Source organism: Alligator mississippiensis, chromosome 16 (genome assembly GCF_030867095.1).
Source record: "Alligator mississippiensis isolate rAllMis1 chromosome 16, rAllMis1, whole genome shotgun sequence".
Classification (NCBI taxonomy): domain Eukaryota; kingdom Metazoa; phylum Chordata; order Crocodylia; family Alligatoridae; genus Alligator; species Alligator mississippiensis.
Genome location: NC_081839.1, coordinates 553,169 through 810,780, shown reverse-complemented (window position 1 = coordinate 810,780; position 257,612 = coordinate 553,169). Strand labels below are relative to the sequence as shown.

The 257,612-nt window shown below is 52.1% G+C and overlaps 7 protein-coding genes and 2 long non-coding RNA genes across 18 annotated transcripts; 4 read left to right on the top strand and 5 right to left on the bottom strand.

The window, feature by feature from the left end:
- Positions 1-22,923: 22,923 nt before the first annotated feature.
- ARRDC2 (arrestin domain containing 2) lies at positions 22,924-26,298 on the bottom strand. The gene is made up of 8 exons (XM_059719635.1): positions 25,885-26,298; positions 25,732-25,798; positions 25,492-25,639; positions 25,302-25,404; positions 24,951-25,207; positions 24,666-24,825; positions 24,371-24,522; positions 22,924-24,289 (listed from the first exon to the last, which is right to left on the bottom strand). The coding sequence occupies exons 1-8, from the start codon at positions 26,186-26,188 to the stop codon at positions 24,236-24,238; spliced, it is 1,245 nt and encodes a 414-aa protein (XP_059575618.1). The 5' UTR covers positions 26,189-26,298; the 3' UTR covers positions 22,924-24,235.
- A 125-nt stretch (positions 26,299-26,423) lies between these two features.
- On the top strand, positions 26,424-30,116 carry PEX11G (peroxisomal biogenesis factor 11 gamma). Of its 2 annotated transcripts, XM_059719636.1 has the most exons (6): positions 26,444-26,546; positions 26,882-27,076; positions 27,168-27,346; positions 28,134-28,184; positions 28,930-29,198; positions 29,310-30,116. In XM_059719636.1, exons 1-5 carry the CDS (start codon positions 26,484-26,486, stop codon positions 29,153-29,155), a joined length of 714 nt encoding a protein of 237 aa, XP_059575619.1. In that variant the 5' UTR covers positions 26,444-26,483; the 3' UTR covers positions 29,156-29,198; positions 29,310-30,116. The 2 variants fall into 2 exon arrangements, with proteins under 2 accessions (XP_059575620.1, XP_059575619.1); XM_059719637.1 differs by lacking the exon at positions 29,310-30,116 and having other exon boundaries at positions 26,424-26,546; positions 28,134-28,306; positions 28,930-29,050.
- Positions 30,117-31,607: 1,491 nt separating this feature from the next.
- Positions 31,608-70,601, bottom strand: LOC102564944 (rho guanine nucleotide exchange factor 18). Of its 4 annotated transcripts, none has more exons than XM_059719634.1 (22): positions 70,495-70,511; positions 63,808-63,875; positions 62,189-62,252; positions 55,933-56,074; positions 54,957-55,072; positions 54,655-54,795; positions 53,045-53,295; positions 52,194-52,319; positions 51,021-51,138; positions 50,321-50,569; positions 48,560-48,636; positions 45,691-45,869; positions 44,865-44,956; positions 44,290-44,481; positions 43,556-43,693; positions 42,109-42,233; positions 41,239-41,295; positions 40,453-40,500; positions 39,053-39,520; positions 38,404-38,731; positions 35,643-35,765; positions 31,608-35,546 (listed from the first exon to the last, which is right to left on the bottom strand). In XM_059719634.1, exons 4-22 carry the CDS (start codon positions 55,998-56,000, stop codon positions 35,386-35,388), a joined length of 3,057 nt encoding a protein of 1,018 aa, XP_059575617.1. In that variant the 5' UTR covers positions 56,001-56,074; positions 62,189-62,252; positions 63,808-63,875; positions 70,495-70,511; the 3' UTR covers positions 31,608-35,385. The 4 variants fall into 4 exon arrangements, with proteins under 4 accessions (XP_059575617.1, XP_014458961.1, XP_059575616.1 ...); XM_014603475.3 differs by lacking the exon at positions 70,495-70,511 and adding an exon at positions 65,105-65,208; XM_059719633.1 differs by lacking the exon at positions 62,189-62,252 and having other exon boundaries at positions 70,495-70,601.
- Positions 42,158-43,200, top strand: LOC109282524 (uncharacterized). Its single transcript, XR_009457822.1, has 2 exons — positions 42,158-42,243; positions 42,689-43,200. It is a non-coding gene; the product is annotated as an uncharacterized LOC109282524 (long non-coding RNA).
- A 1,590-nt stretch (positions 70,602-72,191) lies between the features above and the next one.
- Positions 72,192-77,348, bottom strand: LOC109282523 (rho guanine nucleotide exchange factor 18-like). The gene is made up of 10 exons (XM_059719910.1): positions 77,333-77,348; positions 76,621-76,763; positions 76,074-76,537; positions 74,886-75,087; positions 74,206-74,320; positions 73,917-73,974; positions 73,622-73,666; positions 73,328-73,402; positions 72,806-72,911; positions 72,192-72,518 (listed from the first exon to the last, which is right to left on the bottom strand). Exons 1-10 carry the CDS (start codon positions 77,346-77,348, stop codon positions 72,192-72,194), a joined length of 1,551 nt encoding a protein of 516 aa, XP_059575893.1.
- Positions 77,349-85,016: 7,668 nt separating this feature from the next.
- Positions 85,017-155,767, bottom strand: INSR (insulin receptor). Of its 2 annotated transcripts, XM_059719679.1 has the most exons (22): positions 155,485-155,767; positions 146,175-146,726; positions 114,988-115,303; positions 112,944-113,089; positions 112,512-112,656; positions 112,076-112,290; positions 109,623-109,749; positions 107,253-107,503; positions 106,221-106,388; positions 104,100-104,301; positions 101,171-101,206; positions 99,627-99,898; positions 99,231-99,373; positions 97,552-97,711; positions 96,675-96,774; positions 96,315-96,382; positions 94,765-94,994; positions 94,387-94,497; positions 94,147-94,306; positions 93,463-93,592; positions 93,115-93,249; positions 85,017-91,901 (listed from the first exon to the last, which is right to left on the bottom strand). In XM_059719679.1, exons 1-22 carry the CDS (start codon positions 155,564-155,566, stop codon positions 91,547-91,549), a joined length of 4,104 nt encoding a protein of 1,367 aa, XP_059575662.1. In that variant the 5' UTR covers positions 155,567-155,767; the 3' UTR covers positions 85,017-91,546. The 2 variants fall into 2 exon arrangements, with proteins under 2 accessions (XP_059575662.1, XP_059575661.1); XM_059719678.1 differs by lacking the exon at positions 101,171-101,206 and having other exon boundaries at positions 155,485-155,766.
- LOC109282522 (uncharacterized) lies at positions 128,248-134,158 on the top strand. Its single transcript, XR_002089531.2, has 2 exons — positions 128,248-129,845; positions 130,581-134,158. It is a non-coding gene; the product is annotated as an uncharacterized LOC109282522 (long non-coding RNA).
- Positions 155,768-173,070: 17,303 nt separating the features above from the next.
- Positions 173,071-228,288, bottom strand: MYO9B (myosin IXB). 5 transcript variants are annotated; one of them, XM_059719674.1, is made up of 41 exons: positions 228,185-228,287; positions 218,536-219,429; positions 209,741-209,835; positions 207,956-208,018; positions 207,392-207,491; positions 206,590-206,690; positions 206,116-206,245; positions 205,565-205,654; positions 205,105-205,221; positions 204,678-204,812; positions 201,870-201,991; positions 200,960-201,101; positions 200,526-200,721; positions 200,065-200,140; positions 198,010-198,099; positions 195,666-195,705; positions 194,846-194,968; positions 193,991-194,071; positions 192,569-192,679; positions 191,800-191,922; positions 190,900-191,049; positions 190,639-190,805; positions 189,178-190,137; positions 187,792-187,858; positions 187,262-187,392; positions 186,588-186,745; positions 185,474-185,664; positions 184,008-184,106; positions 183,232-183,408; positions 182,714-182,755; positions 181,446-181,557; positions 180,668-180,741; positions 180,203-180,395; positions 179,760-179,888; positions 179,277-179,382; positions 178,156-178,287; positions 176,685-176,808; positions 175,170-175,217; positions 174,544-174,686; positions 174,122-174,249; positions 173,071-173,973 (listed from the first exon to the last, which is right to left on the bottom strand). In XM_059719674.1, exons 2-41 carry the CDS (start codon positions 219,370-219,372, stop codon positions 173,522-173,524), a joined length of 6,555 nt encoding a protein of 2,184 aa, XP_059575657.1. In that variant the 5' UTR covers positions 219,373-219,429; positions 228,185-228,287; the 3' UTR covers positions 173,071-173,521. The 5 variants fall into 5 exon arrangements, with proteins under 5 accessions (XP_059575657.1, XP_059575656.1, XP_059575658.1 ...); XM_059719673.1 differs by lacking the exon at positions 198,010-198,099 and adding an exon at positions 196,818-196,931; XM_059719676.1 differs by lacking the exon at positions 198,010-198,099 and adding an exon at positions 196,818-196,931 and having other exon boundaries at positions 173,886-173,973; positions 174,110-174,249.
- A 67-nt stretch (positions 228,289-228,355) lies between these two features.
- Positions 228,356-239,564, top strand: HAUS8 (HAUS augmin like complex subunit 8). Its single transcript, XM_059719680.1, has 11 exons — positions 228,356-228,408; positions 228,520-228,560; positions 228,650-228,705; positions 230,194-230,299; positions 231,126-231,239; positions 231,754-231,836; positions 233,540-233,614; positions 234,665-234,823; positions 235,922-236,063; positions 237,879-238,020; positions 238,680-239,564. Exons 1-11 carry the CDS (start codon positions 228,389-228,391, stop codon positions 238,819-238,821), a joined length of 1,080 nt encoding a protein of 359 aa, XP_059575663.1. The 5' UTR covers positions 228,356-228,388; the 3' UTR covers positions 238,822-239,564.
- Positions 239,565-257,612: the final 18,048 nt, after the last annotated feature.

Here is a 257,612-nt window from a genome sequence, read left to right as displayed (position 1 = left end):
GCCTCTGCGGTTGTGCTCTCAGCCCCCAGCCCTGCACCCCCGTGCGGGGGCCTTGGGGCCGCAGAGCAGGGCTGCCCCCCAAGGAGCGTGGCCCCGGCCTTGCAGCAAGGTCAGCACGGCAAGGCCAGGACCCCCGTTTTTACGGCTTATGCAGAAGCAGCAGCTCCAGCCCCGCGGTGCACGCGGACACCGGCCCTGCCCAGAGAGCCCCGGGCTCCATCGTCCATGCTGGCTCTGCCACAGGCGACAGCCCGGCGGACACAGGTCGGAGCCTGCACCGTGCAAGGGAGCGCGACAGGGCCCCAGCTTGCACCGGGCGGAGGGACCACGTCCTGGGCCATTCTGCAAGTGTCCCTCGCTCTGCCCCGGCCCCGCACGCGTGGGCTGCCCTCCCAGGCCCCTGCCCGTGGCCACCATGCTGCGGCTCAACGACTGATTTTTAACAATGTTTTTACAGGTTGCCCTTCCCGGTTTCCCAGCCGCCTGCCTGGCCCACACGCGGCCGGCGAGCACAGCCGGGAGAGAGGCTGTTAGCTGCAGTAAATGTCAGCCTTCCTGACAAACACCCGTCTCTGGTTTCCCAGGGCAACAGCTCGCTCCGTGAGCCCGACAACACGCCAGCACCGAGCTCCCGGCCCGTCGCAGCCACGCACACGGCTGCCAGGTCACGGGCGCGAGACCGCAACCCAGTCAGCCTGGCCCGGCGGCTGTCCCGCACCCCGCTCCTGGCCCTGGCTGGCCACGGGCTTCATGCCTCAGTTTCCCTAGCCGCAAGGCCGATGCAACCAGGCTCCCCTGGCGCAGGGCCTGGGCGGATATGCAAACTGGTGCTCCAGCAGCACCGTGGGATGCTCTCGGGGACTACAGTTATTCGTGGCCGTTTGCCGATTGTTTACCTCGAAAACCGAAGCTGCTGGGAACGCGACGCGCCTGGGAGCGCGCAGAGGGCGGGGACGCAGGGCACATGGCCCTGTTTGTGTCTCGGGGTTATATTTGTCTTGTTTATGCCGCGGTAAGTTCCTAGAACCAGGGAGCGAGGGGGCCGGTTTCCCACCCGCCCTCTCCAGACCTCAGCACTTTCACAGCTGTCCGGACACTCGACACCCCGCAGCGAGGAAGCGCAGGTCCAGGAGGGGAGAGGCTGCTGCTGCTTTCCAGCTGACGGACTCGTTCCTGGGAGAGGGCAAATTGTGTCACTCTCACGTCACCACCGCCAGCATCCCTACCACACGAGCATCCCTACCACCAGCATCCCTACTGCGCCCGTCCCTACCGCACGAGCATCCCCACCACCAGCATCCCTACCGCGCGCATCCCTACCGCGCCAGCATCCCTACTGCGCGCGCATCCCTACTATGCCAGCATCCCTACCGCGCACATCTGGCAAACAGCTGGAGCCAGTCAGGTACGAGGCGGGGACCCAGAGGGGACAGAGCAACCACCAGCAAGCAGGAGTCTGCAGCCAAGGAGCAGGCCAGAGAGACCGCGCAGCCACCCCGGGCCAGGGCAAGGAGGCAGCGGGACTGCTCAGGGCAGAGCGACGGCTGCAGCCCGAGCTGTGGGCACGCAGCACACCCAGGGCAATGGCTCCGCTCGGGCCACCACAAATCCTTCCAGGCGCAGACACAGCCGTCACCTGCCCATCGAAGCCTCCACACCCTGCAGCTGAACCCCTGCCAGCTCTGCCTCCATCGCGCCTGGGGCTTTCCAGGCTCAAAACCACAAAGCTGTTGTGTTCATGGCCAAAACTGCCACTGGGCGTTGCTGAGCCATGGGGCGGCTGCTGGCACGGGGCACGGAGGGCACCAGCTGCCAAACAAGACGCGAGCCCGTGCAGTCCAGGGCTGTGTGGGACAAGGGGCGTGGGGGTGCAGGAGACACGACCCCCGCACACACCTCCCGGACCCGGCATCTAAAACTCAGCCCCAGGCCCTGCCAGGGTCCCGGGCGGTCCGAACGCAGCCCAGCCCCACGTGCTGGGGCCACGGGATCCAGGCACCGGGGATTCGGAGCAGCCCCGCGGGAGGACGGGCATTGTTCGCACCATGTCTGCACAAGCTGTTCTTTAACCCGTCTCGATCTGGAGACTTTGCTCAGTGACGCGTCCCAGCGGCAATCCCCCGTCTTGTCACCGCCGTGCTTTGTCCAGCCTCGGCCTCCAGCCCTCGTCCTCCGTACGGTCCACCCAGTCTAAGGACTCGTTAGCACCCGTTTTTTTCTGTTTTCTCCCCAGGAAGGCACTTGCACACTAACCGAGCCCCAGTCTCCTGCAGCTGTGTGGACACGGCTCATCGAGTCCCTCTCGCCGAAGCAGGTTTCCCAGTCCTTTGAACCATTGTGCGGCTCCTTTCTGCTCCGCTTTACCGTGCGACGGCCCGAGACCGGCAGCGCTCCAGCACGGCCCCGGGACAAGTCCCATCGCTGCCCCCTCCCGGCGGTCTCGCGCGCGTCTCGCAGCACCGCGGAGCGCGGGCCCCCGCGCAGCCCGCAGTCCTGGGCGCAGGCGCAGCTCCCCGTCCCGGAGGCACGGCCCATGCTCCTTGCCGACCCATCGATAGCTTTGGACTTGGATGTAGTAAAACCTCATTGCATTTGCCCGGACCCAGCTTACCGACCAGGCCGTATCCTTCCACGTGGCAGCCCTGATGTCACATTTTACGCTACGGCCTTCCACATCGTGGAGGAGATGTCTGAACAGCGCCAGGCCTGCTACCAAACCCCGCAGACCCCCGCCTAAACCATCCCCAGGTGACGACCCTGCTGACAGCCACTGTCAGCGAGCTAAGTCGTTAATTGATTTGACATTTGTATTCGTGCTAGTCTAGAAAGCTGGCTTTTCCATCAGAAATGTCATGCTGCACTTAGTCAGGGCTCTCGCAGGAATGCCAAACTGTGGCACAGCGCCCGTTACCAACCGAACCCGCCGTCCCGAAGAACAAGCTCCGAGGCGGGCGCCCAGGCTGGTTTCCCACACCGCTGTGCTGCCTGGCGGCAGCTGTCTTCATCCCCATGACCAGCTGCAATCCTGCACCGGCTTGTCCGCTGCTTTGCCCCAAACCCGGAGTCGGGAGAACGCCCCGGCCACCCCAGACCTCGTCTCCCCTTGCCAGGGAAGTGCTGGGACACCCAGATCCAGGACCAAATTAGCACCACTTGCCCAGGAACCCCTCAGCCCATTTGTTCGGACTCTTGGCTGCCGATGGCCCAACAGCACACACGCCCTGTTCAGCCTCCCCTCGGGGACAGGTGGACAAGACAGCACTTTGGCACCCGCACGTGCCACGGCCGCGTCACCCTGCCTCTCTCAATAGGAAGCAAAACAGACTGGACGCTTCTGCCACCTTTACATCACGAGTCAGCTTTGGCACACGGGCCAGGATGAGGACATAAGAATGGCTATTTGCGGGGTCTTGCCCAAGGTCCCGCGTCACGGGGTGCAACGGCAGCTCCAGAGGTGGGAGCCACGCGTGCACAAGCGGATCCTACACAGCCCCCCACGAACTGCGTCCCTCGTGCCCACGCCCGCATCACTCCGGGACGGACCAGGCGGAGGCGGGGGCTGGCGGCGTGTTGGACGCAGGCAGTAAATTCCTGCCTCTTTGCTATTTTCCTGACACGGGTGAGATTGATCCCCGCGTGGATTCAAACGCAGACCGTCCGCGCCAAGTCACGGGGCTGCACCGCTCCTGCTCAGCGGCCTGCCGATGCCCGTCCGATTTGGGAGCGGAGGGAGCAGCTGTCACATGAAGGAAACGCCAGTCAGCAAAATGACTCTCATAGCTTCTGCCGGGCGTCAGCCAGAGCCCGATGCTCTCCGGGTCACGGAGGGACACAGGAGCGGGGTCCGACTCGGCCTCGCCGGTCTGCTCCCAGCTGCCCCTTGCAGCCGCCTGAGCATGGGGCAAGCCGGCAGGGCTCTGCCAGGGCGGTCGTAAGCGCGAAGCTGGCACGAGCGTTTTGATCGTGTTGAGAAAGCAAGTGTGCAAAGGGCAGGGCCCTTCCAAACTGTAGGCTCCCTCCCCACGAGGTCCAAGGCTCGGGTCCCCTGTCCAGGGCCTGCAGCCAAGCCCTTGGCCCAGCAGTCCCAGAAAACCAAACGGGCTCCTGCAAGCCGAGGAGGTTTTCCGCCCGCTAGAAATGTTCCCAGCGCTTCGGACATTGTGATCCCGAATCCCAAACGGCTCAGCACTCCCGCAGCGAGGGCCGATGTCTGCGGGAGGGGGGCACTACAACAAGGGGTGGGAGAGGAGCAAGCAGCCGGGGGCACCGGTGCCACTCGGCCACCTCCTCCCAAGCACTCAAACAGAGCGATGGCGAGGCAGGAGACCATGCACGGAAACTTCCCCGCCGGCGCTGCGGAGCAAGAAGGCCAGAGCAGGTCCAAGCTGCGAGCTGGGCTAGAAAGTGCTTGGTAAGGGCTGGAGCTGGAGCTGGAGCTGGAGCTGGAGCAGGAGCAGGAGCAGGAGCAGGAGCTGAAGCGGTCGGCAGGCGGCAGCCGCGGTGCGAGCAGCGGCCCTGCTCAGCCCTGCGCAAACACGCCTCCTTGTTTACAACTCGGGCAGCGCCGTGCAGCCCCGTGCACCGCGCAGCGCAGCCAGCCCGGCTAGCCGAGGGGCGGCCACATTCGCACCTACAGTCATGTGTACAACCGCCCTTAGGGACTAACTAAAGCAGAGACGTAAAGCACCAGATTTCACCGCCCTCATGCAGGGACTTCACGGCACATGATGAAGACAGCCCTGGGCTTGTGAAAGCCAACATAAACGGAACAAGCTTACACCCCGGTGCCAGTTCCCAATACCCCCCCCGCCCCCAAAGGGGAACGGCTTCAAAACACCAGCGCCTCGGTAGCGGCCCCGGCTCTGCTCCGTCCCTGCCAGCGAAGCTGGCGTGGTTGCGGGAGCGTTCGCATGTCACGTGCCAGGACAGCAAGCGTGCTCGGACTACTCTGCACCACACACAAGCTGGCTCCCCGTGGCAGGGCGATGCTGCGGCGTCCCACCACCGTGCCGTTGCCACTTGCATTGGGAGTGCGGCTCAGCCTCCGCTGCGTGTCGGCCGCCCGCACCGCCCCCGTGAACCGCCTTCCCGCAGCGTCCGGCGGAGCAGGCCGCGGCCCAGGAGCTCGAGCCTCTCCGAGCGAGTTCGTCCGGGAGGCGCTGCCTGCCGAACTCCTGCTCGCTTCCTGCCGGGGTGGGAGACCTGCATCTCCGCCTTGCCAGAAGCGCAGACACGGCCCGGGGTTTCTCGCGCAGACAGAAGCGTTTCCTGGGTCAGCTCACGGCACAAACAGGCCTGCCGAAGCCATGGAGCAATTCACGGGTCGCAGCAAGGACAAGTCCTCCCCTGGCCTCGCCACAGCGTCCCGGCGGGAAGGAGGGCAGGGGCTGGCTCCCTTCCCTGCGGCGGCCGAGGGGAAGGGGCTGTCGTGCTGCAGAGACCAGGCAAGGCTCAAACTGAGCGGGGTGGGGACGGCGGGACTGGGAGGGCCGGGCACCTTGCCCTGCCGCGGGGACAGCCCGGCCAGACCCAGAGCGAGGAGAGGGAGGACGGACGGACGGACGGACAGACTTGTGAGGAGGAGCGTGCGAGGCGAGCAGGCTGGACGCTAGCGGACTTCCATCCCGCTGTATCGCGAGGGAGATCGCAACAGATGTGCTCCTGGGACAGATGTGCACGCACGGCTCCCCCAGACACTGCCGTGCAAGACCTCAGAGCTCGAGCCAAAGACGTTTGTTTCTCTTTGATCAAGGACAAATGGGCAATCAGTCGTGGCTGCCCTGGCACTGCCCATAGTGCTGCCAGGCGCTTCGACTGATGCCCGAGGAGCTCCAGCTAGAAGCGTGCGGGGACGGGGCAGGCGTCCGGCCCAGAGCAGCCGGTTGTTTGCGCCAAGCCTGCTCCGTGTTTCGCCTCTCCTCCCCGTTTCCTCCGGCACAGACCGGTCGCAGCTTCGTCACCTGACACTGAGTCTGACTCCGGAGCCAAAACAGGCTGCATGTGCGAGCGCTGCCCTGCCGGACCTTTGTAGTCTGTGCCCACAGATTTCGGCAAGGGCAGCCAAGTGGGCCCATTTGTCGGCTGTAAACAGTTCGCAGGGCAGCGGCTGCGTTTCCAGAATTGTTTGTTCACATCTTGGGCTTTCAAACTCCTTCTCCAGAGTCTGTCTGGGACCCGACCCCCCGGAGCCCTGTCCCAGGACCCCCCGCGGCGAACGCCCGCCGTCCCACCAGCCTCCCCCAGCTCCTTGGACCGGGCCCCGGGGAGCAGGAGGCCGCAGAGGCCGTGGCCAGCGGCACACGCTAGGCTGCCACAAGGACACTGTTGAAAGCATCGCAAGTGGCCAAATGCCCCGGGCACCCGCACGCAGCTCCGCCAGCTACAATAGCGAGCTGCCCTGCTGTCCGACTGTGCTGGGGCTGTACGTGCCTCGGCCCCAGGCGGTCCCACACAAACATGCCAATTCATAGAAAAACAGCCCGGCGGGTTGTTTCATGGACACCTTAGCCCCCTGCGCCCAGTATGTGAACACACCCGGGACACCAGCTCTCTGGGGCACACAACAAGCAGCTGGGTTACCAGGATGTGCCCGCTGGAGGGACGTGGAGAGGAGAAGCCAGCTCTGCCAGGAGGGCCCGATCTGCGGACACATGTACCTGGCGAGCAGAGCGGTAGCAGACACACGGCTCCTTCCAGGAGCAGCCCCTCGCAGAGACACTGCCCAGCACACGGGTACCAGGAAGACGGCAGCTGCTTGTATTCTCAGAGCCGGGCACGTGACCGTGCTGGCACGCGGGGCTGGAGCTCGTGGTATGGGAGCAGCTCCTACCGCTTGCGGCTCACAGCACACATCCAGCCAGGCCCTGCTGGCGGCTTCCTTGCCCGCCCAGACGTGCCGGAGGGGGTGCCGCTCGCCCCGTCCGCGTGTATGTTGGGGCAAGGCGCCAGGCAGACCTGCACCTTGCAGGCCGGCTCGATCAGCAGGCGCTTTGCAGAGCTGGCGCTCACTTCAGATGCACCGAAGGGACGTGCACAGGGCACCGGAGTGGGGCAGGGCTGGGAGAGGCAAACGAGCCACAAGCTAGTCCAGGTGCTGGGGCGAGCGTCCGTAGCAGCACGCAGAGCCCTGCTGCCCTCCCACGGGGCACGTGGACGCAGAGCTCTCCTGAAGTGGCCGCTTCGCCACCAGCTCCTATCGCGTCACCGTTGGGATGGATGGACAAGCATGCAGGAACTGTTTTAGCCATCCTGCTCGCTAGGACGGTTGGCTCGGATCAAGCCCGACTCCCAAATTCATCAGCGGCTGCAATGGGTCAGGGCGGCCGAGGTTTTCCAGAGCATCTAGCTCTTTCCAGGGATTTCCGAGTGCTGCACAGAGCCCGCGTGTTGCACGGGGCCGCGCTAGGGCTGCAGACAGGGCCGTGCACCCAGCCCGGGGCATCAGGATCCTCCCCACCTCTCCTAGGCCCGTGCCGTGGCAGCTCGAGGCACGTCTGCACAGAGATGAAGAGGACCCAGCCTACGGCGCGAGGCCGGCGCACGGGAGCCGCCCGCACTGCACCCACGTGCCCTCGGGAGCGGGCACCCCCAGCTCGCTGCAGCGGGGTCGTCCGTCGCACCCGCACGCTTGTCACTTGGTGGTCTCCTCCAGCGTCCCCGCACACACAAGCCCTTAACGCCCGCTTCGAGGAGCCACGGGGATGGAGCCCCGAGGTCTCACGCAAAAGACAGTGCCGTTAGGGGCAGACAAGCTGCCCCGCAGGCCACGCGTCCAGGGCCGGGCTGGGCCAGGGCTCGCTTTCCACCGGCAGGCTCGCTCCTGAAATCGTCCCGGGGAAGGTTTAACAGTATCTCCAAGCCAAATCAGACAGAGTAAAGCCACTGACCCAAGGGACAAGGCCCCTGCCTTGCCATCCCAGCAGCTGCTACGGGAAGGGACTAGCCCCAGGGGTGCCCACTCCCCTCCCTCCCCTCCAGCAGGCAACACATTGCACCCAGGGCCCCAAAGCCGAGAGAGGAGGGTGCTTCATGCAGGGGGGAGCGCGGGCCACGCGCTGCAGGCAGCGACGGCGCCCCGTCTCCGAAGCGTGCCCAGGCAGCTGGCTCCAGCCCCGACGTTTCACAGCCTCCAGAATCAGGAAATATAAAAAAAGACGAGTTTGTTTTCTCAGCGCGCCGGGGACTCGGCCGCCTGCCAGAGGCAAATGAGAGCAGCCCCGTGCGAACAAGCCTATGGCGAGGCAGGGAGCCGCGCGGCCCGGCTGCCCAGCCCCGCCGCGATCTTAGCAACAGCCCATATTTAGCAAAGCCAATGAGCGGGGGCCCGAAGCAGAAGCCTCCAGCAAATGTGCAAGGCACGGCTGAGCTGGCGGTTTCCTCTGCTCGTAGACAGCGGCCTTGCCTTTCTGAGTCACTTCCGAAATAACCGCGCCTGGGAGAGAGAGACAAGGCAGGCAAACTGCTTCGCTGCCTCCTGCGCTGCCCGGGGAGGGGGTTGAGCCCGAGGAGCGGGAGAGGGACGGGCCGTGCACAGAGCAACCCCACGGGGAGCGGGCAAACCTGGGAGAAAGAGCCCCGGAGAGACGGGGAGGGCCCAGAGTCCGGCCGCGCAGCGGAGCCAGCACCCGGGCACCAGGCTCTGACACTGGCCCCTTTTTGACCTTGGCCAAGTCGCCCATTCTCGCAGGTGTAGCTCTTCCCCAGGGTAGATGCAGCCTTGTTCCCAGCCCTGCTGGGGGTCCCTGGTTGCGGGGAGCGGTGGGCCTGCACGTGCGAGGCCTGCCGAAGGATTTGGAAGTATGTGAAGCCCCAGGCTGAAAAGTGTGGGGTGGAGGGTACCCGCCGGCAATGGGGCCGCATACGGCTTTTTGAAAGGATTCAGAACTGATCGGACTAATTTGACCGGGTACACGAAACAGTTTCCAAACCAAAGAGATGCTATTGATGCATTCACTGCGAAAACTAATCCCAGACCAGACCCGAGTGAGGCGAGGCGGCAGCCGGGCCCAAGAGACGCCCTCGCCGGGGCAGTCTGCATGGAGAGAGAGTACCCCAGGACACCCCCTCGCCCAGAGAGGTGGCCAGGGACAGGGGAAATGCTGCTAAACCAGCTCGGCGCGGCTCTCTCGTCCCCTGAGCAGCGCCGGCAGAGGCCGAGCCGTGGGAGCTCGCGGCCAGCCCGCGCCTCCGCTGCACATTCTTCCCTGTTGCGTGCACGGAGCCGGCCCGCGGCTCCCCAGCGCGAGCCTTGGGCAAACAGCGGAGGAACCGAGAGCACAATCCACCCAGGGCAGATTCCTGAAGTGCCCGGCCGCAGGGAGATAAGGCCGGTCTGCTTCCACCGGCCGGAGAACTGGATCTGGGTGGGGAAGCCTGTTCAAAGGAGAGGTCAAGCCCCTCGGCGCTGGCAATGGAGAACAGAAGTCAGCGATAGCACGGCCAGGACATACCTGGGGAGCTTTCGGGGCCAGCTCCCCAGGGCGTCCTCCAGCCGGGGCCTGTTCCAGCCTGCCCGCTCCCTGGGGACATCCTTCGGCCCCCGGCCCACCTGTCCCCGCCGGGCGGGATCTGCCCCTCGGCGGAGCACGTTTCTCTTCCCTAGCTCCGAGCCATGGGACTGGAGAAGTGGATGCGGCTGCGATGGGCCTCGTGGATGCTGGAAGGGAAGGGCTGGCCGGATGCCAGCTGGCTCTTGAAGGAGTCGCCCAGTCGAAAACAAGCCGCTGTGCAGAGGAGGATTATCTGTCAGGCAAATACCCACAACCCAGCTGAAGTGACAGTGTCACCAGCTCCAGGGAGGATTAGATGGTGACACAGGAGCCGCCTGAACTTCACCTCTGGAAAAACAAGGCCATCCCCTTGCCAGGGCTCGATAGAGCCGGCTCCGGGGCTGCCACTTGGGCGGCAGAGCTGCACGGCGCAGGGTCAGGACGCGCCGAGCGACACCCCCGGCTCGTCACCTGGCCGTGGCGGTGCACAACGCTGCTCGCCGCACCTGGGCCCGCCGCCCGCCCCGGCGCTCCCGCGGACGGAGGCACGCTCCGTTTTGCACAGCGCCGAGGGGGCGCCGTCCTGGCTCGACGGGACTGCCCGTCCCCGCAGAACGGCCGGCCACCCCTGCACCGCGGGGCCGCGCAACGCCTGGGCTCCAGGTGCCGGTCTCGCCCCGGCAGCTCGGCACACCGAGTCCTCTCCCCGGAGGCCAGAAATAGCCTGGCTCCTCTTTGCTCAGCCAAAGGTCTTTTGTTTTTAGCTACATGCGAGTCATGCTGCGCTGGGCAGAGGCAGTGCCGCGCTTCCTAGGGCCAGACAGCCCCGGGGAAGAACGGGGTTGTTTTGCTCAGCCCGACGCCCGGGCTCAGTCACGTGAGCGGATGCCACCGCAAGCCGCGCTCCAGCAGACCGGGAAGCCCTGGCGGAGCTGGGCGACGGCGTGCAGCAGCCGGCCCGGTTCCTGGAAACGTCCCCATTTGGAGAAACGCGAGTGTGTTGCTGCCGCCAGGCTCAGAGCCGAGCGCAGAGCCGGCTCGGAGAGGAGGGCGTGCTCCCAGCCCGAGGACGTCGGCACAGCCGCGTCGCGGGGTCACACGTCCGTTTGGGCTTTCAGCTCAGCTCATGCCCGAAGCTCAGTGTTTACTACAGTAGCTATTTTCTTCCCCGACTCCTTTGTCGTAGTGGGAAAGGGCACAGCCCCGGGGATGCCTGCACAGCCGTGGCACCGGCTAGCCACGAGTAAGGACGGTTTCAGTAGGAAGCGGGGCCCCCTGCGGCACGTACTCGAGGGTGGAGACTCGCGCTGTGCCGTGCTGACCAAGGGTCTCCCTGGCGGTCGCGCCCACCGGGTCCGCTCGCTAAAACCGGGGCAGGCGCCAGCACCCCAACGCCCAGAGACCCCTTGCAGCAGCCCGGCCCTCCTGGTTGAGACGCCCCGGGTCCAGTGCCACGCGCCTGTGCTGCACCCCACAACTGCCGCACGCGGGGCCGTTGCACACCGATCCCCTGGCTGCGGCCGCGGCGCACGTTCGCTGCTGCGGCTTCTGGCCACGCGTCCGCGCAGTCCTGTCCCGGGGGGTGTCTCCACGACAGAGGGGCCGTGTCCTCCGACGGAGCTGGGGCGTCGCGCTGTCGGCCCCAACACCACCCACGGCAGGGAGCAGGGCCCGGGGGTCCCAGGCACGCGGGCAGGGAGGAGAGCTCCCGGGGGTGCTGTGTGCAGCACATAGCCCGGGCCCCACCAGCAAGGGGATGCTTGCAGGCAGAGCACGCGCACGTCTGCCCGCTGCCCTCAGATAGTCTCCAGGGGACGGAGGTGGTGCCCTTATCAACAAACACACGCTTGCCTGCTGATTTGGCTCAGGCAGCGTTCAGGTTTGCACCACAAACATATTGTGCTCGCTCCATTAGATGGGGGTGAACTGAGGCCAGGAAAGGCTCCCAAGGACCGGGACGCTGGCCCGGCTCTTGTCTCGGGCTCTGGTCCCGGACTGCCAGGGTCTGCATCCAGGTGCCTCCCTGCACCGGGCAGCGCCGCCAGCCTCAGGCCTGAATCCCAGCTCGGGGCTGGGCTTCCCGGACTTGCTTATCACACGAGATAAGGCCTGGACCTTTGAGCGGCGAGGGGGAGGGAAGGCTCCTTTGCAGAGCAGAGACCTGCAGGCGCCCGGACGAGGCACGCCGGGTTTGGAGCGAGCGGGCACGCGCCCAGCGCCGCCCGGAAGAGGGGAAGGGCGAGACGGGCTCCGCGCTGCCGCCCGGTGCCCACCCTGGAGAGAGGGCGAGGAGGGAAGATGCCCTGGGACGTGCCCTGAGGGCGACGGCACAGACGGACCGGGCTGGTCCGAACCGGCTGGCGGCGGAGCCGGGGCAACAACAACCGGAGTGTTTCCCCGACAAGTCTGCTGTAATTGCAATGTAAATGCAGGCCCGGGAGGAGGCTTCACGTGCCCACAAACACGGCCAGAGGTCCTGGCTCCTTCCTCCCTTGTTGTGAAGCTGTGGCCCTCACTCTTGTGCCTGCTTTCTTGCTACGGTCGCGAGAAGCCAGCTGGGGCGTCCCCGGCAAGGGGAGGCGTCTCGTCCTGGGCGGTGGGCCCGAGCCCGCGGCCCCGCGGCGCAGCAAACCGCCCTGGCCCCCTTCCCTGCTCCAGGCCCAGCCCCGGCCCCGCTGCCGTTGTCCTTGAGTCGCCCCAAACACTTGGTTTTCTGTGTGCTCAGCAAACAGCTCTCCTGGCCTGGTGCCCAGCGCCCTGCCAGCGCCGCCGGGCCCAGGCCGCTCCCGAGCAGAGCCCCCGGGCTGCGAGCCCAGGAACGGCCTGGACCCGCGGGAAGAGGAGCCGGCTCCGTTGTGCCCTGCACGATGCCCCCGTGCCCCGCGCCGAGCCTGGCCCTCGCGGGCGCCCCAAGGGAGACGCCGGTCCCGGGTGCTGGGTCCTTCCTCCTGGAAAGGGGGGACGAGCCCCGGACAGCCCCCGGGGTCAGGCAAGGCCCCCCAGACAGCCCGGCTTGACGCTGCGCGGTCGGTGCTGGGGGAGCCTCCCCGTCCCGCAGCCTCCTGGCCAGCTCGTGGGCTGGGAACTGCCCGGCGCAGCCCCGCTCCGTGGAGCAGGCCAGAGCTCACCCTCCGCCTCCATCCCTGGGCCAAAGAGGTCACAAAGAGCCCCGTGTCTCGGCCGTGCCTGCAGGTGACAAAGGCGGGTGCAGCAGGAGGCTCTGGCGAGGGAACGAGGGTGCGACCGGACGCGGCAGGGAGGCTCGAAGCTGCGGTCCCTGCGGGCGCTGGAGGGCTGCCCCGCTCCGGGAGCGCAGGGCGAGGTCCACGGCCCGTCTGGACCGTCCTCTCCATCGCGGCGGAGAGAGGCCGCTCCCTGCGCGAGGCACGGAGCAAACCCGCCCGAGGAGCTCGGCAGGGAGGGAAGGTGTCCCGGGACGCTCAGACTTGGGGCAGATCCCCTGGCAGCGCCGTGGAGGCTGGAGCTGCCGGATCTGCTCGTGCCGTCCCTGGTGAAGGGACTATGGAGAAGTCCCAGGTCTGTGTCCGGCCCCTGGTCTGGGGACACAGCCCTGGGACGTTCACCGTGACCGAGAGGAATGAGGGAGTTTGCCGGCGTTGCTGACTGGGTCGGCCCGGCCTGGGTGCGAATGCTGGCCCCGGGGAGGAGGCCCTGCCACGTGGTGAGGGGCAGGGAGGCTGCTCAGACGAGAGCGCGGCGCGGTTGCTCCTGGACGGGTCCCAGGCCCCGACTCCCCGTGGCCTTGGCTGTGCACACAGCTCCGGCACAGCCCATGGCTCTGCCGGCCTCCGCCCCCGCCGACGTCACGGCCACCACAGACCACAACCCGGGCACGAGAGGCCCTTCCCCGGCACGGGTGGGGTCGTGCACGCCGCGTCCCGTGCCGCGGGCACGGAGGAGCTGACAGCGTCGTCTCCTGCCAGGGCAGAGACGGGCTGGGCAAGCTGCCGCCGGTTTGGCAATCCTGCTGGGGGTGCCCGATGCCCGGGCTGAGGGACGGTCCGCAGCGCGCTGGGCCCAGGCCAGGGGAGCCCCTCGCTCCGGCAGGCGGCACAAGGGCGGCCAAGCTGCCCGGCGTGGGCTGCACTTGCAAGAGGAACCAAGAGCTGCCCCGTGCCAGGACCGTGTGTGTGAGCTCCAGCTGGGGGTTTCCAGGGGCGCCGCGGGCAAGGAGGCGGCTGCAGGCGAAAGCAAAAGTGCGTGGCAGAGCACTCGTGGTCCCGCCGACGTGCAGAGAAGCACGCGCCAGCAGAGGGACTTGCACGGACAGGACGTGGGTTGAACCGGGTGACACGAGTCAGGGGAGTAGCGCCATGAGTGCAGGAAATAGCCCAGCTGGAGCCGCCCCTCAGGCAGTGGGGTTCAGACTTAACCGGCACGTTTGCTTCAGGGAAGGGGAAACAGCTCCACTGTGTCGTGCAGGTCTTGCGTGTCCCCGGGGACGGACCGATGGACGCTGGTGCCTCCAACCCGGATGCTGCCGACGGGAGGCAGCGAGATGAGAAAACACCTTTTTTTTTAATTAAATCTGTATCCAAGGCCAAATTAGCCAGAACTAATGCCAAATCCAAGAGTCCACAACCGCAAGCGGCCCTACCACCGCCAACCATCCTCCCCCGCACCTGGGGCTCCAGACGTTTCCAAGGCCTGTGGCGGGCGTCCTGCTTGCAGGCCCAAGCCCGGAGGCTCGGGGTTCGGACGCCCCGGGTTTTGCTGGCCCTTTGCCGTACGGCCGCGGGGCAAGCAAGGGAGGAGACTCCCACTTCCATCCCCTGGGCCTGACGCCGGCGCACCTCGGCAGGTGCCGACCAGCCGGAAGAGCAGGTCTCCCGCGGCGCGGGTCAGGAGAACGGCCCTCGTGGACACAGACGTGGTGTCTCCCCTGCCAGGGTGAGAAGCCACGACGCTGGAGCTGAGCCTTCGAGAGGCCGACGAGAAAACAACTTGCACAAGCAGCGATCCCCAGCCAGCTGCGTCACCAAGGGCCTGAGTCACCCGCTTCCTCCTCCGGCAGGCATCGCTGACAGCTCACGTGCCAGGCCGTGGGGCCAGGCAGGGCACAGCCCAGGGCACGCGATGCGACCTGCCACCCTCCTGCCGCCAGCCCACACAGTCGCCCCGTGGCACCAGGCCCCTGCCCAGGACGGCCGCTGCACAGGGCAGGGCACGACCCCACGCGCCACCGCCAGCCACGGCTCCGTGCAGAGCCCAGGAGGCAGGACAAGGCCAGCGCTCGCTGGCAGCAGTACGGGCACGTGCCACGGCCGGAGCGGACTGAGCGTGGCTGCTTGTTGCTTCCCACAGGCTCGCGGGACAGCGCGGCAAGAGGCTCCAGGAGTCTCATCATCTCCCTGCCAGGGCAGGCCCCTGCCCATGTCGCCCTCCTCACCGCTGCCCCGAGTCGTCACCTGCTGCCGTGCACCCCAGTGCCGTGCCCGGGTGGAGGGGGCAAAGCCTCCGCGCTGCGGCCAGCAAGGCAGAGCACGGAGCGCCCGCCGGTGCGCTTTTCTGGGTCGTTCGTCGTGCAGGGCTGGCGTGCAAGAGCCGAAGGCAATTTCTCACGCTGCATCCAGGTCCGGTCTCGCGCAGGACACGTCACCCACCCAACGTGCGTGTGCTAGCACCAAACCCAGCGCCCGCCTAGCCCAGGGAGCGGGCACCTTGCAGGCAGCCCCCGCGCAGCCCACAGGACGGGTGGCCGGGCAGTGCCAAGCCCGGCCAGCCCTGCGCTGGCACCGTGGATGCAGCGCTCCTCCCAGAAGTGCTGGGGGCTGCACACGGGTCCCCGGAGCGACAAGGACCCCCTGCACGCATCACAGGCAGAACCGCTGCTCGCACGTGCCCGCTCACCCGGGCCGCCCGACGCACCGAGCTGGGCGCGCACGCGCTAGTGAGTCACGGCAGGGTCCCATCTCAGACAGTGCACACAGAGAGCCCAGCCCTGCCCCGCCACTCCGGGCAGCCAAGTGTCTCTCGTCTGCACCGGCTCGTCCTCCCCGAAACCTGGGGAGACGAGGGCGGCAGCAGGGACACCGTGTGCCTTGCAGGCAGGCTGGTGTTGGCCCTGAAACCAGCCCACCTTTCTCAACCCGGCCACAGTGTCACCAACGCTCCTGCCACCGTCTCCTGCCAATGACAGGCCTGGCACCCTCCCCGGCACCAGGGCCCACGCAGGGGTGGAGAGCAGGGGACACGGCCCCGCTCCTCCTCATGTCGCCGGCTCCCATGCCGTGGGCAGAGCCACAGTCCGCGCGTGCCCGCCTGGGGCCCGGCATGGTGACCGCGCGCGGCTGTCCTGCCAGGACAGGCGGCGAGCTGCCCCCCCGCGGAAGCGAGCCGGCCGGTCACGCCCAGGATTAGCGGCGTGCCGGGTGATGGCGTCTGACTCCCGCGCCGCGCTGTTTGCACAGCAGCGGTGTGGCTCGGAGACACCCAGCAACCCCAGCAAACAGGAAAAACAAGGCCCAACACAACCATGCACCGCCCTGCCCGCCCACTGGGCCCCGAGGGGCAAGGTACACGTGCACCTTACAGGCTGACTAGAACAGAGCCGGCATGCCAGCAATGCAGCGATACTCGGAGCTGAGCACACGCGGGCAGGGACGAGGGGCCTGGGGGGCCAGGCCAGCTAGTCACCACGCAGCACCGTGGAGCCTGGCGTGGGCCCAGGGCTCCCAGCACCGGGGCATCTTGCCTGCCCCCACCACGGGGCAGCGGTGCCGGGGACAGCTGTGCGCAGCAGAGCAGGGCGGGAAGCCACGCTGGCACCACGCTGCCCGTGCGCCCCGGGCACCACGGCCCCACAAGACAGAGGCTCGTCTGCCAGCCAGCCACGTCCGTGTTGCTCCATAACTCGCTGCCCTGCGGCAGGGTCACAAACGGATGTTGCACCATAAACAAGAGAGGAAACTGCCTCTCCAAGCCCTGGGGACCGGCGAGTCCGGCTGGCCGGAGCGGCGGGCGGTGGCAGGGGACAGGGACAGGGCAGCAGACCCGCCCGCGGGAGCCCCCTTTCCCTGGCTGCACGCGCAGCCTGGTCGCGGGTTTCCCGGCTCAGGCCCGGAGGCCCCCGGGGTGGCTCGCAGCACCTGGCCTTTCTCTGCGCCCTTTGGGGCGGAGGGACACGGCCCTCCCGGGCCTGGTGGAGCGCGCTGTCAATGCCCCTCCGCGCCCCAGCCCCGAGCCCTGCCCGGAGCTGCTGCGAGCGCCCCGAGCACGTGGCCCTGCAGGACCTGGGCAAAGCCGGGCTCCTTTCCCCAGCGGTGGGAGGCAGCAGGTCTCCAGGTGAATGCACCCAGCTCCCCGGGGCCCCAGCTTGGCCCTGGGAGGCTCGGCTCGGCTCTGCCGATCGGGGCAAGCAAACCCTCTTCCCTTGTTGCAGCACGGTTTTGTGCGACACCCACGAGCTGACGAGCAGAGCACGGAGGCGGCTGTCAGGCAGGACACGTGGCCTGCGCCGGGGCAGCCTGCGGCACTGCCCCGCGGCTCCGGCCCTCTGTTGTGCTTTGGGTTTTACTAGCAGCCCGCGGAAAAACACAAACAGAAGAGGACCGCATCCAGCCCCCGGCAGCCACCTGCAGTGCAGCGCAGCGCAGCGCAGCGCAGCGCAGTGGGCGGCCACGGGGTCCCGCACCCAGCCCAGCCGCTCCTGCCACGGCAGAGGGCAGCCCGCGGCACGCAGCCTGCTGTCGCGCAGCTTCCCCGGCCCGGGCGCTGGTCCTGCCGGGAGCCAGAACAAACAGCACGTGCCCCAGGCGTGTTGTCCGCACCGCATGGGGAAACCGAGTCACCGAGCACAGGCAGCGCCGCTGTCCCAAGACCGCATGTGCCAAGCTGGCCATGGAGGTAGAAGAAAACCCGGGAGTCCCGACTCCCGCACTTGGCCTCACGCAGGGCTCAGGCGCAGCCCGTGACAGCCCACCAGGTCCTGGCTCTCCTCCGCGGGCTGCCCTAGCTCCCACACCCCACCACGCCAGACCACGGGGCCCCAGTCCTGCTGCTCTGGCCCCTAGGCAGCCCAGCAGCAGCCCGTGCAGCAAGGACAGCCACGTGCCCGGGCCGCCTCGACGGCCACAGGCCTCCCCACGCCTGGGCGGCATCGGTGCCTCTTCTGTTGAGACGTCAGCGCCTCGCCACCGTCAGCTGGCTCGGCGGCTGAGCACGCCAGTGTTTACCGGGAAGCTCAGGACGGGGCGATGGCCACGTCCCACCCCTGCCCAGGGCCACGGCTCTCATGAGCGGCCGCAGCGAGGAGCACGTGCTGCCCGGCAATGGCAGGGCCGTCAGCCTGCGAGAGCCCTGGTGCCGTGTCCAGCGCCCCGCACGCGCCTCCCCCAGCTCCCCTCGGGGCCTGCTCGCTCCCTGCGGCTCTTGCTGCCCGGGCACCCCTGCCAGCGCCTGCCGGAGCAGCCTCCTTCCTCGGGGGGACAACACCCCCTGCGAGGGTGGACAACAGCCCCGTGCAAGGGTGGACAACACCCCCTGCGAGGGTGGACAACACCCAGCGCTGGCCGTGGCGTGGAGCGGAGAGCAGGCTGCCCCGTAACCGGAGCCCTTGTTTTTGCGGTCGGGCTCCCCAGCAGCAGCGCCCGGCAGGGAGCGCGGTGGGAAGAGCGCTCCCGCCCCGGGCGGTGGGGTGGTTGTTATTGCGGCAGCCGCCGCCTCGCAAAGCCCTCGTGTTTATCCATAGACATGTTTGTGCGACCGGCTCAGCCTCCTCCGGCTTCCAAAACAACGGGGCAGGAGTCAACAGCTGGAAAAATTTTCCATTGTCAGAGGAAACGACCAGCGCGGGTCAGGGGCGGCCTGGGGCGGCCGCGCCGCATCGCAATGCAGCGGCAGGACGCGGGGCGGGGGGCGAGGGGCTGTTTTGGAATCAGGGACGATGCACGACGTGCAAAGGGGGCACCCCCGGGACAAGCAGGGCCCGGGGCATCAACAGCCCGAGCAGCAAAGGGCTCCCGCCGGCCCCAGGTTGGCTGGGAACGGGCCGCAGCCCGGCAGCCCTTCCTGCGCCCCGGGGCCCAGACTGGCCGAACAGGAGGGACAGGAGAGATCCGCGCTGGGCAGAGACGTGGCCCTGCAGAGCAGCTCCCACGCCCACCCGCCGCGCGGCAGGCACGGGGCAGGGAGACCAGGCCGCGCGAGGGCCGCCAGCCCCAGGCCCGGGCGCCAGCGCGAGGGCAGGATCCTTCTGGAGGATGGTCCTGCGTGGGCAGCGAGCGGCTGCAGCCCTGTCTCTGGGATGGCTGGCTACGTGGGGGAGCAGGCCGCCCGGGCAGGGCCGGCGGGGCAGGGGCAGGGGCTGGTAGACCGTGGTGCTGCCCGTACCCCCTGCTCCACCGGGCAGCCCCTCCGCTCGCTCCCCGCGTGCTCGCGTGTCCTGTTTGCTGGGGCAGGAGGACTGCAAGCGCGTCCCTCACCCAGAGCTTCCGCGCTCGTCTGTGCGTCTGGCTCAGCTGGACACGCGACCGCATCCCTGCGGTGCACGGACATCGGGCCCACGAGGGCACCACCCGCTCCCACGGGGACGCGCTCCGGGGCGTCTCTGCGGCGCGGGCAGCTGCCCGGGCCTGGGGGCACCAGGGCCTCTCTCGGCTGGCCGGGATGGAGCTGACCAGGGGCGTGGGAGCGCTGACCCCAGGGCTGGCGACTGCAGCCGCTGCCGGCAGCTGGCAAGGGGCAGCCCACTCGCCCCCAGCCAGGCGGAGGATCCACCCCATGAGGTCAGGGCCGTGCCCGCGCCGGGAGCCCGCTGTCAGTAAAAGCAGCGCATGAAACCATGGCCCCAGACGAAGCGTGTGAGCCCTGTGCCAGCGGGGAACGGGGCAAGCTGCTAGTGCAAGGGGCAGCGGCTGGGAGAGCGCCTGGTCACCCTGCTCGGCCCCGGGAGCCGGAGCAGCTGGCGGGCCGGCCCCGCTGGGAGCAGCTTGTTTATGCCGAGCCGCGGGAGCTGGAGGGGCTCCAGCGCTGGAGTCCGCAGGCAGCGCCCGCCCGCCCGGCCCCGCCACGGGGGCACGGCTTGTCCCGCCACGCGGCCACGCCGCCTGGCCCTCGCCGCGTGCCACGCTCCCGGGCGCACACAGCGCCCAGGCCCCTGCCCGCGGCTGGGGGGCCGGACCCTCCTGCAGGGAGGACGGTGACCCCAGAGGCACGCGGCTGGGACGCCCAGCCACCCCCGCTGACCCAGCCCGCCAGGGCCGCGGGCAGTCACGCGGGGCAGCTGCTTGTTTACTGCCCCGGAAAGGGGAAGACTTGTGCCCCTGGGCGGCAGCTGGAGCCGGGCAGGGCCGCCCCCAGCCCCCGGCCCCTGGCCTGGCCAAGGGGAGAGCTCACACGGGGGTCTGCTGGAGGCACACGCGCCCAGCCCGGCCCGGGTCTCTGCAGGCGAGCGGGGCACTGCAGACCCGGGGAGCGGTGCTGTGGGATGGGGACACGAGAGCAGGTCCTTGGCCTGGCGCAGCAGGGGTCGAACCCTGAGAGCTCTGCAACCCCCTGCCCTGCGGAGCCGGACCCAGAGCCAGGCTTCGCCTCCTGGAGGCAGCTGTGCAGGGAGCCCCGCGGGGCTGGGACCAGGGCCGGCTTTGCCCTGGGCCAGGATGGGCTGGGGGGAGGCGGCGGGGGCAACGACCAGCAGGAGAAACAGTGTCGCACAAAAGCAGCGCAAAGGGCACGGGAGCCCACGGACCCTCTCGGGGACAGGCCGTGCTGGGGGGCTGCAAGGCTCTTCCCTGCAGCCGGGCCAAGCGCTATAAACACGCTGGGCCCCGTGCTTGCATAACGCGCCCCCTCAGCGGGGCCAGGGCCGGGGCTCGGCGTGCTCCTGCCAGCACCGCGCACGTTTGCACAAGGTGTGTGGAAGCGGTGCCTTGCACGGCGGCATCTGCCCCTTGCAGCAGCTCGGCACCGCCTGCCAGAGCCGGCCCTGCAGCCCCAGAGAGGGGCCCGAGCAAGCGCCCAGCAGGAGCTGCGGGTGGGGAAGCTGCAGCTCGCTGTGCCCCAGCCCGCGCCGCAGGCCCCGCACGTGTCTGCGCACGGCCGTGGAGACCGCGATGCAGCTCCTGCCCTGGGGAACCAGGGGCCCGGGCCAAAGACCGCCGGCATCGGGAGACACAGCCCTCAGCCTGGCCTGGGGAGCGGCGGTGCAGCCGCGGCGCGGGCCCAGTCAGTGCCGGGCGAGGGGCTGTGTGACGGCATGGGCAGAGTCAACCCAGGCCAACAGGCCGGGCAGGACGCCCGTGCCAGGGCAGCTCTTCTTGCAATTACTGCACCTGCTCCTGGAACCGGACGTGTCAATGCTATTGCCCTCGGTGGCGCTCAGCAACGACCTACAACCCCGCCACGGCCGTGGGTCGAGGCTGTGACGGCAGCCCGGGGTATGGGGGGGCCGCACGGATCGGGGCCAGATGGCGCATAGCACCGACCCCCATCAGCAGTTTCTGTCTTACGAAACCCATCCCCTCCCATGGCCGGCCTGCCCCGTCAGGGCACGCACACGCCTTCTGGCAGGCCATGCCCGCTTATATATAGCAGCTCTATATATAAGCACCGGGGTATTTTCATCGCTGTACAGTGAGACAGAACATTTCCACCCTCCTGTGCCTGGAAGCACAGCCTGTGTGTCCTTGCCGCGTGCCCGCCACCCGCAGATCGCTTTACAGGACGCCCTCAGGGACCCCGCGCCGGCCTCCGCTTGGGCGCAGCGCCCTGCTGATGCCACGTGGTCGCTGGGGCGGGTGCCCGGGCAGGTCAGATTCCCGGCGGTGTGGGGCCAGCCCGGATCAGGACACAGCGCGGCCGGGCCTGGGCATCCGGCCTGGGCCAGGGAGACGTGGCCTGACATCCCCCAGGACCCTCGCTCCTTGTTTCTTCCCACCCGTGGCATGTGTCCACCACTGAAGCAGCCCCAACCATCCCCGCTTCCCATGTGGCTCGCTGGGCCTGTAACACCCCCAGTCCTGGCTTTCCAGCCTCCCAGCGGGTGACGTGGCTTCGCTCAGGCCACGTCCACGCAAGGTCTGGCCTAGCTGAGGCATCTGCAGCAAGGACCTCTCAGCCCAGCACGCGCCTGCCCCAGGTGGGCACACGGCAAGAGGCTAAACTGCTGGGCACCGTGCCCAAATCAAGGGCTGAGCACGCTGGGCATGGCTCCCGGGGGCCGCGTGGCCCCTGCTTGCCCACAGCGCTGTGGTTTTTCTCACAGTGCATGGCGAGATACGTACCAGCCTCCGCGGGAGTGCCGGGAGCCGAGCGGACACCCGTGCCACTCCTCTGCCCAGAGGACCCAGACCCGAGTGCCAGGCCACGACAGCCACTAGCCCCACGGGCGCCTGCACTCAGTGCCACGCATGAGCCGGGCGCGGCTCTGCGCCTTCATGGCTTTACCGAGGCTGCAGCAATGGGGCTGGAGGAAGAGAAGGAGGACATTACCCGGGGCTGCTCTGCAGAGGGGCACTGCTAGACAGCCAGCAGGCCGGGCAGGAGTGGGGACGGGGTGTTCCTCCCGTGCCAACCAAGGCAGGCATGGAGGCTTGCGTGCCCAGCTGGTGGCACAGGGCTCCCAGCACCAGCCAACATCTGGAAAGCAGCTGGAGTCCAAGCTGCCAACAGCAGTGCTTACCGGATGCAGCCGGAAGCAGGCTCAGGCCGGGTCGCGTGGGGCTCACGGTCCTCCAACCCCCCCTTCCCGTGCTTGGGATCCTGGCTGCAAAGCTCAGCCCGTGGGGCCGGGCATGGAGAGCTCCCACGCAGCAGGCACCTTGCTGATCCAGGCACTGTGGTGCTCTCAGTTATGCTGTGCCGAGATGCAGGGCAGCCACTGTGTGGAAACGGTACGGGCTGCAACATTCGCCCTCCTGCCTGCAGCCGCAGGGGCAGCTCTGTGTGTGCATATAGCACCGCGCACTGGGACCTGGGCACGGACTGGGCCACCCAGGGAGCCCACTGGACTGGGGGCTCGCACCCCAACCCCCAGCACTAGCTTTATGCCCCTCCACACGCCCACCCAGGACAGCCCCTGCCCATCCCCTACGGCCGAGCTGCGGGCGATGGACAAGAGCTCAGGGCTGCTGGGCTCCAGGTGCTGGGGGGGGGGGGGGGGGGGGGGAGGCCGCTGCAGGGAGCCTGGACCAGGGCTTAGCCCCACACGCCAGCGACACAGCCAGGGTGGGAGGGGTGCCAGGATGAGCCTGACCCACTGCCGCACGAAGCAGAGCCCAGGCAAGAGGACAAGGTGGGCTGGGAAGGGGGGAGAGGCACTCGCCGTCCTCCCCCACCGCTCCTGGCGGGAGCAAGTGCCCAGGACCGTACGGGACGCTGGCTCCTGGGGCTGCCACCGCCCAGGGAAGCAGGAGCCTGGCAAAAAAACACCCCCCACCCCCAGCTGTGTGGGACCAGAAGGGAAGAAAGCCAGGAGTAGACTTTTTCTTTCAGGTTTTATTTCCAAATCTCAGTGTACAAAAGTAGGAACACTACAGACAAAAAAACCAAAAAAAAGTTCTTTATAAAACACTTTCAGGAAGCTCAAAAGCAGCCTGGACAGCCCCCAGCAGAGCCGGCGGGCTGCCGTGGAAGTGAGCTGGTGAGGCCCGTGGCGGTGGCTCGCTGCAGGGGCACAAGCCACAGCCCCGACCTGGGGCCACGCAGACTCAGCCCATCGCAGCACGCCGTGGGAGCGGGCCGCAGCGCTGGGTTCGTCTCAAGGGGACCAGCCTGAACCCGGGCACCCATGCAGCCTGTGACAGCCCCTCTGCCCCCCGGGCTTCAGCACCACAATGCCACCAGCCCCCGCCGTGCCCAGCGCTGCTACAGCTACTCCTGCCGCCCACGGGGCAGCGAGCCCAGGGCTGCAGGTACACTGTGTGGGACTCCCGCTCTTCCCAGAGCACCCACTGCAGGACACCTGGCCCCACAGGCACGCGGGGCCTCCCATCGGCACAGCTGTCACCAGCAGCGGGTCCAGCTCCTCTTTCAGCCTTTGCAGCCGGAGCAGGCGATCCCAGCGGCACGCGGCAGAGGCCGCGAGCACCAGCACAGGCGTGGCGCCTACTTGCGACACAGGAGTTCCCCAGAGGGTTTCCTGCACCCCTATACCTCCTAGCATCACAGGGGCATCTCCACCGTGCAGAGCCCCAGTGCGGTTTGCGGACCCCGCGCCAGGCAGCCCCACCACATCTTAAAGCTCACAGGCGCAGAACAGCAGGGCCCTGCGTGGCAGGAAACGAGGAACGACCCCAACCCCGATCCCGGCGCTGTCGTAAGGAGGCAGCAGGCAGAGGCTGCACCTGCGCCACCAAGGCACGACCAACCCACGCTCCTTCCAGGCATCCAGACAATTCCCATCACCGGAGTTTGCTGGAGCAGGTCAGTGCCGAGGCCGTTTCGACGGAGCCGGGCTCTGCCCAGGGGAACCTGACAGCCCTACAGAAGTATTTACTTCCCTCCACCCTCCTCTGCCTGGGAGGCACACACCACCTGCCCCAGGCCAGGCAAGTCCAGGCCCAGCACCCTCCAGCTCCAGAGCAAGACGTCAGTCCAGGGACAGCCCTGTCCCATCACGAGTGGCTGCAAGGGCAGCGAGCAAAGGCAGGATCTCGGTGCTGCAGGCGCTCTAGTCTCGCAAGCGCCTCTCGGGTGCTTCTCCCGCTCCAGAAGAAGCCAGGGGAGCCCACAAGCTTCTCATCCCCACGGGGTTTCCGTGGCAGTCAGCGGCAGTGCGAGCGCGTCCTTCAGCACGTCATGCAGCGTGGCCGGATGCCCTCGGCGGGGGGGTTGGGATCCACCTGGGACGGGCAAGCAGGCAGCATTAGGCACCAGCAAGCCGCGCCCCACGGGCCCCCCACCTGCCCCAGGCGCGCGCTCACCTCGGAGTACAGCGGAGGCGGCCGGTACCGGAACTCCTGGATGTAGGGGAAGAAGGGGCCTTCCAGGATGGGGCCGAGCCCCGCGGGGCTGGGCGGGGACAGGCTCAGCATACCGTCTTCGCTGGACACCACAGCCGAGTACTCCGGGGGAGCTGGAAAGAGCCGCAGCGCCGAGGGGTCAGCGACGCCCGCACGCGGATACAGCCGCCCCCGCCCAGGAAGCGCAGCCCCGAGACCCCAGAGCCCGGAGGAGGAGAGCGCTCCTTGCCCTGCCCCGGCACAGCCGGGCACTCACCCTCAAGCCGCTCGGGGATCACGCCGAGCCAGTCCAGGTTGATGCTGTACTGGCTGCTGACGCTGGACGTGCGGCTGCCGAACGGGTGCAGCGGGATGGTCCCGATGACCAGGGGCAGCTCCAGGAGCAGCTTGGAGGTGCCAGGGATGTCCACGCACACCTGGAGAGCAGAGGAGCGGAGCGGGGGCCCGGTCACTTCTGTACAGAGCTTGGCCGGGAAATGCTCCGCACCCCAGGCCGGCGCTGCCTGCACCAGGGGCTCCAAGCCCGGGCCGAGGCGCCTACCTTGAGGCTGTACTCCACTTGCAGGACGCGGCACTGCAGGATGGACGGGCCCACGGGGGGGATCTTCAGGGCGCGCCCGTGCCACACATCCCTCTGGCCCGCGGCCACGGGGTCGCCCGCCATGCTGGCCACCACCACCGTCTTCTGCTTCTTGGTGCCGCGGGCGACGAAGGTCTGCGTCTGGATGATGGCGGCTCTGGGCACCACCGCGCGGGACGTCCCGTTGTCGATCTCGGCGAAGATGGGGACGACCTCGCCTGCGGGCGGAGGTGCCGCGTCACGCGGGCTCGGCGCGCGCCCCAGCTGGCGCAGCGACCCCCCGCAGCAGGGCAGGACCCGCCCGCCCCGTACCTGGGGTGTAGCCCTTGCGGTCGATCTTGGCGGTCACCGAGACCTGCCCGCGGTTGCAGTACCAGGCCCGGGCCAGCTTCTCCTTGGCGCCGGCCTGCGGAGCCTGCGGACAGGGACAGGCGGGCGGTCAGCCCCGGGCGGCCGGAGCCCGCGGCCTCCCGCCCCCCGCCAGCTGGCCGGCGGCACTCACCAGCAGGGCGGGCGTGTTGATGTCGATGGGCTCGATGACCGTGAACTCCTTCTTGGCCGTCTTGACGGTGGCCCAGGGCCGGTGCAGCTTGGCCTTCACCCAGTAGCGCACGCTGCCGTGCTTGCCCTCGAAGGAGGTGGCCAGCGCCCTGCGGGGGGGCAGCGCGGTTAGGGGCGCCCGGCCCGGCCCGGCACCCCCTCCCCTCCCCTCCCGTCCCGTCCCCGGCCCGGGCGCACTCACTCGGGCAGCTGGAAGGAGAAGGGGAACTCGTGCTTGCCGGCCGGCAGCTCCGTGACGGCGCCGTGCTCTGCGGGGGAGAGAGCGGGTGAGCGGGGCGCGGGTGGCGGGGCGGGCGGGGGCGGGGGCGGGGGCGCGGGGCGGGCGGGCGGGCACCTGCGGGCGGCGGCGGCAGCAGGGCGAGGCGGTGCGCGAGGAAGTCGTGGCGGTCGCTGTAGCTCTGCGTGTGCGCCGTGCTGGAGCCCGCGCTGCGCGACTCGGTCCAGTGCACCTGGGCGCAGCCCCGCGCGCTCAGCCGCAGCGCCGACACCCGCGCCCGCGCCGACAGCTCCAGCACCACGCGGCCCCGCACCGCCGCGCCCGGCGCCCACGCCGCCTCCGCCTCCGCCTCCGTCTCCATCTCCGCCTCGGCCGGGCGGTCCAGCTCCACGGACAGGCGCCGCACGCGCTCCCACAGCATGGCCGGGCCGGGCCGGACTGGACTGGACTGGACTGGACTGGGCGAGGCGCGGTCGGGACGCGGAAGGCGCACCGGGCAGGCGTCTGCAGCGCCACTGCTGGGCTGCCGCCGCCGCGCGCCGCCTTATGAGCGCCCGGCCCCGCCCGGCCCCGCCCCCCGCCTCGGCCCCGCCCCCCGCCGCGCTCCCAGCGCACCGGCGGCACCTGGTGGCCGAGCTCGGCTGGGCCCCGCCCCCTGCGCTCGGCCCCGCCCCCGGGCGCCACGTGACGGCGGGCGCGGACCCGGAAGCGTTGCCATGGCGGCCCCGCTGTGCGGCCTAGTGTCGGCGCTGGAGACCTGCCGCGGCCGCGACCGCCTGGTGAGGGGGCGGGGCCGCCGCGCACGTCACTGCTGACCCTGCGCGCTCTTTGTTACGGCTGCCAGCGGGGGGGGGGGCGCCGGGCCGGGCCGGGCGGGGCTCTGACACGGCCCCAAGGACGCGCACTCAGTGTTATGGCTGCCGGGCGGGGGGGGGGGGGGGCGCCACACACCAGCTGACCATCCCACAGATGCACACTCAGTGTTACGGCTGCCGGGGGCCATGCAGGGGACAAGGACTGAGCTCTCCTACGCCAGCCCTACAAACACGCACTGTGTGCTACGGCTGCCGGGCGGGGGCGGGACACCGGCTGACCGTCCTCACCGCCCCCGCAGATGCGCACTCTGTGCTACGGCTGCCAGCTGGTGGGGGGCGCCGTGGCCGCGGCCCGGCAGGGCCCCGCGGAGCCCCCCCTGGCCCAGAGCCTGCTGGCGGCGTCGGCCCAGCTCAGCCAGTGCCGCACGGTGCTGCGCCTCTTCGACGGCCCCGCCATGCTCAGCCACACCCGCCACTACGGCCTGGGCCCCACGGTACGGCGGGGCGGGGCGGGGGCGCGGCGTGGCACCAGGGCAGGGCAGGGCGTGGCGGGCGCACACTGACCGGCGGGCCGGCGGCCGGCAGGAGGAGGACGCGGTGGTGCGCTGGCTCTCGGTGCTGGGCAACGTGGCCGACCAGCTCTACTACCCCTGCGAGCACGTGGCCTGGGCGGCCGACGCCGGCGTGCTGCGCGCCCGCTCGCGGCGCTGGTGGGCGCTGAGCACGGCGCTGTGGGGGCTCTCGCTGCTGCTGGGCATCCTGCGGTAAGGGGCCGTCGCGTCGCGTCGCGTCACGTCCCTGCCCCCTCGCCCCCGGGCCCGGCCGCCGTCAGCCCGGCGCGTAGGACAAAGGTCTTTCCTTAAGGCTCCGGTCAGGATCGCCGTCCGCGCCCTTTGGCGCTCGGGTGCGTCGGGAGGACGCAGCAGCCCGCGCCGGTCCGGCCGGTTCTCCGGGCTGGCTCCGCGTAGCCCCAGGCTCTCCCGGACCGCGCTCGTAGGAAAACGTGTTTCCGTGCCCTGCCTGCCAGCACGTGGGAGCGAGGGGGGTTGCTGCCCTTTCCCCTAGGAAAGGCCGGTGCTTGCGTAACACGACTTTCCTTAAAGCGAGCGTTTAAGGCACGTCCAGGCAAGCGTGTGCACGCACGGTCTTTGCACGCAGCCAGAACGAGATACCGGGAAATCCCGGCATCTAAGAAAACGCACCAAAAACAAAAGGAGTGGTGCGGCGCGGCGCACGTGGCAGCAGCGTGGGCTGCCCGAACCCGGAGCCAGGCTCCGTGCGCCCCGACCGCCGCCCCGGGAGCCCCAGGACAGGCTGCGGGGGCAGCCCAGGTGCCGGCTCTGCCTCTCCGGTCCCAGCGGGGCAGTTTGCGGAGCGCGCGAGCAGGGGCATCCCCGGGGACAGGCAGCGACACCGCGACCGCGGCCGCTGCTGCTTGTCCCTGGGGAAGGGAGCGCGCGCGCTTGTCGGGACACGTCCTCAGAGCCCAAGCGACTGCGCGCGGGGGTCCCTTGCGGTGCAGATCGCTTACCAGAGCCGTCTCGTTTCCAGGTCTCTGAGAATCTTGTCTCGGCTGAGAAGAAGGATGCGAGCGCGCACTGGGTACGATCGCTCCCGCCTCTGTCCTACAGTTAGTTTAACACCGGTTCTTCTGTCTCCTGAAGCCGCACTAAATACCGCTTTTCAGTTTGGAGCCAGGGGCTCGGTAATCAGACAGCTGTCAGGTCTGTTTCCGGAGGAGAGGACGCGTCCTGGTTTCTGAGACTGCGGGGGAGCAGCGAGCGAGGCGCTTGCCAGCGTTTCCTGAAGCCTGGTGTTACGTGGTCCCGTGGGTCCCTTTCCTAAGCGTGGCTCAGCAGGAAGGCCTGGCCATCGCAGTAGGCCTCCCCCAAATAAGCTGGGCTTTATCCCCTCGCGAGTAATCACATGCTTCAGCAGAAAGCAGTGGGGCGCTGAGATCAGTAAGCTGCAGGGCCGGACATGCCGGGCACCCTGTCAGCGAAAGGGCCCAAACCGCTGGCGCTGCACGGCACCGGAGAACTGTGCTCTGAGCAGATCTGGGTTTTTCAGAAAAGGAGCAGACCGCTCCAGTTGTGCGTCAGCAGGAAGCTTCCCGGATTAGCTGCGATGCTGCTGTTGAGGCTGGCGGGCCGATCGTGGGAGGAACGGCAGCCGCGGATCCTCTTTACATGGGTCGCCCCGAGTTGCCCATGCAAACATCCCGTTGGCTGCAAACGAGCCATTTGTTCGGCTCCTTTGTCTGAAAATCACTTGCCCGTCGCGGGCGTGACAGCTGTGCAGCTCCTCCAGGAGGACTGACACGCTTCTGCCTTTTCCCTTCCCACAGCGAGTCCCCACAGGAGAGGCTGAAGAGAATGAAAGCCCAGATGAAGTCTGAAGTCTTGAGCATCCTCAGCAGCATGGCGGACCTCTCCAATGCCATCCACTGGCTGCCACCAGGATTTCTCTGGGCCGGACGGTTTCCTCCATGGCTAGTAGGTCTTATGGGGACCATATCATCCCTCGTTGGTGTCTACCAGACATATGTAGGGGAAAACGCTGGGACTGTGTGAACCATACGTTCAGGTGCAGGAGCCCAAGGTGTCTATGGTAAAGGTACATTTCTGTGGGTACAGTATTCATGCGCAGAGCCTCCTGTAATTAGGGTGTCTGTAATGAGAGGGGTTAATTCGGGTTCATGTTTCTCTGGCTCTTCTGCACCCTCAGCATAGAAAGAAGCATAGGACTGATGTGCCTGCTGCAAAGGCAAATGGCGGGGGGAATAGTACGAGGACGGCCTGGCTCAGGGTTTTCAGAGACAGAAAAAGGACTTCCCACTTCCCGCCTGCGGCTGCTGGAAGGCAAGGGCCCGTCTGCGTCCTCTTGGCGCAGAAACCTGGGGCTGGGGGAGCGGGTCTGACAGCAACACACCAACCTGCAGCTTCCCGCCCCGCTGCCCCCCGGCACGAGCTGGAGCTTGTGCAGTGCTGCGACAGAGCAGCCCCTGCCCCGCTGCTTCCAGCTGCCAGGCCAGGCGCTGCCACAGCAAGAGGCACCTGACGCGAAGGGGTTGACTTGTCTGCCTTCGCTCCGTGGAAGTCTCGTTTCTTTGATCTTTAAGCCTCAAACCAGAGCTCCTGCCTGAAGAGACGGATGTTCAAAGGCTGGTGTTGGTGGCTCTCTCACACTTGGGCTACAGGTGGGACGGTGAGGAGCTAATGATCACTGACCCGTCCTGGGTGGGTTTTGGGAAGCTCGCCCTTTAGTGTGTGTGGCTTCTCTGAGCAGACAAGTTCACAGCAGAGATCTCGTGGTTTGCTCAGAACAAGCAAAACGGCGTGGTACCTTCAGGTGATGCTCATCATGGCGTGGCCGTCTCCGGCCCCTGCTCTCATCAGAACCTAGTTGCTTTTTAAAAAGGAATCAAATGCATTTTAATGTCGAGGGGACCAATCCTGGACTGCCGAAACCAGTCGTACAACAGCCAGTTTAACTGTTCCTCTGGCTGTGCCAAATAAAGAGCTGACCACTTCAGAGGGGACTGCAGGGATGATCGTTTTCGTGTCTCTGCCCCCAGGCTGCTCCTAAGCAGGACTGGCGGACCCAGGTGGTGCCACCGCAGCCAGGCTGGACACTTGCAGCTGCTGGGACCAGCGCGCTGGAGCCTGATCCTGCCGGTTCGCTGCAGCGCCCGCCCCGCTGTGCCCAGCAGGGGGCAGCAAGGTCAAGGCCATGGGGGGCACTATTCGGCCGTGACCCCGGCCCGCAGCCAGGGTCAACCGGAGATAAACAGAGACCAGACCCGGAGCAGGGGCCTGCCGTGCGGCACAGCGTTTGGGGCTCCCCGAGGCAGAGGCATCCCAAACCCCGTGGTGCTCAGGTCCTTACAGGTGTTTCAGAGGGGCAGGGCTTTGCCCGGGGTCGCAGGCACCAGGTGGCCCCAGCCCCGTCCCCTGCCATGGCCATGGCTGCCTTCTCCAAGCAGGTCTGTCACTGCCCTTCATGCCTAGGCTCTCCGCCATGCCTGCTCGATGGGCACGTCTGCACGGCAGACGTTGTGCAGAGGCAGACTCAGTCCGTGCTGCAGAGGGGCTGGCTCCACGCCACGCCACGCCACGGGGCCACAAGCACGGCTGTTTGTCAGGCCTGCACCTCCGCTGTCCCTGCCTCCCTCACCCTGGAGCCTCCTCGCTCTCCAGGCCGCTTTGTCTGTGCCCTTCCCCTCCAGGCCTGGCTCTGCAGCTCCTCACACCCAAGGCTCCTTCCTGCAATAGCCCTGCACTTCCCAGCGTGCTAAAGGAGCAGCAGCAGGTCCATGGGCCATCGCCGCCCTCCCTGCATGGTGGAGCAGGTCTCGCTGCGCCAGCCTCCCCTAAACTACTCCGTGCCCAGGGCAGAGCCGCTGTCACCGCCCGCATGGGCAGCAAAGGCTCCCCCTGCTCGGCTGCACTTTCCTCTGGCCGGTTCTACCTTCCTCCTTGGCCTACCGTCCGTGACCGAAGGCCGAGATGGCCTGGCTAGGATACCTGCTGGAGTCAACACTGCAGTGAGAGGAGCTGGCCCCGACAAGCTCGTCAGAAGTGGAGCTGGCTTCGAACAATTAGCCGGGTCTTGCCCACGGCAACAAAGGGCAGTAGCCGGCGAGGCAGAGCGCCGGGGGAGCCCATTACTGCAGCGCAGGTTCCAGGTGGGAACGGATAGCACGTGGGACGGGCTGGTGCAAGGTCGCTCCGGGCCGAGGCAGCCCATTTCCTAGCTTCACCTTCTTGCCGCTAGGCCAAACTTCAGACACCCTGGAGCCAGGCCACCTACCCCTACGGCTCCACCTGCGCCACGAGCTCGTGACCCGCCAGGGCCCCCGCCTCAGCCAGCTCGGCTCCGTCCGCAGCAGCAGCGCTGGGGCACAGGGAGGGAGCTTCCTCTTTAGGGTAAGAAAAAGCAGACGCACTGAGAAATGACAGCTTCTCCAGTCGGTCTGAAGGTAGCATTAATCTCAGGCTGAAATAACAGTATACAAAAGGCAGCTAGGTTTTGAGGGCTTTTTATTGCTAGAAGCTGGTTTCAGCTCTATTGCAGCTTTGAAATCTTCAGTGGAGAAACACTGCAATCATTGTAAAAATCACTGTTTGTGTGCAAGGACCATGTTTACAATTACCCCAGAAGTGCACAACCAAACCGAATATTCACATTCAACCATCCACTTTACAAATAAAATTAAGGGCTACAGCGAGGTCGCTACTGGATTATGAACAGTACAGGAACTATGTACAATGTTTACATCCTACCAGGGGAAGCCACCAAAACGCCTCGCCACAGGGCCATCGAGCCAGCCGTCGCGATTACTCATTAAATCTTTGCAGTGCAGAGACCTAAGACTAGACAGCATCCAGCGCTGGGAGCTGGGCGAGAGAGCCAGCCTGCCACGAGGCCAGCGGGGCTTGCCTTCGGGAGATTCCCTTCCCTAGCACAAACAGAAGCAGACTAAAGTAAACTTTCCTAAAGTGCTCCAATTCTCTTCAATACAAAAATATAAAACGCTAGTTATAAACATGGCACAACTGAATTCAACACAACACGTGCGTGGGAAGGATGCCGAGCTGCCAGCAATTGGCAGGATTCGGGGCTGGCCGGGAGAGGGGGGAAGGCCGTTACCCCACGAGCACGGTTCGCCATCGCGCCGGGCCGGGCAACGGGGGAGCTAGGCAGGAAGCTCGAGACCTCCAACACGACAACCAAACGCTCCTCGTTCCTTTATGCAGCAGAGGCTGCACCACACCTGGGCCCTGCAGGGTGAGGTGCAGGAGGTTTTTGAATACATTTATTTTTCAACCATTTTGCCGGCTAACCTGCTACTTCACGCTGAAGTAAACGGCAAAATACCAAGTACCATGAACAGACTCCAGGAGTTGCCTGCATCCGGCTGCAGGCCTGAAAACAGAGCGCGACCCCGTGCGCCCGAGTGAGAGGGAACCGCCCGCTTCTGTTCTCGGGTCCTCGGGCCTGTCCTGTCCCCGTACGTGCAGGCGTGCATCGAGATAACGCCGACGCGGCTGCCTCGAGCCGATCGCAGCAGGCACCTGCTGCCCTTCAGTTCCTAGCCGGGAGCACTCCGGGCGCACGCTCAGGGTGGGGGAGATGCAGGAAACGTGAGTGAAAGGACAACGGAGGCAGCCCTCAGGCTGGAGGTGAGCACTGGAGATCAAAGGCCAGAAGCAGCCCCCAGCATTAGGTACAAGGGAGAACTGTGGAAAGGCTGAGCCAGCGAGCGAGCGAGGGAGGCAGAAGGCAGCTCAGCTGTGCCCGCAACGCCCCGTGCCTAAACCAAGGGGGACTGGTGGGGAGCGCTGGCTTACAGGGATCGCATCCTGCCTTTGCCTCATGCTCGAAACAGAACTTGATAGAGGTTTCAAAGCACCTCAGCTGCCCCGGGCAGAACCGCCTCTGCGACCTCGGGTGCCTCAGGAAGCAGCTCTGCTTGGAACTGGACTGGGTGAAATATCCCAGCGAGCCGTGCTGGCGACAAGGGCAGCTCTGGCAAACGGGAGCAGCGTCGTGGGCCCAGAGGACTCCAGCCTGCGGAGGCACTGCCCACGGTGCTCAAAGGTCTGTTGCCAGCTTCCCTCCGCTCTGTGTTTTGGAGGCAGGCGAGTGACGCTGGGCTAGAGCCCTGCCCGCCTCCGCACACGCTAGCGAGAGCACATCGCCCCGCTGCTCTCTGTCCCGTGTCTTCTGCGATCAAATGAGGCCAGTCTGGTTTCTCTCCCTCGGCTGCCACTGGATCCAAGAGACCCAAGCGCAGAAGGGGCACGTTCCCACTCCAGGTGCAAACCACGTTGGCAAGCCCTAGCAGCAGCCTGGCACTGCACCGAGGGCACATGCCGACTCGGGGTGGTTTCTCGGAGACGGGTGAGAGGCCCAGACTCGGAGCAGGGATGCTGCATCGCTCCCAGCTGCTACAACTGCTCCTTTGAAGCAATGCCAGCAAAGCAAACATTTAAAGCAAACCAACAAACCTCTGGTTACATTTTAAACCTGATTTTTAAGCATTAGGGGCAGCGAGACACCTTACAGGTCTCGTGGGCTCCAGATGTCACCGCTGTTCCCAAGCACATTGGCTGCAATGAAGGGAGCAGGTGACAGCAGCTACAGACACCCCTTGACCTATTCTTCTCCCGCAGTACAAGGATGACACAGATCAGAGGAGCCACTTCACAAGGTTGGTTTAAAAAGCCCAACCCCACCCCCGTCCCAGGCCAGGACCAGGGGCGAGCTGCATCCCACTCATCCAGCCTAGCTCTAGGCTAAAACTCCCCCAAACCTCCGATTTGGAGGAAACATTTCTGCACAATACTGACAAGGAGCAGCCCCCACCACAGCCCTGCGTTCCTGCTGCTTTGACGTGTTTACAAAGAAGGCATATGCTAATCACACAAGACAAAAGCAAGGCATTTCCTCCTGGTGTTAGGCTGGAGAGACTGGTTTTCCCCCCTGTCGCTGTCCCCCGAACGATCCCTTTGGGGCATTTCGACTGCAGTCACTGCTCCTCGGCCCAGGAGGCGTGCTGATGAGGCGTAGCGCACAATCGAGTACCAGGCAGAGTCGTGCACTGCCACGGAAACGTGCGCTGCTGCTTGAACAGAACCGTGTTCATCTCATCTCCGCGCCACAACCGGCTCGACACCGCCCCGTCCGCTGGAAGCCAACGCAGCTGTGCAGTGCTTCGGTTACCAGTACATTACTCCAGACGCTCCTCTTCCCCCTCATTCGAGGGCTGCAGAGCACTCCCAGCTGGGACAGCAGCTTCATGACGCTCCACTGCTCGGCGTGACGTCCCAGGTTGCTGGCAGGCAGGCAGAAGGTACAGGAAACAAGGGGCCAGGCAGGACTTAACCAACTTTGCGCCGAACCTGCCTCAGTTCACACCTCTGGGAGAGATGCGATCCCAGGCTCAAAGTTCAGTTCAAACCAGCATGTGGTTTTGGCTTTGGGAATCTGCACCGTACTCACCACTCGAGAGGTCTGCACCTGACGTGTCGTACAGGAGGTGGACCCCATCCAGTGCAAAGCGCTGGCCAGGGAAACATCTCTAGCCCGGCTCCTCCTGACCACAGCAGAGTTTGTACAAGTCCAGCCTGTCCCTTCCACCGTGGCGTGGAGGTCTTGCCCTTGGACTCTGAATGCTAAAAGGTTTACAGCCCCCCTCACCCTGCCCGTGCAGGAAGCACCCACCTGCTGAACTCGCTACCACGTGCAGCCGCCTCTTGTCACGCGAGGGGGCAGGTCCCCAGCCTTGCTGCCTGCCAGAAGACGGGCTTGCTGTCCAGCTACCCTTCACCTGTGCCACTGTTCACTGCTCTGGAAAGAGAGGTCTCAACATGTCACGGCCATTTGATGGCCTCTCGTTAAAACTGTACATAGAAACTGGGGTGGGGGGCAGCACCCCCTCCGGCTCGCTGACTCTGCAAGACGTGATCACCAGCAGCTCGGGCAGACTCAGAGAGCAAAGTACAGCGGATGGCAACATTTTAATAGGCTCTGAACGGATACACCTAAGCCAGGTACGAGACAGGACACTCCCATGCCTGGGAACAGTTGAAAGCTCGTTTGTGCTGTGGCAGTGCCCTCGTTTGCAGCTGTCAGGAAAGAAGCCAACCAAGCAACACTGAAGCCCCGCTCCAGTCCCTGATGGTGCGAAGGGGCAGGGCAGACGGACAACCACCAGCCCCACGGGGCTCTGCCACGTTAATGCCGGATTCGAGTTCAAAGGCTGTATGGCAGGAGGTCCTTCACAAAGTGGAAACAGCTAGAAAAAAATCACATCTTCTTTGCTGGCGTCCTCTTGAGGAGTTATCAGGACTGGTGGAGAGGCCACCACAGTCTGGACGTGAATGCTGTTGGGCTTGAGCGGGTTCGACGACGCGGACGGGAGGGTTTCTGGCTGGGTGTCTGCGGGCCCGCACAACTCTGAGAGAGAGAAGAAAAATTCACTATAGCATACAATATCTCCGCTCAGAAAGAGGGCTCGGTGCTCCGCGGGCGCGTCATTCGGGCAAGCCTTACCCAGCGGGAACGTGGCGCCCTGGTTGTTCAGAAGGATCGGGCTCCCTGACCGTCTGCTCCTCAGCACGCTCTCGTCTTTCCCCACAAGCTTCTGTGGAAGCAGCTGTTTCAGGTCAACAGATGCTGAAAAGAAAAGGTGTCAGGTATCCAGGTTGTAAAAGAAAAGGTTACTTTCCCCATTAGTATATTGTCCTGGTGACATTTTGGAGAATCTGTGGTTTTAAGCCCGGGCCCAGTGGCCTGCATCCACCTCGCACACCTGGAGGCTTGTGCTCCAACAACAGCCTTCATTTACCTTCTCGGATACTCAAACCAGGACCCTGCTCTCTTAGTCGTAGAGACAGCCCAGCACACCAGTCCCCTAAAGAGCACAGGTGATTTCCTGTAGTACCGCACTAGTATGAACACGACACACCTGACAGGCGCGCAAGACCAATGCAGCCGCTGCTGCGCTCTAGACTCAGCACCTCATCACGGCTCTGCCCTGCCATGCCTCGTCTGCAGGAGCGGTAATAATGCACAACTGCTCTCACAGGCTGGCTCACCAATTTTTTAATTCAAAGGTAAAAGCAGTGACTGGCAACCAATTCATTCTAGATCCAAAAGGCTTCCCCTTCCACTGATACCATTCTTTACCCAAATTCAGCCCCCAGCACAGACTGCATCTGGTACAGAAAGGCGTATGCTAGATTCTCACTTCCATACACATGTGGGCACAGCGCATCAGACCTCAGCTAATCTCAGAAGCTAAATGGTCCTGTGCCCGGCTGGTGCTTGTACGGGAGCCCCAGGTGCTGTGCGTGGCCCAGGGAGGAAGCATGGTCATCCCTGGCACTGCCAGGTTACTTGTAATCTGCAGCTCCTGACACTGCTACAGGATGCCTATGAAATGAATGAATGTGGGTGCAACTGGGCTGTATCCTGCTAGTGCTGGGGCTGGAGAGTGGAACCCACCACGCTCATGAAAACCCACCAAGCTCACTCCTGGTGTACAGATCAAGCCTGGATATTGCAGCGCTGGAGCTTCATTTTCCTATCTGCCAACACTTCATATTCAGTGGCAAGAGGAGACCAGGCTACATTTACTTGCCAAAAATCCAAGCAGGTTCATTGTAGGAAAATCAAAATGCCAAGTCACGGTATTAGCCATAGGCACCGTGTAGTTGGAAGATCACAGACAACGAGGGCTGGAAGGGGCCTCAGGAGGTCGCGTCTAGTCCAACCCCGGCTCCAAACAGGACCAGACCCAACTACATCATCCCAGCCCAGGCTTTGTCTACCGGGTCTTCAAAACCTCCAAGGATGGAGACTCACCACCTCTCTGGGTGACCTGTTTCAGTGCTTTAATACCCTGCTAGTGAGAGAGTGTTTCCTAATATCTAACCTAAACCTCCCTTGCTGCAACTTGAGCCCATTGCCCCTTCTGTCATCTGCCACCACTGAGAATAATCTAACTCCATCCTCTTTGGACCCCCCCTGCAGGGAGCTGAAGGCTCCCCCCACTCAGTCTTCCCCAGACTAAATCAGCCCAGGTCCCTCTGCCCCTCCTCAGCCCCAGCCCCCAACCGTTTCTGTTGCCCTCCACAATGCACAGCAACACTGACCAGTGACCAGCGTCTGTCTCTACAGTGCACAAACGCAGGCGTGTTGCCTTGTGTCCTTGCCAGCCTGAACCTGGCACGCAGCTAAGACAGGTCTGTAAGGCAGAGCTACAGGCTGCTCTCCTTTCCTGAAAATAAGATCCTTTTAAGCGGCTGGAAAGCTGTGGTTTTTGCATCGTCTGTCATTGGCAAAGGCCACTGCTTAGTACTCAACTGTTAGCAGCAAATTACATCGTGGCATCGTAACCACATTTGGACTCCCTTCTATTTCGAACAAAACTAGCCCTTTTTGGACTTTACAGTGAAGTCGATGGGCCCCTTCTGGCCTGGAAAATCACACCGAGGATGCGAGGAATGTTGGCAAGGTACCAACTTCCAAGTGCCGAGGGAGGGGCTGGGCCCGGCTAGATGCGGGAACCGTTGGGTTTGTACTGGGACGTGTACATCATTGCCTCAGGGAAATGTTCCTGAACCCACCACTACCCACAAAGAGGCAGGGAAAGGCTGGTTGGCATGAACCAACCGCAGCAAGCTGGCATAGCTTCGGGTACTATTATTATGCCTAGCCACGGTGATAATATGTGGCACTCAGCATTCACACGTAAGCTAGACTCAGGAGCAATCATCATTCACTCCTTGCTACCTGCTCGAAATACTCGTGCCCAGATCTAGGCTGGATGCTCCGCTTCTCAGCAGCTCTCTGGAAACAGGAACCTATTTCTCCCCTGCCCGCACTCAGAGGTGCCGCAGCTGAGGACAGTGACGGAGAAACACGGGAGCAAATCCGTGTGGACACGTTCTGCTCCCTCGGTGCACGTACGATGCTGCTAGTCTGTCCACTACTGTCACTCTGGGGGCCAGGGGCCAAGCAGACTTTGACACGGCTGGTGGGTTAGCAAGTGACTGCACCACGCAGGACTAATGAAGACATGTGGCCCAGGCAGGCCACCTCCCTGTTCCAAGGGCTGTAGTCACTTGTAACCTGGCCTTTCACCAGCTTTCAGCCCCCGGCGTGCACACGCCCGCCTGCGACTGGTGGCTCTGCAATGCACATGGGCAGGCCCTTCTGGGCTGGCCAGAGCTGATCTGTGATTTCCCCTGCGCGCTGTCCTGAGAGTCTGATTTTGGCAGAACCGTGGGATGTACTTTATTACCCTCACCTGAGCTGTCCATCCTGTGAGATGCTTTGCTTTTCCCACCCTTTTCTTTGCTTCCTTTTGAGAAAGCGGCAAGCTTGGTGGGGATTTGTTGCTGAACCGCAGCCTGCTTCTGTATCTGATTGGTTGCGCTCAGGAGGTGTATTGGCACTTCGTTTTTCATTGCAGGAACCAGGCGATTCTCCAGGGTGGTGCTGTCCCTGCGAACCAGCTCTGGCCGCTCCAGATAATCCATTCCCGAGACGCTGGCCCTCCCAGAGGTTTTCAGGTGCGGCACCGAAACTTCTATCCCTTCTCCATTGAAGCTGGCGGAATGGCTCAGCATTTGGCCCTACGTGAGAAAGAAGTTGGTCTATATAAAATGGATGCTCTGCACCTCTCCAAGAAGTGTAGAACCATTATTCCCCAAGAGAGAAACTCCTTGTGACCAACACAAGTGGCTGCCCCGTCCCTGCCCCTGCAACGTGCTACACTGAAATACCGTCTAAAGAAGTCCTGCTACACGAAGCAAGCAGCTTAGCCACACAGATCTTATTTATCATTACCGCCGGGAGAGGGCTTCCAAGAGGGCCACAGTGAGCAGCGGCGGCAGAGTGAGAAGGGGGCAGGAAGCAAAAAGAGCCTCCGTCCTCCCCGGGGACAAGCTCCTTACCTGTCCCAGGTCTGGAGAGAACGTGCCTGACACCGTATTCTGCTTCTTTAGCTTCTTTTGCTGCTCTAGACGTTCTCTCTCTTTCTCGACCGCTCTCTGTGCTTCCCGCAGCCTCTCCAGGTCGTGCTGATAGGCCTCCCGTTGTCTCTCCAGCTCCTCCCGATCCTGGCTCAAGCGATCCTTCAGCTGCCGGGTTTCCTCCTCGCGCTCCTGCAGCTGTGCCTCCGTCTTCTCAAATTCCTTCTGCTGCCAGTCCCTCTTCCGCTCCCAGCGCTGCTGCTCCTGCTTCAGCTGGTTTTGCAGCTTCTGCACGTTTGCCATTTCTTCCTTCTGTTTCTCGAAGTTGCGCTGCTTTTCTTGCTCTAGAAGCAGGTTTCCACGTGTCGACTGCAGCCGGTACTGCTTCTCCCGATCCAGGAGGGTGGCACGCTGCATTTCAATGCAGCTGTCCTGCTGGGATATCACTGCCTGGAAGAAACACCCCAACAGAATCATTAGGCACGTGGGCTTGAAAGACACAGCTGTGGTGAGGTGAGACTGCCACATCTCAGGAGAGACAGACGTCGGTCTCCAGAGCTGGACCGAGCTCCCAGTCAGAATGCATCGCAGCAATCAGCTCAATATTATAGATAATCTCGAGACAAAAGATTAAGCCTGGACCGTTCAAAGTGAAGCATCTTTTGTCCCTAGAGATCACCTTGAATGTTATGAAGTACTGTATCAAATTATAGTACCTGCGTCACCGTATGTACCAGCGATTCTCAGCATTTTGAGACTGGAGACACCCCTCAACAGATTCAAGGCCCCCCTGGAAAGTGCCAGCTTTTAGTTTCCACTCCTTTTCTGAATACAGAGACATGCTAGAGCAATACTTTAGTTGCAAAGAACTCCGAAAGACCACAACAGGCCAGAATGCTTTTGATTCCTGTTTGTAAATTCTGGGTTGTCTTGTGAATCATGTCTGTACCCCTAACAGTGCTACTGCAGTTATATTATAACACTGTTATCAGAGGATAATATTCCCCAGCCCCCTGGCTGAGAATCGCTGCCACGTGCACGTGTTTCTATTCAACAGGAATACCTGCGGGGAGCACAGCACACTTCACAGCAAGAAAAGCAAATGGAAGCCTAAGAGGTAAACGGGGCGGATCGGACATAAATTAAAAGGAACGAAGTTTCACTCTCATGAAGCACTAGAGCTCGGCTCCTCCAAAAGGCCAGGAATCACGCTGGTCGCGCTAGAACTCAAGTCTCAAATACATTTTTCAGCTACCTTTGGCACAGCCAGAAAATCTGACTTTTTGGTGCTGCTACAAGCAAACACCATTACCTACATTGCAGCAAACTTAACAGCTCAACACAACACAACACATCTATTGGACTGAATATGCAACTTTTACCTGAAGTCTGAGGAGCAACTGTAAGAGGTTTTGTATCCTTTGGACAAGCTGAAGAAAGAGAAGAGCGTTAGAGACTCTGGAGGGGAGAGTGTTTTTACACAATGTCTACCCTTTTTTTTCAATACTGAAATGAATGCTGCCTGAATAGAACCACACACAGAAGACAAACAACTGCCAAGTCATTTGACAGGAAAAACCTGGAAAAACATCGTAGTGGAAACATTCACTGGGGAACTACATTTATCAGAGCAATACTGCATAGGGAATTGGGGCAATAGCCTTCCTCTCCATACTGCCTTGAGGCTCGTTTCTTCCAGACCTCCTGCACGGACTCATCACCTACGGGCAGCTGCTGACGTCATCGCTGAGCAATTCAAGCCATATTGTATCTTATCAGAGTGATAACAGGAGTGCAAAGTGAATGGCAGGTAGTCATCCCACTCTCTGAAACATTTCTCTGGATATCTAAAACTCATCTTTCCTTCCTAGGGGTACTTTAGTCTCTGCATTTGTTACGCATCAGCATAGGGGCAAGGGTGGTGCAGACCCTAAGGCACGGCGCTGACAGCCCAGAGGTCACGAGTTTGAGGCCACAGCAGAAGTGCTCATGGCGCACTGTCAGATTCCAGTGAACCTGCAAGTTCTGCTAAATACCTTGTCAGAAGGACAAGAAGGAAGGACACGCCAGTGATGACAAGGTACATTATTGAGTTTACGTTTCTATGTACTTTAATTTCCTTTTTGCACGCTGTGGGACCAATGGTATTGCATAGCACACTGTGGTACCTCAGACTCCAGGGTGGGCTGGAAACCGCTACTATACTCCAGTCTTGTTATCTCATCCTACAGAAGAAAAAGAAAAGAGAAGCACGTAACTGTCCACGCGGCACACAGCAGGCGAGTCAGCAGTGCTTGCAATGCAAGCATGGAGGTTTAAAAGGAAATTTTAAAATCACAGTTTCAGCAGCAGTGTTTTATTTGCTCGGTTTTAGCCATGCAAAGTCAGATTCATTTAAAAGATTGCAGGTATTTACAGAGCAAGGAGATCAGTCCTTGCATCCAGGTGTGCCGCAGAGTAACATGATAAAAGCGGTCAAACTGGAGTTCTCAAGTCTTAGAGAAAACAAGTTTTCTTGGGTTTTTTAAAAATTAATTTTGCTAAGGATGATGGAGACTGACAAGAATTCAGACTAATGAGTCACAACAGCCTCAGTTCCAGTCTCCGAAATGCCCGCATCACTTTGGTGTTACGAATCTGAGGAAGAAAGTAAAAGGAAGAGGCCTCCTGCTGCACGACTGCGTGGCACTCAGGGATGCCCTACGCCTTCCTCATGGGCTCTCACACTCCGCGAGAAGCACCTGGGTACATTTTAGGCAAATTCTTGCCTGAAACAGATGCCTTAGCAGCTACCCAATACAGACTGGATAACTGCCTTGAGTGAAAGAGATGCCAAGTCAGTAAAAGTAGGCTCTCACGCTCAAGTGTAAGACTGCAAACTGCTAGGTCAGCCCAAGAAACAGGCAGTGCTTTGACAGGCTGCTTGGGCTCTGGCTAAGGAGCCGGCACTCTCAGCCAGATCTGTCGTTTTCAATGACTTTTCCCACCTCCACCAGGTTCGCTGGAGCCAGCACACAATGCATTTAAAACAAACATACTGTGTGAGATCCTTCTTCTGCATCAGCGGGAGGATCTTGGAGCTGCACGCTGGAACTCAACGGAAGTCCTTTCCGTTCCCACAGCCTCTGGTCACTGCCACTGACCTTCTTCCTGAAACTGCCGTCTGAAAGCAGGTAATGCCGTGAACACAAGTACGATGGGGACAAGCACAACACTGGAGGTGGGGGGGAGTACCAACTACTTGTAATGGTTTGTTTTAGTCCCTTAAAACAAGTGCAGAGAAGCAGGCAGTCATAGGAACTAGGTCCGTCAGATTTCCAGCAAGAACCTGAAGAACGTGGACTAGGACACAGCCACGGTGACTACTGATTCATGCCCATAGGAACATCAGCGGCTATCAGGGCTGCTAAAACACCTGTAGCGTTTGCCGCTACTAGGACCCTATCCGAATCCACTGCTGGTCTGCGTGGAGGCAGTGAAGGAGGAGCTGCAAACCAGCTCTCGTCCGGAGCGTGTACGTGTAGCACGTTACTTTCATCCATGCTACCTTTCACAGGCAGGTGAAACTGCCCCTGCACATGAGAACGGGCTGATATCGACCATGTTACTTTTTTCCAGGAAGCTCAGACAAAGCAGAACTGGATGAAGATGGGTGGTAGCTGGCATTTCCATTCATGCCACTGCCTTTGTGATGAGAGCATCTGTGCCCAGTGACGGTTTAAGCCAGCAATTCTTAACCAGAGTGCTGCAGCACCCTGGGTGCCTCGAGACACTTCCAAGGGTGCCGCAACATGGTAGTGCTGTTAGGTGTGCAAATATGGTTCACGAGATAAACCCAGTGATTTCAAACACAATATCAAAGGATGTTATAAATTAATCTGACCCGCTGTGGTATTTCCAAGGTCTTTGCAACAGAAGAATCACTCTAGTTTTCTGTAGTCAGAAAACAAGTGAAAACTAAGAGCTGGCATTTTCTGAGGGTGGGGGGAGGTCTTTTGTCGAAAAAAGGTTAAGAAGCACTGGTTTAAATGATTGCATACATTTTGCAGCCTTGCACTGTCTGCACAGAGCTGTTGGAAGCATTAGAGGTTATTTGACAGCCAGAAATAAACTTGGGTTTAAACTCCCCAGCTCAGCTTTCCTTTTCATCAGACGGAATTAGCTTGTGTGCTCTGCAGTTATTAGAAATACTATCTGGTTGGTAGGAAGTCACCATGTGCATTGTTACTGGTTTGTCATCTTTGAACTAACAAGGTGTTCTGCCCTCAACCGCTGATCCTGGCAGCCTGACACTCCTCTTTTTGCAGGTGTATTTGCTAGTCAGGATGAGCTTTGTGGGGCCCTGTTCTACGACAGTCTGTGTCAGAGCCTGGTTTGATTGACTCTCCTCGTCCAGAAACGTGGTTCAGAACAGGACAGTAAAGTGACAAGAACGTCCACATGCTCCCTCTGACCCCCTCAGGGCCCCCAAAATCCTAATCTTACTTTTGCTTGGAACAGAGGGGCTGCTATCATAGCCCCCAAAGGTCTCTGCTCTCCTGGGGAGCCCAGTCCCACAGCTGTCTTCAGGATGACAGGCTGCATTGCCAAAGTAAGCGACGATCAGGTTCTGGAGGTTCTCAGCTAGGGAAGCAAAGAACAGGTCGTTTCAAACAACCATAGCCATGCCATGGGGAAGCTGCATCATGCTAATACAGTACACTAACAACCATTCAAGCATTTCGCACATACATTAGAGGTTCAGATGCTCTTAGACCGTTTCGGCAGCATGCCACAAACTCCAAACCCGAAAGTCACATGTGAAAACAATACCTCATCCTCACATGGGGATTCAGCTAAATCAATTGCCCTCGCAGATCAGCTACCAATAAGGGTGACGGTATCTGTGCTCGGTGTCTTTGCTCATGCTGGCAGCCCAGTCTTAAGCTGGAACTCTTATGTGGCATCAAGGTGCAAAGCTGACATGCTATCAAGGTACTTGGAAACAGCCCAGCTAAATAAACTCAAGGTCAGGTTCTATCAGTTGACTTTTCTTACATTGGCGATATTCCACCCGGGAGAGAACAATTAAACAAATACGCCCTTCACTTATCACACAAGCAGGTCCTGAGAATTAGGTATGCAGAACTGTTCCACAGCGCTTAATTATGATTTGCTTCTGTGTATACATGTGTGTGCACACACACACACATGCATGCACACCCATCTTTTGCACCTACCTTCTGTCACTGCAGATTTTAGGATCACTTCTCCTTGCAGATTCTCTGAGCTATCCGTGCCCTTCAGAAGGAGTCTGGATCCGACCCCTGGAGAAAGGTCTTCAAACCCATTCGTTTCAAACATTTCTAGATAAATCTGTTGTTTTTCAATCAGTCTTTGCATAATCAGATCATCTTTCGTGCTCAGACGTTCTGAGAAAACACAAACAGATTTCAACCTTGCAATGCTGCCTGGCAAGTCAGTCCCAGGAACACAATGTTCATGTCAAATTATCCTAATAATTTATTTTGTACTTATTCTATGTTTGATGCTTTATCATCATTAATGGCTAGGAAAAAAAAAAACTTACTGGGCAGGAGAGAGGCACAGAATTTTTTGCTTCTCAATGGAAGTGGGAGGTTTTCTTTTCTTTTAAATAATTTGTTTAACTGCAGAAATGCCGCGACTGGCTTGCAATCCTGCAACAAGGGCTGCTTGAATTACCGCAGGGTGGGAACATGCTGTCAGTTATGGGGGCCGCAAAAGAGCCAGCGCTACAAGAAACTGCTCCCTGGGCCGGGGCATAAATGGTTACCTTGAAATTCCTTCAATTTAGCTGCTCGTGCTTCCGCCAGTCTCCTTTCCTCTTCAGTGTCATTCAGCGTTCCTTCCTCTTCATAAGGGCAGCTAGAAGTGGGCAAGGAGGGGAATCTGTTGGATCTCCATACAGGGAACTTCCCACATCACCCTGGGCCACATCCTGCAGGCCTTCCCAGGGAGCGCCCTATCCTGCACCGTTTGCTTCCCTTACCCAGCGCACCCTTGTTCGTGGCAGGCAGTGACCCATCACCCTGAGAACGGCTGAATCTTCCAAGCAAGACTTACTGACAGGCACAGCCCTGTTCTCCCCACATCTCTTGTAAGCTGCCCTTGCAGGTAACCATGTGCCAAGCTGAGTGCTTCGCTCTTAGCAAGGATGTGAAATACAAACAGCAAGAAGGGAAAGCCAAGAACTAGCCAAATCTACCTGGTTCCCACAAGAACATACACTGGCATGACCAGCGGTTTCCTTGGCCCCTGCCTGTATTGAAGTTCAGCCGCCATAGCCAGGCTGCCCAGCCACGTGCTCACAGCTCTGCCGGCAGACGGCAGCGGCTGCTGGGACAGCTTCTGTCGGTCAGAGGAACGGAGCCCCCGCTGCTGGCAGAGCTGTGTCCACGCCAGGATGTCCAGACAAACGGAAAGCAGCCCCCACCCACGGCCCCTGCAGTGTAGGCCCAGCCTTGGCGAGGGTGCGACATGGAGCCTGAAGGACAGAGCTAGTCAAACTTCTCTTTACCACAAAGGCAGAATGGTCAGTAGTGTCGAGGGATCAAACATGCGAGCAGAAACCAAACCCCCTGCCTTTTGGCCCACTTTACCTTTCCACAGCTCTGCGAATGTGAGCCATCCAAGAATTTCTCTCTTCTTTGGAGCTGGTATGAATTTCATACATTTCTGGCCCTTTCATCGAGGCGCTAATTAAGAACATGGCTTTCTCCTCATTAGCTACCTCTCTGACAATCAACTTCTGCAATGAAATAACTGGTGGCTTAGAGTCCTGCAAGACAAGATTGGGTGCATTAGACTTCACTGCAATACTAGCTCAGGCAGCATCTTTAGGTTTTGGGCTCTCCTCGCTCTTCGCGTGCGAGACCAATGAAGACAGACTGCAGCCAAGCTTGGTTGCTCTGGCCCTTTTATATAATAAGACTGATGTGCATGTCATTGTTCTCATCTGCTGCATGCCAAGTCCCTGTCTGAAAAAAAATCTACGTTCTAAAAACAAGATCTAACCCTTCGATTCAGCACAGCCCTTGCACACGTGTTTACGTGGGAGCCGGTGGAACTCGGGGTTCCAGTTACACACGTGCTCCAAAGCACGGCTTACTCGGGGCCCAGAGGGATACGTTTCCTCCCCATATTCCTCTCCCTCTTAGCCGTCCCATTTCTGAGAAAGGAGCACTTCCAAGGCTTTTGAATGACTAACACTGAAATTAATTGCTCTGTCTATTCAGAGCGAAAGCAGCCACCAGCTACTTGAAAGGCATAACATCTTTCCACACAAAATTTGTTTCTACTTTTTCCTGGAATTTCCTGAATTTCAGCTCTCGTCCTTATTGAAGGGCAACACGAACCAGTTTGGACTTTGCTCCATTTGGCAACAGCAAGATCAGAACAAGTAGAAAGCACAAGATCTAATGATTCACAAAATAAAGAACCCTGGGGAGAGAGAACAAGAGGAAGCAATGGCGACGCCAAAGTGGCAGGTTCGTTACACAACAAACAGAAACGCCTAGCTTTGCCCCCCTTCGGTTCTGGGAAACTGGAGCTATGCCTGGTAGATCTAAAATTCTGTATGACAAGGGATTCAGCTGCTCATTTCTGTAAGACAAGTAATATAGAGTGAGGTGAACAATGAGTAGCATCCCTGCCTACACTTACTACTGCGGCCTGACACACGCAGGTGAGGAACGAGTCGTTTTGCAGGCTATTAATATTACATTTCACAGGGCAGGAGCTAAAGGGTTTGACATCAAGAAAAGTAACTTGTCAGCTACATGCGAGGACTCTCAGCTGGCTCAAGTCAGGAGCCAGGTCACCAAGCCAATGCAGGATTACAGGATGTATCCACTCACTCTCCACCCTCTTGTTAGTTTACTTAGGGGAGGTTAACACTTAGCTCATTTAAAAACAGAGCTCATGAATGTGAGGATGTTGAGAACAGCTCGGGCCAGGGCTACACGTGGCTTTCTGCAGGGAGGCGCCTTTCCCGGGGCCTGGGATAGCGGCAGCTTGTTGGATGCATGTTTGTAGTTTTAGAGCAGGTTTGGCAGCTGGCTTACTGAAGTGGCATAAGAAAAACAGTCCAGACCCCTATAAGAGGGGCTGCAAACCATGCACAGGGGCAGAAAAGGAAACTCAAAAGTCTCCTAAGTGACCATGTCCCAAGTGCTCCAGCTCCTGCTAGAGTTTTGCAGGTATATTTGGTACTTATTTCAGCTGAGTGTCCGTTTTATTAAACGGATCAGAAGCCAGTTTCATTGTGGTCCTGTGCTATAAAAGCAAGCCAACGCATGTGTTATTACAAATAGACAGGACATAAAAGTGGCAGCTTTACCATGAAGATGCTTCGATTCAAGAAAGCATTTTCAGCGCTCAGCTACATGTTTAACATGAATTACTTATTTAAATTACGTGTTAGTCGTCATGATTAAGTTTGCCATGGAAATTAAGCCTCAGTCCTGCTATGCTGAAAAATATCTGGACAAGGTAACTAATGGTTTAAAACAAAAGTAAACTACAGTTTCAGTGTCCTAATTAGCATGGCAGATTGCTACACCCACAACTGACCTTTGGTCAGTACAGAACATATGTAATCTCTCCGCTGGTAATGGCACAAAGGGCAAGCTAGGAAATGCCTTGAAAAAGCAAGCCAATCCACCGAGTCTGAGTGCTCCAAATGACTGATCATTACGTTTGCTTCAGCCTCCAGCCTTCAACAGTTTCCATGGCCACAATGTGCTTTTTCTACAGATCCTTTCCTCAAATTGACATATAAGAGGGGAGCCAGGCAGCGGAGACCCACTCCCTAAAGGGCTGTTTGCAGGTGCCTTTCAAAACACGGCTCTATCCTGCCTCAGTCGCATGCTACCAGAAGAGACAGGGACAGGGACAGACAGCTGAAAGACAGGAGGGAGTGGTAAAAAACACAGCTCCTTATTCAAAGCAACAGGAAGCCAAAGCCTGGTGAGTTAAAGTAGCTCGGGCTTGCTGCTCCGCACTACAAGAAGTAGCACAGCTGAACCAGCATTAGCTTTATTTCAGAGGAAGTGACCCCAAGGTGTCTGGCTTGCTTGACTTTATTTTAGGTACTTGTTCTTTCTGTTTCTTGTGTCACTGCCTGCGCGGCCCACAAAGGTGGGGGAGCAGTTTAGTGTCACGAGAACTGTAACGCTCTGTTCCTATTACTCTGACTTTCCTATTGCCTACATGCCCGCTGCTGGGGGTGGGAGAGATTCCCAGACAGCAGGAAGGGGCGCTCTGCACCAGCTGGCATGTAAGCCACAGCTCTGCAAGGTCTTCCAGGCACACCTGTGCAGCACACGCCACCACAAGGCCTTGGTCTCTATGGAGGCGTTTGGCACCTCCACCACGTTTGTATGTGAGGTCTCTGTGCGTATTCTTAGCTTGGTCTCAGTCGTTTTCATTAATATTGTCAGCAAATGCTCTGAGGAGAAAGGTACATACCACAGATGCAAAAGTATATTTTTGGTCCTTTTCTTGCAGCAGCAAAAGTACATCAGTTAACAGGACAGCCAGGATATCTAAAAAGCAACAGAAAGAGAAAACGGAAGTGGGTGTAAAGCCAAAGACTGGTGTAAACTTACAACCCTTTCACTTTGCACTGCAGTGTTAACGTGGAGCAGCACGGAGGATGCTCTTGTACTTGTGTCTTCTCAGCCCCGTTTCAACCTTGTGACGAGCCATTTTACGAAACAACCGAGCAGGATGGATGATCATCAAGGCCTCACGTACTTACCCTTCAGCGCATTAGATATGAACCATGTGGTGAGGTCGCATGTTTTCTGCACCCAGGTTTAAATTAGCAGCAGAGAGGTACTTTGTATTGAAATTAAGACGGGCAGTACTATAGCCATTGCTTTATTTATTTTACTATAGCACTTGTTTTCTATGGGCCCACATGCTCAGTTTTCATGGTACGGATTTGGTTTCTAAGACGTTTAATTGCTATGGAAGCAAGAGAAGCTGTGCAGCAAGGGAGGACTTTGGAGGCATCTTGGAATCACGGCAGGAGATTGCTGGTTTCTCGTAAATCCAGCAATGAAGAGGTTAAGAAAGTTAACATTTCAATTGAATTATTCAGGGTTGAGTGATAAAAATCTATCGAGGCAAATGGGTAATTCACCCCTCCGAGCCGCTGCTCCTGCATCACGTATTCAGGCCACATTTCTGAGGCTGACTACTCGGGGGGGGGCTGCACCAATAATCCTTACAATCCAGAAAAGCCTGGATTCTGGAGGATGGCCCTGTGGCCTGGAGTAGGGTCCTCAGCATGGCCTCGGCTCATAGTTGTCTCTCTCAGGTACCAGAGTGAGAGACAATGCCGTAAGAGAAGATCTAGATTAGACATCTATCCAGCAGTTTTATTTAGTGATTTCTAAGCTGCTAAACTTGTCGGAACCAGACATCTCTGGAGAAACACTCAGGTTTACAGAAACAACCGTATGAAGAGGAAGGGGAACAGTGCAAGTACCCACCGGTTCTAACAACTAATCAACCAGGCTTTCACACGGACATCATTTGCAATACCAGGTGGATTACTCTGCTGCCTGAGCACGCGTGCTTTGGGCTGGAGCACAGGCAGAAGATTTTCCGAGCAGCTCGGAGCCGAACACCGCATCTAGACAGCGTCTGCTCAGGAAGGAACACGCCTGAGTTCCATCGGCAGATTCTTCTGGAACAACACGACATCCCCGGGCACCAGGTTCCTCCTGGCCACACAGCACGAGCCAGCAAGGTCTCTTCTGGTGCCCTTCAGCCATGTCAATGTTAACAAATCTTGAGCTTACAGCAGCTCTTTTGATTTTCTGGCCAAGCGGAGGGAAGGTGTCATAGGGTTGACATGACATGATATTTCAAAGTGTGAATCAGAGCTCACACAAGATAATGTCTTTCCACAGGAGCCGAAGGCAGGATGACTCAACACCTTGTCATCACTCTAAAGACCTCCCTCTTGAACTGGGCAGAGGAGCAGACAGATAATAAGCAAACAGCATAAGCAACTCAACTTACTGTGCACCGTTATAGGGATGCTTATTTAACAAGCCAGGAATAGAACAAGTGCTATTTCCTTCAGTATTGTATTAAACTAGCAGGTTATCACCATCCTACTTTATACCCAATCAATCAATCAATCATTAACAAACAGTTACTAAACTAATAGAAATCTTGTTTCCCTGGTGCACTTTCCCCCTGCCAGTCCTCTACCTTTGAGACGTCCCGACGCAGCTTTCCAGTACAGCGTCCCATCCAACAGGAGCTGCCGCCGCCCCATATCATCCTTCCGGAAAAACAGCCCATTCCTGTACTTCCCGGATGACTTGACCTCCATTTTCTGCATAATTTCTCTCAGACGTTGTCCCTTCTCACACTCATTTACCTTGGCATCTACATGAGTGATTGTCTCTTTAATGAGACTGAGCGCCTGGGTCAGCTCTTCATAATCTTTAGTGCCAGCTGCAAAAAAGTAGATTACTCGTCAATCTGACCTTGCTTTTGTATTTAAGGAATTTTGCATTCATGCTGAAATGCATTTAAATTTCCGGTACGTGAAATGCCTCCTGCAAACAAATCCTAAACAATCCAACTCGCACCAAAACTGAACGGTTTCTTAGGAGCAGGAGGTACAAAACACCCCCAGCCAACACAGCAAATCCTCATCAAAGGAAGGGGCTAGAAACGAAAAGATTCTTTGTCTTTAGACTTAAGATCTCGTTCTGCCTCTGAGCATATGCTAGCTTGCAGCTCAAATGCCAAGTCTTTAACAAAAAAGAAAAGAAAGAGCAGCATCTGGAGGGAGTCGCAGCAAGTGCTCCCTGTCTGGGAAGAGGGAAGGGCAAGGCAAGAGGGGGCTGGAGCAGGAAGGAAAGCGACTGGCAGCATCTCTGGGAAAGAGTACATGAAATACCTTCCGTGTTCTGAATAATGCGCTCCACCAGCACTGGGTACTTGGTAATGCGCTGAGTGACTAGGAGGATGCACTCCTGGACACCAAGTCGCCTCACAATGGGTGAATTGCCTATTTTCTAGGGAGCAAACACAGAGGAAGTCAATATTCAAGCCCACCAAGCATACGCCACTCATTATCACACGAAGCATTTAATTTACTTCTCTCCTGTCTCCCTCCCCATTCCCATGCCTTACCTCCTGAAATGTCTCCCTTTGTGCAACAGGAAACTGTGGACACTGTCATAACACGGCCACATAAAGGCTGATCACAAATTAGCAATAGGCACCTCATGCACATGACAAGCTTGTTGTTACTTTTCATTTGTATCACAGAAAATGATATTTTAAGTGTTATCTCCAGTGCCAGTAACACAGATTAAACTTCAAGCTGTGGGATTTCCTATTTAATGCACATTTTTCCCCAAAGTCAGGATGCCTTTTGAGATGTACTTAATACACTTTTTAAATCAGAATCAGCAGGCTAAGGGTGAAGAATTGTGTTCACTAACGAATAGGGCACAGATGTCTATTTTGACTGTTTCTGCAATGTAATGCTAACTAAATGCCCACAACTCCATTTATGGAGGAAATGTTCTAAAACAGCAGAACTACAGCAGCCAAACCGATCCTACCCACAGCGTCCTGGCAGCAGGCCAGAGCACAGACCCATGGCCAGCGCTCCCTCTAAACTGTGCGGCATGCGTGGCTGTGCAGGCACACCTGGCAGCCCGGCATAAGCGCAGCCACGCACGCTGCACAGCTTAGAGAACGCTGCTTATGGCTCTCCCCTTCAAGAGGTATCAATTATACTTTTGTATTCCTCCTCCTCTTGTGTCCTATAAGGGGGAATCTGCTTTCTGAGTCTACATAGTCTACAATCTTCTGTCCACCGCCAGCCTCTCAAGAACTGAGCATTCTGCCGTGACCTTGGTTATAGCCAAAGTGCCCGTGAGGCTTGGGATGCACAAAAGCCATGTGGCCAGCAGCCTGCCAAATAAATTTATGTTCCTTCCAGTTATGGGCTCCCTGCAGCTAAATACAAGGGGTCTTCAATGCAAAACTAACCCTGAGCAACTCAGAGATACCTTGCCCTTTGGGAAAAGAGGATTTGTTTCGCGATTGTTTTTTTTACCTTCATTAAGTTCTGAAATTTCTTGTTGCTCTGCAGCAGCTCCTTATAATAACTGACAGCTTCATTATGACCACCACAGAACACTCCGTATTTTTCTTTCATTCTCTCCCCAATTTCACCTGAAAACTAAACATTGGAAACATGATGGTGACATTAAATTATCCAGTTAAAATGTAAGTGGTCACTACCTTCCCTCTGCCCCAAGACTGGCTACTGTAGCACTGCTGGGTTTCATCAGGATTTGTGCTGCTTGGCTTTGGGGATATAGGTTTTTTGCTATACCAGCTTCTCATGTACTGGAAGCAGGGGAGGAGGGTTTTGAAGTGAGGTGGCTCAGGCAACATTCTGCGACTGCTGCCAAGAGGGGAACAAATAAAAGTGGCTTAAAACAGCTTTTTAGGGACACAAAGTGGGGGGCATCCAAATGTCATAATAGGGGAAAAGCAGCATCACTCCAGATCCTGAATAAAAGGGAGGCCCAATTATAAAAAGGACTTCCAATTTACACAGGCTGTAAACCACAGGTTAAACAGAGGCAGGGTAGCCAAGTTCGGGGGGACATCAGTAGTGCGCTACTGATTGGGAAGAGTGGAGTGGAGTGGGGTGTCCTGGCACCAGCAAGTCAGGAAGCACATACACAAGTGCAAAAGAAACATTTCGTGAACCTTGCGCACTGTTTGTGACCAGATGTTTCTGGACACCAGGAACATCAATGGCAAAGTAACTGTAAACAACTACATCATCTAGGATATTCTGTACTGAAATTTTACAGAGTGCAATTTTAATCTTACTGTTAACTTCTTTGGCATTAACTAATTGTGATGCCAGCACTATTAGGGGTTAATTCTCACCTGCTGCACAAGAAGGTCTCCAATATTCTGGATAATGTAGTTATGGTCACTGCCTTCTTCCAAGGACTCTCTCTGTCGCTCTTTTAACTGAGCCAGGAATTGTCCATGCAGCTCCAGCAACTCATCCACACATGGGAAGATTTTGTTGACAGCGATGTTAGTGAACTGCAGCTCCTCTCTCAGTGCTTTCGAATACACCTTCAGCATGATTTTCAGTGTTCGGACATGGTGCATTTCAGTCTGCATCAGCTCTGGAGATGGGGAAAAAATCTGAAGTCACTTACAAACATCAGGCATGGGCTGGCAAAGCACATAACCAAGCAGGCTGTGAAAGCCACTACCAAGCTGCTGGTGCTCAGAACTAGCAGATACGGACTAGAACAACGACAGGCACCTACAGGGCCAACTTACTTCAGCTGCATCTAAATAAGCCCACCACTTACCTCTTATTGTCAAGGAACACTACCGCTAATTCTACTGTTGCGTACCGGGTACTCTAAGCTTTGCCCACATGCCACAGTCATGCACAGTTTCAATGTGTGCGTTGATAAGAAGGGGATGCCTTCAATTATATTTTTCATTAAATAGAAAAAAAAATCCTTCCTCTTACTGAGGTCCAACAAAGACTGATAGGTTTATTATCATGCAAGCCTAGAGAAGACCTCAAACTACTGTAACATCAGTAGAACAGAGACCTGGGGCATTACACGTTCTTGCAAATATAGAAGCCAGGCTTTGGATAGAAAACTCAGTCATGATGCTTTTGGATTTCCCCCAGGCATTAATGAAGTATCAACAACAAGGTGCCAAGGATTACACTGAGACATGACAGCACGGTAGTGCTTAAAGACCTTTCCTGAAGCAGCTCACAGATGGACAGATAAAATCTGCAGTCTACTCAAAACTCTTTAGCGGGACTTAGCAATACAGACTAAACATTTTGAAGTTAGCAGGGTAGAAGTGCACAAAACCTCTTGGCATCAGTAATAATCCTTTTAGATATAATCTGTAAGGAAGCCTGGATAAAAAAGGGATCTGTCCAAACATCTCTTGGGTGGAATCACAGCAACTGTTCTGAACCGGAAATGAAGAATTTCATAATTCAGCTGAAACCACAGAAGCAGTTTTCAGACAACAAGTTCTATGTGGGACAGGCATGGGATCAGTAAGTCCACCCTTGCATCAAAACCACAGGCTCTTTGAGGACAAGAAATCACAATTTTAGTATTAGGTTTCATTAGAAGGAAAGCACTTCTAACAGTACTGAGAGCCAAAAAAACTTCCAGGGTACTGCATCAGTACAGACATAAGCGTGCCACTCTACTAAAATGTGAATGCCCCTTCCTGGTAGTTCTTTAGTTTTCTTTGGAAATTTTCCAGCCAAGTAGTGAGTAAGGTTGACTAATTTTGGGTATCTCCAGGTTGCAGCCAAACACGGCTTATATATTAGCATTCCAGAAAAGGCTGTAGGTTGTTTAAAACTACGTGGCAGGAGAACATAAATACACAGAAAGACGAGACGTTAAAGCATGAAAACCTTCATGCAATTCTAGCTCCCAAGCACAAGGAAAACATGCAAAATAGAAACACTATGACATATTAATTCTTACCATAAATGACATCTTGCCTTTTGATAACTTCTTTCCTTTGCTTCCTCGCATAAGACTGTTCCACTGCGACACTCCACGATTCTGCCTCAAACTCACGAGCATCTGTTTCTATCTCATTTCGCAGAGAGAGAGAAACTGCATCTAGGTCAAAAACACAGCCCAGTTCATTAAGTACCACACTTTGCCCCAGGTTGAATCCCCAGTACCTTTAACATCAAAAATGTAGAACGTATCAATTGTATTCCAGAGTGATTATCTGTTCAAAACAGCAGGAAATCCTGAAAAGCAGAGAACATCCGTACCTTCCAGAAAAATGGAGTCTGCTGTCGAAGATGCAAGTGAGACAACATCATCTGATGAGGTCTGCCTGAATTTTAAAAATCCAGAATCCCCTTCATCCATTTCTCCTGTATTTAGTCTAAAACAGTCAAAGACATTACACAAAGCTGTTACTTTAATGAAGGATGCCAACATCTTAGAGAGAAAAGCATTACTAAATGTATCTATAATAAACCATTTTAAACATTTTTTTATCTTCTTAGCTCCACAAAAAAGAAAAGACAGTCTTTGAACTCTGAAATTAAACAGTCAGACCAACCTATTAACATCATCGACTATCTGTATGGATACATTTGCAGTTTAAGCTGCTATCAGCTTCTGGACAACTTTTGGTACTAAACTTTAACAGGCACTTCTTTTCTGTTACTGAACTGGACAAAGCATTGCATACCCTATGTAGCATCATAGCAAAAGGCTCCTTCACTAGGACTGGGAATAATTATGGATCCCAAAAAAGATTAAAAAACCAGCAGCTTTGAAGTAGCGCACTGTTTTAATCAAGGGATATTTCAAGTTAAACAGCACTGGCAAACGCACTGGGTGAAGCTAGCACCAAACTAGCTTATTCTTAATCTCTGAAGTGATTCCCAATTTTCCACAGACCTAGGGAGAAACAATTTAAATGGAAAATAAACCTTGAACAAGAGTATTCAAATGCCAAAATCCCAACATTAACATACCAGCATTTGCAGCACTGCAGAGGGAAAAAAAACAAAAAGACTGCACGTGTACCCTCAAAGAAATAGCCTTCTGTTTCGGGAGCATTTCTCTAAGTGAAATTAAGCAGCAAGAGCTCATCAGAAAATCTCCAGAGTTTGCAATAAATGCATGCTTCTATTTTTAAAGGATTTAGTAGTACAGTTGTGTGTATAAGTAGCGCCACCCCCCAAAAAAAACCACCCCATAACAAGCGGCTTAACTAAGAAGTAGTCTGCTTACCCAAATTTACTAACAGCACTAGCAGGATTCAGCGAAGCCTGAGAATTTCCTCTCTGGGCGACAGTCATGCCGAGATTGCGCGGCAGAGCCTGGGTGCCATCCGGTCCCGCGAGAATGCTCCGGGGTTGCTCCTTCAGAGAGGCTGCGAGAGAAGCAAAAATGGAATCAGCGCTCAGAAAGCGAGCGGTGCATTGCAGATCGCCTGCTCTCAAACCCCGCTCGGACTGGGGACGGAGAGCAGACAAGATCTTGGACGTCAAGAGCTCATTGTCCAAAAAAACATTCTCGTTCCATTTCCTTGAAAAAGAACCACAGAAAGACAGCTCGGGACGAGCTGGGGCTGTATCGTTTCTGTTGCTGCTTTTTGAGTTTGTATTCCCCATGCTCGAACCAGCTGCCCTAAGACTTAGCAAAGTAAAGTGGCCCCAGAGATGCACTGTTTTTATACTACCCTGTGATCCTTCTAGAAATCTAAACCAGCCACTTAACTCACAGTATTGGCTAAATCAGCAGGTCTGAAGTGCAGGAAATTGGTCCCTACTGTGCCCATTTGCTGTGGAAATTGCAAAGTATCTTCTTCTTTAGTAAAGCATCAGACCTGCACACAGTCATTCACACCCTACTGTACAAGGGCACAGAACAGTAAATGTCAAACAAGAACAATCCGAAATAACAACATACACAGAGGTCTGTGCCGTGCTTGTTGCTAGATGCTGATTTATGGCCCCACACACGCGTGTACACTGAGCGTACCAGATACCACTGCTAAATTCAATTTTAGTACTGCAGCTTTCCAAACCTGGACAGGCTGCAAATCGGAAGGACGCTAAAATTATACACATCACTATAATATATGAAACCTGGAATAGGCTTATAAAATATAGATACAATTACTGAGCACCAACATCTGGAATGAATGCGATAAAGCACATCATTAAAAAAAAAAAAAAAAAAAAAAATCAGAAAAGAGCCCATTGGAAAAACCAGCCAGACAGGCTTTAAAATTCTGCATCACTGATGAAATTGCAGGTGCCCTTTGGTCCAAGTACCTTTGAAACTTAGAGGGTTAGCCTGCTGACGGGGAGGCAGAGGGGTCACAGCAATTAAAATAAAATAAGGGAGAACAGAAAGCAGAGGAAAAAACAGAGAGAGTAAAAAGCAGCACAAAGGAGACTAACTGAAAGGAAACAATGCAAATGCCATCACAAATGGAAAGAAAATGGTGAGGACAGATGCAAGTAAAATTTTTCAAAAACAGGTAGATCACTAAATATAGTTGCTAAACAGAATGCACAGAACAGGGTCCTAAATTCACACTTTTCACGCTCTGTTGTTATGTGTAAATTAGGTTTTTGTTCATGCGGTTACCCAAACACTGCAATGAAATCACAGCCATTATTGCCCCAGCTCGCAGAAGTGCCATCTCCCACTAACTAGGAGAGGAAACAGACTTGACTTGCTCCTGAGGTGTCTTGTCCCAAGAGAGCACGCGGACAGGTCACCCGCCGCGTCCATCACCTGAACACGTGGAAGGCCAATGCCTCTTTAGGGAAGAAGGCACACGTCTCTAGTTCAGAACAGGCTGACTTAAATCAGGAAAACCTGGATTTAAATAAATGATTTTAATTGTGCTTTGCACCTGTGCTTTTTAGTTACTTACCTAAAGACAGGTTCTCACTGGTTGGTACCCCTTAAATGCTTATTTGCAGCTCAGATATAACCATTACACTAAACTTAGGAGGCAGGGTATAAATGCAACTACCTCTACTAACATTTGGTGGTACTTTTTACTAACCAGGAAAATACTCTGAGTCTCCATTACATTTATTTAAACAATTATATAGCTAAACATACAATCATTCACTTCAAAATGAAGTGTTCTGATGCTTAAGAACAGCATGCGAATTAGAAATTCAGGTCGAGTGACACCGGGTTGTTTTATACTTTCTAAAAAGCCACCGAAATGTTGTGGCCTTCCAGTGAGAAACTTAGGAAGTAAAACTTTTAGTTTCTGAGGAAAGGGCAAGAGTATTCCCTGTACGTCCGACCAGCACCGTCAGCTTCATTCTGAAAAGCACTTCCTGAATTCTGAAGGGTCCATTACAGCGCATCGCTGCAACCGCTCCGCATCCCTCCCGAGCCTCTTACGCAAAAGGCTTAACATAAGTAGGTCCCTACTCATAGCGATGCTGCACAGGTTACAAAGGACAGGCCCATGACCCACCGGTAAAGAATGTCATCTGTGCATGTATTACCGAATATTTCATGAATTAATCCTACAGGCCAAGTCAACTGATGTAAAATCTCACCGCTCTGGTTTCATAAGTCATAAGGACACTACCAGCTACTTCTGTTTCAGACACGTCTGAAATCCAGCAGTTTAGTAATATTGTCTCTATTACAAATCAGAAACCTACACACATAAAGTAATCCACGTTTGGGGGCAATGAGAAACAAGGTCAGTTTAAGTAGTCTATTTTAGCACTCAAGGTAGCCCTTTAATAGAAGCAGCTGAGAGCCTGGGCCCTGGAGGAAAAAAACTGTGAGAAAAGACAACTGATCCACTACACATAATTGGAAAAAAAAAAAAGAAATGTTTTCTGGAGCTATGCTACATGCCGGCAGTAGTAAAGCTAGGACCTAGCAGCTTACCAAAATTAAAAGAGAATGAACGGTTACCTTAAGAGGGGGGCAAAAAAACAAAACGCACGCCTGTAATGACTCCCCCCACCTGCTATACTTGTAAGTAACCCCTAGCATCACAGTCGTTTAAAGAGGTTAGAAAAAAACCAATTAATTTCCTCCCTTAGTTCATGTTGAACAGTGTTTGATACACAACTGTTTTCAGCGTGGTGTCTCTGCTCCGCGCACACAGCAAGTCGGTGCGAGTCTTTCATGCAGTAACAGGGCAGGAAATCGCACCGACGTGCGACTAAAGCCACCAGCAGCAGCAGCAGGTGCCAGAGCAGGTTCAGATCTTGGAACCGCTTCTATCTTAGCAATAAGAAATACTCAAAAATAAAAAGCACAACAACATCCACCGCAAGCCACAGAGCTAAGAGCACTCAGACTCAACAACTCGCACACGCAGAGCCCCCCTGCCTGCCCTTACCAGCAGCTTGGGACAGATGTGAAGCCTGCAGCGTGCCAGCACCCAGGCGGTGCCCTTCTCCATCCATCCTTAGCTCTCCTACGGCAGAGCTAAGGATGCCAAGCTCCGGGGCCCACTCGCTGTGCAGCAGTATCTGATGGGAGAGAGGTGGCTCCAGCTTCCACCCCTTTAGACTTTTAACTGTGGGGTAGACCCGAAACCCTAAACGCCACCTAGCAGCTACCAGGCCCCCAGCGCAGAGATGGGCATCAGCTGTCCTCCGAGAGAACCCTGCCGATAGCTGGCCTTGGTGTTCACCATTAGCTTCAGCTGTGGCCCCAGCATACAGCCCGCGGAAAAGGCCACACCTCAGGTGTGGACAGCTGAGACGATAACCTAAGAAGTGCCACATGTGGTCAGTGCCACCACTGGCCCTCCAAGCCCATACCCTGTATCCAACGGTGGCAGAGGTGGAGGCGTTAGAGGGAGAGCATTGAAGTGGACAGCTCGAGAGTAATCTTCCCCCTATTCCTCACCCACCCTGGCACCCACCATGTTGGGTTGGACTCCTCCAGCTATTCTGTTCAACACCTACGAACAGACCATGTGGCTAGTCCCTTGCTGAACCCGGCTGTGCCCTCTGACCCTACCACCCCTTGTGGCAAGGAATTCCACATGTTAATGCATCACATAAAAAGTACTTTCTCTGGTTAGCTATAAACCTGTCTCCTGCTAGTTTCCGTGGGAGCCCCCTAGTTCTAGTATTTGGGGACTTGGTGAATACCAGTTCCCTGTTCATTTGGCCCACACTCTTCGTGGTTTTACAGACCTCTATCATATGCCCCCTCAGCTTTCTCCTTTCCAAACCGAAAACTTCTAGCCTTTGTAGTCTCTCCTGGTGTGACAACTGCTCCATACTTTGATCATTTTGGTTGATCTCCTCCATACCGTTCCTAATTCTACTATGTCTTTCTGGAGATGTGGAGACCAGAACTGCACGTGGTATTGAAGATGTGGGCACACCATGGATTTGTATAATGGCATGACGATGTTCTCCATTTTGTTCTCAATTCCCCTCTTAACAATACTCAACATTTTATTGGGGGTTTTTGTCACTGCCACACACTGAGCCAACATTTTTAGAAAGCTATCTACAGTGATCCAAGGCGTCTTGCCCGAGGTATACGAGGTAGTTCAGAACCCAGCGCCGCGTACATCGGCCCTCACCCAGGGGAAAGTCACACTCCTGTTGTCAGGGGCAGAGGACAGAGCACCCGGGCCTCAGCTGCCCTGGCTCTAAAAAGACCTTGAATTACTAACCTGCAAGACAGGTTGTTCCCTCACTGGGTGGCAACATCATCTTTGTTCAAGTTCCTGGCTGCTTCCCCCTCCTACTAACTTTAACCTTGGTCCACACCCCAAATCACTCATTCCTTGGACCTGTCAGGTCAGGCATGTCAGAGACATGCAGGGAAACCATTATGCTTAAGATGATGTAGTCCACGTCCCCTCACCTTGTACGTAGAAGGAATGATAAAAACCGGCTCCTTGAGAATCAGGCCCCAGGTTAAAAGAAATTACCCGGATTAACACTCCAGAGGGTTGGGGATTTCTTCCTGCAATGCCTCTTTATAAGCTAAAATCTAAGAGCTGTTACGAAACCCCCTCCCCACCTCAAGAAATTGCTTTTCACTGCCAAAACCTCGCAGAACACAAAGACAGACACTCTTCATGTTGATGATGCCAAATCATTCTTCAGGTCTTCAGTGTTGCTTCCTAGCATCATGCGAGCCTACCCTTGACATTAATTCTATGAAAAAGAAATGCCCAATTAGATGTACTTGACTGTTGTAGCACAGCATATTCTAGGAGTAAAATGAAATGCTGCCCACGGCATTAGTTGTTCCTACAGCTTCCTGATCGTTCTGCTTTTGACTCTGTGAAAAGTAAGAACAGTCTGCCTAGCAGAATCTGCACTAACGAAAAAGCCATTTTCTGAGTTCAATTAGCAGCGTCTGCACACCGCTGAGTAAATATTGATTGCTGTTAGCCCATTACACCAGACGAGACTATGTACCACACAGCTGTTCCAACGAGAAGACCTAGAGCTAAACTTTTCCTATTTTCACTATTCTTTCTTGATTCCTATTCTCGTCTCCAAGCCTTTGCATAAAAAGACAAAGACATTCTTGGTGACAAGACCAATCATCTCTGTTATTCTAAAAATTATTCTCTTTATTCTCAAAAAAGCACCCCTGCCACCATTCTGAAATGCGGGACACTGAATACACAAGCAGCTGCAGGCGTTTAATCAGAGCGTCTGCCGAGAGCCACTCAAAACGCACCCCCTCCCACCGGAGCACACGTACAGGCGCCCCATGTTGTGAACAAGCCAGCTCAGTTCCAAACCCGTGGCTTAAAACAGCTAACTGACCTTTGCAATTAGCCCTGCGTCCCAATTCTAGGAACACTATTAGGAGCAAAGGTGCACAGTCCTACCAGGAGGTGGATGAGAGCTAGCTCTGAAAGGGTGAATGTGCGCCTCTGCAACGATCCAACAGCCTCACACAGCTCCCATGCAGAAAAGACAAATTACGTGTCTGTGCTAATGGTGCCTGCAAGCAAGAATGGTATGGCAGCAGTAGAAAGCAACTTCAAAGCCTAGACTTCAAAAATAACTGTTCCTTTTTCATATTTCTGCCGGCTCTCTTTTCCATATTTATTTCAACAAAGCTTCAGCTTTCAGACTGCAATGCCTGCTCGGCACAGAGATTTCTAGTAAGTCCCAGTTGCAGACAAGTTTTAAATAGACAATTATTAAAATCTGATGTAAAACAAAGTTTTCAGTTCACAGTTCTAGTCTTTTCAAGAAGACAGAGAAGAGACAATCAATGAGAAACCAGCTTTATTGATCTCTGTTCACTGTGATATTTTGAGGTTACACAGCAAGCAAGTATAAAGAAGAATAAAAAGATAAAAACGCACAGGGGACTGCTAAGAGCCTCTAACCAATTCCTAACGGGGAAAAATGAAGCTATCTTATTAAAAGAGACTGTTTTCAACCTTCAAGAAAACAGCTTGTATTGTTTTAAAAACATATTAAAAAAAAAAGCATACAATTGAAGAGACAAGCTTTGAGCACAGAAATCATTCTTTAGTACAAACCTGGGGAAAGGTACTGCGGTGAACTCTGTGGAGATCCAGAAGGTCTGTATTGCCAATCCTTCTGCTACAGGAGAAAAAGCAACTTTTATTCTTAAAGTTGTCTTTATGGACAGAGATCAAAGCACCACTCCAAGCTGAATCACTGTCAATACCTTGAAGTCTTGAGTACAGTGCATAAACTACAGAACCAAGTTTTGTGCATATAGTTTCACACTTGAGAAGGGAAGTAGGTAGACTTAAAAATTATGAATAAATGCCAGGAATACTTAGCAAAGCACAAGCAAAACTATCACCCTACCAGCATAATAAAGTTGGACAGTTTAATTAAATTGAGTTAAATTGATTGAGTTACAAATCCCTGTGTGAACACCCTTATTTGTAGCATCTACACAGAAGTTTGCACCGGTTACTGTAAATCCATTTAAAATTGCACCTTTAATCAGACCTTGCAACTTCTGTATGTAGGCAAGGCCTCATTCTTATGACATGACAATATCCAAAGGTTAGAGTTGAGTGAGTCAAGGTCTCTACAAAGCAGGAAGAATAAACAAGTGATCACTTCCGTAGCATGGTTATTAGACGGATCTCACTGCATTTCATTATTTTGCCTTCTGCCCCTTTCATCGTTTCATCTTCAGCCTCCCCTCTCCCTTCTTGGGGATGGGCTGTGGCAGCACGGTTAAATCTTAAAAAGTTCTGACTGGAAATGCAAGATCTCTGTGGCCCAGAGGGCAGGAACAATTCAGTATGTGTGTTTGAAAACAAATCACATAATGACTTTAAAAAGCTTAGATGTGTGAAAGCAAGAACAGTTTTGCCCTCAGGACAGTTGCATTTAAAATCACAGTGAGCTGAACATAACCTCTTCCACCCTTTAAATGAGGAGATGTGTCTACCTCCCTCCCTCAGCCCTCTCCTTATTTCTGCTAGCAGCCTCCAAAGTCATCGCGCAGCCCGACAGCAAAAAATCTGCACGCGGGTCTTAGCAGGAAACACTAAGCAGGATTACAAAAGAGACATGTGCATAGCTGGCTGTGCTGACTTGTGACCGTACACCCTGTCACGCTGCAGAGAGAGAGAAGCAGAAATAAACAGCTTGGCTAGACACCTTGTGAGCCATAGTTTGGAGAGATTCAAAAAACAGAGTTCAGAACATGAAACCATTATTCCTGCATTGCTCAGACTAAAGTTGCATGCAGCTATTCTGTTCGAGCTTCTTCCCTATCAAATGATCTTCTCAAGGGTGGAACAAGACTATTATGCTGCCAATTATCTACACAGCAGCATGAAAACTGGGGGTATCAAAAATTAAGACTGTGCCCTTTTCTCCCTAAAGGTGGGGAGCAGAGAAACCGCCCTCATGTTCCAGGAACAAGCACCAGGCTTGAGGCAGGCGTTCCTGGGCCCACATCCAGGTCTGACACACGTGGGGTGGCCTCCGGTAGGTCATCCCTTGTGTGGCAGGGGCTACTAAAAGAGACCAGCACTAACCAGTCTGTGCTTTGGACACGTAAGGCCAGACTTCAGACAATGTGCGTCAGGAGAGCTCAACTGAACGCAGCGCAGTGGACAAGTGCTGCTATTCTGTCTTGTACGCGCAAGGAAACTGGAAACCTTACCTTGGGCCTGGCGGTGCTGCATTCAGGCAGCAGGTTCTTGCAGTTCTTGTGGACATTCACGGCACAATCTGAAATGTAAAAAACATTTAAATTATTCTTTCTGTTCCCACCTCAGCAGAGAGAAAGAAGCGACAGACTTCGGATTCGGAAAGGATAGGAATAAATCCAAGTACTGCAATGGGAGGACTAATTCTGCACATTCCACTTGATGTCACACCAAAATATACCTTGAAGAATGAGCATACAGGGCCATTGTAAAGAACTCACAGAGAGAAGACCCTCTGCTAGAGAAACGGCACCATAACCAGAGCACCTGCTGTACGTCTCTGGCTTGCAGCCGCAAACCTAGGGCACTAGGAGGATATAACAGATTCTTGCTGTAACCAGGGGCACAGCAGTATTCTTCAGTTACACGGACTTCGGCAGAAATAGGAAATATTTCTCTATGGTACATGAAGTGGCACTAACTACTCCAGTATGCTATGATATTAATACCTCGAGTACTGCAAGTGTGGTAATTGGGGGGGGGTACATGTATTTGTAGGATATGAACCATTTCATGCTTAACCAGGTCTATTCCTTGACCTCCTCTGCTTAATTAGCCTTCAAGTTAAAACAGGATTCCAGGCTGCACTGCGAATCGCAACAACCCTGACCAAAATTAAAGTATAATCTTTATATTTAAAGCCGTTCTGTCAAGCCTTACTGGAACCAAAAGAAAACACCACTTGCTAGCGACAGAGCAGAGCAACACACGCACAAACCAGAATCCAACCGTCAGTAAATCTTGCGTGTAATAAATGGAATTAACTCAATTACTTCCTGGTAGTATGCCATTTGTCAAAAAAGCCCTTGGTACTTCACGTGAAGAGCTCATAGTCACTAATATTCGAATAGAAATGGAAATCAAACAAGTCTTCAGATCCCAAACTGTGATTTTCTGGACAAACAAACAAGCAGGTTATACAATTCAGACAATGCAGCAAACAGATCCTGGAGCAAGTACAATCCCCCATGTACAATGGACACCCTGGTTTTGTCCTTTTACATATGTAGAGGATGAAGAGGAACTGATCAATAAAGTAACTGAAATAGCAACAAAAACCCTTCAAATTCTCAGCAGTCAACTATCCAGATGCTACAACATTTACACTGCAAAAGGCACTGTGATCCGAATTAAATCCAATCTCCTTCTCCCACCGAAAAGTTACAGCTGGGAGAGGGGGCAGGACAGGACCAACACGAGAGTTTTCTCCAGCAGCCCCTTGCTCTCTGTAAAAGAAGACACTTCCTTTACCTGCAGACCTGAGAGGCGAGACAGCCACGCAGCTCCTTCCAGCGGGCACGAAGCGTGCTGGGTAAAAGGGAGGGCAGGCAGAACAGGGAGATTTACACTCTGGCTGCAGAGAAAAGCCTGTTTGTGCCTAATGTAGTGAGGAAAACTGTTTAAGACGTGATCATCCAAGCAGAACCACCATCCCTGTAACAGTGCCAAGGTCAGTAGGAGCCGGGGCGACCCGGTCGAAGTGCTGCTGGTGCTGGGTAGGACGTTCTCCTTTACACAACACAAGTAACGTGCTTCTATGACGGGGCGACTAGAGAAACATGCAGGAGCTGCAGAATCAGGCCCCGCAGGGGAAATCGTTACAAGTCCGACAACAGGGAAAGAAAGGTGCTTAGAGGCACAGCAAGAGGAAGAGCACAACTCAGCCCCTGCAGCGCCCGTCATGTATTACTGCATCTTTACATTCAAAACTATCTTTGCACATAGCCACAGTAGCTCATCTGACATCTCTGCAAAAGTCTTCACTCTGGCAGTAGCACTAAAAACGCTACAAAAGCTGGAAGCCACCCGATTCTGCGGCTGGAGAATAAGCATTCAACAATCTTTCCTTTCTAGACTGAAAGCAAAGGAAAATCTGTTGTTGCTACATAAACTGGTAACTCTGCAAACAGGAAGGCACCAAACCGAAGAAACAACCAGAAGGCTCAGAAGACTTCTCGATGCTTGCTGTGGATGACTGGATGAAGATGATGAAGTGGCTAACAGCTAAAATGCCCGTGATTCAGAGGAGGAAACAGGAGAATTAAATCAACGTAAAGCAGAAATCAGAAACAGAAAGAGCATCAGCCAGATCGAACGGGCCATGGAAACTGCCCCCCCCGGGAGCCCCTACGCGGCCGGGCGCCCGCCCCCCAGGCAGCACTGGGCGAGAAGAGGATTGACGCCCGCACAAGAAGGATCGATGCCCGTGGTTATCGCCGCGGCACCTTTCCCCAGTCCAGCAGTTCCCTTCCGTTTAAGAAGGTAAGGAGCCGGGCTATCACACCACTGTCACTAGGCCACACCGACTCGAAGCAAAGTCCAGGATTTCACTGACAAAAGGTCACCGGTGCGAAGTCACCAATGCACATGAATTGCATCACCTGGGAAAGCCAGGTTTCTGTGAAAACAGCGCCTGGACTTCCTGCACTCCTCCAAACACTGGTACAGGCACCCGGGAGTCCACTTACTAGGAGCTGAGAGAGCCCGGGCACACGGCCACTGTCGCAGGAAATGGCTGCAAATATATTTTAGAAATCCCAAACAAACCGTAGAAATGTAAGTCTTCAGACTGAGAGCAGAGAAGGCAAACCTGAAGAGAAAGAATTACAATACAGCCAGCCATTCCTGATCAACCCGGATCCGGCTGGGCACCTGTATCACTCCACAGTAAAATCTGTCTTCGCCTTAGCGGGTCGGTTCAGTAGTTCTTTTCCCACGAAGATTTACAAGGTGTGGCCCATTTTCAATACCCATGTACTTCTTATGCCAACTTTAAAAAGGGATATCAACTTCAAAATACACTTGGTATGGAAACTGTCCACCTGCTCTGACTACAGGTAACACCCAAGATTATTTTCCAGTCTGTTTACACCATATATTTGACTGTACAGTGTGCAGAGTCCGCTCCCTTTCTTGATGACAGACATCATACAGCAGGAGAGGGAAAATGCTAGAAAACAGGAGAATGCAATGGTAAAAGCCCCAACAACTGACCAGGGGATAAAGGGGAGGAGGCATCCCCTCTGAAACTAGTTTTAACTCTCTCTGTTTAGCTTGCTCCATCACAAGCCAAGAGTGTCCTTCAGTGATTTTTGCTTGTGATTATTCCTGCCCAGCCAGTGCAGGAAAAGGGTTATGATATGAAGCTTTTATACAGATCTTTTAAAAAAATGCTTCATTTATATGTGTGTAACTTATGACATACTTATTATCTGCTACGAGCAGGCTGTTATCTGCTACTGCAGATAAGGGCAAGATAATACGTTGGTAAATTTGATTTCCTGTTTCTAGACACAAAATCCTTTAACATTCTCTTTCTTTCAGGACATCTTTCTGAAAAGAAAAATCAGAGGAGCTCAGCAAAGCACAGTAAGAATTATTAAGAACACTCAGATGAAAAGGATAGATTACTACCTCGGAAAGGAGACACATAAGGGCCGTGATAAAAGAATATAAAACAATGGCTGTTCTAGAGAAGACAGACGGGAGTTTCTTTTCCCACATCTCAGAACACAATTAGGGGATAGCCAATAACATGGAAACGGTGATATTTTTTAATCAGTTTTTTTTTCCACACAACGAAGAATTAGACTGTAACCGATTGCCTAAGACTTTACTGCAGATAGAAATCTGGCAATATTCAAATTGGAACTGGAGATCTGTTTGAACAATAATATTCGGATACAACAGTTAATGCTTGCAGTGAGTTATGGAAAGGAAGTTTAAATTTACCTTTCCTGGGTTTAAAGCAATCCATGTTAGAGATTAAGCTGAAACCTTCATGAAGAGCATTATCACGCTCCCACCCCATCTGCCTTTTTGGGGGTTTCTTGCCCCCAAACACATTTGGTGCAGCGCTTCTCAACCAGAGTGCCATAGGATCCTTTAGAGGATGCCACACAGGATTACCACAGCTAGGTGTGCAAGCACCGACACATGACTGTCAGGATAAATCCAGAGACTTCACATCAGCAACCAGTGTGTTAAAAGCACGCCGACCTACTGCAGTCTTTCCCAGCTCTTTGCAACAGAAAACCTGCTCTGTTATTTTTCTGTAGTCAGGAAACGACTACAAGCTAAGAGCGGACATTTTCCGAGGGGTGCCTTGAGTCTAAGACGACCGGGAACCATTCATTTAGTGCCGACACTGCCAGCCTCTGGACGAGAAGGAACACGGCCGGGTCTGCTAAGGACAGTGCTGCTCCTCCCCAGACCAGCTCGTCCACAGTAATCTATCGAGACTCCTATTAACGACAGGAAGTTTTATGTGGTGGAGTATACGATTTTTCCACACTTAAATTAAGTACCTTCCCACAAGTTGGAAGGTTCTTTGGGTAGAGGTGATATCTCCTCATTAGATCAACTGCGTAATTGGAAACCAGTTCTTTGGAAGCTCTCGGGCACAATCCCCCTTCTTCAGGCAGCGGGAGTCTCTGCTGATCTGAGCTCTCCAAGGAGCGAGAGAAGCGGAAAGTGCCAGGAGGTCAGTGAGAATGGAAATAGGTGGGAAGTGGGAAAACAAAAAGGTAGAGAAGGGAAGAAGAGGAGGGGCGGGGGTAGCCAAAGCAAGTATGGGAGACTACTGTACTGGAGTTCTCCAAGGCAGAAAAGAGGCAGTCTATGAAAAAGTAAAGAGTTAGAAATTAGGAAGACAAAGGTAGAAAAGGAGGGGAGGAAAGGAGAAGCATAAACGCTCAGGTCTGGCAGGTACCAAAAGTTAGCAGTCAACACTTGCACGTGATCATTTCAGAGCATTTGTTGGCCAAAACATCAGGCAGCCCAAGCAAAACTTGCCAGGTTACGATGATTCAACGTCTGACAAAGCACAGAACCCGTAAATCAGATACTGCGCCAGGGCCGTACGTCAGACGCTGCGAAAGTCTCCTGCAGCAGCATCCATCAGCACCGGATGCCTGCACACACCTGACCCCGGAGCCCAGCACGCTGTGCAGGACAGTCACCGCTCGGGCGGTCCACCGGGACCCACGTCCAGGCTTGCTGCGATCAGTTTAAATCCTAACTGACAACTTTAGACTTGGGGCATTTTTAGTTAGGATACAAAGATTAAAAGCATCCTTGAAGCAGAACTCGGCCCAAGTTTGGCAACTCCTCCCTCTGCTTCCAGCGGTAGAGAGACTTTGCATACTACCTCGAGTTTCAGGACATGCTGACTGCTTAACGCACCTGGTCCAACAGCAACAAACTCTGGACTAAATATTTGCCTTCTGACACTAATGATTTCTCTGCCATGAGACACACTCGGTCTCTTGAGAGAGAAAACGCTGTCCCTCTTCTCTGCCCGTACGAAATACAGGTCACTTCTCTCGCAGGAATCCACCTCGGGAACACTGCTCAGCTAACGACGAATTTACACGTGCAGGATTAGTTGAATTATTTTGATTTGGTGGCATATCCCCACAAGCCCAGAAATACAGAGGAATGAAACTCACTTTTCTTTCGATGAACTATACAACATGTGATAAAAACAAAGACTAGCTCTACGTTAAGCAGCTTTGATATTAAGCGAGTCAACATTTCTGTAGCATGATCTACATGCCTCTAGAAAACGTGTCCTACAACTCGAGTCTGCTACAGACGCCTTCTTCGTTCACAGCAAAAATGATGAGAAGAAAGAGCTCGCGCCCAGATGACACGAGCCTCAGACACAGTCACTAGCCCTGCCGCTCACGCGCGGAAACTAAGTCACCCGACGTCGGTGCAATCTCACCACCGCCTCGCCGAAGCATCCGCGGCTCCCGGGCGGCCCGCGGCGCGGGGAGCCTCCGCCGACAGCTCCCCAGGCAGGGGCGTCTCCGCGAGACCCCTCACGCGGCAGGACGACTGTTTCACTCGGACCGGAAGCTGCGGCAGGCCCAGGGCACGGATCCCAGTCGTTCAGCGCAGCCCTAGCGCTGTCCGAGCGGCCGGCGCCTGCTCCTCGCGCACGCGGGGCCCAAGCCAGGCACGGCGAGTCACCTGTGCCCGGCCCCAGCCCCGCACCGGGCGGCCACGTCACCACGGGGCTCGCACCCGTGACGGCAGCGTCGCTGCCAGGCCCCGAGGCCCCCGCACAACCGCCGCGCGGAGGAGCGGAGGGAGGCCCGGGCTGCAGGCACGACCGCCCGGCGGTGGGCAAGGTGCCTGAGCGCGGGCGAGGGGAGGCCGGCTCCCTCGCCAACGGCTGCGACGGGAAGCGCGCCCCGCGCCAAAGTAGAGACCGGTGCCCGCCGCGCTGTGCCGCGCCACCTCGAGCTGCGGTCGTCAAAGCGCCGCGGACACGGCGTGGAGCCAGCCCACGAAGAGAAGGAGCAGCTCCGCCGTCGTCGCACGAGGGTCCCACACGTCTGATGCGACACGACACGACACGACACGAGACGAGAGCGCGGCCTGGTCTCGCACCTGGCGCAGAGCGACCCTCGCCTCGCCCGGCCCGGCCCGGCCCGGCCCGCTCACCCGTGCGCACCACGGCCCAAACCCGCCCGCCAGGCCGCGACCCCACCAACCCTCGGGGCCCGCACGGCCCCGCCAACAGGCCCGGGGGGGAGGCGCCCCGCCCCGCCCCGCCCCGCCCCGCCCGGGCCGGACACGACCCCGCGCGGGCAGGGAGCGCCGCGCGGGGGGTTGCCGGGGACGCCTCTTACCGCCGTGCCGGAGGCCGCGGGCCGGGCTCACCCCGGAAACGATGAGGGGTCACGGCGCAGGCGCGGCGAGGGCTGCCCGGCCCCGGCCCCGGCCCCGCCCCCGGGCGGCAGTCGCGCGTGTTGCGCCCCGCCGGACACGGGCCCCGGGGGGGTTGGGCTGCTGCGCTCCGGGTACCGCCCCGCCCCGCCGTGCCGTGCCGTGCCGTGCCAAGCACCCGCCCGTGTCCCTGCTGCCTGCGGGGCAAGCGCGCCGGGGGCAGCAAGCGCGGGCCGTGCAGCGCGCTGGGGGGGCAGCAAAGGTGCCGTCGTCGGGAGGGGGCGGGGGCCAGGTGAGGTGACGTCATGAGCAGGTGGGGGGGCAGCCAGGCCAGGTGAGGTGACGTCATGAGCAGGTGCGGGGGGGAAGCCAGGCCAGGTGAGGCGGTTAGCAGGTGGGGGGGAGCCAGGCCAGGTGAGGTGACGTCATGAGCAGCTGGGGGGGGAGTTAGGCCAGGTGAGGTCGAAGGAGGGGGCAGCCAGGCCAGGTGAGGCGGTTAGCAGGTGGGGGGGGGCCAGGCCAGGTGAGGTGACGTCATGAGCAGGTGGGGGGGGAGCTAGGCCAGGTGAGGTCGAAGGAGGGGGCAGCCAGGCCAGGTGAGGTGGTTAGCGGGGGAGGGGGGGGAAGAGCCAGGCCAGGTGAGGTCGAAGAGGGGGCAGCCAGGCCAGGTGAGGCGGTTAGCAGGTGGGGGGGGGCCAGGCCAGGTGAGGTGACGTCATGGGCAGGTGGGGGGGGAGCTAGGCCAGGTGAGGTGGTTAGGAGGTTGGGGGGGCAGCCAGGTCAGGTGAGGTGACGTCATGAGCAGGTGGGGGGGGAGCCAGGCCAGGTGAGGTGGTTAGCCGGGGGGGGGGGGGGGGGGAAGAGCCAGGCCAGGTGAGGTCGGAGGGGGCAGCCAGGCCAGGTGAGGCAGTTAGCAGGTGGGGGGGGGCCAGGCCAGGTGAGGTGATGTCATGAGCAGGTGGGGGGGAGCTAGGCCAGGTGAGGCGGTTGGCAGGTGGGGGGGGGGCCAGGCCAGGTGAGGTGGTTAGCCGGGGGGGGGGGGGGGGGGGAAGAGCCAGGCCAGGTGAGGTCGGAGGGGGCAGCCAGGCCAGGTGAGGCAGTTAGCAGGTGGGGGGGGGCCAGGCCAGGTGAGGTGATGTCATGAGCAGGTGGGGGGGAGCTAGGCCAGGTGAGGCGGTTGGCAGGTGGGGGGGGGGCCAGGCCAGGTGAGGTGACGTCATGGGCAGGTGGGGGGGGAGCTAGGCCAGGTGAGGCGGTTAGCAGGTGGGGGGGGGCCAGGCCAGGTGAGGTGACGTCATGGGCAGGTGGGGGGGGAGCTAGGCCAGGTGAGGCGGTTAGCAGGTGGGGGGGGGCCAGGCCAGGTGAGGTGACGTCATGGGCAGGTGGGGGGGGAGCTAGGCTAGGTGAGGCGGTTAGCAGGTGGGGGGGGGCCAGGCCAGGTGAGGTGACGTCATGGGCAGGTGGGGGGGGAGCTAGGCCAGGTGAGGTGGTTAGCGGGGAGGGGGAAGAGCCAGGCCAGGTGAGGTCGGAGGGGGCAGCTAGGCCAGGTGAGGCGGTTAGCAGGTGGGGGGGGGGCCAGGCCAGGTGAGGTGACATCATGAGCAGGTGGGGGGGGAGCTAGGCCAGGTGAGGTGGTTAGGAGGTTGGGGGGGCAGCCAGGTCAGGTGAGGTGGTTGGGGGGGGGGGAGCCAGGCCAGGTGAGGTCAGAGGGGGCAGCCAGGCCAGGTGAGACGGTTAGCAGGTGGGGGGGAGCCAGGCGGTTGTTGGGGGGCGGGGGGGGGCAGCCGTACTCACGGCGGCACTGCAGACCGGTTTTGTTGCCCAAGGGCTTGGCGCACAGGGAGCAGCTGGTGCTGCTCGAGAAAACCCCCAGCACCAGCTGGTGCCCATTGACCTTCCATGTGCCCTGCAGCTCCTTCTCCTTCTCCTTCTCCTCCTTCTCCTTCTCCTTCTCCTTCTCCCTCTGCTGCTGCTCTTTGTTCTTACCCTGGGGAGCAGGGAGCAGGCTCTTGGCACCGAGCCGCAGGACCGTGCCGTGGCCCCCCGCGCCCCTGGGCAGGCGGCCCTGCTGCGTGCGCGTCCCCAGGGCTGGCCCAGACCCACTGATGGGGCCGGGGCCCCGGGTGCCAGCCCGTGCCCCTCCGCGCAGGGGCCTGGCCTCCGAGGGGTCTGTCCCAAGCAGAGGCCGCCCCGCAGCCAGCAGCAGCCTGGGGAGCTGCCCGGGGCTGCGGGCACCCACATCCTCCCCGGGACGGGGCAGCCCGGCTCCCTCACCTTATCCTTCTGCCAGGATCCCGTGACGCGGCTCCGCAGGGAACTCAGCCGTCGCATCACCGTGGTGCCTTTCTCCACCTTATCGCTCTTCCCGCTGTCCTCGTTCCTGCCACGAGCCAAGAAGCGTGTCTCAGGCCAGGAGGGGGTAAGCACGGGCCAGGACAGAGCTGGCTTCGTGGCACCGCTGTGGCCCTGCCAGGCTGTTTCCCAAATCCCCTGCCCCGGGGGAAGGAGCTGGGCTCCCACGAGCTCCGGGTTCAGGTGCCGACCCAACCAACAACCCTGGGTGCATCTGCGAGGAGGACGACCCCCCTGTGTCACCAACTCGGCTGGAAACTTCCCTGGCGGGCCAGCGCAGCCCCGCAGAGCGGGCCGGTCCTGCCTGGGCCGCAGGAACCGCTGTTGCACGCATGGCAGTGGGCAGGTCACAGGAGGGGCAGGAGCAGGGAACGGGGCCCCGGGCCCTGGCACAGGCTGCTGGGGGGCCACAAATGCCACCCAGCTCGGCTGAGGCTCACTTACTCGTTCGACAGGAACTCGAACCAGGTGAGGTTCTGCTGCGGCTCGTCGCTGCCCTCGGGGGCCCACTGCTTGGCCCTGTGCAGGGGGAACAGGACAAGGCGCTGGGCTGAAGCCGCGCGGAGCGGACTGTGTGGGAGAGCATGGCTGTGCTGCACTGCAGCCCGGCGCGCTGCCCCTGGGCTCTCGGGGCCCGCGGTCGCTGCAGGGCAGCGTCCCTGGAGCCCCAGAGGCTCTGCGAGCGGCGGGGCAAGCTGCTGCGGCCCAGCCCGGGTCCTGCCCCAGCCGCCCACTCACCCATGGTACTGCTTCTGCTCCTGGAGCACTTGCTGGACGATCAGCCTGCCGGGGGGAGAGGGGTCAGAGAGACTCCCCGCCAGCCATGCCCAGCCCAGCCCAGCCCAGCCCTGGGCCTGCCTCTGCCTCTGCCCCTGCCCAGGCTGGCAGGTCCCTGGGTGCACAGGACACAGCACGTGCCATCCTGGTGCACAGCGCTGCCGCCTCCTACTCCCTTGGGTCCAGGCTGCAGCTAGCCCCCGGCAGCTCTGCAGAACAACCGCCCCCTCCCCAGGCCTGGGCTGCTGACACTTACACACGGTCCGGGGACACGTGGTCCTCCTCCATCGTCTCCAGCACGGGAGGTTGGATGCCTAGGACAGAGAACATGGGCAGTGGGGCCACGGGCACGTCATCGGGCAACGCGGCGCTGCACGCAGCTGGCTCCAGGCTGAGCTGCCGGGGGATTGGCATTGCTGCCAGAGCCCCGAGGCGGCTGCCCAGGGAAGGTGGGGCTGAAGAGAGAAGGGGGCTACGGGATCCCTTCAGTGGGCTCCCCGTTACTCCTGGACAATGGCCCTACACGGCATTGGGCGTTTACCAACCTTCTGCAGCCGGGAGCAAGGCCTCCAGGTCCCGGGACAGTCGTGGGGGGGGGACCCCCTCGCAGGTCGAAGGGATGGACTTGGACCTCAGTCTCTTCCGGTTGCTGCCACACTCCTGAGCAGAAAGGAACGGATCGGCCATGTCTCCAGCACACGCGGGCAGCAGGAGAGTCCTGCGGCCAACTGGCACACCCGGTGGAGGGGCCGGAGCCGGGCCCTCGAGGCCAGGTTACGCCGGAAACAAGCCCCGGCCCAGGCAGCTTTCCTGCGCTGCTCTGGTTTAACCAGGGCTGTGACAGGAGCTGCGCAAAGCCTCCCTTCCCCAGGCCTGCACTGCGGGGCAGCAGGGCTGCGGGGCCATTGCCGCCAAGGTGCCGGGAGGTGCGCAGGGCCTGGCATGGGGCTGGCCTGCTCCCAGCTGACCCTCGGGGACCTCCGGCACGCGGCTCTTCTGCACCCAGGGGACCGGGATCAGCCCGTCTCGCTCCAGATGCACGTGCTGCCAAGGAAGGGAGCCCATTGCGCCTGCGGGGCCCAGGATCAGAGCTGTTCGCTCGAGGCAGCTGCCGAGGATTGGTGCAGGTGGCCCAGGGGCCTGGGAGCGGCGCTGGCAGGGACCATGCCTGCACGGCCCAGCATCTCCCTGTCCCGCCCCTGCCTGCAGCGTCGTGCCCACTCACCGCGTCCTGGTACCCCAGGCCCACAGGCAGATCCAGGCACAAGGGCTTCATCTCCACTTCCATCGCAGCCCTGCTCCCGGCCTCCAGCCTGCCACGCGTGGCTGGCAGCTCCAGGGCCGTGCAGGGAAGTGAGCAGGGCAGGCTCCTCTCGTCCTCATCCTGCTCCGGGTCGCTGCCCATCTCCGCGGTGTCCAGGCTGAACCTGGTGCAGGGAGCAGAACAGTGTCGGACCCGGGAGCACGAGTCCCGGTGCCCCAGAGGCAAAGGGGGCCACGGCAGTGGAGAGGAGATGGAGCAAGAGGCGCCGGCTCTTGGGCACGTCCCAGGAATGCCCCTGCCCCGCGGCTCCGGAGGAAGGCCGTGCTCCCAGCACCTGGGCCTGTCAGGACACAGGTGGCTGAGGCGCGGTGATGAGCGGAGCCCGGCGGAAAGCCGCCCTCCCCAAATTGCACCACGCGACTCCTGCCAGCCGGGCACAGGTTCCAGCGTGCAATGCACAGGGGCAGCACAGCATCTCCCCTAGGCCCTGCACCCACGTGTGCAAAGCACCCTGTGAGGGGACTGAGCAAGGCCCCGCGGGCTGTCACAGCATAGGCCACGGTGCGTGGAGCAAGGGGCTGCAGGGCTGAACTCTGGCCTTGATAAAGAGCAGCCCAGATCTCGGCCCCAGAAAACTGCAAGACACCTTATAAGGTGGGGGATAAAAATAGCCGAGGCCGGTTCCCCGCCAGATCGATGCATCCGTCACCGAGCACGCGCCACGGGAGCCGGAGGCCTCGGGAGCCGGAGGCAGGCGTCACAGGTGGCACTGGGCCAGGGATGCCCCTTGGCCGGGCTCAGCCGATTACCGTCTCCCCCCTGCCACGGGGCACAGGGCAGGCTGGCAAGGGAGAGGAGCTGCCCAGTGCCCGCAGGAGCTGGGGCCCGAGGCTCTCCTGCCCCCCGGGAAGGGGCTCCTGGCAGGGACCCTGCTCGCTCTGGGCTCTGGGAAAGGGGTCGCGCCGACGGGCTGGCGCTGAGTTGCAGGTGGGCAAAGGCCTCAGTGCCCAGCCCCAGCCATCCCGCAGGGGCCATGTCCTGCCCAGCCCCAGCCCTTCCGCGAGGGCTCGCGTCTCGCTAGGCACGCGGGCAGTGGGGCTCAGGCCCCGCTGGCAGAGGCCGACGAGGGGATGACTGCCCCCCGCGTACCTGCGCCTGCTCTCCGTGGGGGACAAGGGGCTCTCCCAGCTGTGCCGCCGCGAGGTGGACATGGACCTCACGAGGGTGGGGAAGGATTCTTCATCCTCCTGCAGCTCCAGGCCTGCCCCGGGCACCGCCACGCTCCCGGCCCCGGCAGCGCCAGCAGCACAGGAGCAGTGGCAGTCGCTGTTCAAGAAGTGGCATCCGACCTCCTGGTAAGCCATGGAGCAGGGGACACGGGCAGGGCACGTGGGATCCTGGGACATTGCTGCCGGGGCCCCAGGCCTCTGTTCTGCTGCAGGGAAGCCGGACGCGGCCGGTCCCAGCGCTGCACCAGCCTCCAGCGGCGCGGGGAAGCCCAGGTCTCGGTAATACTCGGTGCCGTGGAGCGCAGAGTCTATGGAGAGCAGGTCCTCGGCGCTGCTGTGCACGTCGCCCGGCGCAGCACCCAGCTCCAGGGAAGACGAGTCCTCCTGCCAAGGGAGCCACAGTTAGCGGTGCTGGGTGGGCCGTGCGGGGCGCAGCCGGGCCAGGCACGGGCCACGCTCACACTTGCCTTTTCTTCGGCCAGGCCGGGGAAGAAGGTGTCGTCCTCATCCTCAGCAATCAGAGCCGGGGAGAGGGAGTCCGGGGTGCTGTAGCTCGAGGTGGGGACACTGCCAGCAGCAAACTCCTGCGAGCACGGCTTGCACTCGGACCCTGCAAGGGAGGGAGACAGACGGAGAGAAGCAGAGAGGAGTCAAGTCACACGGCAGGTGGGAAACCACCACTGCCACGGAGCAACGGGCCACGCGCCCATGCGCAGTCAGCTGCAGCACCCGGTGCTCAGCACGCGCCCAGCCCCCTCGCCTCCTGCAGTGGGGCAGTGCCAGGGCCAGGGCCGAGCTGCCCCCTGCACAGACAGCGTGGGCTTCTGGCCCAGGCCACGCCACGCCACGCAGCAGCACGTTTCCTGGACAAGGGCCAGGAGCCGGATGGGGCGCAATGCCCAGGGCTCTGCACGAGGCCCAAGGGATGCACAGCCCCGTCGTGGGGCAGCCTGAGGCCGGCTCCAGCCCCCGGCAGCCGCGACGCAGAACAAGCAGGAACACAGCCCTCGTCACACAGACCCCACGATCCCCTGCCAGCTCCCTGTCCATGGCGCCGTGGGCAGGACCCCGCCTGCACGGGGCACGGCCGCCTCCTGCCACCAGCCGACTGGGAAGCCACGGCCCTCTGAGCGCGGCGGGCGCAGCGTGACGAGACGCAGGCCAAGGCCCAGACACGACCTGCGTTGCAGCGCATCGTCGGCCGAGCAAAGCCCTTCCGATGCAACTAGCCGGGTGGCAAGCAGGAGCCGTGGCCCAAGACGTCTCTGACCGTACCCTGGGAGGGGGAAGCCCAGCGGTGTCGGGGCCAGCTCCGCCCCGGGGGGCCGCGAGGGAGCGGGTGGCTTGCAGGGGAGATGCGTGGAGGACGCCAAGCTGGGAGCAGAGAAAGCCTCCGGGGAGCGTTGCAACTCGGACCCACCGTCCACAGCCCGCGGTGGAAGATGGTGTAGGGCCGACCACAGGAAACCCAGAGGAGAGCGGCGCGCCGGCTCCTTGGTGGCTGGGACCTTTCCTTCCTGGCCCTCGAGAACTCGGTACAGCTTTTGCAGACTACCTGCGGCTCCTGACCCACGGGCATCTGCTCTCCAACACCCACGAGTTATTTTTACCCTTTTCCCAGGCGTTTCAGTTGAGTCATGTGGGAAAAAACCCAAACATTTTTGCAGAAGTCCCACACAGCCAGGACGTCCGAGCCGAGTTTCACTATTAGTGAGAGGCTTCCCCCATGAGCATCCCCTAAAAGTGTTGGAGGGTTTCATTTCCAGTCATGGGGTTGCCCTGGCCTGCCCCGTGCTCAGCAGGCGGCAGCAGGAGCAGAGGCAGCCTCGCCCCGGGCTGCATCATGTGCCTGCCCCGAGCCGGCTGCAGGAAGCGCGGCCGTCAGGACGAAGCAGCTGATAAGAGTCATTGAGACAGACTCGGGGCAGGAAAGGGGCCGGGGCAGGCCCGCGCCTGGCCCTGGGGCGGAGATGGGTGCTGAGCAGGTGAAGGGAGGGGGGGCAAGTTCTGCTTCCAACAAGGGAGGAGAAAGGAGGCCTCTTGCCTCCGAGCACCCTTCAAAGCAGGGGCTCGGCTCCGGGGGCGCATGGCCGGGCCACCCCAGGGCAGCAAGGCCCCTGCGACCGGGCACAGGCAGCGCTGCTTGCCCAGACCCGTGTGGGTACAAGCCCCGAGCCAGAGTCGGGGCCGAGTCGCTGGCGCCCGAACGAGGCATCAGCCTCCAGCCCAGGACCGGAGTCGCAGCCCCGAGCGGGCGGCAGGCCCCTGCCCCCGGGGGGGTTTGCCAGGCTCGAGGGCAGCAGTTCCTGGGGGCCTGGGCAGCTTTCTGCCTCTCCTTGTGCCACCCCGAGCTGGGGAGCCGGACGGAGACGCGAGCCAAAGACAGCGCGAGTTCTCCAGCCCGAGGCCAGCGCGCCTCCTCCCCGCGCCCAGACTCTGCTCAGCACTCGATAAATCAGGCTGGCCCCAGGCAGCTCGTGCACCGGGCGCATCCTGCAGCAGCGCGGAGGAGCCCCTGGCTCCGCGGAGACCATTTTAGGCAATGTGTGAGCAGCCGGGCAGGAAGAACGAAGCCCCCCGCTCGATCCTCAGCCGACTCCTTCCTCACTAGGACCATCAGGCCGACAGGAGACGAGGGCTGGGAGTGCCAGGCACCCCCAGCCCACGTCCCGCTGCCCCCGGAGCTTGGCTGCAAAAGGTCTCTGGGCGGCCCAGTGCTGCCCTCGCCACAGTGAGCAGAGCCCGTGCCCCGACCTTCCTCCCCTCGGCCCTTCGCCCTCAAGGGCGAGCCGTGCAGCCCGCCCCAGGCCCCGGGAGGAGGCTGCACCCGGCACCGCTCAGCAGGTGCCTGGAGGCCCCGCGCTGGCTCCCACCTTGGCCGAGGCGCAGCTGGAGACGAGATGACAGAGTGACGCTCTCAAGAGCACACGCTGTTTGCTTTCAGAGAACATTAAGCAGATTAGGAATTGCAGTTGCCCAACGTGCCTCTGGCTGGGAACCATAAAAGGTTATTGCTGCAGCGAGCGGCCTCACCAGCAAAATCCCCGAGCGCTCTCCGCCCGGCCTGGGCTCGCGCGGGTCCCGGCATGCGCGGGGCAGCTGGCTTCCCGAGTCCGGAGGTGGCAGCGAGCCCCGAGCCTCTCCCAAACCCCTTGGTGCGGCAGGAGGAGGAGCCCCCGGCACCCACAGCGAGCGGCTGGTCTGAGCCAGCGTGGGGTCGGCTCGGCCAGACCAGCCCTCCTCACTGTCCCTGCTCCCAGAGGCGGCAATGGGGGGAGGCTGGCACCCGACCGCTAACGGAGCCGAGCGTGGCCAGAGCCATGCCCTGGCACAGCCCCGACAGCTAGGGGAACCGCGCCGCCACGCACGAGGGACATCAAGCCCCTTGGGCGAGGGGGCGGCAGCACGTCGGACTGGGCGCTGCCAGGCTGCTGCCCCCAGAGCCAGGCTCCCATGTGCTCAGCGGGAAGACGGCGAGCATCCACCTGCCAGCTCCTCTCCTGGCACCTGCCCGGTGTCGGTCCAGGCTGGAGGAAACGCCGCGGCCCCTGGCCTGCGATGGCCCCATGTCCCCTCCTGCCCCTGCTCTCCTGGCAGCCAGCGCTCGGCCACAGGGAGCGCGAGGGCCAGACGTGCTGCACATCTGCCCGCCCAGGCAGCCGGGAGCACCTCCTGGGCGCTCAGCCCCGTGGGCGAGGATCAGGGCTGTGCCGCAGGCTAAGAGCGCGCCCGGAGCCGGGTCTGAGGGAGCGGGGCCGAGCCCTCAACAGCCCTGCCGGCGAGAGCTGCCCCAGCCACCAGCCCTGCATCCTCAGCCCGCGGTCATCACGCACATGGCCGTGACGGCCCTGCCCAGAGCTGCTTGCAGCACTGCAGCCTCAGATGGCTCGGGGTCGAGCCAGGAGCGAGGCCCACGCCAGGCCTGGCTCCTGGCCCAGGCCAACACGTCCCTCAGCCCAGGAAGGATGGACACACAGGTGGACAGGGCACGGGAGAAGCCCCCTGTGAGCTCCATCCGTGCCAGACCGGGGGCACCAGGGAAAGGTGCCTGCCCGGGAAGTGGAGCCGAGCGCAGCTGCTCCAGCCACCCCGCCTGCCCCGGTGTTGCTGTCGGCCAGGCCAGGACAGGGCCTGCAGCCGCCGGCACCGCTGCTGCCTCGCCAGGGTCAGCGTGGGCTCAGGCCACGGCCGCCTTGGATTAAGCAAGGCTGCGACCACCAGCGACCCGGGGCTGCCGAGGGACCAGGGAGGCCTCGCCTTGGGCTCCTGCAGCACCGAGCCGTGCGCTCGTGGTACATGCCACGGCCTGGCACGCTGCAGCTGCGAACCCAGGACCTGCAGCGACGGCGTGTCCAGGGCACTGGGGAGCCAGGGGCTGGTGTTGCATTACCCAGCTGCTGCAAGCACTCGATGTGCCCCGAAAGGGAGACTAAAGGGAAGGCAAAGCATTAGCTGCACTCGCGCAGCCTCCCCTCCGACAAAGAGCCTGGCGTGCGAACAGGCGCCAGCGTCCCAGCCCCGCCGACCCACGGCCGTCACGGCCCCACGAGGACGTTACCTCGCTTAAAGGACCATCTCTTCATCCAGCGCCTCGAGAACGATGGCCACGAGTGGTTGAGCAGCGAGTCTGCCATCGGGGCGCCGGGCGGCCACGGGTGAGGGTCGAGTCCCAGCCGCCGGGGCAGCACAGCCGCCGGGGCAGAGCTCCGCGCGCTGCGAGCGGCTCTGCAGACGGCCGCCCAGGGGCTGGCAGGGGGGGAGCGGAGCAGCCCAGGGGCTGCCAGGAGGGGGGAGCGGAGCAGCCGAGCGTTTTGTCGAGAACATCAGCTGATTGAAGCTGGAGCCAGGGGGAAGCTCGCGGGCTGCTGCGGCCCCACCTGCGCAGACGCAGCCCCGCCGCGCGTGGCCTGGAGCAGGAGCAGGAGCAGGGCCAGGTGGGGTGGGCACATCCTCGGAGACCACTCGGCGCCCGGCCGAGGGCCACGACGGGCCGAGACCCACCACACGGAGAGCAGCGAGCCTGTCGACAGCCTCCCCTTGCTGGCAGGTTGCCCCTGCTCCACTCGTGGTCGTCATGACGTCTGCCTGCCAAATCCATCAGCTAAGCTGATACGCAGGGTCGCCGGCGCCCGTGCCAGGAGCGCAGCGGAGAACGGCGCGGAGCCAGACCAGCGCCCAGCACAGGCCTGCACCGCGCCCGGCTGCCCCGGCCAGGGCGATGCGGCCCCGAAACAAACTCATCCCCAGTTCATTTTTAACCCCAATATCTCCTCTGGTGCCTGCCAGCCGGAGACCCGAGCAGCGACCCCGAGCTCTAGGAACCGCACGCCCTCGTTCCCGCCTCGCACCAGCCCCTCCAGCCCCGGCTTGGGCCCAAACCTGCGGCCTGGCGCCGCGGCCCGCTGGCTGATGCACGAGGCAGCAGGGGCCGCGCCGTGGCTGGGCCAGGCCAGGCCAGAGCACGGTGCCAGGCGGGCCCGTGCCTCCAGCACACGGGGCAGGGGCTTCCCTCCGGCCCCAGCCCAGCTGAGGTGCGATGCCCCTGGGGTCCCTGCCTCCGCTGGCACCCCCGGAGGCTCTGGCCCCAGCATGGGGGGGGCTCCTGGCCCCCTGCAGCACGGTGCTGGCACCCCCACCCCACCCCAGCCCCTCCCCGAGACGCTGGCGCTCCCCGCGTGCCAGGACTGCGGCTGGGGCCAGGGTAGGACCACGCTGGCCATGGCCACGTCCCTGCACAGTGGCCCCGGCCTGCACCCTGCATGCGCCGCGGCAGCGCCGGTGCCCCACAGGCCGGGGGGGGGGGTGGGGGGGGGCATCACAGCCAGCCAGGCCCCAGGTGAAGGGCCGCAGGGCCCAGGGCTGGGTTTGCAGCCTCGGGGCTCCCTGGGCCAGGGCGGGCGGGCGGCCACTACTTCCTCCCTCGGTGCAGGAGGGCCCAGCCCGCAGCCCGGGGTGGCCAGGTGTGCAAACGCTGCCGTGGGCCTCGGGGAATAGGCCCGGCCCGGCCCGGCCCTTTGTCCGGGGCCAGAGCAGTGTGCCGGGGCGCAGGGCTGGGAAACAGCCCTCGAGATGCAGGGCTGAAGCAGCTGGATGGATGGACGGACGGGCGGGTGGACAGACAGCACGGGAACCGCGTCCTGATCCTCCACTCCCCGCCGAGGCCCCGGCCCCCGCAGTGGCCGTGGCACAGGCACAAGGCCCCCGCTTCTGCACCCAAGCCCACGAGACCTGCCAGGCAGGCAGGGCAGAAGGCCCTCGCGGCACGGCAACAGCTGCTTTCACCCCTCCCCGCGTTACCCCTCGAAGGGGCTCGCTCTCTGCCCACCCCGCCCGTGCAGCCAGCCTCGCCCACGGCCCCGCTGCGATCGCACCCCCGCCCGAGCGCCGGACCAGGCCCGCAGGGGCACAACTCACCCAGGATGCAGGAGGCCGCTCTCCGGCGAGCTCAGCCCGCGCAGTCACCGCCCCGCGCCTCCGGCTTCTCGGCGAAGCGCTGGGACAGGCCACAGCATTGCAGAAGTGGCAGCAAGGGCAGCTGTGCGGCGGGTGCACTGGCTGCCGGCTCGGTCCCCACCACTTCCCCTTTCTGGAGTTGCAGCCAAGCTCGGCCTTCCCCGGGCTGCGAGGCACCCAGGCGGGGAGAGCGCAGCTGCCGGGCCCCCTCGACCCGCTCGGACAGGAGGGTGTGGAGCTGCCCCCAGGGAAAGCACAGCCTCGACGTGCCCACGCCCAGCCCAGAAAGGAGTGGACACGGGACCGCCGGCTGCCGCAAGCAGCTTCCTGTTCCGTTCGGAGAAAAACCACTCGGTGTTTGCCCGTAAAGCGCCGCGTACACGGCACGGCTGTGCCCGAGCGCGCTGTGACCACACGCCCGTCGGCAGGGTCCCGTGCAGGGGGTGCCCCGTGGCTGCCACGGTACAAGCCCTGCTCCCCCGATGCCCCTGAGCTGGCTGCAGGTTTCTGGGCTCCGGCCGAGACCAGCCCAGGTGCCACGCGGAAGTGAGGCAAACGCCAGCTAGGCCTTTGCGGCTCTCCTTGGCCCGAGATCGGCACCACTCCCGTTATGCAGTGCCATGGGGTTGGCAGCATTGCAGCAGCTGCAACCCGGCCCTCCAGGAAACCACAGTCATCGACAGGAACGAAGATTCAGTTCCTCCGCCGTCCGCAGGAGCCCGATGAACATCTGAGATCAGGACCGTGTTGGGCAAGAGGGGAGACGGGGACGAGAGGCGGCCTGCCGCACACGGCTGCTTGGAGCAGCCCCGGGCCCTGCGGATGGCGCGTTAGGGTGCAAGAACCTAGGGACGGACCGGGCTGCTCTCGCGCCCAGGATCCAGCACGTTGCGGTGCCGCTACACGGCGCCTGTCCCGGCTGACACGACGGGCAGGGGGGCATCGCTCTTGGATGCGCTACGTGGTATCAGCACAGCACAGCACCCACGCTCTCCTTAATGCTCTCTCCTCCTGTAGGTCCCTGGCAGATCCCAGCCGGGCGAGGGGAACGGGACAGCACCTGCCACAGAGGAACCGGAGATGCCCGCCGAGGGCAACAACAACGAGGAAGTTGGGCAACAAGAGCAGATACGGCTCCGGGCAGAGAAGTGTAAACAGATGCACAAGGGAAGAGATGGCCAGGCTCCTCCCAGGGACCCACGAGCTCCACGCTCGACACGGCTCGCAGGCCAGTCCTCTGGCGTTGCGGACAGACATCCGGACCGCTCCCGCGCCATGCAGAGCTGCACGGGGTCGCTCTCGTGCAAATACCGGCAGGTTCATCTGTGCGTCACCACGTCTGGCCCGAGGATCCTGTGCTCCAGTTGGGAAACAAGGCAAGGTCCAGAGAAGGGAACTGAGAACAGGAACATCCAGGGGAACTTCAGGCCCAGAGAGCTCAGAAAGACCAAGGCCTCTCTGTGCCTTTGTCTTGCAAAGAGTTTGGGCCCCGGTGCCCGGTCCTGCGGGGCTCCCTGAGCCACTGGGGTTTGTTTCTGTGAGGGTACAAGCAGCTTCGAAAGAGCTGGCTGGGAGCTCCTATTCACAGGGCACGTCCCCACGGCAGACCGCTGTCCCGGCTGGGTCCCGGTGCTGCCTGCCCCCGGCGGCGCGGCGCGGCGCGGCGCGGCGCAGCCCAAGTCCCCCTGGTTCTCGGGCCTGCGCTGCGCTCCAAGCCGCTGCCTCCCGTCTCCTGCAGGCCCCTAACCCAGCAGGCGGATCTCAGGCGAGCTTGGCTCTATCTACACTAATAAAATGCAAAACCAGATCTATTTTTAACTGAGTGAGAATACAAGAGTGGCAGCTGCGATAGCAAGGCTAAACCCTCCTGCCTGCAGCTGATCGCTACAGCTGGAGCAGAAACAGAATTTCACCCCCTGATAAAGAACAGGGCAAGTGGGAGGAAAAATGGTTTTAAAGCTCTCCAAGGCATTCAGCACTGACTCGGAGCACTGGGCCGCGCTGGTTTGGCAGGTCCGAGCGCGAAGCGGGCCCAGGACGCAGCTCCACTGACACGGTCTGCACAGGATGAGCGCGCCATGCAGCGGCGCGGGTGGAGTTTTCCTCTCCGTGCTGCAGAAAGACAGCGCTAGGCGTCTCCTGGGAGAAGGCAATCCTCCTGCCACTGTTTATCCAACGGCTCCATGTCCAGATGAAGCCGTGCCCCGAGGACAGATCCCAGAACCAATTAAGCAGGAGTTAAACGGGGCTCAAACCACAAGGCCCGAGTTGGCAGGGCCACCCCCACCCTCCCCTTAGCTCCATTCATTCTGCCACTAAAAGTATTACTTCTTCCAAGGCGTGAATCTGATGCCGTTGCTGCGGTAAAGCAGTGTTCAGCATCGCACAGACAGCAGAGACACAAATGACCGGCTATTCCTGGATAATTTATTCAGAATTTTAATATATTCAGAATTTTAATATAAACAGTTAATTGTTCAATATTTTACACACAGCAAGATTTAATATTCAAAGATATCTTCTGTACATGTCACTGCTTGGCTCTTTTATGAAAACATTGAAAAATAAATCAAGCTTTTTTTTTTTGTTTTTTGTTGTTTTTTTTGTTTAAAACCATGGCACATTTTGATCCTTTACTTATTTATTATTTCAAACAAGAGGTATCTGCAAGACTATCAGCATCCTGGGACCTTCTGTGTGCAGAGAGGAAGGCAGGAGCAGCAAGATTAAATATAGAAAAAAATACAGACTTTACAGAGCTTTACCTAACACGCAACTGAACTTGCCTTTAGCTTATTTACGGTACAAACAGCGTTTGCCTTTGGCTGCCTTGATAAGGATGCCGTCCGGTCCCACCGCAACGGGATGCCTCGAACACAAGGCACTGTGCTGATACTTCAACAAATCTAGTCTTCACCCCAAATAAAGCTAACGTTTTCCTTTTAGCTTTTTAACGTTTTCATTCAGCCTTCAAAGCTGAGCGCGGCCCTTCCACAAACTCCACCAGCTCTTGTCTGCGGAGTCCGGGCCGGGGCATGTGTTTGGTAACTGGTGTCGTGGAAGGTAACTGGTGCTGCTGGAAGAATTCGAGTGCAGTACGAGTGATCTGGTGACAAGCGGGACAGCATGTCAGAGACACTGGGGACCTCCTAGCCCAGTAAACCTTTACCAGTTTCAACCTGTATTTTCCTGCTGATGATACCATGAAATATTTCAGCATCTTAGTAAATGGGGAGTGGAGGTCCTACCACCGGATACAGTTCAGTTAGTTGCTCAAGCACATGCCTAAATTTAAGCTTGCAATTATTTCCACTGAGGCCCGTGGGACCACCGGAGTCCGGAGCATCCCTAAGCCTGGGCCACAGTGTTTCAACCATGATTTTCCAGAACAAGTGAAATGGGGCGATTTACAGACCTTGGAACAAAAAAAAGAACCATCAGAAATAGTTTTCTTGCTGACTCCAACTATTCTGGCGAAATATAAACACTGCTCAAGTTAGTATTAACTTAATCCTACAACATTTAAAAATAAATCTCCGTTTCTCCACCTGTCCTCTTCCGGCTTGCCCTGCGCTGCAGGTATTCTGCTGGACTGCAAGGCTGATGCTTGTTCCTGGAGGAACAAAGTGGGCTGATTTTAAGAGTGAAACATCCACTTCACTGCATCAGACGTGGCAGTCCTGTTTATAATGGCTTGCAAAAAAGCAAACTCCTCCAAAGGGCAGATTTACCGTCAGCCTCACTCCTAAGAGGTTCGTGACAAGGCAAGCCAAACCGGAGCAGGGTGAAGCACATGAATGCTCTTACATCGATATTTGTGGACATTATCCAAGCAGAGTCAACATCGAGCCAAGCAGAAGATAATAAAAAGGCCAATTTTAATTTATGTTCCTAGAAATAACTCATCTTATCTCAGAGATTTCACGCGTTGAAGTTAGTATGCCTCAATCCCAATCCATTCAACAGCTCCTTTCCCTGGACACTGCTCATCGGAAACCGCCAGGGCACTAGGCGTGTTGTCAAAGGCAGCAAGGTCACGGCACAAACCATGCCCTCCTCGGCTCCACGTATTCAGAAGAGAGGTTTAGCGGGGCTAGGAAACAGCAAGAGGATCAACGGTTTCACCGCAGTCCCTCTGCTGTCGCTCCAGACGCAGCAGTCTCAGCCCGGCTCACACGGACTGACCCAGTTCCCAGCATAAGCCTCTTTACTAAACGTTTTTATGGCACAAAGATTTTGGTTTAATTTCTGACTCGTAAAAGAAGGCTCCAGTCTCCACATCAGGACTCACTCGCCTACTTGAAAGCCGCCGTGGCGAAGGGCTCGGCCCCATCTTCACGCCCAGGGACATGCAAGAGGGACCCTGCTTGCCTCTTCCCCTCCCCGATGAAAAGCAGGCTCGAGGATAACTGGCACAGGATCTGCCTCACTCCCGTCTCTTTTCCCAGATGCCTCCATCAGGTTCCACACGAGCACCGTGGGGAGCCACTTTGAGGTTTTCCAAAGAGATACCAACATCACAGGCAACACACAAAAATTAAGCGGTGTCCCGTTACTATAATACACGTTTAGGAGGAAAGAGATACGCTACCCATAATCCAGAGTACCCTTCAGCAACCTGACAGCAGCCTGTTTCCTTGCCAATGTAGGTGCTTCGCTACTTAGCATAAGAAAGGTCTTGCTGCAGCTTGGTCTAGTTCACGTCACACGCTGGCATGGAGCATGCAGCCATGGGCTCTTCTACCCTACAACACCACAGACTACTTATTTACAAGCCGCCGCAAGAAACACTTTTCTGAGCCTAGCAGACAAGCTTTGCAGCAGAGAGCAGCGCAAGGTGCACTGTCTTGCAAAAGAAGTGCCACCAGCTTTGCAAGGGACCTTCGGGAGAAGCTACCGAGACACCTGCCCACTCGCAGGCTCCTGCACCTGCGTAGGGAAGGCAGCAGGCGCGGATGCCCGGCTTGTATGTTCTGCTTCACTAGCTTTGGACGTCGAGTTACGCGGCAGGGGGCAGCAAAACCCTCCTCTTCACAACACGAGGCCCCGGGCCAGATTCACAGGAGCGCTGGAAGAGGACCCAGCCTCCCACGCTTCGACAGCCCCTCCAAGGCAGTCGGTCGCAGGGCTCCAGGCATCAGCGGCAGCTGGTGCTGCTGCTTTGGGAAAGCAGAGAGGTCTCCCGAGCAGCGCGCTGCAGCCACCCTGCCAGAGCCCTGCTCCTCCACCCCGGGCCTTCTCGCCGCTCGGGCAGGGCCCCCCTGCAGCGCGGGGCGGACGACCGCGGCAGTCCCAGGGCTGTCAGCTCTGGTCCAAACCGCAGACAGCAGCATCTCCCAAGAAGAAAGGCCGAGCCGACTGCCACGCAGCACCTTTCTTTCTGCAGGCAGACGATGAACACAGGGAAGCTTCTGTCCAGCACGCGCAGGCCCCCCACCCACTGACAGGCTTGTCCCACTGGGGAGGCCTCCCTTCAGGGCTCCTTCCAACCCCAGCATGGACTCGGGGAAAGGCAGGGACAAGCTTGTCACAGTGGGCTGGAAGTGAAGGGTTTTCCAGCAAAGACCTGGGATTGCCAGAGGCTTTTTAGTTGTGCTTCCCCCTGCACAAAAGCATGCGTAGAAACCAGGCGCCACCCCCTTCCTCCTCCCTCATCCCCACAGCCACCACCGATGGCATACGCGCAGCACCCCAGCGCTAGCCACCGCCCGATCCGGCACCACGCGAAGATGCCTGGAGGAGCTCACAGAGGCACCGAGCAAAGAGAAAGCCCGGCCAAAGCAGAACACATTGCCCTTCGGCGAGCTGGGCGCTGCCAGGTGTGCTGTGCAGGGCCGAGCAGCACCAGGGAAAGCAAGCTAGGTACAACACAGGTTCCAGCGTCCGCCTGCGTAACGGGTCTTCTCCTGCCCCCGGCTACGGCCGCTGCGATTCTGAAGCGTAAGGATCCGGCCGGAGCGCTGCAGGGACTGCACCCTGTGCGCACGCACCCCACAGCCGCACCGGGGCGAGCCGAGATCCTTGATGTCTGACTCAGACTAGTCTATCAGGTCGTTAACCTCTGTCCACACTTCCAAGAACACACCACCCGCTCCTCCTCAGGCTGTGACTTCAGAGAGAGCCCACGTACTTAATGTCCAACACCTTGGAGACCAACTCTGTCCCTAAAGGGGCAAGTTCCTGATTACAGCAGAACGCTGGATACCGCATGAGATTCAGATCAGCCACGGTGTACCTGGAGCCACAGAGCGTCTTTGGTCACTACTGCTTAAATCAGGTGGTAAATAATGACAAGCTGTCCTCCCAGCCCTCTGGTAAATGGTCCCTAGTATTGGAATCAGCTGATACTGGATTTTCCCTGATTCACAATAGGTCCAGACCAGAATATTTCATCAAGTCTAGAGATGCATGGCATTAAAAAAATATCCTTACGAGACACTGAGGTAGACAGCGCCAGAACAGGACAGAAAAATCCCACAACTTCCTCCTGCCTAGTTGTCATTGATAAAAATTTAAATGTTCTGTGTGTTTTAAGAAAGCAAATGGTTTGTTTTTACAGCGATTTATATATTAAAATAAATAAAAAATTCCTAATAAGAAAATCTCTCCATTAGAAAAGTGTGAGGATAGCTTTTGTTTCCTGCAGTGTAGTGTAGAGCTGCTAGACAGTCACTAGCTGTACAGCCCAAGAAGTGTCAGCTAGGCCTCTTGAAACAGAAACTGCTTGTCTGGTATTTACACCATACATTTTGCGCAGTTTGTACCTTCTCCCTCTGTCGCAACAGGCTGGGGCGCAAGAAGCACGAGGGGCTGCTGTTCCTTCTCCCTGGCGCGCCGAAGTCCGTAACGCTCTCTAGGCGCTGCCCTCACAAGCTTAGCTACGGTCTGGCTTTGGCAGCCAGGGGTCAAAGCAAAAGCACCCCCATTCGCTCCATCCCCTGCTCTGTTTTCAACACTTGCTTTATCGGATGTGGAAAGTGCGAAGCGGCAGCGCCCAGGCGGGCTCACAAAGCAGCACCCCTCCATGCCTGGCACCCCTCCCAGCCGAGCCAGGGAAAGCCCCACTCGCAGCACATGGCACAGAGCGGCGCCACTCTCGGCCGCAGCTCCCAGACCTTGCAGAAGGAGCGGCCGAGCACAGCCTTCTCTCCTCCTCACGCACCGCTCTCCTGCACTAGCACGGCCTGCCGCAGCCAGGGCACCTGCTGCTTTAGCTCAGCAATGCATTTGCGCCCCTCGGCTTCAGAGCTTTTCCCTGCCAGCACACGAGACGCGCGCAGTCCGACACCCTACGCTAGCAGCCCTGCCCGTTATGCAACGAGCAGCAAAACACAGCACAGTCTGAAAGACAACAGTCAGCATCCTGAGAGCTGAAGGCATCGGCTAACAACGCAGCAGCCCTGACCGGCTTGCAAGGCACGGCGCAGGTATCTCAGAAAACACCAAAGGTCCGCTTGCTGGCCCAGGCCAGGCGCCCACGCAGGCGGCAGGCAGAGGCTGGCTCGCCGCGGCTGGGTTCAACGGCGGCTTCGCTTGCGGAGCGCTGAGCACTCCCCGTTCCCCCGGGGCGGGTTAGTGTCTTTTCCTGTTAGAGTTTTTGCTCTTCCACCTGTCGCGGGTTTTCTCCAACGTCGCTGGGAAAGTGCGCACGGAAGGTGAAGTGAGGTGGAAGTCAGGAAGCAGCAGAGCAGAGGACTGGGAGGCAGCGCTTTGACGTCTGTCGGCTGCCGCCAACCAAGTCAAGTCCAAACTACTTTATCTCAGGGCTTTAGCTGGAGCCAGCTGACTGTGTTATATAAATCACAAAACTGTAGTTTAAAGCCTTGTCAAGTACAAACTTAACATGTGCTTCATAGTTCCTCAGAGAGTAATCAGCTAAAATTAGTTCATTCTGAAATCCTTGGACCACTTTAAGACCAAACAAACCAACCCCCAATTCTCCCCCGCAAAGGATCATAATAATAATTTATATGAGCTTAACATTTAAACCCTAAAAAAAAAAAAAAAAAAAAAGGAAAAGGAAGAGGAAAAGAATGAAAGAAAACATTTTAAATATATTACAGCAAACAATATATATACTTAATGCTGCAAGGACAGAAAGCTTGATCTCTCAGGTCAGGGGGCTCCTGCTTTGTTTGGTCTTGAAAGAATCCACAAAACTCAGACTTGTAGTCCTTTGGCTCCCAGCATATCTTCCTCATCTGCTAATGAGAGAAGAAGCTACTCCCAAGTGTCCTTAGTATAAAAATAATCTGTTTAGGGTTCACTCACTCCAGGGAACTGGGAAAAAGAGGAGTACACACTTACAAGAACAGGAAAGCTTCTATGAGAACATACAAAACTTATGTACAAAAAGAAGTGTATATCTTAATACATATGCACCCCACATGTATATACGGCATACGCACACATACACAAACACACGCACACACGCACATGGGATTTCACCCATTGAAGAGTATGAAAGCAGCAGCTATTGGTCAATCTGAGGATATGGCGCGTCCAACTGACGGGTGTTCAAATCCTTCGGCCGTAGTGAAGATGCCGGAGACCCTGGAATTCTGCGGAGAGCGTTTGTCCTGAAGAAGCTTCCTTCTGCGCTGTAACCACGCGGTTCGGATACCAGCAACGCTCATCTCTTTTGCTGGCAAACGCAAATCCCCCTTCTTTTAACCCGACTGACAAGGTCGCTTCCTGTTTTGAAACTATGGTTACAGAAGGAACAGCAGCCATGGAAACCTTTTCCATTTATGTTCACAGATAAGTCCGACAACCAGTCAACTTGGCAAAAAAAAAAAAGTCTCTTATTCGCAGGATGATTAAAAATCTGAAGAAAGAGTTTGTAGATGCGTGTCATGCACTGTGGCAGCAACAACAAGAGTCCTGAGATCTGTGGAGGGGAAAAAGCGTTGACACAACCCTTGGGCTGAACAGAAAGTGTTAGGAGGGGCTTGACCGAGGCATGGAGAGAATCCGCCCGTTTTTCTTGCCGCCGTTCATGTGAGTGTAAGGTATGTGCTCTTCGTAGTTCCCCTTGAGGCCCATGGAGGGCCCATTGTCCCGCCCCAGGACTTTGTCCCTCTGCGAGTAGGACGAGGGGTCCAGGGGAATGCTCTCCATGTTCTCAAAGTCCATCTCAAACTCCTCGGTGTCCGGAGGTTTATTTTCTTCACTGTAGAAGAATGAGACCTCCTGGAAGCTGGGGTGGAGGTCCTCCTTCAGCATCTCAATGATCTCAATAAAGGTGGGGCGCATCCTGGGGTTGTACTGCCAGCACATCTGCATCAGGCTGTGCCTGTCAGGGGACAAACAAGGGAATCAGGATCTGGCAGGGGGCTGCCATCCCAGGCACTGGCCTGCACCAGACCCGGAGGTGTCTAGTCTGAGCCCCCGTCGGGGCACAATGCCTGCAATCGCTGCCACTCTCCTGGGCACTCTCTCCTTCCGTTTTCTGCTTCGCTCTACATGCTCCTGCTCCAAACTGCTCTGTGGGAAGCTCTTGTCAAGCTTCATCCCTGCAGTGCCCCCGCCCACCTCTGCCCACTGCTCACTTCTGTAGGCAGCCAAGCCCTGCCCACATCCCAGACCAGGACCCAGAAACCGCCCTGGAATGTGAGAGGTGTCACGCAGGCCAAGCCACCAACAGCCCAGGGCCAGCCAAGTGCAGGAAACATGCGGAGACGAGCCCCACGGCTAGGAGCGAAACAATCCTGGTGGTGGGGATTCAGTCTAGAGGGGGCTTGAACAGCCACGTGCCGTTTACCACTCCGGACACGCTCGCCATCACGCTGCCAGCCAGGCAGGGGCTACACTTGTCCCCTTTAGCACTCCTATCAGTGGGAAAGTGACCCCCAGCGTGAATCCTGGCGGCCGAGCCCTGAGCACAGTGCAGCGCGGAAGAGCTGACGAACCAGGAGGGGAGGGACTCAGCAAGGCAGCTGCCCTTCCCTCATGAGGCAGACACTTGACCAGCGCCTATGGGAGCCGCCTTCCTTCTGGCCGAGCAGCGGCCCAAGAGGAACCTGCACGTCACACAGCAGTGCCAGTGCAGCGAGCCTCCGCAGGACAGCAGCATCTAGGCTCTCTGGATTAACATGCAGCTCTCCCGCATCCACAGCCACAGGCAAACTACTGCGCAGCCACCAAGACCCTGCCTGGCACACTGCTTGGGGACCCTAGGCTGCCTAGGACGAGCGCTTTCAGGCAGGGGCGGTTGACGCATCGCTCGCTTGTATTCTACACTCCCCAAGTCCGAACTCTCAGGTTGCAGCCGCCTGTTCCTACGCTATGAGAGCCAGGTTTGTTCTCCTTTCTGGTCGCCTGGGCTGGCTCACGACCTTTATATCCACTCTGGTCACTCGGGGTAGGGGGCTGCATTTTCCTTGGCGGGTGGCTCTCTGCCTGCCGCTCTGCTCCTTCCATTCAGAGTGCGTGTGTGCAACCCGCGCTGACCGTACACTGGCAAAGAGGCATAACGCAGGCACTCCCGGCTCGCCTGTTGTACTTACAGTCGCTCCGGACAGTTGTCTGGCTGATCCAGGTACCCTCCATCCATTACAAATTTTAGCACCTGTTCATTGGACAGTCCCTGGTACGGCTGCTCTGCCAAGCTACTTATCTCCCAAAGGACAACTCCGAATGACCTGCAGAAGATCACACCCTTTGTCAGACAGGCACAAACAATCCACAGATAACACCTTCAAACCCGATGGGGGGAGGATTTTAGCAGGCGCACTCTCTCTGAAACTGCATTAAGAGCGCATTGTAAAGAGCTGTGCTCTCACAGAGACTGAGGTAAGTGACCCGCTGCTGTGGCTCCTGCTACACGTCATCCTGACACGCAGGGTACAACTTACCACACATCTGAGTAAGTAGTAAAGACACCATCCTTCAGCGACTCGGGCGCCATCCACCTCACGGGCAGCAGTCCTTTGCCACCCTTACGGTAATAATCGGTCTCGTAGATGTCTCTGGTCATGCCGAAGTCTGACAGAAGAAAGCGGCGTGCGTTCAGTGTCACTGCCCTGCGCCCAGCCCAGCCCTGCTGCCGACTGGAAGGGCGAGGATGGTTACCGAGCATGCCCTGCGCTACCACACGCGATGCCGAGAGAATCACTGCAGCGGGCAGGGCCAAGCTGCCTCGTGGGGGCCGTCTCTTTGGGCCGCCACTCAATCTCTGCAGCAGCAGTGCCAGAACCTCCTGCGAGACTTACGGCAGGCGGTGGTCTAGAATAGGTTCTCAGCCTCGGCCTTTGTCGCGTTAAATGCACCCAAAAGTTTAACGGCCAATCAGAACATCGCACAGCCTGTGCCTTTTGAGGTCTCCTTTTCCTGCGGCTTAACTCGAGCTGCTGCACGGTTAAATTAGACAGTTCACTTACCTGCAGCTTTGTGCACGGCAAGTGAAAGAGAGACCTGGCACAAGAAAATTAGCCCAGATAAAGGACTTGAAAGGACAGACAGCATCCATCCTGGATTTCACACAGCCTCCTCCTCACTAACTGAGGCTTGCTACCAGCTTTGGAGCACACAACACATACCTCCAATTTTTACAGTAAAGTCTTCTGCAACCATGCAATTACGAGCTGCCAGGTCTCGGTGGACAAATTTTTTGGCATTCAGATAAGCCATACCATCAGCAATCTCTGCAGCCATCTGTATCATCTCCCTGAGAGTTGGTGGGGGACGGCCAGGGTTATTCTAAAGTGGAGAGAGAGGGTCAGAGACCACAGCCAGGCAGCTTGTCAGGGGCACCTGCATCTCCTTGCTCCTGCCTTTACCTCAGCATCGGGTCTCAGGGAACGCAGGTAGCTTTTCATATCCCCATGTGCCATCAGCTCCATGACAACCAGCGTAGGCTGGCCTTTGGAGACCACCCCTAGGAGACGCACCTGAAAAACGGAAGTGGGATTCCCTGTTAGGCCGTGTCCCAGCACGCGTGCCCACCAAGCCAGCATTCCCCTGGCTGCTGACTGCGACAGGACGCGGGGCCCGACCACGCCATGGAGCTGTGGAGCGGGATGCGCTTTCCAAACCGCTCCTTGGGTGACCCTGTTCTGCCTTTAGCACACGCGGTCACCTTTGCAGCGGGACCTGCCCAGCCCACGAGCCGGATGGAGCCACGGGAGTCCCACCCAAGATGGAGACGCTTCACTTACCACGTGATGGCAACTGAACCCTTTCATGACTGAAGCTTCGTTCAGGAACTCGATGCGCTCCCGAAGGCTGGCAGATTCGTTCACAGTTTTCACGGCGACCCGCGTCTCAGGCTCCCCTTTCACGATGTCTTTGGCGATCCCTTCATACACCATCCCAAAGGAGCCTTGACCCAGCTCACGGAGGAGGGCAATCTTGTCTCGGGCCACTTCCCATTCATCGGGGACATAAACTGTAACACAGACACACACGGGGGTGAGCAGGGCTGTCGCCAGGTGGGCTTCTCACAGGCCTGCCGTGGGAGCAGCAGGGGCTGAACCCCACAGGAATTGAACCTGGGAGCCCCTGGGCCTCTGGCACAGCCCTCCACAGCACACAGCAGAGGGTCGGGGATGAGACGGGGACATGTTCTCCCCTCTGCATGGCCATTACTCCTGTGCAGAGCAAATGCAAAGCACTGCTTCCTCAGGGCGATGCACGGCACGCCCAGGCTGCCCTGCTGTCAGTCGCCGCATGAGGGCAGGAGCCGAGTCCAGTCCAGCTCACAGCAGCGCGCGTTGCCTTGGCAATCTGCATCCCAGGGAGAATCTGCCGTGGGAGCAGCAGAACCGCAGCAGCTGGTCACAGCAGAGCGGAAGGTGGGTTGTGATCCTACACTAGTCTGGGAATGACACTGGCCGCCTGCACTGACGCTCGCTGGTGCCTGATGGAGCTCGAACACCAGTGGCCTCCCCTGGACCGGGTCCAGAATTCTGCACTGAATTTGCTGCCCGTGAAGATGCAGCAAGTCTAAACAAATAAAGGACAGAAACCTGTTCTAAAATTCAAAATGCTGACCTAACCACGCTGGGAGCCTGGCTCCAGGGAGAGCTAGGCTGTGGCCAAGCAAGACTGCTGCACTGCAGTGGTGAACAAAGGGAGACACCAACAAGCAGCTTCCTGCACCCCCAAATCCTTCTAACGCTGCGAGGTTGGATGTGCAGCCCTCAGCTCAAACTTAAACACAGAGACCATTTGTTCCAATTGACTGGCCACGCACAGCAAGAGGCAGAAACCGCTTTTCAGTGCATTGGCTTGGGAAGCTATCTGGGAGATGGGAGACAGAAGTGTTGACTCCGATCCCAGGAGACGTTCTTTGGAAAGCACTGCATGTCAGACGCTTCCACTTCTGCTGCAAGAGGTCAAGGTTCCCGAGGGGCTAACCCTCAGCAAGAAGTCCTGGACAAGCAGAACAGCCGACAGGCAGCAAAACACCAACATGTCCTTCCTTACAGCTCCCGTGCTGTAGCCACCAGCCCAACGCAGCAAGCTTGTTAACAGCACAAGACTCCTAGATAGCTCCCGTGGCCCCAGATGAACAGCACTCTGTCCTAACCACATTCCTCTTCTCTACCCCAATATTGCTCCAACAGCTGGATTCCCCACTGGGAGCAGCAGCTTCCGATGGGCAAGACCACCCCGTTACGCTTTCAGAGTGGTCTCGTGCTTCCAAAAGAGCTGCTCAAAACAAAGCGCAGCACCGCGAGTGGCAGAGCTGCAGCATGGCTCTCACCGTCGCTGGCGCTGAGGTACTCTGGGTTAGAAGAAGCGTAGAGAGGCCCAGTTGGTCCTTCGGTTTGTCTGAAACAGAGAGGACAGAGCAAGTCTTCAGCACACCCCCAGTTCTGTGCCCTGCATGTCAGGCACTTGGGCCAAACACAGCTCACTTGCAGCCAAGCTGGCTCCTGAAGTACAGGGCAGACCCTCTCAATGTCAGACATTCACATGCAATACAGCAGTCCAAGTCATTCAGCAGTGAGGCAGACATTCAGTATTTCTTTCAGAAAATAAAGACGATGCCCCCAGGAATAACCAACTTGTCTCTGGGGAAAACAGTCTCTTTGCTCTGCTGAGAACGATGAAAGTCACCCACCTCTTCTTCACAAGCACGTACACAATGCCGATAGCTCCAATAATTATCGAGGCAAAAATGATCGGGACAACAATAACGGCGATATTAGGCTGAGCATTCACTAAAAGAGAAAGAGAGAGACAGTTGCCGCTTTACATATGCTTCCAAACAGCATCATGTTTCTAGAACGAAATACCCTCTTGAAGCCACGCAAAGTGCAGGGCGAGACCCTGCCAAGCTAATGGGCAAGAGGTGCTCTGTGCCACACGGGAGCAGGCTGAGGCCATGGCACAGATCTCTTCTTGCCAGAGCCCGACGAGTTGTGCCCAGAGCGAGACTGGCGAGAACCTCAGCAGCGCGACGACTGGATACCCGACCCCGTTCGCTGGTCCATGCTAACACAAGCAGTCTAAGGGCTTGATGAATGACTGCAGATGGGCATCCTGACCAGCTCCCAAACAAGTTCTCTCACACGAGAGGTCCCACCTTCCCAGGCTTCTTGCGCTCCCACACAAAAGCGAAGTGCCTTGGAGCGAGCGTTTTCCCACCACAGGCTCATTATGGCACAGAACCTCTCTTCAGTGTCAAGCATAAGCTAAGGAAGCTACGTCCCCCGTCTAGGAGTTTCCCAGCAGCTCATGTGCCCACAGGACAGCCGCTTGTTGGGTTGTGAGACCACAGGCTGCTGCCCACAAGAAACGCAGGGTGTCACAGGCTTGCAAACTGAACCTGAGCACCCAAAGGAAGTGGAGCAGCTTCTCACAAGACTGCTTCTGTTTTCCAGATGCACCTCCTACTTGTCAAGGCAGACATCTCCCCCACACCTCCATCCTGCTCAGCCAGCACGGCCTTGCCGGGCCCCCTCCCCCAGAGAACGGCTTAGGGAAAGCAAGCTCACAATAGTCAGCCACGTAGAAGTAAGTCGGCTCCGTCCACGACCCGTTGCCTGCCAGCGAGGTGGCTCGGACCCGGACGCTGTAGTTACCAGGCTGTAGCGCACGCAGTTTACAGCCCTGCTCACTGGCAAACTGCTTACGGGAGACACAGTAGTGCGCTTCCTGGAGGAGGAGGGAAGACAACAGCTTTACCGCCTCTCAGAGAACATAGCACCATCAGGGGATCCGCAATAACCAAGCATCCTTACCTAGCCCAGGCTGCAAAAGTCTTCTCCATGCAGACACCTGTTAACCCCCTACAGAGGCACAGCGTCATGCCCCCTTGCCTAGGGAGCCTGGTGGCCATCCAGACTGAGCTGGTCCCAGACGCAAGGTAACGCACGGGAGCGAAGGCTGGCCTTCAGAGTGTGCTAGGGGGTGGGCAGCCCGAGCACGAGCTGGCAACTCGCTGCGGGCAGTTTACGGACTGAACACAAGCGCAACACGTGAGGACTGGCGAGTGCCGAGAGCTCCTGGGCCTTCACCTCAGGAGATAGCTACAAAAGGCTTCTACTGACAGCCCCGTGCTTTTATATTTATTTCAGCTGAACCACAGTTAAGTACTGCAGCCAGCAGGACGCTGACTATTCAAGCCTCTGAAAAATATCTAACCTCCAGGCCAAATCAGATTTTCACTCCGCATTAAATGAACATTCAGAAGTGCAAGAAGAGTCCTTAAAAAGGGGGAAAAAAAGAGAGAGCCAGAAGGTCAAGACATACGCCTTCTATCCCAGCTCATAACTTAAGGACATATTTAACACTCAAAGCTGCTCAGCGACAGAGGACTATTCCCAACATCATTTATTCACGAAATGCTGCACGGATCCCAGCCCGCGGAAAGAAAAGCCACAAAAATACGTTGCTCAAATAGCACGAAAACAAAGTGAGGACAACTCTGTCTGTCCAAAGGTCAATGCTCTAAGTAGGGCGTTGTGCTGATCGCCCCAGAGGAAGCACAGATGAGGCCTGCAGAAGCAGCAAGCAACCAAAGGAGGGCAACGCATGATAAGCTCTTCCAAACCAAGTCCCCTCGCGGGTAGTTCAAGAGGTTACCAGTATCCTGGGCTTCCTCCTTTCCCATTTTGCTTCTAAACGTCAGTCGCTGGACAGTGTGATCTGTAGGAGTCCCTTTATATTCTGGGCAATAAAGCCCTGAGGAAGCCCCTGCGCCAGGTTTACAAGTGAGATCTCGGGTTAGCAGGGAGCTGCAGGACATATTTGCAGTGCTGAATGTCACCATGAAGGAGACTACAAGGAGCGCCAGGTTTGCTGGCCAGCATCCATGCCAGTGCAGCTGATAAATACCTGTGTAAGTCAACTACAGCAGGCTGCCTGCTGCTGATGTGCAAGGCAGCTATATCATGTAGCCCACCCACCCACTGCTGGGCTCTCCTGGCACCATCTGATCCACCCCACAACCGAGCTGTGCAGCAGGAGACTGCGCCCAGCTACTCTGGAGCAAACGCATCCAGCAACACGCAAACCTCTGAAGGCAGAAAGACACCAATCCAACTTCCCACTTGCCACTGAGCAGCCACTTCCCCAGCAAACTCGTGGTGGATGTTATGGCCAGGCCGTGTGGTACCCGCCACATCCACCCAGCACAGGGGAGGCCTGAGGCAAAGGGCTTGGAAAGTCTCACCTCCGATTCCCCAAGACGTCCATAATTCACTTCATACAGCACGATCAGTCCATTTGGCTCCTTTGGCTCCTGCCACTTCAGATGAACAGCATTTTTTTCCACCAGCTCATGGCTCACTGGACCCACGATGTCATCTGCTTTAGCTAGAACCAGCAGATTTGGAAAGATCAGCTTCAAAAATTGCTTTAAAACATTTTCAAGAATTTAACAAAATGCAGAACTGAGCTGAGTCAAAAGCAGGGAGGAGGGGGAAGGGGAAAGGGGGCGGAGGGCAGTGTCTGTGCCACCTCCGTGCAAGGCCAGTGTGGCCACAGCAGGTCCCCAAGTGTGCTCCAAACGGCAGCTAGCTCACCAAGGAAGCTGCTGCGCCAACACACACCAGCGGTCTGGGCTTACCTTCCGGCATGGTTCTGGCACTGACATAGGCTGCGACACTGCACCGGGACTCCTGGGCATCGTGGTTACAAGCATGCAGTTCGATGCGATACCCGGTAAAATGCCGCAGACCTGAGATAACCGTGGACTCCTTAAACATCACTTTCTCAAAAGGCTTCTGCTCCTCCGTGTTCCCAGAGGCTGCAGCAGAGGTGTTTGGTGAGAAGGTGATGGTGGGCATCACCACAGTGGCATTTGCCACAGTGCCAAGGTCTCTCCGCTTTCTCGACGGCCTGCCAAACAACACATTCAAAATGCTGCTCATTGCGTTTAGCTCAAACAGGTTCATCTGGAGTGAACGGGTTAAAACGGAGAGCTCAGAGTTCACGTGGAAACTCAATGCAAGGTGGGCGCGCTTGCAATGCAGCAAACGTGGAAGTATTCAGGGTTTTGTTTTATTTTTTTTAAACGACAAACCCCTCTCGCCTCTACAGAACAGCCTCTTCATGGCACCCTGCTCTTGGCCTCCCCTTGCTCCATAACCCAGCGTGCAAAACACAAGAGGAACTAAAGGCCCAGGTATCAGCTCAGTCTGCCCCGCTGGAGGAAACCGCACCGTTACTCGCCCCAAGGTGCCAAGGCACAGGATGCCTCAGACCAGGGCGCAGCACTTGGGAGCTCACCCGGCCTGGCCTCGACATCTGAGCACACCGAGTCGTGTCAGCAAGGCAAAACTCTGAGCGTCTTTGGGGTTTCGCTACAGACCTGCATCCCGAGGCTCGCTGGGCCCGGGCGCGGGCACATTATGCTGAGCCCTGCCCGTTCTGCTTTGTAGAAAGTTTTAACCCTTTCAAACAGAACAGGGCACGTTCGTTTTCTGAAAGCTTTCAACACGAAGAATAACGATTTTAGAAACTGCTACTGTCAGATTCACATCACGCGCATTAGTCAGACCCAGCGCTTGGTAACCGAGCATTTTCTTTCAGATTATCGTACAGGAGTTAGTCGATCTGCTTCAACTTCCCGCCATTGCAAACATTAAGCTGTCAGATAAGACTTTAGCAGCTCCCACCCCTAAAAGTGAAAGCTGCCAGTTAATTTTAAATATGACATTTTGCTTCACCAGACTTCAGGACCACCCGCCAATTTAGATCCTCTTGTTAAAGAAGCTGCATGCCGAGTGTGCGGCACAATCCGGATTTGGCGTTCACTCCCTGCCACCCCCTTTTGGGTAGGAATTCCCGGCGTGGAACTGGTGAATGATCAGGAGATCCAGCTGCATCCATGATAAACTACCACTGGCTGACTAAGAGGACTCCAATTTTTTTTTAAAAGGCAGAATCACCAGTTCGAAGGGGACAATGGCTGGCTTTCTACCCACCCTAGGAAACAGAAGGCACCCGGACAATGCCCGCGCTGTGGCCAGCTCAGAGTTTAAAAATACAACAAGCAGTTGAAGCAAGTCTTTGCTGCTGAATTGAACTTTCCACCGCCACCCACAGACTGCCAAGCAAATGATTGGTTAATTCAAATTGCAACAGGTGATTCCAAGATCAAGCCTTTACCTGGAGTACTCGGCTCCATTCCCTGACGTTATTTTTCTGAAAAAACAAATGCAACCGCTTTGAAAGCATATTTTAAACATTTCCTCTAATTTGATAGCACGAACAAATGTACTGACATGAGGAAGGAACAAGAGACACCAGATGAGATTCAGCTGAGCATGTCCCCAGTTTGAGTCTTCTCTTCTTGCAATTACTAATTAACTCAAGACACCATTTCTAAGTTGTTGTTGTTGTTACAACTGGTGCATTGCTCTGAACTGTGTCCTCTAAGCAGGAGGCAGAGTTCAAAGATGCAATTCTAGGTCACAGTAACCACCCCCTGCCCTGAGGAATCTTTATGGCTAACGAGAAACCTTGTTTGTACTTAAAAGTGTAGCTGTACCCACTGCTTATGAAGGGCTGACTCAACAGTCCCCACGCCAAGATCATTTAGTTTTTCAGGAGTAAAACAGTAACCCCGCGCGCAGAGCTGTGCCACTCAGTCACCCACCCTGGGGTGGCTAATGGAAAAATACAAGAACCACCACGAGCATCCTCCTCCTGGGTGTAGAGCATTCCCTTGCTAAGCCTCTCCTTCAAAATATCAATAGGCCATTTTGGCTGGCAGAGAGGCTTGCCATTTCCAACACCCAGACTCAGACGCCCTTCCGCCGTGCCGACAGGGCTAGCAGCCCTGGGGCAGAGTTTAGCCTCAGTGGTGGGGGCCTCTCGCATGCAACAGGGCCTGCCCAGCTGATTGAGAAGCAGAGCCCAGCTCGTAGCAGCCATCCTGTGCCCTGCAGCAAATACAAGCCTTGCACCCAGGACTCCTCTGTTCAAAGGGAGAGGAGATCTGGGCCCCACGGTTGATGTTGCAGCTTTCACATCTTCTCCAAGCAACGTTCTCCCCCTGCCCTCAGCCCCAGTCAAAGCAGCATGCCCGCCGCCCTCAGAACCGCTTGCACACCTCTTCACACCTGCGCATAACTTCCCAGTACAAGAACAAACAACAGGAGGGAAGAAACCAGCTGGTGTCAGCTGCAAGGGGAAGGCATGAAGCCCATCACTGGCACGAAAGGCACCTGCTACCTACAGCCATGAAGGGGTATGCAGTACAGGGCCTTTAGAAACCTGTGCCCACCCTGCCAGAGCACCCATGAGACCCGTGCTGGCACGCCCCAGCTCGGCCAGCCCGCCATGCATGACCTCCACGCAGACCAGAGAAGGGAGGGACTGTGGCTGGGCCTGGCCGGGCAGAGCGCAGCACTGGGCTCGCGAACAGTGCCCAGGGAACAGAGTTCCTGCGACAGGGACAGGGAAGGAGGGGAGAGGACAGGGCTGGCCCGTCCTGTTCTGCAAAACCTGCAGCCGCAGGGGGCCCTGCAACGAAGGGGCTCCCTGCGTCCGGCTACTCACCCCCCCAACCCCCGCCACCTTCGGGGCAGGGGGCCCCAAAACTATTTCTTGCAGGGGGCCCCAAAAAATTGTGGGCCAATCCCGAGAGAGGAGGACAGGCAGGAGTAAGGAGAGGGGAGGAGAGGAAAATGAGTGGCAACCCCTCTCAACTGCCCCCCTGCCCCCACTTGCTGCCCATGCCCTGCTCATCTTCCCCCCCCAGCAACTGCCCAGGCATCGCTTTCTAGCAGAGTCTGTGCAGCGTGCTGGGGGGACATCAAGCAGACGGAGGGCAGAGAAATGAAGGTGGATTTAAAGACGCATCCTGCTCTGCTGCCAGACCCAGCCAGGCTGCCCCGGACACAGCCTGAAAGGCAACGTCGCAGGCAGGCTGCATGGGTGGTGCCTCCAATGCTCACTCATCATCACTAACGCGAAGGGGCCTGCATTAACAAGGCCAACCCATGTAAAGAGCCTGGCAGTTTCCCCCTCAGCAGGCTGACAAGGCAGTGTCCCGGTGATCCGTTTCTTCCCAGCACACATCCCCAGCAGCTGACCTGCAACGCATCCGAGGCTGGCTGTGCAGTGACGTTTAACAGATCAGGCTGTCAGGACCACTGGCCCAGACGCAGGGCGGGCTGCGCGTGGGATGGCGACCCAGTCCTGTGGGCTGCTAAGCTTGTTAGGCCCCGGGCAGTTCCCTGGTGCCGTGCCTTTCCCAGTGGCACCCGCTCACTTAAACAGCTCCAGCAGCAAGGAAAGGGCAAGCGAGTGCCTGCAGGAGCTGCCCTGTGCCAGCAGCAGGCATCCCTCGCTCATGCTGCTTCATGCCAGGTTTTTAATAAAACCCTGTGTTGCGGCAGCTTGGTCTTTGTCAGGTGGCTGCACGTAAATACCTTGTGGTTGATGGCGGAGCAGGTTTAGTGCTTGGAACCGAGTCTGACAGCTACGAGGGCAAATTACCAGTGACTCCAACCCGATTCCATAGCGCTTTCTCTGCAGCTCACACGAAGTGCAAACACATTCACCATCGTTTAACGTGACAGTGTGCGCCATTCAGAACAGGACATTTACCACCCACAGCAGTCACATTCCTCATGGTATTGGAGGCATTTCCCAGGCTAAGTACAGAGAAGGCTGCAAATACCGCAGCTGAGGCCCAGGCTCCAGCACGGTAAACTACCCATTCTCTTTTATTTTTAAATGGCTACAGGGCAAGAGCCACAAAGAGTCTTGGGCAGAGCAAAACAACCGTTTCTGGCATCACACAAGTTCTCAAGTTCTAGCCACCTCGGGCTGAGCAGAGGAGAAACTGAGCCTGGGAGGATCTCCCAGCACCGTAGTACCGTCCTGGCCTAATGGGTTTGTTCAGCAGCCTCAAACATGCGCGTGCCCACACACCGCTGTCTTCACCCGACAGCGAGCCCCAGGGAGACCGGCACTGCACCCGTGCGCTGCCTCCTCTCCAGCTCCCTTCATAGTCTGCTTGTACCTCCCTGCCCAAGCCAATGACACCCTGACCGCAACGCAGCAGGACGACAGCAGAGCCCGTTACCTGGGGACGAAGACCTCGTTGTGCAGATAGTTCTCGAACGTCTTGCGGAAGGCAGACTCCTCCAGCTCCTTCTGGATCTGAGAGTCCGTCTTCGGGCAGGAGCAGCACTCCCCGCTGACCTCCTCGCTTTCGCTTTGATTGTATTTCTGAGGGTCTTCAGACTCAAAAGGGGGAGACCACGTCCTTGAGGGCAATTTTAAACCTGCGGAGAGAAGATTTCTTTATATCAGCCACGTTCCACGTAGCAGGAGCAGAGGTCCCAGCCGGCCACAGACGGGAAGGCTAGGGAGCTCCAGTGCTGCGCAGTCAGAGCAGGGGAGGCCTCTGTGAAAAGGCCGAAGGCACTGGTCTGCAGCTGCACGGGAGCCATTCGGGAGCAGGGCCTGAGCGTCCCCTGCAGAGGAGCCCTCCAATCCAGCCCCAGGCTTGTCTCTCTCAGCTCCCTGGGTACCGCAGCACTCAACGTACAACACAACGAACACCACTGTTCTCCCGGCAGACCAAATGAAACGGGCTGAGTCTCAGGACAACAGAGATTCTGGCAGCCTCATTTAGAAATGCTGAAGAAGGTGCAGTTCATGACTACAGCCAACACTCATCTGTTATTTAGATATTTGGTTGTTTGCTGCGAGGCGGCCAAGGAACACAATCCTGTCTGCACTCCATGTTGGCACTTCAGAGTCACGCCCTGGGTTTACATGCAGTGTTGTGAAAGTCACAGCATGGCATGAAACATCCGGGCACAACGACTTTTCAAACACACTCGCGCGATGGAGACGTTCCTTCCGATAGGACACAGGAGATCATCTGAGGGAAACATTATACTGGAGTCTAGCAAAACCTGTAGGCATTTTGAAACAAGTGCCCCCCAAGTGTAAATGGGTTCACACGCCAGCCCGGCAGTTGTCCTGGTGTGCTACAAAAGCGGCAGGCAGACTCTGCAGACAGCTCTAGCCTTTGCCCTCAAAATCAAAACAAAGCAGTTTCTCCACTTGGCAGAGTCATTCGTGGGACAGGCACCGACTGAGCAGCTCTTCACTCAAGTCATAAATTAAAGATCAGAACTATGTCAAGGGTGTCCCTAGAAGCCCAGCAAGTAGACAAGACGGGCAGCCTGCTTCCCACCCTGTGAACCTTCCTGTCCAGACCCCATAACCCCGGAGAAGCACCTTCTGCTTCATGCACCGCGCAAATTGCTTTCCGATAGGCCTGTCAGCTCCAGCTCGCAGCACTGGACTGGCACGCACCGGAGGTGGTGCTCCGACTGGCCCTGGAGGGGTTACAAGTACTGGCATGTGGCTGAGTCTATCTATCTATGTGGAACCCAAATGATGCAGAAAGATGGTCCTCAATTTTGGCAGCTGCTACTCTCAGGAAAGACAGCAGGCATCCTCCACAAGGCCATTAGTAAAGGCCTTGCTTAGCCACAATTTAAAATAGGCTTGATTGTAGCCTGAATGAATTCTCACGTGGCTTGGGTGTCTGGCAACTAGGGTGAAATGCTGATGTTTGGCGTCACACACTGGCTCCACAGGTCTTTAATCCATAGTTGTGAAAAGCCTTTGGCCCACTCTGTTCAGGCTTCAACCTAACGCTTAGAAATCGTGCACGGCTCAAACTCTGGTCCTACCACAGCACATCCAGTCAATACAGGCAGAGCCTTAAGTGAGAGAGAAGAGATTTTTGGACACTACCCAGTCGCTGACCCCGAGACGAAGCTGGAAGCCAATGGATGGAGTTACAGCAGAGGTTAATTTGGCCCCAGGTCTTCCAAAGCCCAATGCTATTTGTATCTGAAGAGCTTTTATTAAACTGGTTGCTCTGTTCAAGAGAAGCAGGGGCAGGGTGTGGATCCCAGGGGGACTGAAGCATCCAATTTTGTTGTGCAAAAATATGTTCACTGCAAAGCTGGCACAAGGCCTGGCAGGAGCGACCACATTGATTCAAGCACACAGAGGGAAAGCAGCCTTGCAAGCTCTCGTACATCACTGCGTGCTCCCAGAGCAATGCCGGCAAACAGAAAATCCCACAGCCCACTCACCTTCCACGTGCCAGGGAAAGAAGCCCACCCCCCAGGGCCTTTAGGGCTAGAAGCATCATACCTTAGACACAGGCACTTACCCTTCAGGCAGTAATCGAGCTCGTACAGCTCGCTGTCCTCAGACTGCTGCTGCCAGTACACCAGGTAGTGCGTAATGTTCCCGTTGGGCTCCGAGGGCGGCTTCCACTTCAGAATGATCTGGGACGAGGAGTTGGAAACCGAAATTGGATCTAAGGGGACTGAGGGAACTGAAGGGAGAAAGACAAAGGTCATCACATCACCCTGGCCTGGAGCAGGTGGGACAAAAGGCTAGAACCAGGACTGATCACCACTGCTAGGCCTTCGGGACTCTGAGCTGCTCTTCCTCCAAGGGGCCTACCAGCAGCTTCATCACCATGCCTGCCTACTATATGGTGGCTTCAGTTAAGAAGCTTCACTCACCTGGGCGATCTCACAGACCTCACACAAGCAAACCCAGTCACTGATTTCATTCTTAATCAGCAAAAGATTGTGAACAAGGTTAACGCCCCCTGAGGCTCCCTGCACAGCTGGCCTTATTGGTTTCTCCCCAATGCATGGACTGTCTTAGGGCCTGTGGGCTTTGTGTGCACATTGCTAGCTCTCAGGCAGGCACTGCTAGGAACTGTTCAGCCCTCCACAGCAAAGGGTCTGCCCCTGGGGTCTCACCCTCCTCAATTGTTCACACTAGGCCTCAACTGTGAGGATCAAGCAGTTGCAGAAGCAGGAAGCAGCCCAGCAGAGCAGAGCTGCAGGAGGCAGGCTCCTACAGGAAGCCCTGGGGACAGGCGGAGCATGCCCACTCCCAGGGAATAGAAAAGTGCTGCAGAAGAGCCTGGGCTGAGGGAGGGATGGGCAGCACGCGCGCCCGGACAGGTGCAGGCACTTGCTGACAGGAGCCCCATGTGCTGGGCTCCCCTCAAGAGCGTGGCTTCCATTATTCATGGACAAACAGTCCCAGCGCAATGGCAATTAGAGCAAGCAGCATCAGGGGAGAGTGCCAGGAGCCACACAACCTTACGCTCAGACCGGGAGTGCGGCTGCTCCGTTTTCCCTTGCCCCACACAAGACAATGTTAGCTGACGCCTGCTCACCTGTGGCATTTGTCTGCACATAGATAATTTCACTCTTGGCCCCATAGGTTCTCCTCTCGTCTGAGAAGGTGACCAGTGTCTTCACAAACACGGCATACTGTGTCCAGGGCTTCAGGCCACGCAGCAGCCAGCCCGGGTGGCCCTGTGTTTTCGGCTCATTTGACCGCGGGGGAGGGTCAACATCGAGCACTGTCCAGCTGTTGGATCCGCAGGCGTCTTGGCCATCAAATTCTGTCACGTTCTGATAGGGACTGTTTCCAAGGAAAGAGAAAGGGGAAGGGCTTAAATTGATCAAGTCCAAACTCTAGGCTTCTAGGAACAACAATCACAACAGATGCAGGACACCGAAGACACCAGCAACCCTTTATCCAAGGGAATCCAAGACCTCAACAAGCAGCAGTTGCATGGTACTCTAGGGAGGTACAGAATCAGTCCCATTTTACAGACAGAGAAACTGAGGCACAGGAGGAGAAAGACATGATCTGTCCAAGAGCAGGAGGAACCTGAACCTTGCTGCCCATTGCTCCAGCCACGCCACAGACCCGCATCGCTCAGTTCCAGACCTGAGCTGTCCCAAGCCAGTGGACGCCTCGGTCTCCCACATAACACACTCGCAGCAGCACCCCTCAAGGATGATGTGACTGAAAGGAAACTGCCCTGCTCAAACGAACCCAGGTGGGCAGTGCTCTGGGAGGGGCAGAGATGAGCAAGTAGCATTGCTCCCAGATTGTCAGCTAATGCCAGGAGCTGCCAGAACCAAAAGAGTCTCCACAGACACAGCTGAGCTGTTCGACTTTGTTTCTCAGCCCATGGAGAACAAACCACCATTGCTCTTCTGTTCATGCAGCCCCGTTACGTGCACTGTAGCACCCAGCTGAAGGGCAGCCGGTGAGCGGCAGCTCCTTTATGAGGATCAGGAACGAGCAGCAGCCAACAAGGGGAGCCATAACTCATCCACTGTAAAGCAGCTCAGCCCAGGCAAAGAACATGTCCAGCAGTGGTCTGCACCAGCACCTGTCACCAGCCGCACAGGCCACAGGAACAGCCTGAGGCATCACTGACTCATGGGGTCAGAGTCTGTTCCCTTCTAGACTTGCTCAAATAACTCACTATAACGATAGTGAATTTCCAAGCAGGCTGGGCCTGAGCGGATGGATCCCTGGCTCAGGTGTCTCATGGCTATGCCGACTCCAGCAGAGTTACAACAGTGAAAACTCTCTGAGCTCTCTTGAGAGCTCTCCCCAAGCTTTTCACAATGGAGCAGCTGCTAGTGAGACAGATGGCCTGGGAGCACAGGCTCTACTCGTGTCAGACTGGAGCTCCCCGCACTGCACGGAGCAGAGAAGAGGCAGTCCTTGCCAGCCCCCCAGCACACAGGGAAGGAAACACCGGTCACCGGGAGCGCTGCAGGAAGCTGCCCCCTTGGCACATGTGCTGCCGTGGTGGCCAGTCCTGCTTTCCTCCCAGCCACGCTGCAGCAGATGGCTTATAACATGCTTGTTTAGACAACCCTTTTATTTAGGGCAGAGCTCTGCTGCTCACCAGGTATGTGCCACTATATAGGAACAGTCCCCTAAGCTGCCACTTCCCAGTATCTAGGCAGCCCCGTCAGAGGGGCCAGAAACACTGTTAGGAAGGCACTGGAACGGTCCGCCCCCGCTGACTGCTAGAAGGGCTCTGAGAACGGTCTGGCTACCACAGCCTGGCCTGCAGCAGAAGCCAGGTCTAGAAGGTACGTCCTCTACCCTGCCTGTTGCCTGACTTCAGACCTTCACAGGTACCTCTCTTTACCCAAGCACATTAATCCAGATGGAAGTCTGGTGCTGCAGAAGGACTTTCAGCCCCTGCACTAGTTCCTTTAAGCCATCTGGGGTCTCTCTACTACCGTGTGGATGTACCTGTAGCCTTTTGCTTCTCGAGACTGGCTTTGACTTGAGCCTGTAAGACACCTAACACAAAAGAAGCGTGTGGGGGATCAGCTAGGATTCAGCCTCACCCAAGCCAGGCTGGTAACTCTGGTTTTAGAAGAACGGCTCCTGTCTGAAAGGGATTAAGATGACCCCACCCTAGGTGCGGATCCCGAGGTGATGAAATCTGCAGCTTCAGTAATTATTTGCTGATCTGAGCAAGCTCCAATTTTAATTTTTAGGTTAATCTTTAAAGCCAGGCTTTGGCTGCATGCCTTAGCTGAAGGAGTCCTAAACGGCACCTGTACGGGGAAAGGGGACATTGGAAGCCTATGCAAAATTGCCAGGTAACTCAGAGGCTCAAGAGCAGTAGCAAAAACGTGACCTCTGCTCTCTTCCCTTTCCGAAAATTGGTGCGACAAAGCATGGCTTTGGAGCTGGCATTCCCTTGAAGCCTACGTACGCTTCTTTGTAGAAGAGCATAAATCCCAGGAGATCACGGAAGTCAGGGGGCCAGTACGGCTCCCACTTCAGCAAGATCTTGTCGTGGGACGTTCTGATGAAAGAGAATTTCAGCAGCTCGTTCTCACCTGCAGCAAGGCAAAAAGGACACTCATTTTAAAAATCAACAAAAGCAAAGTTTTCTGTTTTTAATCATTATTTAAAAGTTCCTATTTTCCACAAGCACATTCATAACACCCAGAAACACTTAGAGCTAGAAGAGCTACATGCTGTATCCCAGCGTGAAGCTGTTGAGGGATGTGTGAAGTATTATGAAAGATCCAAGTGAGCTTCTGAGTTTGCTCAGCACACTCACTCCACAGAATCTCTGTTCAGCAAGACGTCTGCCTCCAGACCTGCTCCCCATGAGTTGTTTAAACACCACAGTGCTTGGACAGAAATGACAGGTACGCTACTGGGCAGCGTACATGCATCGGCAGACATCAGTAACAAAGTGCCTTAAAGAACGAACTGAAGGAGGAAGGTTTGCTCAGGGTTGCACCAGCCCTTAATAAATGCTTGCCAATGTAACACGCCTAGCTGCTCTTGTGAAGACAGCGTGAGCAAGGCGAGGGGGAGTCTACACAGAACAAGAGAAAGGAAAGCCATTCTGAACAGATTTTAACACACTAAAGTTTGACCGTTTTCTACTATGCTGTCTACAGCGCAGATCCTCTGCAGCGTATTCAGAACAGTCAGTAAGAGCTACTGCAGAGACACAGATATTAACCCTGGTCAATGGAAAAACACAAAAGCTAAATGGGATAAAATTCAGGCTCGTCTGCAGTGGCCAGCCCAGCAAGACAGACTGGGATATCTCTGCAGTCTCCTGCTCTCCTTGGACGTGCCCAGTCCTGCCAGACAAGAGCCTGCCCCTCTGCAGAGAGGGGAGACCAGTGACAGCAGTCACTGCAGAAAGGGGAAGAGGGCTTCAGCATCTTGTGTCCAAGGGACCAAGAAGGACCAGCTGTGCAGCGCTGATTGGGTATGCCATCGCTCGGTAGTCGCCCGAGGGAGGAGGAACGTTTGCTTCCCTGGCACTCGGTCCAGAACAAACAAGGCTGCCTTTACAAACAGGATGCTGCCAGCTCCAAAACGAGCCTTGCAACATGAAAACAAACAACGCAGCCAAACACAGCAGCAACACGCGGTCTGGGGGACGGAGAGGAGCGCAGCAGAACAGAGAAGAGCAGGCAGGGAGGAGCTCCCGCAGCTGCCAGGAACAAAGCAGCCAGCCCGCCCCACTGCTCTGCCCGGGAGCTGCGCACAACCACATACAAGCATGATTTGGGCTCCCGTTCCCCACTCGCAGGCCTGGGAAGAGCTGTCACTGCCCCCAGCTGCAGAAGGATTCTGGACTCTGCATCCCCAGCGACAGCTCGTGTGGTCGCAAAGCCTTGCCTGATGCTCGTGGCTGCCACGGGAAGGCCTAGTTTCCACGGGGCACCTTTAGGCTGTGAAAAGGCAGAACCCATCTCTGAGAACAGCCCGAGAAGCCTGCTGGAAGCAGGGCTGCCTCTCTGCTAGAGCAGAACAGATTTAAAGGGAGAGTGCTAGCTTCAACGCACCAAAATTCACATTTCTCCTGCTGTTGTCACAGGAACCCTCTGCACTGCTAAAGCCATTCGCAGTTTGTTTCTTTTCTGGGCACGGTCAGCATCACTGCTTCCCCTCGCATGTGATGGGAAAAGGGAGCGTTAGGTACACAGCAGCTCCAGGGCTTTTAGGGCCCAACAGGAGCTCCCACCACACCACACCACACCACACCACACCACAACAGGGGCCGCACACGGACTCCACAACTCGCAGCCTCGGCCCCGAGTTGCTCACAACTGAGCAGCAGAAGTGAGAGGCATGAACACCATTTGTAACATGGCTGGATAACCACAGAACCTGGCAGGGGCCAGACCTGAAACCGCTTCTGGTTATGGCAAGGTAACAGTGTCCCTTTACTGTGGCAGCGAGTGGGAAATGGTGCCTCTGGGGCTTTCTAGGAGAATGCAAGGAGCAGTCCTTGCCCCGAGGAGTTCACCCCCCAGACATGGAGGAATGAGGACGCAAGTGCATGTGCCTATACATATGCCAATGATTCTCAACCAGGGCACCACAGCACCCTCTTGTGCCTTAAGATCCTTTCAAGGGGGTCACAGGGTCCCCATGTGATGTTAGCACTGCTAGGTGTGCAATTATGATTCACAAGATAAAGTCAGAGGTTTCCAATAGGAATCCATAGCGGTAAAAACGTTCTGCCCTGCTGTGGGCTCTGAGGTCTTTGCCACAGAAGAATCGCTCTAGTATTTTTCTGTAGTAAGAAAGTGAATGAAGACTAAGGGCTGCAAGGGGCACCTCGAGTCTGAAGGAGGTTGAGAACCAGACGTGCAAACAGCACTGGTCCCACTGCATCGCGAGACTTACAAGAGGCCTGGTCGCCGTTCGTCTTCAGGGCTATGTCGTTCCTCTCCTGACGTCCCTTAGTCCCAGAGATCTCCTCCATTTTGTGGATTTCAGATAAGCACAGTTTGGGGTTGTAGTGGAAGAAGAGCTTCCCCCGTGCAATGGTGAGGTTGTGCTTGCTCCAGTCCCAGAGCTGGCGCAGGTTCTGATTGTCCAGGGCGTAGAAGGAGTAATTCCTGCGGCGAGAGGAATGGATTGGGGCAAATGCTTGTGAAATTGGCCTCTCTCCTGCACTAATCCGGGCACGGACAGAAGGCCGCGTGTACAGTGGCTCAGGGGCAGGCTGCGGCAGAGCAGAGAGCGGCCTACTCCAGGAGAGCTTGCCAACGCCACCCTCAGGACCCGCGCTGCCCCCCGCACGAGCGCTGGATTAAAGCAGCTTCTGAAAAACACTCACCCAGCTTCTAGCGTCTCCCCTTTAATCAGATGCAGTTTACGAAAGAAAGAGAGAGAAACCAAGGCATAGGAGCGTCGAATTTTTAGGTACCCTGAGATTTCTTCAACCAAGCCAAGATTTGCTTCTAGCTCAGCTGCTATGTTATCTGAGGAGAAGAAAATGACTGGTTTAAGCTTTTGGATACCGGCGACCAGCACAGCAGGCCCGCGAGAGACCAGGTGTCTCTGCACCTCCCTGTATCCACTTAAACAACATTTCAAGACCCAAACTTGTAAAGCCATTAGCATCACAAATGCCTGCACTTGGCTGTTACTTCCTGCATCCCCCGGGCTCTGGAGACACCTCAGACTCAGTGGAAATTGCCTCCATAGTCCACCCCCGCTTCCCCCCCCATGGGCTCCTCCGAATCGCGTGACGAGAGGCAGAGCTTACTTCCCCCACGGATGTTTATGACTAAGCTCCCATTCACGATGGTGCAGCCACGGAGCTCCTGCGCCGACGTCACCGAATCGATGGCCTTCTCCTTGCCAAAGTCGCACACCTTGGGGCAGGGCCCCGCACAGGGGGTGCAGTGCAGGCTGAAAGCAGAGAAAACACCAGGTTTTAGTCTGACCCAGGCCGCTCCGGTGCAACTCGTGTGCACGAGGCAAGTCCCCAAGAGCGAGGCCCTGCCGGGTCCCGGGTTCGCTGCAGGCAACACGACGAAGGACCCAGGAGACAGCCCTATTTGCAGGGCCCTAGCCCCCACCAGGATGAAGAACTGCTCTACGGGGCATTAGGCTGTTCCCACTGAATGGCAATCAGAACAAACGGGACCATCTGCTAGTTGTGGCGCCTTTTGTGCTCATGTTCACTAGCCCTCAGCAATGGCACACGTAGCGAGCCAGCCGGAGAGGCCCTTGCACTGCACTGCTCATCTGCCCAGACAGGGCTGAGGATGAGACAACTACCACTTCCCTCCTCCCCTGAGCATCTGTGTCATGCCCCTTCAGCAGCGCTCACGGGGGACCATTATTGTGAACGCCTTCCAAGGCTGGCAGCTCACCCGCCCCTCATGCCAAAACACCACATCCAGATCTTTGGGGCTATCCACTCGCTCAGCGATGACTTTTAGTTCTTTAACCGAACAGGACAGAGGTCCCTGCTCTTAAATTCAATTATTGCTGTTTGTGCGAACCAGCTCGCAAACCACACACAATCTCCATCCTAAAATAGCCTCCAAACACATCACCCATGGAGCTGGCGCAGGACCCCCCTTGCGGCACCTGTGTCCACTCCTTGAGGATGATATGCAGAACAGTGCTGGCGGATTAAACAGGGCTAGCTTGAAGGCTTTGGAGCACGCGAGCACTGCCTTGCTGCCACACGAAAAAGTCCGACATCTGTCCTTGAGTCTGAACCCCCTGCACCTCATCTGCTTCCAACCTGTCCAGATAAAGATGAGCTGCATCGCCTCTGGGGAAAGCACGGGGGTCTTGTGCTCGAGTGCCAGTGCCAGTAGGACCACGGCCAGCAGGTGTAGGCAGCAGGCCCCTGCTATCAGATGAGCAATGCGCAGCTCGTTACTGGGGCTGCTGATCATATTCCAGATGTACAAAACAGGAAGCAGACCAAGAGAGCCAGCCACAGAGCCAATTCCCCAAGACTGCCACGCAGAGCAAACACACATGAAGACAAAGCTGCGGACAGTCGTAGAAAATCTGACTCATCCCAACAGATTACGGTACGGTGGGAAAAACAGCCTCCTTGATAAACAGCTCAGCATACACTGGGTTTGTCCTCAAAGCCCTGGGAATGGGAAGAAAAGGCTGCTCCTTTCCTTGCCACACTCACTACTTGCCTGCTACGTTGTCACTTACCCTGGCAAGCCCGAGCCGTCCTGGGGATCAGACACGAGGGGCGAGGTGCCCGGCGGTCTGCTCTACGTGCACCGTGCTCTCCTGGCATTAGGCAAATGGTTTTTGTTCTGATCTACAAGGCCTGCTGAATCAGGGGTCTGCCTGGGATGGGGTGGGAAGGGGAACACACCTGGAAGGTCTCAGTACACCTGTTTTCCCACGTGTCACTGCACCTTGCCCATCCAGCTCCTTGACAGCACGAGCCACACAGCTCTCGTGTGACACGTCCTTCCTCCAGGAAGATCCCCTTTGCCTCCCTCCCTGGGCTCTCAAGCATGAGAGGATCCTTACTAGCCAAGACACCCCCGCACCTCCTTCCCCGCTCTTCTTGACCTCCCTCCACAGCTCGGCTCCTCATCCCAGGGGCAGTCGGGGAGCACCGGCAGCCTGGAGGAAGCTGCAGCCATGCACAAGGTACAAACCACGAGCCCTTACAGCAAAGGGTTGGAAATGGGCTCATTGATAAATCAGAGGAAGGTCACTTCCACAGCACAGCACTGAGACCGCTTCTCAGCCTAGACACAGATGAGGGGAGTGGGAGCAGGACAGCGGCGCGTTTACCCGGAGACATCACTTACTTGCTGGAGTTCATGGTGTACCCAGAGGGACACTCGCGCACGCACTCGTTGTTGTGGATGACGTGGCACCCCGACTCCCTGGCGTTCTTGCACTTGTTGTGCAGGTCCTGGCAGAAGCTGAAGGTCACACAGCGCCAGCCCTCGAACCGGTAGTAGCCGGGCGGGCAGGTCTCCACACACGTGCCGTCGAGGTAAAAATTGCGACAAGCCACACACTTTTCAGGACTGTTGGGCTCGGCGCAGTCACCCAGGCACTCGCGGTGGCAGCACCGTCCGTCCGAGGTGCAGCCTTGAGACTTGCAAGCGGTAGGACAAACTGCAACAAGAAAGCGTGAGCAGCACCTGATGAGAGCACGCTCATCCCCCTCGCCGCAGGCCCCGCCACCCGCTGCACACTCCCCTCCCAGGAGTCCACGGAGAAGGGCACCCACAAGTCTTACTGCCTGAGGTTTTCATGGTTTGTTTTCAATTATCCACTACTTAGCACCACACAATACTCTTAATGAGTGGTCTGTTTCCAAGCAAAAACCACAGGCAAAACACCAGGAGGATGCCGAGGAAACTCAAAGCTGGTGGAAAGGAAGAGCATTCCTGCTGCATTGCTCACTGCTTGCTCAGGACCTTTGCACGCCACCTTGCTAGTAAACTTCCACTGCGGAGTGACTTGAGGAACAGCTTGAATGCGATCGCCCCATTCAAAACAGCCACCACATTTCAATTCACAGGGTTACAATGAAAGTCAGAGGACAACTCTGGGTACAGCAAGCCAAATGCAAGCGGCTTTGATTCAGCATAGCGCTTAAAAATAGCAGGAGGTGCAACTCAAGAATGGGTGTGCAGGGGACTGGAGTCAGTTGTAAGGTGCCAGATCTATTTGGACTACAACTATGCGCTGCCAAGTATCAGATCAGGACATAGTCCTGCTCTACTGAGTCAACAGGAATTTTGCCAAGGGGAACAGGATCTGGCCCTTGGCCTGAAGACACACGAGGCAAGACCTACAGAAATGGTTCACTGCCACTATGCAAAGCAACGTTTGGATGAACTCCCTGGTGAGGTGCGGTGACCAGACCAGGTAACCCCATAGCTAGCAGCAGCTGCCAGAAGGGACCCATCGCAAGGAGCTCAGTTTTCTGGGCGAGCAGCATGAACACAGGACGGGCTTTAACGGGGGAAGTCCCGGACGCACCAGCGTGCAGGGGCTGGCATGCTATTTTAACTTCTGGCTGCCTCGCTGCAAGAGGCCAGTGCTGCAAGGGGGTTTAGACCCATTCACCAGAACGAATCGTACCGAGCTTCAACGGTGCAACATGCCACCGAGGCTCTCGCGATGATCACCAGCTCCCCGGCCGAGGAGCAGGACTGCAGAACGAAGCGCGCTGCAAGCCTGCCGCCCCCCTTGGGAGCACCTCGCATGAACCGCTGTCACAGACAGCACAGCGAAGGAGCCAGGCTACCGCTCTCTTGCAGGCTGGCATGCCCTTCATTCAGCCACGGGACAGGTAAGGTCCGAACCACCACCGAGCTAAGCGTGCTCGCCTAAGCACCAGGCTGCTCCCGTCTCACAGGATGCTTTCCCTGCACTTCTCGGACTCTGCTCCAGCCCGCGCAGGCCCAACTCCTGCAGCTCCAGGCACCTTCTGGCATTTTCAGGAACAGATTCACAGTTAGAGACGGCATCAGCCCGGGGCTCACGCGCTGCAAGATCAGCTGCTTCGCAGGAAGGGCAAGCGGCACTGCGAGAAAACCCGTCCTTGGGGAAGGCCTCTTCGTAACAGGAACCACTCACCCACCGGGGTCATGTTCCTAGCGTGAGGGGGACCGTCTATTCCCAAAACTCAGTTAACTTCTCTCTAGTTCTTTCTTATCTGCGCAACAGTCGAACGAACCCCTTTGGGATCCTGCGGCAGGAAGTCTGAGAGGCCAGCCAAGTGCATCCTTCTTCCAGCAACTTGGGCTTCGCTGCCTCTCTACGCAGCCTGCGCCCTCTTTTCTCGGGACTAAGGGAGAAGGGAAATGGGAATGTCCAACCCACCTGCTCTGCCTCGCTCCTCCCGTACAGCTGACGTCCGCTCTCCTCGGAGGAGCGAGACCGGCCTGTCGGGAAGCAAGAGTTTCTCAACGCCCCCGATCACACGTGTGACCCACCCGATTCCCCCTGGAGCGTGCCCTTCCTCCCCGCTTCAGCCTGGACCAGCTCGCCACCCAGACCTTTGCTTCAGCTCGGCCTGAAGAGTGGCGAGTGTCCCGCGGCGGATGCAGGGCCCACGCGCCGCGCCGCCAGCGAGCAGCCAGCGCACAAGCACCAAGAAAAGGCTCCACAGAAAGAAGATCCATTCCCACCCTCAGGCTAACCTGTAGACCTGCCCGGGGTGATCCAGCATGGATCTGGCTCTTCCCTGAGGAGATCCTACAAGTGGGGAGTGCAAAGTGAAGCATCCTGCAGAGACTCGCCCGGTGGGCCGGGGCCGGGGCCGGGGCCCAGATCTGAGGCCCGGTCTGCTGCTCCACCCACTAGGCTTCCCCGCCTGGTTTCCTTCCACAGAAAGCCTAAGCAAGCCCCAGGAACAAGGGATGACTTCAGAAGTCCTCATACTTTCGATGGACAGTCTCGTTTCCTCCCCCAACACACGTGTATAATCCTAGCCCGACTCCCGGGAAAGCTTCCGGCTTCCCCGGTCTCGCCTCGAGGGGTCCGTTTCAAAGCCGAAGAGACGTCCGCGCTAGGCCCGCCAAGACGGACATGGCGCTGCCCATGCTGCGCGGCCAGAGCCGCCCCCAAACGCAGCACCGAGACACAGCCGCCTGCGGCTGAGCCACTTGCAAACGCCAACGCCAGCGACCGTCTCCAAATAAAAAGGCTTCAAATTCAGGGGGTGACTTTGATAGGTATGTTAGACAAAGAAAACAGATAGACAGCACCACAAGATATACATTCCCCAGCCTTAGGCTTGGGCCGCGGCTGTCTGCTTCGGGAGAGAAAAGAGCTTTGCAGATAATTGACACCACGTGGTTCAGCAAGAGCGACGCCGAAACCACTATACGCTAACTGGACCACCACAGAAAGATGTCCCCGGCCACGTAAGACCCGAACGTGCTGTTCGGACCCGTCAAGTCCCGTGCTTGGAGGAGCGGCACTGGAAGATGGCTGTTTTCTCAAATACGGGGCCATTGCTATAAAAGACTCCCATCATAAACAAGCCCAAAAGGAGTAACAGGCAATTACTCCCAGCGCTGCGTGCCTGGCAACTTAAAAAAAAAAAAGAAAGAAGAGTCTGCGTAAGAAGTTAACATTTAATAGCTTTGTTTTCTACGCTCCTGTAAACAACATACTTTCCACCATTTCATGATCTCAGGTTCAAAGTCACACGCTTCGGGATGATTCAGTCTGGAGGTAACCGTGTGCAGGAAACGCGCGCTCTCAAAGCCCTCTGCGCGATTGCTTTGCTCTTGCGAGGTGAAGAGGAGCACAGAGCGTCGCAGCCAGGGGCTCGCCCCCCGGCCCTGCCGGCACCACAAGGCAGCCGACACGCCGCCCTGCTCCGCGGAGCGGGTGTGCGCGAGGCAGGGCACGCCGCCTGCTCGGTCTGTACGGGCCGCGGGGCGACGGGCCCCCAGCACACGGCGCACTTTGGGCGCTACGCTAACCGACGAGAGGACGGCACGGCCGCCCTGCCGCGCGCCCCCAGCTTTACACCCGATCGAGGAGGGCCCGGGCTCCCTCCCCATCCCCAAGGCCTTCCCGAGGGGACGGCGCTCCCACGTGACCACAAGCTCCAGTTCAGGTACCTGGCGCACGAGCACGAAACACAACCCCGAATTCAGAACAACGTTCATTTCCCTTTGTGCTGGGAAGCTGTGCGCCTCTTTCTACGCGGTGAACTTGACACTTCGAGGTGGTACCCGAGCAAAGTCCAGCAGGCAAGCACAAAAACACCCACCCGCGGGCGATCCCTGCATTTGGACGAAGCGTAAAACGGAAACAGAAAAACCAAACCAAACCATTACAATAAAGAAATAAAGGAATCAATCAATCAATCACTCAGGCAGCACGGTGCGCCCCCGCCCCGTGTGATGGCAGGGGGCTACCTCACCCCTCCCAATTAGGTACAGCAAGACCGGGCAGCCAAAGGAGAAGTGTGCCTAAAAAGTGTATAAACAACCTGTGAATGACACGAGAATAATTACTCTGGCAAGCCCTCAACAACTCAAACCCAAAGGTTACCAAAGGTCGTCAGCAGAAATAAAGCAAGAGAAAGTTCCAGAATTGAGTCCCAAGCTCCAAACGCTCGCCGGCTCTGCAGTCTGGAGCGGAAGTGTAGCCCAGACTGCTTCACGCAGCGCGCCGCGGCCGTGCTCCCGTTGGGCACGGGAACCGGGTGCAGGCTCCTGCCCGTTCCCCGAGGACTGGGGCTGCACGAGGTGTCTGCGTGGGTCTGGCCCACGGCACTTGGGGCAGCTGCTGCGCCGGGCCCTGCGCACGGCTGGGCTGCCGCAGGGGAACGTTTTGTGCCGCAGCGCACGGGACCCGCGCGTGGGCCAGACCACATCTGTGTGGAGGGCCCACGCCTCGCTGCTGCCTGCCCACCGAGAAGACAGCGGGCGCAGCACCACAGCATCCCGGGAATAGGTCGAGGACGAACAAACATGTCTTCAATTCATCCCCTTCCTACACGTGCTCCCACAGAGCCTGAAGAGGGCTGCAGAAAGCAAAAGCCAGGCAGTGCCCAGGTGCCGCGTAACCCGCCTCGGCCCAGAGGCAAGGGGATGTCGCCTGCACGAAGCACGGCGTCGCGACACGCGCAGGGGGCCTGGAGGAGCAGAGCTCTGCGCATCGGGCAGTCACGGAGAAGAACCGCACAAACGCAGAGCGAGCCTTGACGGGGCATTTGGCACCTAATCTATGACATGCCACACAAGGTTTTTGCATTTGTAATGGAAACCAGGGCTCCAAACCCTACGCTTATTTTACGGTTTATAAATTTGGCTGAAAATATTCAGAGCAGAAGTTCTCAGCTCTAAGGATCGTTTTAAATAGACAACAAGCAGTTTTGGAGCAGAGCTGGGAGGGGCAGCAGCACAGTACAAGTGTTTCTCACATTTTTGTAGGACAACAGGGAGGAGAGCAAGGCAGCCAAGCAGCTCCTCCATTAAGCGTTCAAGGCAGGCTGCATTTGCTCTCTATTTGTACAGCTCCGAGCACAGTGGGCCCTGAGCAGGTTAGCCTCAAGGTGCTACCGCAATATAAGTGCTAAATAATGATGGTTTTAAAAAAGAAAAGCACAATACAAGGCATGACTGCATGAGCCCATCTTCTCGCCCCCACCACTTCTCTTGGACCCTCCGTGGGACCTGGGTTGCAAGGATCCAGAGAGGACAGGCCACGGAGAAGGCACCGGGGGAGTCAGTCACACATCTGTCTTCATTGTCTGCCCACCCCAAAACTGCAGCCCAGTGCAGCGTGCACGAGTGCTGACCAGGCCCAACTCTAGGCAGCACTTACACCCCCAGCGACGGATCTAGCCTGGACTAGTCGGGCTCCTCTTCTCCCTTGTGGGGGCACCCCGAGACGAGAGCAGGACAGCCTGAAGCACTGTCCAGTACAGCAGGAGCAACACCACGACCCAGACCCTCGATGTCAGCGGCCTTTGCTCCTGCTGAGCCAGTCCGTCACCATCCAGGGGAAAGGGCCAAACTTACCACTGCCTCCGAAACATGGAAGAACGACGGAGGGAATCTTGTCGACCCAAATACAAGAGTCTGCCAGTCTCTTGGTGGAAACAGTTCAGAGAGGGGAAGAAGTGAGGGGCCTTGACGGGGCATCGCGGCACGGGATGGGGAAAAAGGACCTCAAACGCTTTAGCAATGCATTGAGTTGTGGGGTGAAGGAGAGAAGCAGCACATTGCTGCAGGAAGGTGACACTTTGGGAAGGACATTAGAGCAGCGGTGCTCAACTTTGCTGTCCCATGGGCCAGATCCAGCGTGCAGGGGTCAGTCCACAGGTGCACACCAGCACAACCTAGCACACCGGGCCAGGTCGCCCAGAGGTTGGGCAGCCGGAGACCTGCAATGAACACTGCCACCATTCCCGGGCTGCCCAACCTGCAGACCTGTGGGGAGACCCGCTGGCCAGATGTGGCCTCGCATAGGGTAACACTTGACTTTTTACCTGGCCGCATCTGCTAGGAGATGGTACGGTTTATGATGCTTGCCCAAGAACAGGGAAGACAGAGTCGCTGTTGGTGGGATTCAAACCTGCTCTTCCAGTCTCGAGCAAATACCTACAGAGGCAGCCAGTGACTAGAGACTATGGAAACAAGTATTTAAAGAACCCCTTCCTGATCAGGGATTGAGGCTGACATTTCTTCATGCCGCCGAGGCCCAGAAGAAGGGACATCTCCAAGGGATTCTCACACCTACGGACCCGTTGCACCACTGCCCTGCTTTCCCGGGCGTCATGCAAACAGCGTCAAATACTCTCTAGACACGTCGGCCACCGCACAAAAGGGCTCTCTGAGGTGCATCATAGTACCTACCCACTGCTAGGCACACCACCTACTACTCAGCCACCTGATTTGACTATCTAGGCATGATAAAAATATTTGCATTAATTATTCCTTATTTCCTGCTTCCTTATAAAATAACAGAATGGTAGCAGCACAGCATTACACTGAGTTGGGAGGCGGGGGGAGGAAAGAGGGAGAAAAATCACAAGTTTTGGGGGCTTTCCTTCAGTCTTCTGCCTCGGGTGGGCTTTGGACAGACGCGCTCTGCAACTATGAGCTGACTAGTCACTACTTTATCAACCAGAGGCACGAGCGTAGGCCAAATCTAAACATTTCAAGCCATTTATAAGGCACAGATCAGAACGTCATAGACCGTACGTGTGCAGATTTAAGATCCCACATTTTTCTACAGAAAGAGAAGCCCGCTCCATTTTCGGGCTGTTGTTCAAGGGATCGATATGATCTCGTCTACTCGTAATAAAAACCCTCTCCTCTCCTCTCCTCTCCTCTCCCCTCCTCCCCTCCCCGTGTGATGCCAGGTCCGCGGAGCTGGAAAACAAACAACATGGACCCCTCGCTGCTGTGCCGCAGGCTTTGGACCGCCTGCCAAACGCCGACGAGGAGAGCAGCGCAGGCAGGCGAGTCTCCTTTCACTGTCGGGAGCTTTTCTAGAATTATACAAACGTGCCGTGGCTGCCAGCCCCCGGGGAAGGGAAAGGACAGGCTCCGTTCCCCAGAAATCCAGGTCAGGACACAGCCGTGCCGGGAGAACCACCCTCGCCCGTAGCCAATGCGTTTGCTGCCCGCAGCCCGAGCCATTCAACGACTTTCTATCTCCGCAGAAAGCAAACACACGCTTAACCCTTCGGCAGCAGAGCGGAGAAGGGGGAAACCCCAGACTCTCCTTTTGGACTGGTTTATACGGTTCCCTGGCTGCTCTTCAGTAAAGCGTGTTATGCCAATTAAGTTTAATAATTTCAAGCAAAATGTTCTCATCCTGGATTCTAACTCTGAAGAACAGTTTTAACTAGAAGAAACTCCTAGGAGAAAAGTCTAAATCCAACACTGACACAGCTTAAAATGGCTTGTCTTGGCTGCGATATACACAGCTCGGTGCCAAAGCCCAGGTTAGTGCAATGTTATAGTCGCAGCGTTACACGCGCGCGCACACGTCATACAATTCAAAGCCAGCATTCTCTAGAAACATTATCTTGGGCCTCCCAGCTTGCACAAGTAGTTTTCCTCTTACTGTATATGGCAATAACTTCTGTCATATATATATTTACACACATGCACATGCCGCACAGTCGAGTTACAGTTGTTGTGGAAGCCGTACCTTTCAGCTCCCTCGCTCGAGTAATCCGGTTCGCGCTGCCTTAAATGAAGTGTTTTTCTTGTTCTGGGCGAAGAGACAACAAGGAGAGCAATCGCAGGTCCCATTAAATCCCCTGGGTGTGTCTGCATTGCCGGCGGGATCCCAACTCAAGACGAGGGGGGTGTTTTCAGTGCTGCAATTATTTGGCGTTTGCAGCTGGGCCTCGTTTTCAAGGTGCCGCATAGCCCCGCGGAGGTAACACCCCGAGCAGAGGCTGCATTTCAGTGTACGACGCGTGCACAGGGTTCAGCTTGTGCTCCATTTCCGCACACAGGTTTTCCTCCCTGCTTGTGCGAGACGCCACGTCTGAGTTAGGCGAGAACTTGGGGGTGCCCAGAGTAAGCCCCCCCCACCACGAAGGCCCAAAGCTGCGCGAGCAGGTGGCCCGTTCCCCCAGCAGGCAGGAGTGCCTCCGAGAGGGGGGAGCGCCTGCTGCCACGACGCTGCCACGAACCACATCTTATGTAAGTTTGGGGACTGAAAACTAAAAGATACCGTGCAGCGGCAAAATCGAAGGCTGAAGACGTGCATTAGGTACCTCAGGTTTCAACAAATGGATTTTCTTTTGCTAAAGTCTGAAACAACCCACAGCCAAGTTGCAGCATAAAGGCCGACGTGTTTCATTTTCTGAGATGTTTTTTATTCTTATCCACCAAGTTTAAACGCACCTTTTGCAAGGGAGCTCACGTCTTATGGGTCCACCATAAAATGCTTCAAATACTTTAGTTCAGAAGCTTGCTTTAAAAAAACAAAGAAAAAAAATGGTTACAGAACAGATGTGCGGGGCCAGAGGCAGCAAGAGGAGAGCAGCTTTAAAACGAGACATGCCATGGCCAGCCAGCATCAAGCTGCAGGAAGTGTTTTATGGCAGAGTTATAAGCGATGGAAACGCTGCCCCGTGTCCTGACGGGGGAAGAGGCAGTGGCTGTAACCCTCCTGAACACAGCGCGCCCGCAGCCCGTCCACTCGGTCCAACACGGTGCCTCCAGCACCTGCTTGCGCCTTCCCGCCCGAGACCTGCTTACCCCGGAAAGGGATCCTCGCCCAGCTCCCCGGGGAGGGAGCGGGGGGCTTGCTCACACCCAGCGCAAGGCCTAGCTCCCTTTCAGCACGTCCCGCTCATCCTGCCTCCGGTGCAGGCACGGAGCTAGGAACAAGCAGTTCTGCTCGTGGCTACAAAGAAAGCCTGCTATGTTTTCAAAACAGACGTACGCTTGAATGGCTTGGTTTGGGGGTTTTTGACGCTAACAATAACCACCAAACTCAATGATGTTATCGTACACAGAACAGCCAGGAAGCACAAGCAAACCTAGGCAAGTCTGTAGCTAGTTAAAAGTTTATTTTAATAAACTTTACAGTTGGTCTCTTTGCTCCTCAATCCCGACACCACCCTGGCTGCTTTAATAAAGAATAGGCTTGAAACCATGCTAACACAATTTGGGAACTCAACCCAGCGCTGCATTAGGCTGCAATAACTAGAAACGGTAGCCTCTCAAGATAGGGATTGCCTCCTCTCGCAAGCCAGGCACGTTCTTGCCTAACGGCAGTCCACACGTCTGGTTTCGCCATATACTGCAAAGCCTGTTTGGGTTTCTCTCTGCGGCCAAACGGTTTGCAACTCGCACGTACGTAAGAGAAGCGTCCTACTGAAGCGGCCCTGTTTAAGGCTGGCAGTGCCGTGTAGACACAACGCCTATAATTAAAACAACCGTTTGTGTCAGTGAATATACAGGTAACTCTGTCCCCAAAACAGCCTCTCAAAACCTCCTACTCCCAACTTCTCCAGAGGAAACGTTAATGCAGCTGCTTCTGAGAACAGGCTCCAGACACTGCAGGTATCTGGGAGTTTTCTAGTAGATTTTGGTGTTGGGCAACTGCATAGACCCAAGCACCAGCTCTCGAGCGGTCCCACGGCTCCGACATAAATCCTAAGCCGACCAAGCCGCAGGTATATTCAACGCCACGTTGCTACCCGACCATCTATTAGGCATGGACGCCGTTTGGGAGAAACGCTCGCCGAACCCGGGTGGCAGGGCAGGGGCTCTGCCCGCAGGCGTTTCAGCAGCAGCAGCCCCCTCCAGCACAGAAGCTGGCGTCTCTCTCAGAAAAAATAATCCCGGCCTGTGCGAGCTACGCCCCGTATCTGGAAACGACTTGCTGTTGGGAGGCTGCGGCCGAAACGGTTTCAACTCAGAAGTGGGCACCAATTAGTCCTCTGGTCTGGGGACCCCAGAGCTGGGAGCAACGCTTCCTGCCGGAGACGCGTAGCTGCGCACGGAGCCCGCAGCGCCCGGCGCCCGCTGCGGAGCAGCTCTCGGGCCCTGGGGCCGCAGCGGTGCAGGACGGCGCCGCGAGCGAGCTGCCCCATGCAGCGGGCAGACCTGCGAGGCCGGGCGAAACGGGAGCCGTGCCCGTCACGGCTTCTCCTGCCGCGCGAACGGGATGGCTCTGCTATTCAGTCGTGTCTGCAGAAAGCCGCGCGACATGTTACCCTCGCGGTGATCCCCCTTCTCCGTGCTTACTGGTTCGTCACGGTTACTCTGAGAGGACACCCAGACTGAACCCACCCTTGCTTGCGGGGCTGCGGGGAAACGTGACGGAAATAAAGGGAAGAGCAGCTGTCAAACTTGAAAAAACCCCTCGGGATTATAAAAAGACGCCGCTTGGAAAACTTGAAAAAAACCATGACTGGGGCTCGTTGGAGTCTGAGGGGAAGAGTTAACATCCTCTCGAGGCGGGAAAAACAGTCTTCATATATTGCAAAAAATTCCAGCCACGTAGGATGTGAAGCAAGCACACGGAGTCCATGAGGGGGAGCGAGCTCGCACCAGCGTCTAAAATGGCTGCTGTCAGGGAAGCAGCAGTCGGGCAGCCGTGTGCTGCGCTCGCTCTGCCTCTGCAGCCGGCTCGGGCCGCCGCGGCCCGGGTGCCGCAGGCCGGCCCAGACGCAGGCAGAGGCATAACCGCTCTGCAGCGGACCCCGCGGAGCGCAGGGAGTCGGACCAAGCTCACTCGGGAAAAAGCAGGGCGTCCCTTCGGCTTTCGCTGCCGACTGCAGCCCTGGCAGCAAATCCAGCCCGCACCGAAAAACCGGCGCTCTACCCAACGACGTCCCACACACGAGTCAGTAACTGCTTCCCAGGGCTGCACGCGCTAGTGGGGGCAGGCTGGGAAGAGTCGAGCCGGCATGTCAGCTAGCAACGGGGATGCTACCAAGCCCACCGCCTGTTTGCTAACTGCGGTCTCGTCCGGTGCAAGTCAGGAGACGCTGCCGCAGCGCACTAGAAATGCCTCCCGCTCGTTATTCGCGGGTTCCAAGTTAATTGCTTTTTGCTCCGCACCTAACCCCAGGGATGCTGGAGCCGCCGCTGCCCTGCGAGCTGCAGCAGCGATGCCCGCTCAGGCCCCGGAGCCCTCGTTCAGGTCTCAGCTGCGGTGCTCGGTGCAACGGGGGATTCGAGGTTTTACAACCCGCACTAAAATGGAAGTGTTATTTATAAATTAAGCCATGACCCCTCTGAACTGTGAGTGCTAAGAGGGCCTTATTTACACAGGAACGGATAAAATTAACTGCAGGTGCCTCTCTTCCCATAGACAGTGACTTCCAAAAACAACACTGCTGGTACTAAACAAAAAGGAAACCTTTCCGTTCACACAGTTTAGGACAACACTTCACTTCTACCTTGGGGAGTGCTAGGGTAAGAAAAGCCCTCCTCACTTCCTCCACCCCTAACTGGGAATATCCCGAACCAAAGCCGAGCGTGCAGGCTGCTGCACGGGATGGAGTCGAACCTGGCAGGCTCCTCACCGTTCACTGCCCGCTGCTCGGGCTGCAGCACACCCACAGGAGCTGGCCTGGGAGGCTTCTTGCTCTTTTTCCTGCTTACGACTGAAAAAAGGAGCTTCTCAGGTAAAGACACTGGCACACACGTGGACTGTGTCAGATTGGCAGTGTCACACCGACAGATCAGTGCAAAGGATGAAGATGGCCAGATCTGACCGTTGGCCACGACAAGGCAGGCTCCCAAGCCCACGCTGCCGGAGGGGAGAGGCCAGGAAAGCCACCACCGCTGACCCGCCAGCCGCAAAGTGCCACCAGAGAGGCCGCGTGTGGAAGCAGGCAGTTTGCATCAGTGCCCTTGCCACATAAATACAATCCTGCCAAACATCTGCAGCGATGCCACAGATTTCCTCTTGTACCTGCACACCGCTCTGCTCCCAGCCCAATCAGCGACTCGCTGCTAATTGCAACAGACAATGAGCAGCAGCCGGCTGCAGCTGCGGCGTTCCAGACCAAACTAGATTCCCCGGCCAGAGTCCCGATGAATAAACAACAAGCACCGGCCCCGCACAGGCCGCTAGGAAGAAAACGCAAGAGGAGGATATGGGGTAATTAACTCCCGCCCGGGTTGGCAATTCTGGGCTTGGAGGCTTCAGGTTAAGTGCAAAAGCAATGCCCCTTCCACAACTTGGAAGCCTCCGGCTGCTTCAAACAGGCTGCAGGAGCCATTATCCGCATAACGGACATTGCTCCAGATCGAATGCTGCTGCACAGCTGGCACTCAGCTGAGCCGCATTTTTTGTGGGCAGTGATGTCACCGCTTAATTTAACCTCAACCTTTTATTCTATTAGGGTCCGTGCGTTCGTTTGTGGGCTCAGCTCCGTATCTGGGTGACAAACTGGAAACGGCACTTTGCTCCCATGGAAACAAGAGCTGTGGCTTCACGGTGTTCAATTTTTCCACCACAAAGGTCTGTTCCTCTCTAGCAGACTCCCCTGCACGGCAGGATGAAAGCCTGGAGAGGGGCAGGGCTCGCCACCACCTCTCTCAGGAGCTCAGCTCTGCTCTCCCCGCACCGCCCGCACACGGGGAGAAGAACAGGAAGACACCCGGTGCCCGGTTCCCGCGGCCCGTGCACGCTCAGCCCTCTCCCCTACGGCTAGCCTGGCCTGCAGGCTTCCTTTCTCTCGCCTGGCTAGAAAACGAACCTGAGCAACAACCCCTTCCCCCCCCACCGTCTCCGGGCTCCCCCCGGTCGGAAAGAGATGAGGAAATCCGAATGGCAGTTTTTAATGGTAATGCAGAAAACACCTGTCAGAAGCACAAGGACCTGCAGGCCCTGACATGCATATCGGACACGTGAAGATCCATCTTAAAAACACATGTAGAAATAAATAAATGAAAACTGTTTGCTAAATGCAACGGGAAAGGGAAGGACACCCAGTCACGTGTTAATGGTAGTAACGTGAATCACCCCCGTGCTTTGCACCACTGGGTCTGGTACTCGTGCTGCCGCCATTACCCGCGCGAAGTCCTCTCTCAGTGCTGGGACAAGCACACGCTGCTGCAACCCAGGCTCCCTGCAGCTTTCACGCTACAGCTCTAGCTTTGCACCTATCAGTTACCAAAAGGTACCCAGCCACGTACATTCAATTATCTGATGGGGGGCTCGGTGTCTGAACATGCCCAGCAATATTCACTCTTTTGGATTTTCTCTTCTCCCTTCTCAGGGACTCAGGGAATCCTGCACAGAAGCTACTGAACAGCCACAGTCCAACACAAGTGCTAAGCCGCTGCATGCTCTGCCCTGCAGCGCCTCGGCCTCCACTGCCCGGCTCGGCAGCTGGGGGTCACGAGCGTTGGCTTGCGGGGAAATCCAGCAGCCCGGGGGCCAGCTCGGGGCAGGAAGTACCGACCACCACGGCTCGGCAGGCACCGCGAGGCAGGACTCCGCTCCCAGTCACAGGTCTGCGCAATGACCCAGCCCGCGGCCCTCTCTGGACTCTGCCGAGCTCAGGAGACCCTCTGGACACTGTAGCCGGGAGGAAGAGCGCAGCTGGCTTGAAGCTCTGTTGCACCGACTCTGCCAAATGAACCCCTCAAACTGCTTGCTCTCTCCTGGTGAGCCCCAGCGACTTCCAGGTGTTGCCCCTCTGTGGACGTGAAATCCTGGACCCGTTCCACACTTGACAAATATCCTCATGATTTGCTTTTCCACCTGACTGTTCTGGAGTTTACTGTAAAGCCTCAGAAGAGCGCGTGTTAATATTTAACCATCTGCTGCTCTATCAGACAACCGGCATCTTGCAAGCACTTCTTTGTTCCCCTGGTAATCTCCTCGCGGTTAAACCGAGCCATCCTGCCTGGGCGCTCTGCTCCCCTCCAGGTTTACAGGAGGGGAGTACTGTGGTCCCTGCTGTGGTACTCCATCGTGAGTGGACGTTTTATGGTCTTTTCCCTATATACCTGCTTCCCCATTCATTTAAAACGGATTACACAATTATGAAAAAGATGCTTTCTACTTCCACACTGCCATTTCAGTCATTCTTCAGATTTTACCTAGCTTTGTGTAATATCGAGACCTTCATCCCAGAGGCAGAGCTACCTAGTAGTTAGAAAGGGGAAAGGGCTCAGACTTGGTTACTGTGATTTTGTGAAGCACTCGGATCTGCGAAAGAAAGGCTTGAAGAACAAATGAACAAAGCTACTCCCTTCGCCTTCCCCAGCTCAATCCTCCCCGGCTCTTCGGTTTCATTAGTTCTGCGCAACACAACGTTAAGACGCTTTCTGTTCCAGTCTCAGCAAAATGGTGGACTTGTCCACAGTGACTAAGGAGGAAGCCATGTCCAGCTTTGTTCAATGGCTAATGATCAACAAGCACTCAGAGAGACAGGCTGGCATTTTAGTTTGGACAGGAGACCGAGCTTCGGGAGAAAGGCAGACATGGGAGTCACCCAAACAGGGATGAACACGTGAACTGTCTCCAGATGAGATCGGCCTGCATCCTCTCTGGGTAAAGGGAGGAAGAAGATCGAGGACACTGGCTTAGTGACCACCTCCCTCCCTGCCCCTGCAGAGAAGTGGAGACGTGGAGGAGAATCCCCCGTGGGACATGCCGAAGGAGTAATGAGAGTCAGGAGAGAGCCAGGAGGAGACTGCATCAGGGAAGGCAAGGACGGACAGCATTTCAAGAAGTAAGTTCAACAGGGGTCAAGAGGATGGAGCACCGATTCAGGCCAGGGACCTCCTCCACGGGCTCTGCAGGAGTGGAAGGGACCAAGGCTGGACGGCAGAAAAGGTCTCGGCTGTTGTGGGAGGGAAGGGGCTGTGGGCAGGGGAGCCGCAGCTGGAGGGGCAAGACGGGTCAAGGCAGATTGTAGTGGGAGAGGGAAAGGAGGAGATCAACGTGGACGCAAAGGAATCAAGAGGGGCAGAGGCTAGCAAAAGAGGTAGAGAGGAGCAAACAAGACACTCCTATGCAGGATGGGGAAGGAGGAGAGAGTTGCAAGAGGGAAGGGGATGGGAAAGCAAAGCAGAGGGAAGGCAGAAGTCTCATCATAGTTTGTCAGTTTTCCTGAGATCCTCTGCCCAGAGCTAAACGGAGACAGCAGAAGAGGGGAAGGAGAGAGGTGGTGGAGCTCGAGGGCAGGAGAGTCAGTGAAGCTGGAGAAGTGTGGCTAGGAGATGGTGGGAGTGGAGAAGGTGGAAGGAGAGAGCCTGAGGACAGGACTTCTGCCAGAAGCAGCTGGCACAACGCAAGAAGGTCTCGGCAGGGCACTGGGCTATCAACCCTGCCATGCTCATGGTAGCCTACAAACGTAAGCAAGCTGACATGCAAACCCACCCAGTAAGGATGCGCTCCTCTGCACTAACCAACATGCAATCCCGTCTCAAGCATGTTTCTAAATTTAGAACTATTCCTCCCATAGTGATTGCACAAGTGAGCGCAGAACAACACACCGCCGAAGCAAACACAAGGGGTTGCGAAAACGTCTTGTCTGGCCAAACGTGCCAGGGCTCCGCCACGAGGGCTAGACAGACCTGTCCGTGAGCGGCCCCTTCGCCCAGATCCCCTCGGATCGGATAAGTGCTGCTCTCTTCCGCTTCCTGCCTGGCATCCTCCTTTTCTCCCCAGGGCAACGTCTGTGTCCAGTCGCGACGCCAAGACGCATTGTTACGTAGCCTATTACATGTTTCCGACTGTATCTGCACGCAGTTTGAAATGCAGCAAGCAAATGGTGCCCTTTCCTTTCCTTTTTCGTGTCCTCGTGACAAGGGAGCTAGCAGGATTTGTAGGTCGATTGGAATCGGGCAGTCCGCGCCGTGAGCACTTCTGCTACAGCCTCAAACTTGCAACCGCCGGGCTGTCAAGTGTGCGCCCGAGCAGCACGCCACCCCAGTCCCCGAGGTGCTCTGGCGGGGGGCGGTTACAGGGATCTGGGCAGTGAGGAGAGGCGGCCAGGCGGGGACTGCCAGCACCATGCTGCACCCAGCCACGCGTCAGACTTCCCCTGCGCTATTCACCATCATCCTCGCAGGTCCAACAATTTAGCAAGATCTTTTTGGGAACTGTAGCCAGCTGCACAAGGGAATATCTGGCGGCAGACCGTGGCTGTGCCACACAGCTATTCACTGCACACCAAAACTACCTCTTTTTTTCCCCTCTCTCTTTAAACATTAGCAAAACACATCAACTGTCCTAGTGTATGGACATCTGGTGTCCTACCAAACACTCTCTGGACATGGCATCTCTGTCCCTCCACAGCTGGTCCCCAGCTACAGGGTTTCACCTCCTGGCGAGAGACTGGCTGCGGGACTCGGCGGCAGAGGGAGGGACGAGGCCGAGCGTTCAGCAGCAGCCCTGAAGGGAGGCAGCCAGCAGCCGATTCGAGAGCCCGGTAGTGCAGCTGCACCCCGTGGAAGCAGCCCACGCATGGAAGGACTTGCCACGGGCCTAAAACACGGATGCTCCTGTAGCAGACTATTCTGAACAAGAGCACGGAGACTTGCCAAACACACGTGTATCTACGCTCGCTTGGTGACATTCAGAGTCATAGGTTTTAAGGCTAGCAAGGACCACAGTGATAAACCAGTCTGACCTACTAGACAACACGGGCCAAAGGTCTTTCCAATGTATTCCTGCTTGGGCAAACCCCCACATACTTTAGAAACAGTCTCCACCCTTGCTTTAGATACTTGGAGAGTTCAAGTAACACAGAATTCACCACAAACCTCAGTTGTTTCCGAAGCCAATTACTTTCCCTACAAAAATGACATTTCATTTTTATCCAAGTTTCTCTAGCCTCAGCCTCAGCCCATGGAAAAATTATGCTTTTTAAACTATTGATTTTTACATTGTGTCTCAGTTTTTCTTGCTCATTCAGGAGACGGCCGCGACACTCCAGACACAACCCGACCTGGTCCCATCTTAGCAACCTGCTGGGTAGGGGCCTCTGCAACACTGGGGAAGCAAACACCTTCTGAAGCTGCATGGGATGCCACGGCGTGCCCAGATACTCTGCTACGTTATTTGCACAGCAATTATTGGCAAATGATGCTCAGAGCCATGATTTTAACAGTAATATTAATCTTCCTAGTTTCAGGGGGGTTGCAGTGCCCTCGTAGAGCCAGCCGCTGCCGAAGAACAAACAGGATCTGCAATCCTTAGAGGCAATGCCTGCGTCCAGTGAAGAAGCCTCGCTGCGGGCCAGCAATGCGAACTTCCTCCCCAGGTGGTGCACAGGCCCCGGGGACACGCGAGCTCTGCAGACACGTTCTGTCGCTCCAAAAAATTCCCCATCAAGCTCCACTGCGAGTCGCACCCGTGCCCACACCACTGCTGCCAAGACAAGCCTGCTCTCTACCCACTACGCTATGCTGCCTCCACACAAGACAAAACGCTCCGTAGCAGTAACTGCAGTCCTGCTTAATCCTCTTGATTAACAAAGGGGACACAGACTGGGAGCTGTACCTCCCCTTCACATTGAAAGCATTCTTCGCGCTAGCTCACTGAACGCCTGCTGTAATCCTCACTGCTGACTAAGCCTAAAGTTTGTTCCAAACTGAAACCTGGAGTTCCTCGTTATCAGAGAGATCAGAGCCTGCCGAAAAGTGACACGCTCGTCTCCAACTGATCACCTCCGCGTAGCAGCACGCCGTGGGGAATTAACTCCCGCTTTTGCTAGCACAGCTATTCTCTCCTGAGGGCTTGCTCAGGGTACTGTCCTGCCCACACACAAGCACGAGCCAGTGACTCTCAACCAGGTGCCGCAGCACCCTAGGGTGTTTGAGATCTTTTCACGGGTGCTGCGAGGTGTCACACAATGCTAGCGAGCACTGTTAGACATGCAAACAGGATTCACAAGATAAACCCAGAGATTTTAAGCAGGAATGCACAAGGTCCAAAACGTTCTGCCCTGTCGCGGATGTCCCGAGTTCTCCGAAACAGAAGACTTGCTCTGTTGTTTTTCTGGGCTCCAAAAAACAAGTGAAAATGAAGAGCTGGCACTTTCCGAGCGTGGTTGCGAGTCTAACAACGGGTGCCTAAAAAGGGCGAGAATCACCACAGCGAGCAGGCCGAAAGCCTGACATCTTGTGCTCTGCAGAGCAAGTGTCACATTTGCTACAGATGTCTGCTTTTAAAGAGAGTTTTCCTAATTGTGTGCGAAGCCAGTGACCTGTTACTTAAGGCTCAATGAAGGAGCCGAATGTTACACAAGTCATGTAAACAGCTGGGGAGATAAGATTAATGTAATGTGGAAGAGAAAGTCATCTACACTCGACATATTTCTCTTCTCTCCGGGAATTCGGCACGGTACATGGGCAGAAGCCCTTTTCCCCAGAGTCGGCTGGCGAGACTGCCGTTGCACACCCACCGTCAGGGCCCCGGCAGAGCTGCACGCTTTGCACGTACCCCGCAGGTCTGCCATCCGTCAGTCTGCAGGACAGGAACACAGGGGATCGCTTTTTAAAGCCCGTTTCACCTGCGGGTTAACTAACAAGGCCCAATGGCCTGGAGCCGAGTGAGACTTCCAGGCCGCCAGACACTGCAGCGAGGAGCTCTACTTCCTCTCTGGCTTTTTTTGGGAGCTTCTGAGGGGTACTTGCAAGGGAGCGCTGCGCTGAAGCTGTGTACACACTTACAGCACAGTCAGCCTCGGTGGAGAGACGCGGCATTTAGGAAAAGGCAAAGGGAAATCCAGCCCCTCTTGCCAGGACTGTCACTGATTTCTGTGCTACCCGTAGCACATCTGTTCTGTTTTGAGAGAGTCAAGCACCATTTCTATGCCGCTCAAGCTGTAATTGAGGTTTCTAAGGGCAATTAAGTATTTAAAAAAAACCTCTCACTGTGCAATGAAGTAACGCGAATGCCTCCTAATGCAACTGAGCTGGTAACGGCGAGATGCCTCTACCTCCGCTGGTGGTTAATGAGCTGCAGGTCTGCAATATTCTTACTTCTTTACAAAAAGAAAAAAAGTCAGATACACTAATAAAGCTTCCTGCTTCACTTTACAGTTTCCAATTCATTTATCTATCTGGCAGCACGTTAGGTCTCAGACTGCCTAAGTTCCAGGTACTTTCCCTTGAACTCGGTGAAGAAATTGCCGATATTCAGAAGAGTAGGAAGAAAGGGACAATACCACAAGACAGGCAGGGGAAAGGAAGGAACGGCACCTGAAGATATACTTTTTGCCTCATACTGAAGAGCTACCTGTAAATTCAAGCTGCAGACACCATTCATTCTTTACAGCCACTGGACTTTCACTTTCTGCTGCAAAGTCACTTGGTAAAACTTGGTTCTTCGTGGAGTAACAAGCACAGGCCAGGCCAAAAGCTAATAGAGCTCACGCTGCGATAAGGAAAGCCGATGAGCTCAGCTCAGCAGCACTGCTTCTGCCACAAAATACTTCCTCCTCCCCATAACAGGGTGTGAAGCTGACCCAACTCTTCCCATCACTGAGGGAAGCTGGCCAGCGCAAACTGCACCATTTTCTGACACCCTACTCACTGTGCTTCTTTGTCGCATCTGAATGTCACTTTTAATCTTGGGAAGCGTCTCTCCTCCTGGCAGGGAAGAGAGCAGGGGCCACCTGGCCCTCGCTCTCCCCGAGACGGATCCGCACACAGCCTCTGCAGCGTGCCAGCTGCGCCAGGCAGGAGGGAGGCACTACCACGCGGCTCTCTGAACACGTAGCTCACACGGGTGCTGCTGCCTGCGCAGCCTCAAAGCTACGTATTGCAGCCTCGAGAGAAACAACATCTGCTGAACAGCAGCTATCCTGATGAAGAAGCTTGGGGAACAAGGAGACAAGCGGGACGAAGGAAGAAGGGCACTTCTCCTTCAGAGATCAGACACAGGGTGGCTGTGCCTAAAGGAAACGATCCTTCGGGCACAAAGCAAGACGATCCCCGAGCGAGGCAAAAGAGGGAAAGGGGCCAGGAGGCTTCCCTGGCTGACCACAGAAATCCAGGGCAGCCCAAGGGCCAAAAGGGGAGCACATAAAAAGTGGAAACAGGGAGAGATCACCAAAGACGAATATACCTCCTCTGCTCGTGCTTGTAGGGAGGCAGTTAGGCGGGCCAAGGCTACCATGGAGCTGAGGATGGCATCCCAAGTAAAGGACAACAAGAAATTGTTTTTTAGATATATAGGGAGTAAAAGGAAGGCCCAGGGAGGAATAGGACCCCCGCTAAATGGGCAGAAACAATTGGTGACGGATGGGGGGACAAGGCTGAACTCCTCAACGAGTTCTTTGCCTCAGTGTCCCTAAGCGAGGGGCACGACAAGTCTCTCACTGGGGTTGTAGAGAGGCAGCAGCAAGGCGCCAGACTGCCATGCGTAGACCCTGAGATGGTGCAGAGGCACTTGGAGGAACTGGACGCCTTTAAGTCGGCAGGCCCGGATGAGCTCCATCCGAGGGTGCTGAAGGCACTGGCCGACATCATTGCAGAGCCACTGGCGGGAATATTCGAATGCTCGTGGCGCACGGGCCAAATCCCAGAAGACTGGAAAAGGGCTAACGTGGTCCCCATTTTCAAAAAGGGGAGGAAGGAGGACCCGGGCAATTATAGGCCGGTCAGTCTCACCTCCATCCTTGGCAAAGTCTTTGAAAAAATTATCAAGGCTCACATTTGTGAGAGCCCGGCAGGACAAATTATGCTGAGGGGAAACCAGCACGGGTTTGTGGCGGGCAGATCGTGCCTGACCAATCTAGTCTCTTTCTATGACCAGGTTATGAAACGCCTGGACACAGGAGGAGGGGTGGATGTCGTATACTTAGACTTCAGGAAGGCCTTCGATACGGTATCCCACCCCATACTGGTGAACAAGTTAAGAGGCTGTGACTTGGATGACTGCACGGTCCGGTGGGTGGCGAATTGGCTGGAGGGTCGCACCCAAAGAGTCGTGGTGGATGGGTTGGTTTTGACCTGGAAGGGTGTGGGCAGTGGGGTCCCGCAGGGCTCGGTCCTTGGACCGATATTCTTTAATGTCTTCATCAGCGACTTGGACAAGGGAGTCAAATGTACTCTGTCCGAGTTTGCAGACGACACAAAGCTATGGGGAGAAGTGGACACGCCGGAGGGCAGGGAACAGCTGCAGACAGACCTGGACAGGTTGGACAAGTGGGCAGAAAACAACAGGATGCAGTTCAACAAGGAGAAATGCAAAGTGCTGCACCTAGGGAGGAAAAATGTCCAGCACACCTACAGCCTAGGGAATGACCTGCTGGGTGGCACAGAGGTGGAAAGGGATCTTGGAGTCCTAGTGGACTCCAAGATGAACATGAGTCGGCAGCGTGACGAAGCCATCAGAAAAGCCAATGGCACTTTATCGTGCATCAGCAGATGCGTGACGAATAGGTCCAAGGAGGTGATACTTCCCCTCTATCGGGCGCTGGTCAGACCGCAGTTGGAGTACTGCGTGCAATTCTGGGCGCCGCACTTCAAGAAGGATGCGGATAACCTGGAGAGGGTCCAGAGAAGGGCCACTCGTATGGTCAAGGGCCTGCAGACCAAGCCCTACGAGGAGAGACTAGAGAAACTGGACCTTTTCAGCCTCCGCAAGAGAAGGTTGAGAGGCGACCTTGTGGCTGCCTATAAGTTCATCACGGGGGCACAGAAGGGAATTGGTGAGGTTTTATTCACCAAGGCGCCCCCGGGGGTTACAAGAAACAATGGCCACAAACTAGCAGACAGCAGATTTAGACTGGACATTAGGAAGAACTTCTTCACAGTTCGAGTGGCCAAGGTCTGGAACGGGCTCCCAAGGGAGGTGGTGCTCTCCCCTACCCTGGGGGTCTTCAAGAGGAGGTTAGATGAGCATCTAGCTGGGGTCATCTAGACCCAGCACTCTTTCCTGCTATGCAGGGGGTCGGACTCGATGATCTATTGAGGTCCCTTCCGACCCTAACATCTATGAAACTATGAAAATGACCCAGCAAGGGGTCACAGGCCTCACGGCCCCAGGTTGCAGACATTTCGCCCGGGCTGTGGCAGACCTGGCCCGTGGCTCTGCCACAACCGGCAGCCTTGCCCTGTAACTCGAGCCGGGTCCGACAGGCAGGGCTCGTCACGTCAGGACCCTGAAATTCCAGCGTGGCCGCATACCTGCGGCAGCAATCCTGCAGGAATCCCAAGTCGCACGTCTCCAAAACGTGGAAAAGCAAACGATACGTGAACTTGTATAAACTGCTCCTCCTTCCCACCAAAAAGTGTTACCGTGCCGCAGATGCGAGCTGCAGCAGCTCAGGGGACAAGCACGTCATACCGGGTCACTCCTTACTTTCTGATACGAAGCGCCCACCGCTCCTCCAAGGAAGGGCTGGGACAAAGCAGGGCATGCTCGCAGAGCTCTTTGAAGGGCTGAAGTTGAATTCAAACATGACACTTAACAGCAGGTCTTAACATATTTGAAAAAGAGCAACTCTAAACTCTGTTATACAAGATTAAAGTCACACTTAATGAATTCTTTAGCTGGATTATTATTTCTCTCCGGCACGTGTCCAAGGCACTGAGCATAGCACAAGTGCTAAAGCCACGCACTAAGAACACGAGGTCTGAGGAACAGCGTTCAGTACAAAACCTTGATTCCGACTCTCAGAGCCCCATCCTCTACTCAGGCATGTCACATGCCAACACATGAAGATCCTCCTCTGTCTCAGCACGCACAGCCTCCCAAAATGCCCAAGGAGGAAATGCAGCCTTTGCAGCATGCCTGGCTCACAACCCAGGCTGTACAGCAACAGCCAGGAAAGTTTGTTCCAGTTATATGCTGGGGACAATCCACAAAGAGTGAGAGCCAAGGATTTTTGTGGGCAGTACCTTTATTGGACCACCTGTATATATAAAAATCCTTTCCTCTGGCATCCCAAAGTTAAGGAATTCACACCGATACCCTGCTAGCCACTCCTGGGTGCATCTTGTGCCATCTCTGTCCATCTCTACTACTCCTGCCAGGCTACAATCCTCAAAAAACCTGAAGAAACACCACGGTAGGAAAGGTTTTAGCCTCAGCTGAAGCTGGCCAAACTTGTCACTGGCTTTTCATGCAGGGACTCCAAGAAGTTAAAAATATCCAGCCAAGGTTAAAAAAGTATGTACCGTCACAGTAATCATCCTCTTCATACAGAAGAGAAAGAAGACAGACAGCACAAGCTTCAGGCCTCTCAACCTTAGGTCAGCAGCCACGACTGCCCTGCTGTCCTCACCTGAAGCCAAGAGAAGACGAGGAATACACCCAGTCGGCCCAGGAAGCACTTCAACAAGTGGACCAGACAGCCCTCGCTCTACACGGTCACATGCTGCCAAGCATGAAGCCTGGTCCAAACCGGTAACTCCGACTCTGAACACGTCTGGCTTGGCAGAGATTTCAGCCATAGCTTTCCAGCCTCCTGCCACCCAGCGCTCCTTTTAGCCAAGGAGCTGCAAGGATCCTAATAAAGAAGAATAAAATCCCAGCAAGTTAATTCACATCCCTCCAATAGGAAATCGCACACAATGAGAGGATACAATCGGGCAGCACGATCGCTGAGCTTTCAACCACCTATTGTTACAAACCAAGAAGGTCTCAGTGTTGCTTCCTCCAGGACACAGACAACTCCTTCCTGAATCTCATAATGAGTTGAAAGGTCCCCGAGCCCTCAAGCCTGAGGCTGGGAACAAGCTCTGCATTGATCACGCTTGCACCACCGTCTCAACGCAGAGTTTCTGTGCAGAGGCAATACTTGTCAAGCTATCGCTGCTGGAAGATGATGCTTCCCAAGGCTCTGCCAAGTGACTCGCTTCAGTTGGCTTAACAGCACACACCTACATTTTTATTTTAGATTACACTAATCCTTTTAAAGTTATCAGTTTCCAAAACAATAATCTTAATGACCAACTTCTGTTAAATGCCACTTCAAAAACCAGAATTAAAGCCTCAAGTCTTTCTGACAGGAGAACAGAAGAAAGAAAATGCATTTTTTAAAGCGTTGGCAATAAAACTTAAACAGCTTATAGACTGTCCATAATCTCCTACGATGCATTTAATATTCATTTTCATCCCCTTTGCTTCAAATGCAAGAGGCACATTTAAGGAGGGAGAGAGAGAGGTTTTATACCTTCATTATAAAAATGTTAAGGACAAAAGGTGAAGTGTGTGGCCTTGCCAGGACCAAGCCTGAAACACCCGTCGGTAAGAAAACACTTCTATGCCCAGAGGTTGAAGCCTCCCCCAGTGACCGTCACAGGGTTGCACGTTCGGACTAGCTGTCCGTCTCCTGCCTTCCACCCTTCGATGGTCCAGCGCGGCACAAACTGGTCCACATTTTGTTGCAAGGCAAAGTGTCCAAACTCAAAATGTGCCTGCCATGCACTTGGACCAAGAAGCGGAAGAGCTGGAGCACTAAGATACTGGTCATACATATTATAAGAGAAGACAGAAACCAACACCCTGCTGATGTGCCCCCAAATCCTGCCCGCGTGCTAAGAATCCACAATTAATACTGAAGTCCTTGCCAAATTCTGCCTTTCCTGAGTAGATCTCCTCTCCTCTCCAACACTCAGGTGAGCAACCGAATACAGTATTCTTCCTTACCTCCTCTCACACCGCTGTGCATTCTTGTTTTGCCACGTCAATCAGCTGCTCCGCTTTGCCTCCGAGACGGTCGGTAATTACAGAATTAAGCGCTCTGGAGAAAATCCATTACAGTATTTCTTCCTTGGCTGCTCTTCACTGAGGTCTGCGCATGGGACCAAATTATTTAAGGAAAAAAATGCCTGGTCTCAGCCTACGTCTACAGTTTGATGCACTGGCTGGAGCCTATGAGCATTTTACGAGGCTGGGCTAATAGCCTTAAAGAAGTGTCCATTCAAAACAGCTCAGAGCTTGAGCTGCTTTGCAGTTGAAAGGATCTGCCAGGATAATTTAAAAAAACAAACCTGCACCCAGCACGAGGCAGAGTAGAAGAGACTGAGGAAAGTACAGAGACGTAGAGCAAGCTTTAAAGAAAAAGCACTGCGAGCCAGGTCCCGGGCTTTCAAGTGCCCCTGAAAGATCTAGGGGTGCGGTGCGCACGTGATAAAGACGGTTATTGCCTGAGGAGCGGACGGAGCCGAGGACATCCTGGATTTCTTCGCGTTCCGGTTTCGGTGAAAGGAGGTCATTCATTACATTCCCATTTTATTCCGTGTTCATCAGGATCTCCCACGGATGGGGAAGAAAGCCAGAATCTGGAAGTATGGGCCCATTTCTATCCTCTGCACTGTTCAGTTTTCAACAAACGCACGGAAAACCCATTTTTCCTTCCCATGAACTGTATTTCTACCACATCAACACAGAATCTAGTGCCAGATACAAAGTTAATGGCTGGCATTGAAAATGTCAATAAATGACTACCTTGCATGGTGAGTCACTGACATGGATATCAGAGCTAATCCTCCTCCTCCGGCATCACGGACAACTAATCTGAAAATAGATTTTGGCACCTCACCCCCCTGGCTCAGAGCTTCGTTTCACAGCGGCAAGGAAGAAACAGGTGAAGCAGAAGGAGCTAAGCATCAAAATCTACCTACTGCCCGGACCCACGTGAGGTTCGACAGACACCAGACAGCATCCCGGAGCCTGCGAGGACACGTCATGTTCTCAGACGATCCTACCCACACGTCAGGTACAAAGAGCTGGCAAATATGAAGTTAGGACAGAGATGCACAGTGGTAACCCTTCCTTCACCAGTCAGCGAAGGTAGCGACTTCTTCCACAGAGGAAACAGAAGGACTAACATGACGCCATGAGGACAGAGACCGTTGCAGCTTCCGTGGCAGGGCCAGAAGGAAACCAAGGCCACTCTTTCCTCAATATGCCGCGTTTCCGTTCGGACAAGAACTCCCCCCAGCCTTACTTTCAAGCCTTTAGCTTGGGCTAAGCTCACATTTCGTTGCAGAGCAAAAAAGCTGGCCTGGGTCAAAGGTGGCTGGTGTCAAAACTCTGATCTTGGAGAAAAGGGAACTTGCAGCCACTGAGCGAGAGAGAAAACTACTCAGAAGGGACTGAAGCAGACAAGGCAGAGAGGCAAAGCCCGGGAAGGCGCAGTGCTGGAGTCTGGGGAGGCAGGGAGGACTCAGGAGCTGCGCGCAGCTGTTGGCAAGAGGGAACGGTGGGCACCAAGGTCCCTTCAGCCTCAAGCACAATAGCCTTATGTGGTGCCCTTGAGAGGCAGATAGTTCAAAGAAGGAAAGCAGCCAAAACAAGGCCCACTTGCAAAGCCCTGGGTTTGAAGTAGGCCGAGAGTAACCTGTTTAAACAGGAATTTGAATAATTCATCCTACAGTTTTCAATCTCTCACCGCGTAATCTATTTTGCCTCTGAATTCTGGAGTTGCACCATGCCCCCAACCTCCTAGCTGCTCTCAATAAGCTAAACTGAATTAGTTTAAAGGGCCTCACCATTTTAGAAGCATCACAACAGCCTCAACCACGAGCACTGCATGTGCTCAATAAAGCTGCCATTTGGCAAGGTTTGGAACAGACGCCCCACTGAGATTATCGGGTGTCAACTTCCATCTGGCATCTGTTAAAGCTGGGAAAAAAGGCCAATTCTTATCAGATCTCCAGACATAAAGAGCACTTCCACTTTGTGTGCTCGCCACTGGAAAAAACTTCTTTGTGTTTCAAACTTTAAAAATACCTTGCCCTTGAGGTTGGCAAGTCATCCAACCTCGGTGCTCCCTTTAAGACCCCTTTCCCATGCAAAGGTGATAAAAGCAATCTTACAGTTACAGAAATTCCCAGCACACAAAAATCACAGGAAGCTGTTGCTAAGTAATATTTCTACCTAAGTAAACAACACAAAACATTTCCCACGCACACCTCTGAACTCTGCTACTCAGACCTGCCTCGAAGACACGCATTGCAGCACAATTCCCCTGGCAACACCACCTCCAAGGACCGTCACTTCTAGCTGACGGCAGATGCCGAGAGCTTCGGGCCACAGGATATTTTTGTGGGTGCTTTGCTGCACAGCTTTCTATAGGAAGCAGAAGCAAGCTGCCATTTCTGTAGCTCTGGCCCCATGTTTCCCAGCAGACTCTTTTCATTCTTGTCAGTGGGCAAGACCAGGACTGGTCTTCCTGCAGACACAGCACCACTAGGCTAGCTAGGTTTTCTGTTACGACTCTCTCTTGCAACCCCGAGCTGCCCATCGCACTAGGGTCAACGGCTGAGCATCACCTTACTCAGCACCTCTGATGAAAATATTCATTTTATTCAGATGAGGGTGACAGTGCCACCCGGTCCAGCCACACTGCCCGCCAGCCCCCTCACCAGCAGGAGGGCTCAGAAGAAAGAGCATATCTGCAAACCTGGCAACTAGCCTGCCCGAGTCGCTGGTTCAGACTTCGAGGGTCCCGTGGAGCCCCAGAGTCACAACGGTCTGCACCCCAGGATCCCCCCCAGATAAATACATGGGGATTATCAGATAGTATATGCAGACTGTCTTCTAGCTTATTTTTATTCATTTCACATTTCCCTCCATCTCCCTGTCATTCCCTCTTGTTCTTCTCCCCTCCTCTAAGTGAGCATGGGACACCAGTTGCAAGCAAATGACTGCAAAGTCTCCCCAAGACACTTAAACCCATGTGTGTATCCCGAGAGGTGGCTGAAGAAAGGAACTTGAGAGCAGTGACTAAGGGGGAATCCTATCAGAAGGCAGAGCCGGTCTTCCTCAAGCGAGAGACGCACACATGGTATTTCTATTACAGTTAAGAGGGAAAGCCACATGGAAAAAAAATGCAAAATATGAAAGTGATGTTTGACAAACCCACCCTGCCAGATCTGAGGTCAGAGACACTGGCTTTTCAGCTATTTTGTCTACTAAATTCTTCAGGAAAGACCAGTTCTAGCTGACCAGACCGCAATGAACTGCAACCTGCATCATCAAGGTGATTTAAAAAAAAAAAAAAAAAAAATGTATGACTTAAAAAATGCTTTAGCAAAATGAACCTGAAGAAGCACAACGGCCTTAAAAATACATCCCTGAATAATTGTACGTTAATTGAACTGCTTTTTTCTCACCAACACAAGTCACTAAAAATCAAAGAAATCATTAGTTAAACTAACATTCACATCCCGAACCATCTCTTAACACCCAAGTATATGCCATTCCTCAGCACTGCAAATTCTCTGCTACTTCCAACGTGCAACTGCCCCCAGACACCAATATAATTCCTACGAAATCTCACACAGGCACAATCTTAATTCTGACCTCAGCAAAACCCAGGCACCGACAGAGACTTTAGTCTGAAAACCTCGAACCCGTTACCTCTAACTAAACACCCTTGACTCGAGTTACAGCTGCACAAGCATGATTCAAAGTCTCGGGCATAAGCTTGGTGTCTTTATACTTCAAATAAAGAAGAGTTTGCTGCGGAGAAGGAATCAGAATTGATTTAAAGAAACCAACCACTCAACCAAAGAGAAACCCTAGTCACGAAACAGGGCAGGGGTGGACGGAGGTCCAGAGATACTGCCGAAGCAGCCAGGCTATACCCCCGTGCCCTGCTCCCCACCACATCAGAAAAGCTCACGTTCCCAGAGGAGCGTGTGAAATTGCAAGAGAGAAACCTGGCAAGTGTGTGACGGGAACCTGAAAACGCGAGAAACCGAAAGGCACAATTTCATAAGTGGGCTTTTTGGCCTCTGCTCCGGAACAGAAGAGGACTGATCCCTTTATTAGCAGCCCTCCCTACAATGTTAAACCTCTGCTTGCTTGCTCAAATATTATAAAGTTGGTAAGGGAAATTGCATGGGGAAGAGACGCATTTAACCCCTGCTCCATGCATCAATCACATGGAGCAGGGATTAAATGCTGGTGGGGGTGAGGCATCTCCAAATTAGCAACAACATGCCTCTAAAGGCCCTGGCTGCCACATCACGTTACCTGTTAGCATCTACATCAACCCTGTCTGCTTGATTTTGGAGCGCAGGGAAGAAGAGCAGTAAGTTTTAAGTCTGAGATGCCTTAAAAGGTGAAGTTCAAGAGCTTCTCCAAAAGGAAAGGCCAAAAAGCTTCTTAGCATGCTCAGCACCCAGAGCTCAAAGCAGATATCCAGGAGAGCGCAGGTCCCACTGCCAGCGCTCCCCTGTAGACTGAAGGAAGAGGAAGGAGTTCGATGTCCCTCCAGAGAGAAACAGAAATGGATTTTGACAGAAGTTGAGAATTGTCCATCTCCTTAATCCAGCCAAGCTAGAAGAGCAGATGGACAAGCTCTCACTTTCCTCTTGAATCCTCACGATTGTTCGTTCTCCTCTCGGATCTGGTCTCTCTATGTACATGGTCTGTGGCATCCAAGGGAGAATCCCGCCCAGCAGACTGCATATTCACTGCAGGTCGAATGCGGACAAACAAAGAAGGCATCCATGTCAGCATTCATGATGTTTTGGCTTTGGGATCGCTAATGAAAGCAAGCTGGGAGGGAAACCATCAAGTTGCTTTATGCATTTTGTCTTTGGCTGCAGAACTGATTTCACATAAATACTGTATCTCCACACACACACTTCTATTCGTCACAAAGATATTTTAAAGAAGATCTGTAGTACAACAACCAGCAACATCTCTGCAGGTAGAAAGCAAAAGCAATGAACAGAGGAAGCTCTCCCAGCCAGTCTGCATCTTCGAAATGCTTAAGGCATCCTCACCCCAGCATCAAATCTCAAAACAAAGAGCCTACAATAGGTTTATTAAGCTTTGAATATACAACTTCACCAAGCTTTCTGCCCTAGAACAAGGATCCTGCTGAGAATGTTAGTCAATTGACTGCGTTTCATCGCAGGCTCAGGTCCGCAGAGAAACCAAGAGAGAGCCGGAAACGATCTAGACCAGAAAGAGAGGAGTCGAGATGCTCAGTGGGCTGGGATAGCTGCTTGAGACCATAAGAGAAGCCTCAGACCTGCAGGACAGCTGCCACCGCTTCAATATCCAGCGCACGGACATGCCGTGGTAAACGGAAAGGTAACCGAGTGCTTGTGGCTGGCACAAGAACAGAGAAACGGGTTCCAGTAACAGGTTTGGCTAAAGAACCATCACGTGATCCCAGCCATGGTTAGCAGGAAACCTACCTGCACGTGAGTTCGCATTTTCACTGCTTATGGCTGACCAAAAACAAATACAAATAAAAAAAGTCCTCAAGGGATGCTGGCAGGTGCAAGTCCTCAAGGCACTCAGGACTACAGATCGCTCGCTGCTGAAAACGGGATTGCAGAGGAACCCGCCTAGAACGCTTAGCATCCGAGAGCTTCTTATCAACAGTTTGTCAAGTGTGGTTTTCAAGTCGCGTATCAATTGCAAGTGTTGCCACTCTAAATATTTTGACCAAGTCTTATTAAATGAATGCACAAGATCTACAAGGAAGTCTGTGTGTGTTAGTAAACTTGAAGAGAATGACTTTGCAAGCAATCAAAATCAAACATAAAAAAAGATGTGAGCTGCCATAACAATCAAATAAAGAGTTGAAATTTGAATTTGAATCATCACATTCTTCATCTTAGAACTACATACGTGCGCATGCACATGCACACGCACGAGTCCACCCCCACCCCCCAGCCATTTCCAAAATGTAAAATGTCAGACCTTTTGTTTATAAAGAAAACCAGATAACGACGTTGAGACACTGATACCGGTTAGTCGCCCAGTTTGGAGAACAACACCACCACCAGCAGATAATATATATTACAGAAACCAGTTTCTGATAATGGTTAGCGCTTAATCTACAGAAAGCAGCTTAAAGTATTCTTAGATGTGGTTCTTTAAATAGAAAACTACAAAATGACACAAACATTTGAAAAATTTAAAAAGTTTCATAAATATTTCTGTTACTTTCTTTCATCTCCTGGTACTTACAGGAAAACGTAAGTCTGTATCTGAAATAAAGGCAGCACTTAAGGGGAGGGGGCGGTATTATCACTACCTGGATGGATTTACTGGCAAGGTGGGTTCTGTGAGAGCTGCCACCAGGGCACACTCAAAGCCGTCTCGCGCTCTGCGTTCCTACCTCTCTGACAGCGATCGTGGGTCCAGCACCGCTCGATGAAGATGCCGTTTATTACAGTAGGTGGGCAGTTGCTCTTTCCTTTCACCGTTCCTGGACACACATCTCCACACTCCTCTTTATCATCCTTGTTAGCAACGATGTAGTTGTCTTCCACGGAGTCCAAGATCCTCGACCAGTCAATAGTGGACAAATAGCACAGTTCATTGTTCTTCTCAATCCGCACAGCGCCTCGAGTAATGTTCATCAGGTTATAAAGGCCTATCTCTTTCAAGTGAACCATCTCGAATATGACCAGAGCATAGTTAAAGAAGAGATGAGTTCCTCGAATCACAGTGAGGTTGGGGAAAAGCCCCTTTAAACTTTCTAGGCCATAAACCCGAAAAAGCAGTAAGTAGTCTGTAATCATAGTCAGTTTGGGAAAGCTGAGCTCACGGAAATCTTCAGGCTTGGTTTTAAACATCAGTAATATTTGCAAGTGGCCTTCAATCACCGTGCAGTTCTCCAGCATATTCAGCCGGGTCAGGTTGTTCCGGATGTCCATGCTCTTGCAAACTAGAAATCAAAGAACAAAAACAATTAATCTCTGTTTTCTAAAGAACCAGGCATGCTCCTACACCCTGTAATGCACTGCATGCTCCGAACGGCAGGGGGGACGCTTCAAAGCATGGGACGAACAGCGGGAAGCGCACTGCAGGGAGCACTCCCGTACATAGGAGGGGTTTGCAAGACAGGATCATGTGCTCCATCATCTGCGATTTCAATTTATGTTCACCGCGAACAGAGCCTCCAGGTTGAAGCAAGAGTCCTTATACAGTCATTTGGCATTTACAAGGGAGGAAAGAGTCTATTCAGCAGAGTCTGTTGCCAAGAAAACAACACACCTACCCCATTTTGGATTATGCAATTAATACAAAGGGATTACTGGGAGAAATTGGGCAATGGGGCCTGGTTGGGAAGAGCAGATGGAGGAACAGACAGAGGGAAGGAAATGCAGCAGTGCACCCCACGCTGCAGCCTCAGCATCGCTGATGAAGTCCAAGTTCGTTCCAGCAACCGAGAAGGAAGCCCGCTGCTCAGATTTGCTGTTTTTCCCGTGATTACGTTCCAGGTTGGGAACCTTCTCCCTGCCGTATCTCGTTCAGCACTTTACTCGGCAGAGCCATCGTGCGCATTGCCAGCTCTCTGGATCCCTCAGCAGCGACAGGAAAACAGAGCAATGTGAACGCAGGCTCTAGCAAAATAAGGAGCCAAAGACGCAACTCGGTTAATTTGTGCCAATTCGAGAAGCAAAAATCACCCTCCTCAGCCGACGCAGGTTTGGGTGACACAGCTAAAGCCCCACCGGAGCCTGCGATCAAAAAAGGCGTCCAGCAAAGTCCAGCTGAAACCACGGCTGAAGTTCCTCGCTCAGCTTGGTCCCTCCAGTCCGCAGAGCAACAGGCACCGCTCTGCCCGCGGGCCCGGCTCCCACGCAAAAGGCCTCGTGCCGCTCTGCAATGCAGGGCCTCCAGACTAGAACCATCTCCTCCACGCCACTCATCTGGCCACACCAATCTTTCAATATTTCTGGCCATCACTTTTGGAGGATACTAAAATCCCCTTTCTTGTGCTCTGCTCTTCTCCTGCTGCAGGCGAAGGGCAACAGTGCTCCTGGTCGTCTGTAAACCTCTGCTATCAAGAGAGAGAGCTGACTAGAAACCACCATGAAAAAACTAAAATAGAAAAGTCACCAATAAACCTGGGCTTTTGTTTGCTTGTAGACATCAATCCTCCAGCTCTTCCTGCAAGGGGCAATCTACAGCTGATCAAAATGCGACTAACAAACATCGCTTCGAGGAGGATGGGTCTGATGAGCCCTTTACTAGCCATCTCTCACTTCAGTATTTACACTGCTCTGCATCTTTCTGCCGTGAAGACCTGAGCCGCTGGGAGCGTTCCTCAGCACCTTGCCTGGCAGCAGCTCGGTGGGTTCAGAGCCAGGCCCTGCGCTCTCTGAAGTGCTTCAGAAAACCCAGGATTTGTCACTGGGACATAGCCAACCCCTTATCTGCCCAGAGGCAAACAATAATGCTGGACTAAAATAAACCAAACACTTGATAACATGTCTCTGTCTAATTTGGTGCAGGCAGGTACCACTATCTCTACTTGTTTCCCTAATTAGCACTTTTCCAGGGCACCTACCTGCACATGCCCTTTAAACCAGGACTTCATCTCCCGGGTCTAATTCTGTTGGCGATTATTAACTCTTATCTCCCCTACCGGGTCCAGAGCCAGCAGCCTAGTTTAATTTAATTAATACCCACACAAACACCTCTACTGCACCGACTGCATCAGATGCACCAGCTAGAGCACCGTATTTGTCACAGGTACAATTTTGAGAGTGTCAGACGTGACCGTGTCCCTTCAAAAATAAAATCACTATTACAGGACCATTAAGCTCTGTAAATCATGAAGTCAAAGCCTGTTCTTGAAACTCCTTCACATTCAAACACCTCAGTGTTTAATGCCGTGTCTCACTACCTGCAACCTGTGATCTTTAGAGGACTAGCTAGTCCAGAACAAACTCTTCTGAGATGTACTTAGCAGGAAGAGGTCCAATTAGTTGAAACCAAAGCCATCAGCTTATTTTCTAAAGCTCAGGAGAATCTGTACGCGCTACACTCCCGCTGGAGCAGACCTGGGCAGCTGCATTATAAACACTGACGTTTACGGCACTGCAAAACCAGTTAACCACAGAAGACAGAGGTGTTGCCTTTAAGCCGTGCTCAGGCGTGCGGAGCCGTTTAGATTGCAAGTTCTTTGTGGCTTGTTTGCTACCTGCTTTTAAAACACTCGGTGCCCCTCTGGCACCGTACTATACAAATTAAAGTATTAACTGTTAGTGGTGCTACTGAGTAATACTACAGGAAGATTCAAGACTGAATATTGGCTACTTTTCAAACAGCAATTGGACAAGTGAGGCATGTTCAGTCTAGACAGTATTTTGTGCTTCTTCATTTTAGCTTAAGGCATGTGACAGAAATCAAAGATAAATATATCAGTGATATCATCCTTGCTTAAACACTGAGGTGTTTAAATTGATTCCTATGGAAGATGTTGTTTTATTAGCTCAGGTTAGAAAACGGAGATGAACATGTGTAGGTGTTGTGTGTGGGGATCCAGAAATGCTCCGTTCCCCGGGGGTGCAGCACACTGGACACGCATCTCTACGTGCACGCCACCTGAGCACACGCTTAAACATTTCCCTGGACCAGAGCCCCCAGGACAGGCTGGCTGAGCCCCGCTTGGTTCTGGAGGATCCAGATTCATTCATTCACAGCTCATTAAGAGGAGGCAGTTAATGGTTTTTAAAAATGTAGTTTGTTGTTTAAAAATAAACAAGAACAAGTCATTTGAACAGATAATCTACCTGCGGTTGGCAAACCACGTATTGAAATAAGGCCCTCATAATGCACACATTCAGCGCGCCCTGCTGCTAAGAAGGATTTGCTTTCAGTCCAGAAGCAATCATGGGTGGGCCAGTAGATTTCCTCAACTAGTGTATTTTTACCTTTGGTTTAAATGAAAGCAACAGGAGTAATCTCACACAAGTGGATTTATATATTCTACCCTTTCACAAGCCCAAAAATATAGCAAGCCACCAATCCAAGAGTACTTTTCACTGTTTGAGTCCAAAGGACAACCCTGAATGCAAAGAGAACTACATTGTCACAATCTGCTTTAACTTATCCGAGAAAACTTCAATCCACTTCCAAAACTAGTCAAACCCTAAACAAACGTTAACATTAATATTGGACATTAAAGGTTACCACTGCCATCACCATGTGGGTCTTGCACAATAAAGCCACCTAACCCATTTCCTTGTAACCTTTGCTATGGATTTGCTTTTTCCTCCATACGAGAGCTATACAACGTTCCCGTTTCTCTCGAGGATTCTCCAAGCAACAAACACACACGAACTATGGAGACACTTCTGTGCTTTCCTAACACAGCCTCCCCCCGAGTGCACGCAGACAGACGCACACAACGAAGCCAATGTCTCCTGGGCCATTATGGCCTGGCAGGGAAGGCAGCATTTTAAAGCTGGCGAAGCAAACACTTCCACCACAGGAACGTGTGCATCAGCTCCTGCGAGCACAACAGAGACGGGGCTCCCCACTGCGAATGCCAGCCATTTCATTCTGACCGATGGCACCGGTCCCGACACACCGGGTCCCCACCCAGCAAGACCGGCACTGCCGCTCGTGAAAGACTCGACGCGGAGGGCACGATCCCCCGAGGAGCGAGGTCCACGGCACTTGGGTACTCAGCCACCCGCCTCCATTGCCGTCTCGCACACACCCCAACATGCTCAAAGCTGCCAGAGCTTGTCATGATACAACCACGCTCATGAAAAATTAGGCATCTACCGAACGTTACAAAAACCCCCACATGCACGTGGTAGAAATTTGTTTGATGCGTTTCAAAGCGTAAGAGAAGTGAAGTGTTTTCGGAAAGCCTGCAGGAACACACTGTGCAAAGGATTCGCTTCCCAAAGCGCTCCTCGAGCGCTGGAGGCAGCAGCCCCTCAGCCCGGTGCCACGACCCACGCAAGCAGCGCTCCTTATACAACCACCACGCACACGGTGCAGTTAAATCGCCCACTGGCCCAACCGTTCAGGGTCGAGCTTGTCTTGGCTCAACAGGCATGAGCACGGGGGTTTTTTAAACTACTTTACTGAATTTTATTAAAATCTCTTAATGATTGTTCATAAACCTGATTCATTACAAATAAAAATTAAACTTGGCAACACTACTGTAAGATACTGAGCAATATTATTGCTCAATAGGATTTTTTGGCATTATATCCTAGTGGCTTCATAAATCATTACTGGGAGAACGTTAACACACACACACGACATCAAAGGTGATGTGCTTTTCAAGGTAGAACAGGAAACCCTGTGAGCAATGAAAAGCAACCTCTCTGCCTCACCAACACCTTTGGCCACGGTAGGAGCCAGACAGCAAGCTATCTTTCTGCACATCGCAAGCATGGAATAAAATATTGGGAAAGGCTCAGACGTAGCTTGCACGGGCCGTTTCAGTCCGTCCTCAAAACAAGTTAGAAGAGGAAGGGTGCTTTTAGGGCAGGCACGCATGGAGCGAGCGGGGCTTTCCCTCTGAGGTTTCACAAAGGCTACCACATTTAGTATCTCCTCTGAATCAACTACTCCGCCAAATGCTGCCGAGCTTTAAATTAGAAAGTACCTAAATACTCTTTGAGGGCACGGGCAGAGGAAACAGGGGAATACCTGGTAATAAATCTGTTCACTGTAACACAGGAGATGTTTTCAGTATCATTTTCCTGCTGAAAACCGAAACATCTGTATTTGCTATTTTGATCTTTAGCATTCTGGCCACGCCGAGGGGCCAGCACCTTTGCTGCAGCCACACCGCTGCTTCTCACCGAGCGCTGGTGTGACGCGCTGCCCGAGGCCTGGAGGAGGAATCAGCCAGAGCAGCAAGCTGGCCGCTCACCAACTCCCACTGGCACAGAAAGTTCAGTGCGGCTCCCCAACAAGAGTACCGCAGCGTCTTCAGACCTATCCCGCTCCCTACACTGGATCTGGATCACGCCCAAGGTCTGGGTCCTTATCGTCAAGGCCCTCTATGGATGGCCTGGATCCAGGAGAGCTAAAAGGGCACCTCGAGCTCTGGGATGGAGACGGTGAGGAACCAGGAGCCTGCTCTGGTGCAGTGGAAAGACAGCACTTGTGGCCCTAGGACATCAAATAGTCCCAGGAAACGGCCTGAAACCGTGGGGCGGAGGACTCCAGAACTGGGCGCCACGCAGCCCCCGCCTCCTGTCCAAGGGCCAGGTGCGCCTCCGAGACCACGGCTCTCTAACACAGCGGTGCTCAAGCAGTCTAGCCCACAGGCCGGAGAAGTGACACGGGGACAGTCTGCGGGCCAGATCCTGCACATGGGGCTGGACCCACTGCAGGGTGGGCACACGGGTTCAACCTGGCACGCCACAGGGTCTGGATCTTTGGTGGCAGGGGAGCAGTGGCATCATTAACACCTGTGGCTCTGGGAGCAAAGCTGCCATTGCTCCCCCACTGCCAAATTTCTGGGAGGCTAGAGTCTGAGCACCACTGCTCTAGCAGACCTACAGCAACAGGCATACAACCAAAGATACATGCACCCCCACCTCCCTGCCCCAATTAAACAACACTCCCAAGAACAAGACACTGCACGAGCTTATCCAGGGAGAGGACGAGTGAACAAACGCTGCGAGACGACAGTCACATTGCACGCGCAAGGCTGGAAGGCGCCTGAATGCTACAGCGATCGGCATGGGGCAACAACCTAGCTGGAATAAAAAGGAGAACAGCAATTTATTTTTTAAACCATGAATCTTTTAAATAAAGGCCCAACCCATCGTTGCTGGCATCTGTTGCGAAGTTCTGCTGAAAACTTTTTGTAGAATTTCATACTCCCGTAAGATCAGAAGTGTTAACCATTATGCACCGACCGACAAGGACCACCTGCCCATGCCTCCTTTCTTCCAGGTCTCACTCCATCACCTGCATCACAGGCGCCAAGCGCAGCTGAGTACATTCAGCTTCTTCATGGAGCAAAGTTACAGAACTGCTGCTATTTCAGAAAATCTGGGTTTGCCTTCTGCAGGCCTCGGTCTCTTCTTGCACGGTTCAATTCTCCTGAGCAGCTGGAGTCCACTGGTGTTGTAACCACTCACATGACCCCTCTAATTCTGTAGTTACCATAAACACAACTCAGTTTTAAGCAAAGCAGCAAGTGTTTTTCCACATCTCCCCTCAGCAAGACTTTCTGGGGTGAGGAGGGGCAGGGGCAGAAATCAGTAACAAGTCACTATGAAGACTAGTCAAGTGAGCTGCCAGCACAGAGAGACCAACAGTTCAAAAACCAGCTATTACGGAGTTTTTATTGGGGGGTTTAATATGGTTTCCGAAACAAACACAGAATCAGCTATTTAACCCTCAAATCCGTGCTCCAAGTGCTGCAGCTAGAAGGCCTAGCGCTGCTCTCACTGATGCTAGTGACAAAATTCCCACGTCGCTAGACGCCACTATTTCTGTCAAGCAGCGAGGCCGGCCAGAGCGCGGGCCTCAAGGAGGCTGGGAAGAGGCCTGCGCGCAGCCTGCCGCAGCGAGGACGCAGAGCCCGGGTGAAGAACACGCCTGTGTCCTGGGCCACGGAGCTACCCAGAGACGGTCGATCGGGGCAAGGCACAGCAGTGCTTCCAAACGCACGGCAGAGGCTCCTGCACACGCTAGTCTGCCAGTAACACCCTCAAGGTACTGAAGAGACACACGAGCTCCGATGTCAGACTGTAGGTTTCAAGGTAGTGTCTAATGGGGAGAACTACGACTGACACTTGGCTTAACGGCGAACAACAAGCCCTAACGACTCGCCGCAACAGGCTCCGGCCCATATCCAGAGTCCCGCATAACCCAGCACTGCACATGAAGACAATTTGTTTTGCTGACTGGAGTATTTAAAACCTGCTCGCGCGTGTGGATAACAGCAGCCATTCGGATCAGCCTAAACCCCTGGCACTTCCCTGCACTTCTGGTTTCCAGGAATCGTACGTGGGAAGGGGGCCGAGCTTCTATAAACGACGAGCGAGTTTCAGTCCGGTTTTCACAAGTGCTCGTGGCTCTCGAGTGATGGTCTCCACCCTGCGGAGACGGGACGTGAGGCAGGCACTGGCCAGGGAAGACCTCAACCGGAGGGGCTCAGACCCGGGGTCCGGCCCGTTTCATACTGTTTTAACAAACACGATCTAAGAATGAAACACCAAGGTTTAGTTTTAAGCACTGTTTTCCTCCCGTTAGCGAGGCCTGGGCAGTGAAGCATGCTCAGACCAGGCTATGATGAAGGTGAGAGTCTGTTTATATGCCCCTGGCCTCCTCAGATGACCTCTCTCAGGCAGCTGCTGTCTTTATTCCTGGGCAAGGGGAAAAAAACCTCTGCTGAGCCAAGGCCAATCCTCCTCCGACAAAGAGACTGCTTCTTCTGTGCTGGTTGCAGACTCCGCAGCCCAGCCCGAAAGGCTCAGCTGAGCCCTGGGAGCTGCTACCGCTTTTAGGGTTGTCGGAGAAATAAGAACGCCTCTGTTACGCTCGTCTCCGTGAAAGCGAAGGGCAGGCCGGAGCAACGGGCATCCCCGCGTGTACTGGGCAAGGCGTTCGAGAGCCGGTCCGCCGAGGGCCACCCACCCCACCGAGCCCGAGGCAGGGCAAGCCCGACAGCCCTTCCCCGCCAGCTGCCTCCGGGCTCGGCAGGTAGTCCTTGGCCACACGGGCTTTTCATCCCGCCGCTCCCGGTCCGCCCGCAAGCACAGCGCGCCGAGGGCAGCGGCCCACGCTACGGGGACGCTTCGAGGAGTCCCACGAGCGCGCCGAGGCAGGCTGGGATCAGAGCGATGGCGACGGCCCGCCTTAACCTCCAGGGAAGGAAGCTTTCCTCCGGACTGAAACTCCCCGTACAGCCAGGCCGCGTGCAAGACTCTCGTGAGAAGCTTGGCGAACACAAGACTGCAGCGACACGAGTCCAGCGCGGGGATCAGGAGCAACCCGTGCGCGTCCCTGCGGCGTAGACTCTCCCTGCCGTCCGCGACGCGCGCGGGACGTCGCGCAGGAGACGTGTGTGTCAGGGCAAGGCAGGCGGCAGGGGCAGCCGTCGCGCCAGAGCTCGCTCTCCAGAGTGTCGTGCGTCAATTTGCACAAGAGCTCTGTGCGCGTGTGGGCAGGCGTGCGCGCTGTCGCCCTCCAACACGCTCAGGTCTTTGCATTTGAGAAGCTGGCTGTTTTCAACCCACGCCGCAGCCACCTGTAGCCAGCCATCCCAAAGCCTTCAATGCGGGCCCTCACCTTCGGAGAGCTCCCGGTGCCCCGAAACACATGGGACCGACGGGGAGAGGCACACGGCGCTGCCGCGGGCGGGCGGGCACCATCGCCCCTCGTCTCCCCACCTGTGCGCGGCCGGCCGGCCGGCTGGCCCGGAGCAGGACACCGGCCCCCGGGCCCGAGAGCGAGCGAGCGAGCGAGCGGCAGCGCCGTGTGTGCATGGACCTGTGCCGGGGTGGGGTGGGGTGGGGTGGGGGCCGCGCCCGTGGAGCAGGGCGCCGGGGACAGTGCGGGAGCCCGCGGCCCGAGCCCGCCCTGACCCACCGCGCCGCGGGCTCAACACCCGGCGGCGGCCGCTGCGCTGGTGGGCCCGGCCCGGCCCGGCCCGGCCCGGCCCAGGGACGCGCCGCCGCCGCCCTCCCCCGGCCCGCACTCACTGTCGCCGCGGCCGTGTCCACACCAGGCCCCCAGCACCACGGCCACCGCCAGCGCCGCCGCCGCCGCCGCCCGCGGCCCCATGGCCCCGCCGCTCCTCACAGGCCGCGCGCCGCGCCGGGCCGCCGCCGCCGCCACCAGCACACCCGCATCGCCGCCGCTCCGCACCGCACCGCACCGCACCGCTCCGCTCGGCTCGGCCGGGCTGCGCGGCGCCTTCCCCGCGGGCCGCGCCACTGCACACGGGGCGCCCCGTCAGCCCGCGGGCCGCGCCAAGAGGCGGAGCGGAGCCGGGCGGAGCGGAGCCGAGCCCAGCAGGCCCGGGCGGGGCAGACCCAGCCGCCTCCACCTGCCGCTCCCAAGCGGCCCCGCCTCCGCCTCCGCCTCCGGCACGTGTGCGGCCCACGGGCCCGGCCCGGGCTCCCGCAGCGGCGCGAGGCGGCCCGCAGCCCCCTCCCGCCTCGCCCCGGCCCCGGCCCCGGCCCCGGCGGGGTGCGAAGGGTTGTGCAGCGCCGGGCTCTTGCTAGACCGAGTCCCGCCCGCCCGTGGGCCCGCGAGGCCGTGTGTGGGCCGGCTGGCACCAGCGCGTTGCCGCTTGCTGGCGGGAGCCCCGGCCCGGGCCTGGCCCCGCGTGCTGCCCCGGGCAGAGCCGCGCTGCTGCCACGCTTCTCCCCGAGGCTACAGGCCGAGGCCGAGGCCGAGGCCGGCGGGGGCTGCCTTGTTCTGTTACTTCAGGCGTCCGCCTCCAAGCCCCTCCCGCCAGCGCCGGCCTTGCTCCAGCCAGGAGGGGCTCCGGCTCCGGCTCCGGCTCCAGGCCGCCGGGAAGGGGAAGGGAAGGGCAGGGCGCCCCGAGGCCGGAGCAAGCGCCCGCGCTGCGGGGGTGCTCGCCGCCCCGGCCCCCTGCCCTCAGGGAGTAATCCGTCTACCACCAAGCACGGAGCAGTTTGGGGACAATCCTGTTCCTCTTTGTTCTATCTAAAATGACTGCTTCTTGCTGCAAGCGAAAAGAAAAATACATGCTAGCTCCATAGCAGCGCAGCGGTGCGCACGCCTGCGGTTCAGTCTACGAGAGCGCCCGGTCTGAAGGCCGGTCCCCAGGCGGGCTCCCCACCCCACCCCCGGCACGGCCCAGCAGCGCAAGGCCCAGCGCTGACCGCCGCGGCCCGCGCGCAGAAGGGGCGGCGAGGCCCGAGGGACAGAGCAAGACGCGCCCTGCCGCGCCGCGGCCCAGCCCTGTGCGTGTGATGGCAGGACTAGAGCGCACCTGATGTTGCCCGCTCCGAACCGTCACAAAAACCACCCTCAAAGCACTTTCATTTCAGATTGTTCCAGTTGCAGCCTTTGATCTGGGCTGAGCCTTTTGTGTTCACAACAAAGCACGAACCAGGAAGCTCGACGAGACTAGTTAGCCCAAAGAGCCCAGGACTGAAATCTCTTCCTGAAAACAGCACGGAGGGGAAAGCAAGGCCTCCAGCCGCGCAGGGATCACGCCGCGACGCGCAGCGGAGCTGCAAGGGCCCTGCCAGGAGCCGGGACACGCAACACGTCGCCTCTCCCCGCGTCAGAGCGCTGCCAACAGCACCAATAAAGCAGCTCAAACATGCGAAGGAGGGCCGGGCAGCGTTAGCTTCTCACCTCAAGGCTTCATCCGAGTCCGTCGAGCCCTCTTCCGTAGCCGCCCGTTTCCGACCAGGCTCCGTCGAGGCTGGCTCCGACGGCAGAAGCTACAACCAAAACGACGACAGAAAGGAGAACGGCGGCACAGCCGAGGGCAGGGAAGTCCCGCAGCCACCGCCGTGGCCAGCTCGTACGTCCTGCAGCCAGCGCAGCAGTTTTCTAGAGCGCGGGCTTGCCGTGTACGGTAGTCGGGCTACATTTCTCCACACCAGCAATCACCTTGAAACAGAAGTGCCGAGTCCTCCCGAGGTTCAGGGCTACACAGGCACAACAGGCATCCTTGACGTTGCTAGGAGACTGCTCAGACCACGCAAGATGTCTGTGACGCTAGGGAGGATCTGTCCCTCCGTTTGCAACTTACCAAGGCAAGGCTGTCCCGAGGTGATAATTTAATTTCCCCCTGGAGCGGAGAGATAAGAGCGCTCGTACCCGGATGCCGCGAGGTAGCCACTTTCAGTAAACACTGGAGTTTTTAATGGCAACCACCGCACCGAGTTATTTTCATCACTTCTCAGCGGCCGAGCCACCGCTGTTTGCCACGGTCCTCGGGAAGATGTCGCCCAGATAGGGAAAGATGTGGGCCTCAAAGTGAGAGGGAACAAATGCTCCTGCCTGCCTGTCCCACTCTGGTTACGTTCATCTCTGGACACTGTCTCAGCTCCAGGACGGTCCTAGTCACTTGGCCGCTGTTGCCCAATGCCATAAGGAAGGTCCACGTCCCGCTTGGAACGAAGGAAAAGCAAAGGTGGGACCTTACCCGTGCCCAGGTGTCGCCAGAGTAACCAGCCTGCTCCTTGCACAACTCCAGAGGCACCCGCTGTGCTGCCCAGGTGTGGCGGTGCCAGGGCCCCGACGCGCACGGTACGGGACTGCAACGGGAAGTTTGTGGTGAACAAGAAACACCGACTGTGCAATCTTTGTCCATGCCCAAGCTGGGTCGGTGCCGCCCTGTCCCGGCAGCACAAGGGAAGCCCTGGGCCTTTCACAGCCATCCCGCGACTTGGCTCCGTGGGCAGGATCTTGGTGCGGGCAGGTGCTCGACGCCGCACAGTAACACTGTGACAGCTTGGACAGCGACTTTTGCACAAAATTGCAAGACAATGGCTGGGGCAAGGCAGGCTTGCAACCCATCAGGCGTCAAGACAGCGGAGCGCTTGTGATACCCAATACCAGACCCATGCCATCAAGTAATAGAGGTGATGGTTAAAATTGTTGGCAGAGACCTGACACGCTCATCATGTGTGCAAGTAAGAGAGACAAAGAAAAGGCTGAGGCAGTGCAACTGGAGACGGCAAGGAACCTACGTATGCATTTCAACTGAACTAGCAACTCAAGATGACAAAAGAATAAATACGCATCTCAAGAGAAACCTGGAAAAGGCACAGGAACGATGTATGTGAGTTTTGTAAACAGACTGTCGCCGGTACACGCTATTGCAAATTTGCCCCATGGATAAGCAGATCCCCAAAGACAGGTCTGGTGACCAGTGCCTCTAGCAATCCTGTCTGAGCGCCCGTAAGTGACCTGTAATTGCAGGGGCTGCAGAGAAACACAAGTCATCAACACCTGGACAAGTCCAAAAACAGGAGCCAGGCAATTTAACTATTGTAATATGATGGTCACCCTTTGCCTCCCCATTTTGTTCCAACTTTAATCAGCTGACTATCAAGGAAAAATGTTTTGAGGCTATACAATTAACAGTGTAAGAACTAGCAAGGTGTGTGCAGTCCAGGGAAGACCAAGAAGTCATCCCGCCACCCGGCCAACAAGTGAAGGATCCGCACTGTGAGGCGGTACAAGAACTGCTTCCTGCCTGCATTGGGTAAAGATCTCTTTGCAGCCAAGATAATACGAGGACGAATAAGTCATGTGATATTGGGAAACAGTTATTTTCTGTCATTTAGTTTTGTAGCTTGCTGGTAGTTATTAAAGCAGGCCTTTCTGCTGTTCATCAACCGAGTGTTGCACCAATTCTTAGATCATTAGGTTTAGAAAGTGGGTTTTTAAGTGCGATGCTCGAGGGCCCCCAGGCAGCGTTCTGGAGACCTGCTTGCTCAAAGGACTTTTCCCCGGGCACTTTGCACTGCTGCTGCATGGGACGCACCACAGGTCTGACCCTGCCCTCAGACCTCCTTGGAAACAGGCTTCACATGCAGGTCACTGGGGACTCGGGGCTCTGAAGCTCGTCAGCAGACTGTTTGCGCGCTGCCAGAAGAGAGGGATGCACGTACTGGCTTGAAGAATCCAAGCGCACAGGTGAGAAGAGGGTTCAGCAAGGGCATTGCTTTTGTTCTCGGATCAAAGAGAAGGAGCATAGGATTCAAGTGTCCGTCCTGCATGTCTCCGGATTCATTAATGACTCTTGACACAGAGGCGGCTTGTGAATTTCTTACTGCTGGCATCAGCGATAAGAATTCATTACATGCCCTCCCTGGCTAACCACGTGTGCAGTGTCATGGTACAGCACCAGCATGGTACAGAGGCTCAGGCCTCTCATCTCCCCTGGTAGCTTTGATCTGTACCAGCATAAAACAGAAACAAGCTACGTAGCAGGCAAGGCAAATCTTCTCCTGTAAGGCTCTGCCGGACAGGGACCTTCTCTCAAGCCCTGGGAGCTTCTTGCTCCCTTTAAGGCTCTACATTTGCCATGGTGACTGGGTGCTCTGGGCCAGGCTCTCTCTATAGGATGCTCCCTGGGCAAGCACTGAGAAATCTTTCAGGACCAGATTTCCTGTTCTTCATGCCACTGGGAGCTTAGAACCAGGCATGCAGCTGGATTCAGTGCATAGTTCCATTCTGGAGGGGAACTTGGTGAACTGGTTTGTGTTTTCAGGGTCAGAACCACTAATCCGTGTCTTTTTTAATCCAGTTTCCCTGGTCAAGCCAGTGCAGCTGAGAGAGACCAGCTGAGCTCTGTTCTTTCCTGGGCACCAGCTAGAGTCCAGCACCAGGGCTGGCCACTTGAAGCAGCACGAGCTCACCGCAGCATGCTCTGCGCCGTGCCCCCCAAGGCTCCTTCCGTCTGTTGCCGACTCTCTACAGTTCGCACATCTGGAGAGAACCCAGCCTGGCTTCCAGAACCTGTGGGGCAGAGGTGGTGCAAAAGGGTGGGAAAATACGGTTCCTCATAAACTGCATTTGGGAACGAGGCGTGCTGACATGCACAAGGGCCCCCCAAGGCTAGCTGCACAGTGGGGACGTGCAGCTTGAGGACAGGGCCTGGCACGCATGCAGTCTGTTTTGCAGCACCGACTGCTCCCTCCAATTCAATACTGCAAGGGCAGCCGGGCTGCTGGCGGTACCATGCTGCACTGGTTTCACTTCTTGGTATCTGCAGCTGCAGACAGGTGACAACCGAGGGGATTGAAAATAATCCTAATTGTCAAGATGCAGGGAAAGCAACACTCAACCCACCATCTCAGTTGAAGTAACTGGCTGATCCACAAATCCAGGCAAACTCAAGGTAAGACCTTGAATCTTTTGCAGCCCAAAGGATCACTGCCAGAGATGAACCAACTCTCACAGACTACCTGGAAGGTGGATCAATAATAACCTTCACTCAAGGAGGAAAGTGAGGACCAAGAACAGCAGCTCCAGTTCCACAGTGAGCCAGCAGGCAGACGGGGACACCCTGACTTCCCACCTCTGCTGTACCTACAAAATACCGCCCTTCTGTTGGATCTAGCTCCCAGCTCCAGTGAGGCAGCAGAGATGAGATGCGCATTCTCCTGCACTGTGACGTGGAACCAGTGTTTATTGGGAGCCAGCTCCACTGTTACTTCCCATGATCAAGGTGCTCTGTGCAATGCACTGCCCAAGCTCTCAGGTTCTCAGCAAGCAGCACGCACCCTGCTTACCCTCTAGCTTTGCGGAGAAGTAGAAGTAGGAGTCACCATCTCAGCCAGTCGAGTAGGTGGAGTGAGTCCACACGTCACAGGCAGGATGTTACAGGTTACAGAATAGACTTCTCAGGCACACAAGCTGAGATCACATAAGATCTGGCCTTAGGAAACTCATCCCTTCCTGTTCTGAGACCCACAGGGCCATTGCCAAGTCACTTAAGGCAAATGATTTCACGTAATGGACCAGCAGATTTCCTCTTATGCTTCCTTCCATTCACGCCTGCTGACAACTGACTGGGAGAAACTTCACTTGATGGGAGAAAACTGAGAGGATGAAGATCCTGTCTCCTGACGTGCTAAGGAAAGACATTCCAGTGTTTTACTGTTAACACAGGAACTACTGCCAAGACCTTGTGAACAATCCCATTGTTGCACTAGAAAATGTAACCTCGCCCAAGGCAGGTGGCAGAGGGCACCGCGCACTTACGGAATCAAAGGAGTTGGAGATGAAAGGGGACCACAGAGGTCACACCAGTCCACTTCCTCCGACAGTGCTCCCTCATACCTTCACCAGTCCTTTGCTCAGTCTGCTTTTTAAAGCGTCACCCACGGCACCGCAGCATTTAGCCTGATCTCCAGTCCCTTGTTTGTAGGAGTATGCCTTTCTTCCAGGCTGTGTAATCCCTGTTATTTATCAGTTCAGTTTAACGTCTTGCTGGAGCAGCTTGTCATTTTCAGAAACGGCTTCTTCAGGGCAGCACGGCACGCGGCACCTGAACACGCCACTGCCTCGCACGGCAGCCTGCACAAGGCACGTCCGTCTTGGAGACCTCCCCATCCAGGTTTCTCCTGCAGCTACCGCTACAAGCAGCCCCCCAGGGCTTCCTGGCAAGTGCTCTCCCCAAGAACATCTAACCCACTCCCTGTTTCCAGTTATGTTCCCAGCCCCACCTTCCTCCTCCCTGCAAGGATGCTGTCCATTGCAGAATCAGCCTGGGACACTTTACAGGTCTCAGATATGGCAGGGCATCCATCAATCCAGCCATCACATCCCATCTCTATCATTCACAATCGACGCTGAAAAGTGCCATTATCAGCTATCCAAACTATGAGAACACCCACAGCGCTGGGCACTCGACAAATATGCAAGAAACAGCCCTGTCCCAGAGACCCCATCATCACAGACAGCATGGAGAAAAGATGTGCATTAAAAAGAGAGAGAAAAGGCTGGAACATCACCTTTAATGAACACTGCTGATGCCACATGGTGTTACTTTGTCTACCACAGACATTCCCAGTCGCTCTCCTGCCTATCGGTTGCTGGCTAATCTAGTCAGCCTGTATGCAGGGAGGCAGCCTCAGCCCACATCCCCCTCCTGGGAACACAAAGTCTGTACCGTCTAAACATTAACGTCCTAAATCCCAATCACATTCGAGACAAAACATGTCCTGGACAAAGAACCCAAAGCAGCAGTGGCACCCAGGAAGAAGCCGAACAGAAGGAGGCCACAGCCACGCGAGCTCCTCGGGAGAGGCTCTCGCTTGCTCTGCTCAGCTCTCCCAGCTGTGGGTTTAGGCAGCAGTCACTGCCGAACCCTAGCCTCGGGGGAGTTCCTGCCCGTCTGCGCTGCACATCTCTGTATCCGAGGGATGAGCAAGACTCCCCGCTCACCTGAACAGTCCAGATCCAGCTTGCAAGCTAGATTCACCCAACCGCTTCTTCCCCACGCCTTACCTTTAGCAGCAAACACAGAAGCAGCTTTGCAAGGGAACCGATTCCCGTAACACCTTCGCTGAAGGAGGTTTCTTCTTGACAGTACACTGCATCACAAAATCAGATTCTCCAGCCTCGTCGTTGCACTTCACACCTGCCACGGTATTTGCCTCACCTGTTTCAGGCAAGAAGCACCGGTATACCAGCAGTGCAAGCACCATTTGGCCATATGTGTAGCTCATCCCTTTCCAAGGAGATAACTACTTCAAGGAATAGCAACAATGCAGCAAAGTTTTCATTGACCTCCCTGGGCTGTGGATCAGGCCCTCTCAACATACAAGCACTGCAGGTATGCGTGCGCTTCCCTGACCTGCAGGGCACAGCGGGAAGCAGCACCACGTGCATACACCTCAGCCACAGGCCAACAACACGCCCCAAGAGGTGGGGGAAAAACTACGTAGGCACACGGCCTTGCGCTCATCTGCCCTAAAGCGTCCCCTTTTAACTAAGCGGCTTTAGAAAGTGATTAACTAAATCGGTGCAGGGCCCTTCCCTGCCTCGTGAGGGCACCTGGCCCACGTAAGAACACCACGCTCTTCCTTTGGGAAGCTAAATAAATGCAAGGCAGACACAAGCAAATCAGACTCGGAGCGCCCACAAAAAGGTGGCGGCACCGAGCAGGCTACCTCAGCATCTAAATAGCTTCCAATCAGCACTGGTGGGTGCGGACAAAGCTACAGCAACGAGGCAGGTGGGGAGCTGAAGGGCTCTAGGACGGCATTAGCACTGGAGGGGTGCGACTGGGTCTGTGTGGGGAGAAGGACCACTACCACCCTCATCCAGCCAAGGCAGATGACACCCCAGCGCTGCCATGCCCCCCAAGCAGTGTACACGGCAACCCAGGACACTAGCCACTGCCTGGGACAGATGCAGTGCAGTGCTGAGAAGATGATACGGGGGACGGCCAAGCAATGAGGGTCTAAACTGGTGGCAACAGGACGAAGCTGCTGGTCTGCAACTTGGTAACTGATAACCACTCTCACTGCCGCGTGCTCCATGTAGCCTAACGCCATGACGCTGTCTCAGGAAGTTTCCTCTCACTTGGGGGACTTGCTACCCATGACAAAGTCTGCTCCATCCAGGTTTTTCTTGAACCGATTCCACTCCCACCCACTTCTTCCCTCTTTGGCTATTTCTGTAGCTCAGATGCTCCATGAACATCTAACATGCTTGCTCCCCGCACAGGTGAGATGCCAGGGGCTTTGCTCGACGTGGTAGCTGCCGTTGAAAGGCAGAGGCCTCTGCGAGATGCTGCAAGGAGCTACTGGCTTACCAACCGAGAGAAACAGACCCAGCGAACGCGCACAGGCTAAGAGATCAGACGATGGCAGCGCGTGCACCCCCAAGCTTCCTATCAGCATCTTAACAAGCCGGCCGGTTTTACCAACGTGCTGTGGGACTTGGATATCCCAGTGGAAGGAAGGAAGTGAACCGGGGCTCTGTGGCTGTTCCCCCAGATCACACGAGCAGACTTCCCCTCCTACACAGTTCATTTCCCCACGTTGCCATTTCTTGCCCGAGCATCCCAGGATCAAAGCTTCTGGAGCGTGACGCAAGGACCTCCATTCCCTGTTGGCTCAGTACTGATGGCTGTGGCTGCCTGTCAGCCCCATTCCTGCTGGGCTGTCCTCCCACTGTGTCTGCCCGCTCTGTCACACTGTCCAGCGTAAGGAAGGCAGCGCTGGCATTTCTCTGGCAGTTACTAGCATGAAAGCATTAAGCTGCAGCCCCATGATGTACCACTCCAGTATTGTAACCCAGGCAGAAAGAAGGGCAGAGACTTGCCACATACTAAGCAAATAAAGTCAGGAATAGCACTCTGGTTGCAGCTCTGTTGCTTCCCCCATCTGGCAGCCAGTTCTGGAAGGACAGACAGTCTGCAGGATCGAGTACACAGAGGCTTTGTGCAGTACAGCCAGCGGATACATGCCCAGGCTCAGCTGCAGGACTGGTCACTCTGCCTTGGGAACCACTGCGTACAACGCGCTGCCCTTGCTGTCCACGATCCCTGCTCGTTGCCGTCCGCAGACCCTCCGAGACCATCAACTCCAGCTGTGGCCCAAGGATGCCGCTCTGAAGTGTACACGAACATCTTCACCGCCAGGGCTGCCTGCCAGCGCAGCTTAGACTGACCCGCAGCGACTCTTACTGCCAGGCCTGGAGGCTGCTGTGCTCCGAGGCCTGCTGCGACCCAGGCTGCTAGAAAGGTTCGCACTTGCTGTCTGAAAGCAGGTTGTCTGTCAACAGCCAACTAACAAGCCCAACCTCTTCGCTCCATTAGGCCTTAGGAAAATTAAGCAGTTTTCCATTAGCAGTGTCTGTAACTCTTTGGGTATGGAAAAATGTGCATTTTAACCACTTTAAAAGGAGAGGGGGCCTGCTGCTCTTGAGCTACAGGAATCATTGAATTAATCTGAGCAAGAGGGAAAGCCACAGCTGCCAATTAACAAAGCAATCACTGGGTGAGGGGAGACAGCCACCTGCTTTGGTAATTCGTCCGACTGGCTTGGTGCTGCCACAGTAGGATTGGTGCTGCCGGGGCAGGGCTGGCTGGACGGATGGCGCTAGGCAGAAAGCAGGGCGGCAGCTTAGCAGTAGAGCTCGGGGGAGTGTTTGCAATGATCAGAGACCGACCACTTTGGTCACTCGAGATCCTGCTCCAAGTACATTAGACTGCTTGGGTCCCATCCCTGCCCTGGCAGCTGATACCTACCTACTGTCGTCATCAGGCACTGCGCTGCAGAAGTCTACTTGGGGGGCAGCGATCCTCTCACTGGGGGTGCCTGCAGCTTCAGACCCAAGTAAAATTACTGGTTCCAACTGCTTACGGTCTCATCATTTTAATTATCCATTTAAAGGGGCAAGATGTTATAGTCAGACAACAGCACTTCCGTTTGGGCTTTACACCCCTACCTGCACAACTTGCTTGTGATGCTGTAGTAAGACTTGGAGCTTCTTACAAACTGAAGGACAGCGTTTGGAGAATATGATTTCTCTTGAGGGTGAGAGGTGGAGGGGAGGGGTTGCAGACAGTAGGAAGCCGCACTCACACCTTACCATTCAAGCACTGAACGCCCTGGATTTACACTGTTCTGATGAGAAATCTGCAACGCGGGGCTTTGTAAGCAAACAGCCGCCAGCTGGAAGGGGCAACACACGCACTAGTCACCCATCCCTAACGCTGCAGAAACAACAAGCCGCGACGGCACAGTAACAATGTGAGGTCCTGCCCAAGGAAGTTAATGTTTTCCACAAATTAACTGCTGCAACTGTTTGTTTCTTCTCAGGGGTTATTACAGGTGAGAGTCCTCATAACTTGGAGGAGCAGTCATCGTGAAGACAAAGGAATGCTTACAAGAAAATAAGTGATCTTTACAGCTTAGCCAGTAACTCGATGTGTTCAAGAATTAGCACAACAGACGGTGTGTGCAATCACCGTGGCTTTATGCAGTCAAGATCAGCACTTGTCCCAACCAAGCTGGTTAATGTAAAGGAGGGGGACATTGCCATGAAATACAAAGCTTGCTTCTCCAAACACAGGACCCAAGCAGCAGTCAGCCAAGTTTTCCTCCCGTCCTCGACTGTGGCAGCAGCTACGCCCAGCAAACCCCTCGCCCAGGCGGGCTGCGGAGAACGCGCCGACTGACGACAGCCCCCTGGCGGCTCAGAACGGCGGGCAGGGACTCCCCCTTGCAGACCCGGAAAGAGGGATCTCTCTCCTCGGGGGCAACCAGCCCCTAGAAAGTACAGGGCACATAAACCTAAGCAGGGTCACCAGCGCTTCAGGGGCGCTTACACGGGCCGTGGAAATTGCTGCTTGGTTCTGAAAGACCACTTTGCAAGCGTCTAGGGCACCATGCTTCAGGCCTACACTCATTTCAAGGCAGTTTCTCTCCCAAGATATTTTGTGCTGTGGAAAAGTTTTATGTCAAACAGGTGCTCTTAAGTACTCTCATTCTGGGCAAACCTTTTATTGAACAAGTGCACACAGCCCTGCTTTCCTGCAGTCACCTCTTAGGCAGCTGAATTCCTCATACCATTCACGACTACCTTATAGCCCCGTGCCATAAGAAAGGTTTACCAGCCCTTTTGACTTTCTTCAGATTCATCACGGCCTCGCTCTGCGCAACGCAGGAGGTAGCAGATCAGCAAGACAGACTGGGCAGACCATATCTAGACCAAACACCCCGGCTGAGCATCTCAGTCACAGATTTTACCTGCTTACAGCAGGACCAGACGACCTATACAGGCTTGCTCCAGGGCACAACCGCTTCAGGAGCTAGGAGGCTGGCATTCACCGAGTCGCCTGCAAAGACCCCTTTGCTGGGATGCACCATCAAAACTTTATTCCAGTTCTCCCAAGAAAACAGCAACAGTAACTGAATGAAAAGGTTTACTGGGGGTTTGACTCAGCAACCCTCCTCTACACAGCGTCCCGCCGAGTCCAGCAAAGGCACAGGAGGGATACAGAATCGGTCTGCCGGTTCCTCCCCGGGACGAGACCAGTGACTGGTGGCTGCTCCACAGCAAATGTTTAGCAGCCTAGTAGAGGAAATGAGCGGGTGATAATCCACACGCGCAACACAGCCCAGCCTTTCGCATACTGCTCACGGGCACTGTGGCAGTCGTCTCAGTTTAGGGAAAATTCTGATAAAGAGGATCATGCTGATAAAAATAAAACGCGCGCTGATTAGCATTATCCGCAGCAACCAGTCGACACATTTCTTTGCATGCTGCTCGAGACGTTCAGACTCATCCTCCGGCTTCTCAAAGTTCTGGTCCACCATCGCCATCCTGAGGGACCGAGACAATGTCTGGGGAACAGAGGCAGCTGGTTTTCAGGAGAAGGAAGACAACCTCTCGGGGCTGGCGAGCAACGAAGCCAAGTGGTGCTGACGGCCAGACCAGCAGGCTCTACAAGGGAGAAAATACAAAGGGGCCCCAGTGGTTAATACCATGGGCAGTCAAGTTTGAGAACTGCAGTCTGAAGGGAGATGCCCACAGACAGATTTAGGACCTTAAGTGAAGTAACCCAATTGCAGAAGTGCCAGACATCAGCGGCTCCCAAAGCCTTCAATGGTCAGACCTCCATAGCTTCGGACACCTTCACTTGAAAGTTTTTGGACAGCATTTCTCACATAGCTGAAGGTAAAACAAAAGATAAAGTCTGCCCTCAGTAACGACCACATGCATCAAAGACAAGACGGGTCCTGCCAGTGAACTCCTTCCCCTGTACCGTATTTAGCAGCCAGTTACAGATATTACTGTTTATACTGTATCTCAGCACATTCATGCGTTAGGCTGCGTTCCTACCGAGTTCCTAGTACTAACGGGTGCTACCTGGTTCCCTTGTTTAATAACGTTCAGTGCTGCCAAAGAGTTGTTTTGGAGACCACAAGCCAAACTCAGCATTTCTTCTGCTAAATCCTCCTGCAGTTCTGATGGTGCTGCAACACGGCATCCAGCTCCGTTGCCGACCGCTTCTCATCAGGTGCAAGTCCTCTACGGAGGACAAGGCAGAAAGGGTAGGATACTTCAAACGTTTCAAGGACTGCTCTCCCGAAAGCACTTTGCTATGTAAGCTGACAAGCACATTACATCACAGCTCACGTACCTTATCAATTGGAAAGAGCAGTAAGTTAAACACAGACCATGGAAGCCAGTCGTTAACATCTGGGCTTACACAAACAGGAAGCAAAACCCTTGCACCCGAATCAAAACACGTTTGGAAGTCAGAAGCCTTTGGAAAGCAGCTGTCGCTTCCCGCAGAGCAGCAAAATGTTATATTCTGACTTACTTGCGCTTCCTGACACTCGTCTTTAAAAACAGATTCTGAGGAGCCAAGCAGTTACCTTGTTTTAGCACATCATAAACCTCCAGGCCTGACTCGATCGTGGCAAGCAGCAATCCATGAAAACAACAAGAGGCCAAAGGAAATTAAGGTTTAACTTTGTCTGGGCACCTGCCTGAGGAAACGAGTTTAGCAAGCTTTGACGGAGGAGGCACCAAGCTATCACACCCGCGTCCAGTTCAGAGAAATGGAAGAGACCAGCCTGAAGGAAAGGACTGAATCACGTTCCCAAATGACAGCAGCTGTTTCTGATCTAAGTCAAGCGTAGCTCCTCCAGCAGCAGCTAGAGAAACTGGGCACTGATGTGGCGGGGTACAGTGGGGGTCAGTCACGCATTTTAGAAGAGTTAACATGATCTGGACTCAAGTGGCTCCTGGACTACGCAGTCTGCCTGTGCCAGGAGACACGGGTAACGATAAGACCGGACTCTTGTGTCTAACCCTGAAGTAAGTCTGAATTCACGCAGACAGATGCTGTCTGTCCTAACGCAGCCGAGCACAATCACATCAGGGCACACCCAGGCACTACACAATACCAGCATCTGTGCTAGCACTTCTACTCGTCTTATCAGCTGTTCCAGGGTGACAACCTCCTGGGGTCAAGCTGGCGTCAGCTGATTTGTAGCCACCCCATGCACCAGCCTGCAACCCTGAGCGTCTGAACCAGGGTCTCAGATAGAAACGTGCCATTGATGGACAAGGGATCCTGGGGAGGCAAGGAGACAAAGTAAGATGAGGTGCACACACAGACATGGAACTGGGGCCCACCTGCAAGCACCTCTCACCCCCAGAGCATCCTCCTCCTCCTCATGCTTCTGGTCAGCAAGTGGGCAACTGCCCTGTACCCACCGCAAGGAGCCAAGAGAGTCACAGACCGTAAGCTAGGCGCAGCCCCATGCTGCTAACTGACAATCTGCGCTCACTGGGGAGAGACAGGTGTATCCTCAGCTTTACAAACACACACTTTGAGAGGAGAATTGAGCAAAAAGAATGAAATAAAAACATCTCAGAAGCTGTAAGGGGTTCCCTTGGCTGTGACCTGCCCCCACAGAGAGCCATGGGTCTGAGGCCTGCTACCAGCAGCGGTCCCGGAGGACACTCGCTTCAAGGCTGGAAAGCATATGCTGGGGACAGCACCCGGCCGAGGTGGGTGACCCCCCGGAGCTGGCAGCGAACACACTGTGCCGAGCAGCTCACACCTCATCTTGTCGTACAGCGAGCTTTCGTCCGCAGGTGAACTGTTTCAGTGGCTGGGGTTCGCTCTTTCGTTGTAGTAGGAGTTCGTCCTGGAGCCAGGAACTGATTTGCCAGTGCCGTCTCAGTTGATGACGTCTATAAAAGAGAAATAGCCAAAAGGAGTCATTAACCCAATGCTCTGCAAGGGACGCTGGAGAATGAGTGATCTGGGGCAAGAATCCAGAGAGCTCTTCCACCGTTGCATCCTGCACAATAGGGAGAGAAGCAAAGTGACAGCACAGACAGCTGCGACCGCAGCAGACCGAACCGCAGCACAGAGATCATGAAGTGCCAATTCTCCAGATGCATAGACGTCTCTCTAGCTATGTGCCACGCAGGAGGCACAGACGAAAGGGCAAGCTGCGTGGAACAAGCAGCATCAGTCACAAAGGCTCAAAGGTCATTCTGGGACATGTCTAGAAGGAGTCTGGAATGCCAGAGGTCACGGCCACTTGACTTCTAGATCTGACCGACACGCTCGAGGTTTGGAGGAAGAACATGCACGTGTGGAATCCCAGATGAGACTCGATGCTTCAAGAGGAATGCCAGAGACTCGATGCCCCGAACAATGACAGCACCGCGGGCACAAGTAAAGAACACTTAGCATGGCATTTCAGGCCGGACAAGAGTCTTACCAACTTTTCAGCTTCCAGAAGTCCCTTTAAGAAATCCTCTTCACGGGAGTATTCATTCAGCAACTCAGGAGCAGGCTTGCTGCAAGCAGCAGAGGATATCATGAAAACCAGGAGTCAGCATTTCCTATTGCAAATATTTCAGAAAAATCAAATGCACAGGGGCTGGGAGTCCTAGTAGAAACTACTCAGACAGGGTTACCCTCACGGCTGGTTCCCCAGCAGCTAGCTTTCGGAAGCATCACAGGTTGAACTGCCCACAGAAAAGGAACGCACCTGATACCTCTAGCGGTAGCTTCTCCAGGACACGGAGAGTGTGAGGGTGCGCGTGCAGGGGAGAGCAGGGTCACAGACAGCTGCCTCGCTGACCACGTGTGCTTTTCCTGCTGGGAGGCTGCCCCTCGCGTGCGTGTGTCCCTGTGTGGAAGGCAGAGCGCACCAGGCACGCTGGAGCCTACCAGCAAGCTACTGGAGCACCTGTGAACTGGGAGAGTGCTGGAAGATTTCAGTCTAAAACCCCCCAAGACGCATCTTGCCACCCAGATTGCTCCTGTGGTGCACGTGGAGACTGAAAAGGCTCCGAGATGCAGATCACCTCTTCCGTGCGTCTGCGCTGCACAACGGAGCCCCAGAGGTCTAAACAGGCCGCCGAGTGCTCCTGCAGGGACTTCACTGCTGGGTCGGACACGTGTTAACGGCAGTAAAACATCCTCTGGGGTAAGCAACCTCTCAGACTCCAGCCACATCGAGCAGCCTCGCCCAAGCACAAGCCAGCAACCTATTATCAGAGACCCAGGTGTATGTGCAACTCCAGCGTCCTGGGCTCCATGTTTCGCAGGTACCAAACTAACTTAAAAACCATGTAAGATAAGCTGTGTCTGGTTAGAGAGCTCTCACCGGGAGTGTTTCTTTAGTTCAAGAAGCATCTCTTCAAGAGCACCTACGTACTGGAGAGAAAAACCCCCAAAACAAGCAAAACTTTCACAAGTGTGGGCAGCAAGTGGAAGCAGTGACAGATTCTGAGGGCTATGCAGGCTGACCCTCAATTGATGAGAGCTTCCCTTTAACTAAACGTGATCTAATGATGCTTCTAAAGGCCCAACAAACGTGTGTAAACACAAGTCATTTGTGTGACGTTAAGCTGCACCACTTGCATGTGCAGACTGCAGAATCTGCAACCTGCATGAAGAGCACACTTCTGGGCAACAAACAGATCCTCACTGCGAGATCCAGAAGCCTAACTTTACCCATGCCACTTCTGTGGAGCCCAAAGAAACGAGCAAGGCCAGATAATGCTGAACTGTAAGGTGCTCCACACGTTAGCTGGCTGACAAAGCATTCCCTCCCAGAACCAGAAATACATCTCCAGCAACAGAGACTGTTTTAAATGATGAGTTTTGGATTGGACTCATTAAACCCAAGTGAGAAGCAGTTACAGGTGCCTCCACATCCCCTTGCCAGACTGTTATCTGCCAGTATTAAGGGCGTTTCTCCCCCTTCCACCTCCACACTGAACCCCTGGGCATCAGCCTACACAGGACGACCCGTCTGACCGCGACGTGCCGCCAATGCAGGGCAAACCAAAACCTGGTAATGTTCCCAAGAGCGGTTTTGTGTGCGAGTAGTAACAGGAGCAGGTGCACGTTTCAGACAACATCATTTTCAGACCGACGAGGGCCCTGTGGTCTACAGCAGGCCGGACTGGATGGCTGTCACCCGGCTGCCCGATTGTCAGAGCTACGGGCAGAAAGTCTGCTGCTACGACAAGTCCTTCTGGGAGAGGCAACGGGGTGCGAGGGGGCAGTGGTCAGAGCTGGGCACCTTGGGCAGCACCTCCTGGGAGGCGGATGCGGCCGGTCACCGGGTTCCCAGCTCGGCTGTCCAGTGGAGACGTGCATCCAGGGGCCAGGGAGCGGGCGGGATGTGCCCGGTGGCACGGGCAGCCGAGCAACACAGCTGGCCCAAGAGAGCGAGGCCCCACGAAGTGACCCTGGGTCTGGGGCAGGGAACGGGCAGCCACCGCGGCCCGGGCGTGCTCACGCCTACGCGACAAGGGCAGGAGCAGCCGCGAGCCGAAGCGACAGCTTCAGCCCCCACCCAAACCCCTCAAACGCGTGGTGCCCACCAGCGGGGTGCACCGCTCCTGGCCCCGGCCCCGGCCCCAGCCCCCACTCGCCCGGGTGGCAGCGCTCAGCCACCAGTGCCTCGCGGCGGCTCAGCAGCCGCACCAGGTTCAGCTCCAGATGCGTCCTGCCATCGCCGCGGGGCCCGGCTGTGCTGGAACCAGCCGCATGTCACTGGCGAGCTGCCATCTTTCTGCTGTGGGGTGGGGCCTGCGGGGACCCCGGCCCAGTGCCCCGCCCCAGTCCCAGACCCCTGTCTCCACACAATGGCCTGCCATGGGGGCAGGCGGAGGGGTCCGAGCCCCTGCCCCGTGGAAACCCCCCGCCCCAGCCCCTTCCTGCACGTGGCGGGAGGGGCAGAGCGACGGGGACCCGCTTGTACTCGGCACCAAGCGTTCCCCGGGGAAAAGGCTGGCACTGGCACAGCAGCATGAGTGAGCACGACTGCACATGACCGGGTTTAAAAAGTGCAATGTATTCATCAACGTGTCGATATACTTCTGGCCTCAGTGAAGGCGATTACAACATCAGAAAGTCCGCAAACTGCCAAGGAAGCTGTCGTAGAAACATAACCGGTGCAGAGCAAGGCCCCAGGTTCCCCCGCTCCCCTCTGGTCCTACCAGGGCCCACAGGGCCACGCTTTCCTCCGACAGGCTCAGTTCCATGCACTTTACTTAAAGCAGATTTAAGATCCTACTTCTTCTGCAGTTCCTTTTAATTTAGATGTCTTACAAAGAGCAGAATATCGTTTGCTATGAGCAGCTCCGCTCGACCTGGGCCTGCTGCGAAGGGCCCGGCCGGCAGCTCCCCAACCACAAGGACACGTGCGCCCCTTCACGGCCCTCGAGGGATGGTGCCGGAGCTGCAGTCAACCTTCAACATAAGAATCGGGCGTCTGAAATATTTCACTCGGGCATAGGTGGCACATGCGAGTAAGGGTCCGAAAACCGCCGCTTCACTTTTGCTGTTGGTTCATATTCATCCACAGATTCCTGAGCCTGGGCCACAGCCGACCCTTGTGCAACGTACACAGAGTGGATCTTATCAGGTCGCCTTGCTGGCCGCTCCCTCCGTCTCACCATGAGTTGAGACGCATCCGTAACTGAAGTCCTGCCCCGGGATTCTGTCAGCTTGAGGATCCCAGGAGGAAGTCTTATATTTGCTGTTGGCATTACTGGATTTCGGCGCGGTAGTTTCATGCTGACCAGCATCGAAGATGATCTGTGTCTTGTAGCCAAGGAGGCAGGAGAGGAGTGTGAGGAGGCCAATGGAAGAGAAAGACCAGGCGCTCTGCTAGAGTCTCTGGTGAGCACGCCGAGGCTCTGGTCACGGCTCTGGAATCCAGACGGAGCAGCTCCTTCAGAGAAAGGACAAGGCACTTTGATGGTAAGACGCACGGTTTTAACACACAAGTGGAGACTACCAGTTTTAAGCAGATGTCAGGCTGCAGGACAGGGGTGAGGGGATGTAGAAGATAAGAAAGCACGTACTACCTTAATACTGACCTTCGGCATCCAGCCTCCCTGCTCGGTCGCCCAGCAGGCTTTCCGTGCTTGCCGAGGTCTCCGAGTCCACGTTTTCCTCATCAGAGCATCGCTGGTCAAGCTCAGGTAATCGGTAAGTTATGTCTTCCCTGCAAACACGCACACACTAGCACTCCAGAAAGGCAAAGACTTTCAATATGTACCAAACCCACTGACATGAACAGCTAAATCTCCACCTTAACAACCTATATTTCAAAGTATTTGTCTTTACCTGTTAACCTCTTACTTTCTCTTTCCAACTTCCTAAAGACTTGACTAAATAATTAAGTCATTTTGATATTGCCCTACAACATTAAAGCAGCGTGTTATGCTACCTCTTAAGGCACAAGGAACAAGCTGCAGAGCTAAATGGATTTAATCAGGAATGGAAAACTGGGACTCACTTTTCCTCCTTAATTGATTGGATGCGTTCAATCAAAATCTCCTTTTCTCGCTTCTCAGCATCAGATGCTTCCTCTTCCTCCTGAAGTGAGCCCAGCTCAGGAAAATTATTGTCGTCATTTCCCTTAGGCTGGGGGCTTTTATTCTGTAAGAGATAACCGCGTCATATTTCTCGATCAGGCGCAAGATAAAGCTACGCTCTACTCCGGATAGTGCATTGGGTCTAAGAGGCAGAGGGCGGGGGAGATGGCACGTGAAGGACTCCAACAGAAGTGGAAAAGAGTTCTTAGTTACCCATTTCAGACACAGATTTAGATAGGGCAAAGAGTAGTTGAATTTCTCATGAAACATTTATTCACCGGATTTGTTTCAGCATCCTCTATTAGAAACTCAATTTGCCCTCATTTACTGGTATTTCGTTTTGAGAGTCAATTAAAACCAATATGAACCATTTAGAACTTCTGACAAGCAGGGAAACAGCTGTACATGCAGGTAGGGAAAGGGTGTATTGGGTGCACGCGGTCTGGATTGTTTTAAGTGCCTTTTCAACCAAGCAAGTTCCCAGTCATGCAGCAGTGCCACAAGAGAAGTAACCATGCACGGAGAACCCGTCAGGTATTGTACATACCAGTACCCCCTCAGAAGGAGAAGAAAACCCAAGTTTTACAGGCCAGAGCTAAAGAAAGACGAAGACCAAATTCACTATGGCAGGTAATTGCAGAAAGCTGTTTTTCTGATCAGAAAAATTTCATTAAAACTATATAGATTCACAGCACGTCTAGCTGTTAAGTATTTTTGCTGTTATGCAATTTCAAACCAGATAAATCACAAAATATTAAAGGCTTTATGGAACGAACAATCTACCCAAGCATACAGCTACATGGAAGTCGTCATCACAATCCTTTCACTCAGCTCAGTATATTTTAACCTTGTAAAACAGCTCATTGCCAATGTCAAATCAACCAGCTTTTTAAGTTTTTCTTGTCCACCAGTGATATTTAGCTGTTCCTGTTGTAAAATCCTCACTCCTGGTTAGATTTCTAGGGTTTGCAGAACAGCTACAGCAGCTTCTGAATCAGCAAATAGTCGTACAAAAGTCAATACTGAGGTCCACATGGAGAATCTCATTCCTCAGCTGTCGGACATCTTACATCCTTCTTAAAAGTGGACATGCAGCTTAAAACCTACTTGCCTAGTGCCGCTTAGCATCCAAACAAGAGGTTCATAATACAAATTTAAAAGGGCAGGGCCTTAATATGACCTTCCTTTAAAAAAAAAAAAAAAAAAGATCAATTGATCTATGGGATGACCAGGCTGAGGAAGTATGGCGAAAATCACAGCGCAAGTTCCATCTAGCAATGAGCACTCATTCATGAAGTCAGACTAGGAGTATTTCGGCAGGATTTGATCCAGATCACACACTACTTAGTACAGAGAAGCAGGATATGGTAATGCAATCCTTGTCCCACCACCCTTCCCATACTGCCTCCTTAGCCAGGAGGTGCGAGCACTGGGTCTGGAGTCAGCAGTGTAAGACGCACCTCTTCCACTACAACGCCTTCATTCTCTGTATTTCAAAGCTCCTCTGGCAAACCAAAAGGCAGGCAAATACCAACTCCCCAGTTTAAGAGAAGGGGTGACCGAGTCCAAGGAGACACTTGAGTTGTCCAAGGCTATTCAGGCAAACAGTTCCTAAAGTGGGCAATTTGTTTCACCCACTAACTCACAGAAAGACAACAGATCTATGTACTATATGCATTTTAAGACATCTTCAGCCCCAAAGAGGCTTTGATCACGTGATGCCTTTGCACAGTTAGCTAATCTAGAAAGCTCGAGACACGCAACATAGCCTCTGCAGAGGACACCCGAAACAAGAGAACCACCACAGCCCCTGGAACGAAGGACTCCTTTTGCTGTGGAACAAGCTCACCAAGTTCATATTCCGGCTAGAGGAGGCACTGGGCGGGAACCTAGATGCTCTTCAGAAGTCACCACACGTCCAGGAGGTACTCTCTGTTCATGTCCCTAAACCCAGACTCCCATGTGGCAGCACAATTAGTTCCTAATAAAGTGCTGGGCTCAGCACCCCCACCGGGGTCTGCCTGCTGGGATGCGAGGCCCTGGGGCTTGCCGCAGTACTTACCGTGTTTTGTCGAAGCAGCGAAAGCCGACGGAACGCAAGGCTCTCGGCTGCTTCCAGCTGATTAATCTCAGCCATTTTTATCTTGTACTTTCTCAACTGCTCTTTTATTAGCAACTCCACACACCTGCATGAAAGAGCAGAAGTTTATTCAGAAACTTGTCTCCAAGCAGACACGTCCTATGGACAGCTATGGGGATGAGAAGCATCACCAACATGTGGATGTATCGTTAACACTGTCAGTGACTAAATCCAGGTCAGGGATGTCAGACGGACATGGGGATGGGTCCCTCAAAGCCAGCTCTCCAGAGGAATTCTTTACAGAAGCGGTGCTGCGTGATACAAGGGGAAGAGGCTATGCAGGCAAGCAAAACCGACCACAATCACAAAACAGTGCTACACAAAATGATGCACGTTCTCACTGGGAGAACCCAAACCTCACACACTGTCTCCATGCAACAATGGTAAATGAACAAACATCACCCAGCCTGCCACCTATTTCCATTGTCTCTACCTGCTGTCCTCCCTGCTCCGGCACAGAACGCTCCCGAAACTGCCCTTCTCCACCTCTACGGCCCCACGGGAAAAGCAGACCGAATCAGAAGTTGGAAAAAGCTGTCACTTCATCATTTTTCAAATACTTCTTTAATTTCTCCTCTGGCTCTTTGTTTAAATAGATGGAGGCTGCTCAAAGGGCGATCTGACACAGCAAAGGTCATAAGCACTTGGAAAGCTAGAGAAGCTGCAGTGAATCCGGAAGGCCTATTAGTAGTCGGCACAGACGGCATGGGCAGAACTCCCAACTCAAGGAAAGATTCAAGATAAAGGCTGATGGGCTCCCAGGCAGATGTAAAACGTACAGGTTTGTTCCTGCCCCTATTACAATCAAAATAGTGGTTCTTTTCTCAACACAACATTTATACACAAATGCATAATCATGATTTTTATCCTATACAAATATGCTGTTGTATCCCCACCCACCCAGGACCCCACTCACAAAACCAATAAAAGCAGTAAGTGCTGACTAGCACTAATGTTACACAGCAACGCCTTGATGCTCCAGTCAGGGCTCCTTGTGCAGAACAAGACGCAAGGCCTTGCCCCAATGCAGCTTTCATTACTTTTGATGCACGATACAAATGAGCACGTATGTGTACAAAATGCTGTACACTAACCTTGCATGTGTCTCAAGAACAAGAGTGTCATCCCATTTTACATGCCGAGAAACTGAGACAGATGAAGGGCTTGAGTAAGGACACAAATTCGGGGGCCCAGTCAAGATGGGAACTTGGACCGTGGCAATTTCTCAGTCCACCAAAACCACCTTGTTTACAGGGCTGGAAGATAGTTCATTCAAGGGGATAGTGAAATGCAAGAAACAGGAGGTGCACTTGTCCACGCAGGGCTGGAAGGGCATTTCCCACACTACACACTGACCACAGATAGATCCCAAAGCAAACTATCTGACACTCACATTGTTGTCTTTGAGACGTCCTTCATGCTGGTTAGAGGGTCTGAATTATCAGGGCAGCGCAAGAGGCATGGAGCAAAGATGATAGCCAGAGCGTTAGGTGACATGCGGTTTATATCTTCTATCAGGGCCACCCTGAAATTCAATGCATGGAACAAAAGTGAATATTTCTCAGCACATTTTGCTAGAAACAATCCGATCAAACTTTTCCCAAGTGTAGCAACAAGATGGTTAGGGGGTAATTCCCAGAATGATTCACTACATGCAGAAAGTCCTGGGAAATGAGTTAAGTTTACATCTTGTTGCACAAAACAGAGTGCAAGAGAACGTAATCCAAAGACTGAGATAGCCTGGATAAGCCCTGCTTAGCAAGCCAGTTGCACCTTACCTGTAAAGTCAGATATCATTATTTTTAGGACTCTAGGATCCTTTGGCAAGCACAGCCTTTCCAACCTGTGCCCTATTGGCACTTTCCACCTCAACGCCAGGATGCTACAAGCACTTAGTGCTTATAATGCTTGTCATTCAGCTACACCAGCATCTTCACCAGTGGATATTCACAGAAGCAAGACACTTATCACCACATTAATGCTGAGACCCCGCAAGAACAGTTTTTTTAAAAAGTGAAAAAAGTGGTGGGAGGACAAAGCAAAAGAAATTCAAAAGTTTGCTGACAGCCTTCTTCAGTGAAGCTTCTTCAGTAAAACCAAAGCTCTCTGGGACAAGCGCACAAGAAGCCGTCCCTCGGAGGTCCCAGGAAGGAACACTGTCAAGAGGTCCTGAACCAAGAGTCTAATATCGAAGACAAGACCATCAAAACCACTCCTTTAGGACGTGCGAGTACGCACATGAGTGCAAGAGCAAACTGCCATTTTATATACAAAAAACCCAAACCAATTGCCAATACTAAACTCCCTCATCCTTGTGTCAATTTTACAGGACAACAGTTAAATCCTGCCCAGACCACCCCAGAAGTGTCAGGCTGTCAGGAAGCTTGCAAGATAAATTCATCATGCCTTTGGTGAATAGTCATACCTTCAGTTTACATGACTTCCCTAAGAGTCACTGGAAAAATGACATGGGAAAATGGAATTAGCACTAAATAAGACAGAAAATTCAATTACTTGACCAGGTGGAAGACAAGTCGCTCCAACGTGTTGTGATTGGCTTGTGGAAGCTGGTCAAGGACGCTGTAAATGGCACAGAGCTGCTCCTGCTTTTCTGGCAGTTCTGCATAAGGAGATAAGAACACAGGATTTAATTCAGAGCTCACAAAAGTTCTGCTGCCCAAAGCTCCCACTGATTGTCCTTTGAGGCTCTGAGCAAAAGTAATCACTGCACAGAAAGTAAGAGTGTAGCTAGGCGGCAGAGCCGTTCGTACTTTTGTACGTAATAGTTCAGCTGTCTCCAGAAAGTCTAGCCTAGACACCCCCGGTCTGAAGAACGGGAATGGAGTACTGAGGTCACATCAGAAACGCTAGAGAAAGACACTTTCTAATCCCAATTTAGGGTCGACACCTTCTAGCAAACACGGTTGGTGCTGGGGCACCGAGTCCTCCAGTATGGTAAACAACACAGCGAACTCTTCCAAGTGATTACAAACCTACCTACTGCTCGGAGGAAGTCACTGTACTGCGCAAACGTCATGAGGGGATCTGGTAACTCCCGCAGCCACTGCTTCAAGATCCCAGTGATAGTATGAATGGGAAAATTCTCCAGTTTCACTGAATTTGGATCTGAAAAGAGTTAGCACATTTAGATGTTTGATTCCTCAAACAGGCAGAATCGACTTTCAAAGTTGGGAGCTCTGAAAGGATTCCAGCGCTGCTGCATCTGTACTCACAGAGCCCGTACAGCAACTGGGGTAGGTATGTCAGAGCGTGCAGTAGCCGATGACAGCTACAGAACTGTACACCAGGCTCCACAGTGCAGACGCTGTCACTGGGAAGCTTTTCTGATGTGAAAGAGTGAGTTACAGATGCTCTGAGACGGGCAAGGCAGCAGCACGCTGTGCACGGAGCCAGAAACGACTGATAACACCATCTCTGACCTGACTCCAGTAACTGCTTCAGCTCCTTTATGCGATTCGCTGACCCAGATTTCCTGTAGATGCCTTCTGTGTAGAGGCCATGCATCTCCACATATTCTAGCAGTTTCTCCAGGACCACGGGGACTGAATTCTTATCGCTGGTTAAGGAACTCACACAAACCCCAAAGTGACGCGATTCTGCATCTTGGTCATTCTAGAATTGATACGGTACAAGCGTGACTTGGATCCCAATTTCCAAGCTACCAAATTCACTTAAGTTATTGTCTCCTGCTACACCTGGCTCTGAGACATGAAAGCTGAACGCTTTACTCCAGGCTCTCTGCTAACTTTTAGTTGCAGGAGGCCCCATGGCAGGCACGCTGCCTGGACGGTAACACTGTGAAGTTGCAGTTGTTCAGACCGTCTTCGGTATCAACTTTTCTAGCACATTACGTGAGTGCATTCTAAAGGCGGAAGAGCTCTCACCTTTCTTCCAAAACCGGATGTACAGCTGCTCTGAATTTTGGACACACATTTCTTGTGACAAGCCAACTTGCAACCTACAGAGAAGAGAGGAGTGTTACAAACAGACCAAAGCAGATTCAAATGCTGAATTTTCTCTCGCTTGTTGTTTAGTTCGAATAAGCTATACGCAGAGTGCTTTCCAAATTGTGCCTTGGGGCATGCCAGCACTGCAGTTGACTGAAGCATGTGTACAGAGGGCTCTAATTTAACTGATAATTTGCCCTGACTTGTCAGCAAACATGAGGTTGTGCTGAGATGTGGGTGCTCCCACATCTTGAGTTAACTAGTTTAAAGCTAACCAAGTTACCTCAACACTGTACTACAGTCACTTATAGGCCTGCAGCCTACACAACCCCTTCATCTTTGTAAGAGACATGGCAAATCACTCTCAGCTTCATGGCAGCACTGGCTGGATAGACCATGGCTACATGGAAGTGGTAGGTTTCCTTTCTTATTTCACCTAAATCCCCCTCACCACACAACCTTTTGCCACAAAAGCAAAAGCAACAAGCAGTTGCATTTAAAGCACGGCTGTTGCTCCATTGAAGCGGCTGGAAAGAATTGCTACTTCCTACTGTGACAGCTGCTTGTACCTGCCCTCTCACTGCATAAGGCTCTGCCTGCCTTTGCCTCCAGTCCAACCAGCTGCCTGTTAAGCCCTGCTTGTCTGCGCCAGCCACAGTTGCAAGGACTCGGGCCTTTCTGAAGCCGAAGCAGAGCAACAAGGCACTTCACTTACTGCTGCAGAGACAGGCCTTCTCCATGGGCCAAATGTAGGACGAGCACTGCTCACACGACTGCCGAATGCTCACTTGGTAGCTCATGAACACGTGGCCATTGTGCTCCTCAATCTGGGAAGGAGGGAGAGAAGTGAATCGCTCTCTGTTTATAAAGACAGGCTGCTACCATGGTATACGTCTTCTTTCACAATTTCCTCTGCCAGTCCCATACCTATACCCAGATGTTCTTCTAGCCCAAGGGAGCGAGCTGGCTCACTTCAATAACCGTGACATTTACTGGAGAGTAACTTTAATCCAGTCACATGGAAGCTAGAGCTTGCCAACACTGATCAGTCACTTGTCCTTTAAACATTTTGCATATTTTGTATCCTAGAAAAGATTTTCACAGGTGAACTAGATGTGTTTAGGGATACCAGGCCGCCTGCCTGGACAGCAACTCACTTCAACCAAAAGCCAGTGCCAAATGCTTCTGTGCCAGCGGTGAAAACTTTAAGCACACAACTTTAGATAAAGTGGTCGAACCCAGAGAACAATCAGCTTGCGCATCAAGCACGAGCATCCACACCCCTTAACGTACAGCTTCCTAGCACAGTTATGCAAAGTGTTTAATTGTTTAGATGTTAATTTAGTTGCAAGATTGACGTGTCAGGTTTTATCCCAGAACCCAAAAACTGACCGACTGCAGGTGCATGGGAAGCCTAGTGTTGGGGAGCCAGTTTCCAGTGCCAGGCTCCCTGCGTAACCGTACATTTAAAAGGCATGCCTGCAGCTGGATAGAAGCAGGCAGCCAGGGTCAAGACCTCCCAGCTGCAGACCTGTCCATGGTGTGTGGGCAGCTGGGCATCAGGGACCTCCATGCCACACATTCAAGTTAAAGCACAGAGCAAATCAGCCACAAACTTATTCCACACTGAAGTCACCATTAAATAATGAACATCTTTGTTAATTTCTTTAAGTTCACACTTGCAGCTAATTTGGATTAGGTTTCACAACTGGTTCTGTGTAGACAACCCCATAATGACTGAATAAAGTGAGCCCATTCCAGGAAATGGTTCTGCACTCTGCTACACGATTACAGACAAAAGCAGCAACATGATGCAGTTAAGAGATTAACAGTTAGTTTATTTTGCAAACCAAGTATCATTTCAGTGTAGAGTCAGTGGGGTCAGCACTCTGGGGAAGGGTTTTCCCCATACAGCACTTAGTAGGATGGGACCCCAACCCAGGCTGGGGGAGTCCTGCCTTTTACAACAAAAATAATACTCACTGCACGCTCTTGTTTCCGTTTCTTCTTCTGCGCTTTGCTTTGCTGCAACAGAATAAAAAACCCTGTATTTGTCTTTAAGGATTCCTCTCACCACTGAACCTCACAGCCCCCACTCCAGCACCACCCTCGTTTAAGATCCCCTATGGCCCATTCCCCGAGGCAGCTGCACGAGGTCCCTGTCAGAGCTCAGCAAGCCGTCTCCCGAGCAGCAACCGGAGCTGCGGCACCGTCCGAACAGCTTCTCGCTGTTACTGTTTCAGAATCTTAAAAAAAACAACAAAATGACCATCGTGGACCAAGGTAAGACTTCTCTAAAGCCCCTAAAATCTGTTGTGTGGGGGATTTTCACTAATATGGTGAAAAACGTTTCCAAAAGAACAAAACTTCTGTGGAAAAATGTTCTGAAGTCCCATAGCTTCCTCGTGGCAACGGTTGGAATAAATGTGGTTCTAGTTTTCTAGCGTTTAAAGTAACTTCTCTCACACAGCGTGGCTATACAATGGTTGACTGTAGCATACCTTGTGCTGCTCAGACTCCTCTTTTTTGAAGTATTCCCGGGAAAACTCATCAAGAAGGGATTGGAAGATATTTAAAACTAGCTTGACTTCTTTCTCTTCCATCTCTTTTGCCAGATTTACAACTAGAAGCTGATAGTTTTCCATCAGGTCTTTATAGCCAACATGGATTTTTCCATTCTAGAGAAAATAAAGGCATTAGTCAAATATGAACAACCAGTTTAATACAATGGATTGTTCTTCTCTTCTGATATTGTTGATACAATTTTGGATACAGTTTTATGGCCTATTTTGACAAATCAGGTGTGAGAGAGTACACTCACAATTCTAGCTGAAGATAATGCATCACAAAGCAGAGTCAGAAAAGTGTGCTATGTGAGGGAAGGGGAAATAGAAGAGGCAAAGCGAGGGCAGGGAACGTGGGAAAGCACTCTGCATTCTTCTGTAGCAACTCATGCAGCCACGGACACAGAGTGAGGACAAGGAAGACAGGCGACCATCTGCAAGAGTGCATATTTAACAGGTAAACAAAGAGGCGTCTCTTCTCATGAGCAGCGTCTGCAGGATTTGGCAGCTGCACTCAAATTTCTTTGCTGAAATAAAAATACTGAAATATTTGATTACTTTTTTTCAATTCCTGCTTAGCTCTTGTAAGAGCCTGGCCAAAGGCAAAACTAATAAGGAGAGCTAAAAAAATACACTTAACCTCCCCCTCTTTTGCCAAGCTACTGTTTGTTGCCTCCAAAACCAATGTGAATATCTCACAGAGCTTTACTTACAGGAACAGAGTACATGGTTTTGATGTTTCCTCTAAACTTGTCTGTGGCTTTGAAAAACAAGCATTCAATAGCAGACTTCTGAGAGTGCAAGTCATTTATCTGAAAGGCAATAATCTTTGTCACAAAAACATATTTAAGGTGAAAATGTACAGTCTATATTAAGCCATTAGCCATTTGGCCAAACCAGACCAGACACTTCTGCAGAAGTAAGGAGCTGCTGTCAAAGTAGTACAACTGTTACCTAATTTCTCCCTCCTTCCCCAATCACTGCCCTTCTGCTCCCAATGGGTTTTCAAAAGGCAAATGAACCATTCTTGTGCGCACTTTACTGCAACACTGCGGGTGGGGTAAGTAGTTCCTGCCTCTAAGCAAAGCACCATGCAAACAAAGCTACACAACTGTCGGTTCAGGAGGGATGCACGCAGCAGCACGGTAATGCTGCCTGGGACAGAACTGAGCCAAACAGATTCGATCTATGTGCATCAAGCACCTCAGGACAGAGGAAAAACTAATTTGGTGTCATGGCACAATCTAGTTTTGCATCAAGTTATCAAAGCCTTCGGCGCGCCACACTAGAAGAGCTGGACAGCTCCCAACTACCAGCAGGGCAGCCGTATAGGGGTGCACACAGCAGGACCTATTCGAATCGGATTTGGCCCGAATTGGGGACAGTGATTCGATTCATTGATTGGGATCACTGTCCTCAATTCGAGTAAGCCGAATCCGAAGATTCAATCCTGATTCGGAGAATCAGCGATTCGGCCGTAGACACAGCTTTAGATGTTTTCTCTACGTACCTCGAGGTACCAGGCGCAGCTTGTGAACGCTGCGATGCTGGGGCGGATGGAGTGTCCCACACAAGTGGGGGGGGACGCCCACGTGCTCAGCGATGAACCTGGAAGTGGACTGGAAGTACTTCTGCTGGGGGGGGCCCCCCGGCTTGGCGATTGGCCGCAGGGGGACCCTGGGTGCCCCCAGACCCAGGAGGCACCAGTTGCTGAGCTGGGGGTGGGGGAACCCCCAGCGTGCTCCCTGGCGGACCCGGAAGTGCTTCTGGTCCACTCGCGGGTCTGCTGCTCCTGTGGGACACTCCACGCACCCCCGCATCGCAGCGTTCACGAGCCGCCGGCTACCTAGAGGTTCGTAGAACGAACATTTAAAGCTGCGTCTATGTCCGAATCGCCGTCTCTCTCCGAATCGATGGTTTGATTCAGAGAGATTACAGGATCTCCCGATTCGATTTGCAATTGAAGATTCAGCCACTGAATCGGGCTGAATTGAATCAGCAACCGAAGCGTCGCACCACCCTACATCCCGACTATTTCAGGAAAACTTAAAAAACAAGAAAAATAAATAAGCAAAATATAAAAGTCAGGAAAAAGGAAAAACTTCCACACCAATTTACTTCAGTTTTCCACAGATAACTAGCCACAGAACGCCTTCTATTCTACTTCACCGATTTTCACCTTGTTTAGAAGGAACTCATCGAGATATTTCAGCTCATCGGCATTTGTGATCTTGCGGGACACAGACACTCGCCACTTCTCAGACGCAGCTGTAACTTTGCTGATCTTAATAGTACGGCTCTTCTTTGCTTTGCCAGCATCTTTCACGTGGCTCTCTCCTGCCTGAGGGTGACCTGGTTGTCCAGGAGGGCCTGGGATAAGAAATATAGATTTTATAAACGTTTTCCAGGCAGGATGATATCAATCAATTCCATATCACCAGAAATTTAATTGTGGCCATTTTTCCACACTGTTCTCTGCACAAAGCTTTAAAATATATATATCATTCTAAGAACTACACCGGAAACACAGTTAACACCAGTTTTGTCCCTCTGGGCCCAAGATGAATCTCAGACGTGTCTCTGAATGCCCAAGAAGGACGTTTGTGCCCAAAAGCTCGCAAAGAACTTTTTCCAACTATTTAGTTGGTCTTATAAAAGAGATCACATCTACCCAAAGAACCTTGTTTGCCTTTATGATGCATCTATTTGAGCTTTTTTAATAGTAATACCACGAGACCCCACTGTTAAAGCCCCTCAAGAATGGAGACCTAAAACTCCAGTCTGAACATGGTTCCCCGCGTCTAGCCGAGGAGAGGACTCTCCGGCAGGATTCATCAGGAGTGAAGGAATGTGGCAGCAGAAAAATAAGAGCTGAACATCATCATCATAGAAACTGAATTCATCCTTTCCAAACACTCTTGCATTTAGTACTCTAGTAGCATAAACCAAGGGTTACTTTCACCATAGTTATATTTTGGTGACAGACTGGCTAAAAATAGCATTAAGACTATCTAACAAATGCCTCACATGGAACTAAAATCTGAAACTATAGAGAATACTGCACATTTTGTAAAACTAGAAGATTCAGAAACTCTCTCTCAGTAGGCAACAGAACAGAATTTAAAACCCTGCTTTAATTGCATCGTTTCAACGAAAGCCCCCAAAACCCAAACACACAACTTCTGTACGCAACAGGCACTTGAAGAATTTTCATTTCAGCTGATCCCACAAGTGCAAGTTTTAATGCAGAAGACACCCATTTACATTCCTCCGCGCCCATTGTAGCAACTCACATTCCGACACTTGCTGCGGTTCAGATGTTTCTCGTATCAAAGCACACGTTACAAGTGAAATATTCTCCCCTTCCTCTATTGCATCCAGACTCTCCTTAAGGTTTTTCTTGTCTGTTTTTTTCCCCAGGAATCGACGCAAAGGACTTTTGAACGTAGACCTAAAAGTAAAGTCAACACAGGTTTTTCTCACACAATCAGGCAGGATTCCATTATGAATAAGTGACTAAGAAGTAAGTCTCCAGAACAGAAGTTATTCAGCTCCAAAGACTGGTGAAGTAAAACAAAACCAGAGGAAAGGGGAAAGAGATTAACTAGCTGGATCGCATTTATTGCAGAGAAGTGTGACCTCTCCGTGCTCCATTTTCCAAGCGTTTCAGTTCACTGGAGATAAATTACCTAAATAAGAAGGCCCTTTTCCTGAAAATCCACTGCTAGAACCACAGCTACAAGCAGAATGAATGAACCAAACATCCAATTCATGTCAGCTACTGACACTACAGCAATTTTGCTGACTGGCTGAGAAAATTCCCTGCTTCTTCTTTTCCTGCCCCACGTGCTAGTGTCACACATTCTGGTGCAGGTGATACCTGGGTGTACCAGGGTAAATTAAGGAAAGGGAACACTCGTGAGTCCGTTTGGTTAAAACCAGCCCCATGGCCACAGAGAATACGTACTTCGCATCCATCTGCTGGCTAGAAGACTGCAGTGGAACAGCTGAATCCAAGGGTGATAACTGCTCTGTTGACTTCTTTTGCAGAGTGTGTTTTTTGTTGATCTTGTCTTCTTCAGTTGTATCTGGAGGTGGCTACAGCACATTAAAAACACCATAGTCTTTAAAATGAAACAAGCGTCATATCCTGCATTTACATCTTACTTTTGAAGGAATCTATAATCAGGTTCTGTTTCCATAAGAAAATCTAAAGAACCTGCTTCATCCAAGTTATCGATTCTTTATTCGGGGAGATGCTCTACGAGGCACGACGCCTCTTCGAGGATTCCGTTTTGAAAATGGAAAGAATAAACTGCTGTATAAAATCCAGTGAACAAAACCATCCATCTTACATGGAAATCCAGCCAACCAGACCTGATAGGAACTTGCCCGTACTGCATGCACGGCAGGTCAGCGATTCCCACATTCCTGGACTTCGCATCCCTAACAAGCTAAATAAGAATATACAAATACATCTTTGAGCAGTGTCAATACCTGACTCATGCTGACAGATTGGGCCAGGTTGGAGATATCATTCAGTGAAGAAGTAGTCCTCTTCTTTCTGTAAGATTACACAAAAATTACTGTAAAAAACAAATTATTTTAAATACTACAGTCTCAACTGTCTGGTCGGCTCAAGTCAAAACACAAAACTAAACAAACTTACGTCGCACAAAAGAGTTTATCATGTGTTGAGAATTACTGTCCCAAGGTCGTCACTGTTAAACATACCACACACTGATTTTTAACCTGTGGGGGAGGATCTTGACCTAACCTTCTCTCTCATTGGTCTTCCAAATTTCCAACTTCCATTTCAATGTCCAAATTCTTGATTTGATTTTTTTCTATCATATACATAGGGCCAATCCCTGGAGACTAATGAGGCTGTTTATTTTAAAAAGTTCTTTAACTGGGAGAGGCAAAGGAGGATTAGTATAGTAGGAGCCAACCTTTTTGGCAGGTACGCCACAAATTAGCCCTACACCCTCTCTGAGTACCACTTTAAGGCCCTTCCCATGCCCAATCAGATGCTCTGCCTTCTTCTCCCTCCCTGCCCTACCTGATGCTCTTTGTTTCTTGCCCTACACTCCCTGCCCAACCTGTCACTGTGCTGCCTGTCCCCTCCCCACTCTGCCGCGTGCCGCGCAGGGGTTAGATCCCAGAACGAAAGGTTTTCTGGGCACTGACAGACTTGACGTTGTCGTGCAACTGGCCATCAAAACCGCTGTGCAACTGCGCGCTCACAGAAGAGCACAGCTGCAGAGCACTTAAAGTGCTCAATCGTGCAACAAATGAACCCTCATTACATGAGGCTTCAGATGAAGGCACTTCAAAGCAGAGCATCTTCATTAGCTTCTGTTAGTGCAGGCCAGGAGCAGGGCTGGGCTGAAGCCGGCCAGCCCCAACCCCAGTGTCATCCTCAGGATGAGGGAAGTCGGGGAGGGAGTTTCTGAGGCGGGGAGCTCTAATCCACCCACCCCATTCCAGTGCAGGCTGGACAAGTCCGAAAACAGACCTCCTTCCCCTCCTGAGACAGCACTGGAGCTGGAAGTGGGGGCAGGACTAGGGGAAGAGGCTGCAGAACACAGCCTCTCTCCCTGGATCAGCTTGATCCCCCACCCTCCTGATCCAACAGCAACATCTATTGGATCGCGAGGGTCGGTCCAAATCACGGTGCTCTCTGTGAAGTGCCATGAGTAAGACCAAGAAGCTGCACATCTGTCAGCGCCCTTTATGTCTGACAGGATCCCTTCCTTCCACCCCTTAATTGCTGCCAACATACTCTCTCCCTTCACTTTGGATTGTATTACAGAAATGTGTCCTCAGCAGTCAACTACTGGTGAACGCAGAACAGTAAAGCAATTGGGAAGCTGTTCTTACTCTAGTGGAGTCTCTGGAGACTGGCCACTTTCGATTCTTTCCTCGAAAGACTGGCTTAGCATTTCATTCTGACCAGCTTCTGACTGCCTCTTTCCTTTCCATTTTTCCCGTTTATCTCTCAGTTTCCCTGGGTCATCCAGGTACCTCTGTATCTGAAAAGAGGTGGGGCTGTCCAGGTCTTTGGCTCTGTGTTTCTGTCTTTCTGCACGATATTCGACCGGACTTCGAAAGCTTCCAGTAGCAGGTAGGCTACTTTTAAAATTCAGCATAAGATTTGATGGCCTTTCAGGACAGTTGAAGCTTTGGCTGCCTTTTATCTGGCTCTTTTGGCTCTCCTGTGTTTTCAGTCTATAAGCATCCTTCTCATCTAATGTTTCCTGCTTTGATTCAGTGGTTTGCTCGTGGGAATCATCACCCATTATTTTACGTGACAGTTGCATGTCTGAAAGTGTTTTGCTTTCTTCCACTGGGATTCTCTCCTCTGTACCTTTCAGAAGTACCAAATCTTCTGCTGTGGCTTTTTCTGGCTCTTGGACTGTTTCTGGGGCTTCTTTAGCAGAAGTTTTTTCTTCAAGGCACACTAAAGACTGTTCATCTAAGGAGAACAGGACATGCTTATTCTGCAAGTTGTTGTGCTCCAGCCCTCTCTGTCGTCGAGATGCCCGTTTCTCCCGACTACTTGGGATCTTCTCTGGGCCATCAGCTATGCTCTTCTGGGATGGCACAGCCCTTTCAGGAGCTTGGCTCAAGTTTTCAGTTTGCACATGCTGAGCTTTGTCTTCTCTTTCTGCCACCTGTTCGACACCTTCATCTAGTTGCGTCACTGGTTTTACATCCAATTGCTCCGACGCCGCTTCACCATCCTCAGCCTGGTTTATACCAGTCTCTTTCCCTTGAGCTTGTTGCATCTCCGTTTGCTCTTCCTCAGCTTTCTGCTTCTCCACAAGCATTTGTTGAAACCTAGTTAATAAAAAATTAAAGATGGGGTATATAAATGAATAATCCAGAAGGAGCCAAAAGCAAGCCCTGTGGATTAAATATGGCTTGCAAAGCACTGCAGCTAGATGGTACCAATAAATGGAGTCCCTGCATGACTTCTGGGGTACTTTGTACCGGGGCCTTGGACTTCCTGCAAGCCACAGCACTGAAGCTGCTGTAATTGATACTACGACCAATTCCAATTCTGAAGGAACCCAGGCTTCCCTAACACTTCATCAATGTAGTCCAGCTGGGCAAACCTTGGCTGCCCTTGGCTTATCCTGATAATGCAGTGCTGGTAACGTCACTGGCATCAGTTTAAATCAGGCACCAACTGCAGTTAAGAGAAAATAATACAGAGAACGTACTACTGGGAAAACAGACTCATTACAGCAGTAATTCATTCATTCAGCCACAGCGCAGAAAGTCAGGCAGCCTGAGGTATTCCTATACAGGTCTGGCAGAGCCATGCTCCTCTCTTACCTCTTACGCTGTAGGTGCCCCCTAACAAGCGCCTGCACAAGGGAGATTTGCCTCTTCTGCTGACAGTAGGACTTCCGTTCCCTGTACCCTCGCCACACTGACTGAATATAGACAGCAGCATTTTTCCTCTCCAGTGCCCTCCTAACACAATACGAGCGCCAGCAAGCCTAGAAGGGAGACTTCATTAGTCAGAGACATGCCCATCAAGACTTTCTTGGAGGGGAGGTTTGCAACTCGCACTAAAAGTCAAATAAAATGTACCTGCAGAGTAATGGCTGCCTGCCGCATTCTGAGGAAGCGTCTCCTTTCCAAAACCATCCTGAGCCAGCTCTGAAGGCGAATGATTTTTCTGATCACTTCTTTATGTAGTGCTTCCTGTAATACCTGTCGCTCAGGCTCTTTCATGAACACCTGGTCAGTTAAAAAAAAAAAGGTCACATCAGCACAAATCAAAACCAAGCTGCTTCATCTCTTGAAACAGATAAATCCCAGGGAACCATTCCTACTGGGTATCTAGACACTGTGCTCTCAGCACAGTATGCCTGTATTTCCTGTTACTGGAGCATCTAACCTCCATTTCCAGTGCTATGGGAGAAGGCATCTACAACACTTTTGTTGATTATATCTGGTGCATTAATAGGTCATTTCCATTCACATCTCCTAAAGGTTTGGGGGGGGTTTGTATTAAACATACAGGGAGAGAGATTTACTCTCAAAATTCTGTTGCACAGCATTTCAGTCTGGTTTACTGCACAGCCCAACGTGAATTTGTTCCCCCTTGTTTTACTGATTAAGAGTGTGTCAGACTCTCACTACTCACTTGTATGATCTGAAAGCCACATACAATTCTTTCCAAATGGAAAACAGTGAGCTTAGTGATAAAAGACAATGCAGCAACTGTTCATATATGAAGACTGTTTTTCAGGGTGAAAAGCCCTGCAACATTTTGGAGAGTCTGCTCAGATGGCTAAATATGGGATCAGGAGAATTACGGACAATGAATATTATAGGGAAAGCTGGGTCACATTTTTTAAAATCACTCTTTTTCCTGTGCACAGTCAAAAAAAATTCAAACACTTGTTAAAGAACCCCAACAAGAGACGTTCTGCGCATTCACGCTTCTTACAGACCACCTTCAATGATGGAAGATATTTCACAAACCTTGGTCTTCCCTATTTGGTAGTTGTTTTTGTCCAGTTTCAGTTTATTCAGATAAGCACATATGTCTTCCTTCAGGGCTTTGGCATTTTTGGGCAATAACACTTGAAACTGGTCTATAAACTCCTGAGGAGGTAATAGCACACAGCAAGAGACAAGTTAGCAGACAGCTCATGACTTTGAAGTTACAACTAGAAAACTAGAGCTGAAGTAAAGTTAAGATTTCTGGGCTGCAAAGGTTAGCCAATGCTAACCTCTGTGTCTCGGTCCAAAATTTTGTCTGTAAAGTTCCCATAAAAATATATGTTTTGCTTAAATATCTTTGCTTTATGCAGGTGCTATATAGGTACATAAACACATCTCAAATTTTTAATGAAACAAATCTACTGAAATTTCTACACATAAATATTAATTTTAACAATCTGTGTTCTGTAACTTGGCACCACAGTTCAGGTGCGATTCTCTCCCTGCCAGTGACAGCACAGCACTGGATGTGCAGAGCCATTCAGACCATGCCTTTGCAACACAGACCCCACGTAAGATACTGCAAGATGTCTGCAGACAGGGTTTTAATGTAGTTTTAGGGCTAAGTCAGTCACAAGCATTATTGCTTACTAAAGAAATATATACACTGAACTCAAATGGTCATGAAGTACATGTAATATATGCAGATGCACAGGTGAAGAACACTTGCAACTTAAGATGCGATGCATGCTTTCTACAGTAGCAGATGTTTCCCGAACGTCACAATGCATCCTTCTTTCCTCAGTACCTGGAATGTGTATTTTGCACTGTAACCAGATCTTCGAATTCGCACCGTCTCCAGCATGCCAGTGTATCTCAACTGCTGCAAAACCAAGCTCTCATCAAAAAGGAGCTCCTCCTGAAAGAGACAGGCGAGAAAACAGTGTATACAGGATGCACTTTACACCACCTGCTCAAAAACAAAACTCCCTCCCCCTCCAACACCCCTAAAAAAAAAAAAGTTGTCTCCAAATACCCATATTTTGTTCTTCCAGATAAAGCAGAGAACAATATGGCAATGGCAGGAGTCGAAATCTGTGATATTGTTGCAGTCTTAAGATATTCTCATGCATCACTCAGTCTTTAAAGAAATATCATTTAAATTCTTTGAGGTAACATGAAGATATTTGCTCCCTGCCTCTCTAACTAGAGCTCTTGGAGCACAGCTGCTTTCTGGCCACCACGCATTTGTATTTGGGTTGAAATCTGAAGGAGAGGATTGCCTTCATGCCATTTGTGACCACCTGTGTTCAGGTACATTGTAAAAACTGAACCTTGAACAGCCACAGCAAGATTATACCTAGATTCCACATCAAGGAATTCTCCTCCAACAGGAATCCCCAACATCTAGGGTCACTTGGCTGAGAAGCAACAGCATTGTTTAAGCAGAGGAAGAAGTAATCAGAGTAACCAAAGAATGAACAGTTTCTGCCTTGTTACTCTTTGCTTCACATCTTTCCTTCTCTTCTCCTTTTTACTGGGAGAAAGGAAAGTCTGAACAATTTCTACAAACTGCATACCTACTTACCAGCTGTGGCCTTAAAAACTCGCTACACCAATCCCCCCTCCCGCATGCCTGCTGCTTTTCTCTGGGACAAGGGGAGTTCCCTTCGTATACCAATTAACTATTACCGTTTGTGGTAAGAATGCCAACAAGCGAGTCGTTAGTGCTAGGGAGCATTAGGCAAGTGTGGACATTTGTCCAAAAAGAACTCTACAAAAACCCTCAAATTCATCCCATGTTTATGTTACCATAAAGCTTTCAAATGCCCACAATATTCTGCCGCTGCCAACACTTCAGTAAAGCTACAGCTGGCCATCAGTCCCATAATCTCAAGGGCTTGCTGTGACAGCACAACTTCTGTAAGAGGGCAGAGGGTTGCTGCAGCCACTGGAGATTATGCCAGAAGCCTTAGGCTAAGTAATGCAGATAATTTTTTTTTTCATATCACACACTCAAAATTCTACTTTTTATGATGTACTTTCAAACAGTATGGGCTATGAGTTATTTCATGTGCTATTAGGTTTTTCTCCAATAAAAGGAAGCTCTATCTGCCTTTATACGTGCTCACTGTAATAAATAACATGTTAGCAGCTGAACACTACTGCGTGTATAAGTGGGTGGGGGCATGGCTATCAGACTAGTTTCCTTGGAAGTGAAGTGACTTACCTTTTCAGCATTGGAGCGAATGCACCGGATGAAGAATGGCTCAGCTTTCCCCAGAGTCTCCAGTAGTTTATTGAGAGAGGTCTGCAATAAAACATTCCATGTACTCATGCAAATACCACTATTTTGGGTGGCCTTTGCCAACAGTACCTCTTCCTTAGAACACAAGTCTCAGCCAGAAACTGCAATACATCTAATACGTGGTCTCTATTCATTTTTCCTTTCTACCAGGAGCATCCAAGACACCTTCACCGCCAGCTCTTGCATATTGGACAAGAACCAGGTGCTTGTGTAGTCTCTTACTGATCTGTCATCATTGCCACAGAACGACTATCCAAAGCCCCTATATGTTCTGTATTATATATGGCAGTTAGACTGTAAGCATTAAAAGACTGCAAAAGGCCTAGAACAATGGTCCTCAACCTTTTAAGACTCAAGGTCCACCTCAGAAAATGCTAGCTCTTGACTTTCACTTGTTTTTTGACTATGCAAAAACAGAACAATTCTTTTATGGCAAAGAACTCAGAAAGACCCCGGCGTGTCAGAACGTTTCCGACACTGCAGATTCCAGCTTGAAATTTCTGCGTTTATCTTGTGAATCACGTTTCTTTATCTAATAGTGCTAACACTGAAAAGATCTCAAGGCACCCTGGCTGAGAATCACTAACCTAAAAAGAAGACTGATCTATGCAAAGAACTAGCAAACTGGTTAGGAAATAAAGAAGTGGAATCTGTTCTGGGGTGGCAGGAGGGGGAACATCCTGGGTGGTTTTTACTCATTGCTCGTTCCAGTGCATAGCAGTCGTTATCTATGAAGATTGAAAGATGCAGAAGTCACCAAATCAGATATTCATTTACCTGGAATTGTGCGCTTATGCTAGGGGGTTTCTTCTTTTTGTGCAAATGTAAGAGGGATTTTGTAGTCCGATCATGCAGCGTCATGCTCATTATAAGCTTCAGAGACTTGGAATCCAGCAAGTTCTGCAATGAATACATTTGGTATTTTCACAATTTATATGTATACGATCATTTACTTGAAGGACAAATATCTACTGGCATCACCAAATGTGGCAAGAGTGAAATCCACCACTTAATGACAACATTCTCTTTATCACGTTACACTCAGTCACTCAGGCTTTTTATTTTAAAACCCGAACTATCCTCTCTCAAATGCTGAAACCATTTCTGTTCCTCTTCCCTGGGGCTGAAGAAGGTAAAGTAAAAATGGTCTCACACAACCAATACTTTTGTCCCTTACGGCCTGGTCAGGGATTGCTGTCCATACAGACAAGCTCCTTCCTTGTCACAATGCAGGTACATTCCTTTCTCAAGTAGTTTCCGCTGCTCTGCTTAACCACGGATCAACCTGGAACTCTGTCCACTGCCAGGCAAGCTTTGCTGCATGTCAATAAAATTTGGGGCTCAAGACTTTGGTAGCAAGAGTGTTCTTGTCTAATTGCTGACAGGTACTTTCCTCATTTGTCTATTCCAGTCAAAAGCAGCTTAGGTGTCAGCCAATTCTAAAGACATCATTTTATCTAGCCAGCTATTTAAGGGATAATGGGAGACAAAAGATTTCTCACCACACAGTCTTCCTTATAGAAAGTTTTGTCAATCAAGAGGTATATTCACTATTTGCAAAGAAAAAATAATCTTTAAACATGCTGAATAACTTTACCTTGGGAATGATCTGCTTTTGTTTGATACCTCTACTTTTCCTGTTAAAATATTAAAGATTGTTTAAGAAAAAAAACACAAAACACATTGTGATTTTCGGTTAGTTCAGCAAGCCATGCCTTGCAAATTAGATCAAGCTAAGATGCAGAGGAGAAGAGATTGAGTGCAACAGCTTCAGGATGTGATCATGCATGCAGAGCTCCTCATAGCAGAGTAATGCAGGAAATGCAAACCACTTTGACAGGAGAAGGTTTTGCCAACTTCCAATACCTGCAGCATTAGCAAAAAGGAAATGTGTTGTTTACAGCACCTACAGCTATCAAAGCTAAGTCTGATTGCTACAGAAGGTATATCTGCACTTTCTACATGCACGCTTTCAGTCTACGAAACCACCTGCGCAGGCATTGGAAGACAGAGCCCTTATCACCAGAGGATGAAGCGGGAGGGTCTGCCTGTGCTAGCATCGTTCTGCAGAAGCGCTGGGCTCCTCAGACTGTTAACGTGTGCCCCAATATGCTACGTAGGGATTCGGAGACACGAGTAATGGAACCACTTCTCAGGATAGATCTCCTAGGGAAGTGCACACACTTCGCTGGCTAAGGAAGCACAAACTGCAACATGAATCTCTTGGGAACCGGGGTGCAACTCACGCCCTAATTCTGGGAGCGTTTAATTAACCTTTTAGTGTAAAATGTGCTCCAACTCCACCTGACCTGCAGTTAACACCTCATTATGCAATCTATCATAAATTACCTGTCACAATCAAGTTATTAAATCTAGGAACGTGCATACAATTAAGCTTTTTTTCCCCAGCTTTTTGGGAAACTGTTAATGCACGCTGTCTTATTTTGTGAGACTTGGTTTTCTGATGCATACCAGCAATCTGTTCATGCTACACAGCTTGGTACTTCAGGGCAGGTGGTATCAAAAGCAGATTTTACCACTGTTACTGCAAAGGAAACGATGCAACATTCTCTTTAGCTTCCACAGGAACTTGTTTTTGCAAAGGAAATACTATCTCGCCTATATTTTCAGTTTTGTTTAATTTAGTCTGAGGAGAGGCTCTCTCTGCTGTTGCAGATCTTGCTATGGATTGGAACACTGCTCGGTCATTGCTGCGCTCACAAAGTAATACTAGGACACCAAAACTCACAGGAAGTGGAAGCGGTGTGGCTGAAGTCGACTGAGTGACCGAAGCAGCCTACAGGGATCATCACCCTGCCAGGGAAGTCCTTTTATACTCCTGATGATTTGATCATGCAAGTCCCTAAATGATCCACAGCCAGGCAAAAGATGGTCATGAGAGAAAAAACAGGGAATTAAAACAAGGAGGTCCCGTCACCCAGAGTGCTCCAAACAATAGCAGGCTGATCCCAGGCTACTTTTTCCTAAACATGAGTTTCTGAAACAGAAAACGCTGGCATGACACATGTCTTGACACCCTCAGATTTTAAATGTTGCAGTCAAGCATCAAGTTACATATATGGGCTACTGCATTTAATACATGCTCCTGGGTTATCAGTTATGGCAACAGAGAGGGTAAATTAAAAATGGATGCTTATTTGCCAATAGACTACATTATGTGCAGTCTGAAAGGTCTTTACAGGCAAAAGTGGAGGCTTTTCAGTACTTATGTCTAGGAATAGATGCTTCTATCTATTTCTTAAATAGATTCAATACATCTAACAATTACTGTTAGCTTGCTTAGCAAGTTCTCATTAGAAACTACAGCAAAACACTGGACATTTAAGGACTACCTGAAAGTGAGGATTTAACTTTCCTCACATTTCCAGTAGAAAGTTGATGTATTTTTTGAAACGCATGTTTAGCATGAAAGTTAGTCTGGGATGGTCCCTATTTAACTGTTGCCTCCATCAGTGTAACCATGCACCATGCTGAAGAGGATCCCATCCTGGCACCAAACTTACCTTCTTTACTCTCCAGAAAGGCACAAACCAAAAATACAACAGAAGTATAAGAATCACTTCTGATCTTAAAATGCAATCACTTTTTTGAGCTGCTCAGTGAAGAAGCAACAACAATTTACAGCTACATGAGCTTATTTTTTCTAGTTCTTCTGAAAATTCTTGTTAAAATGCTGCATTCCTTGTTACAGAATCACAAGGAAACGAGCATGACGCACACTGGCTAGTTTGGTACGCCTGAAGTGTATCTTTCATTTTTGACAACTGCAGTTGGCTGGGGCTGTTCAATCTGCTGATAAACCAGGGTTCTGCTGTTGTATTCTTTAGCTGTATTTCTGCACTGAGCTTACTCAGAAGGTTCAGCTGTCCAGGAATGTGCCTCCCTGGCCTCCAGCTACGAGTCTCCTTATTGCTACTTACTTCTTGCTTTCATAAAAAGAAATGATGTCTTCAAAAGCATTTATATCGAAATCCTCAGAGCAATCAAATGAAAAATCAAGCACTGAGCAGCTGCAAAAGGAACACGTATAGAACCTGAATACTTCACAGAAAGGTAAACATGAATATAAAGAGCAATCTTGGGGACCAGGTCTGGAAGGAATTCTCTACCTTCCAGCCACTGCACTGCTTTTTCAGCTATCACTTCTGTACCCGAAGAATCATAAAAGCAGCAAAATATCATATTTTATGTTTTTTTCAGTTCTCAGGGGCCAGCAGCATAAGGAAGAATGTCCAATATAAACAGCAACATCCAGTAAAAAGACGAGACTTCAGAAACGTAGCAGCAAAGGAGCATTCAAGCTTTACAACAGTACTTGGCAGCAATATTCTTACGTAGAAGCTGAAATGTCTCCCTTAAATGACTTTACTTATAAACACTTCACTCTGTTATACACAGACAAATCTTTGTTATTTCCCTTCCTTCTTTCATAAGGGCGTTCATGGAAAGTGGCATCTTTGTTTCCTCAGTTCACCTACACCTGTTCCTTATTCCCACCTAGAAAAAGACGGACATCTATTGCACCAAGGTTACTACTCTACCTTGGCACCAGGGTGCAATAAAAGAAAACAGTCTTAAAAACCTCCTACCACACCAAGAGGAGAACAACAGAAGTGATATCAAGACAATGCATAGAGCTAAATAGGTCCAGCTCTTGTGAAGGTGCTGCATCTCGTTTTCCTATCCTGCAAGTTCTCTGGGTCTTGCACTGTCCTACGTATCTGTTTACTTACTTGTACAACAAGGCCATAATCTGTGATAACAGAGAGTAGGCGAGTAGTTCCCAGTTTTTCCCAGCCATGACCTCACTGCCAATCTGATAATTTTACGAAATCCCACGCAAGCCCTTACTGTTGTTCACATGACAATAATTAACGGGGTGGGGACTGACCATGTCTCAGCTGCTCCGTAGCAACTATTGCTCTAGGGAAAGCTAAGGCAGGGCAGATTATCTCTGCATGAAATAGGCCTAAACAGATCTGGTTTAGCTTGCACTAACCATAGGGTACAAGCAGACACACCAAAAAGTACCAGACTAACAAAGGAGCACTAAGTCCTGGTAATTATGGGCACACAAACTATCCACGTGCAGCAATTACTTTGTGGTAAGTGGAAGCTAAAACAGATCAACTTAACTCCATTTTATTCAGGGGTAAACTGCCTTGTTGTGGCTCTCACTGCAAAGCAATTGTGGCGCACAGTAACACAGACAGTTACTATACGGCAGCTGCAGCACAAAAAAGTCCCATTCTATGTTAACCATTAGTACAAAGGGTAACTACAGGCTCGGGGGGAATTAGGAGTGTGTGGTCATGAGCTCATGACTGCAGCAAATCAAGCAGCCTAGTTTGGGAACTACTGCAACACACGAAGTAGACTGCACACTCCAAGGGGCAGGGCAGTCTTTCTGTGTCACCTAATGACTACTTATATAGCTACCTTGCCCCCTCCTCAAACTTGCTCAGTGATCTCCAAACACTGAAGTGGACACTTCAGGCTGTTCTCCATATTGCTCTCCCCACACCACCTTCCTCTTTCAAATTTCCCCTATAAAGCACACTTCTTCCACAGACTGACTGACAGCAATCCATCGTTCTGGAGTCCTGGGTATGCCAACGTTACAGAGGGGAAAGAGCATGTACAACCTTCCCTTGGGTCTTTGGCCCAGTGAACATCATGATTTATACACCCCAAGCCTACTGCCATCATATAAACCAAGCAATTATGCCTTGTTTAGTCAAGCTTTCTACTTGTATAAGTAACTGGAACAAGACAAAAAAATGCAACCAAGTAGCTGCCAAAAAATATTGAAAAAGAAATGGGTTGCCAGCCATGTTTGTGGACAGCATGAGCTGACACTTGCTGTACGGCATGTGGCTCAGCAGTGCAGGGCTCTCCCACACAGTGCGCTCTTCCCTGCCATGCCCAAAATATAGCCCATTGCTCTGGGAAAAGCGGCCAAGCACGTTTCTCACCGATATACTTTTTCTACTGGTGTATTTGCTCTCTGGAGTTCTCCAAGAGGAACCCGAGGTCCATGTCGTACCACTCCTGTTGTAGAACATAAAGAGCAGCATTTTACATTTTGACAACTCTATCCAGACAAATGCAATATTTGGCACTTAAGTTCTAACTGATAAATACACAAGAGCTAAAGATTTTGCTCCACTTCTCTTGTTATTAAAGAAAGCACTAATTTATTTTAGTTCTCAAATTGGCTCCTACTAGGACTGGTAAACTCATCTGCTCAGATGACTTTCTGGCCTTGGACAAGTTACTTAACTTTCCTAAAGTTTCCCTTTCAGCATTAAAACTTTCTCATTTTGTATCCTGAAATCTCCTATAATTATCATGTGCTTAGGACTGTTGATAAACATAATAATAACTGGTTGAATTAAAAATAACATTTCTAAAAGAGTTTCTCTCTGCTTGGTACCTGCAGTTTTTTGAGCTCTCTGGCGCCCTGCTTCCGCAAAGACCGCCATTGCCCGAATAGCAGCTCGCAGAACAGCCCAGCGGAACACAGCCACAGGATCCATCCCGATCAGCTCCCGTACATAGGCACTGTCACTACTGCGAAGCAAGGCGACAATATCTGGTCTCATGTAATCCATGTTCTTCTCTCGGAAATCCTGCAGAAAAGAAACGTCAAACCCCAAGAGATGAAGTGAGAAAGGATCCAGCTGGACCCAGGTTCTGACTATGCGGATGCATCAGGCTGAATAATTCATGTGGACTGGCCTTGTTAACTTAATCCAAATCTAGTGAAACACCAAGTATAAATAACGCCTCCATTTTTTGTGTGTACATTTTATTGTTGGCAAGGAACAGAAGAGTCTTTTTGTTGGCTATTCCAAATTTGTTACATACCTTTATCTGATATTTAACTTTCCCAGCGAAATGCCAGATAACAAAAGCAGGCTCCATCACTGGGGTTCCAACAAAGAATTTGTTCTCCTCATGCTGCTGCTTGAACTTTGCAAGTAGGGTCTGGTTGGTGGCATGTGGAAAGCTAGGTACACGAAGCAGGAAACACAGGGGAAAAGGTTAGCTCCTCACTCTCCAAATAGGAAGGAAAGGTGCTCAGATAGATCTGCAAGCACGACCTAAAAATGTATTTAGCCGTGATAGGCAAGCTAACAACCATTTGCCACAGGGATCAATAGGCAGAAGTCCTGCTTTGATACTTTAGAGATAAGCTACAGAGGAGCTTCTTAGGCGAAAAGCAGCCCATTAAAAAATTCCAGACACCTCCGCCCCCCTTCCACTGGCAATTTTGTGAGAACTGACACTAAGTGGTCATAGCTTTGAGCACTTTCATAATGACATACCCCAGACACATGCATTATGTTACAGTCACCTGGTAAAAGCCATCAGAAATATCCAAGTTTCTATGCTGTCACTTTAAGCCCATCAAGAACTATTAAATATAACAGTCAGGGAAATCCCTAAACTTATGACTTCTGGTAACTGGGAGGGGATGACAAGGATAATCACAATACACATGCCCTGTTTCTCCACCATTGGAGAGGACATTGGGCTAGATGGACCCTTGGTATGAACTGGTATAACAGTTCTTATGTCATGATCACCACCAAAGTGGAGATTTTTCAAAGAAACTAGCTTTGTAGAAGTTTAGCTGCATGATCTACATATATAAAGATTCCTCCCCACAATCTGGCACCTCCTATAACCATTAACTTCCTCTATTTTGGCAACTACTTCTGCCCCCCTCCCACACTTTCATGCAGCAAATCTTTCAGAAGAACTTGCCACTTACTTGCTTTCTTCATCTAGCAGATAGAAGAGGCCGGTGGGCTTCTTGCTGATTAAGTGAATACAGGCCACATTATCAGTATAGTCAATATTGTGCCACGTGATCCCTTCACTTTTGTATTCCTCCTGTGCAACTCAAAGAGATTTCCTTATCAGGACAGCAGACAGGCCTGCACAAGCTATGCAAAATAAACGCTTAAAGACTTCCTTACACAGTTATTGGCAAATCCTGACTTTATTGGTGTGAGGGAGAAACCAGAACAAGAAAAAAATATAATTTCTTGATGTTGAGGATCAAATACCCTCATTATTACAGTCATAGAGAGGTACATTCCAAGTCAAAGAGAGGAGGACAACAAAATGTCAAGGTGTGATATGGGAATCTATTCTTTACGAGTGACAGGCTGACCTGTTTTGCCATCAGCAAGCACTGCCTTTCTGCAGAGTATATGAAACCCAGATAAGGTTGCAAAGTTTATCTGGCAACACATGCTGGTGCTAAGTGGCCTAGAAATGCCAGCTCCATATCAAGCTATCAAAGCATAATATCAGCTTTCTTTCATCCTGCACATGCTAAAGGCAAACTAATTTAGCAATAATGCACTTACAAATCTAAACACGGGATTCAGTAGGCAGGTAATCTAAACAGAATGACACGTTCAGAAGAATAATGAGATAAATCCCCACAGCTTCACATTCTCTCCATGACATGTTAGAAAACGCATCCTATTCAAGTGACTGGGATTAAGTGCGAGCAAATTACGTAGCTGGTATGATTTATATGCACAGCACATTGTAAAAAATGGCATGTAAGTTCCATGAACAAAAAGACCCTTCTTAAAATATGTAGGCAACCCCTGAGGGCTCTCGTGAAGACAGACACAGGAAACGGGTTACTTAAGCTTCTTTGGGAAAACAGCATTAGAAAAGACGACAATACAACTCTTTACTCTAGTTAGTCTGGACAGACAACCCTGTCATCAGTTGCTAAAGCCACTGGGCTCTACTCTGATTTTACTTAAAGTCTGTGTGTTTTGTGCTTTCTTCCTTTAACTTTCATTTATGGTTACTTATCTTAGAAAAGTTTATTAAGGAGGCCATCCTTAACGGACTGGCCAACGCCAACATCTTAAGGGATAGCCAGCACGGGTTTGTTGCGGGTAGGTCTTGCTTGACCAATCTCATTTCCTTCTACGACCAGGTGACCTATCACCTGGACAAGGGAGATGAGATTGATGTCATATATCTTGACTTCAAAAAAGCCTTCGATCTGGTGTCCCATGATCGTCTCTTGGAGAAACTGGCCAATTGTCGCCTTGGGTCCTCCACGATCCACTGGCTGGAAAATTGGCTCCGGGGTCGGACCCAGAGGGTAGTAATTGATGGAAGTCACTCATCGTGGTGTCCTGTGACCAGTGGGGTCCCCCAGGGCTCTGTCCTTGGACCCATACTGTTCAACATCTTCATTAACGATGTGGACACTGGAGTCAGAAGCGGACTGGCCAAGTTCGCCGATGACACCAAACTTTGGGGCAAAGCATCCAAACCAGAAGACAGGCAGGTGATCCAGGCGGACCTGGACAGGCTCAGCAAGTGGGCGGATGAGAATCTGATGGTGTTCAATGCCGATAAATGCAAGGTTCTCCACCTTGAGAAGAAAAACCCGCAGCATCCTTATAGGCTCGGCAGTGCTATGTTGGTTAGCACTATGGAAGAAAGAGACTTGGGGGTCATCATTGACCACAAGATGAACATGAGCCTGCAATGCGATGCTGCGGCTAGTAAAGCGACCAAAACGCTGGCTTGCATCCATAGATGCTTCTCAAGCAAATCCCGGGACGTCATTCTCCCCCTGTACTCGGCCTTAGTGAGACCGCAGCTGGAGTACTGCGTCCAGTTTTGGGCTCCACAATTCAAAAAGGATGTGGAGAAGCTTGAGAGAGTCCAGAGGAGAGCCACGCGCATGATCAGAGGTCAGGGAAGCAGACCCTATGATGACAGGTTGAGAGCCCTGGGGCTCTTTAGCCTGGAAAAGCGCAGGCTCAGGGGTGATCTGGTGGCCACCTACAAGTTTATCAGGGGTGACCACAAGTATCTAGGGGAACGTTTGTTCACCAGAGTGCCCCAAGGGATGACGAGGACGAATGGTCACAAACTACTACAAGATCGTTTCAGGCTGGACATAAGGAAGAATTTCTTTACTGTCCGAGCCCCCAAGGTCTGGAACAGCCTGCCACCGGAGGTGGTTCAAGTGCCTTCATTGAACACCTTCAAGATGAAACTGGATGCTTATCTTGCTGGGATCCTATGACCCCAGTTGATGTCCTGCCCTTTGGGCGGGGGGCTGGACTCGATGATCTTCCGAGGTCCCTTCCAGCCCGAATGTCTATGAAATCTATGAAATGTACTGTTGATAAAATACGTAATATAGAGCAATTGATGTCCTTGGGTGAATTAAAAATGGTTTTCTGGCATCATTTGGAAAGATTTTTTTCTGGCTTAAAGTAACAAAAGCTTAAGGGAAAGGACACACGACCATATTGTGCATCCAAATTCAACACTGCCCAATGAACTGTATGAAATCAGATGCTGTGCATACACAGCACGTGACCTGAAAGTAGGATTTTTAGCTACAAACTTCAATAACTCTAACTTTACACTAGGAGGTTTTGGGGAAGCTTATTTTAAATTCTGTGCAATGGACAAGCATGTTACAAAGCAAAACATACTAATGTACTGAGTTTAAGATTATACCTATTTCTGGCTTTTAACTTTAGCCCTTACGTAACACCTGCAATACACAATCACTTACCTGCTCCAATTTGAAAATGTGTTGATTGAAATAATACTGAAGCTGTTCATTTGCATAATTTATACAGAACTGCTCAAAACTGTTGGTTTCAAAATCTTCAAATCCAAAAATATCAAGCACACCAATGGACAAACACTGAAGGGAGGGAAAAAAGGTGCAGATACTGTTACTTGACCTTATGATAGTTTTGGTTGTTAACACCACACTACATATCAGTACTGTTATCTGTGCCAATATGACTTGGAATGTCTGCTATTGTAATAAACACTTATTCCCCCCCCAGTAAAATCCACGGGACAGTAACACTCCCCTGAAGTTGGTGAGAATTTTGCTACTGGCATCAGAGCTGCACCCCAGATCTCTGAACACACTACAGTACTCATAGGATGAGTTGCTAGCTCTGTCTGCTCTTCTGTCCAGAACTTACTGTAACAGACTCCTCCATGTCCTTCTTATTAAGAAGTGCATGATTAATTCGCAGAACAATCCAGTCAAACAGAGCACTGTACAAGGACTTTGCCATTGAATCCCGAGCTGTTTTTGCCTGCAGTTAAAAAAAAAAAAAAAAAAAAAAAAAGTCACAAGCAGGTAATACCCCTGACTGAATATGGTAGGGCTAGGACGTTTACTGCATCACTTTTTCTGACACCAGGGTTTGGGCAGTATCCATTAAAATATATTTAAGTGAATAACGTGAATTCCTACTGCCATGTTGTATGTGATGTGATACTTTACAGCCAAGCTGTAAATGAGGGGCCATTTTCTGGCTTCTAAAAATTGAGGAAACGCCCAAGTCAATTTTCTAGCATTAATCAACTGAGTAACAACAGTAAGGTCACCTGCAAGGCGACTGGCTAAAGCCTCCCTGCTTGTGTCCTTGCACTCACCTCATTGAGACTATACGGCAGGACAAGCTTGTCATTGGCTGTCACCGTTTTTCTTTTTGTCAGCACTTCCACCAAAAGTTCTCGTTTGACCTTCACAAAATAAAGTGGAAAACAGAGTTATTAGGCACTGGTGGCAGGCAACCCAAGTAGTTATCATCTCCCCAGATAGCTCTGGAAACCCAAACCCAAGGACAACAGATACAGCTGTGGCTGGCTGACAACTTTCATATTCCTGAGTTCCTTGAAATCCTTTCCCTTCACATGCTAGGGATGTATTTCCATCCTGGGGAAACCCGCCAGCATTAATCCGACTGGACAGCTGACACTCTAACCAGATCTAACTATTCCCATCTTTTGAGATGTATTTTCTCTCTTTCTCCTTCACAATATTAAAAAATTCTCCAAAAACATGAACATTTACATTCAATTCAGCAAACCATCTCTTTTCCTTCATGGTCCTCCTATCCCAGGCCTGGAACAAGCCCACCTTCAGCTACAGCATGCCATCAGCTTACTTAATGGTTATGGAACGCATGAAAGGGATACTCTACCTTTAAAAGCTGCGAGAGGATGTCCAGTACTTCAGGGGGTCCCACTTCCAACCCTTCATCCCGACCGGTGGCTTTCTTCTTGTAGGTAACATTGCCCAAGTAGAGAATAGCTGAAAGCACTGAAAAGATTCTGAAAAATAAAAACAGTGGTGACTTTTTAAGTGTTTGTTTCATTAACAGGAGTTTGATAACAAGTATTAAACAGAGCCACAGGACAACAGCCAAATCTACAGGAAAAAGATGGAGACTGAATAAAGTTGGCTTATGGCAACCCATATAAGAAAAAGCCCACCGTTCTCCTAGTTTGTGTGTAGGGCTTTGAACAAATACAGCTTTGCTGATTTACAAATTATTGTGCGGGACACCAAACTGTTTCTGTGTAGTTCATAACAGACTACTAGGCAGCAATTTCACGGAAATGCAAGCAAGCACTAACAAACCGCTCACATAAAAGAGCTAAACAATTCCACTTACTGCTTTTTTGTTGCAGGAAGAAAGCCAACCATTTCCATAGCTTGTTTTAATCTTTCAAAATCATGTTGGAGATCTTCGCCATCTTCAATTTTCAAGTTATGCTATGAAAAAACCCCATAACAATCAGGTTCAAATACATAGCAGAGACAGACGTGGGCCCTTGAGCAACCTTTCTTATGAATGAAAACGAAGCAAAGTGCTGGGCCCATAGACACTCCTGTCTTCTGGCAAAATCTGGAATTGTGTATGTCCCTTTTCTTGCATCAACTAGACCACTACACTGCTTTAAATGCAGTCTGTTGCCCACTTCCCAACCAGGCTCCAGGTGAATGATGTTATAATCACCAGTCACCCAACACTGAACATGAAGCAGTCTAGCAACAAATCCTGAGCTTGAAATCAAACAGTTCTACACAAGGAATTTTGCATCCAGTTCACATGATAGTCAGATTCATCCATAAGGCCCGCTGTGTCTCACAGGTGGCCTACAAAACTAAGAAGGAGACAAGGTTGATGAAAGTTAAGTCTTCTACACCAGAGGCATGCCAACAGAGGGAAGAGAAATATATCTGGAGCTCTGGGATGCGTGCGAGTTTGTATAAGAATTTGTAGCGTTGCTAGAATTGCTGTGCAGCGAAAAAGCAGTATTTTGTTTAAAAAGCCTTATAAAAACCAGAGACTGGTCGCACCACAGAGGGAAACAAAGATCACTTGTCTCGGTGCCTTTCGTTTCAACGCCGGGGAGACAATATTTTTGTTGTCAGAATGTCACCCCCGCCCCCCCCCCCCCGTCACCGATTACCTGATTGAGGTAGAAATAATCTTCAGGTTGCTTGAGGTGAAATTCTTTGCGTTCTTCCTCACTCACTCCAAGTAACAAATAATAAAACACATGGTAGTTCCTACAGTACCAAAAATATGTCTGTTTAATATAGACATCATGATGCCAACTTCTCTTTGATAAAGAATACGAATTTCCAAGCACCCGTTCACGTACGTACTGTATTAAACCTTTTACTGTGATCATCAGGGTAGTTAGTGCACAGCAATCTAGAAGGTACATTTTCAGACAATCAGCTACTTTGCACTAACTGTGTGTAAACACGCTTAGCATGTACTGAAAGTGCAAGGGAACTTCCATGGTAAGCTACTGGCACGTCGTGCGTGTTAAGAGTCCAGGGAGCTCGAGTGAATTCACACCGCGCAGGGCGCCCTAGACCAGCTCCCCTGGAGAGTCTTCCTGTTAGGAGAAGGAGTCCCAGGCATTTAGGTGGAAACTCATCATACCGTTTGCTAAGAGAGGTGTTTGCCATTGCTTTTAGGAGAGACATTTGACTACAGAGCATGCAAGACAAAATCCTCTCACCTTTCATCTTTTTCCTGAGAGACCAGACGAGATTTTTCAAGCAGATATTTTTCAACAACAGCCCTAAAAGAAACAAGACATGAAAGGTGGAAATGCAAACGCAAGCACCTGGATACCAAAGCACTAAGCAACTGTTTCCAAATGGCTTTAGGCTATTTCATATACGAAGTTCATTGTGAAGGGGGCCTCACTTCTATCTCTACAAGTCAAAACCTTACCACGTACAGTGCTACATTTAGGAGGATGCTATCAAACATTTAGTCCTTCACTACTCTGCCATAGCAGATATGAAAGAAAAGCCAGTTCAAACTGAGCAGATTGGTTGTTTTGGGGGTTTTTTTTTCAACAATCACAATTATTCAATTTGCTTCAGCTTCACTAATAAAAGATAGCACACCTTAAGAAATCCTTGCCTCTTGCATAATTTCTGGACCATCAAGGTACAACACCACTCTTACACTACCTTGATTTTACTAAACAGATGCTAGTCTGAGGCACAGGAAAAACCCACAAAATGCAAAGAAAACAAAGGAAATGCATTGTTGCCAAACTGTGAGTTTGGTGGCCCATATTAGACTGCACCCACCAGCAAAAAACTGTAGAGTAAACCCCTAAAGAAGAATTCCCTCTTCCACTAGGTATACAAATGGACAAAGAGCAAGACCAAAGCTAGAGTAGCCTTTTTCTCAGGCTGCAGACAGAGAGCAAATGGGTTCACATAGTACCAATCCCTTAAGCGGGGCTGACCTCAGCGGTAAATATGCCACTTTTACTCTGGAATAATACTCAAACAATTGTCTGTCGGACAGAACTAGCATGTGTTTACATCTGATGCTTAAGGAAAAGCAATGACACACACCAAATGCATCAATGAAAGGATACGCTGGAGCTTGAAAACTATACGCTGCTAGAGTGTCGCTACAGGGCAGGCACACGTCCCGGTCAATACTCTAGCATATTGCCCTAAATGAAGAAGCATGAATATGCTGCAAAAAAATGTGATACTCCTGTGTACTCTGCAGATACATGGTACTAAAGACTAACGCTTACACAATAAGACTAAAGAATGAGATACAAGGCCTTCTCACCTGACAGGTGATTATTGGACAAAACTACTGATTTGCAAAAAAAGTCCAGAATTAGATTATTAACCAATAGCCATTTTATACGGTTGATATAAAGTTATGCCACCACTGAATGAGCAAACCTATAGAAGACTATTGCACACTATGGCTGATTATAGACGCGAATAAAAAACTCAAACATTATTTTAAGCTCAGCGCACCTCTGCACCGAGCACAGTGCATGCCCAGAAGAGGGATCGCATTAGATTGAATCGGCTTTAGATAAAAGCACCAAAAAGCTGCACTGAAGCGCCCGATCTATACAGATGCTGCAGAGCTCGGTCAAACTAACATGTTGCCTCTTCCGATAAAGTGCTGGAGGGTTTTCCACGTCTGTCAGCGCCCCTAGTGCCTATTACAGAGCTGTATTTACACAAGTAGTTACTGAATGTGCACGTGGTTTGTGACTTCAAGGAAATTAAAAGTATATCAGTATGCAAGAGGCAAGGATTTTCTGGAGATCTCTTTTATTGGACCAACTGTACGCTTGGGAGAGATGTTAGACATGCTTTCGGGCACAAAATGTCCTCTCTTAGGTCCCGAGGTGACCCAGATTGTTCAGGCATGAAAAACACCTATGTGAAAAGCCGCTTTTAACACACACAAATCTCTCCACAATACTGACAGTCCAACTCTAGAAAGAATGTCATGTCACACTTACCCTCTGACAACACCATTCTCCAAATAGTTGACTTGAATGAATTTTCCAAAACGACTGGAGTTATTGTTATGAGCTGTTTTTGCATTGCCAAATGCCTGCAACAACACAGAGAATAAATCTATTTTCAGTGAAATAGGTTAAGAGCTGTGTACTCACTTACTCGACTTGCTAGCTGGCACTCAACACCCAAAATATGATGGAAAGAGCAAAACATATGCGGTTCAAGAGCAGCAGAGACAAGTGTTGTTTCTCAGATGTGCACACACGTACATTGATTACAGCACTTGGAACCGGGAGGAAAAGGATTGGTACATTTACACCAGTATCAGAAGTTACCTTCACATGCACTACAGTTAACCAAGTTCAAGCTAGCTGAATGCCCCCTGGACCCGCCGGTCAACAGGCTGAATCATTAGAAAGCAAGCATGGGCTTAAAGAACAGTCTTTGTTGGTGAAAGACTGCTGCAAGGATGACAGAATTGCCTCTTGAAATCAAAACTCAAAACCATGTAGCAAGTTAGTCTTTTTCTCAAAAATAAATCCCTTGACAAAACATGCCACATCATTACCTTACCTTTAACAGCAAATATAAAATTAAAGTCGGTTCTGCAAATATAGCTAATTTAATTCTGAGGGAGTCAGACAAATTTTGTATGAAAAAGGCAAGGCAAAAAAAGTTCAAAGAAAAACGTTATACTTCTCCAAATTCATTTTGGAATTGCTCCAAATCAACCAGACTTTTCACTCCTCTGAGCCTAAAGAATGATTTTTAAATTTATAAAGATCTGTTATGAAAAGACACGCAGGGCTTTCAGGAGGAGATTTTGGTACGAGCACCCTACCAGCCAGCACCGACCGGTGAACTACACGCACGCTGAACTCTGCGTGTCACTGAAAGCTGTAAGTTGGGAACTTGGTTCAAGAACACTTACTGAAGCTTGCCAAATGTCTGTAGCAACAGTTAAATAAGATTTGTCCACGTGCTGAAAATGGTTTCATCTAATTATAACCCTAAAATTCAACTGAAGTGTCAGCAATTTGGCAACTGAACCAAAGAACATTTTGACAGATTTCTTCGGAGAGGAACAAAACAGCAGAGGTAGCAAAAGGAAATTAAACCAAACTAAGCTCCCATATTCGCAGTAGGTTGAAGGGAATCTTGTAATTTTATTAACCTGCAGCGAGATGACGTAGTACAGTGAAAAATCCAACGCAAAAGGCAGCCGTTCAGCAAACGCTGCACCACTCAGCGCGAACATTATCAGCAGACAATTCTGTCCCAAGCATTTCCTGTGAAAACTTTCAGCAACACCAACTAAGATGTCTCAGAGGAAACATGCCTCCCAACAGAGAACAAATTCATGGAATTCGCTGACCGACGTCAGACATCGCTAGTGTGCCAGATACTGACAGCAGCATTTGACCCTCTCACTCGTGACTTGTCTCTTTCCCTGACCCCAGAGTCACCAGCTCCATACGACACAAGAAAGATATTCAACCCTGAAAGCAATTTCTTTCTTGAAGTCAATTCGTGTTTACATCCATGGAAATTGTGTACAACAGAGCAGCTATTATGGGGTTTCAGGCTTGCTATAAATTGCATGCGATTATGCTGATGTGTTGCCAGAATTTCTCAAACTTACCTTGTAGCTATAAGCCAGCAAGCTAGTCTTAATTTTATTTCTTTAATTGTTCTCCATGCACAGGCACAAGTCTCTGGGAAAACATACAGCTAACCTATTCTAATATGCATGTTGCATTGGTTTTGGTCAACTCGTTTTAGTTAACAGAGCTGAAGCCAATCAAGACGTAAGAGGGAAGTCTCCTGATCTCAGAACAAAGAACCACCCACTGCACAGAAATGACAGCCTGCCCCTCGTCCCGATGGGAACATCGCACCTTACTTTTTGTTTAGAGAAACAGGAATCATTATTAAGCTCTTCCAACTTGCAAAACTAAAGAAAAACCTACTTACGGGATCTGCAGACCTACTACTCTGTAGTGAAAAAACAAACTTTTAACAAGAAGTTTAAAAATAATAGAAGCACACAGAGCATACCAGATTTGCATACACACAAGCTATTTAACAGCAACTGGGTACCAAAGAGTTGATTAGTAAATTGATTAGTAATTCCATAATTCTGGTTTCCTGAAGACTTAGTGATTACTCATGTAAGCAACGCATATGGTTTAAAACTACCCAGTGGCTCAGATGACCCCACATGTCTGGTATTTAGTCTAAGAACATAGAAAATTCTCCAAAGCAGAGCTAAAAATATCCTCCTCCAAAACGCCCATGCTTACTGGGTCTGTCATGGCAAACTACAGACATTGGTCCCCTTTACAGGCTTCAACTAGTCAAAAAATTTAAAATACTGAGTGGTTTGGCCTTCAACCCAAATCACAAAATGCCACTCCAGTATGTTTCTTACTGTCCCTTTCCTTCGTCCTACCTACTCTGTTTGGCGGAGAGCAGAAGTACAATTTACTGTAATTTGGAGAGCATAAACAGTATACACAGAAGCTACATTTTCGTCTCAAGAATCTGAGCATTTTAACATCGTTTGGACTACGAGATTTCCTAATTTGCCAGTTAAGGGTCATTCATTTATGACCTACCACATCCTTATCCTAGCAACAAATAAATGCACTTGCTTGTTAGCTTTCTGTTATTGCGGAGTGGCTGTTCTGGGCAGAAAGCATAGTTTGAGGGTCCTTCTGTTCCAGCAGCCGGCGCAGCAGCAGGGCACGCGCTGGGTGCCGCGGGGCTGGAACACCGCAACGGAAGGCTCCTTCTGCCGACAGTCCCGCAAAACCTTCCATGCATTTCCAAAAGGCATCAAAAGTCAAGGAGGGCAAAACCACCACAACTACTAGCCACTGATATAATGTTCTAGGCTCTTTAGTATTCACCCTTGCCCTTCAAGAGAAACTACAGACTAAACCAAGCTTATGCAGAATACTACTGATGCATGTGGTGAATGATCGAAGTAGAAGAGCCACGCTGGCAAAAGCAGATGTTACGGGGTAAATAAAGCAACAATTATCAGACTAAGATGAACAAAGAGAGAGAGCCTGAGATGTAGCAAGGAAACTGGAGGAAGTAGGACAACCTGGGCCAGTAAAAAGCTAAAAGGTGGGAGCAATGCATAATGTTTCAACAACTGGGGAAGTCTCAACAAGGCAAGTGGCAAATGCGCCTATGTTCAAAAAGGTCTAACTAGCAAGATAAAAACCCCAAGGCTCCCCTTTTGTCATATACATGAGAAACTGGTGGGGTTCAAGTCAAAGGAAAAAGGAAGTCCCATCCATTTTCTGACTATGGTCATGTTTAAAGATGTACACAGATAATCGTCTCAAAACTGCCTCTTTACCTCAAATAGACCAACAGAGCCTACGCCCACTAAATATATTAAGCGGGCTTTTGTGGCAAATGCAAGTGGAACCCACAGGCCCGACTCTCACGCCACGACCACAGGCCATGCAGCGCTCTACGCGGGGAGGCGGAACGAAGCCTGGCTGCGCTCCCACTCCTTTACTCAAATGCCTGTTTCCAGGGGCAAGCCTTAGAAGTGTGCTTCGCACAGGGAAACGGAGCAATCGCATCCCCCTTCGCCGCTCTGCTTTCAGGAGAACGAGTTCCTTTTTTCATCAGCTTTCTTTAGAAGATGACAGATACTGGAAGTGCCTACAGACGGCAGCAACAGTTTGGCTGAACTTATTTAGAATCACCCTTGGGGAGAAAAACGGGCAGAGGAGGCGTCTGCAGGACCACATTACCCAAGTGCCAAAAAATACACTGACTGCCATTTTATTTCACCACAATTTCCTGGAGATCCCTGAAAGCCATCTGATTAAATGAAGAGAAAAATCCAAATCGCAGCACAACTGAAGTACCTCCATCTGTTCCAGTCTCCATTGCCATCATCCACTTGAGAGGAAAGTGAGCTTTATGACTTTTAGTCTATTAGGAAGGTAACTGCTTTAGCAAGTCTGAGACTAACACACATCAGTACCCTCTTTCAGAAGGTGGTTTGATATTTAGCTGATTCATCCAAAAGCAGGCTTTTACTTGCAATTCATGTAAGCTAGTTTGCCAAAATTCTTGACAGATACTGATGGACAATTATTAACCAGGCGTATCACCCGATACAGATCCGATAGGCATTTACAGGAATGCAGCCCGGCAGGGTGGAGAGCCGGTAAGTCTGTGGGGGGAAGGGGGCAGATTAAGGCTCCCACAGTGAGGGAGGGAGTGGGGCAGGGGCAGGCGCTGCCCAGCCAGGGTGCTGAATGCAATCCTGGGGCCAGAAGTGGGGAGGACCCAACATGCAACCAATACATCAGTGCATCTCTAGTTTTTACCGGGAAACATTTAATTTGCAACTGTGCGCGCACTTGAGGGAACCAGGCAAAACGTCTCTGGAATACATTTTATGGTCCTTTAAACTTTGCATTTGAGGTCTGCGGTCTACTTGAAGAGCATTTTCCTTGCAAAACTGACAATACAGAACTTTTTGGAAGGTTCCAAGCTAAGTCATGAAGCTAAGGCCTCCCTGAAGCCAATGGCACTTTATCGTGCATCAGCAGATGCATGATGAACAGATCCAAGGAGGTGATACTTCCCCTCTATCGGGCGCTGGTCAGACCGCAGTTGTAGTACTGCGTGCAATTCTGGGCACCGCACTTCAAGAAGGATGCGGATAACCTGGAGACGGTCCAGAGAAGGGCCACTCGTATGGTCAAGGGCCTGCAGACCAAGCCCTACGAGGAGAGACTAGAGAACCTGGACCTTTTCAGCCTCCGCAAGAGAAGGTTGAGAGGTGACCTTGTGGCTGCCTATAAGTTCATCACGGGGGCACAGAAGGGAATTGGTGAGTATTTATTCACCAAGGTGGCCCCGGGGGGTTACAAGAAACAATGGCCACAAGCTAGCAGAGAACAGATTTAGATTGGACATTAGGAAGAACTTCTTCACGGTTAGAGTGGCCAAGGTCTGGAACGGGCTCCCAAGGGAGGTGGTGCTCTCCCCTACCCTGGGGGTCTTCAAGAGGAGGTTAGATGAGTATCTAGCTGGGGTCATCTAGGCCCAGCACTCTTTCCTGCTTATGCAGGGGGTCGGACTTGATGATCTATTGAGGTCCCTTCCGACCCTAACATCTATGAATCTATGAACCTGGTCCTATTCAAGTTTAAACAAGGCTATTGCAAAAGTTAGACTAAACGGTCCAAATTGGATCAGTTCTGCATATCCTGGGAGCTTATTCCATAACAAGCTTACATGTATGTTAACATTTTTTAACCACATCTCAGTCTTATTATTTTTCCTAGCAACTGTTCATACTAGAAAGTAGTGCTAACTATTATTAATCTTTGAAATATAAAATTAAGATGTTTTATTAAGAGGAAAAAGCTGCAGGGTAGTTACCTCGAACAGGGCATAACCTCACTTCCCCATTTCCCTCTACCACCTGCCCAGAGCACTTCTCTGCCACGTGCTGCAGATTCCCTAATTGGTCTCATAGACCATGAGTGTTGGAAGGGACTCAGCAGGTCACCCACGATTAACCTAAGACTGCCTTTCTATTAAGGACTACACACAACATACTTAACATTTCAATTGCCATCAGCATCTCAATTTGGTATATTTAATGCCTCAGATGTTTGAGATGGTAACTGCAAGGAGCATTTAAAAAAAGAACACCTCTGTGAGCTATAGTCATAGCCCATTTTCTCAAAGTTTGGATATTGTGAACAAAAGATTACATGCTTCAACACACACACAAATTCACAAGAAGTGAAGCTACTAGCCTGGTCTATACACAACATAGAGAAACAAGATCTGTTGAGGAAAAGAAGTTTACTTTCAAGCCTCCAAACAGACTTTCTAGGAGCACGCAAGTTTTAGAACATTCTGTAGTCACCGTTAAATACAATAATGGCATCCACCTTTTTAATGTTATATGCAATGTGATTGCCTTGAACTCTAGGAAAAGGTCAGGCTTTGAACAGATGCCTCGTAACCGAGCGTCAAGTCACTAAAAAGGGGAAGCTCTAATTCAGTCTCTAAAGGCTCCTACCAAATGAAAGTTAGGTTGATTTCATTAACCTTCACACATGCAAGCAACTTCAGAAGGACTTGAAACACAATATAAAAATGAAATAAGATATTCCCCAATGATTAGGCATGCTCCCAAAGTGCTCTGTGCCACAATCCTCAGAAACACTGATTTTTTCAAAGGAAATCTCTCTTACTGCATCATTTTGTTACATGAATAATTCAGTGATTAGTTCGGAAGAGTATCTTCAAGTTTTCACTGCGCTCTTCTATTAAGACCAGGTTTGACTTAACCATTCAGTAGTTATTAAAAATATAACATTCAACATTAAGGGCACAACCCCACTTAGAAATCTGGCATGTATCATTCTCCACTGCATCAGCTCCAGCTGCAATGCACTGACTGCGTCTAAATGTGCAGCAGACTGTGCAGATGTTACTCCGCAGTCATTTAGTGCCTGCATAAATACTGTCACCACAGTTTTTTCCCCAATGCTACTGCACAGTAGTGCCGTGCCATGGTTAGTGCCTGGCAATGCTACCGCACGGTAGCAACACGATACGGCGCAGTCGCTCGTTCTCACGTCTGGACATGCCCACTGAGTGCAATAATGCATACAGGCATATTTATTAGAATTTTATTATCTAAACCTTACTATAAAGATCTAAGAGATGTCTGTATTGTAGCCTTCGCTACTCCCAACACTATCTGCAGTAGGTGAGCATTATAGCCCCTCCAATTTTCTATCTAAATAATACGGACACTATTCACTTAAGAGTTACAGGTGTCTTGCTGACTTCCTTCAGCACATGTAACCTGTCTTAACTTTTTCTTTTCTTTTCTTTTCTTTTCATGAGGGCTTCATTTCCTTCTTTTTTGGTTTCAAGTTGATGTGTAGAAACTTACAAAAAAACCCATAAACCTGACCGCTTGTGCTCAGCTCTGCAAGACATTCTGAGATACAATTGTACTGCAATTTTTTTTTTTTTTTATTTTTTTTTACATTTGTTAAAAAAAAAATGCAGGGTTCTATGGAAATCCAGTCAAGGAACAAGCTTATTTTGAATCAGTATGCGACTGACAAAGACCTTAGACCGGGTGAAGTTTCTTTGGGAATTTCAGTCAGGACCTCATTAATGTGGACAGCACATGTCGAAATATTAACTCTATAAGAAGACTTAGTTAGAAGGCTCCCAAGTTAAGGTTTTAATCTTTAGTTGTATGTCTAGCGAGCAGAAATGCTTCTTTAGTAAGTGCCTTCCAGGATTGCTCAAACGACGGCTGAAGAAAACGCACAGGGGTTACTGCATGTGTCACTAGCTTCACCAGAGAGCACCCGCCTAAAGATCCCAATTTTTAAAGAAAACTTAAGGTAGCGGTTATCTTTGACTGCAGTACAATTACACTGACAGCTGCTGTATTTGTAGTACTGACATTTCTCTTTTGGTTTATAGTCACAACAGTATGATTTCAGGCCCTTTATCTGATTTAACTCTGCTGTCTCATACCCTAGAAACTAGTGTCTGAAACAGTTAACCGTTCTATCAAAGGCAGGCAGATCAGCTGATGGAACAGTGCTTTCCACAGTGACCCCTTCCTGTTTTCTGTTCAAAACTGCAAACTTAAGCTCCAGCTATTAACAAACCTCAAATGATTCTACTTCTGCTTTCAAGTAGCAGAAAGCAAGGGGAAACACTTGCACGTACTCCCTGTTCTGTAAAGATTTTCCAAAGTCGCATAGGTACTTTTTTGGAAAGTTCTCATAGCATTTCCCCAGTATCACAACAACAAATGATACCGAACTAGGAATGCTTTTCAAACATTTCTAAATACTGTGTTTGAACAGAATCCCTTCAAGTTTCAGGTTTAGAGTTTCTCCTGCTCTTAGTCATGCATTGTTACTGGTTTCTCCTCCCAATCTAGAGAGTTAAAAAAAAAAAGGGGGGGGAGAAACTGAAATATTATGCAGGAACCATTTGTGTTGGTCTTTTTGTTAGCCAATACAGGTTGAGACCAAATTTTACGCCTTTATTCCTGTGGCTGAAGTTTTGCCTTCCACTGGAAATTTCACAGTACTTGAACCGAACTGAATCAAACTCCCCTTCCAAACACAGTGGTCTTCTCCCTGAAGCACATATTCATGGCTGAGAACTAACCCCTCCTCCTCAAAGGGGGGGTCATGATAGGAATACTCAAAGACACCCTTACCATGCAAAGGGCACTATTACGCTAAGCAATTACTATTTCAATAGAGACCTATTTATTGATGAAAACAGTCCCTGTTTGCCTTATTCAGTGCAACCACATAACTGGCTTTTCATGACCCTTGCCTCAAACACCACTAGTATTCTAAGACAAAACACCCAAATGATTCTTCTGGCCTAAAGTGTTGATTTCTGGCAAAAAAAGTTAAGACCAATTAAAAACTGACATCTTTGAAGCCAAAAAGATAAGACTACAAAGGCAAAAACAGAGGCTGATTTCAAAAGGAACTAAATAATCTGCCCTGTTTACACAGAAACTCAGTTACAAGGAAGGATGGGAAATTAAGGAACACACTATTGAGAAGCAGTCTTCAAAGCAGCAATTCAATCCCCAAAATGTATCTTCCGAGACAACACTAAGAATGTACTCAAAATCCTCCCCCAGGAGTGGTACATATATTATAAAGCAATTACTTGGAAATTCCACTTATTTTAACAAAAGGAGGTGGGGGGAACCACAGCCTAAGTTTACCTCTAGAACTGGTCCAGCTCCCAAAATAGTTCTCTCCACACCGCTTGCGTACCCTTTCTGACTCAGTGCTGTGAGGCAGTGAATTAAAAAGTTTGTACTTTGAGTTTTTCCAGATCCGCTTTCACCTGATATAACTATGCACTGGTTGACTTGTTTTTTAAGCATTGTGTGATAAGCCACGTCAGCTATTGCAAAGATATGGGGCTCCAACTTCCCAAGCTGGTGATTCTCATACATCTTGACATATTTTGGGTTATAAATGGGCAAAAATTTGAAGGGGTTAATGGCAATCAGAATACTTCCTGCATAAGTATAAATCTTTTGTTTCAAAAAGCGGCATTTGAGATTCTCTAGGAGTGTGGTCTCTGTTAAATTGGGAAGGTTACACAAGTCATCAAAGTCTTCCTGATGCCATGGAAGAAAACCCCTTTCAACCAACCGTCGAGCCTCCTTCGCCTTGGACACCAGTTGCATGTGGACATATTTGATAGTCCCATCGGTGTTCCTTTCTTGCAAAAGAAAGTAGTAACCATCCTTTTGAGGATGCTCATCCTGAGCACGGCGGGGCCAAAGCAAAACCCTTTGAACAGGAGAGTCATTTACGTCAAGTACCCATTCTTCACCACCCGATTCTTTCACTTCCACAAGCACATAATGCTTTGAGACATCCAAGTTCAAAGTATTTATCACATCCTTGATGACATCCGAAGCACTGCTGTCCTTGGTTGCAGTCACTCTACAGCAGGGAGCACTTTCTATTGAGAGCTGAGGGTAAATTTGAAGATGATAGGCCACCTGCTCCTGGCAAACTGCACTGCCAGCATCTTTTAAACTCATTCTGCCACAAGCCCAGCTTCAGCATGCCTCCCCAGCTTACTGCACAGTACCCATTATCTGAAAAAGAAGAGCAAAGAGTCAGGTATTATATTCTGCACAGCAGGCTTCCCTGAAATGCAAACGCAAATGAAGGAAGAAAAACACAAAATGAAGTTACGCAGGCATGTCATGAAAAACAAGCTATTTTCTGAGGTTATTTCAAACTTATTGGAGAGGTCTGCTTAAAAATAAGAGTTGGGGGCAGGAGCTAAGGGGAGAGAACTTGTGCACTTGAGTTCATTAAGCTATCCTTGCCAGCTGACATTTTCTCAGATTGTTCTCACATTGCATATGGACAAGAAAAGAGTTGCTGTTTTCAAATAATATGCAAAAACTTTGCACAAGAGAGTGCAACACCCTTAGGAGCCATTTTCATTACAGTCAACAACCATGTCTTGCTTTTAACATTTTTTTAATATGACAGTAGAACTAGTCTCATTGTAGCATTTTTCAGTTTAGATTTTACAACTAACTTGCACAGCATTCACCAATTACATCATTTACCTCATACTCCTCCACCCCTTCTCTCTCCTCCCATTATTCTCATGCCTGAAGCTGGAGCCTCGTGTTTTTTGGTGACATCTCTTATTGAATAGTTGGGAGAGACGATAGACAAGCTTTCAGGCACAAAGTCCCTTCTTCAGGTGACAAACATCCCTTCTAATTATTCAGGTGCACCAATAAAAGATCCTACCAACCCCCCCCCCCCCCCCCAAAAAAAAAAACCTTTCTTCTTGCCTGTTTCCTGCACCATGATGACTACAACATGACTCTAACCCTACTGAGCTCACATCAATCTCAAGCATCTCAAATGTATCATGCAGCCTCGTGGTCTAACTTTTGGTCTCTCCATACCCATAAATAGCCTACAAGTCAGCCCTCTCCTTGTTGTATCAACATCTCCGAGTCCTTGGTCTGCACTTTTCCCACCTGCATGGCACTATGCATCTCCGTCCTTTGCTGGACCATGCTACTCTACCTTTCAGTTGCCATCTGATTAGGTGTCATGGTTAATCTTGCTAACAGGACCAAAACTTTGACTGTGCTGTAGTGACCCCTTACCAACATACAGTTTGGGAGACACATAATGAATGAGACACCAACTCTACGCATTTCTTTTAAGGTACTCCATAAAATATAAAAATATAAACAAGGTCTGAAGAACAAGTCATTGCAATATAAGAAGTTCACAAGTTGAAACAAAGTGGAGTGCGAGAAAGCCCATTTGAGTTACAAGTTACAATGCAGTCATTTTCAACAGCAAACAGTTATTAGGCCAACGAGCTTCAATGAAGAGCCTTTTAAATTGAGAGCAGTGGAGAGCTGGAAACACTGAACTGGCATTTCTACTGCAGGCAGGCAGATGAATCATTTAAAAAAAAAAAAAGCACATGACATGGTTCTGCCGTTCCTGAATGAAGCCAGGAATGGAGAACTTGACTTCCAAGCAGTTCTGTGTAAAAACCACTCCTGAACCATTTCTGTTATGCAAGTTAAATTGTTTTCAAAGTCTGCTCATCAAAAGGGCAGCAGAGTGTGCCACAGACAGTGGGGTATACCAGGGCATACATCTGTGGTTAATACACATAAATCTATTGCAGCATGACTTCCTGCTCTGCTTAAGTATATTGCTCACCCCCAGGGAAGCTCACTGCAAACCGTGATGTGCAGGGGGACTGACTACAAGTACCTTCCAGCCCTTCCGAGCAGTGACAAGTACCTTCCAGCAGTTCTGGCTTGGAGGTGGGGGGAGAGACGCATCAAAAGTTGGAAGGATCCAGGCAAGTGTTAAGCACTGCTGATGTCTTGTCTCACAGAACAGTATGATGATCAGTCTCTGAACCAGAAATCTCACTTGACACTGAAGTGGCCGCCCATACAAAGAGGTTCAGAATTTGTTCTTCACGGTGTTGTCACACAAACACCATCAGAATATATCAGTATTTGTTTAGAACCATGCTTTTAACAAAAGAACATTTTAATTTAATCTGTTGAAAGAGAAATTAAGGAACATTTCTGAAACAACCACAATGGAGAAATAACAATTCTGACTAGCTGAATTCTGTCTGAAAAACAGCACAGGAAATGCTATTTTTGAGATGATAACTAAGCTTGTACTAAAGTTCCTTTTTTGATGCCAGACATTCAGACCCAAACCTCAAAAAACAACACGCATGCTTGCCAGTGGCACACAAAAGCTTTCCCTGGAGAATGCAAACAAAGACAAAATTTCTGCAAAATTCAAACAAGTTTTTAGCTTTTGGCTCACAACAGATGCAATTTCAAGTCCCCCAACAACCCCAGGGTATCAGCTGCCTATTAATTAATATTTGCAGAGGGACAGCTACATGACTGCTCCTTTCACTGCTACTACCCAGAAAAGCTGTGAACAGCAAGGGTGAGCACTGGAGTTATTCGTGGGCAATACAGTCCTAAAGAAAGACTAGGGGAAACAAGAAAACGGGCGTTGCCACTTTTTCCTTTTTCACAGTTAAATAGCTCCAAAAGAAAGCACAGAATGACTGAGAGTTCCCCTATTATAAATTTTCCTCCTCTTTCAGCAGCTTATTTCAGATGCTTAATAGTCAGAGACTTGTATGAAATATAGCCCTCCAAAGTAGCAATACCCTGGTAAAAATCTCAGCCATCTGATCCTTCCCAGCAGGTAGAGATAGCTTGAAGCCGAGTCTCTCAGCACTATCCTTTCCGTGAACACTTTTGACAGAGCCTTCCTAGCCTCCTCTTCTGTACTGGCTAGTAGGCATCTTGAACTTTTTTTCAAGGCTCATCCATCACCTTTTTCAACCCCAACTTCTTGGATAACTGCCAGGGGAAATTAAGCAAAGGTGGTCTCAGATCTTTTCCTGGAAGACAGAGGCCCTTTATAAACATGGCGATATGACTTGTTTTAGATGTAGCTGGTAGTCTGTTCAGGAAAGACTCAAGACTGAGAAAGAGGAAAGGAAATACCTCTTACTCTGGGGACACAGAGCCGTGACAAGGCAATGTGCAGACTGTAGACACTAACATGGAAGTGTTTTGCAGGCTCCTACTTAAATAGCAGTACAGATGCATCTTCTTGTCTCTCTCCTAGAACATGCTTAGAAGAGACGATCTTCAGCGACAAGATCTTGCAGCAACACGATTACTACACACATTCATGGGGGGCGGGGAATAGGAAGATAATGTAATGGTTGCTTCACTCCAACCAAATATGAAATCCATATGAGCATTTTATTTTCTTTCATCACCACTGAACTTTTAGAGGCCTTTTTCCTGCTAGTGACAGCTGGTTCATGTTATTATTTACAGTCAATAATATTAGAGTTTATATTAATATAAAGCACGAAGATTCTCAAGGAATGCTAAAGTTCAATTTCTACTGAACGTCACAAAAGTGATTCACCTTTGAACTGCTCCAGGATTTTCAAGATTTGAATTTGCCTGCCAGTGATCAAAAATACTGAAACAAAAAAAGTTAAAATGTTTTAAGTGTGAAATTCAACGTTGCAAAGATCCACTTCAATTTTAGAGATTACGGTGAACCTTGAAGGGTCTGAAAGTCAGGAACTTTAAAGTATATCAACTGCTAGACTTAACTACTTTGCCAGCTTCTCTTTGCAACAGCTGGTGGGGGCTCATGAAGTTTTCAAGAGCCACAAAACAAGCATATTTCTTTCTGCTTTGGAAAAACTATTTGCCATCAACACAAATGCCTATGAACCATCAACCTGTTCACAAAACAGACTGCAGCAGCAGGGCAGAATGGCAGACTAATTTAGGTGTATAAACCCTACAGCGGTGACATATAGTAAATGCACTTATTTAAAAACACTAGATGTACACAAATAGAAAAAGGGTAAGATGAAAATAATGAATATAGATTAAAAGACAGGATTTATTATAAATGTAAACAGTGAGCACAATGCTCATAGATATTTTGTGTCATTTAAGTTAAGGACTATAAACTACACTTAAGTGCATCAGAAACAAAAAGAAAGCCCACAATGATATTTGTCCAACACTCTGGAAAAGGTAGACTTGTCAATAAGATAGAAAAGGAAGACGTGTTCAATAAATATTTGTCCACATTGGAGAAAAAAGTCAAGTGAGGTAGTTTTATCCAAGGATGATAATTAGACTCCCCATTCAAAGAGTAATTCAGACAGATTTAGTTTAGAGAAGAGAAAACTGAGGACTTGATAACAGCCTTCAAATGCAGACGAGGGGGTTATAAGGAAGACGACGCAAGATTGCTCTCGGTCACCACAGGGGGCAAGGCAAGCAGTACTGGTCTTAAGCTGCAACAAGGGAAATTTAGGGCAGTATGGAAGGAAGTATTTTCTACCTATGAGGATGGTTAAACATTGGAGCAGGTTATTTAGAGACATCAAGGAATCTCCATCTTTTGAAGTTCGTAAGAACAGGTTAGACAAATGCCTAGCTGGGATGGTTAAGATGAGAACGATCTGGCTTTGGACAGGGGCTGGATTGAGTGACCTCCCTTCCAGGTTATTTTTCTATGATTCTAGTGCAGGAAAATAAGAGAAAGTTAATGAAAATTACAGGTCCCTTTTAAAAAAACCCAGCAATTTAGAGCAAGGACAGAAAACGGATATCAACCAAACCTCAATCTAAAATCCCGCCCCCCCCTTTCAGTTCATTTTTCCTTTCTTATTTATAATATACAGAAAATGAGTATGGTATTATTTATTGGCAGCACTAGTACAATCCATCTGTGAAAACAAATATGTTTTTATTTTATTTTATTTATATCCTTCCTTTTCTAAACAAAAGCTCAGGGCAGCTTACAAAAGAGGACAGAATAACTTACGAAGCATGAGACCGGACAAGAGAACAAAACAATTTAAAAGAGAAACTGGTATATCAACATAAAACAGATACCCCCCCAACCATGCCCTGGCCTGCCTTTGTTTGCTACATGCCTTTAGTATCAACTAAGTTGATATTCCTTTTAGGTTAAGCACGTACCAATCCTTCAAGCCTAGATGTACTCCAGATTTCCCAAACAATGATCATTATTACTGCCCAATTTACTTCATCACAGGAGTATACAGGACAGTTCCATTATCATTATTTGGGAAATGTGAAGTAGCTGCCACTTAAACCACTGGAGAGGGCAAGCACTCTAGACACTGGTTTACTGTCTTTTAGGAGAAAAGCAACATCTTTTAACCTTAGCAAGCAATTAGCTCAAATTTTAAATTCCTCTTTTTAGAGACAAGACAGAGAAGAACACTTCAGAATAGGGTCACTATGATAATGAGAATTTCCCTGGTTCTGTTGACAGCTTTAAACTGTTTTCAAGCCTCAATTATACCAACATTTTTAAGTGCATAAAAAGCATATTCTGAATATGACAATCTGGTAAAGTACTGGAAAAAACAGCGTGCCAATCAGGCCAAGGTAGCAGTTTAGTTTAAATAAGGCCATAATTTGAAACTGAATGTTTCTCCACTGAATCATACCAAGCTAAAAAGGGAAAGCTGCTATTATACCAAAATTATGCAGGAAGAATGGTTTATGTTTCAGTTCTTTCCACTTTCATGCTGCAGTTTCAAAAATTCAGGATTCTTTTTAGGTAGTGGTTTTGTCAAGTTCTTCTCAGCATTAAAGCTAAAATGATGCACTAAATACCCAGTTCCCCAGTGAAATAAAAATCAGCTGTACACAATTCAAAACATAAGCACCAGTTGGTTGTGGCTTTAAGCGATTAAAGCATCTGATTTCAAGCATTTGTTCATTTCAGAAACATTCAGCTTTTGACTACTGTGAAAGTATCATTCCCTAAATCAAAGAAAATAAATTCCCCTTCCAGCCAACAGGATATTCGGGAGATGCCTCAGCAGCTCAAGGGATGCAAAAATGTTTACAGTCAGTGCAAGGATTAAATCCTTAAGACTCTATTCAGGTGCAAACTGCTTATAATTCTCAATTACTTCTTTTGCGTATTTTCTTTGCAAAGCTATATGATTTTTTGGTTACGATAACTTTTAGTTTCTCACATCAGCTAAACCCAAATAAAACACCAACACATGGTAGCTTTGTAAGAGGCATATAATAGCTCCAAGTTACTGCTGCTTTTCTCAACTGCTGTAACCGGGGAAGTCAACAGAGAAAGCACTTCTGCCATAGATTTCCTAGAACAGATGATGGAATCCAGTATTGCCAGCTACCAGGGAAAGAGCACGTCAGCATGGTTATAACCTCATGTTATACCTTTCACGTCAGCTACGTTGCCACGTGAACTACCCTGCCGCTCTTTACTGCCTCTCGCATCCACTTTGCCCACCTCCCAAAATCCGCAGTAATCACCTGGCGTGCAAACATCCATTTCCTCTGAGACACTCTGATGCATATCTTAGCTGTGACCTCAGGAAGTCTGAGATCCCTTATCCAGCAAAACTTTACTTTAAAAGCCTATAAAGTATTACCTAAAGAAAGGTAATGCCAGCCATAGCAATAAGCATTTACAAGTTATTCAAAGGAACTGAATGCATGTATTTGTATGTTGGAAGTGAAAGACAGCAAGGAGTAATTACAAGTATATTCAGGTATTAGGAAGACAGTGTGACAAAGTGTGTAAATCAAAGGTATCCTGTACATTAATGTTGCCTTCTGCAGCGACTTTACTACAGTGCTGCTAAAGTTAAGAACGTCTGTAGGCCCTAACACAGACAGAGGCCTCACTAAGCTGGATGCTGCAATTACACTGATAAGAAACTCACTGGGGGAACCTTATCTCCAAGTTGTGCGGGCGGGTTTAAAAAAAACCAAAAACTGAGTCAGCCATACAGAACCAAGGCATATCTGAAACAGCTTTAGAAACGCCATGCTGATAAAGACGACTGCTCTTTGGAGCACAGACTATCTTCTCTCTCAAGGTCTGTATCACATTACCAATCAAAGCTCAACCTTAACATACAGTAACAGTAGGGCACAGGTTACCCTATGTCTATGTGCTCGACCGTGCACAAAAAGTTACTGACATCTCCAGTTAGTCAGATGCACGGCCTCCCCCAGAGCTACAAATATAACTGCTGGATAAGACAACGGTCTTAATGGTAGGTTGCTTACACTACGTGCGCAGTGAACAGTATGCTGTTAAATATAGGAATAGCGTAAAAACATTATTTTGGGAGAAAACACACAACATAAAACCCACAAAACTATTTTTCAGGATCATGGGTAAATTATGGACAGAAATTAAATGTCAAGCTAAAAATAGTTCAGCCAAAATCTGTTCAGAAACTTAAATTTACCACCTTCAGAAATCTGGCTATATACAGTATCTGTCTATTTTGTACAGCAGTGAAGAGAATATTTAGAGAGGCCACATTTTAGTAATCTATACCTCATGTCAAGTAGAGAAAATGCTAGTTTTTGTTGTAAATATTGACGAGACAGGCCCAACATGAAGGGGAAAAAAAGTAAGACTTCCACAAGTCTCTAACTGAGGACACTTTATGTTGTTGTTAATGAAGCTCATTTAGCAGCTCAGCAATTTAGCAGGATCTCTAATGTGCATTTAAAATGGAAACATTTTTACATCCTGACATTCACAAAATTGGTATAAAGCCTTAAATGTTTTAATATAAAGTGATCAGATAAAATAATCAGGCGTTTAGACAACGAACACTAGTCCACCTTTAGAGACTTTTCTTTGAAAATTCTTAAAGTCCGAGAACCATTCATCCTTCCACCTGAGAAGAGGCCCCGCGCACAGGTAAGCTGGGCAGGCTTCGGCTGGGAACCTAGGGGCCAGTCTATCCTTGAATCACTGGAGGTCAGACACCTCCGTCTGTACAAAGCTGTCATCACCAGACGTGTCTAATTTACACTTTCCATCAGCTGCATTTACTACTTGTAAGTTATTCAGTCTTACAACGTGCCCCGGCACAACTGGAACAGAGAGCCCACAGCGTCCCTGCTCCCAAGCAGGCCGCGCTGCGCGCACAGCAGCACCGCTCGGGGGGCCCAAGCGCTGTGGAACAAGGCAGCGCCTGCCAGCCGAGCGGGCAGGCAGGCAGGCAGGCTCAGGCGCGGAGGGGTGCTGCGGCGCCACACCGCGCACAGGGCTGCGGGACCTGGGTGCCAAACAGAAAATCAAAGCGTTCCCTGCTGGGGGGAGGAGGAGGAGAGAAGGGAAGGGAAGGGAAGGGAAGGTGGAGGTGAGGAAGAGGCAGGGCAGGCGTTGGCAAAGAAAGAAGGGCCCACCTGCCACTCCCCGCTGCCCGGCCAGGAGGTGAAGTCCAGGCGGGAGCGGCTGCAGGGACAGAGGGCGCGGGTCGCGGCAGGGTCCTGGGGGGCGACCTGCCTTTCCCCCGGCTCGGAAGCCTGCGTCGAACCGACATGAACGACGGCGAGCGCCACAGCCAAGCGCGGCCGGCGGAAGCGAGGCAGGGGCTGCGGGGCGGCTCCGCGGCGAGGCCGAGCGCAGAGAGGCAGGGCCCGGCCCGGCCCGGCCCGGCCCGCACAGCCCCGCCGGCAGCTCGCCGCCGCCCCGCGCCCGCACCCGCGCCCGCACGGCCCGGGGCAGACGGCACGGCCAGCGCGGGGGCGGCGCGTCTCCCGTCCCACGCGGCGGAAGGCGCGGCGACACCGGCGGGAGCAGCCCGAGGGCGAGGCCGGGGCTGCAGCCGGAGCCGCGCCCGGGGGCCTCCCGCTCCCGCCCCAGCCCCCGCCCCAGGCGGCCCAGGAGCACGTGCCCGCGGAGCCTTGCCCCGCTACCTTTCCCAACCCTCGGCCGTACCTCGGCAGGAGGCGGCGGCGGCGGCGGACGCGCCGGACTCGGGCTCGGGTCACGCTTCCGGGTTGAGTGCGACATCCGCACCCGGCCGCTGCTGCGCATGCGCTCCGGGACCGCAGGGGTGGGGGGCCGGGCCGCGGGCAGAGAGCGGGCGCTGCCTCATTTGCATACGCGCTGCGGGCTCTGCGCCTGCGCCGGCTCGCCGTCATGGCGGCGCGCGCGGCCGGGTGAGCGCGGCGGCCCGGGCTTGTGCCATCCCCCCTGCCCCGGCCCCGGCCTGAGGCGGCACTGCCGCCGCCTCCAGGCCCGCCGTCTCATGCTGCGCTTTGTGTCCGCAGGGCGCCTGCGGCAGCCGAGGGTTCCGGGAAGCGGCGGAAAGGTAGGGGCCGGCCGGGCCGGAGGGAGGGAGGGAGGGAGGGAGGGAGCGAGGAAGGGCCGCTGCGGAGCGCGCTCAATGTGTCTCCTCAGGCGGCCGGGTGGTGCAGTCGCGATACCTGCAGTACGAGCGGCGAGCGGCAGACAAGGTGAAGCGGCCCCGGCGGCGACGTCACGAGCGGTCTCCTCGGCGCGGCGGTTGAGCGGTGACGTCACGGGCGGTCTCCCCGGCGCGGCGGTTGAGTGGTGACGTCACGGGCGGTCTGGCCGGGGCGGCGGTTGAATGGCGGTGTCACCGGCGGTCTCCCCAGGCCAGCGGTTGAGCGGCGGCGTCGCAGGCAGTTTCCCGGGGCGGGGGTTGAGGGGCGACATGATGGGCGGTCTCCCCAGCGCGGTGGTTGAGCAGCGGCGTCGCAGGCGGTCTGGCCGGGGCGGCGGTTGAGCGGCGACATCACGGGCGGTCTCCCCGGCGCAGTGGTGTCACGGGCGGCTGAATGGCGGTGTCATGGGCGGTCTCCCCGGCGCGGCGGTTGAGCGGTGACGTCACGGGCGGTCTCCCCGGCGCAGCGGTGTCGCAGGCGGTCTGGCCGGGGCAGCGGTTGAGCGGTGACATCACGGGCGGTCTCCCCGGCGCAGCGGTGTCGCAGGCGGTCTGGCCGGGGCAGCGGTTGAGCGGTGACATCACGGGCGGTCTCCCCGGCGCAGCGGTGTCACGGGCGGTCTGGCCGGGGCGGTGGTTGAATGGCGGTGTCACGGGCGGTCTCCCCGGCGCGGCAGTTGAGCGGTGACGTCACGGGCGGTCTCCCCGGCGCAGCGGTGTCACGGGCGGTCTGGCCGGGGCGGTGGTTGAATGGCGGTGTCACGGGCGGTCTCCCCGGCACGGCGGTTGAGCGGTGACGTCACGGGCGGTCTCCCCGGCGCAGCGGTGTCACGGGCGGTCTGGCCGGGGCGGTGGTTGAATGGCGGTGTCACGGGCGGTCTGGCCGGGGCAGCGGTTGAGCGGTGACATCACGGGTGGTCTCCCCGGCGCAGCGGTGTCACGGGCGGTCTGGCCGGGGCGGTGGTTGAATGGCGGTGTCACGGGCGGTCTGGCCGGGGCAGCGATTGAGCGGTGACATCACGGGCGGTCTCCCCGGCGCAGCGGTGTCACGGGCGGTCTGGCCGGGGCGGTGGTTGAATGGCGGTGTCACGGGCGGTCTGGCCGGGGCAGCGATTGAGCGGTGACATCACGGGCGGTCTCCCCGGCGCAGCGGTGTCACGGGCGGTCTGGCCGGGGCGGTGGTTGAATGGCGGTGTCACGGGCGGTCTCCCCGGCGCGGCAGTTGAGCGGTGACGTCACGGGCGGTCTCCCCGGCGCAGCGGTGTCACGGGCGGTCTGGCCGGGGCGGTGGTTGAATGGCGGTGTCACGGGCGGTCTCCCCGGCACGGCGGTTGAGCGGTGACGTCACGGGCGGTCTCCCCGGCGCAGCGGTGTCACGGGCGGTCTGGCCGGGGCAGCAGTTGAGCGGTGACGTCACGGGCGGTCTCCCTAGGGCGGCGGTTGAGTGGTGGTGGCATGAGCGGGCTCTGCACAAGCCTCAGGCAGCCTGGCGCTGCACCGCTCCTGACCTGGGGTGACTTGTGTTTTCGGCTGGTAGAGCATCTTGGCGGATTCCTCCACGACTTCTGTAGGGAAAGGCTCTGAAAAGGAAGGACCTGTAGCGGGAAGATCCCTTTTGCTGCAGAAATGCAAGGCCGCCACAGGTACGTGTTGGCAGAAGCGATGCAGAGCAGTGTTCACGGGCGGTCCTAGCTCCTGGTACTGCGCAGCTTTCACAACCCTTCCTACACACTCAGGAATCAGACAGGTAGTCTGCAGCCCTGGAAAAGTGGCATGGACACTGAAATGATGGCATGGAAACATTCTCCTTTATCTTTTAGACTGATTAGGAAGAAAATATGTATAAGGGGACTTAAGAAATAGTTAATGGTTACGTTGGCGTACATGAGTTGTAAGAGCATGAAACCCTTTCCTGGTGCTCTCGCTCAGAGTTACCGTATAATGTTTTTAATTTGCTGTCAGTTAAAATGATGAACGTAGCTACAGTTATGAAGCCCTCTTTATGTGCACTAGACTGCTACTTTTTAAGTAGTTTTTCCTTTACTTCTGCAGGTAAGCCCAAGTTGGTGTAATTTTATAGCGTGGGTTAGCTTTATAAGTACACATCCAGAAATGAGTTGCCACACGCATACTCCACAGCACGGCATCTCCAAGTCTTGTTTGTGGAGGGCTGCTCCATGCACTGGATATAATACCAGAGTTTGCATAACAAAATGAATGTGTAATGCAATACTTTTTGTGTTGAGTAGAGCATAATGTGCCTTCATTATACAAAGCTACAAGGAGAATCCAGCATCGTTGTTTAATTCAAACCTGAGTGGGACTTCTGCAGTTAAAAATGGCAAAGTCCACTTGAGACTACTGGGGGTTAAAAAATAAACTTCTGTACAAATATTTGTTCACTTGTTTTTTAAAGGACTTCTTTGTGTGTTTTCCCCACTAAAGAGATACTTTTTTTTTTCTTAACAGGCATTGCGGCTGGAGCATTAAACCATAGCAGTTTGGAAAAAGATGACTTGCAGTCAACTTTGTTGGAAGGCCATAAAATTGTTCGGCCTGAACTTGATCTCTCTGCTATTAATGGTAAGCTTCAGATTTGTTTTTCTTTTAATAATGTTGCTTAAATCAAAAACCACACGGTTTCATATGATGATGATGCTTAGCATTCTTCATCTGAAGATTCTTTGAAGATCTTATGGTAAGTATTGTTGTTTTTGTTGTTTTCTTCTTCTGTGATTCTCCCCCCTCCCCCAAATCAAATAGAGGTTTCGGGTTAAATATTTAAAGGTGACGTCTAGTTGTTTTGCTGCCCTGCGTTTTTGTCTTTAAGGCCCGGGTCTTTAGAGGTATTGGGAACTAAAAATCCTTTCCTTTTAAATAACTAAATGGATCTTGGGTTCTCAGCCTTTTGAAAATTGGACCTTGAGGTATCTATGAAGTCAGGCATCTAAATTTACAGTAGACTTGAAAAGTTGCCACAACCATGTTGAGTAAACGCTAAAAACAATCAAAGAAAGTACTTTATTTACAGTGAATAAAATCGCATTGACTGTCTGTCTGTCTCTCTCTCTTTCTCCCCTCACCCCTTGTGATTTAGACAAATGCCTTGTCAGAAAGGCTTCTACTTCAAAGTCCATCTGTGGAGTGGATCCAAGGACACGGAAAAAGGAGCAAAACCTAGTAAGTGATATTGTTTAGTGTTCATAGCCCCATTTACAGGGGTGTTTGCTTGATTGTTGAATTTGATAGCATAGGTTAAGACTTTCAGAGAAAACTAAAGGCTGTGCAGGCATGAGTTGTGTGGTAACAAGTTCTTCTGTTGTATGATGTTAGTAGTACGCAGGATTAATTGGAAAAGGTGTTAAAAATATGCTCCTTTTAGATTCCAAGAAGATCAATATAACTGACCTGTCTTCAGCAAAGCAGTTAATATAGTATGAGTTAAAGACCTGCTCTAATGCCTTTGGACCAGGGGTAGGCAAAATACAGGCCATGGGCTGGATCCAGCCCACCAAGGGATTTTATCCAGCCCACAACAGGTCCCTTGGCCCCACCTGGCCCAGGGGGAAGCAGTTCAAGCCGTGGCACATGTGGCTAGTTGTGCTGCCCCTGGATGCACAGCAGAGCTGGGGCAGTGCAGCAGCCAGACTCCGCTTCCCAACAGCCCCAACAGCAGTGGTTTCTTCTGGCTGCTACTGCCAGTGTCACCGCTACTGCTGGACCTGGCCCCTCCTGCCCAGGCACTCTGGCCCATCTGCCAGGGCTGGGATGGCAGGCCAGCGACAGTGTGGGGGCAGTATCACGAACTACTGCAGCGGGCATCAGTTTTATGGGCTGGGGCGTGTGCGGAGCAGATAGCGCCAGCAGCGTCTGCAGGAGCTCTGTGCTTGCTGCTGCCATGCTGCCACCAGCACAGCCATGCCCGCCTGGCTGCCGCCCGCCCCCCCCCCCCGCTGCTGGGGGGTACATGCCGTTCATGAACTCAGATGACATATTTGTGGATTTCCCCATTCTCAGGGATCTCTAGAATGTATCTCTCGCACATGGCAAGGGTCTCCTGTACTATCATCCACTTGAGGCTGAGATTAGCCTGTTATATAGAAGAAGACTGAAAACACTAGGACACTTCTGCTTGGAAAAGAGGTGATTGAGGGGAGCAGGAATATGACAGAGGACTGTAAAATCATAAATCATTGAGCAAGTGAATATTGTACAATTATCCGCTGTGTCTTTGTACAAGAGCTAGGGGACATTCTGTCAAATTAATCGGTAGCAGTTGTATGCAAACTACTTCCTTTCCTTGGTTTTTGCAGTACAGTTAACTTGTACAGCTTGTTGCCTTAGGGCACGGTAGAGGCTAGTATTATAACCAAGTTAAAAAGGGATTAGACATATATTTTATGGAGTATTAGCTATCTCAGGTTCAAAATATCCCTAAACCCATGAACGACGCGTGCCCTTGGCATCGGGCGGGGGGGGTGGGGCACAGCAGCAGTGGGAGCATGGCAGCGGTAAGCGCAGAGTTCCTACAGATACTGTCAGCAGTGGCAGGGTGGCGAGCAGTGACTGCCCACAGGAGGTATGGGGGGTGCACCACCACACTGAGGGGGTGCACGTGTACTCGTGTGCACCCCCCATGCGTTGCCCCTGCTTAAACCTATGACATGGTAATTGGGAGGGTGTGGTAGAGCTTGGATTGCCCTACGCACGGCCCCTTTCTTATACCTTTTTTCTCTAAAACATCTACTACTTGTTATTTTTGTATACAGGATACTGGGCCAGGTAAATCTTTGATCTGACCCAGTATGGCAATCCTTATTAGAGAGGTTTGTATTCATTTCTAAAAATGTGCTACCATTGATTAAATATTTCATTTCCTTAAGAAACTTTCTGATCCTGATGATGTGATTAGGATGCAGGAATCTCAGGCCCTGCTGTTAACTTACGCACGGATAAGGGTAAGTCAGGTAGTAGGTTTCAGTTCTACAAAGAGCATGGCAAATGGTGTAATTTTTTTCTGTTCTTTGAAAACTAGGTCTATACTTCTGTTGAATTCTTGGATTCTCTTCAGAAATTTCAGATTACAGTTTAGATTAGGACTACTTACAGACAAAGGGTAACATGCTAGGATGGGAGGACAAATGATTTGGCAATATGATTATGCAGTTGAGAGTAGTGACATTCACAACTTGATGGGGAAAGAGTTAATATTATTTTGAGAAGGATGGTAAGGATTTAAGTCTCAAAATGTGTTTTGGGGAGAACTTTGTGTAGTTAAGCACAAGATACCCAGGGATACAGGTTTACATAAAAGCTGTCCCAGTTGGCAAAGCAGATGAAGGGTGTGGTAAAGTATTTAGCATGGATGGAGTAGAGTGACAAAATGGTGAGTTAAGAGACTAGTATAGTCTAAGTTGTTCAGGGACCTAATGACCTAGGTCAGTGGTGGCCAAACCCTTTTGGCAAGCATATAAATTAAATACAAAGTATGAGAGAGTGCCAGTAATAATCAGCCGCTGCTGTCACCCCCTTTAAGTCGGGGCCCAGACCTCTCATGACAAATGCACCAGCTGTCTGTACCACTTGTGGCATGAGGTGTGGGTTGGCCACCACTGATGTACCTGATGTGATGCAGAAAATAGAGCATGCCAGTTTAGAGTCAAGTAGAAAATGGAACTCATCAGAGGGGTGAAGCAACATTTGCGGCTTCTTTCATCCGCAAATTCCAACTTCATACTTGGTCTGTATGCCCTGACAAATTCCTGAGTTTGCCATTTACTGTCTACAGTCCATCTGACTTCAAGCAGCTTTAGTGAGCATAGAGGTGGCTGTTAGCAAGAAAATGTATTTGGAAGATGCAGTAACATTTTTATTTTTGTAAACGTAACATACCAAGAACTTGCTCCACATGGGTTAATTTGCATTTGTCTAAGGTCCATGTTCCAAAACATTTTAAAAGCACTTAATAGTTTAAATATTTGTTATAAACACATTATTGGATTTAATAGATAGAGAAAAATCTTGCCCAGTTGGAGGAGAAAGCTGAAAGAAACCTAATAAGATTGTGTGAAGAAAAGAAAAGACAGCAGAAAGAACTGTATGAATTGAAACGTAAGCTCCTGCTTAAGGAGAGAGAGCAGCAGCTTGATGAAATACTAGATAAACAGGTAAGACAGTTATACTTTGTGATTCCCTGGCAGTTTACAGGTACTCCAACAAGACACATTCCTGAGATGGTTATCTGCCTCTAGGTGTGTAGGGTGTTCTGTACCTCAAACAAAAAAAAATCCGATTCTGATTTCTTTTGTGACACTTCATGTTTCTCCAATAATGGTAAAAGAGGTAGAATGTTTCTGTCACATCTTGTGGCCCGTGGTTTAGAGGGCAAAAGAGGAGTCAGAATTCCTTTTGGGGAGAGTATTGGTGCACTGGTCCCCAGAGTAGCATACAGTCTGTCATACATGTAAGTAGTTTAAAACTGTATGAACATCATCCTCGGATGCTGTTTCCTGTAGCACAATCTAGAATGTGTGCTGAAACTCAGGTATGAAGGCTACAAGGGGACACCGATAGCCTCCTGGGCTGGGCCAGTTGTTTGTCTCCGTAGCCTGTCTTCTTTTGGGGCATTGGGTTGACATAATCCCACTGGATACTGAAATGCTGAAAGAGAAAGTAGGAGTTCCAGCTTGGTACTGGCAGTACGGGAAGTATGCTTTCAATAGGAAGAGGTGCTAAACAGAGATCTTGGTAAACTGAGTTTCAGCTTCTTGTCCAGCCTTCTCCATTAGCTTTGTTGTACTAAATGATTTGTCTTACCAGTGCTGTTCATTCTAAAATCTAAAGTGAAGTCCTTATGCTGGCTTTTCTTAATATTGCAAAAACTGAAATGGTAAACCACAAAGATCCTTCCTTACTAGAAAGAGATGCTATTAGTTGGAATTAAAGAGGAAAAAATATTTTGTTTGCCACTTAGGAAGTACTTCTAAACAAGGATATTCCAACAGGAGAGGAGAACATATTAAATGGGGGTTATGAATAGGCACCATAGAATTTGCTGAGTTCTTTCAGAGTGCTTTCCAGTTGATTGGGTATATTTTTGTTTGTTTTCTTGTTGGTTTGGTTTTTTTTGTTTCATTATTAAAAGAAAAGGAAACCAGAAAAAGACAGCAACACGTTTCATCCTTTAAGGCAAGCCAGATAAGGAAGCACATGGAGAACGTTTCTTTGCATTGAAGTGCTGACTTGTGTGTACCTTTTGTTTTCAGAATGAAGTACTTGCTCCTCTTGCTGCTGTCTGTCAACATTTTGCAGAGAAGTTTAAAATCTTTGCCACAGCCCTGGATGCCACTAGACATGAGCTGCCTGTGAGGAATATTTATGTGGAAGGGGATAGATACAAATATTTGGGTATGAAAACTAGCAAATTTGTTTTTCAGTATATTGGACTACCTGTGTACTTCTGTAGTAGACACTTAAGTTGTCTTATGTTAAATTCATGCAGTTAGTTGCTTTTGTCCTTTGCCCCTGAATTTGTCACCCCTGTAGTTGTCCCAGGTTTTACTGGGGCTACCAACTATCTCTGTTTTAATTAATATGCAGTAGCTTCCTAACTTATTCTGTTTAGATAAAAAGAGATTCTACTTCATTGCTTTTAGACCCCCTTAGTTTCTCTCTCCTGGAAACAAACTTTATTGTTTGGTGTGTCCGTCTGTCCCCACTTCATTCTTTCAAAGAATTATCGAGAAGTTCTGGTTCTTGTAGTTTGTCACAGTTAAGCTTTGTTTTCTTTCCAGAAACTTATTTACTTATTTGTCATCTTTCTGCTTTGCTGAAGCTATAAGGAAGTCTTAAATGCTTTTCAAAAATAAGAATGCTGCAATGTCTTTCATACTATAAGCTTATTCAAGGAACTTCTTGAATTTTTCATTGTTTGGCTCATGTCTAGGCATCAAAATAATTCATGTCATGATAAATTGCTGTATTTCTAGTTGTGGCCTTGCTTTTCCACTTTGTTAGCTCTGCATAAAGGACAGTTCAGTAATTCAAGAGAGCATAGCCTGTTTCTGAAATTGGATTTTAGAGGGTTCACATATTGTCTTTTTCTGTTAAACTAAGTAAACTAAATAGTGCTTTAAATTCCTAATCTCTCAAAAGTAATTACAAAAAAAATCTTAAAAACCTGCTTCAGATTTCAGCTCCCGGTGGACTTGTGTGAGGCTTAACACGACACTTGCAACATGGGATACAATTGCTACTCTTTTCTCAACGATAAAAGTATTATGCTGCCTCAGTTTGAGACCCGATATAGACTGGCTTAGAAAGGAAATGTTCTACATCAGGACTGAAGTGCTTTGGCAGGATTTTTTAAGAGTCTGCTTTTTATATGTTCATGCTGGTCCAAAATAATAGTACTGGTTCCTTAATTTCATGAGTACTAATCTTACTCACAGTTTAACACAAGATAAGAAAAGGTAAATGAACTTAAACTCTTGCATGACAAATTTTGGAATGAACAAATATAACTTGCTTTTCTTGGTTTATTGATAACATAATACTGTTTGGCATCTAGATAACTCACCAATAGCAACATATGCAACTAGCTGTAGACTTTTTAGTATCCAAATCTTTCACTTTCACGCCTGCAAAATTTAATTTTTCAAATAAAAACTTATTTCATATCTGACTGTCTCCTGCTGTGATTAATCTTCAATCCAAAACAATTTTGTTTTCACAGGAGAATTATTTTCGTAGAATAATAGATTTGTAGATTGTTAGGGGCTGGAAGGGACCTCGCAGATCATTGGGTCCAGGCCCCCCCGCTTTAGGTAGGAAGACACATGGGGTCAAGTGACCCCAGCAAGGTGACTGTCCATTCTCCTCTTGAAAACCTCCAGGGTAGGTGACTGCACCACCTCTGGAGGGAATTTATTCCATGGTCTGGACACCCTGACTGTGAAGGAGTTTTTCCTGGTATTAAGCCTGGAGTGGCCTGCCAGGAGTTTGTAAGCATTGGTCCTGGTCTTCGCCACGGGTGCTTTTGTTGTGCTTGTGATGGTATACATATCATGCTCTAATGTTCAAATAATTTTTTTTTGTTCAGTTTCCTTGTTTGTTTGGAGCCCCCCTGTGTTGTTGGTACTGAGTTTCTGTTGGCTTTTTTAAACGGGATATCAAGATGTAAGCACAGCATCATAATGACTGTGACTTTTTTCACTGTTGTAGATGAATTACAAAAGCACTTAGCCATCACGCAAAATCTTTTGGCCGAAGTTGTAACTGACTACTCAGAAGAAAATTCAAAGGCATTCAGCCTACTGAAAGAGCTTAAGGAATTGTCTCTGAAAATGGATGAAGAACTTCAAAGGTACGTTGATAAGCTAACTAAAAAGATTCCCCAGTTTTATAATGAGTTTTGGAATCTTGGCAGCGTTCAGCTAGAAAATCTGTAGGTCTTATAACTTAAGGTTATCACTACATGAAGCAGTAAATACACCTAGGGTTTGGTCTTCTGCTTCTGCTTATAAATAACAAGGAATAAGGTCAAGTGGCTCAATTTTTTCCCCTCTCTTTTAGGGCAGGAAACTTTTTATGGATACATTTTCTGAGGGCAATCACATGTATGATAATGAGGGAAAGCCTTTTTTTCTGAAAAGGCCAGCAAGATCACATCCTCTAATTCTTCCACTAAATATATCAACAAGGTGTAACAGCACTAGTAACATTACTAAAGGGCAGGACAATGGCAGATACCAGGAATGTGAGGTGTAAGGTCTCCAAGACCAGAAACATGGAGAAACCAGGCTTTTGCATGCTTGTTCTTCCAGTAACTTACTTTACCTCTCTTGTGCATCACGCAGCATTGCTAGGGAGGTGCAAAGAACTTGGACCCACTTCTTTTCCTTACTGTTGGCAATGAATCTTACAGTACAAAGTGTGGTTCTCCATGTATAGGTCGTCTTCTGCTGAGTTGGAGAAATATAATTTTCTGCATTCATTGCTTTAGTATGTACAATTTGTTTACAGGAGTTTCATCCAAGTGCAGGACCTGTCGTTTGAAGTTAGTAAAGAAGTGTCTCTGCGTAATCAGAAAGAGTGTGAAGAGACCTACGGCATAGAAACCATGAAACGCTGGTATTTTGACCAAGCTTGCGAGTTCCCTGGTTAGTGACAAAATCAATGTGAGCAGCCTGGCCTTAGCATTTTTCTGCTTGTGTGAGCATCTGATGTGAGTGCATTTCCTCAGTCATGCGAAGGTGAGAGTTACAGTACATACAACTAAACTAGTATAGAATGTGGAGTATTTATTGTCTTATGCTACCTTGCAAGGTTGTCTTTGATTTTTAGATCGAAATTCCTAACTAAGCTCCGCAACCCTTAAATAAGCTTTCTTATCAGTGGCTGGCTTTAGAATCTTTGAAATATGTTGTAAATTCCGAATGCTGTTTTGGTCAAATGCAGCCTGCATATCCTTTGTTTTGTTCTTCTATTTTGACTCCTTGTGCACAATTTTAGCTGTTGCTGGCTTAAATCTGTTCCCAAACAGCTGAGCTTAGCTTCCATTTGATGTGATGGCACCTGTGGGACCAAATGTGGATGGAAGTGTTGCACTGTTGTTGGGTATCTCTCCTGCTGACTAATGCCATGATTATACTGAGCACTGGTCGCTCCATAAGGAGCTACAGCAAGAAGTATCATCATCCTCTTACTTCAGTGAGAAAAAGAAAAGTCCGTAGAAGTGGCAATTTCTGTCATCACCTAAATTAAAAAAGGTTGGAACAGGAGGAACTGATTGTCTAGCAATAAAGTCATACACATGATTAAAATCTGTACAAACACTTGTATTTGGTTAACAAGTTCTGTTTTGAAGAAGATGAGATATATTTTACAAATAAAGACTTCTTTGCACTACGCTGTTCCTGGTAGTCTGTATGAATGTCTTGGGCTTATCATGTAAGGTTTCTCCATTTCTGCTAGAGCCTTGTGTAGGCTGGTGGATGAATTCCCCAAACCTAAAATAAATTTAAAATGTTTGAACTTTTTTTAATAATGTCCTATCTCCTTCTATCTCTGCTGTCTACAAATGTTCTGTAACTGAAGCAAGGTACTTCATATGCCCTGTATGGGAAGGTCCAGCCTCTGAAAGCTAGTTCAGAAGCAGTGTCTAACATTGTCTTTGTTCAGCTCTTTTTGGAAGGCACAACCTGTACCATAGGGACTGGCCAAGAGACCATGAGTGCACACTGGGCACTGTTATATCAAGTTAATAAAAACTGCAGTGAGCCCAGCTACTTGGGGGAAGGCAGTAGCAATCTGCAGCCCTTCTGCCCTTCCAAGCAGGCTGGGACTAACTGCATGGCCTGAAACCCTAGGGACAGATGTTCAGGAGCCTGATGTGTGCTGCTCATTGCCCTACCCTGTTGTCTTAATTCGTCTCCTTTGCCTGTAATCCTGCATGTAGGGACAGATAGGGAAGCAGGGCCATAGGAAATATCTGGGTAGAAGTGTGCTGTGTCCAGGTACAGGGAGCTCATTCTTTTTGCTGTTTATCTACCATATGCAATATTCTCTGTTCTAAGCTTCAAGTCAAGTAAAATATAAAGACACTGCAATGATGCAGTTACTTCTAGTACAGACTGCTTTCTAATCCAACACTAAACTTGAAGAAAAATGTAAAAACATTTGCAGTGCTACAGCTGAAACGGCTTAATTTTTTTTCTTTAACAGTCTTATCTTGTAAAAATGTGGGAGCAAATTAGGACAACTATCTTCAGATGCTTGTATTTTTTTCTGGACACTCCTGTTTTAAAATAGTGTACCTATCTTAAATCTATTACACAAGCTTTATCCACTCCTCTTGGACTTATTTTTTCCTGTGGCTGTTACCCTGGAACATTCGTATTAAGTTTTGTATTTGCATGGTGTGCATATTTATTCATTCAGGCTAATTAGCTCTATCCACCCCATTTCATCCGCTGCAAGAAGAACAGATCTCTCTGTTGTGGCCACAAACTGGTTTTAATGCTTTTGGTCACGTTTCTGTGCTTTCTCACCGGTATCATTTTTAAATTCTTTAGGTTTTTCTCTTCATCCTGATTTTTCTGTCTTACAAAGAACAGAGAAGCAAATAATTTGGAGGAGAAAAGCCTTGTTTCTTCATGTTCCTTAAATGAGTTTCTTTTGAAGAAAACGTTTGAGCAGCTTTTTTTACTTCCTGTCTATCTGGTTTGTTGCATCCAAGCATTGAAGAAATCTGCATTGCTATAAACTTGCTTTATTTTTCTACATTAGTGCCTCAATGTTAGTCTGCGCTGTTTTTCTGTTATAATCTCCAAAGATTTATCATCTCTTTGTCTGCATTAAAAGAAGAATTTGGCAATGCAAGAGACAGAGAGGGAACAGTCCATTTTGAGCTGTTTCTTTTAAGCTCTCGATTGTTCTTTCCCTTTCTCAAAGATACTTTAATGATCTGGATAGAGAAATGAATGTGTGCGTAGGAGTTGCTGTACTGGATCATGTCTAGTTAGTCTATATTCTCCTTCTAACAGTCCAGACGCCTTAGAGGAACATTTAAGGAATGTCAGTCACCGTGACCAGAGATGGGGTAGTTTTCCTCTTGTTGAAGTCTCATAATCAGAAATGGGTTGACTAATTAACCAACTTTAGATCTTCACCTGTGCGTCTGATTGTGCTGGGTTTATATCACAGCAGTAGTACCTGTGGACAGAACATCATTCTTTCTGTGAAAGGGCCGGAGTTGGACCTGTCCCTGTAGCAGTTGGCCCAGTTGGGAAAGATTGGATTAGTAAAGAGTTCCAGGTTCAGCTTGAAGTCGGAAGGAATAACAGGAAATCTGTTGATCCCTTTCTTATTTGGTTTAACAAGAGGAAATGCCCAAAGTGGTGGGGATTGCTGGATATGGGTAGTAAAATTTGAAGGAAGTTGGATGGGAGCAAATCTGATTATGTGCAACACAACTAACTGTGGTCACCAAAAAGGGAGTCAAGTTGTTAACTTCTTTGAACGCTTGTTCTGCACTTCAGCACTCCGTTTTTTTAAATAGTAAGTTGGTAGGCAGTAGAAGTATGGTTTGGGTTTGGGTTTTGTGGGGGGCGGAGTTTTTTGGTAACATACTCTATACACCTATTGACTGGACAAATGCAATGCATTATGTACTAGATGGAAAGTCAATGTATAAAAGCCACTGAAAGTATTCTTGTTTATAATTTCAATGAAAGAATAACTCTCTGGCATCTTCTCATTACTTCAAGGAATTCCTGTAGTGGAAGCACTTCAGACTCTTAATTTGGTACCACTTCAACATCCTACAGTTTTTGTTGAACAATGAACAGCTCTCAGCTGTGAGATGCCTCGTACTGCTCTCAGTAGACCAGTTTTTGGGTGGCTGCAGTCTGGATCATTTCAGTACTGATGCCTGTAACTCGCAAGAGGTTCTTTGATTCTCATCTGCAGAAATGTTGAAGGATGTACCTGCAACATCCAACCACTGGATGGGGAACTTTGATAACTATCTGGGTCCAGTGTGTGGCCACAAGTTTGCAGGGCCATTGGCTAAATAACTGCTTCTGGTTTTTTCTATGGGTGGAGATTTGAATTGTCAAGTTCCTATGTAATGTAGCTATTGGTTTAACATTTGTTTTTTCCAAGGTTAGGGTAATTGCCATTCATATTTCCTTGTGCCCTTCACTACTGCTCACCACAAACAAGTCTGTAAAGCACTAACTTTCCTTCAGAGTTAGAGATCTCTTTTAAAGCTTGCTTGGGAAAAAATCATTTTTAGATTTCACAATTTTGTGGGTTCAGTGAGCCTAGAAAAGATGCAACTAATAATTTAACAGAACTGATATGTAACCCTAGGAAAAACAAGAGGCTAGTATGAATTATTCGTCTGTTTGGTTGGTCATTCAAGGGATTTATGGAATTAGTTTTGTTTGCTCAGTCAAGTGTTTTCTGTTTTCTTTGAAAGGCTGTGTTCAAGTTTAAATTAATCGTGAGCCTTCGTTAAATTTTAGCTGATACATCATAGTAACTTAATTTCCACAACAGACTTTGAAGATTTACAAAAAGATTTGTGATTGTGCATTTACATGCTAGTTCATCATGGCCTTTGACTAGCTGGAGACTGGGTCAACCTCCTGGATGATGCCTTCTAAGTGGAAATGTACCCACATACATGTCAGTGATTCAAAGCCGTACTGTTCAGATGGAAACTTTTCTTAACAAGCTTAATTATATACAGTGGTTTCAGTACATGCTAGGTAAAGGCTCCTATTCTTTGCAGTATCAGAGGTTGGGAGAGTTAGTTAGGAAGCAAACTTTGAAGAGGACTCTTATGAAAGGTTGCTCACAGGATACTGCTGTTCTGATCTAGTTTAATCAATTCTTATCTTTCTGCGAAACAGCTCTGGTGGTTGGGGTGGTCGCTATCCTATAGGTAGTAGCACAGTTCTGCTTTGAATTAGGCTTTACAAAAACATTTTTGTCCCTCAAATCCAGACTGTACAGTGAATGAGAAAAGAGAACACACAGTTCTACCAGCAGGTACTTTTAGACAGGCTAAATAAGGCTCTTAACTTGTTTTGTCAACAGGAAATGTAACAAGCATTCATTCAAGGAATGGGGGCTAGCTGCATTGGAGAAAATCAGTCTAGAACGGGTAAGGGCCTGCCTCTGTGTTCAGAATCAGACTGAGGAAGCTTATCCTGCATAGCTCTTCAGGTCTATGCCATTATGCGATATGTCACTTTTCAACAGGGAATAGAATGTGATTACTTTATCGCATAAATACATCTAGTTAGACCATTATGTTTAATCTAGGTCAGCTAAATTGCTGTGATTTGATTCCCAGCATGAAAACACAGAGCTCCAAACCTGATACTCAAAAGCAGCGAGACAGATTAAAAGCAGAGGGTCATATTTCAAAAGGGGGTTGTTGCTGGCATGGGAAATAAAGGAAACAGTTTGTCCTGAAAATCTTGTGCTATTAACCCTTCCAAGTCTAAAAGGGAATAAATAGAACTAGCAGGAAATTTAAGATAGTGGTATGCAGGAGTAGGATTTTATAAGCACAGCCATCCCAGATCCATGATTTTGTTTGAAACCTAGAAAGGAAAGATCTAACTTTTTTTTCTTTCAAAATAAGGTGAGGAGAAGGTAGCTATATTGATGTTTTGGGATTTTATGGAAGAAGTGAATCTTGAGAGAGTTTGAAAATAATATTTCATAGATGTCATAGACATTAGGGCTGGAAGGGACCTTGGAAGATCGAGTCCAGCCCCCTGCCCAAAGGGCAGGAAGTCAGCTGGGGTCATAGGATCCCAGCAAGATAAGCATCCAGTTTGCTCTTGAAGGCGTTCAAAGTGGGTGCTTGAACCACCTCCGGCGGCAGGCTGTTCCAGACCTTGGGGGCTCGGACAGTAAAGAAATTCTTCCTTATGTCCAGCCTGAAACGGTCTTGTAGTAGTTTATGACCGTTCGACCTAGTCGTCATCCCTTGGGGCGCTCTGGTGAACAAACGTTCCCCCAGATACTGGTGGTCACCCCTAATAAACTTATAGGTGGCCATCAGATCATGCCTGAGCCTGTGCTTTTCCAGGCTAAAGAGCCCCAGGGCTCTCAGCCTCTCATCATAAGGTCTGCTTCCCTGACCTCTGATCATGCGCGTGGCTCTTCTCTGGACTCTCTCAAGCTTCTCCACATCCTTTTTGATTTGTGGAGCCCAAAACTGGACGCAGTACTCCAGCTGCGGCCTCACCAAGGCCGAGTACAAGGGGAGAATGACATCCCGGGATTTGCTTGAGAAGCATCTATGGATGCAAGCCAGCGTTTTGGTCGCTTTACTAGCCGCAGCATCGCATTGCAGGCTCATGTTCATCTTCATTTTGAGCTAATGATATTACATGGCTACCAAAAACTTTATCTTTCGGCTTGAGACAAATAGATTTGAGGCTGAAACTTATCAAAGGTTAAAAAAAAATTAAAAATTGCATGGGTTCAGAGGTGAATTTTGATCGTGAAAATGCTGCTCCTAGCTGAGAGTGTATAGAAAACCAATTATCTTGTTTTGTTGCATGCTGTGGCCTAAGTGCACCAGCTCAAAATTGCTGTACAAGACGAAAACGTTGGTGTTCTGTTTGCTTTGTAAAGTATATTTATATCTTGGCTTCTCTTTGAACCTGTGAACCCAAAATTTGATCCAGCAAGCAGCAGTCTTAAAATGCAAATAATGGAGAAGAGTGAAGTTGGCTGCATTCTACTTTTAGGAGCACACTGATCCAGTTTTCTTTTAGGGTATTCCTTCTGGATAGGATTGTCTCTTAAATGAATGTCTCAATGCAGTGCTACACTGAATCTTTTTGAAGTTAAGATTCCCAATGCAAAATACTTGCGTGCAATTGAATACAATTCCTTCCATGTGCTTAAAAGGGCAGAGATCACTGGAAAATGGAAAACAAATAGTCGGGCACCTCTGTGCCATGACCATTTTTATATTTAAGTGCAGTTCTCTCTCAGAGGTGTTTGGTTGCATCATTGTATACCTCACAATCTCTAATGCCATAGAAATGTGCCTGCTTCCTTGAAATCGTAGAATCATAGAAGTCAGGTCGGAAGGCACCTTGTAGATCTTCAAGTCTGACCCCCTGTCTGGGCAGGAAGAAAACTGGGCTCAAATGACCCCGGCCAGGTAGACATCGAGCCGCTTCTTAAAGACCCCAGGGTAGGAGCCAGCACCACTTCCCGTGGAAGTTGGTTCCAGATCCTAGCTGCCCTGACTGTGAAGTAGTTACAGAATAAGAAACAAATAATGTTTCTTATTTAATTTATTGTTAAACACCAGATGGACTGTAATCATAATAGCACCTTTACACTTTATACCCTCGTGTTAGATAAGTGGGATTGTTTCTGTAACCCAAAAGAGCATTTGCATCGTGTCTCAGAATTAGGGATTTTCAAATCCTTTGGGTCAGTAATTCTTCTATACAGCTACAGGCAGCAATAGCTATTGTTACTATGAGCACCAGGTGGAAGGTGAATTAATTTCAGAACTGGTCTACTTGTGACAGCCGATGTGTGTGGCACTTGGCACATCAGGGAGGGGACAGGAAGCACAGTGGCAGGTAGGGCAGAAAGCAGAGAAACAGATCAGTCAAGGAGCACAGGGCAGAAAGCAGAGCAGAGCAGCAGCTCAGGCAGGGAAGGGGGATCGGAATGGGACTTGGGGAGGGTCTGGGGCTAATTTGTAGCATGTCTGCCAAAAATGTTGGCCCCCAATGATTTATGTAATGGTGCCCTGTGACCCCGTTTGTGCTTGCTAAGCACTGTTCAGTCATGGAGTAAGAACAAAAAGATCCTGGCCCCAGAGCGCTTACAGTCTCTGGATATGAGCATGGTTCATTTGCATATCAGCGTGAAAGTCATTTTTGCTGGAACCATTTAACATTTCAATCCAGGTCAAAAGCCTTGAATTTGGGTAGAATCATGAAGACTTTCTCAAGAACAAGTAAAAATAGAGCTAAGTTTTCTTTATTTTCAGTTATTTAGGGAATTTGAGAAACTGATGTTATTCATCCTTTCTTTCAATGTTCCCTATTAAATCTTTGTTTACCCAGTATTTTATTACTGGGTAAACAGCTGAACTATTATAGTCTGATTTTTCATACATATTTTAAATCCCTAATATCTAGATGTCCAACATGTGCAAAAGCAGTAGATATAGAACATTCTGCTAACCAGATCAATGTGGGTTTTTCCTCTTCCAAAAACAGAATGTAAAGCAACTGTAAAATACCAGCCACCCAGCTCCAACATCTGTGCTGGGGCTTCCTGTAGTGTACTGACTGTCCCTATGGATAGTAACAGGCTGCTCCTTATTCTGACCTGTCTCTTACGAGACACAGCCTATGGGCACTGAAAAGTAAAGTTGCTTCTAAACCCCTCATGTTGCCCAGATTCTGGGCTCTGGCTGGCTTCTGGTGCATCTTACAACAGACAGTGAGCTTACATCAGTTTTCGAAAATTTATTGTGGGCTGAAGTGCACTGTATTTTAGCCATATCTCCTTCTGCTCTCTGTGATAGGGTTGAGAAGACTGCTTCCCCTTGTCACTGGTGCAGCATAAAGAGACCACCGCAAAAAAAGAGAAATGGGGCCTGTGTCCCCCTTCCCCTGCAATTTTTTGTCTGCTCCATGTGCACTTGGAGCTGATCCCCTACTCATCACCAGCAAGGTTGCTTATGATTTCAGCCAATGTTTTTACATGCCAAGGTAGGGCTGCTTTCTCTTGTTACTGGTACAATGCAAAAAAGCTGCAACCAAGAGAAGAGACAGGGCCTGCCTGTCTTCACCCTCCCCCTACCCATGCACAAATTTTGTTACGTGCCATGTGCACCTGGAGCTGATCCCCTACACATCTTGAGCCTTTTTGTTGCTCATGCTCCCAGCAGATGTTTTTGCATTTTAGGCTAATAGAACTTAATGGATTACTGCAGTTTCCCCCTTTTTGGAGTAAATACCACTTTGCTGGAGATCCGGAAATGCATGCTGAATATGATAAACAAGCTGCTGGCTTGACTGCAAATGCCAGGATATGAATAGAGTTCCACAGAAGCAGAGGATCTGACAGCTCTACGCATTAGTCCATTGAACCACTGAGCCACATGAATTAAGCACATTTCCAGTGATTATGTGAGCATTCCTGAACAAGTCTCAGGAGTCATTTTAGATTGTTTCTACATGTTTGTGTGGTTTTGAAAGCAAGCACAAACATGGAGAATTCAATTTGCAGGATATTCTTAAATGCCACTCGCCCAGTTTCTTTCAAACAAAAATCTGGAATAAGTATGCAAGGCATATGTCGCAGTTTCATGCTATCTCGAGCAAGACCTAAAATTTCATTTATTGAGGAAGCAAGTAAAATAGAATAAAAGAGAATATTTTCACTGCATCTAGATGTCAGGGGTTCCCAACTTTGTAATAATTGACTTCTCAGTCTATACATCAGAGTTCAGACCATGTGAAACTTGTATAACCAAATTAATGTCAAATGGGAACCTTTTCTAATATCTGATGAATATGACTACACAAGAGAAAAGAAGTCTAAAATAACTTTTTGTGAGAAGTAGAATTTTCTTCAGAAATCCCCAAAAGAAACATCCTCCATGCCTGTGGAAAACATCCCATTTCAACAACTTGCTCAGTATTTTGCTTCTGATTTTGACAGGCGGGGTTGACACACACCTTATAGACGCAGTGTCTGATGAAGTGAACTTGGGTTTGTGAAAGCTTGTGGTCTATATATATTTTATGTAGTTAGTCTATACAGTGCATATCTAGCCTGCCTTCTCATTTTCATAAAAGCCAGAATCATATCTCCTGTCATTTCCTACAATATTTCAAGATGGAGAAGGGCGCTTCAATATATATATATATATATATATATATATATATATATAATTTTATATTCGTGATCAGTACCCTGTTTGTAACCTTAATTTATTGCTGTTTCAAATACTTTGTTGTTAGCTCCATTAAGGACAAGTTTCTGCCAAAATACTCCAGGCAACCAGCTTCTTCCATCCTAAACCTTCAGTTGCCTTTGCTTATACTCCTCCTTTTGGTTGATGTTACAAAAGGACCCATAAAGTCAGTGAAAACCATAGGACCTACCATTTCTGTGCACATGGTCTTTGTTCCCCAGAGCATGCGAAGCCTGATCTGTCACGACTTGTTCTTCTGGAAACCTTTGTATTCCCTAGAAGAGTTGGAAACGGGTTGGAAGGTTGCTAGGCTATCACAGGTGTTTTCCTGATCCTTTCTTTGCAGCAGCTGATGTGGGATTCTTAGCACCCGTATATTTTTTCTGGTGCAGTGTGGTAGGGTGTTGTGTTGTGTGGCAGAACGGAATGACAGATTGGATGTCCTTGTACTAGATTCCTTGGGGCGTTTTTGCAACTCTCGACTACATGGGAGTTAAAACGAACAACTTCTTCGTGATGAGGCAAGTTCAGCCTCAGTTCCTTCTAGGCCCTGGTGATCCTCCTACAAAATGTGAACACCTTCTCCAGCTGCATTTACTACCTACTAATTAAGTGTTTCCATTTCTTTGTAGCCCAGCTAATTGTGAATTAATCCATTTTAATTAAACTGTTTCAATATAAGCTTTTGGAATACTTGAGCTGATAGCCAATTTCTTGAATTAAGTAATCGATTCTTTGGCATTTGCCTTTGTCTTGTCATTTTAACTTTGAAACAGGAGTTTGCAAAAATGTTTGTATACTGCTTCTGAAGTGCTTATGCTTCGATACAGTTAGTCTAATAAAAGTTGTACCACAAAAAACCCTTGCCTCTTGCATCTTCCTGAACCATCACAGCCACTGCAAGACTCCAACCCTACTTATGCAAATAATAATAAATCACCTGCTTCCCTGGTGTGCAGCTCTAGTAGACCACCGTCAAACTGCTTCTCTAGCTCTCTGCTTCAGGACTTACTTCAAAATAGCCTTTGTCTTTTATAATCCTATATGTACTTGGGATGATCACAAAATACTATGCCATGTTACTCTCGTATAATTTTCTGAATGTGCCCTCAGTGTCTTTGATCATGCCCTCTTCCCTCATTGATTCTTGTTTTTTGAATCTTGGCCGACAAGTCTCTTCTCTATTGCATTCTTCGTTTGTTTCTATCTTTTCTTTAAAATGACAGTTATATTGAACTCTGTAAAACTGTTCTAAGGGTAGGATTTCTTCATAGGTTAAGGTTCTGTCTTACACTGACCTCTTCCATAATGCAGGCCATATCATTTCACCTCATGATTCCTGTTTCTAGCTCATAGACTATAGCTTAGCTGTAAGCTATCTTCCTCAAAGAGGTGAGCACTGATTTTAAAGGCTTCAAGTGAAAGAATTCTACATATTCCTACCCAAGATGTTCATGACCAATTATTGTCACTTTTTAAAAGTGGGCTTTATTTTTAGACTCTGTTTAACTTTAGCTATTGGACTCATACTTTTTCCTGCTCAAGCAAATAGTCCACTGCTATCACTACAAATCGCTACAAAGAAAGTGCTGTGTGAAATAAAGCCATATTATTTTGTAGATATTTGTATATATTGTTTAAACTGGTACTGAAAATGAAAACCCCAAACCAAGCAAAGTGTCTTTGAATTGTGAAAATGTGGGACTGTGTCCTATTCACGTGGTTTCCAACTTTCCATAAAGTACTAAGATAGCTGAATAACTACTATAGTCTATTATTCACCCCAGCCCTCCATAGCAAGTCAGCAAATAGGGGGAAAAAACTGAAAAAGTGTAATTAAATGCCCTAATGACAGATAGCCTCTTACTTCTCTGATTAAGTATGCTGTGTACAAATAAGTAATTATAAATCATTTATCATTACGGTTTCAAGCAGTGTATGAAGATTTAAAATATAATATTATGCTGCAGAAAGATCAGCTTGTTGTGCTCCATGGATGATTAATAGGTATCTATTCATCACGGCCATATAATAATAATGTTATCCTTTTATTGTTATCCTTTTATTATGCACCACTCAAATTACATTCTTATTTTGAATGTGCTCTCTAATTATCCTTTCCTTGTAATTTTGTTTCAGAGTTACTTTTATTCCCCAGAGGCAGGATCAGTCTTGTTTTTACTGCTCCTTAGAACAGAACAGACATACATTTGGATTTTCCTAAACAGAAGTGTGTATTCTCATGCAGCTAGTAAGTGTCTTCATTAATGTGACAAAACCAATCTGCTGTTGCTGCTTCTGCTGTAACCCATTAGCACATCAGATGTCCTTAGAGAAGTAAATGTAGCCGTTTTGCTTCAGAATGCCACTTGGCTTCCTGCTGTGGTCTCTCTTCCATAACACATGGAGGAAGAAGAGCAAGATGTTGATTAAATCAGACAAATGGGTTCTTGTCTTGGCACAGGTCTGTTATTTTAAGTGTTAACTGGAAAATCTGTATTACTGCTCCAGAATATGAAATGACTCCACAACCTATTCCATTAGTTAAGTGGGGATGTGCATGTGTAAATTAAGAGTCTGGTCTCACTGAAAGCAATAGCAAAATACCTACAAAGAATAACTGAGAGTTTTGTTTAATTGCAGGATATTTTCTTCAAATGTCGCTTGTGCATATGTTTCCAAGAATATTTTAAGTCAGTGGGGTTCAACCTTTGGCCTGTAGGCTGAATGTGGCCCATGGAGCCATGTCATTTGGCCCGCAGGTTCAGAAATTTTGACTGCAGGACAGTGGTGGCAGCATTCATTGTTACAGCTTCCAGAACCATGACAGTTAACCTACTGTCATATGTATGGTCCCTTGTGCTGAATCACACTGGTGTGGGGCCAGATCTACCACGTGAGGCCAGGCTGGCACATCAGGTCTCACCCACAAACCAACCCCACAAAAGATCTGGCCCATGGGTCTGGAAGTTTGAGCAACACTATTTTAGGTGTGTGGAATTTGAGAAGGGCCAGCAAAAAGCCATTTTTGAGCACCAGGAGACAAATGTTAGATAAATCAGTTTGATATTAGGTTAATTGTTCAGTGACCCATAACTCTGAAGCTGTTCCAAGTGTGCCTGCATGAACGTTTTCCTTTGCCTTTACAGTAAATCTGTAAGTTTGGGGACTGACTAATTTTCCAGACCAAAGTTTGGGAAGGGACTAAAATAGAGCTTTCTAATGGACGCTGGTTGCAAGTGCCCCTTTATGCTACATAGGAGAGGATCCACTAAAGTATTGCTACAAATATTGAAGACAATCTGCTTTGATTCCCATATGGTCCTGGGAGAGTTTAAGTGAGAATAACTAAAGTTGGACCTAAGAATAACCATGATATGATTGGGGAGATAAAGGACAGTGAGACTGTTGCTGGCTTGTATGGGAGTTCCCCATTTGGCACTGGGTACCACAGTTCACTCAGGGTTTTATTTAACTTGAGAGCAGTTCTTCAACAAGAACTTCATATAATCACCTACAACACAACTGCTGTTTCTGTGTGTTGCCTTTTAATGATTTTCAGGAGCTGGTATGCAGATGGAAGCAGCAGCATATGGAATTATTGCTGCAGTAACTAAAGCTAAGAGGATGTGGAATCTCCCACTGGAGCTCCTCAGGGTGATAAGAATCCAGTCACTGTAAGGGTTTTTTTAATTCAATACTTTTTTTTTTTCAGTACATTGTAACCAGGGAAGATAACGAACAGGATAATGACTGCGTGAAACGCAGTTGTCTTATTCTTTGATTCTTATATAACCTAGTTATAAGAGTTACCTAAGTGGCAATGGTAGAATAAGAAAAGCCTGGTCACTTTCAGACATTATAGCTAGGAATAGACATTACATTTGTCCCTGGACAAGTTGTGCCTGTGTTTGTCTTGGATTGGCATGTAGATGCATCACCCTTCTGATCAGGGTTTAGTGAGTGGTTAAATGCACTGCCACTTTTCTGCCATTGATTCAATGATGCAGTGCTGAGATTAACTGGTTATATGCATTTTGTGATGTCCCAGAATAAACTGTTAGTACTTCTTATCATAGTTTCATAGTTGGTCAGGTCAGAAGGGACCTGAGCAGATCATCCAGTCTGACCCTCTGCCCTGGCAGGAAAGAGCACTGGGGTCAAACGACCCAGGCAAGGTGTTCATCCAGCCTCCTCTTAAAGATCGCCAGGGTAGGAGCGAGCACCACTTCCCTTAGAAGTTGGTTCCAGATCCTAGCCGCCCTGACTGTGAAGTAGCACCTCCTAATGTCTAGTCTGAACCTCCTCTAACAACTTATGGCCATTATTCCTTGTTACTCCCAGTAGTGCTTGGGGGAACAGGGACTCTCCCATTGCCTGCCGGTCTCTCTTGGCCAGTTTATAGATGGCCACCAGTTCCCCTCTCAGCCTTCTCTTGTGGAGGCTGAACAGGTTCAGGTCCCATAGCCTCTCCTTGTAGGGCCTGCCCTGCTGCCCCCTGATCATGTGGATGACCCTCCTCTGGACCCTCTCCGTGCTGGCCACATCCCTCCTGAAGTGCGGTGCCCAGTACTGGACGCAGTACTCCACCTGCGGCCTGACCAGTGTTGCATAGAGGGGGAGGATCACCTCCTTGGACCTGCTCGTGATGCATCTGTGGATGCGTGACAAGGTGCGGTGAACCTTTTTAGGATTTATCCCAGGACAATGAACATGGGCTTCTGAATGACTACACTTTGTCCCAGGATAAAATTATTTATCCTGGGACAAAAGGTGATGTCTGTTTGTAGTCTACATGTCAAAAACCCAAGACTTAACTGCAAATGTCAGCAGCTTGCCAGTATTCTGTCACTTCCCTAACTAGGAGAAAAATAGCCCCTTTCCTACCTTTTGCATTTCTTCTCCCTTTACAGAGCCTTTTCTGTTAAAATAAAAACAGCACCTAAGCAGCTAGGAATATATATGCCCTACTTTCTTGATCAAAGAAGAAAAGGGAGAGAAGTCTATATAAGGAAAAATGAAAGGTCTTCTACTGAGGCCTTTTGGATCCAATTCAGTTTGGTTGCACTTGAGTTTTGTCAAAAGGCCAATAACGACAGAGACCAATGGTTATGAGCTTTTCCTGGTAATTTGACAAAGATGTGCTCTGTACCAGCTGGTGTGCAGTGTTTTCCATTGAGGTGCCCAGTAGACCTACAGTGAGTGCTCACGAGAGCTGCACCTTGCCACTGTCATAGCTTCCTGCCAGCTTAGCTTGGTCGCTAGGTGAACAAAGACAATTTCCTGGGGCTTTGCATAAACAAAGATAACTATTAATGGAATGAGTCTCCCACCTTAGTTGTAATGAATAAGTAGAGTAGAGCCACTGGATTAAGCCTGAGAGTAAGAATTTCAGGAGAAGGGAGCAGTTCAGAATAGCAATGTCAGGAGTCACTATCTGTAGTATTTAGTGGTAACCCTGTCATAATTTGGTCTGTGTTTACCTGATAATTGAACACTATTGCTGTTGTATGGTTCAGCTGACAGCTGATAGAGGCCATGAAGATAAAGTTCTTTTTCCTTGGTTGAGAGATCATTCGATAGTGGAGTGTGCATGCAATCAGCATGTAAATTGGACCTCCTCTGAGCTAAATTAAATCTATCTGCACCTTTTCCCATAAACTGCATTCCCTTTCTCTTTGACACAATAATGCAGTCACACCAAAAACATGCACACACTGTTAAAATGGAAAAGTGCCTGAGATTCCTGAAATTTCATGAGCAGAATTCCAATTTTTTGTAAACTACATAAAAATCTGAACTATGCGCAATGAAAGTGATGGCTGAATATGGCCCATAGATTTGCCTGATGAATAGATTTTATGTATAAGCAGTTCCTACAGAACTTCCTTTAAACTCCTAACTGTTACCAGATGTGGGTTGCAGGCAGCTGCTGGAATTCCAACACCTGTTGCACTGCACTGAATGGGATTCATTTTGGCAGGCACTGAAAATTCCATTTCAGTAACTAAATCGTCCAAAATGATATCTAAAGCCTCCTTTTTGAGACCAAGCTGATCCCAGCCATATTTACAAAATGGCACATAGTTTCATAATTAGAAGACAGCTTGTAGTCTTTAAAGTCTGTAATTGACTGTTATTTCACATAGTCAGTGAGTATCAAATGGAAAATCTTTAAAGCTAAAATAATCCTCTGACTTTTATTTATATATATAAATGTTATAACCTAAGTACTGATAATTTCCAGCTGCAGTTTCTGTAAGCTAGAAACATGCTGAATGTCAGCATTCTTTGAAACATGACAGCATTATGCTGGAGTTAGTGGAGCTCCATCTTAGAACATTGTCCTGCGCTGCCTGCATCGCTCCTGCTGCTGGATTGTGTTGTTCCACTGCGGCTGAGGCCCAGAGTCCATTCCCCAATAAGATTCTGGTGCCTGGAGGACTGCGGAGCTGGCTTCTTGCAGCACTTTCCGTGAGACTCCGTGTTCCAAATCCTGCAGCTAGACTTGGGTGGGTGTAAGGGGCTGTCTGTATGGAGCCAGTTGCAGGTCCTGTATTCGGATACATTTAGTTAGTTCATGTTGTGACTTTATAAAATTCTAACAAAACTTGTGCCCTACTGTTTCATCCCAAACCTGACTGATCTCACCCGTATTATAAACAGTAACGTCAGGTCCTGTATATTTGGCTGCTCCCTCTGCCTCAGTCACTGGAGGCCCAATATCAAAATCAGTCATTTGTAAATTGCTTTGAGACGCGTGAAGAGACGCTGAACAGCGGTGGTAGTTGCTCCATTGCAAGAATTAGCAGTTCTTTATGCTTTTATTTTGCCAGTCTTTTGTGCCTTGTGTCAGAGGATCTCCACATACTTTCAGATACAAATTCAGGCACGCAGTCCCTATGAAGGAGGCCAGGATTTTCCTCACTTTGCATATCAGAAAATTGAAGCACGGGCTACACGCTGTCTATGATGGAGCTGAGAACAGAACCCCAGATTCCTGATTCTCAGGGACAGTGCTTTATCCCTGCAAGTCTTGGACCTATCCCACTTATTTTTTTAAGTCTTCCCTTTCCTGTTTAATTTGGTACACTGTCTCTCAGTGCATAGTTTGTGAGAAGAGGTAATGATCTCTGCACTCCTGTAATTTGGATAAGCTTAAACTCAACAAGAATGCCAGCAGCATGAAAGAACTCACTCTTCAATATAGACACTTCAGCTGGCTTCATTCCTGATTTAGTTTGAAACTATGACCAAACTGTGTCCCAAAACAGAGTGTGTTTATTTAGAAAGGTAAGTGAAAACTATTTCAAATGCAGACTGTTTAAGTAGAGTTGACCCAAATGACTTGTGATCAGGACCATGCATGCCACAAATGCATTCAATATAAAGACAGGTAAAACTAATGCACTGAGTGAATAGACATGAACACAAAAGTGCATCTCTTAAATTAATTATTTGAAATCTGAACTGCATTTCTTGTATCTAATTCTATGTAAGAAAAAGAGGCAAGAATCCCAAAGACTATCAGCATCAAACTGAAGAGTTACAGTACTGTTATAGGCATACATTTATGAGGTACCAGCAGTCAAAAAAGAACACCGGCCACATGAACTTTAGATGTAGAGGGAAGATATGCTCTGAGGACCTTCTTGGACCTCATTTCTTCCCTGCGCTTGTCTCAGATTACAGGCAAACAGAATATTGCCCTGGCAACTCTCATGTTAATGTTTTGTTATGAAGATGCATGAAAACAGAGTGAGGAAAAGAGGAGCACTTGTACCCAAGCAGCAACAATTGCAAGCAAAATGGGTTCAGTTTAAATGGAAAAGCTGTTTAGCAGGTAATATTTGGGATATGCTGCAACTTTCAGATTTGAGCTAGTTTTAAAATAATTTTGTATGAGGGAGCGTTTCAACTTCCCCCTCCAAGACTGTTTGCAGTTGCTGTACACTTCCCATTCAATAGTGAGAGCGGGATTTTTATATTCTACTGCTTTGGAAAGAACCTTTCTCACTGTCTGGCCACATTAAAGCCAACCACTCAGCATTGCAGAGGAAGTAATTGGGTGCCAACATTAGTGTGGCTGACTGCAATGCGCTTTTCCACTTAATGTAACATGTAATTCCATTTAAACAGGAAAAAGACTTTTATGAGCAAAATCTATTTTTAAAAATTAAAAATTAAGTAATTTGAAAAGCTTCCCAAAGTGGATGTTGTTGACAACAACCGTCTTCTGCTTCTGAAAAACACTTGGAAGTACTTGATCACATGGTCACTTTTTATATACCTGGGCTGACCTCAGAATGGAGACAGTCCATTCCAGACACAGAGGTTGCTTTGTGTGCCAGTATCTTTTGTCTGAAGCAGTCGTGGTAGATTCAGAAAAGTTATGGGGCTCTAGAAACTGATGTAGGAGGGTTGAATGTGAGTAACAGCATTCCTCAGGGGTTTATCTGTCCTGATTTGCTATAGCCTGCATCCCCTTGGGTAACGTGGAACAGTGAGCTGAGTTTTGCCATCCACACTGAGTGAATCAGGTCTGTCCTAAAATGACATCCATTTCCTTCCAGTCTGTCTAAATTAAAATTGTCTGGGTTCTCAGGGGACTAGTGAGCTGTCCTCAGAGGCCTGATTCTGTGTACTTCATGAATCCCAGTAGAGTTGAAATGTAAGATCAGGCTTCAAATATGCTAGGGTCAGCAGAGTGCTGGAGAAGCTGTTTTTCACCATATTTGTCACAAAAGATTCTCTTTTCATACAAGAAACAACCTGTTTCTTTGACCATTTTTATATTCCAGGGGTCTTCAATAATCTGGGCAAACCTCATGCTCACTATATCTCCTCATCCTCCCTTGATCTCTGCTCTTGCTGCTCAGCACTTCTACCTATGTACTTGATTCTGTTTTCCTGCAGTCCTCATCTCTTATAGGCTTTGTTCTTTTTCTGCAACAATATTCTGCTTCCCTGACGTAGCAGCCTCCTCAAAATCCACCTCTTTGTATGAAGTTTCCTGCATTGATCCCTTGCTCCAGCACAGTCAGTTCCATGTCTTGGGCCTGGTTTTTGGCATTTAGAAGTGCTGGGTTGAAGTCTCTGCTTTGCCACAAACTTCCAGTGTGACCTTAAGTCCCTTAGCCCCTCTGTGCCTCAGCTGTCCCAAAATAAAATGGGACTTATAACATTCTGTGCCTCACAGGTATGTATGTTGTGAGGACACTATTGTGAATAGTTGAATATACCTGAATATCGTTGAATAGTTGAGTATATATATAGTGTTCAATTATTAGGTAACCAAATTATGACAGAGTTACCACTAAATGCTACAGATAGTGACTCCTGACATTGCTATTCTGAACTGCTCCCTTCTCCTGAAATTCTTACTCTCAGGCTGAATCCAATGGAATTAAAGATTGTGAGGTTCCTGGATACTATGGAAACGAGAGCTATACAGGTACCTAAGA

Bases quoted from the DNA above. Each gene is read 5' to 3' on its own strand.
- ARRDC2 (XM_059719635.1), bottom strand. From the start codon at position 26,188: ATGCTGTGGGAGCGCGTGCGGCGCCTGTCCGTGGAGCTGGACCGCCCG. The intron at 24,826-24,950 runs GTAGGCGCCTCG...TCTGCTCTCCAG, and splicing joins AAGTGGAGTACAGCCTCAAG to GTGTGCGTGGACATCCCTGG. The intron at 24,523-24,665 runs GTGAGTGCCCGG...GGCTCTTTCCAG, and splicing joins GATCCCCGAGCGGCTTGAGG to CTCCCCCGGAGTACTCGGCT.
- PEX11G (XM_059719636.1), top strand. From the start codon at position 26,484: ATGGCGGCCCCGCTGTGCGGCCTAGTGTCGGCGCTGGAGACCTGCCGC. The intron at 27,077-27,167 runs GTACGGCGGGGC...GGCGGCCGGCAG, and splicing joins ACTACGGCCTGGGCCCCACG to GAGGAGGACGCGGTGGTGCG. The intron at 28,185-28,929 runs GTACGATCGCTC...CCCTTCCCACAG, and splicing joins AGGATGCGAGCGCGCACTGG to CGAGTCCCCACAGGAGAGGC.
- LOC102564944 (XM_059719632.1), bottom strand. From the start codon at position 56,315: ATGGGGAATACAAACTCAAAAAGCAGCAACAGAAACGATACAGCCCCA. The intron at 51,139-52,193 runs GTAAAAAAAACA...TTTGCTCCCTAG, and splicing joins AATTTCAGAACTTAATGAAG to AAAATAGGCAATTCACCCAT. The intron at 44,957-45,690 runs GTAAAGTGGGCC...GCCCACTTCTAG, and splicing joins ATTCGCAGAGCTGTGGAAAG to CTGCCCTTATGAAGAGGAAG.
- LOC109282523 (XM_059719910.1), bottom strand. The intron at 75,088-76,073 runs GTACGCGGGGGG...TCCCTGCACCAG, and splicing joins CCCACGGAGAGCAGGCGCAG to GTTCAGCCTGGACACCGCGG. The intron at 73,403-73,621 runs GTGAGTGGGCGG...CCCCCTGCACAG, and splicing joins GAGCAGAAGCAGTACCATGG to GGCCAAGCAGTGGGCCCCCG.
- INSR (XM_059719679.1), bottom strand. From the start codon at position 155,566: ATGGGGCCGCGGGCGGCGGCGGCGGCGGCGCTGGCGGTGGCCGTGGTG. The intron at 104,302-106,220 runs GTAAGTGCCTGT...TTCTCTCCGCAG, and splicing joins GCTCGATTACTGCCTGAAGG to GTTTAAAATTGCCCTCAAGG. The intron at 96,775-97,551 runs GTGAGCTTGCTT...TTTCTCTTTTAG, and splicing joins CTTCTACGTGGCTGACTATT to TGAATGCTCAGCCTAATATC.
- MYO9B (XM_059719673.1), bottom strand. From the start codon at position 219,372: ATGAGTTTAAAAGATGCTGGCAGTGCAGTTTGCCAGGAGCAGGTGGCC. The intron at 205,222-205,564 runs GTGAGTGCAAGG...TTTTAACTGCAG, and splicing joins TGCCGTATAGTCTCAATGAG to GCAAAAACAGCTCGGGATTC. The intron at 201,102-201,869 runs GTAAGTGGCAAG...TCGTGTACCTAG, and splicing joins CTGCTAGATGAAGAAAGCAA to CTTTCCACATGCCACCAACC.
- HAUS8 (XM_059719680.1), top strand. From the start codon at position 228,389: ATGGCGGCGCGCGCGGCCGG. The intron at 228,409-228,519 runs GTGAGCGCGGCG...TTGTGTCCGCAG, and splicing joins ATGGCGGCGCGCGCGGCCGG to GGCGCCTGCGGCAGCCGAGG. The intron at 230,300-231,125 runs GTACGTGTTGGC...TTTTCTTAACAG, and splicing joins GAAATGCAAGGCCGCCACAG to GCATTGCGGCTGGAGCATTA.